The following is a 214,953-nucleotide window of genomic DNA, read 5'->3' as shown; positions in this document are numbered from 1 at the left end:
GATGGGTGGACGAGTGAACGGATGACTCTGGGGTGGACACAGTACCCAGTCCACGGCACGTGGTCAGCGTATGAACCCGGGGGGGACACAGCACCCCGTCCATGACACGTGGTCACAGAAATGTTATAAATCAAGCAGTTTAAATGCCAGAGGTGGGGGTCTAGAGGAGACACTGAGGATATTTCAAATCCAGCCTAGAGAGGAGTCCCCGTGTCATTCTGCAGTAGGAACCTGGACTTACCAGCTGATTCAGATCAGGGCAGGGAGCTGTCCTGGGTTGTTTTCAGTGGACATCAGCTTTCATAAGGGGGGTGGGCAGAGTGAGGAAATCACAGCTGACAGTCCCTGGGCCTGAAGTGTCCTCCCAGGGGCTGGGAGGACGTGTTCGGAGCTGCCTGCCCCACTGTACCGGTTTCCCTGTTTGGGGTGAAAAAACAGGGCTCTCAAGAGTTGTGGCTCCCTCATTGTGTCTCCTCCTCCCAACAGCAGGGTGCCAGGGTTGGAGGGGTGTTGAAGGCCCACGGCTCTTGTGCGTCCAGGGAAATTCTGGTCTTTTCTGGCCTGGCCCTGAGGTCAGCTGGGTGGGGAGGGTCCTTTGTGCCGCATTCTGTTCGCTAAGGCCCTCAGAATCCCTGGGTTCGAGGGTGGGGGGCGGCTGCCCTTTGGTGTGCGGACAGTCTCCCCCTGGACGCCCTTGGCCAAGCTGCTGCGTCTCTGTGCCCAGTCCCCCCGGAGAAAGCAGGGCTTTCTCAGGTGGAGGAGGGCCCCCCGGGAGCCCCTCAGACTCCCCCTGCAGGCTCGCTCCCTGGGGCTCCGGGGAAAACCTTGCTCTGGGCTCTCACCGCCCGGTGGCCAGCTTCTGGGAAGTACCACCCAGAATTCCCTGAAAGAGGCAGAAAGCAGAGGAGGCTGACCGCGGAGACGAGAGGCCGAGGGAGGGGTTCCCTCCTCCCTGCACACGACAGGGAGCAGAGTGACCCCCGGTGGGTGCACGCTGATCCACTCCGTGGCTGCACAGTCTCTCGATAGCCGAGCCCTGGGGCCCTCAGCCCCTTGGAGGAGTTCCCAGGGCACGGCCACACGGGTCCCACTGAAGGGCCTCCTGACTCCCTGGGTGGCAGGGACCGGCCCCGCAGACCTGGTGGGTCTGCCCCGGGGTCACAGTGGCTGTCCTGATGGGGATGTCGCTTGGAGGGAGGCTGGCGGAGTTTGGCTCCAGGCGTCACGTTCACCTTTGGGCACTGAGAGGTCGTGACTTAGCCGCATGTTCACGGCCACCTGAGAGGAACCAGGCGCAGCCCAGCGCTCTGTCCACCCATCAGAAACCCACATCCTCTGCCAGCGCGGGTGCCTGGCGACAGCTAACGCCAGTGACCGTGAGTGCCGAGCCCGGGGGGTGCGGTCGATACTGGTGAAGAGGCATCGCGTCTCGGGTGGGCACCGGACTCGACGTGATGGAGAAGGAAGGGCCTTCGGGCTCGGTAACCCCTCCTCCCTGCAGGCCGCCTGTCCAAGGGGGGTGTTGGGGCTGGAACGTAATGGCCTCGTCAAGCCCAGCGCTCCACGGAGAAGCAGGGGCCTGCTCACGGGCACGCCCACAGACACACCTGGGGAGTGTGCACACGTGTGTGTGTGTGCATAGCTGTGTCCTCATTGCAGCCCTGCCTGTAACCAATGACATCACTGGAAGTTCCCTGAGGCCCCTGGTGGGAACCAGCACCAGGACCCCAGCAGGGTAGGACCCCCCAACCCCCCACCCCCGACCCCCCCAACCCACCACCTCCTAAACGGTCAGGATCCGGGCTGACTCACAAGGAAGAACGTGCAGGATGCGCCATTGAGTGAAAGAATCAGCCAGTCTCACAGCATATTTTTGTCATGATCCCACTTGTGCAGAAATAATTCTATCTGCATTTGTGTGGAGAATGTCTGAAAAGACACAATAAATTGTTAGCAGAAGTTACTTCTATTGTTGAGTTGGGGGAGACCTTTGTTTCAGTTCTGGACTTTTTATTCCTTTACAATAAACACATGTCTTTTTAATAGATGGGAAAAATACTTTAAAAATTGCAAGTTTGAGGAGAGGCCTGTGCAGAGTGGGGGCCCCTCTCTCCAGGGAGTGAGCCGTGAGGGTGTGGGGTTGGGGGCGGGACCCTCTGCGGGAGCACCTTGCTCAGAGGGCGGGTGAACTGGTTAACTCGCGCTCAGCAGTCCATTTCGGTTCTAAGGGAACCAGCTAGCCCTGCGGCTCCAGGCAGGGCAGGGGGCTGAGGGGAGGGGTGTTCCAGAAAGAGACGCCCCAGGGAAACGCTTCAGGCTTCGCTTTCTCCAGACCAGCACATGGGCCAAGGGCAGTGGCTGCGGTGAGACAGTGTTATCGTTCACCTGGTTTCAAGTCCCCAAGAGAAGAAGCACCGAGATTTCCCCCCCTGATGTGCGGGGTGTCAGCTGAGACAGAGGTCATGATGCCGGGGCACCAGGCTGGTGTTCTCCCCAGCAGCAGGCTCCAGCCCCCGCCCTGCCCGGCGACCACGCCCGAGCTTCGGGGGCTGGAACTCAGCCCCCAGCCCCAGGTCTGTCTCCGGAGACGACCCTGAAGTTGGGGTGGGGATGGTCCTCAGGGACGGCCCAGGGCCGACCTCTGTCTTGGGAGTTGGTTCCGTAAACCATCCACGCAGACCAGGCTGGGAAGGGTGGGCCAGGCCACAGGTCATTCCCAGGGTGGGCGTTCCTCTCTCAGTAGAGGAAAAGAAGCAGAGCTTCTCTCTGGGTCTAAAGACATGACTGGTCCAGACCCAAGAGAAGCAGGAGGGAAAGAAAAGGTGTCATTTCCTTCTCAGCTGCAGACGAGCTGAGACGCTACCTTGTACAGTGGAGTCAGGGGGACGAGGGGCCTGGGCAGCTGACAGGGACCCCAGGACCAGGAGCAGATGCTGAAGACGGGGCCTCCCGGCCCAGAGGCTGGAAGAGTGGACGGGGTGAGTTTGGAGTGCCGTCTTGGCCGGAAGAAGCCGGGCATCCCGCAGCCCCCCGCACCACCCACCCCCGGTGACCACTGTTCCGGGCACTTCACAGGTGGGGAGTGTGTGCCCAGCTTGTTTCACGACGGCTTCAGGCTCGTACCTGACGGGGTCGCCGCAGAGCCTGCTGCTCTCTGCGGCGAAGCACTCCATGCTTATCCAAGCCTCAGCTGGCGGACACTGGGCTGTCGGCCGGGTTGCCTGAGTGAATCCTCTGCCCCCTTCCCCTCGTGGGGCTGCCCCCATCCCCCCGCCAGCTGGAGCCCAGAGCGCAGGGTGGGCAGGGGGCCTGGACTGGGTTGCCATGTGGCTCTGCCCTCCCCGCAGCCCTGCGGGATGCCCCCCGGAGCCTGTGGGCTCCTGCAAGTCCCCCGCGAGAAGGGGCAGGCCAGGGGCAGGGGTCGACCAGGGGCTTCGGGCCCTGGAAGGCAGCCCCGGGGGCAGCTGCCCACCCAGCCAGTGGTGACCGCAGAGCACCTTAGGCCCAGCGTGGACGTGCGGCGCCGGGCAGGGCCACGTGAGGGCCGCTGCCGGCTGGCGGACCCCGGGGTCAGGCGGGCATGCGGCCGGCGGGCCCTGGAGACCGAGACCCTGACTCCCGGGAGCCTGCTGAGCCCCGGGCTGGCCTGGCAGGACCCGGGGCAGCTCCCGAGGGGTGAGGGCACACAGGGCTGTCCCGGGCCTCCCTGCCCGCCTGGCCCCATCCGGACGGGCTGTCGGGCCAGCTCCTGGCCACTGGGGCTCAGCACCCGGGGCCACTGTGAGAGGCTCGTCTCCTGCCCCGCGGCTCTGGAGGCCACAGGAAGCAGGGCTCACGGGCTCCACTCCGGGTGTGCTGGCTGGATCCCAGGGCTCCCCCTCCCAGCTTCTGGACGCCCTTCCCAGCCCAGGGCTCATGGCCCAGTGCTTCCTAGACTCTGTCTCCTGTCCCCCCAACCACCCACATGGGCCCCCGTGACTGCACTGGGCCACCCAGATAACCGAGGGTCACCTCCCCCCAGAGAGAGAGCGACAGACAGAGAGAGACAGACAGAGAGACAGAGAGCGCACACAGTGAGCATCCCGGGGCCGAGCCTTTTCCCGGGAGAGATGCTGCCGGCTTCTGCTTAAGGGACCCAGAGGTCAGAGCTTGGAGCACAGACGCCTGGCTTTGCGGACAGCGTGGCTTGGCCACCTGCGGCCCTGGGGTCCCCAATCTGAACACAGCAGGTGGGACGTCTGCCCTGGAGAATGTCTTTGCCTCCTGTTTTTACTTCCCAATCACTTCACCTGCAGGAGCAGCTCGGAGCCAGAAACAGCCCACACACGCGAGGTGGGGCAGGGCCACGCCTCTGGGACATGGTGGTGCTCCAGGGAGGACCAGCAGACCGTGTACCTCCGCACCTGTGGCCCCCCGGGGCGTCTCGGTAACTGGATGCAGAAGCAGTGCGGGCTGCGGGGCCCCGCCGTTGGTGGTCACCATGGGCCGGCCCCTGGGACACGGACTCAATGCTGCTCTGTCCGTCCATACACCCTGGCCGGCCGGCTGGCCTTTGCTCCAGTTTCCACCTGGGGCTGTGGTGCAGTCTCCGTATGGGGGTGCAGCTTCTGTCTGGGGGTGCAGGCCCCATCTGGGGGTGCAGCCCTGGGGGGAGGCATCCCAGCTGTCCCATCCGGGGACCCCCTGCTCCTGCCCCTGGGGCTCCACCAGCCAGCAGCCTCTGCAGAGAGGACTGCTGAGGTTCAGGCCATATCCTTGGGGTGCTAGGACACGGGGCCCTCGCTGTGGGCTGGAAAGACTCCAGAATGAGCCATGAGTGTGCCCACGGGCTCCAGCCACTCCTCAGACCACGCGTCAAATATCCCTCCAGCCTGGGCTGGGCTTCCTGCCTGGGGTCTCGGATGGACCGGAGCTCTCAGTTCCCCGAAGACCCATTTGTCCCTCTTTTCTTTCCTGAGCTGCGCTTTCTCTGGTTTGAGAGCTGTGCCTCTGGGCCATGAGGGCCTTTTCCCGAGTCTTTCAAATTTAATTGTTTCTGGTGTGAAGTACGGGTCAAGGTTGGCATGCCCCTCTGGCGCCCATAGGCAATCTGCTGGGCGGGAAAGACTTGACTCCCCCCCATCTGCACCGTGGCCCCCAGGGCTGTGGTCCCCTTGGGGCCTGTGCCACACCTGCTCCTCCTGACCGGAGGGGCCTTGGCGGCCCACAGCCCTGCACCCCCCACCCGGGGTCTGCAGTGGAAGTCAGGGCCCTGCCCATCCTGGGTCTGCCTGCGGAAGCTGGGGGCGGCGGGAGGAGACGGGCGTGCCCCCCCAACCTGCCTCCTGCCACCCATGGCTCGGCCCCACAGAGGGCCCTTTGTTAGCCACGCCGGGCGGCTGCGGGGCTCCCGGGAGAAGAGAGAAGAATGCATTGTTTTCCAGGAAAGCGTGTAATGAGGCCCTCCAGCCAACACAGCACAAAAGTAGATGAGCACAATCAGGTCCTTTATCTGAAAACATCCTACTCCGCTGTTTTTACAGGCAAGTCGCAGGGTCTTCCCCGGGGGTGGCCGGTGCTTCCCCGCGAATCCTTGTCTGTTATAGCTGGATGGCGGCGAGAGGAAATGACTTCCACCAGAGTCAGGAGGAAAAGGATTCTCCTGACTTATTCCTGTTCTCAAAGGCAGCACAAGCAGGTCATGCCTGCAAGAGCAAGCAGTCGGCCTGGCCGGCCACAGAGTTCACGGCTTCCCCACCGACGGCCGTGCAGGGGAGAGTGGATGGGGGCCTGAGGACTGCCCTTGTCAGCCCTGCTCTAGGGGCAGACACTCGCAAGCACGAAAATAAGGAAGACGATTGAGCCACAAGAATGTGGGCCTGCAAGAGCCCCCGAGGGTCCCTGCGGACGGGCTGGCCGGCGGGTCCCCACTCAGCGGCTCCTCCCCTCCAGCAGCCACACCTGGTCCTGGCTGCTGCTGCTGCTAAGTCGTGTCGGTCGTGTCCGGTTCTGTGACCCCATAGACAGCAGCCCACCAGGCTCCTCTGTCCACGGGATTCTCCAGGCAAGAGTAATGGAGTGAAGCCATTTCCTTCTCCTGGCACCTGTCTGCAGAGGCGCCCTGACTGGGGAGGAGACCCAGCCTCCCATCGGCAGGAAGCGGGCTCCTGGCCTCTGAGCCAGGGGCTCTCTCACCTGCCCCCGGGGCACCAGCACGCCCAGCCCAAGACGCGGTGTCCCCTCCTGCCTCCCACCAGGGCCGTGTGGACAAGGACGGGGTCTCGAGCTGACGAGGTGCCGCGGTTTACTGGAGGTGAGACCACCATGGGGGCTGGGCCACAGTGAGCCCGCCCTTCAGAGGCCTTGACGTCTTGGGAAGGAGGGGAGTCCAGCTGAACACCCTTCCGATAACCAGTAACGGGAATCCCAAGGGGCACTGTTGGAAACTTGCAACAAAATAATTCTTAAGTTTATGTAAAAAAAGAGGAAGAATCCAGTAATAGCCAAGGAATCCTAAGAAGAGTCAGAAGAGGGACTCTCCTTAAAAGGTGTTAAATCATAAGAAACTCCGTGGTGCGGGACCGTGAAGTCAACAGTGGATTCCAGGGGTTCCAGAGTTACGGTCGGTAAAGACGGCATTTCAGGTTGGGCATGAAGAGACGGAGCTTTTTAAAACCATTCTGGGGGAAGGTAACACTGGCCTCTTCTTCGAGTTTTCCGCCACAATCAGTGTGTTGACGACAGCTTGTGAAAATGTCCGTCTGTATTTTGTCCTAATCCCAATGGTTTCGCTTGTTCCTTCTGCTTCCTTTCCAAGCTTGGAGGCAGAGGTCACCGAACCTCTCGGATCTAGCCCACGTGCCATCCCCCCCGAGGGTCGTTTCTGGCTCAGCAACACTGCTTTGCCCACCACCACCCCCAACCCATCCCTCCAGCGAGTCCCACTCAGCCCTCACCCTGCAACCAGGCAAGTCCTCGCTCATGTGTGAACCATGCAAACACACTGGGTGTTTCCTGCCTTGATTCCAGCAGCATAACAGATGTTTGTGATTTATCTCACTCTTAGAGGCTAACTTTCTAAAGTCGACGCTATTTTAAAGCCATGTCCAGGTTTGTGCTGCCGTCCACTCAACCGGTTTACTGATTTCTCAGGCTTGCCGTGTCTGGGTCAGCCTGGGGTTTTTGGAGCAAACTTGTCTGGTCCCAGCCTGCAGACGGCGGCTGGCAGGGTCTGGGGCTGTGCCTTTCTCACAGGTTGGGGCCCACCTTCCTCCCCCCTCAGAGAGGGTGGCGGTGACCCCGGCCACCCCCCATGCCTACACCCCTGACAGTGCCCCTGGCAGGGTGAGCACCTTCTGTCCAGGTCTAGTCAGCTGCCTTCCGGAAGCTGCGATGCCTGTCCCCACTGGGCGATGCTCCCCACACCCTGCAGGGCTTCCCCGCCCCCATCTCCTCCCCTCCCCACCCTGGCCAGTGGGCATGATATGACCACCAGCCCCCACTTACCAGTGAGGCCGCTCGCCCTCCTGAAAGCCTGCCTGGGACCTGCCCACCCACGTCCTCTGCCCATGTCCCAGCTCCCTCTCTCCCGGGAGTGGCAGAAGCTCTGGAGGGGTCTGGGGGGCAAGACCCCTGCAGGGTTCTGATGCTGGAAACAGCTCATTCATAGGCTGTCCTCCATGGAACACACGCATCTAACCTTGATACAGGCAAACAGTAGGTTTCCACGTTGCCGTTTGTGGCTTTCAGGTGAAGACAGGCTGACATCTCCCGTTAGGCACGAGGATTGTGCCTCCCCCTTTGGGGCTCTTCCCCACTCCCCATTTCGCACAGGGTGTGAGGCGGGGGTCCTACAGGGGGCAGTCGGCGTTCACAGCGCTGCCTGGCCAGGCAGCCTTCTCCGTGGCTGTCCGCCGTGCACCGGGGCAGAGTGGGCACCCACGCAGGGCTGCGCTTGGCTCCCCCTGCTGCGAGCCAGCCCCGGGCCTCAGGCCACGTCTCCGAGTCGGTATCACAAGAACGGCTCCTCTTCAGGTCCCGCTGCCCCAGAGCACCTGCTCCTGTCTCTCGTTCCTGGCAGAGGGTAACGTGGCAGTGCTGACTCTCTCCTGGGTCAGTCCGGACGGCTCGTCGATCGACCCTGTGCGTTGTCTGTTCAGAACACTGTGTGACCTTCACCTCCACCCCTCTCCACAACTGTCCACCTTGCACAGCTGAAACCTTCATTCTTACCCGGTAACTCCCTCTGCCCGCCTCGGTTCCTGGCTCCCTCCACCTGCTTCCTATCTCCACGCATCTACGACTCTAAGAACCTCAGATAAGGGGCGTTATGCAGGGTCTGTCTTTTTATGAGCAATATGAGTGTATTTCCCTCAGTGTTATGTCCTCAGGCTTTGTCTGTGCTGGAGCATTTCTTGCTTGATTGTATATGATGTATATTGATTTCCTTTTTAATGTTTTACCATTCTTGTGTCTCTGGATTATATTTCAGTTGGCGTGGTGTATTTCCATATAAAACACACCACACAGCCATCTGTGTTCTGCTGTGATTTGCTCATCTTAATGCACTTTCGTGTTCATGCTCATGTCGGAGATTGCTGTAATGTTCCTTTCCTGCGGTGACCTTGTGGTCAGATATTTATGAAGCTATTCTGGTCTCATAAATCAAGTTGTGAAGTATTACATTTTTCTTCCCTCTTCCCTAGAATAGTCTGTATAAGACTGCTGTTATTTCTTCCACAGCATCTGGAAGAGTTTACTCCTAAAGCCAACTGGATCTGGACTTTTTGTGGGAATATTTTTAGTAGGACTATATGGAATTAATTTTTTTTCTTGTATTAGTTTTGGCAAGTTGCATTTTCCAGAATTTGCTCAATTTGTCTAACTTGTCAAGATTACTGGAATAAATTGTTCAGCAGGTCCTTTCATGATTGAACATCTGTGGGATCTTTAGTGATGTCTCCTTTCTCATCCTTGACACGGTTAATTCTACCTCTGCATTTTCCCTTGATTGAAGTTTCCAGGAGTTTATCATTTTGTTTTTATCATTCTGTTTCAAACAAGTAACATTTGGCTATTGATTTTTTTCTGTCATATGTTTTATATTTCATTATTACTGATTTTATCATTGTTGTATTCTTTTTAATTTATTGAGTGTAATTTTTTACTTTTCTGTCCTTTTCTCAAATTCTTAAATAATTAGTTCTTTGATATTCAGCATTTTGTCTAATATACACAATTAAAAGTTATACACTTTCTTCTCAGTATAGCTTTAGTACATCACAAATGTTTTTATACTCGTAGTTTTATCATCACCCAATTCAAAATATTTCCTAATTTTCATTGAAACTTCTCTTAGACTAATAGATCATTTAGAACTTAGCACATTATTTTCAAACATTTGAGATTTTCCCCACATATCTTTCAGTTATTGATTTCTAGATTAATTTCAATGTGGTCATTGATCATTGTATGTTTTCAACACTTTAGAATTTGTTGAGGGTTTTTAATGACACAAAAGGTCATAAGTTTTGGGAAATGTTCCTTGTACACTCAGGGAAAAAAGTATACTGCAGCTGTATGTTAGATGCAGGGCTCTGTGCTCGTTAACCAGGTCAGATTTGTTTATCATGATTTTCAAACCTTCACTGTTGCTACCAACTTTTGTCTGCTTGCACGGTGCCTTTCCCCACTCTTCCATATATATATATATATATTTACATGTGTCATTGGAGAAACAATTGTTTATTTTCTTTTGTGTCTGTAATCTAGACTGACCATCTTTGTCTTCAATTAGAATATTAATGTACTTTAATTATTTAACAAAATAATCATGTTATTTTGGTGTAATAAATGGTAGATTCGTGTCAAACTTACCATGTTACAGTTTGCTTTGCAGGGATCTTCTCTGTCCATTTTAAATCTTTCTCTGCCAGATTTTGAATAATCAATTAGTTTATTATTCCCCCAAATATGCTTTCTATTTCTCTTCTAATGATTTCCCACATGTATCCTTGATATATTAGAGTTAGTACTCCCAGTTTCCTGGACAAAGCAACCACACCTCAACTCTTGAATCCCATTCACCTATCCTAGCTTCTTTTTTTCCTGTATCCTAATTTCACATATACTTAAATTCTATATATTGTTATTGTTACAATCAATCAGTAGCCATCTAGGTTTCCCTCCACATTTATTCTTTCTATAGTTTTCCACAAATTTCTCACTTTAAAAAAATCAAGATTTCCCTTCTACCTAAAAATTTTCCTTTAACATTACCTTTAATGAAAATCACTACTGACAAATTTTCTCAATTTTTATTTTAATACATCCTCATTTTATGTTTATTTTCAAAACCCGTTTTAACTGGATAGAGAATTCCGGGCGAGGTGTTATTTCCCCAGGATTGTAAATATACCCTCCAATTGTCTCCCACCTTCCATCATCTTGTGGAGAAGTCAGCTGTCTGTCGCCCTGTTCACAACTTTCCCTTCGCTTTCGTTTTTGACAGCTGGGCTGCAGCGTGCTCACCTGTGGTTTCCTTTGTGTTCACTTGCTTCATTCTTGTAGATTTTCACAAATATATGGCTTGATATCTTCCATTGGCTTGAGAATTTCTTGACCAGCATTTCTTCAAATCTCTCTCTTGTTCTCTCTGCTGTCCTTTGCATGTTATAGCTTCTCACTAAATCTCGGGTGTTTTTATGCTCCTGTTGATTTTTTCCTGCCAACCTATCTGCCAGCTCACTGGCCTCTATCCTGTGCTCTGAGACATCACTAAATCCACATTTCAAGTGTTGTCTCTCGGTCTCTAAGTTGTGCTGACTCTTTGTAACCCCATTGACTGCAGCTCACCAGGCTTCCCTGTCCTCCACCATCTTCCTGAGTTTGCTCAGATTCACGTCTATTGAGTCACTGATGCCATCTAACCATCTCACCCTGTCGCCCCCTTCTCCTTTTGCCTTCAGTCTTTCCCAGCATCAGGGTCTCAACCTTTAAAGTGTTTAATTTCAGTCAACGTAGATTTTAGTTCTAGAATTTCTACCAATTAAAAATATGATTCCAGGGAACTTCCCTGGTGGCCCAGTGGTTAAGGATCTGCCTTGCAGTGCAGAGGCTGTGGGTTTGATCACTGGTCTGGGAACTAAGATCTAACATGCTGCGGGGCTACTAAACCTGCGCCCCACAACTTAAGAGTGTGTGTCTTGCAACGAAGGTCCCATGTGCCACAGCTAAGACCCGACACAGTCAAATAAATAAATAATTTAAAAAAAAAAAAAAAAATATGATTCCAGTTCTCCTATTAAATTGTCCATCTTGTCTTATTTCTGTGTATATGTTAGTAAACTGTTAATTTAAAAGCTAAAAGCTGGTCTAGAAGGAATGAAAATAGTTAACTAAAATCCATATCTGATAATCCAGTGTCTGTTCACATCTGATTCTGCTTACATTGTCTTTTTGTCTTGTTGTGTTTGGCCACTTAGTCCCTGGTATGGTTGGAAATTTTGAGTGTATTTTGGATGCAATGCATGGAAACAGAGGTCTTGGATGATGTATTTTCCTCCAAAGACCATTTGGTTCACTTCTAGGGGGACGTAGCCCTGAGTCAAGGAATCTAAACTCAAGAAGTTTAAAAATCACAAAGGGAAAGCCACAAACCAGCAAGCTTGTAACATCTGAAACAGAAGTGTTAGGACAGACAAATTATTTGAAATTAGCATAACAAATATCCTCTAAAAATAAGGGAAGACATTAGCAAAAGTAAAAAAGAAAAATATCTTGAAAAAGGAAGAAAGTAGAAATAGTAGGTACACAATAGTTGAAAGAACAAACTATTTTGAAGGCATAATAAAGCTATTCTTATAAGATTTCAAAAGACTTGCCAACAAAACCCACAATGAAAATATTTTTGGAGGAAACCTCAAAATAAAAAGAAACAAACCCAGAAAAACTGAAAGAGATTTGAGAAGAAAAAGAGAAAGGTTAAAACTATACCTTTATATAAAGTTTATTGTTGTCATTATCTTAAGAAAAAATTAAGACCAAAGAAAAGAAACAAGCTCGAGCCCAGAACTAGAACTCTCCACAGTGTCAACAGATGAGGGGCCAGGACGTGGCGACCAGGGGCTCTGAGGGGCCACCAAACCCTCCTCTGGTCAGGTGAGCATATTCTGTCAACCTGAATAAAGGCAAAAATAATAAAAATGAATGAGAAAAGCGAACTGAAATTTAAGAGACAGCAGGAAATGTTTGAATAGCCAGTGACCTCTGGAAACCTGGGAGGGTGGACAGGGCTGTGCCCAGCCGCCAGGCTTGCTGGTCGCCCCTCCTCTTGGTTCCCGCCACCTTGCTGGCCGCTTGCTTCTCCCGGTCCCCAGCCTCGCCAAGGTGCCCCTTGTGATGACCTGGGCTCCTCTCCCTGGGGCCGCAGACATGAATGTCTCTGACATCCTCTCTGGGTGCCCCTCTGGCACATCCACTACACATGTGCACCCACAGTCCTCCCTGCTCCTGGAAACCAGCCCCCACTTCCTCCTGGGCCTCCAGATGAAACCCCAGGCTGGTCCTGGCCACCCCCTCACGCCCCACCAATTGGCAGATGATCTCAGCTCTCCTGCAGCCCACCCAGGACCCAGGCACTCCCACCCTTGCCCTGTCCAGGCCCCAGAGGCTGCCCTGGGCACTGGCCACCCTCCTGGTGGGTCTTGTTCTTATGGTCTCCATAGTGTGTCCATCATGGGGAGCCAAAGGACCCCTAGAACCATGCCCGGCCACCCCTTAGCAGCCCCGCATGCCCACACTTCAGCCTCCCAGGAGTACTAGAGTCCCCAAACCACCCAGAGCGCAGGTCACTGGTTGCCCACCTCAGCTTCCTCCAGCCAAACCCACTGGTCCGACCCTGGGACAGGGGTTCTCTGCCTGAGAAGCCCAGAGGTCAGGTCCCGCAGGCGTTTGGTTTCTGCTCGGAGGCTGCACTGTGGACACACCCTGTCCCCTGGGCCCTGGCACTCAGAGCTGCCATGCGGACGCCGCACGCAGACGTGTTCATGCCTTCCCAGCCTCACCAGGTATTGCCCCACGGGCCCAGAGCTGGGTAACCCCACGTGCAAGGTCCACTGCCCCAGGGCAGCTGTGACGAAGACTCCCTGCAGTCCACCCTGGGGCAGTCAGGCCGCTATGTTTTGGGGCCCCTCCCAGATACGTCCTTGTGTCTGATGCCTTGTTGTGGGGTCTGCGTTGGGGGGGACACCATACCTGCTTTCCTTCTCTGACCCACACAGGCCTCCGCCAGCACACGAGATGCAACCTGTGCCCACTGCATCCCCTGGAGGATGACCCTCTTGAGGGTGGGGACATCATCTTATTGCTGGGTGCCCAGAGCCTGGAAGAGGGCTTCCCAAGCAGGTGCCCCCCAAATTTTTGAGAACGAGGAAAAAGAAAGAAAGAAAGACTAGTGAGCGAGGGCGGCCGCTCCGTGCAGGGAGGGGAGGAGCCTGCCTGGATGGAGGTGGGGGAGGGGCCTGGCATGCCCCCAGCCCCAGGGGTGGGGAGAACTTGGAGGGGCTGCTTCCATCACTGCCCTCCTGTGGCCCCAGCACGCGTGCCTCAGCTGGATCTCAGCTCAAGAGGACAGGTACTGCGGACAGTGGCCCCTGGTCTCCAAGCCCAGGCACCCTGGTCAGGCGTCCAGCTCCGTCCTTCCGTCCAGGCCCCTCATATGAAAGTAACACTGGGCCTCGTACAAGACCCTGGTTCTTGCTTCAGCTTGTGAAACACCTTCTCCCCGGGTAACGCCACGGCAGGCCGTGAGTGAGGTTTTGAATTCCAGCTTCAAGAGAAGTTAAACTAGTCCGAAATCACAGCATGTAAGTTTGTAATAAATTGGATGCCATCTTCTGCTGCCAATTAAAAGAAATTTTGGAAGCATTCCTTTGAATTATGGGAATCTCTGTGCTCATTATGCCCTTCAGAGCCTTCAAGTCAGGAACTAAAGTATGAACTTCAAAAATAATTAATGCAATTTAAAACAATAAATAAACTTCAAAGCCCTGCAAAACAACAAAACTTCATCAAAGCAGAGAAAACAAATCTGTTTCCAATTGGGATCTGAAACCTGACCAGCGGCCCAGGGTCTAATCTTGAGGGAAGGCTTGTGAAACACTTTGGAAGGAGGCCACCCCTGCCCTCCCTGCCTCCACAGTCACGACATGGCTCCATGCCCAGGAGGACAAGAAGGATGGCTGTCTACTCTGTTCCAAGAAGAGATATTCCCACTGCTCAGAGCAGAGGCTGCCCAGCACCCAGCAAGATGCTGCCCAAATGGCCACTTTAGGCAACGTCACTTCCTTCTCCAGATCTGGCCCTTTCCAGCAGCGTGACCTCAGGGCCTGCCTGCTGACCTCGGGCCTCCCTGGGATGCCTGGGAAACAAAAACCAGACGAGTATAGTAAATCTGCCACAAATGAGTGAGCTCCCTTCCAAGAGCACATTAGTAAGCCCAATGTGTTGGTAAGTCCAGCGAAGTTAGCCCAGGGACCCAACGAACATAATCGGCTATATGGTACTATACTGTAGTAGGTTTGGGAGACTTTCCACACAAATAATACATAAAAAACAAGCACGAAAAAATAACAAAATGGTTTTTAATCTTACAGCACAGCACTTTGAGGAGTCGTCCAGGACAACAGCAGGCACCCAGGGGCTGGCATCCGTGAACAGGCGAGAAGGGTCACTGACTGGGCGGGGGGGTAGACGGTGGAGCTGACGGGTCATCAGCAGTGGGGACGGAGGGCCAGCCGCAGCGGCACTCATGCTGAAGTCGAAGGCATGTTTCAGTTCCTTGCTGTGTTCAACTCTATCTACCGTCTTGAAAGAATAATCCAGTGATGTCAGTTAGTAGCCCTTTTTTCTCTCTTCATAAACAACACCCTAGCGCTGGATCGCCTTCCGAGTAGCTGCTACAGTCTTCCTGTACTCCTCCACACTCAGGTCCCATGCCTTAAAAGCCAGCAGGGCCTCCTCAAATTCCTTGCCATTTCCTGTGTCCTGAACGTCCTTGGTTCTTCAGTCGCTTCCGGACATCCTGGGCTTGAGATGAGGGTTCTGCTTTACTGTACTCTCCTTTCCGCTCGCTCAGTCGTGTCCGACTCTGCGACCCCATGGACTGCAGCACGCCAGCTTCCTCTGTCCTCCACCATCTCCTGGAGTTTGTTCAGATTCACTTCCATCGAGTCAGTGATGCCATCCAACCATTTCATCTTCTGTCACCCCCTTCTCCTCCTGCCTTCAATCTTTCCCAACATGGGGGTCTTTTTCAACGAGTCAGCGCTTTGCATCAGGTGGCCAAAGCATTGGAGCTTCAGCTTCAGCATCAGTCCTTCCAATGAATATTCAAGACTGCTTTCCTTTAGGATTGACTGGTTTGATCTCTTTGCAGTCCAAGGGACTCTCAAGAGTCTTCTCCAGCACCATGGTTTGAAAGCATCAACTCTTTGGTGCTCAGCCTTCTTCACGGTCCAACTTAACTGCACAGTTTCTGTATACAGAACTGTAAAGTACACAAAATCACAACTATTTGTAGATGATGCACGCACATGACAGTGAACTCCAGACAAGTGAACTAACTTATGTGATTGGACACACCAATACACATTTGCATCTTTTAAATTTCACAACTTGAAGGTTCATATGTAGAGGACTCACTGTATTCACTAAAAGTTAGTCTGTCAAAAAGATGAGCTCTGTGTTAAAAGTGTTTCCTCTGTGTTAAAAAGGGCTTCCTTGATGGTCTAGTGATTAAAGAATCTGCCTGTTAAAACAAGGGACACGGGTTTGACTCCTGGTCCAAGGAGATGCCGCATGCATGGAGCAGCTAAACCCATGCTCCACAACTACAGAGCATGTGCCCAACAAGAAAAGCCACTGTAATGAGAAGCCCTCAGACTGCAACAAGGAGGACCCCTGCTCACCACAGCTGGAGACAGCCCACAGCAGCACCTGAGGCCCAGCACAGCCAAAACCGAAATGTAAATGCATAAACATGTCTTTTAAAAATTGGTGCAGCCTTTAAAAAGTAAAATAAGATGCACAGAGGTTGACTGGAAGTGTTCATCACAAAGACCTACTGTATGAGAATTCGTCACTGGTTTCATGAGATGCCCACTACTCCCAGAAGCACGCAAGGTCCTTCAAAACATATCCATCAATGCTGGGTCTCATTTTAGGACTCCGGGGTCTGAAAGGGTGGAAGCCATCCTAGTGAAAGCTCTCAGCTGCTTTCCTTCCTCCGCCCTGAGTCCTGGGCCTCCGACCCAAACACCCTGCAGAGTCCTGGGGGGCAGGGGCCAGGGAAAAACACAGGCTTTCTCAGGAATCTATTCTTAAGTTTAAGCTCCAGCTAGGAACTCACTATCAACATCCACGACATCACCATGTTGAGTCAAGCAAGGGGAAGACGGAGTCACCGGCCCAAGTGGGGCTCCTCTGTGGACTGAGCAGATGGCATGTATGGAGTGACTGTGGCCCTGGACAGTCCATTTCAGCCTGTGCTCCTTTGGCCTCCTTTGGGCCCGTGTTTCTCCGCTGGCTCCCAGCTCGGGAGGCGGCAGGTTTGCTGCAAGCGCCTCCTTGGCCGCTAGAGCTGCAGGGCGGCCTCCCCGTGTCTCCCAGGAGAGGAGGAGATGGCCACGCTCCCTATCGCCTCCCCCCTCGCCTGGTTGGCTCTGGGTCACCTGCAGGCCAGCTCTCCCTGCCCCTGCCCCGTTCTCCTGCGTAAATGTTGGCAGACCCGAGCCTGCTCTCTGCCGCCCTTCCGCTGTGGCTGGGAGCTTGTGTGAGGCTGGGACCTCCCGCGGGCCCAGCCCTGACAGCTCACAGCCCCCCTGAGGCATCTGCCGGGTCCCGGCCGTGTGCAGGGCGCTCGGCCAGTGTGGAGGCCTTGGGGAGGTGGCTCCTGTTGTGCAGTTCTAGAAGCCTAGAGGGGAAGGAAAGGGAAACTGAAGGTCACTCAGTCGTGTCTGACTCTTTGCGACCCCGGGGACCATACAGTCCATGGAATTCTCCAGGCCAGAATACTGGAGTGGGTAGCCTTTCCTTCTCCAGGGGATCTTCCCAGCCCAGGGGCTGAACCCAGGTCTCCACACTGCAGGCAGATTCTTTACCAGCTGAGCTGAGAGGAGGGAAGTAAGATGCAAATAGGAGAGAGACAAGGGCGGGGCTCCTGGGCGGCACCCCGAGGGGGGAAGAGGACCACCCCCTCCAACCATCACCGCCTGGCTCCTGCGGAGGCTCTCATCCTCCCCGAGTCCTCCCTCCCATCCCAGAGCCTCTCCCGATGATCTGGGGCCTGAGAGGCTGCACCCGAGACTCAGCAGAGCCAAAGGTAAAATATAACGTGAGACCATGGAGGACTCGGGGCCTCTCCCCAACTGTGTTCACCTTCTCACGTGAGACCACGCACGGCCAGGCTCCCCTTCTCACCGTGTGTACCATCTCAGGTGAGGCCACTTAGGGTCAGGCCGCGTGGACCCTTCCCGGCCAGACCATGAGCTGCGAGCAGATGTCCAGCTGGCCTCCTCTGAAGCCCTTTCTCCTCACTCTGAGGGCTGCAGACTCATTGCCTGCATGGCTCTCTCCACTCGGATCCATGCCAGCCAAGCCACCAGGATAAATACAGACCTTCAAGCAGCTGTATTAAAGAAGTCAGAAAGAAATAGACGATACTAATGCTAACCAAAATCACGGCAGATGGTGATTGCAGCCATGAAATTAAAAGATGCTTGTTCCTTGGAAGGAAAATTATGACCAACCTAGATAGCATATTAAAAAGCAGAGACATTACTTTGCCAAGAAAGGTCTGTCTAGTCAAGGCTATGGTTTTTCCAGTGGTCAGGTATGGATGTGAGAGTTGAACTATAAAGAAAGCTGAGCACCGAAGAATTGATGCTTTTGAACTGTGGTATGGAGAAGACTCTTGAGAGTCCCTTGGACTGCAAGGAGATCCAACCAGTCCATCCTAAAGGAGATCAGTCCTGGGTGTTCAATGGCAGGGCCGATGCTGAAGCTGAAACTCTAATGCTTTGGCCACCTCATGCGAAGAGGCGACTCATTGGAAAAGACCCTGATGCTGGGAGGGATTGGGGGCAGAAGGAGAAGGGGATGACAGAGGATGAGATGGCTGGATGGCATCTCCGACTCGATGGACATGAGTTTGAGTAAACTCCAGGAGTTGGTGATGGACAGGGAGGCCTGGCGTGCTGTGATTCATGGGGTCGCAAAGGGTTGGACACGACTGAGCGACTGAACTGGACTGAATGTTGACAGTACATGTTATTTAACCCCAGGCACCCTCTGCCTAGAACAACACTTAACATTGTTGCTGAGATGCCCTGCGTCCAGGCCTGGCGCCTTCACACTCGCAGCGCCTATCTCCGCAGGGGTGGCTCCAGGTGCCCACAGGCCTCCAGGCAGCCGCTGCACACCCACCCGGGCCCCCAAGTCAGCTTCATGCTGCACTGGGTCTACATGGTCAGCAGGGGAGACTGTGTCAGACCAGTGCCTTGTGGGACCCGGGTGGGGGGCATTTGGGGCCCAGGGCAGGGCAGGGGCCATGCGGTCAGGACTGGTGAGGACCCAGACTCTCTGCCCTGGGACTCAGAACCCTATGTGGGTGGTAGATGCCCAGCTCTGAGGGCAGACACTGTCCTGGGCTTGGGGAGACCCATTCCCCTGCCCCTGGGAACACCCGTCACATCCAGGCCACAGGCCAGCCTCCCGGGGACCCCCTCACACCTTGTCCAGCCTCAGGACACTTTCCCTCTGGCCCCGTGCCTTGTTCATTGAAAAGAAGGATTGATCTCCAGGGGCTCCCTGGGAAGTCTCGAGGGGACTGAGCCCCCAGCATCCCACCCTTTGACCTGCTACAGTGTGAGGGGGGAGGAGGTGAGGGACGATGGCAAGGATGGAGCAGGCCCGGAGGGTGGGGTGGGGGATGGACTCGGCCCTCAGGTAACAGGGGACCTGCCCTCCAGCTTCTCCACAGGAGGGCAGGCGGTGAGCCGGTGGGTCTGAGTGACCAGGGCCCCAGGAAGGGGGCAGGGGTCCCCATCCTGATCACTGGGGAGGATTGCCCTCAGCCTGTCCTCTCGGTCACAGCTTGACCCCCAGAGGACTGAGTTCACACGACAGGCCACCTCCCTGTATCTGGAGAGACTGGGGTCGCAGACCAGGGGGCTCCTCCAGTGGAGGACAGATTTCCCCAAAACTTCGTGGCCTTACCTTCAGGAACCCCACCAGGTTCTCATGCTGAAGATCCAAAACCATCCCCTCTGGATGCTGAAGAACGGTGGCGAGACAGCCCAGAGAGCCAGTCTCCATGGAGGATGAAGTTTGATCACAGGGTTATGGGTGCCCTCCACTGACCATCACATGTCAGGAGCCCACTGTGACCCAGGGGTCGTAGCTGAGAGAGCTGCAAGATGCAGACTCCACACAAGGAAGGGCTCTGGGGACCCCAATGACCAGGGGAGACGGACATCAGGACCCGGGAGGGGCTGCAGCCAGAGAACCGTGAGTCTTGCAGGAAACGCCCGTCCACCTTGCTTCCCATGACCCCGCACAGCAGGTCTGTCTCCCAGCAACTCAGTACAAGGCGGGCAAAGGCCAAGGGAAACACGGCCAGGAGAGCAAGCGAGCCATCAGAGCAGGACCCAGCAAGATGCGGCAGAGACTTGGGGACCTTGAGAAGAGGTGTTTAGAACACCTGTGATGACCCACGAAGGCCCCAGCGAGAAAACAGACAAGATCACTGCACATGGGTAATGCCAGCAGAGACAAAACTCTCAGAAAGATCCCAAGGAAATGCTAGGGATCGGCCGCTAGAGAAACGAAGACAGCCACTGTCGACAGGCTCAGCAGGAGTCAGCCATGGCGAAGGCAGAGTCCATGAGCTAAGGTGGGCTGACGTCATAGAGAAAAAAGGGCGGGACACCCGGGGGCCAGGGGCCACAGGACAGTCCAGCAGCACAGCGAGTGTGCCCCTGGGGCCCCGGGAGACAGGGGAGAGGGAGGAGGGAGGAGAATGTGACATAAGAACCGCTGGAACTTTCCAGAAGTAATGACAGGCCCCACACCACAGGGGTGGGAAGCGCCTCAGGGAGCAGCAAACGCAGTAAATCCCCCAAATCCACGCACAGACACATCCTACGCAAACTGGAGGAGACAGAATTCATAGGGACACACTGAACGGAGGCGGGGGCGCTTGCCTCTGCAGGGGCGCAGGCTTCTCTGCGAGACAGTGAAACAGGAGGGGAAGGGAACCGTACCTGGTGGTATTCCTCTAAAACACACAGCCCAAATCTGATGCCCAAACACTCAGACCAGTTGTGCTGGAGGGATGGCTGTGAAATACCTGGCCCGTCTCCCTCAGAGTGGGCCACGCCTGAGACACTGTCGCGGCCGAGAGCGCCAGTGCTGGGTTGTCCTGGACAAGGTCCTGGGACATTCGGCAAACACTAAGGCAGTCTGAAAAACTGTGGACTTTGGAGAAAAATAATACGCAATGTGGCCGGTAGACAAACATCCCACACTAACCCATGCGAGAGGCTAACTCAGGGAAAAGTGCCTGTGTCTAGGAGTTCTCGGTGCCACCTCAGCAGCATCCCTGTAACTTCAGAACTATTCTGAAATTAAGTTTCTTTTAAAAAATATAAAGTGAGTGAAAAAGCGGTGGAATATTTTGACAGAGAAATGAGCATGCTCAAAAAGAACCACATGGAAACTCTACACGTGAAAAGTACAGTAAACAAAAAAGAGGTGAAAATGTTTTTAAGAAAACACTCCTCCCCTGAAGGCAATGTGAGAGTGGTGAGGGGTGCGGGGGAAGAGGGCTGAAGGGGGCCTCTGGGTGGGCACTAGGTGGGGGAGGGGGGCAGGGACTAGGGCCCTGGTCCAGCCGTGTGAGGGCACCCCCGTCTGGAAATAATCAGGTTAGCCCTTCCTCGGCTGGTGTCCAGCCAGACCCCACATTTTCTGTGCAGCCCCCAGACCTGCTGGCCTACAGGGACCAGAGAGCTCCCTGCCCCAGACATCACCTGCCCCCTTGAGTCAGGGTTTCTGTGGTTCCCGGGTCACCTCTGGGGAAGCAGCCAGTTGGCCCCTCAGCCCAGGGCATGAGCATCCCTTGTGGAGGTTCCGCAGGGCCAGCTGGCCGGCCATGACCTGGGCGGAGGCCCGTGCCCTGATGACCTCGCAGGCTTCCCCGGTCCCAGCCTCCCGTCCTCAGCTGCCCGCAGCCTGTGGTGCCTGTTCCAGATGGGACTAAGGAAGAGTGCCCATATGGCGCAGCTCCTGGATTGGCCAGCGGGATGCGGTGTGAGCTCGTGGGGCGCCTTCCACAGCCCGGATGCGGGCCCCTGGTGACCGTACCGTCTCCACCTCCTGAGTGTCAGGGGCAAGCAGAGACCCCCGGTTCCGGGCGCATGAAAGCCTCAGTCGTGGGGCAGAAACCCTCCCACCTGCACCCCTCCCACCCCGCAGCTGTGGTAAAGTCCATTGCCCTTGGGCGGCACAGATGCTTCAAGACCAGCCCTGCCCAGGCCAGGCTCCAGACCCTGCTGCCCCAGCTTCACCAGATGGGAGAACCAAGCCCCTTGCCAGCTGAGTCTGGATGCAGACAGAGGCATCCAGGGCTCGGCCTGGAGCCGACTGCACCCTGCGATCCGGGAGGAACCTTCTCCACGTCCCACCCACAGCCTGTGCTCCTGGCACAGAGCATGTGTCTGTGTGTCCACAGGTGTGCGTGTGCATGCTACGTCTCTGTATCTGTGTCCGTGTCTCTCAGTGTCTGCTCTGTGTGTGTGTCTGTGTGTTTATGTCTCTGTGTATCTGGGTTTCTGTGCATGTCTCCGTGTCTACATGTGTGTGTCTCTCTGTGTATCTGTGTGTGTCTGTATGCATGTGTGTGTATGTCTGTGTGTGTGTCTGTCTGTGTATGTGTGCCTGTCTATATGTATGCATGTGTATGAGTGTGTCTATCTCTGTGTATCTCTGTGTTTGTCTATATGTATGTGTGTCTGTATGTGTCTATGTTTCTGTGTATCTGTGTGTGTCTATATGCGTGTGTCTGTTTGTCTACATGTGTGTGTGTGTGTGTCGGTGTGTGTCTACATCTCTGTATATCTGTCTTTCTGTGTGTGTCTGCATGTGTGTGTGAAGGTGGGACTTGGACTCACAAGGTCCCTCTGGGCTGTGATAAAGACTCAGACCCTGCCTGTGGGTGTCTGGTCTGACAGCTGTCCAGCCCCGTCCCCTCTGGGACAGGCTGCTGGGAAACGGCTCCTGCCCCTGGCGCTGGCGGGAGTCAAGCTGCGAGAGCGCCCAGTGCGCAGGGCCCACCCCCGGCCCCACCCTGACTGCTGTGAGGACCTTTCCCCGCCCCTCAGGCTGCTTTCCTGGCTCTCCCCCAGAGAGCTGGATTATGTGAGTAGTAAAGCTTCTCACATCCTTTTTGCAGGTGCGTGGCGGGGTGGTGGGGAGGGAGGTCACCAGTCTCGACCAAATCAAGGTCCAGGCGGGCGTCTGCCCCGTTTCTGCAGTGTGGGCACCACAGGGGCCATCGGTGGCCCTGATAACGGTGGGCGTGGCCCGCAGCCCTGGGAGCCGGCCGGGGAACTGGCCCTGGTTTCAAACCCAGATTGTGAAGACTGGGCGTTTTCCACTACAGAAACCTCTCCGGGCCACTCCTGACTGTGTGACACCAGAAAAGCCATTCAGCCTCCCTGGGCCCCATTGTTAGCAGCAAACCGGAGTGTTTGAAACAAAGAGGCCTGTAGTGACCTCAAGGTCAAGAAGAGGAGTGCTGGAGAGGGCCTGGGCCCCCGCGAGGCAGCCCACGATGGAGAGTGCCTTTCAGGCCAGGGAACTCGGAGCCCAGGGCTTCAGGTCGGGTCCCTGCTGGTCGTATCCTGGTTGCAGGAGGCCTGCCCTTGAAAGCTCAGGCAGAGGCCGGCCCAGGGTCAGTGTCCCGGAGCTGGTCTGACTTTGTGAGCCTAATACCTGCCTTCAGGAAGAGGCAGCTGGGCCCTGGGATGGCTTGGGGTGGCCGGAGCTCGCAGGGCTGGCCACTGTGGAGGCCGCGCCTCGGCCCGGGCCCTGCCCTTCACCTCCCCTGCTGGCCCCTGGGTCTGCCCATGGTGAGGGCGCCCTGAGGACGGAGGCCCTGGCGACTCTCAGTCTGAATGAGGTGGAAAGGATACGTGGATGGAGTTCTACACGCACAGCCTGGGGAGCTGACGGCAAAGCCACAGCCCAGATACCAGCCTCCCCGGGACTCAGCGGGGCTGGGGGACCCCCACCAGGTCAACACAGGACAGAAGGGGGACCTCCGCCGGGTCGACACAGGCAGCACTCAGAGGCTGAGCCTTCCCGGATAGAGGGGCCCACTCAGTTAGAAATGGCCTCGGGGGCTTCCAAGGTGGTCCAGGGGTTGAGAGCCCCCTGCCAGCGCAGGGCACACGAGTTCGATCCTGGACTGACTGGGAAGACCCCACTTGCCTCGGGGCATCCAAGCACGCGTGCCACCATTGCTGAGCCGGTGCTCTGGAGCCCGGGAGCGGCAAGTGCTGACCCCAGGGAACGTGGAGCCTGGGCTCCACACGGGAAGCCGGGCACGGCCCCTAGAGGGGAGACCCTGTCCCTCACAGCTGGAGCTCACAGAGACCTGAGGCAGCCGAGACTGAAGAACTACAGCAGTGGGGGCCTCCTGGGTCTGTCTGGACGGAGAGGCTGCGATCCGTGCAAGTGGGAACAGGAGGCCATTTTCCTGGTGCGGTTTCCCTGACCTGCTGCCACTCAGGGTGCCAGGCGGCCGGAAGGCTCGCGGGTGCGGGGTGCGGGGCGCGGGGCGCGGGGTAGGGGCCCTCGTACAGCCCAGCCCCCCCGCCTGGTCGCATCTGCCTGTGTTCGCATCTCTGAGCGGCCGTCTCCCCAGGAGGAGCAGGGTGGCCCATCCCCTGGATCGGCCCGTGTGGATGCAGGGCCTGGGCTGACTCAGGCGGCCCCGAAGCCCTGGGCGATTTGTGGCCCGTCCATGCGTCCAGCTTCACGCAGGCTGGCTGTGAGTGGGCCAGATGCTGGACACGGCCACACGCCCCGCTGACAGGTTGGGGGCGATGGGGCTTGTGAACCCCAAGCCTGCTATGGTGCAGGGAGAGCATGGCCCTGACGCTGGGGGTAGGATTTCCATGCAGCATTTTTCATCTGATGTCCGGCAGGAGACGGACAACGCGGGCAAGTGAGGCCAGGCCCACCCTCCTGCCCTTGCAGAAAAGGAGGGGAGACAGCTCGGTGGGTGGGGACCGCAGACCTCCCCACCAAGGGCCGGAGCAGAGCCCACGAGGCTGGCGCCTCCATCCCCCCCGACCGCCACGAGCCCTGGTCACGCTGGGCTCGGCCGCCAGCCGCCGCATCCACTGAAACCACTTCCCAGTCTCCAGGCTCTGAGGAGCGTCCTGACCACAGGCTGCCTGGCCACGCCAGCAGTGTTCCATGTGTCAAGTTGAGGAGAGGGCGGACGCCCCCCTTGCGGAGGCTGACAAGGGCCCGGTGGCTGGGGTCAGTGGGAGTGTCCCTGGATGCCTCTGTCTCGGTTTCAGCAGCGACCATCTCCACCCCCAGACCCCCAGGTCTGTGCCCCGATCCCTGGCTTAGAGCTCGCACTTTCCCGACAACCTGAGCTCACACTCTGGTCCTGGCACACAACCCTTTGACCTGTGTTCACACAGTCACTTCTTTGCAAAACTTGTGAAAGAAAGATGCTCCAATTGTCGGTCAAGACTGAAACTTCCTTCTGCTCTGAGCTGGCCTCCAGGTGACCACCAGGGCCCCTGGCCAGCTCTCTAAGACTGTGGAGGTGGGGGCGGGGGCACCGGCCATCTGCTCAGGGGACCCGTTTAGCCCGACACCTTCCTGCTGTACCGGACAGCAGGTACCGGACAGCCCAGCCATCGTGGGACGGCCAGGAGTCCCAACTTGGACCTGCATTGTTACGAAAAGAAAACTCTGGGTCAAACAAAACATAGGTCATGCTTGGTGTGCCCACCCCTGGAGGCTTTGACACCTGCATGCTGACTGGAGCTGCCCCCTTGACCCTAGGGTAGCCGCGGGCCGTGACCCCTGCCCCCCGGTGGCAGGTCACGTCACTCCAGGTCCCTGTGGGCCCATCTGGCCATCTACACTGGCACAGAGGCCTCATTCCTTGGGTGCTGCTGCCCTCTGACTTTGCCCCCTTTGCGAAGACTCCTGCCTGGCTGGGTCGGAGGCCCCTTGGTCCCTGTGATGCTCAGGTGGCCTCTGAGAGGCATCGACTCTGGGAGAGCCTCTGCTAGGGGAACGCGGGGCCTGGGGTTTCTGGGCTGAACCCTAGAAACTCTCTCGCCTGCCCAGGAGACCCCAAACTGCCTTCTGTTCCCCTCTCGACGTGGGGGAAGGATTGCAAGCTCCTGAGAACCCTACGCCCGCCTCTCCGGGAAGCCGACCAAATGGTTTTCCTGGAACCAGTTCCCCTCCCAGCCCTGCCTCCCATGGTCCCTGCTTTCTGGACCCACTCCGAGCCAGAGAAGGAATTTGTCCTTCCCGAGGGGACCTCACAGTGGCCCCGGGCTGCCACAGACACAGTTGCAGGGAGGCCGAGGAAGGCTTCAGGAAGTAGGGGGCACAGAACCAGTGTGGGGCCCAGCCCCCCACCCCCCCAGCCAGGAAAGCTTAGTCTCACTGCACTCACAGATGGGGCTTCCAGGAGAGATGGCTCTCGAGGGAAACTTCTTGGATTTTCTAAAGTCTAAGACGTGCTGGATAAATACGAGTTTCTGTGTTCCGGGCCCAGAGGAAATCTGGCTCCTGATCTCAGGGCGGTGAAGGTCCACTGGAGTGGGGTCTGCCGTGAGGGTCGCTGTGAGGGTCCGCTGGAGTGGGGTCTGCCGTGAGGGTCGCTGTGAGGGCCGCTGTGAGGGTCCGCTGGAGTGGGGTCCGCCATGAGGGCCACTGTGAGGGTCCGCTGGAGTGGGGTCTGCCGTGAGGGTCCGCTGGAGCGGGGTCTGCCGTGAGGGCCGCTGTGAGGGTCCGCTGGAGCGGGGTCCGCCGTGAGGGCCGCTGTGAGGGTCCGCTGGAGCGGGGTCCGCCGTGAGGGCCGCTGTGAGGGTCCGCTGGAGCGGGGTCCGCCGTGAGGGCCGCTGTGAGGGTCCGCTGGAGTGGGGTCTGCCGTGAGGGTCCGCTGGAGCGGGGTCCGCCGTGAGGGTCGCTGTGAGGGTCCACTGGAGCGGGGTCCGCCGTGAGGGCCGCTGTGAGGGTCCGCTGGAGCGGGGTCCGCCGTGAGGGTCGCTGTGAGGGTCCGCTGGAGCAGGGTCTGCTGTGAGGGCCGCTGTGAGGGTCCGCTGGAGCGGGGTCCACCGTGAGGGCCGCTGTGAGGGTCCGCTGGAGCGGGGTCTGCCGTGAGGGGTCCACCGTGAGGGCCGCTGTGAGGGTCCGCTGGAGCGGGGTCTGCCGTGAGGGCCGCTGTGAGGGTCCGCTGGAGCGGGGTCCGCCGTGAGGGCCGCCGTGAGGGTCCGCTGGAGCGGTGGCACAGCCCCTCCCCCCAGGCTGTGTGAGGAGTGGACCAGCTGCCCCCGGGCCTGCAGTGAGCCTTTGTGGGACAATAGGTCGCACGGCCACTCTGACCTGGCCTCCAGGTCACTGCCAGGGCCCCTGGCCGGCTCTGTAAGACCGTGGAGGTGGGGTGGGGGCACTGGCCATCTGCTCAGGGCCCCATTTAGCCCGACACCTTCCTGTCATCCTGGGCAGGGGCCAGTCCCCCAGGACTGCAGGGAGCCCCCAGCCCCCGGGGCCTGCATGCACAGGGCGCCTGCAGCGAGTGTGGGCGCACCACGGTGACTGCACATGACGGTGGCCACATGACGGGCACACGTCCAGCCCCAGGACGCAAGCCCAGAGGGGTCGGCAGCGACAAGAGGAAGGAAAGGAGCCTCTTTCTCCAGATGAGCCCAGGGAGCCCAGAGGAGCCGAGACTGTCGACTGCTGTTGTCCCCTCCCCCTGGGGCACACCTCCCTGGGGTCCAAGTCCAGCTCTGGCTTTTTCTGGCCGGCAGCCTCAGGTGGCTTATTTCATCTCAAGAGCCACATCTTCCTCTGTGCGTGTATTTAGTGTGTTACCCAGACCTCCCCCCCAGCTTCCTCATGCCCACCATACTAGGTTTCCCTGGAGCCTGGGAAAGGACAGAGACGCGGGGGCCACCCTGGGCCAGAGTTTCTGGGGGTCTGCCCCCCTCCCTGTGGGCCTGGGAGCAAGCTCTGAGGCGGGGCCCCAGGCTGAGCAGCTCAGTCCCTGTGGACAGACGCTCCCAATCTCAGCAGCAGGTCAGTTGAGAGAGGAGGCTGGACTCTGCCGAGAAGAGGTTCAGACCACACGCCCCTCACTCTGAAGTCAAGGAGACTTTCCTGACTGCACAGGCACAGAAACGCTCTCTGGAGGTCAAGCGAGGGTGTCCCCTCAGAGTCGTGGTAACCCACCCATGAGCCCCTTCACTGGAACCCGTCTTGGCTGAGGACATGTTGGAGGACCCTGAGGTAAACCAAGTATGCACTCAGGACCAGGGCGACTGGGCAGAGGAGACCCGGAAGCAGACTCAAGGCCAGGCAGAGAAGGACGACTGGAAAAACCACAGCTTTGACCAGACGGACCTTTGCTGGCAACGTAATGTCTCTGCTTTTTAACATGCTGTCTAGGTTGGTCATAACTTTCCTTCCAAGGAGTAAGCATCTTTTAATTTCATGGCTGCAATCACCATCTGCAGTGATTTGGGAGTCCCCCAAAATAAAGTCAGCGACTGTTTCCACTGTTTCCCCATCTATTTGTCATGAAGTGATTGGACCAGATGCTATGATCTTCGCTTTCTGAATATTGAGTTTTAAGCCAGCTTTTCCACTCTCCTTTTTCACTTTCATCAAGAGCCTTTTTAGTTCCTCTTCACTTTCTGCCATAAGGGTGGTGTCATCTGCATATCTGAGGTTATTGATATTTCTCCCAGCAATCTTGATTCCAGCTTGTGCTTCATCCAGCCCAGCATTTCTCGTGATGTACTCTGCACTTAAGTTAAATAAGCAGGGTGAAAATATCCAGCCTTGAATTACTGCTTTCCCAGTTTGGAACCAGTCTGTTGTTCCATGTCCAGTTCTAACTGTTGCTTCTTGACCTGCATACAGATTTCTCAGGAGGCTGGTATGATGGTCTGGTATTCCCATCTCTTTAATACTTTTCCACAGTTTGTCATGATCCACACAGTCAAAGGTTTTAGCGTAGTCAATGAAGCAGAAGTAAACGCTTTTCTGGAATTCTTTTGCGACTGAATACATTTCTTTGCCCAGTGCCTACAAAAATAAACACTCAGTAAATAGAGAAGTAAGGTTTGAAGTCATAAATTATAACCAAGGTGATAGAGAAAGAAAATGTTACTTCAGAAATGATCATTCAGATGTTTGAGGCTAAAGTTCCAGTCATAAATAATTCAGAAAGGTTTCCAGTCGTAAATGGTAAATAGGTGTTAGGAAAAGGGTTCTAGTCACAAATCATAAGTTAAGGTGATAGTGGTTTCCTGTCAAAACATACTCAGATGATGGAGAAAAAAGATGTCCAGTCAAAAGGGCAGCACAGTTGATAGAGGGAAAGTTTGCCAGTTATGAATAATAACTCAGATGATAAAAGATTTCCTGTCAAAAGTGTTAACTCAGGTGATAGAGACCAAAGATCTCCAAGCATAAATGATAATGTGATCAAGACCAAAAGTTTTGTGGTAATAACAACTCAAGTGGTGGATAAGTTTCCATTCACGGTGATAACCCAAGTGCTAGAGAAAGCAGGTTTCTGTCATAAATGTGAAGGCAGGGGATAGACGAAAAGGTTATTCAATCATGAATGAAAAATCTTGTGATGGAAAAGTTTTCCTGTTATAAATTATGATGTAGACCTTGGCAAAGAAAGGTATTCAGTTGCAAATGATAATCCAGGTCATGAAAAAAAAAGTTTCCTAATCACAAATGATTACTCAAATGATTAGAGAAAGAAGGATTTTCATTCATAGGTGATAACTCAGGTGATTAAAAAGAAGGTGCCAGTCATAAGCTAAAACTTAGAAGTTTTTTAGATGCAAGTGGTACCTCAGTAATAGATAAGGAAGGCTTCTAGTCATAAGTAATAAGTCAGGTAATGGAGAACAAAGATTTCCTGTCATAAATCAGTTTATAAAAAAATAAGGTTTCTAGCCATAAATGATAACTCAAAATGTTTCCAGTCACTAATGAAAACTCAGCAGATAAGAAACAAAGTTTCCAGTCATAAATTTTACCTAAAAGAGATACTTACAAATAAGGAGTATCCAGTCACAAATAACAACCATGGTCACAGAAAAGTGTTTCCATCAAAAATGATAAGATATAGAAAAACAATCCCTCTCATAAACAGAATTTTAAGGGGATGACAGAGGATGAGATGGTTAGATGGCATCACTGACTCGATGGACATGAGTTTGAGCAAGCTCCAGGAGTTGGTGATGGACAGGAAGGCCTGGCGTGCTGCAGTCCATGGGGTTGCAAATAGTCGGATACGACTGAGGGACTGAACCGAACTGAACTGAATTGATAAGGTCATAAAGAAGTTTCCCAGTATCACGTGATGACTCAGGAGACAGAGAAAGAGGCTTCATGTCATAATGAAAAGTGAAGTGATAGAGAAGGGAAAACCGCAGTCATGAAGGATAAAACACACTAGAAAAAGATGGTGATACAGAGGATTCCCAGTCACAAAGGATAAATCAGGTGACAGAAAAGAAAGTTTTCCAGCCATAAATGACATCAGGTGAGAGAGAAAAATTCTGTCATAAATGATAATTCAGGAAATAGAGAAGTAGGATTTCCAGTCATAAATGGTAACCATCAACAGCATGAGACAGAAAAACTTTTCTACTTTTAATTGATTATGCAGGTGATAGAGAAAGATTCAAGTCATAAAAGATAAATCATGTGATAGAGTGTTTCCAGATATAAATAATAACTCAAGTGATATAGAAATCTATCAAGTAAGAGAAAATGAAAGCTTTGCAATCAAAAATTGTAACTCAGGTGATAGGGAAAGAATACTTCCAGTTTTCGGCCATAATTCATAGGCTAGAAAAGAGGGTTTCGAGTCACAAATGAGAACTTATAGAGAAAGGCTTCCAGTCATAAGTAATTATTCGGGTGATACAGAGAGAGGGTTTCTAGTCAAAGAGAACTGAGATGATAGAGAAAAAAGTTTTCTAGTCATAAAAAAGGTGGAAAAAAAGGTTTCCAATAATTAATGATTCAGGTGACAAAGAAAAAGTGTTTCACTCATAAATGATAAGTCAGCTGAGAGAAGAAAGTTCCCCAGGCCTAAGTGTCAGGCGATAAAGAAACAAGGTAGCTTGTCGTAAGTTACGGAGAAAGAAGATTGTTCGGTCACAGGCTGGTCACTCAGGAGAGAAACAAACCAGCCGTGAATGACGACGAGTCGACACGGGGGAAGGCTTCTAGTTGAAAATGGTGACCGGTATTATAAAAAGCCTTCCACAAACAATCGCAGGTCACAGAAAAAGACTTTTTGTCACAAAGGTAACAGGTCACGGAGAAGGAAATGTTCTGACCTGGTGTGATGACTCAGGTGACAGGACAAAAGGTGTCCTGTGGCGAATGAGGGTCCGTGTGTCAGAGGAAGAAGGGAACGTCACCAATGAGAACTCAGGCAGCAAACTGAGGTTGCTGCTTAAAACTAGTAAAAGAGGAAAGTTTGCAGCCAGGAATGGTAACTCAGGTGATGGTGAAAGATGGCTTCCAGCCATAAGTGACAACACTGGGGGTAGAAAGAGAAGATTCAGTCACAAATGCTAAGTTGGAATTCACATAAATACAGTTTCCAATCCTAAGTGGTAACTCCAGGGACTCAGGGCAAAGTTCCAGTTGCATGTGGTCACCCAGGTAACATAAAATGATTCCAGTCATAAAACCCAAGTTGGGTGATGCAGAAAGAAGTCTCCTGGTCATAACTCCTAACTCAGGTGGTCCAGACGGAAGCTCGCCCATCACAGAGGCATATCGGGTGATGAAGGTCGTTTGCATCCACAAACAGCCCAGGTGATACACAGAGAAAAGTTTCCTCCCCCTCTGAAGTGATGATTCTCTGGAAGAGAAAAAAGTTTTCATGTCGTGAATGACATCGGGATACAGGAAGGAGTTTTGTGGTCAGCAATGATGACTCAGGTGACTGGGGAGGAAGTCGTCTTGTCCTAACTTATGACTTAGGACAGAGGAGATAGGTTTCCAACAACAGAGTAGACCGTCCTCAGCAGGATGACTGGAGGACGAGGTGACAGGGGTTTCAAGGGTGATCCTCACAATCACACTACAGAGAAAATGAGAAAGGTTTCCAACAAGTGTGAACTCAGATTACAGACAAAGAAGTTTTCAGGAGCAAAGGATAACCCATGTTAGAGAAAAAGAAGGCTTCCAGCCAGAATAGATAGGTCCAGACACACAGAAATAAGGTTTCCATCCATAAATAACAGTTTTGGGGAGAGAGAGAAGGTTCCAGCCCTGAATGACACACAGTGACAAACCACAAAAAGTTTCCAGTTCTGGACGGTAAGGAGTTTGAGTCAGAAATCAGAACTCGGGAGATGGAAAACTCACCTCCCCATCCGAAAGGACACTACAGCCGTGGAGCGAGGCTGCCATGGTGACGGGAGCCACCTCCCCGGGAGTGGCCCCTTCGCTGGGGTGAAGAAGTTGCCAGGCGGGAACCACAGCCTCCGCAGAAGGGCCTCCGGGTTCGGGGGGTCGCGGGGGAGGGGGGTGCAGAGCCGCGGTTATCGGCTCACTCCTGGGGCGTTTCTGCCCTGTGTAGCCTCCGCACCAGGCAGAGGGGCTGTGGACGCGGAGACTGCAGCTCAGCACGTGTTTCCTCCGTGGCGTGACCGTGACGCTCACCCTTTCGGTCCCCATCGCCTTGTCTTCTGGGTCATCCTGCTGAGGATGGTCTGCTCTGTCGGGCTGTGTTTTCAGCCTCTCTGGCAGGTGCCCCGGCCCGCGGAGGGGTCGATCTGAGGCCTCTGCGCTGGGCCGTGGGCTCAGCAGAGGCCGGGCAGGCAGCACCATGTCCCACGGTGTCCCAGGGTGGCGCTCTGCCCCCTCTCCCGCCTGCGCCCGCCTAGGAGCCTGCCCCTGCGGGGGGACAGCATGCCCCCATCCTGAATCCAGGGCCCAGCTGAAGGCACCTCCGGCTTTCAGCCACGGCCCAGAAAGTGCCGACAAGGCTGGTGCCCGCCTCCGGCTGGGGGCCCGGGTACGACCCCTCCTCCTACCAGGCCCAGCCCCCACCCCTGACCCAGAGAGAGCTCGCGCCCTAGGAGGCGGTCAAAACACCCACGCCCCCACCCCTGTCCGGCACACAGGCGCTCAGATGTCCCCTGGGCCCATACGTGTGGCTGGTGTGCGTGGGCGGGGCTTATGGGGCCAGGGCAGGGACCATGCAGCAGGCTGCCTCTGCGGACCACTCTTCCCTCTGCCCCAGGCCCCTCCTGTCCATCCCGCAGAGCAGCGCTGCCCCCTGGTGTCTGTGGGCACCCCCACACTGGGAAAGGGTCTGGGGGAAGGACGACCCTTAGATTCTGGTGCAGGCCTTGCCCTCCCACCTCCACCACCCGCCCCCAGCCCTCTCGGGGCTTCAGTGGTCCGTTGCAGGGACGACCCCTCAGATTCTGCTACAGTCCTCGCCCTCCCACCCCTACCACCTGCCTCCAGCCCTCTCGGGAAGAAGTCCCGGGCTGCCCCCTCGTTGTCTGTCCGCCCCTCTGCACGGCCTGCCCTGGTTAGCCCCTCCTCCCCAGACCCTCTCTTCCCATCAGGGACACTGGGCTCCTCAGCAGCAACCCTGGAGCATGGAGCGCCCCCGCCCTGACCCCAGGGCCCACAGACCTCTCTTCTCACCCTATTTGAGACTTGAGGAAGCCACAGAGCCAGGCCCTGGCCCCCAAGGCCGCGCTCACTCTAGCCCTGGACCTGACCGGAGCCAAGGCTGGCTGATGGTCCCAGGGGTGGAACCCCGGGTCTCCCACTCCAGCCCAGCTCCGACCGGGTCTCCCCAGGCTGCATGGCCACGTGCAGGCAGCGCAGCTCCACACCACAGCGTGAGACAGGCTAAAGTTACCTCATCGTTTGAGTGACTTAAAACTCAAAGCATTTGAGAGTTAAGAAAATCAAAATGAGAAAATTTTGGAAACAGATTTTTAATACTTAAAAAGTTTTAAGACAAAAGTTAACATACTCTTTTAAAAATGTTTTATAAAACAGTGATATAAATTTATTTTAGCATGAGATAAAAGCAAAACAAGGTTCTGTGGAATACACCCATTATCGGCCAATTCATTTTACATCTGTCATTGGGAATCTTCGTTTAAGCCGTGACTGGCGTCCTGCAACAAACGACTCACCAGGAAACATCGCAGTGAGGCCGGCCCCATGTCAGCTGTCCCTCCCCGATAAGCAGAGCGTATCTGCTACCAAGAAGAGCACTGGGCCTAAAACTTTTCTCTTGATTTCTGTAACACAGGAACAGGTTCTTATTCATCGCAGTCTCCAGAACATGTGCACTAACCAGGACAAGCTTGCAGCAGGAAGCAAATGCTGCCTCGTCTTGAGCAACGTGTACTTTTTTTTTTAATGCTATGATTACATTCTTCTTTAAGGCAATGTAGTTTGTTTTGTTTCTATAAAACTTACATTAATCATTTTTTTAAATAAAATGTCAGCATTTTGGGTCCAATCAACCAGAAGCAGGATAGAACCAGGACATCTAGACAGTTCTTTATAAAGAGATGCTGAGCTCAGATGGTTGTCCTTCAAAACAGAGCAAACAGGCTCTTTTGTCTCCGAGCATGCAGTTAAAGTACGTAAACGCAACACACTTCTTGAGCAAGATCACGTAAGCACAACACGCTACTTGAACCACACAGGCCTGCAAGTCTCAGCCGTGGCCTCATATATCCTGGGGTAGCCGCTGCAGTGAGGAAGCGATGGCCCCTTCCCGCGGTGTGCTCACCGAGGACAGACCCCGGGGCGGCGGGGGGGAGCGGGTCACACGCACGATGAGAGCTTCTTTCTCTCCTCAAACTGCTTGTCCACGGCCAGAGACAGGGCCTGGAGGAAGCCCTCAATGGTGACAGTGGGGGCCTGGAAAATACACGGCACTGTGGCGGTCCTCGCCCTCGGGGTGGGGGTGGCCTGGTAGCACCCACCTCCAGGGCACAAGCACTCTGAGCAGGCAGGGAGGGCCTGGGCATGCGCTTTCCACACGCCAGTGAGGTGAGCAGACACATGCCAGCCCTCCACTGCCCCTGGGCCTGTCACTTCAGAAACACGAGAGGAGGCGGAAACCCCAGAGAGGCAGGCAGGACTCTCCTCGAGGCCAGCCCTGCGGGCAGAGTGGGCAGCAGGGGTCCAGGGCCCAGGCACTCACCTGGATGTACAGTGCGTGAGCGAGAAAAGGGAGCTTTCTCAGGACACGGCCACTCAGGCCCTCGCTCTTCCTGTGAACATGACCACACGGCGTCAGCTCCACATGGACCGTGGTGCACTTCAGGACGAGTCCTGATCTCTCCCTAGAGCCCCTTGGAGGGTGGGCAGTCTCCCCCAGGCCTCAGCTACCGCTCCAGGAGGGGCAGGATTCTGACACCACCCACGGCCTCGGCCGGGGCACCATGAGGTGGGTACAGGCCGGCTCACACCTCTGAATTCTTGCACAAGTCTGCACTGCTCCCCTCTGTCCCACCTTGACCACTGTAACCAACTCTCTCCAAAGCCCCGCCAGCGTGTCTGGCACCTGGCGTCTGCCACGCAGCCCACCCGAGGCCCTCACATAGGGCACACGGTCTCCCTGACCTCTCTCCAGTTTATCCAAATTCTAACTGTCTTCAGAGGCTCTGCTCTACTTCCCAGCTCCATCTCCGGGGCCACCTGAGCGCTTGCCAGTGCTACCAGCCTGGGCTCGGGCAAGTGCGCCGGGGATGCTCACATGTTTCGTGGCTCTCAGTACCCAGGCAGCGGGATCAAACACTGTCCATCCCGCAGCACCAAGGCCAGCGCCCTGACTGTCTTAACTGTTTACTCTGCTCATCAAAGAAAAAGCCTCCACCTTACTTTCTTGGCCATTTGTAAAAACTTAACAAATATTGCTTAAGAATCCACCGATGCTACAGACAGCCTTAATCTGAGAGCCTGTCCTGTGCTAGCGCAGTGCTTTGCTTGCTGTCCATGGGCACACGTGGAGGGCAGCTGGCCTCACTCTCCCATCCAGGAGCCCAGGGTTGGGGAGGCCAGAGGGCATCTGCTGTGGGTGAGATACCCTGGGATTCAGCCTCCGCCACCCAACCCATATCACCACCTCGGCTGCCACAAGCGATTACAACCCCTGTGACCAAAGAGAACGGGCTTCTCTAGGTTGTCAAAGCGAAGTCACCCTCAGAATGGAAGAAAATACTTGCAAACAAAGCAAATGACAAGGGATTAAATCTCCAAAACATACAAACAGCTCATGCAGCTCAATATCAAAAAAACAAACAGCCCAATCCCAAAATGAAAGGAAGATCTAAACAAACATTTCTCCAAAGAAGACATACAGATGGCAAACACACATGGAAAGAGGCTCAACATCACTAATCATTAGAGAAATGCAAATCAAAACTACAGTAAGGTATCACCTCATACCAGTCAGAACAGTAATCATCAAAACGTCTACAAGCAATAAATGCTGGAAAGGGTGTGGAGAGACGGGAACCCTCCTACACTATTGGTGAGAATGCAAACTGATACAGCCACTATGGAGAACAGTACGGCGGTTCTTTAAAATCCTAAACATAGAGCTACCATATGACCCAGCAATCCCACCCCTGGGCAAATATCTTGAGAAAACAAAAATTCAAAAAATATACTTATCCCTATGTTCATAGCAGCACTATGCACAATAGCCAAGACGCAGAAACAACCCAGATCTCCACTGACACGTGAATGGACAGAGACGACGTGGTGTACATACACAGTGGGACATTGCTCCACAGTGAAAAAGAATGAAATGAAGCCATTTGCAACAACACGGATGGACCTGGATATTATCATACTAAGTGAACCAAGACAGAGACAAATATCATATGATATCACTTGTAATCTAAAAAATTATACAGATAAACTTACTTACAAAACTGAAACTGACTGAGACTTAGGACACACATTTCTGGTTACCAGAGGGGCATGGGGGAGAAGGGTAAATCGAGAGACTGGGATTGACACGTTGCTGTTCAGTTGCTCAGTCGTGTCTGCCTCTCTGCGACCCCACGGGCTGCAGCATGCCAGGCTCCTCTGTCCTCCACCACCCCCCGGAGTGTGCTCAAACTCATGTTCGCTGAGTAGGTGATGCCATCCAACTATGTCATCCTCTGCCGCCCCCTTCTCTTCTGCTTTCAGTCTGTCCCAGGATCAGGGTCTTTTCCAATGAGTCGGCCCTTCAACTCTGGATAACATACAAGCTACTACATGTAAAATAGGTGACAGATAAGAATCTACTGTGGGGCACAGGGAACTCTACTCAGTACTCTGTGGTGACCTATAAGAAAGAATCTAAAGGAGTAGATACGTGTATGTATAACTGAATCACTTTGCTCTACAATATTTACTGCAAATCAACTATGTTCCAAAAAATTTTTTTAAAAAGAATAAGTGAGGTCAGTACACACCTTGAAATTTCACTCAGAAGGAGGCTCAACTTGGACACGTTGTTTTCAATGAAGCCAATCATCTCCAGCTCGCGGAGGGTCAGCAGCTGCTGGCGAGGGTATATGATCTGACACTGCAGGGACAGAGGATGGGGCAGCAAAAGCATCGGTCAGTGGTTTCTCCCTCAGCTCAACCTGCAGACCCAACAAGTGCAGTGCTCAATGTGAGAGTGGGTGCAGGCTGAGGGGCACCTCTTTCTACACAGGAACCAGACGCTGTAAGTTATGCCAGCACATCAAGAACACACAAGAAAGCTAATGTGTTCTTAGGAAAGTGAGAAAAAACTCAAGGCACCCTCATTAGCTCTTCCAGGCAAGAGAGGTAGATCTTGAAGATGGCTGCTGCAGAGGGCGGCCCAATGTACTGTCTGATGTCAGCCCTGTCCACGAAGGCCACATCGATCCTCTCTGTGATGTTGGACGTGGTCAGGATCACTACGTTGGAGTGCCTGCGGGCAGAGGGCGGGCCCGGTCAGCCTGGGCCACAGGGACCCAACCACCCCTGCCCTGACACACGCAGTGTGAGGACAGATCAGCACCAGGGCCCAGGCGTTCAGCCAGCTTCCTATCCTGTGCCCACCCCCACGAGGTCTTCTGAGGCCCTGCTTCTTGCGCTCCGCCTGACTCTCATTCCTGCCAGGTCCTCCCGGCTGCAACAGCGCAGACCTCCCCGCTCTTGCTCTGCGAGCTCCCGGCCTATGGACACCTCTCACAGGCCCCAGCTGGACTGCTCCCTGCCCCCTTCACCGCGGTGAAGCCCTCACTCTGCGCAGCGTCCTTGCACCCCAGCACCGACACTGCCTGCCTGGGCACAGCCACACCTGCCCGTCACACACTCTCACCACTCCAACAGCCGTGACACCATGCTGCATGATTCACCCTGGGGACTAGCGGCCCTCCCCTCCGGCTCCTACACTCCCCAGAGACCCCGCCATCCAGTCTGCTCACCTGTGGGGACAGCACGGAGCGGGCAGCGGCACCCTGGGGAGCACACCGCCTGGCCTGCTGGGCTCGAGTCCTGGGGACGAGGCAGGGCTGCCCCAGGCCCGCAGACAGCACACAGACCACTGGCAGCTTTGTGGCCGCGGAGCGCCTGGAGGATTGCCCCCCACCGACCCCTGTACTCTGACCACAGAGTGGTGAGCAGGGCTGAGCCAGGTGAGGGAGGCACACGGGGCCCAGGAGTCTGGGCAGAGGCTGGCGAGCACGGAGCATGCACAGGGTTCCCACACACGGCTGGGAGCCACATGCCAGGATCGGGCTTTTCACAAATGGTCACCACTGCGGGCCTTAATCGCGTGAGGCAAGGAAGGTGAGAGAGACTGCAGAGACAAGTCTCCACTCCTCCTGGGGCAATGGACGGGGGTCAAGGAGACCCCCTTTTCTGAGTAGTGGGTACCCTCTCCCCACACCAAATCTTTGCTGTGCATTTTTAACACTTCAATAACATAAAAAGTGCGTAATTTCTAAAAAGCTTATGAAACAGAGAGAAGACAGGGCCCAGACACAATGCCAGACGCATCCTAAGCTGGAAAAACTGAGAGTAAGGCCGGGGGTGTGCGTGTGCAGTGGTACCTTTTAATCTGATCGATTTGGGTCAAGACGGCATTGACTACACGGATGGCATCCGAAGGCTCAGCGCCTGCCCTGCATGCATTACGGGCAGCGGTCAGGCTTTCCACCTGTGGGCACAGAGTGGCGGGGTGGTCAGCTAAGTGGACGCCGGGGGGCGGGGGGGGGCCTGCACGTGAACACCACACCGAGGGCTTGTGGGGACCCCCGGGGCTAGGACTGCAGGACACAGCCAGTAGAGGCTGGCCAAGCATGGGGCTGGTGGTGCCAGAAACATGAAAGGCCACCCAGTCCTGCGCTTCCTCCAGTCACAGGTGTGAACACACCCACCTCATCGATCAGCACGAACACCAGAGCATCCTTGTCATCAATCAAGTCCTGAATCTTCTGGAACATCCTAGTCACCAGCTTGCCACTCTGGAAACAAAACACTCCTTATTATCAACATGTACTCTTCAAGCTGCTTGGTGCACACGTGCGTTCACTGTCTCCATCTGGCTGAGCTCTGACCCTAGGTGGCCCCACAAGCCCACCGTCTCCTGATAGCCCCTCGGAAAACTCCCTGAATCAGAGAAGCCAGGTCTGCAGGGAACCCAGAGGCCCGCTGCCACACCCACACTTCGGCCCCCTTTTCCACCTTTCCCTCCCCAGCGGTACTGGACGTGCTGGGTCTCGGGTGCAAGTCAGCCAGGCGCCCCTCCTACAGGACTCCTGTCCCCACCCACCATCTGCCAGGGGCACCATCCGACACGGAGGGCCTGCAGCAGAGCCTTCCAGAGCTGAGGGGCACCTTGCCATCACCTGGCCTGAGTGCTTCAGTTCACAGCTGGCGAACAAGGCTCAAGCTGAGGGTGCGGTCCCATCGGAAGGTGATCCCTCCCTCCTCAGGTAACACTGAACGCCCCGTGCCCCAGCGCAGGTCTGGAGGTGACAAGCAGAGGGTCCTCTCAGGCCTCAGGTGGTTTCCAGGTTATCACTAAGCTCTGGAACTCTCCTCTGACCATACAGTCAGCCCCTGTTCACATTCCCATTTCACCTATTTCTCTCCTAAAGCTTCTGGAAGAAAAAGTTTGCCTAATCTACTGGACAAGTTTTCAACTGTGTGGTGGACAATCCAGAGAACTGGGATTAGTATAAACACTTACCTCTGAAAACCACTTAGAAAAGAGGCTATGGCTGTTAATTTCAACTAACTGGCCATATCGGTACCTAAGATGGTTTAAAAAAAAGAGAAACAGCAATCATTACGAGTCAGTCCCATAACATCCCTGGCAGCAACCACCTCTGTCTCTATAACACAACACTGCTTAAATGCCCAGCAGGCTGAGAATGACTGCTCTGTTACCACTGACCCAGGATGAGGTACCTGCAAGCTGCATGTTAATAGTTATGAACAATCTAACAAGATGTGTCAACATCAGTGGTTCTAGTTGGAGCAAACTAAATGTCTCAAACTGAATGGTATCTTCATTTGAATTAAAGCAAGAAAAAAATAGCGCTAAGATGGCAGAGTAGAAGGGTGTGTGCTCATCTGCTCCTGCGAGAACTCCAAAATTGCAACTCACTGCTGAGCAACCACAAACAGAAGAATGGTGGATCCCACCAAAAAAAGACACCCTACGTCTCAGGTTGAAGGAGAAGCCCCAGCAAGACAGCAGGAGGGCAAAGATCACATTTGGAATCAAACCCCATACCTTCCAGAGACACTCAGATGGCACAAGTAAAACCTTGTGTGCAACAGGACCCAGGAGAAAGGAACAGTGACTCCACAAGAGACTGAGCCAGACTTGCCTGTGAGGGCAAGAGATGGGAATACCAGACCACCTGACCTGTCTCCTGAGAAACCAGTATGCAGGTCAAGAAGCAAGTTAGAACTGGATATGAAACAATGGACTGGTTCCAAATTGGGCAAGGAGTACGTCAAGGCTGTATATTGTCACCTTGCTTATTTAACTTATATGCCGAATATATCATGCGAAATACCAGACTGGATGAAGCACAAGCTGGAATCAAGATTTCAGGGAGAAATATCAATAACCTCAGAGGGCAGATGACACCACCCTTATGGCAGAAAGTGAAGATGAACTAAAGAGCATCTTGATGAAAAGTGAAAAAGGAGAGTGAAAAAGTTGACTTAAAACTCAACATTCAAAAAACTAAGATCATGGCATTAGGTCCCATCACTTCATGGCAAATAGATGGGGAAACAATGGAAACAGCAACAGACTTTATTTCCTTGGGCTCCAAAATCACTGAGGACAGTGACTGCAGCCGTGAAATTAAAAGACGCTTGCCCTTCAGAAAAAAAGCTATGACAGCATATTAAAAAGCAGAGACGTTATTTTCCCGACAAAGGTCCATCTAGTCAAACTATGGTTTTTCCAGTCGTCATGTATGGATGTGAGAGTTGGATCATAAAGAAAGCTGAGCACCAAAGAATTGATGCTTTTGAACTGTGGTCTTGGAGAAGGCTCTTAAGAGTCCCTTGCACTGCAAGGAGATCAAACCAGTCGATTCTAAAGGAAATGAGTCCTGAATATTCATTGGAAGGACTGGTGCTAAAGCTGAAGCTCCAATACTTTGGCTACCTGATGTGAAGAACTGACTCACTAGAAAAGACCCTGATGCTGGGAAAGGCTGAAGGCAGAAGGAGAAGGGGACAACAGAGGATGAGACAGTTGGATGGCATCACCAACTCAATGGACAGGAGTTTGAGCAAGCTCTGAGAGTTGGTGATGAATCAGACATGATTGGGCAACTGAACTGAAGAATACTTAATACTCTTTTGGTTGTTTAGTCACTCAGTCATGTCTGACTCTGCGACCCCATGGGCTGTAGCCCACCAGGCTCCTCTGTTCATGGAACTTCCCAGGCAAGAATACTGGAGTGGGTTAGCATTTCCTTCTCCAATAGTTAATACAACTAGTTAAATACAATTAATTCTTAATACTGCTTTTAGTCTACTTATAATTTATATTCCTATATTCAAAAACCATTACCTGTATTAACATGGCAAATCAAAACATAAGCATCAAAAGTCTTTTGGACACAGTCGAACATTTTTTTTTCTCCTTCCACAAAACCCTAAGGAATGTGAGAATTTGTTTTCCAGCACAAAATTACTTCCGTCAAACCTGGAGCCCTGGAAAACTCAAAGGGAACCTGGACACACGCTGTCTGAAACCCAGCACTAATACCCCATTTCCCACGGAGTCAGTGAGGACTCTGGATGCACTTAGTTCTGATTAAAATCAAACAGGGAAGGGCCAGCAGAGAAGCCAACTCCCAGATCTGTTTCACAGTTTCTTTCATGTTGTGAGTCCACAGAAGAAAAATAATTACTTTAAAAAGTATCACTGACTTTACAGTTGAAAAACATCATTTAGTAATTTTGTTTACAAAAGAGGAGAAGGGGGAGATAGACAACCTAGTGAATATAGATTGGGTTGAATATTACACAAAATTAATCATAAAGCATTTTGATTATTAAGTAAAGTAGACTTTAGTTAATAAAGCAAAAAAGGCTTGCTAAGGCTTCTTCTTGCCACAAAATAAATACCAATTTCCAGATCTCTATACTGGAAAACGTCACATTTCTTGTAATAACACCTTCACCTTCCGGCGTTTCAGGAAACTGCCCTCAGAGATTATCAAACACAGATGTGTTTCACTATGTCAAGACAAAGGTCAAGATACTGAGCATAAAACAAAGGGCTGAAATAGAGCAACTTCCCTACTTTTAAGACAGTTTTGAAAAGAAAACAGATTTAAAAGTAAATCTCACAGGATTTCCTTTTCTGAAGGCATACTAGTCTAAAAGGGTGATTTACCTTCTGCCTTAACCAACTAGAAAACTAGACAAAACAGTGAAACAATGTCTGTGAAGGGTGCCAGACAACAGAATCGGGGACTGTAACCTGGGAGGCGGGCAAGGGGTAAGCGCGACAGCCCTGAGCTCCTGCCTGGAGTGACACCGGGTGGGACCCAAGAGGAGAGGCCAAGGTACTGAGCTGAAGAGACAGGCCAGAGTTTAAGGAGCCGAGGTGTCAGGAGGCTACAGAGCAGAGTTCCAGAGAGGAGAGAGACATGCAGGAATGAAGCCCGGCGACTGTCATGGGGCAGCAGTGTGTGAGGACGGAACCCAGCGCTAGAGCCTGGGAGTGCTCGAGACCCCAGGGCCGAGGGTGCTCGCTGGTCCTTGAGGGGCTCACTCAGACCCAGGAGGGCCCTCCTGAGGGTGAAGTCTAGGCCACAGAGACCACTCCTGAGAAAGATTAACAACAGACCTCACAAGGATTACACCAAACACAAGGACACAAACCCCTGTCAGAATAAAATCCTGTGGTCATTAAAGACAAACAAGAGAATCCAGTCACTGCAAATCGTCATGTCCACATTCAACAATTATGTGGCACGCCAAGAAGCAGGAAAATGTGACTCGTAACCAGACCCAAGTGATAACAAGGATGGAATTGGTAGACAGAGCTTACAAGCATAAATAGAGCTGAGCAATCTTCAGACAAGAAAATCACTCAGAGATGGAAATTTCACTGAACAGAAGTAAAAGCAGATCAGATACTGCAGAAAACTATTCAAAATGAAACTCAGAAAATTTTTAAAACTTGAGCAAAGATGAAAGGGCACATGAGTGGCCTGCGGGACAGCATGAGACAGTCTAATGTGTAAATGAATAGACCCCCACAAATGGGGGCAGAGCAGGGGAATTAGTTGAAGAGGTAATGCCCAAATACTCTCCGAATGTAGTGAAACCATAAATCTCTAAATGGACTACACTCAAGAAGTGGCAGACAAACCCAGCACTAGGCTTGGACACTCCTCCCAGGAAGTGACAGGGCAGCAGACAGATTGTCAGCACAGACATCAAGCAACCATGGGACAGTCGACCGAATGCGAGCAGAGAGCGCTCCTCGAAGTGTACACGGGGCGGGCACCACAAGTGATCCCGTGCTGGTCACAGAGTGAGTCTCAGCACATTTAAGAGGACTGGACTCAGAGCGCAAGACTATATGAGTACAGAAGGACTCATTAAATTACACTGAGACACCTACTATTCATGTAAGATGATTTAAAAATAGCAGCAGCTCCTCCCGTCATTACAGCTGAAAACAGAGCAAACCCACTTCAGCGGCTCTCCTCTCTCGAATTACCCAAGTTACCTGCTCGAGAGTCTGATGGTCAATTTCTGGGCTAAAGCTTTACACAGGGACGTTTTTCCAGTTCCTGGAGGACCTGTAACAAAATGCAAACAAGTTTTTAAGTTACTGCTGTAACAGATTTCTTGAAACAGTAGCTGCATTATTCACAGGATATAACATAAGGAACAGACTGTAACGCTATAAATGTTACTATCACAAAAATTGCTTAAGTTGCTGAGAAATCTGTTAATAGCGCAAATGCTAGAAAACATCACCAGGAGCTTCTTGGCCTGTATCCACTCTGCTTTTCTTTCCATCTTCAAGGAAACCCTCCCTGTCCCTACATGTCTTCTATGAAATCCGCTGATTATGAAAACCCACTTTTCAAAGGTCAAACAAACCTTTCCTGGTAACCATCGGGACCTCAGGCACTGGTGTTTGCTGTTCCTGAAGCCCACGGCACCAGCATCGTTCACTCCAGCTCCGCACACGTGGGCCTGAACCCCAAGCTACACAGGGAGAGTGGTGGGGCAAGGCCTGGGCCCTGCGTGTCCCTCAGCACAGCGGCTGACAGGAGCTCTGAGGGCACGGATGTGGGAGCACAAACGCGTCCAACAGAAAATGATGACGTTCAATTCTGATCCTTGGCATTTTCCATAATTCACAAGTAAATCTATAACCAATTCTAATGGGAAATACTGTGTTGCACTAAGTAAAACACCTTGTGATTACCCTCTGACTCTAGTATTAAGAAAATTTGCCAAGATATTCTAAAGACACTCTAAAGACACTGTTTCCATAAAACTGAACACAAGCCTACAATCTTCATTGTATAAAGAAGCTAATTACTCTTTTAATTATAGCTCTTATCTCACTATAATTTGGGCTTTCTCTCAGTTCTTTTTCTCTCCTGGGATAGTAACAATAACAACAACAAAAAAAACCCCAGTATTCTCTTCCCAGAACTAGACAGTTCTGTGAAGTGGGGGCTTTTGCAGTTTATTATCCATCAAGAGAAACTCCAAGGATACTATGAAGAAATACAAGGCAATTGCTATCCTGAGAAACCCATGACCAGTGGGGAAACAAGGCAGATATTTGGAAAGCTGAATAACAGCATAAAAAGTCACAAGGAATGATCAGGTGGCTGCCCTATGAAGGGTCAAGTAACCAAAGTGCAGAGAGTGTGCACATGACTGGCTTCACAGAGGAGGACATTCTGGGACAACGGGCTCCACTAGGAAGAAGGAGCTGTAACTTTCGCAGGACAAAGGCAGGAAGAAAAGCCTGACTCCACGCAGTTTTATTTTGTCAAATGAAACCAAAACGCTTACCGTGAAGCAGCACCACCCGGTTCCAGGTGATGAGGTTGCTGTCGACATTCTTATCCGAAAAGAGTAAAGTTGTCATCACATAGTCGAGGAGCTGCGTGAAGAAAGCAAAGACAGAAGTAAAGTCCTTGGCAGAGCAGAGGTTCAGCTGAACGTGTCCTGAATGAGCAGAGGGAAGGAGAGTCTTCAGAGCCTACCAGGCACACTCAGCCTTTCACCTCAGAAGGAGTCTTAAAGTCTCAGAGGACACGTGCTGAGTGTGACTATTACAAGGATGAAAGTAAACTCAAAGATCGCTTATTTACAATGCAAAGAACACACAAAACAACTGAGGGCTACACCCAGTCAGTGAGCTCGTTCCTCTGGGACACAGCAGTGGACAAGCTGTGTTTGCTAAAAGAACAGCCGGGGCTCTGGGGTCCCCGTGGCTCCTAGGGGAGCCGGGGTGGGTGACGGGGGTAGTGAGGATGGACTTCTAGTGTCCTCCCCTCCCCCATCTGTGTACAGAAGGACTCGTCCCCTTGAAGGGGGTTTAGACATGGTGGTACTCGCTCAGATCGCCCACCTGCTCTGCCCCTTGACACTGCCGTCTCAGCCCACAGGTTCCTAAGGAGTGTGACCCAGTGCAAGTGGGTTCACTTTTGAAACCTCCCCCTTCTCCTGAGGGGAACTCCCCAGAGTACAGCTCCACTCAGAGCAAGCCCAGAGGAGACGCCCAGGACAGAAGACAGACTCCCAGGGCATGGGGTGCTGACTAGCAGCACTCCTAGAAGCCCACATGAGATAAGAGGTGCTAGAGAGAACACAATAATGATTCACTTGAAATATGGAAGCCTTTCTGGAAAAAGCACAACTCACATGAGATTTGACTTCCACGTCATACACCAGGCTGTCCCAAAGCCCATGGAATTCAGCTGAGAGAACAAAACAAAACCAAATGTTAGGAAAGCAAGCCTTGCACCTACTGGTTACGTCCACCCTGAGCCACTGATATCCTCAACTGCTCCAGACGCAGCAAGCTATAATTCTGGTTACAGAAAAGCTAAACTTTCAAAGTCATCTGTAAGTTAAAGATTTTGAGTAAGTGGCAGTCACATGTGACTTTGGGTAGGTAATGAACCTTCTGTGGACCTGCGCGTGGACCCAAGCACTGATCCTGAACTCACCACTCTCCCCACAGGCCAACACTCGGGCAGGGCCGAGTGGCAGGTGGAGTCTAGCTTTCAGGACATCAGGCCTAACCTGGATTAGACGTGGCATTCAGCCTGCTAGATCCCATTATCACAGAGAAACACAGAGAAGGTAGGAGGAAGGAGTCGTCCAGCAAGACCGACCAACTGGGCAGGAAAGAAGAGCGACAGCGTAATAGCCCTCAATTAGCACTGGCTTTGAGAGACCCATCCAAGTAGTCTCATATTGGATATTTCTACTTTTCTCTCTTGTGATATACTTCCTATTTCCTAACAGATAAAACGCCCTAAAACTATACAACAGACACACAATATCTCGGAGGCTGAGGTGTGTGCTGTCCTCCACCCTCCCATTCTAGGCGTGCGCCACCTACTGTTACTGTCACAGATACCTGCAGGCAGAACCCAGTGATTTGCTGCAACTATGTTTTCTGTCTCTTCCTCCAGGTTTTCACTGCTGGGGCCATCCTCATTCAGCTGGAAGATGTGAAGTGCAATATTGCATATGCTCAAATCAATGGGCTGTGATGAGGAAAAAAATCAAATAAATCTACACAACACACTATCAAAACAGCAAATTCATGTTCTTGGGCTACGGGTTAACTGTTTCTTAGCTCTGAAAATTAAGTTACCTGTGGATCTTTAGCCTTTAATTCTGTGTCAACAATAGACACAGACTGCACATTTCTGGTCAGAAAAGGCTCGTCAAACTCAGACCAGGTGTAATCACCAAACACAATGTTATGCCTGTTGAGTAGCTTTCTAACACTCAGCTTTATATCCTCTTTTTTTGCAGTGCTAGGAACACAAAACACATAAAATCAGATCTGAGTTAAAAAAAAAAAATCAACATCTTAAGAATGAGTGATTAAAAACAAAACAGACCATAGTGGGGAAAATGCACCCATGGATAGCGCTGGCGGGAGTGCCTGCATGGGAGTGATCCTGTACCGACTACGGGCTGACGGTAACTGCAGGCTGTGTGACCCAGGGAAGCTGCCCAAGGCCTCTGCCCAGGCCCCTCAGAGGCAGGGGGTGAAGGCGGAGTCAGTGCCACCTGGGCTGCTGGTCACCAAGCTGGAACTGCTGCCTAGGTGCCAGCCCCACAGCCGGGAAACAGCAGCCAGTCAGGGGGGAATGAAATGCTCACAGCTGGGGGCCCCAGAGGAGTTTCCCGGGCTCGGGTCCACCTCAGCCCCTACCCCCCGCGCTCGCTGCCTCCCCGAGGGCCCAGGCCCTCCAGCGGCCCCTGCGACGGTGTCCGCGCCCCAGAGCCCCCGGCTCCCGGACACCCGCTGCCGCCAGCACCTCCGGGGCCCATCGTCCCGAGGGCCTGGCCGGGGAAAGGGGATGGTGGGCAAGGGTGAGGGTGAGGGCGCAGGGGCGCTTCCCAAAACTCAGAGTTCCCGGGGCCGGCTTCACCCGGGCTGGAGGCCGGGGTCTGGGTCGACCCTGTCAGGGCGGGTCTGCTCGGGGCAGGGTCCCGTCAGGTCGGAAACGGCCAGGTTCGGGCCGAGGCAGGGCTCACCTGCCGCTCCGCTGGTGCACCTCCACGTGGACCGTGGGCGCCTCGGCCACGCAGGGCAACGCCTGCTTCAGATCTCCCACAGCTTCGTCCATGGCGGCGCTGCCGCTGGGAGCCGCGGGGACCGGGCCGCCCCGTCGCCGCTGCCGCCTCGCGCAGCGACCCGCCACCTCAGCGGCCTGGGCTCTCAGGCGGCGCCCCGCGCGCTTCAAACCCGCCGCGCACGGCGCACCGCCCCCTGACCCGGAAGCGCCGGCGCAAGCGGATGGGTCACTTCCGGCCTCCGCAGCCGCTTCCGGCACGGCCGGGCGAGCTCCGCGGGCGAGGCGGGCGAGGCGGGCGGCGGGCCGGGGCCGGCGCGCGGCGGCCGCGCTCCAGGCGGGCTCGCTGCTGCCCTGGGCGCCGCCGCCATGGGCAAGAAGCACAAGAAGCACAAGACCGAATGGCGCTCGTCGTACGAGGGTGAGGCGGCGGCGCGCTTTGTGACGCCGGGCGGGCGTTCGCGGCGGCGGGGTCCCGGGCTCGAGGGCGGGGACGCGGGCGCGCTCACCGCGCCCCGGGGACGCGGCTCTCAGGCGTCAGCCCTGCTATCGCCGCGCCCTGGAGAGAAGTGTGGAGCATCCCTGTTTTTCGGCCGTGTTTCCTGAGGTCTCTCCCCGCAGCGAGGGCAATGAAGTGGTTTTTAACAGACCTCCTGTTTCTAAGGGGGAGCTGAGAGTGAAATGCGCGGTGTCCTGCTCCTGGTGTCAGGGATTACGCAACGGGGGGCTGCGGCAGGGCGGGAAGGGGGCGACCCGGGGCCAGAGCTAACGGGCCGGGATTGGGCCCCGGGGCCCCAGGCGTGGTCTGGTTCCTCCGACAGTGGCCTGGAGACCCCTCTTTTGGCCGGTGGAGGATAACTGGGCGGGGAGGGGAAGGAGCCCCCTACTACCGTCCGTTGCACTCACCACCATCTTTCTCTGATGGTTCTGGCAGTGCCCTGCTGCTCGCCTCAGCTTGGCTTGTCCTCCCACCTTCCCGGACCTCAGTGACCTCCCGGTGTCCCTTCACCTTGGGCCGAGGTGCCGCCTTCTGGGTAGCAGTGTGCGCTGCTGAGTGGCCTCCATGAGCGCACGCGGTGAAAGCCGCCTCTGTGTCCACAGACTATGCAGACAAGCCCTTGGAGAAGCCCCTGAAGCTGGTCCTCAAAGTTGGAGGAAGCGAAGTGACGGAACTCTCAGGGTCCGGCCACGACTCCAGTTACTACGATGACAGGTCAGACCATGAGCGGGAGAGACACAAGGAGAAGAAGAAGAAGAAAAAGAAAAAGTCAGAGAAGGAGAAACACCTTGACGATGAAGAAAGGAGGAAACGAAAGGTGAGCGGGGGGTGGGGGTGCTGGTGGATGGAGTCAGGGCTTCCTGGGCTCGGGCCGGGGTGTCCTCTCTGTGGCGGAGGGCATCCTGCAGAGTCAGGGTCTCCCGTTTCTTACCTCTTGCTGGGCCCCTGTGGAGGGCCCCTGGAAGGGTGGGGTCTGCGGTGAGAAGGGTTACCGGAATTTCACTCTCAGCTCCCCCTTAGAAACAGGAGGTCTGTTAAAAACCACTTCATTGCCCTCGCTGCTTTGACCCTGCCTCATAGGAGGAGAAGAAGCGGAAACGGGAGAAGGAGCACTGTGACACAGAGGGGGAGGCCGACGACTTCGACCCGGGGAAGAAGGTGGAGGTGGAACCGCCCCCCGACCGGCCCGTGCGAGCGTGCCGGACGCAGCCAGGCGAGTGGCAGCATTCAGAGGCGTCCTGGAGCTGTGGGGCTTGTCGTGGGGAGCAGCGGTTGGCTTTCTGTCCTTGGGCTTGAGGAGACACCTAGGACGGAAGGAGCCACACTCTCTGTTCCAGGGCCTCACAGAGTAGCTGGGCCTGCCTGAGTTTCTTGCTGCTCGCTTTGAGCTTCTAGAGCAGGGCTTGGCCTGCCGCAGCTCCTGGCCTCTCAGCCCGAGAGCCCCCAAGAAGGTCCTCCGAGATGGGAGGAGGCCAGCGCTGGCATCAGTCGTTCGGGCCCTTAGATCCCTGGGAGCTGTGCTGGCTTCAGCTGGGGAAACCTTCTGGAAAGCTCAGATCCCCACTGATCTGTGTGGGCAGTTCCCTCAGGTTTCAGACTGTCAGGCGCCTCTGGGGGGAGGCACTCTGGCTCCGACTGGAGGTCTGACCACCTCTAACTTGCTGAGGAGCGGGGAGACATTGTCTTGCGGTCATGGATGCCGGGGTCCAGCCCCAGCAGGATCCAGGGGAACCCTCAGGGTGAACGGCATCGGCGAGAGAGAGACAACGTAGGACCGGCCTTGATAGGGCCAAGTCTGCTAGGGAGAGAGAGAGAAAGAAAGAGATCAGACCAGGAATATGCAACAGAGTCTGGTAGTTGCTTTATTTTTGACCGTAGACTTTATATCCTAAGTTGGTACACTTCTAAGGGGCAGATAAGCATACAGACTTAGTTTAACATTACATTAGCTTGTCCTTCACAAAACCAGGTGTGCTCTGTATATTTTTGTATATGAGCGTCTTTTCCCATAGACTTTTTGTACATTATCTCCTGGCCTTGAGCTCAGCAGAAAACAGAAAAGTGGCAGTCTCATGGTACAGCAGGTTGTAACATAGTAGAAATACAATCCTGTTAACGTAAAACACAGTCTTTTTGCAGAAATTCTCAGCTTAATTTATCTAAAAAGTTTAACACACAAAGACTCTGTGGCTCTGGTGAGGCAGCCCCTGTTTAGCACTCTTGGTTAAAATTAACAATTATTGTTTTTACACTAGGGCTAAACTCTTATTTTACTATATCTTTAACTATATTAACAATAGTTTCCACTGCACAACCTCAGCACATTAACATCAATCAAACATTGATCTAATAACCACTTTTAAAACAATATTTTTTGTATTTTCTAATAGGGCTTCCTCACCCCCCAAAGGGCTCTGTGCCTATTAGGGCCTTTTTAATGGTTAATCTCTATGTATAATATCTCTTGGCTTTCAGGCCTATTGACAATTTATGGTTTGCGCCTGGTGCAACTTTAAGCAACTTGAGTAGCCGACCCTGTCTTTTTTGTGGTTAATCTATTTTCTTTCTATTAGGTGTCATCTCCAAGGGTCCTAGATAGGATTACATTTTCACAGAACAGAAATGCAAAGGATTGCAAAAACAGCAGATATGGCACAAAACAGGCTCTTAGTCTAAAAGTTAATTACCTGCAAGAAGTCGCCAGCTAATCTCTATCTAAACTGTTTTCTATTAGGCACATTTGTGGCTATATTATTTGTGGAGCTTTTCTCACCCTGCGAAGGGGCCTATGCTTAATAGTTTCTTTTGTTAGCGTACTGTACTTAGGATGTTTAGAACAGTCATGAGCATTTTGTGCAATGAGAGCACACATTTATCAAACAAGCCAGAATGCCAGCAAAAGGGTTTGAATTGAAGCATTTCCTTCATCCCTGGCCCCTTCATAGGGTACCAGCGTCCAGGGGATTTATTAGTTAGCTTTTAAGTTGGTCTTTATTCAGGGAAAGAGGAGCAGGAGAGCTCTCGGCAGGCAGCGCAAGAATCTGCAGCAGGGCAAATAAGAACAACAGCAGAAAAAAGGGGGAGGATATAGGGTAGGATAGAGGCCGAGGCCAACCTGGAGGGTCCCTTATCCTAGAAGGCCTTGCCTGTCAGGTATTTTCCTCGTGACCTCGTCATGGATGGGGTCCCAGACGGCCTTGCCTGCCTGGTATTTTCTTCATGACCTCGTCACGGGCGGGACCCCCCATAACGGCTCCCGGCACATGGAGGTGGTATTTGCTGGTAGCCCTGCTCCTGGGCAGCAGTGAGACGCAGGGCCGCTGGGCCTGCTGTGGGGGAGATGAGGTAGTGCAGAGCAGCGGCTCCTCAGCGGAACGTGGTTGTGGAATGCCTGCGGTTGCTGGCAATCACTCGCCTCGTTCATACCGCCTGTTGAGCACCCTCCCTGTGTGCCTGGAAAGCCTGTGATCAGATGTTTCTTTGGACCTCTTCTGGTCTCTCTCAACAGTGTCACCCTGGTGACTGGAGTGAGCCAGTTCCCCCAAGGACCCTGGTTCCTCGGTGGAGAAGAGCATTTAGAACACCGGATCTGGGGCTCTGGGTGCAGCCTTCGGGACACAGCGGGGAAGACCATATACATACGTACTCTTGTGGAGGGAAACCTAACTGACTTCTGTGTTCACGTTCACTGAAAACAGTGTTTTTCATGCTGTGCGTCCAGAGGTGTAGTTAATAGAGTCCTCACAAGAACCCCCATTTTGTCCCCATTTTTCTAGTGAGCAGAAGCATGACCAGAGAATTCAAGTAAAATGCTATCAGGGCATTCATTGTCAACTTCTGTTCAAAGTCTTGGTTGCATCTTCTTACTTTGTCTGGAATGTCCTAGGCCCAGGAGGGGTTGGGGCTGGGGACAGGGTGACGTGTGACATCCCATCTTGGTTGTCTCAGAGGGGTCTTGGGGGACTGCTGCTGGGTCTCTGCCCCTTTCCCCAGCTGCACTGGGTGGGGACCATGCATGGGTCTGCTCACTTTCTCATCCGCTTCTCATGTGAGCCTGGAACACTGGAACAGGAGATAGATTGATAAGGATCACGAAATCGGCATTTTCTTTACGGTGAAGTGTTAGCGAGACACTTTTGTTTAATTTACTCTTTCCCTTTTTAAATCGGCAGCTGAGAACGAGAGCACGCCTATCCAGCAGCTGCTGGAGCACTTCCTCCGCCAGCTGCAGAGGTAAGGGGCTCCTGGGGGCATCTGGGCTCTTCTCTCCATGTGCTCCTGCTTTCGCAGTGGGGGGCGGGGGTGGACACGCCTGTGGGAGCAGGGTTCAGAGTTCCAGGAACCCCAAGTTGGCACCAGAGGTCAAATGCCATGGGTGGGGTCATGACAGGACCCAGGACAGTAGTTTTGGAGTTTTTAGCATATCCAAAATACCACAGTCTGAAAGAGCATAAATTTTGTTAATTTTAAGAAGCAACCTTAAATTTTGGTTAATTGCATCAGATTTTTTACTGTGAGCTGTTTTGTTCAAACACTTAGATCTTTGGATTTTTCCAGTTTAAATAAAGATGTTTGTGTTTTCAGAAAAGATCCTCATGGATTTTTTGCTTTTCCTGTCACGGATGCAATCGCTCCTGGGTACTCGATGATAATAAAACACCCAATGGACTTCGGCACAATGAAAGACAAGATCATAGCTAACGAGTACAAGTCAGTCACGGAGTTTAAGGTAGATCATTTCACCTCCTGAAGTCTTCACCAGGAAGCTCCGTGTGTATTCATGTATACAGACCCTTCACACAGCTTTAGTTGCTTGCATTTGCAAGCTTTGTGGGTGTTTCTGTGTTGGGTTGGTGTTTTGAAAATACAGAGGTCAGTTGTGACTTTCTCCCTGTTTTCGTCTAAAAGCTAGCCCGTGTCTTGCGTGCTAGTAGACATGTGTTTCTTAAGTTAGTATTTTGGCGTAAATGGACATGTTGGGTCAAGCAAAGGTGTGTTTGATTTGACCTGCAGTGTAATTTTTCTAATGTAGTTATCTGGGAGTTTAAATTTTTTAGGATCATGGTTTTTTCTCTTGAGTACTCTGTTGCTGACTGTTTTCCAGCACTGGCTGTGAAAGGCGAAAGCTGCTCTTTAGCATTCAGCTTCAGGGGAACTTCAGAACAGATGTTTGACAGTGTTGACAATGATGCCATTTAGAAAAAGATGTTGCATTTCTGTCTTAGGTTCTGTTCACTTTGGCCAAGCTTAGCTTTCCTATTTTTCTTTACTGGAGAACTCACTGAAAGTGAGTGACTGGTGACTGAAGGGTGGGTGGGAGAAAAGGAAAGTTTTCCTGGGCAGTTCGGGCAGGTGGGCAGGTGGTTACCTGTATCTGTGTTCTGAAGTGCACCCATCCACCTGTGGACCCAGTCTGGTCAGCCGCCCAGTGACAAAGCTGAGATGTGAAGAGTGTCACCCTGTCCCTGAGCCTGTCACAGTTGGGACCTGTGACACAGGGGCTTTAAGGCCTCAGCCCAGCCCTGGGGACACTGGCCTGGTGAGGGAAGGACTGCAGGTGGCGTGCACTACCTTAGCAGTCATTGTCATCCTGAGGTCTAACTCACCTGTCAGGTGTGCCCTGAGTAGTTTGGCAAGGGTGACAGAATACTGACATGTCAGGGCGTTTATCTTTAATGTAAGTTGTTCACTTATTTTAGGGGAAAGTGTTTTTCTGATGGTACTAGAGTAACCATCTATAGGCAGAATTTTAAATTCTATGAAAAAACTTCAGAGATAGAGGGCATGCCCACCTCTCAATTTATCCCTCTGCTTTGCTTAAAAAAACCTGTTGTTGGTTCTTGTTCCTGTTAATGTCCGAGTTCCTTCCAAGGAAGGGAAGGGGGCAGGTCAGGAAAGAAGTGGAGGAACCAGCATTTTACTCCCGTGAAGTGTGTGTGCTACGTTCAGAAAGGATTACACAGTTCGACAAGCTTCTCATTCAGGTATTTTTGTGCAAGTGAAGACTAATGAATAGTTATGAAAACTTCTCAAAGATTTTAAAAATGATTCTTGAATTCCTCAGCCATAAAAAAGAGCGAAATGTTATCATTTGCAGCAACATGGATGAAATTAGAGGTTATACTAAGTGAAGCGAGTCAGGCAGATGTTATATGGTATCCTTTACAGAGATGACACAAACGAACTTGTCAGAACAGATACAGGGAACAGAGTGTGGCTGCCGAAAGGGTGGGGTTGGGGGAGCAAACTAAGAGTTTGGGGTGAACAGATACACGCGGTTCCCTACAGGGACTTACTATATGGAACAGGAAAGTGCACTCAGTATCTTACAATAAGCTGTAACAGAAATGAGCTGAAAACAGTTTCCATAAATTAAAGGAGAGTTCTTTAAACGGGAGAGCCACATTTGCTTTCCAGTGTGTTTCAGCGTCTTCCTTTGGCTTCTTTTGATAGGAATCTTGAGTCTTTTGTCATCTGTGTGGTGTTCCACACCTGGTGAATTGTCTCTTTTCTTTTCAGGCAGATTTCAAGCTGATGTGTGACAACGCGATGACATACAACAGGCCGGACACTGTGTACTACAAGTTGGCCAAGAAGATCCTGCACGCCGGCTTCAAGATGATGAGCAAAGTAAGGGGCCTCCGGCGGCGAGTGCGGGGCTGCGGCTGAGTGCCGCCTCCTCCCTGGCTCTCACGCCTGAACGGGAGCTCACAGCGAATGCCATGCTCCGTCCATGCACCCCTGGCCACGGCACGGGCCCTCTGCTCTAGGGAGCCCCCAGCCAGCTGCCCTTGTGAGCACGCCCCTCCTCCAGACACACCCCCCTCTCTGCTCCCAGCCTGCTTGGGGCGGAGTTCCAGATGCTTGGGTCTCGCTGGCTTGCCGCCTGCCTTGCGGGTTCCTCTTGTGTGGCTGCCTCCCAGAGCCCAGCGCCCCACCCCCAGCCCCGGGGCCCCCTCTGTCCCTTGAGCCAGGCTGCATGTGACACGTATCTAGGACCAGTGCGGGCCTCACCAGCCTCGGGGGGGCGTGCTCTGCCGCTCCCCTCCCCCGGAGGGTTAGCCGCCAGGCCGGGCGAGGCTGCGGCCACCCCTCCCTTAGCTTCGTCGGTGCCGTGGCCGGAGGGAGAGGTCGAGCCCGCTGCTCTGTGCTTTCTGGTTCCAGGAGCGGCTCTTAGCTCTGAAGCGCAGCATGTCGTTTATGCAGGACATGGATTTCTCTCAGCAGGCGGCTCTTCTGGGCAACGAAGACACGGCTGCCGAGGAGCCTGTCCCCGAAGTCGTGCCCGTGCACGTAGAGACGGCCAAGAAGTCCAAGCGGCCAAGTAGAGAAGTCATCAGGTAGAGCCGCCCGCCTGCCCGGCTCTGTGGGCACTGACGTCCTCGCTGCTGGCGGGGTCCGTGTCCCAGCCCAGCTTGCTCACGGCAGCTGGGATGGAGCTTGCAACCCGTGTTCACACAGAAGCAACCCTCCTCCCTGCCTGGTCGAGAGTGCGGTGGCTGTGGTGGCGGTCACCATCCTGCTAGGACTGTCAGCAGGCCCTGGGCCCTGGGGTCGGTCGTGAGGGGCGCAGTTCCCCACTCTGCGGCCGTCGATCCCCACATGCTAGTGCAGCAGCGGGTCCTGTAGGAGAGTCACGGCCACCGCAGCAGGTGTCGGGGGCGCGGGCCGAGCCACCCTCACGGGCCACGCTCACACTCTGCCCCGGGTGTGGTTTGCCAGGCCCGCCGCCCGGGCGCTGCTGTTACCACGTCCTGTGAGTTCTCGTTGGGCCTTAACTCCCGAGGGTCCCCCTCTCTGCAGGATGCGCGCTGGCGGCCGGGGCTCCGTCCCAGGCTCGGGGGCTCTCTTGTGGATGACAGCTCGGGTCAGGGTGGGTAGGGGCCTGTTATCAGGCTCCTGCTTCTGTAGTTAGGGGCTGGCTGTGAGGGGGCTTCCCGAAGGCTCAGGACCCCAGAGGGCTCGCCCCCGACTCCTTGGAGAGGTTCCCCCACTGTTTCCAGAGACTTCCACAAGGGGACCACCTCCCTCGGGTGCTGGCAGCTGCCCCCCTTGCCTCTGCTGTCTCGGGGCGCTCTGGGGTCTGCTCTCAGCCTGCGCTCACTGCCAGCGCCCCGACCCTGCACAAATCACTGCCACTGTCGGTCCAGTGCTTGAGTGACGCTGCCGCCAGCGAGGCTCCTGTTGCCCGTAGAACCACCGGAAGGAGGGGCTGAGACCCGAGGGGCCTGCTTGGCTGGGGTCCGCGCACCGTAGCCGGCAGAGGTTCAGGAGCAGAAGGAAGGGTGTGATGCGCGCCCTGTGCTCCCTGCCGCCACCTGGTGCGTGGGCTGCCAGGAGGGCAGGCATGACTGGTGCGTGTCCCCGCCTCGCAGCTGCGTGTTCGAGCCGGAGGGGAACGCCTGCAGCCTGACGGACAGCACCGCGGAGGAGCATGTGCTGGCGCTGGTGGAGCACGCAGCCGACGAGGCCCGGGACAGGATCAGCCGGCTGGTGCCTGGCGGCAAGGTAGTGCCCTGGGGGCGGCCACGTCATCTGCCCGGTGCTGGCCTGTCGGCACGACCGAGCACTGGTGGACATTGCCAGTGTCTGGCTGGAGCGCCGCCGTGTCCTGCTGCCGTTGTCGCTGGAGGGGTTAGCGCCTGGTCCCCACGGCTGCCACAGCTGGCAGACCATCTCCTGGGGGCGGGAGTGGCAAGTGGTGTGCAGGCCGCTGGCTGGCACAGGGTTACACTCTGTCTCCAGGCCAGGGCCGAGCCTGCCCTGCCTCTCCACAGTGGCGCGTCCTTTCCGCATTCTCGGTGTCTGCGCCTCTGCAGTCTCCATGGGTCTAACCAGGCATGAGCCAGCCCCCACGAGGGCCCACCCTGCTCTGCACAACCCCTCTCTGACACAGAGGCGTCTGGTAGGCATGTGGGAATCACGTGGGCGAGTGGCTTTAGGCTTCCTGGTGACTGTTAGCAAGGAAAGACCAAAGTTAGTTAACCCTGGTGTTTTGTTTGGCCTGGTGTGTCTAACGTTTCATTTTCACACAGTGTGTGTGGAAACCTACTTGAACTTTCTATTTATACTGAGTCTGAAGAGGGTGTGTTGGGTTTTACATAAAAAACCATGAAGTGGTCGCAGTTGGGATGTGTCGGGTTATATAAGGCACATCACGTCTCATGTCTCCTGTTTCCTGCTGGTTTGCACGTGCCTGCTGTAAGGTGTGAGGCCCCGTGTGGTGACGCGCCACGGTGGTTCCTCGGCCCCGGAGCCAGCGTCTCCACACTAAGCACTGATTCCTCGCAGACCAGGGTGTGCGTCCTGTTTGCGCACGGGTGCACAGTGCTGGGATGGCCACCTCTGTCTGTGCACCCTGCCCTGATTCACATTCACCGAAGGCCATGCGCTCACACTGAAACCTCCAGGTCTGCCCGCACCTGTGGGTCCTCTCTGCTCCTTGCGAGTTCGTGGCTGCAGCGAGGAGCCGCCTGCTGTCGCCCGCGTCCCATCCCTGGGCTCCCCTGCACCATCGCATGGGGCTGCTCCTGGCCTGGGCCGCCCTGGCCTGCAAAGGGCGCTGTTCCCAGGTGGGGCTTCTGGTCTCCTTGACCAGGCCCTGCCCCAGCTCGCATTGGTCAGGCTTCTGGCTCCTGGAAAAGGCTGTTTCTGGGGAGTGTCGTGTCCTCGAAGCTCCTGGTCACAAGGGTGCTAGGAGCGCAGCGCAGCAGCTCTTCCGTGGCACACGTGTGCCCGGGGTCGTGTGCTCACGGCACGGGGCATGTCTGTGGTCTCCAGGGGACAGGGAGCTCTGTGGCCGTTCAGGGTTTACTCGGGACAGGCTGTCCTCAGAGGCCGTGGTTCTCCTGGCCCCTCCGGAGCCCTGCTCTGGAGGAGCCCTGGGCAGGGGGTTGGGGGCTGCGGGGGGGCCTCAAGGCCACGGTGGTTGGGGGTGCGGGGGGCCTGGAGGCTGCGGGGGGTTGGGGGCACAGGCGCTCAGGCTGCTCTCTTGCAGATGGGCTACCTGAAGAAGAATGGGGACGGCAGCCTGCTCTACAGCGTGGTCAACACGGCTGGGCTGGATGCCGACGGTGCGTGCCCGCTCCGCCACCCTGTCCCGTTTGCTGACCGGCCCGCCTGAGGGCCTCCTGTTCCTTGCTGACGTGTAGATGAGGCATGTCCCATTGCCCACGTGGCAGGATGCAAGTGTGGTCAGGAGTCCTCCATGGATGCAGAGGGCAGGTGCTGACCACTTTAATCGTCAGCTGGAGTGAATTGTAGTGTTCTCAATAAAAGAGAACAGGCAAGCTGGTCCTGCTCTGAATGCGAGATTGAGGCTCTGACGGGGACGTGGAGTCCTCTCAGGCCCCACTTCCCATGGGAACCGCCCGCAGGCCTCTTGGGAGGGGGAGGCAACCGTGTTGCTCCTGCAGCGCGTGGACTGAGGTCTCGGAGGCGGGGCCTGTGGCATGGGGTTGGGGTTGTGTTGCCGTGTGGTGGGCCGACCGCTGGCCTTCCACTGTGAAACTGCGGGCAGCCAAGGTTTGAGAGGGGCTGCCGGCTGTGTAGACCCGAATTCAGATGGTCCCGGGGGCCCCAGGCTGCTCTCCCACATGCTGCCGCCGCTTCCTGCGGCTGGGGGCCGCCTGCTCATGGCTCTGGTCCCATGCAGAGGAGGAGACCCACCCAGTGGACCTGAGCTCGTTGTCCAGCAAGCTACTGCCCGGCTTCACCACGCTGGGCTTCCGGGAGGAACGGAGGAGCCGAGGTGAGACCCCCCGCCCCCACCCAGCGGCTGCTGTGTCAGGCCTGGCTCTGGGTCCCGTTGTGCTGGGGGGTCCTGGGAGGTGCGGGAGCTGGAGCGCAGCAGGCAGGCCCCGCCTCCGCGTCTGCCAGGGTGGGGGCTCCTCCCTGCGCTCGGCTGCGCTCCGCATGGTGGTCCAGTGACGCCACTTAAACTTTCTCCAACAAACAATTCCTCCACTTGGGAGTCATGACACTGTAGGCAGTGGAGAGACCCACGCCTGGAGGTTCCTGAGAACACGGTGCTGGGTGCAGGGGGCACGTGGGCTCCACGCGGGGCTCTGGTTTGTTCGTTCTCCGCGGTCCCCTGGAGACATGGCCTGTGCGCGGCCCGTGTGTCTGTGTGCCTCACCTCGGCCTCTGCACCCCCCCAGTCACCTTCCTCTCCAGTGCCAGCACTGCACTCTCCACGCACAACAACTCTGTGTTTGGTGACTTGAAGGCTGACGAGGTGGAGCTGCTGTACTCGGCCTACGGAGACGAGACGGGCGTGCAGTGCGCACTGAGGTGGGTGGGGGCCAGTCAGCGTCTGTGGCGGGCAGGAGGGCATCGGTTCCTGGCTGCAGGCCATGGTTGTGTTCAGTAAAATGACTGTGGCCTCTGCCGGCGGCCTCGAAGCTCAGGTAACTGGACCAGGTTTTTAAGGGGATGATGATCCAGGCCGGAGCCTGCCAGAGCCTGGTATGACCCATCGTGCCCCAGGAAGAGCCAGGGTCACGGCTGTCCAGAGGTTCTCGATCACAGAACTGCAGAAATGGCGTCTCCCCATGTTAGGTGTTTGTCTTCCTCCAAAAACAACGTGGAGTGTGTCTGAAGAACACACAGAAATCAGTTAGCCTCTAATACAGTAACCGAATAGCTGACCCCGATGTTTGTGCGAAAACAGAATTAAAGGAGGAAAACCAAGAAGAAGGTGTGGTGGTAGAGGGTGGCCTCCCAGGTGGTGACCCTGTGTCGCCCTGCCCCAGCGCATGGCTCTGGGGCCCACTGCCCTTGGTCCAGGCAGCTAGACGCTGGGTGCAGAGTCCAGGCAGCTGCCCTTGGTCCAGGCAGCCGTACACTGGGTGCGGAGTCAGGTCCACAGCCGTGTGAAGGCTTTGCCGTCCGGGCCCCTTCAGACCTTGGCCTGGCTGTGTTGCTCAGCCTGTGGGTTCTGCTCCCGGCTTCTGTTCTCAACTTGTGGCCTCTATTTTAAACTCATTAGTCTGGTTTGGGATTGTCTCACTTCCTTATGGTCCAAAATGACCCCAGAGGTGCTCCCAGCCCACCCAGTGCTTTCTCCTTAATCTCCTTGTGTTTCTGAGCCCAAAACAGACATGAGTGCTCTCATAAAAGTCAGTGTGAGGGACTTAGGTGTGCAGATGCCTTGTGCTTTGCTTTGCTTTGCCTTTACCTTTCTTGTTTTGGGGTCACTCTGAGTGTGGTCAGCCCCCCACCCACACCATCTGGACCTCGGGGGTGGGCAGCCAGGGCAGGAGGGTGAGGAACACAGGTCCCAGCCTGCTCTCGCGGCCCCTCCAGCCTGCAGGAGTTTGTGAAGGATGCCGGGAGCTACAGCAAGAAGCTGGTAGACGACCTCCTGGACCAGATCACAGGCGGGGACCACTCACGGATGCTCTTCCGGCTGAGGCAGGTGGGCGCTGGGCTCGCGTGCGAGGTGATGGAGCTGTTCTCCCCCCCGGGTCGACTTCAGTCATTACTTCCAGGGAAGCCTCGGAAGGGCACCCTCGTCTGGCACCTGCTCTTCGCCCCTCAGACCTGCCCGTCTCCTCAGCTGTCACCTACCACTGTCCTGAAAAATGTCCTTTTACCTTAAAGGACAGATTTGCTGGCAGCAAACTTACTGAACTTTATCTGAAAGCTGTCTTCATTCTACCTTCACTTTTGATGCTCGTCTTCCTGGTGTGGGTGCCTAGATTGACATCTCAGCCTCTTTGTAGAGTGATGTCTGACTCGCTTTGTGTCTGCGGTCACTTTTATTTTTATTTTTCATTTGTAGTGTGTATTTTTTGGTCAAGATTAGGATTGGCAAACTTTGGCCCATTAACAATGTTTTTTTTTTTTTTAATAGATTTTGAGTGTTTTAGAAAATAGAAATTGAAAATGTGCCACACCCTGTGTGTGACCACAAAGCCTTAAATGTTTCCTCCCCAGCCATTTTGAGTTTCTTTTTGTATACAGTACTAGGGAAACGTTTTAATTTCATTCTTTCACATGTAGCATTCCACTTTTTCCAGCACTACTTATGGAATAGACTCTCCTCTTGCATTGGAAGAATTAATATTGTTAAAATGGTTATACTCTCCAAGACAAGCCATAGATATAGTGCAGTCACTATCAAAACATCAATGGCATTTTTCAAAAAATTAGAACAAATGATTTTAAAGTTTATGTGGAGGCACCGGAGACCCCAAGTAGCCAAAGCAGTCTTGAGAGAGAGCCAGGGGTCTCCATCCTGCAGGTTTCAGCCTGTACTGCTGAGCTGCCGTCATCAGAGCTGTGTGGTGCCCTCACTGGACTAGGTGCGCAGACAAGTGGGGCGGAATCGGGAGCCCGGAAGTAAACCCGGGCGCGCACGGCCAGCTTAGGACAGAGGAGGCGAGAACGGTCTTATCGCTTTACTGAATGTGAACTGCTCAGAGCGGCACAGCTTCAGACCCTTGTCATTTAGTCTCTGTCGTGTCCGACTCTGCGACACCATGGACTGCAGCCCGCTAGGCTCCTCTGTCCTCCACTGTCACCTGGAGTTTGCTCAGACTCAATTCTATTGAGTCGGTGATGCCATCCAGCCATCTCCTCTGCTGGTCTCAGCAGCCCCCCCAACCCCCTGCCCCGGGTCAGCCGTCCTCCAGGGGCAGCCCCGGGGGGGAGTGTCTGACTGCCCACCTCTGTTCCCACCCCTGGGGCTGAGGATGCAGCCTGGGGCTCTCACTCCTTCACAGCCGTCTCGCCCCGGGGGTCTCAGCTGGCAGGCGCTGTGGTGGCCTCTGGCTGCAGCCTGTGAGGCCCGCTCAGGTCGCAGGTGGGCCTGTCCCACCTCGTGGGTGAGTGAGAGGGTAAGCGGGTGTGCTCCTGGGTGCAGCTGCTGAGAGACTGGATCTTGTCTGTGATTCTTTGTAGAGGAGAAGCGTTCCGATGAAACCTCCGGATGAAGTGAAGGTGGGTTCCGTGGACAAGTTACAGACAGTAAAAACCTAGTGGTGCAGGTCCCCGTGAGGATGTTGTGTGGCCTTTGAGACAGCGCCAGTGAGAGGAGCTTCAGTCCTTTTGCTGAGGAGGAAAGCGAGATGGTCTGATCTCAGCCCGCCCGTGGTGACCTGGCCTGAGGGTGTGGCGGGGGCTCCTCCCGGGATGGGCTCACTCGTGGGCGTGGCTGGCCAGCAGGAACGGCCCAGGGCCTCGCCATCCCGAGGACACGGTCCTCCGTGGCCTTTGCCCCACCTGCAGTGACCTAGAGCGTGTTTGGCCCCAGCTCTGAAACCACCCGTATGGGCAGGCACTGGGATGGGGCAGGGTGCAGGGGCCTGGGCTGTGGGGGTCACTCGGCCTCCATGACGGAGGCCTCAGGTCAGGTGCCTGTCAGATGGGGCCCTTTGACGGGAAATTGGGGAGGGTGCCATCTGAGGACACGCCTCCCCAGATGCACAGGGTGGCCGGGTGTCTGCTTGGTCTCTGCGCTGTGCGACATGTGTGGCCTTGGGCGCTGCCGTGCACGGCCCGTGAGGACCTGGGGTGGGCTGCAGCCGCCTGAGCAGGGACCCCACTCCCGGCCCCCCAGCAGGGATTCCGCGGGTCAGCCCAGAGGAGGCGAGGACCTGGGGCGGGCTGCAGCCGCCAGAGCAAGGACCACCCCGCGCCTGCCCTGGCCCCACAGCAGGGCCTCTGAGGAGGCGAGGACCTGCCATGATGTCTGTTGAGTTCCTGAAAGACAGCCTGACCTCGAGTCCTGAGTGTCTCCTCAGTGCCTGTGGGTCCCCAGGGACCTCCCCAGAGACCGCCCCCCCCCAGCACCTGCAGGGCTCTCCGCAGTACCCCTAGTACCCATGGGTGCCCGGGGACCAGTACTCTCCTGGCTGCCCCAGGTAGAATCTTCCTCTGGGGAGCCCAGGCCCTGTCGTCCCCAGGCCGGGCTCGGCCTGTCTGTGGACTCCTCACGCGTACTGGTCGCAGCTGGCCCAGCCTCTGTGCCCTAGGTGGTGGGCAGCAGCTCGCTGCCTCTCCTCTTGTCTCACGTGGCTTGTCTCCTGCAGGCTGGGGACCCTCTCGCGGACGGGGGCTCCACGCTGGACTTCATGGCCATGAAGCCCTACTCAGATGTTTCCCTGGACATCTCCGTGCTCGGCTGTCTGGGTAGGTTGTGCCAGGCGCCGTGTTGTGCTTGCTGCTAAGAGGGTGTCTCGGCCCAGCCTATGGGTCCCAGAATGAAGACCCCCAGCCACCCACCCCCCACCTGTCCCCAGGACCCCCCTCACCCCTGTCCTCAGGACCCCCACCCCCTGTCTTTAGGAACCCCCAGCCCCTGCCCTCAGGACCTCCCACCCCTTGTCTTCAGGACCCCCACCCCCTGTCCTCAGTAACCTGCCCACCCCCCATCCTCAGGACCCCCCCCCACCCCCTTCCTTAGGACCCCCAGTGGCTCCCAGTTGGGCTCGCCAGGCTTTCCTCTCTGACCTCTGGCCCCATCCCTGGGTCCCCTGGTCCGGTGGGCAGTGGGGAGCTCCTGCCGTGCTCGCCACCATCGCTCCGTGTGCCCCAGCCCACCCTGACTCCCAGGAGGGCCCTCTGCTCTTGGCCCTGCGTGTGGGCCGGGCCCTTCAGCCCCTTCAGACCTGCGGACACATGGAGTCTGCAGTGGTCACGCTTGTGGCTTGTCCCAGCGGAAAGACAGACCAGGGTCCTCCAGGGAGGCGTGCTGGGGGAGGAGGTGCTGCGGGAACCAGTGTCAGTTTGCAGAGCTCTGTTCCCACAGAGTCCCTGGCAGCAAGCGTGGCCCCTGGGCACCCTCTGTCAGCACATCCCCAGGCGCACAGCAGGCAGGGGTCCGGCAGGAAGCTCACTGTGGGCCTGGCGGCCCCTCTCGCTCGGGTGCAGCCGAGGGCCACCCTGCCTCCGACTGGCCCTCCCTCCGCCAAGGCTGCTGTCTCCTCCTTTTTCTGTCAGTAGTGGGGTTGTCACCAGCCCCTTGGCTCTCTTTCGGGTCTGTTCTTAGGCTCCTGTCTTTGCTGTGCCTGGGCCCGGGGGTTTTTCTTGAACGGGGGGAGTCTGACTGTAGTTTGTCCCGCCCTCACCTGGGCCTGATCCTGCCCATCTGCCTTGGGGCACTTTCTCTCCGCTGGTTTCCAGCCGGGCGGACACGGCCCTGCAGGCGCCGGGTTATTGGCCCCCAGCTTTTCCTGCTTCTCCCCTCTCCTCCCTTCACGTGTCCTTTGCCTTCTGCGTGTGCAGTGGGTCCTGGTCGCCGCCTCGCTCTCGTTTGCGATGTCCCCTGGGGCTGTTCCTGCCTGCTCCCCGCCTGTTCTGGTGCCGCCTGCCGTAGGCTGGGGCCCCGTCGGGTGTTCTCTCACCTCCCCAGGGCGGGGAGCCACTCGGCGCAGGGGAAGGCGGCCCCGCTGCGAGGGGCGGGGCCCCACCGCGAGGGGCGGGGCCCCACCGCGAGGGGCGGGGCCCCGCCGGCCCTTCGGGGGCGGGGCCTGTTGTCCGGCGCGCGCCACTCCCCTCGCAAGGCGGTGGTGGCCCGAGCCTGGCCCAGCCCCGTCGTCTGTGTCCACAGGGAAGGTGAAGAAGGAGCTGGACCCGGAGGACGGGCACCTGAGCCTGGACGAGACGACGAAGCTCCTCCAGGACCTGCAGGAGGCGCAGGCGGAGCGCGGGGGCTCTCGGCCCTCGTCCAACCTCAGCTCGCTGTCCAACGCCTCCGACCGGGACCAGCACCATCTGGGTGAGGCCCGCCGCGCGCCGGACGTGGGCGCCCCTGCGGGAGCCGGTAGGGCAGGAGCAGCGGGCCGGGCCGGGTCCGGGGCCGCTGCAGGCCCCCACAAGGACTCTGGTCGGGCGGCTGCACTGAGGGAGAGGTTTGGGTGGAACCAAGTCTTGTGAACCTGGGGGTTTGGCCTGAAGATGAAGCTGGGTCCATGTCGGGAAGAGCTCCCGCTGGTCACATCCAGGCCGTGGACGCCACAGTGTCATTGAGGAGGGGACGTTGGCTTCTTCCTGCTTCCGGTCCTGAAGCCGCGTGGGCAGCGCGGTGCTCCTGCAGGGCCCTCGGTTGCGGGGGGCGTGGGGGGGGGGTGGGCGGGGCCACAGGACCTCGGGGGCCTCGGGGGTGGGCGGGGCATGGGCCGGACCTCGGGGGCCCTCAGGTGGGTGGGCGGGGCACGGGCCAGACCTCAGAGCCCTCGGTGGGGGTGGGCAGGGCCACAGGACCTCGGGGGCCTCGGGGGTGGGCGGGGCATGGGCCGGACCTCGGGGGCCCTCAGGTGGGTGGGCGGGGCACGGGCCAGACCTCAGAGCCCTCGGTGGGGGTGGGCAGGGCCACAGGGCCTCGGGGGTGGGCGGGGCATGGGCCGGACCTCGGGGGCCCTCAGGTGGGTGGGCGGGGCACGGGCCGGACCTCAGAGCCCTCGGTGGGGGTGGGGGGGCCACAGGACCTCGGGGCCCTCGGGGGTGGGGGTCACGGGACAGACCTCAGGGTCCTTGGTGTTGGGGGGGGAATGGGACAGACCACGCGGTCCTCGGTGGGAGGGTCACACCGCCATCCTTGGTTGGGAGCCCCCATTGGCACGTGAGGGTGGGTGGGTGGTGGGTTTCGACTCTGCCAGGATGGGAGCGGACATCATCTGCTGGCCCCTTGAGCACGCTGTTCATGTTCTCATGTTCCTGCGTCAGCTCCAGACCCAAGCATTGAACTTCCCTTTATGCATGTCTTGACGTTTGGGGGAAGGGAGGGGAGCTGCAGACCATTGGCTGAAGCTGTCCAAGTAGAGGACCAGCATTTTGGTCCCGTTAACCTGGTGATAAAAGCCTGTGAAGAGGTCCCAGGTGACTCTGGGGTGGCTCCCAGCTATAAGGATCCCAAGGTCCTGGTGGACTCAGGGTGACGCTGGGGCTCCTCAGGGTCTGGGGGTATCTGAGCAGCCCGATGGGGTCCTGGTGGACTCAGGGTGACCTGGGACTTCTTGGGGTCTGGGGGTGTCTGAATATTCTGAGGCTCTGATGGACTCAGGGTGATCCTGGGGCTCCTCGGGGTTTGGGGATGTCTGAAGATCCTGAGGTTCTGGTGGACTCAGGGTGACCCTGGAACTCTTTGAGGTCTGGACTGTCCGAGGATCCCAAGGTCCTGGTGGACTCAGGGTGACCCTGGGGCTCCTTGGTGTCTGGGGGTGTCCGAGGACCCCCAGCCCAGGAGCTGCCTTCCTGCAGGATTGACAGCCCTGCTGCGTGGAGGCTCGGCCACGGCTCCCTGGGGCCCTTGGGTGGTCTCTGCTCTGGGTCCAGGGCTCTGGCTGAGCTGTGGGCTCAGTTGGCTGCAGCCCCAGGACACATGTCCAGCCGGGCCTCCTGGGCGGAGTGGGGTTAAGCGCTGGGCTGACGTGTCCCCCTCCCGTCACTGCAGGGAGCCCTTCTCGCCTCAGCGTTGGGGAGCAGCAGGAGGCAGCCCACGACCCGTATGAGTTCCTGCAGTCTCCGGAGCCTGCAGCCTCCACAAAGGCCTAGCCTGCAGGCAGTCTTCGGTGGTTTTGTGCTTCTCAGTTTTTATTTGCATGTAGAGTTTTTGTCACGAGACAAAAACTTCATCTTGTCTCCTTCGGCCTGCGGGAGCAGCCCCGGGGAGCTGGTGAGTTGTCTGCGATCATGCCTGCCGCACTCAGATGTGGGGTATCCATGGACAGCCCTTTGCATCCTGGGGTGGACGTCACTTATAAAGGGTGTGTGAGCAGATTTTGTGAAACCGGCGTGGTCTGTCTCTGGGCTGCTAGGTGGCGGGGACGTCCCTCTCGGTGCCCGTGTAAACACACTGTTCAGTCTGCGTCCTCGGGGAGCAGACGTGGGTGAGTCCTGTGTGTATCCCACCCCACCGAGCCTGCGTCCCCACACTTCTGGGGCAGGTCATGGGGGGCGCCACGTGGGGAGCTCTGCTGAGCAGTGGGCCGTCTTGTGGCTGCAGCTGTGGATCACGTGTCAGAAATTGCTTTGTTCTGGATGTGTTTACTGGATGCCTGTTTGTATCTGCAGATTGTAAATACAGATCTTAATAAAAAGAAACACAGCGTTGTTGTGTGCATTATTTACAACCCGGCCAGGTGTCCCCTGTTGAGTGACTTCAGTGAAGAGCCTTCACTTCTCACTCAGATTGATGGCCTACCTTCTTCCTGGTGCTGTCTCCCCCGCCTCTGGCCCGGCTCTAGGCACCTGAGTGGTGTCCAGGGTCACATCCGCTCCCACACAACTCCCTGCTGTTTTCCTGCCTTGAAACAGAAGTTTGGAGCCTCCGGAAGCTCCCTGGCCTCTGGGTAGCCCTGGTGGCACCGCCTGTGGGTAACTGAGCTCACCATCCCCCAAAGTCCCATGAGTGAGGGGCTGGGGTCCGCGGTGCGCTAGCCGTGGCTGCACATATATGTTTCTGGAGAAGTGTGTTCTGTGCAGGAGGCCGTGATGACGATCATCTTAACCAGAGCGCACTTCCCAGGGCATGTGAAGACACACCTGCAGCCTGGCGGTGCCTGCTGTGATCGGGAGCCGTGGTGTCCAGGACCCCCGAGCCCGGCCCTGCAGAGGAGGAGCACGTGGGTGGGCCGCTCTGCCAGCTGAGCTCAGTCTGCCGGGATCCCCGGGCCTGGCCCCTGAGGGGGAGAGTGGGATGCAGGCCTCGTGCTCTTCTTGCAGCGGTTGAGCTCTGCTTTTAGTCTCCAGGGATCGAAGCTCCGGCGTCTCTGAGGCCTCTGCTGCCTGTGGGCTGGGTCGTGGGGTCAGACCCTGCGTCTTGGGGTCAGACCCTGGTTGGGTGCCTGATTTTCCATCCTGGATCTCCTTGGCACCTCTGGGCTCTGGGCAGCACCATGGACAGCGGTTGGAGCCGCCTGCCTCCCTGGAAGTACCTTCTGGTGGAGGTTCCTGCTCTCAGGCCTACCCCTGGGCGGGCACTGTGTGCAGGGGCCCTGGAGGCAGGTACCAGACCCCTCATCCCCTGGGGCTCCCAGCTGTGACCCCAGGCTCTCGCATGCCTGTCCACCTGTGGTCAGCTGGAGTTTTGGAAGAAGCGTCCCCGTCACCCAGGGGGTGCTTTGCTCCGGGACAGTGCTGTTGGGCCGATCGTGTGTGAGGAAACAGAAGCCAGTGAGTGGGAGGTTGAGGCTGGGCAGTTGAGGGAGCAGAGTTGGCCTGACCAGCCCTGCCCCGCGGGAGGCCCCGAGGCCGGAGGAGCCCCCTCTTCACCAGCCTCCCACCCACCCCACTGCCTGCAACCTGCTGGCTCCTCCTTCATGCCTGTCCATCCAGACCAGGCCCAGAGGACCAGGGGAGGCCAACCTCTGATCCCCACGGGCCTCAGGCAGCACGGCTGGCACACTGCCTGGAGGAAGCCAGCCTTCCTTCCATCACTGACGGTGCCCAGAGCGGTGACGACTCAGGGAGGCAGGAGGCCACAGGATGCCGCCTCTGGACGGAGGGGGACACATCCCCATCCACCTGCCTTCCCCTGGGGAGGATTGAGACCGGAATCCGCCACATCAGATCGGAGTCCTTGGACCCCACACTGAGGACCAGGTGTTTCTTGAGCTTATAAACCAAGACTGGGGCAAAGCGGATGGCGGGAGACCCCAAGACAGGAGCTGGCCGTCCGTGTGGGGTAAGCCACCCACTTGCCATGGTGTCCACGTGCCTGCACTCCCCACTCACCATCTACTGTGGCCCTTCTGCAGCCAACGGGGTCAGCCGGGGGCGGGGGGGGGGGGTGGGCGCTGGTCAAGCCCAGACAGAGGTGCCCACAACCCTAGACAGAGCCCGGCATCTCGGCTCCAGGGTCAAGTGTGAGGATGAGGTTGGGAATGGACAGCTTGGCCACCTCCAGCCCAAAATTACTGAGGCAGTAGGTCAGGGGCAGAAACCCCTGCCTTTTCACCGAAGGTTGAAGTTCTCCAGGCTCAGGGGCCGGTGGTGAGGGTCCCCTGGGGACCCCCTTGGCCTGCCCCTCCCCCACTGTCGGTGATGCGTCCCTGGGGGCGGGGCCGCCTTTATGATGCATCTGGGGCCACTGTTAGTGTTGCCAGGAGGCCAGTCTCTCATTTGGGCCTGGGCTGAGTGAGAGGTACCTGTGCGTCCCCAGCTCACCCAGGACCTGAGAACGGAGAGGAGGAGAGTGTGCCCGAGGAGAGAGTGCTCAGTGCTTGTTGTGGCTGCGCCTTCTGGCTGTGAGGGAGGTGGGTTCCTCACCCTCCGTCAGCTCTGCCCAGGCCCTCGAAGTGGGCCTCCCGGACATCCATCCGCAGAGTCCAGGGTCGTCAGGACATGAGCAGACCAGGGTTCAGGAGTGGCCCGGGTCTGCGCCGCATTCAGAGGTCGTGGTGGTGCCCAGACGGCTCTCCTGGGGAGGACAGGAGCAGTGTGGATCGGGGAGGGGAAGGGGCCCTGTCCACACTGCTGACGGGCTGGGGGAAGACCTGGGGTAGCCCTGCTGCCCGCCCCCCTGGTCACTACGGACAGCTCGGCAGAGGCGGCTCGAACCCGCGTATCTCAGTGGTGCTCATGTTGGATGATGCCTCACAGGTCGTCCCAGCACCAAACAGACCAGTGCCTCAGGGATGATGGAAAACCAGACACAAGAACCAAAATAGAGCAGAAAGGGGTCCCGGGCACCTTCACACCCCACACGGCCAGTGTACCAAGCCCGACCCAACGGTCTGTCCCCTGGTGATGTCAGGATGTCCCGAGGGAGTGGCCCCAGGACAGGCGTGAAGGGAAGAGGCAGCTGTGGGGTGGGAGAGAGGGGCTAAGGGCCCAGGACCGGGAACTTGTCTAGGAGAGCCTGAGCCGTGAGGAACGAGCCCAGAAACCTGAGAAGGGTGCACCTGGGGTGAGAGGTGTGTGTGTGTGCTGTGTGTGTGTGACGTATGTGTGATGTGTGTGTGTGTCTGTGTGTGCGCGCCTGTGTGTGCCTTGTGTGCCCGTGTGTGTGCCTGTGTGTGTGTGCCTTGTGTGCCCGTGTGTGTGCCTGTGTGTGTGTGCCTGTGTGTGCTTTGTGTCCCGTGTGTGTGCCCGTGTGTGTGTGCCTGTGTGTGTGCCTGTGTGTGTGTGTGCCTGTGTGTGCTTTGTGTCCCGTGTGTGTGCCTGTGTGTGTGTGCCTGTGTGTGTGCCTGTGTGTGTGCGTGTGTGTGTGTGCCTGTGTGTGTGTGTGCCTGTGTGTATGCCCGTGTGTGCCTTGTGTGCCTGTGTGTGTGTGCCTGTGTGTGTGCCTGTGTGTGTGTGCCTGTGTGTGTGCCCGTGTGTGTGTGCCTGTGTGTGTGTGCCTGTGTGTGTGCCTGTGTGTGTGTGTGCCTGTGTGTGTGTGCCTGTGTGTGCTTTGTGTCCCGTGTGTGTGCCTGTGTGTGTGTGCCTGTGTGTGTGCCTGTGTGTGTGTGCCTGTGTGTGTGCCTGTGTGTGTGCCTGTGTGTGTGTGTGCCTGTGTGTGTGCCCGTGTGTGCCTTGTGTGCCTGTGTGTGTGTGCCTGTGTGTGTGCCTGTGTGTGTGCCCGTGTGTGTGCCTCTGTGTGTGTGTGCCTGTGTGTATGCCCGTGTGTGCCTTGTGTGCCTGTGTGTGTGTGCCTGTGTGTGTGCCTGTGTGTGTGTGTGCCTGTGTGTGCCCGTGTGTGTGTGTGCCTGTGTGTGTGTGCTGTGTGTGTGCCTGTGTGTGTGCCCGTATGTGTGTGTGCCCGTGTGTGTGTGTGCCTGTGTGTGTGTGTGCCTGTGTGTGTGCCCGTGTGTGCCTTGTGTGCCTGTGTGTGTGTGTGCTGTGTGTGTGCCTGCCCGTGTGTGTGTGTGCCTGTGTGTGTGTGCCCGTGTGTGCCTTGTGTGCCCGTGTGTGTGTGTGCTGTGTGTCTGCCTGTGTGTGTGCCTGTGTGTGTGCCTGTGTGTGCCCGTGTGTGTGTGTGCCTGTATGTGTGTGACGTATGTGTGACATGTGTGATGCTGTGTTTGTGGTGAGTGTGTCCTGTGTGGTGTGTGTCCTGTGTGGTGTGCGTGGTGTGAGGTGTGTGTGGCGTGTGTTGTGTCCACGTGCAGCAGCACTGTGTCTCAGGATGGGTGAGACAGGAGATCCTGTCCCCACAGCAGCTTTTGGGCCCGCTGAGTTCCAGCTCCTCGTGCGGCGGGTGGGGGGGCGGTGATGGCGGCGGTGGTGGGGGGGTGATGGCGGCGGTGATGGGGGGGCGGTGATGGCGGCGGTGATGGGGGGCGGTGATGGGGGAGCAGTGATGGCGGCAGTTGTGGGGGTGTGGTGATGGCGGCAGTGGTGGCGGCGGTGGTGGCCGTGGACTGCCACCCGCCCCGGGTGCTTGGCTGAGCCTCCTCTTAGCGCGCCTGGCAGGAAGTGTGTGGAGTCGAGACCTGGGGAGGATGAGCCGTGGCCAGTCAGGGTCGGAGTTGGACAGCAGGGCAGGGCGCCTGTGAGTGTCCCGGGAGGAGGGCGGGCACGGCCACGGTGCATCGAGGTGGACGAGCTCTCCCAACCCCGGGGCCCTGACCCCCTCTTGCCCTGACCCCCAGGGCCCCTGCCCCCCGGGGGGTTGCTGCCCAGGAGGGGCAGGGGCAAGAGGTCCAGCCCTCCCAGCCCGTCCGCCCTCCCCAGGTCCCCAGCATCAGAACCAGTGCAGGGACCCCCGATGTCCCAGCGCAGAGCCAAGGGGAAGGTCTGCAGCCACAACCGGCCAGGTCTGCCTGCAGGCACCCCGGGTCGGTGCGGGTGGCCGGGCTCCCCGTGTCCCAGCGCGGCCAGCGCTGTGGGCTCTGGCTTTCACGCAGACACACTGCCTCCCCCCCAAGCCTGGATGTGAGGTGCCTGGTGTTTCGGGGTGCATCTCGGATCTGAAAAAGTGAGCAGGTGCCCCTGCATGCCCCGAGGCCTCTCCTTCTGTCCCGCCTGCGTGACAGCCTGGCTGCTCATCTCAGGACAGGAGACTCAGCACTTGAACTTGATAAGTGCCAGTTACATTGTGTCATAGGTGATGCCATTGTTTTCTTCCAGGACACTGAGGACTCTGTCCTCAGAGCTCCCATCTTCACCACTGTAGGTTATTTCTCTTTTCCCTGCTTGGCTCTTGGAATGTGATTTAGGGCTGAAGTTTTCAGTCTCCTTGCAATACACACATGCTTCCCTTTTTTCTTTGTTTCTTCTCTTCTACCCTCTTCCTTTTCCTTGCCTGGAAACCCTAACAGACCAACATCCTGTTGTGTCTCCAGCTTTGTGGTCTGTGAAGTTTAGTCTCATAACCATCGCTTCCCCACACCTCTGTTCCAAGACCTGCAGGAATCCTTGATGCGACCTTCCGCGTGCCTGCTGTGTGGTGTGAGATGTCAGCCCTTCCATCCCATGTTTCTATCTGGGAATCATGTTTCAGCTCCATGCCTGTCCCTCAGGGTTCTAATTCCCAGGTACCTCGGTCCTGCTGTATAAGTGTGCTGTTCAATTCACTGGAGCCCTGCAAACTCCAGGCCGCTGTGGCCTCTGTCTGCATGGCGTCTCATCCGAGGACCTGGGTGGACGGCCCGCAGAGGCAGCAGCTGAGCTCTGCCCTTCGGACATCTCCCCGCCCCCACCCCGGGAGTCCCAGCTCACACAAAAGTCGGAATAGTTTTCAATGTTTCTGTCTCTCCCTAAAGTAGCCAACTCCTGTCAGCTACACTTGCTGTGTGTTTCTTTCTGAAGAGACCCTGGAGGCTGTGCACAGGGTCTTCTAAACTCCCCCAAGTTCCACCTGTAGTAGCTGTTAACAGTGTTACCCTCCAACAGCCGCAAACACCCCATGGCCTCCCCAGGACACATCCCTACCGTTCCTGGTGGGCCTGCCCACCAGACGGCCCAGTTCCCTCCCACCCCTGGAGGGCCCACCCCTGGGCCAGGACCCTGGCCGTGAGGCCCTCCTGCCCTGGGGAAACAGGCAGGGTTTCTGGTGGGAGAAAGCGTCTGACTGCCCTGGCTCCAGCTGCCTTTTGCTTCTGCTCTGGGCTTTCCCTGGAATGTGGACCTCTTCTTCATGTGGGTCCCCCACATCCATGGATTTTCTGATTTTCTGAGGTGTGTGCATTTGTAAAGTGACTAGCAGACCATCACTGTAAGTGGCCCGCCAGTCATGAAGGACTGGTAACTGCCTGCCCTGGGGTCCCGGCAGAGGTGGGGGTGCCCGGGGACCACACACACACTGAAACTGCTTGTTGAGCTGTGGACAGGCGCCCACGGCCCCCTGTGCCCCCTGCTGTCTTGCAGATGGCCTTCTGCGCCAGAAGGTCGAGGCGGGTCCTCCCAGAAGCTGCGTCCAGTAGGAGCACGAAGGTGTCGCCGCCCCGCCTGTCCAGGGTGAACGGCTGGTCGCGGCCATTGCATCCCTTCCAGATCATGGCCTGGACCCTGTTCCTGATTCTGGCCTTCACGACCTTCGGGGTCTTCATCCCCCTTCTGCCAGGAGACTGTAGATACATCGCCTACAGTGTATCCTTTTCTGGAGCGGGGAGGGGCAGCGCTGTGGCCTAAGCTGGGAGGGGCTTCCCAGGGGGCCTCCAGCAGGCCTAGCTCCACCCGCAGGGGTGGTCAGACCTGCCTCCGCTCTGGCTCCCATGGTTCAGCCATGGTTCACCCCCACCGTCCGCACCAGAAACCCCACAGCTGCTCGCCAGTGGCTGCTGGATTGGGGTCCCAGCTGCCAGTGCCCACCTGTGCTGGGAAGGGGGAGGGCGCCCGGCTGGCGGCAGGGGCGAGAGGGTCCTGGATGGGCAGAGCCTCCAGGAGGGGAGGAGCTGCAGACAGGCTGCAGGCTGCCCTGACCCTGGCTACACAGCCAGTCTGTGCTGTCTGAGGGGAACAGCGTGCGTGTGCATGTGTGTGTGGTCTGTGTGTGTGCGCGTGCGTGTGTGTGTGTGCGTGCATGTGTGTGTGCGTGTGCATGTGTGTGTGTGCTAGCATTCACTTTCTCCATTTGTCTGGCTGCACTGGGTCTTAGTTGTGGCTCTCAGGATCTTTAGTTGTGACATGTGGGATCTACTTCCCTGACCGGGGCATGAACCTGGGCCCCTTGCATTGGGAGTGCAGAGTCTTACCCACTGGACCACCAGGGGAGCCCCGGGAATGGTGTGTTTTAATGAGGAAGGACTTGAGGTGCTCGCATGCCCCCCTCAGCATCAGGTGCATGGAGCCCCCCTCACCATGCCTTCCCACTGAGGTGCTGATGTCTGTGACCCCCGGAGTGGCCTTGTTCTGGGCACAAGACATCTGATCCCTTGGGTGGGCGTCAGGGTGGTGTGGGGCTCTGCCAGGAACCCTGGCCCCCACCCCAAGGGTCACTGCACATTCGAGCCAGTGGACAGGCTGTGTGTGAGTCACTTCAGTCGTGTCCAACTCTGCAATCCCATGGACTGTAGCCCAGCAGGCTCCTCTGTCCGTGGGGTTCTCCAGGTGAGAACACTGGAGTGGGGTGCCATTTCCTTCTCTAAGGGATCTTCCCGACCCATGTCTCTTAGGTCCCCTGCATTGGCAGGTGGGTTCTTTACCACTAGCGCCACCTGGGAAGCCCCATGGACAGGCTGGGCTGCTGTGAAGTGGGGTGTTTGCGCCTGCGCCTTCACTCTGCAGTGAGGAAACGGGCTACGCTGCCCGCCCGCCAGGCATCGGTGGCCAGGTGGCCAAGGTGGTGGGCAGCTGGGTGGGAGGTGGCAGGGCAGGAAGGGCCCTCGCGGGCTCGCGAAGCCACCTGAGCCCTGAGCTCAGCATCTTTCAGCTTTGAAAAAGCAGGGAGGGCAAAGTGACGGACCCCAAATTCCAGGTGCTGATTAAGACTGCTTGCATCATGTCTCACACATGCTGAGTGTCTTTAAAGCCCCCCCACATGATGAAGTGTCCCTGGAATGCCCACTCTGCATCTAACAAAGATGTCTGTTTCCACACCATTCTGTTTTCTCACCTTAAAAGTCCCTAGGAAGTTACCACGTGTTCCCCAATACCAAGGTTGGCATTTGCTGATTTCTAATGTCCTTTTGCAGATGTGGGGCAGCACTGAGCCCCAAAGTCACCCCCCACCCCCGCCCAGCCTCCATCAGCCAGAGAAACCAGGGCATCTGTGTGGGCGTCTCTTCCTCAGATGAGGCCTGTCTATCCCTACCCCTGAGTTAGCAGAGACTTCTCTGTGGTAAGATTTGCCGTGATCAATTTCCTCAGTAGAAAAAGGGCTTTTCAGCTTCCTGTTTCCTCTTGTCTGTTTTGGCAAAAAGTGCTTTTTAGGAAATTTGAGTATGTCGTCTGGATTGTCACATTTCTTGGAATAAAGCTATTTGCACTATCTCCTGTTATCCAGACAGTGTCTGTAGGATCTGTAGTGATGTCAGCAGTGATCCATCTTCCTAGGGTTTATCACTTTTGTTGGTTATTCAGAGGATTTGCTTTTGGACTTACTGATTTTCCCTGTCTACTTTTTCTGAATTTCTGCTTTTATTGTTGCTATTTCCTTTCAATGTGCCAGCTTTAATTGCTCTTTTTCTACCTTCTTAATGTGGAAACTTCAGTCATTGGTTTTAGACCTTTTTTTCTTTTCATCATATCTGAAGCTGTAAGTTTACCTCTAGGTATGAGTGCACACAGACCCACAAACACACACACATACACAAGTATACATATAATGCACAAGTGACCCGCTGGCCACACATGTGGACACCCACAGTGTTACACACGCTGAGGCACAGATGAACAGGACGGAAGTGAGAGGCTTGAGATGTTTGGGGGGGCTGTGCCCCTGCAAAGCTTCCAGGACCCATCCCAGCTCTGCGGGTCTCAGGCGTCTGCTGGCTTCAGATCCAGCCACCTCCGTGTCCTCACAGGGTCTTGCGTGTTGAGTCTTGGGCTTCTTTTCTTGTAAGGACACCAGTCCCGTGAAGTCAGGACACATCACAAGGACCTCAGCCTAACTTGGTCATCCGCAAAGACCCCACTCACAGGTAAAATCATGACAGTTCCTGGGGTTGGGACTTGAGAGCCTCTCAGGGGCACAGCTCCACCTCACCTGTGTTCAGTCGCTCAGTCATGTCCAACTCATTGTGACCCCATGGACTGCACACACAGGCTTCCCTGTCCTTCACTGTCTCCAGAGCTTGTTCAAACTTATGTCCATTGAGTCAGTGATGCCATCTAACCATCTCATCCTCTGACGTCCCTTTCTCCTCCTGCCTTCAACTTTTCCCAGCATCAGGGTCTTTTCCAGTGAGTCAGTTCTTTGCATCAGGTGGCCAAAGTATCGGAGCTTCAGCTTCAACATCAGTCCTTCCAATGAATATTCAGGACTGATTTCCTTTAGGATGGACTGGTTTGATCTCCTTGTAGTCCAAGGGGCTCTCAAGAGTCTTCTGCAACACCATTTTGAAAGCATCAATTCTTTGACACTCAGCTTTCTTTATAGTCCAACTCTCACATCCATACATGACCACTGGAAAAACCATAGCTTTGACTAGACGGACCTTTGTCAGCAGAATGTCATCTCTGCTTTTTAATAAGCTGTCTAGGTTTGTCATAGCTTTGTGCTGGGCGATAATCCAGTCTCTTTGTTCTCTTTTGACCCAAAACTTGGCTGAGCGTTGGCCCAGGGAGTCTTTGCAAGGGACACATGTGCCCTGTTCAGCAGCCCCCGTGAGTGCTCACCTGCCTTGTGCTGGCACGGAGCCCCAGGTGGGCTGTCCTTTCTCCCCCGCCCCTGGGTGGCTCAGCACCCAGACTCTGTGAGCCCCTCCTGCCTGTCCCAGGCCGAGGATGCAGGGTGGGCTTCCTGGCTGTCCAGAGCTCAGACTGCCCGCAGGACGTGTTTTCTGGTCAAGTCTGCTGCTGCCCAGACCTGCCCTGTGGCAGTGAAGTCCCTGAAGGGCACTTGAGTGCCGCGCTCTGGCCACGGGGGGGCGCCAGTGCCCCTTGGCACCTGCAGGGACCCAGGAGCAGAGCCGACGGAGGTCCCAGGCCCGGGGTCAGGGCTGTGGAGCTTCTGGAAGTCCGGCAGCACCCCACAGGCCCCCTGGAGATGGGGGGGTCAGCAAGTTGGACCCTGGCCGCCCTGCGAGTGCGGGAGGGGCAGGAGGGGCGGGGGTCCTCAGGGACCCAGGCCGTGAGGGGGTGGCTCCAGTGTTGGCTCCGCCCCCAGCCCAGGACCAGCACAGCAGCCGGGGGCCAGGGCGGGTGTCCGGGCCGCGCCCAGGCTGTTTGTTTACTGACCGCAGATAGTTGCCAGGGGAGCCGCGTCCTCGTCCTGGAGCTCGGGTCCTGTTTGCTGGGAGTGAGACGCCAGGCCGAGCTCTCTGTATTATTAACCTGAACCTAAGACTCTCCGGAGATAAAATTACATCTGAAAGTGAAAGCCAGCAGCTGGAGGGTGTGCCACCCGCCTGCACCCGTCTGTTCTGGGGCTCAGTGCCACTCACCCTGTGTGTAACCAACGGGAGCGGCCAGGCCATCTTGGGCAAGCATGGCTCACCCTGCCTGCCCCCCGCAGACGGGCCCAGGTGTGTGCCTGCTGTGGACTCTCAGTGTCTGAGGGGCCCTGGCAGCGTGGCCCATTGCATCCAGGCAGCACGCTGTCCTGGGGTCCCCGGCACCTGCAGTTCTAGGGAGTCCACAGAGCTGCCTGTTGGCCATGGGTCAGGCGTCTCCACGTAAGGCCAAGGGTCTGAATATGGGCGCTGTGCCACACTCCCTGCCTGGCAGTGGTCTCATGGGGAGAGAGCACGTGGGCCACCCTCCTGCCATCCTGCCCACAGTCCCGGCCCTGCCCGAAGGTGCCCGGTGGGGTCAAGCCCAATGTGGCCAGCAGAGCAGGGCCTCACCTGGGCAGCGAGCCACTTCCTGCCCCCGGCCGCCCCGCCGGCCGCTCCTGTCTGCGTTCCGGATGCGCTCCGGTTGCCCCGGGAACCACACAAACAGAGCAGCCCGCTGTGCTCCGGAAGTGGGTGCTGGGGGTCAGTGGGCACAGACCGTGTGGTGCCACCAGCTGTGACACTGCAGGCTGGCCACGGAGCCCCGCCCACCGCCCCTCACCCTGCGCAGGGCAGGGCTCCGTCTGCTGGTCAGCACGGGTGGAGCCGTCCTCAGCCCCCACCCAGCCCTGCAGGGCCCTCCGGCTGCGCTGCGGGAAGGGCCCCAGTGGCTCCAAGGGATCCGGCAGCCCCGCCCCTGTGGGGGTCCCTGGCCCGGCTGGTCCTTGGTCAGCCCCGCTTCCCACATCCTCCAGGCCATGTGCCCAGCCATCCCTGACCCAGGCACCAGCTCTGACCCAGGCACCAACCCTGGACCCGGGCACCAACCCTGACCTGGGCACCAGCCCTCCGGTCAGCCCTGCCCTCTGGCCCAGCTCACTATAGCCCTCATGGTGGTCCCCGTGCCCCCTGGCTGGCCTGGGCTTCCCTCACCCCATGCCTGGCACCCAGAGCCTGGGGTCTGCACTGGAGGCTGGAGGACGGGGGACCGAGCAGCTTCGGGCAAAGCGGCCCCCGATGAGGCCGGCCGCGCCCTGCGGGTGGTGGGTCCGAGGAGGCCCATGCATGCCGTAAACGGGCGCCCAGAGCCCAGGGTCCCTGACGAGCTGAGCGCTGCAGGGGCCGTGGGAGCCTGGACCCAACGGCAGTGCTGAGTGGGGAGGGCCCGGGAGGCCGGCCCTGCCCAGAGCCCACACATGGCAGTGCCCTGTAGACCCTGCTGGCAGGCAGGGAGTGGGCCAGAGGCCCTGCCCGCCGCGCCCAGGCGGCCCTTGCTGAGCGGGCCTGTGCACCCCAACCCTCCCCGCAGGACTGTCCTGGGAAGCAGGGCAGGGCTTAGGGGAGCCAGAGTTGTGCTTCCTCCTGTTTGGTTTCCATGGGGACAGTGTGTTGGTCCCTGGAGAGATCGTGCAGAGGGTGGATCTGAGTGCATGAGGTCACCCTGGGAGCTCCCAGCGGGGGATGCCGAGAGGGCTGGGGGGGACAGAGAGACAGACAGACAGACAGAGAGACAGAGACAAATACAAAGAAACAGGGACAGACAGACACAGACGACAGTTGCGGGCCCACTGGCCACAGAGGCTCACTGGCAGGTGTTTGAACCCTCCCACCCTCCTCGTTTTCCTGAGGACTCACGCTCAGCATGGCCCTGCTGCCCCAAGGACCCCCACCACCCCTTCCAGTCCCAGCTTGGTGCCACGGGCACGCACAGGCCTGGCCTGCTCCTCCAGGAGGCTCGGCGGGGGTCTCAGGGCCACAGCTGATCCTGCTCTGTCCTTGCAGGACAAAGGGCTCGGGGGTCGGCAGGGCATGTGGCTGCCAGAGGGGCAGGCCTGCTCCCTGCCGCCAGCCACGCATGGACCCCCAGAGGCTGAGGGCCCGACCACCCGCCTCCGGGACGGCGCCCCGGGTGACTGAGAGCTCGACCACCCGCCTCCTGGACGGGCCCCGCAGCTGCCTGGGCCGAGTTGCTCCTTGACGCCCCCTGCAGGTGACCGGCGGGATATTCTTCTTCCACTTCTTAGCCCACCTGGTCGCCATTTCCATCGACCCGGCCGAAGCCAGCGTCCGCTTGAAGAACTACTCTCAGCCTATGCCGACCTTCGACCGGTCCAAACACCCGCACGTCATCCAGAACCAATACTGCCATCTCTGCGAGGTCACCGTGTGCGTGTTCGGGGCGGGGGACCATGGCAGGGGCGCCGGGCTGTGTCCCGGGCGCGGGGGTGGGGGTGGGGGGTGGAGGGGGGCGAGCAGGCCGAACTCCCCGGCAGGTGCCTGGCCCAGCCCCCTCTCAGAGAGGCGGGGTCCCGGGCACAGCCCCCCGCCCCCTCCTGGGCCGAGCGCCTGTCTGAAGTCTCAGACAGCCACTGACCCCCCCCCTCCCCCGCCCGATCACTTCCCCCAGCTGCTCAGGGCCCGGGGGCGTCCGTGGGCGGGCGGGAGCGACCGGAAGCAGGCCAGGGGAAGGCGCCCTCTGCGTCGGGCGGACCCTCTGAGCAGACGGGCTCTGCCCGGCCCCCCACCGCACAGCCTACTGACAGGCTGCCCCGTCCACCTTCCCTCCCAGGAGTGCCAAAGCCAAGCATTGCAGCGCCTGCAACAAGTGTGTCTCAGGCTTTGACCATCACTGCAAATGGCTGAACAACTGCGTGGGAAGCAGAAATTACTGGTGAGGGTCCCCCCCCCCCCGCCCCCCCCAATGGCAGAGGGGCCTTGGTGGAGGGCAGCACCAGGGCAGGGCCTGCCTCCTCAGCCTGCTCAGCGCCCCTCCTCTGGGGCACACCCCTTAGGGTGCCTGCTCCCTGCCCGCACGCCTGGAGGAGGGCCGAAGGGGCCAAGCTCACGGGCGCTGCAGGTCCTGACGCAGAGCAGGCTGAGTGGGGCTCCGGGGGGCAGGTGGGCCCGGGAGTCCCCACGTCCACAGGCAGGGTCAGCAGGACGGGGCCACCGGGGAACAGGGGGTCAGAGGCTTGGGGGCAGGTGTAAGGGACCTTCAGGAAAAGTGGGGAATCAACTAGACCCTGTTAAACAATCAGATCCTGTTTAACATTGAAAACGCTAAAGGTGTAACATCAGGAAGACTGAAGGAAGACACTTCAGTGAAACCACACCCTGAGAGTTGCTGCCTAGGGTTTATTGTTGTGGAGAAAGAGATATTATTCTGGTCACAGGCTCTTGACAAGGGTTCTGGGGCCCAGGGGGCTTGGTAGGGGTCCTGAGGCTCGGCAGGGACGCACCGGAGTTGGCGGTCCCCCTCCTGGGCCGTCAGGCCGCCAGGCACTCAGCCAGCTCTGCCCGCAGGTGCTTCTTCAGCTCGGTGGCCTCTGCTTTGGCCGGTCTGCTCTGCATCATCGTCATCCTTCTGTACATCTTCTTGCAGTACTTCTTCAACCCCGCCGCCCTGCGCACCGACTCACGCTACCAGAGTGCGCACTCCCCCTGCCCCCCAGGCTGGCTGCCCGCCCACTGCCCACCCAGGGTGCCACACGGGGCAATCTGGGCCCAAGCACCTGTCCAGACCTAGTTGTGGGGCGAAGACATTTCAGCTGAAACTCGGCCTTCACTGGCCCGCACACAGCCCCTCCCTGCTTTTCCTCAGTTGGTTGTTGGAAATTGTGGTTGGGGTGCCCGGTCCCCTTGTCACAGAGGACTGTGTCCTGGAAATGCCCCAAGGTGGTGGCTGTGGTCTTTCAGCTCTAGGGACAGTGGGGAGGCCAGCACAGTGGACGCCAGGGTCAGGCTCTGTGACCTGGGCACTTAGTTACCCTCTCCGAGCCTCACCTTCCAGATCCATAAAGGGAATCAATGCCCACTGCAGAGAGGAGGGGCTGCAAGGGCACTTAGGTTAGGCAGGGCAATGAGGAGGGGCTCATCTGTTCAGGGAGGGGCTCACCTGGGCAGGGAGGGGCCCACCTGGGCAGGAGGGGGGCTCTCTTTAGCTGGTGGCCCCTCCCCCACTGCCAAGCGCTGACCCCGGGATGCACCTGATGAGGCTCCGCCTCCACAGGTATCTCCAACAAGGACACGTGGCTGCTGTTGCTCTCGATCTACCCCGTGAGGACCAACAGAGGCGTCCTGCTGGCACTCGGGCTGCTGGTGCTGCTCCTGGCGCTCATCAGCCTGCTGCTGATCGGCCACCTGCTCTTCTTCCACCTCTACCTGAGTACGTGCTCCCCAGGCTCCTCCTATACCTGAGCACGTGCTCCCCAAGCTCCCCTCTACCTGAGCACGTGCTCCCCAGCCTCCTCCTCTACCTGAGCACGTGCTCCCCAGGCTCCCCTCTACCTGAGCACGTGCTCCCCAGGCTCCCCTCTACCTGAGCACGTGCTCCCCCGGCTCCTCCTCTACCAGAGCACGTGCTCCCCCGGCTCCTCCTCTACCTGAGCACGTGCTCCCCAGCCTCCTCCTCTACCTGAGCACGTGCTCCCCAGGCTCCTCCTCTACCTGAGCACGTGCTCCCCAGGCTCCCCTCTACCTGAGCACGTGCTCCCCAGGCTCCCCTCTACCTGAGCACGTGCTCCCCAGGCTCCCCTCTACCTGAGCACGTGCTCCCCAGGCTCCCCTCTACCTGAGCACGTGCTCCCCAGGCTCCTCCTCTACCTGAGCACGTGCTCCCCAGGCTCCTCCTCTACCTGAGCACGTGCTCCCCAGGCTCCTCCTCTACCTGAGCACGTGCTCCCCAGGCTGCCCTCTACCTGAGCACGTGCTCCCCAGGCTCCCCTCTACCTGAGCACGTGCTCCCCAGGCTGCCCTCTACCTGAGCACGTGCTCCCCAGGCTCCTCCTCTACCTGAGCACGTGCTCCCCAGGCTGCCCTCTACCTGAGCACGTGCTCCCCAGGCTCCTCGTCTACCTGAGCACGTGCTCCCCAGGCTGCCCTCTACCTGAGCACGTGCTCCCCAGGCTCCTCCTCTACCTGAGCACGTGCTCCCCAGGCTCCCCTCTACCTGAGCACGTGCTCCCCAGGCTGCCCTCTACCTGAGCACGTGCTCCCCAGGCTCCTCCTCTACCTGAGCACGTGCTCCCCCGGCTCCTCCTCTACCTGAGCACGTGCTCCCCAGGCTCCTCGTCTACCTGAGCACGTGCTCCCCAGGCTGCCCTCTACCTGAGCACGTGCTCCCCAGGCTCCTCCTCTACCTGAGCACGTGCTCCCCAGGCTCCTCGTCTACCTGAGCACGTGCTCCCCAGGCTCCTCCTCTACCTGAGCACGTGCTCCCCGGGCTCCTCCTCTACCTGAGCACGTGCTCCCCAGGCTGCCCTCTACCTGAGAACGTGCTCCCCAGGCTCCCCTCTACCTGAGCACGTGCTCCCCAGGCTCCCCTCTACCTGAGCATGTGCTCCCCAGGCTGCCCTCTACCTGAGCATGTGCTCCCCAGGCTCCTCGTCTACCTGAGCACGTGCTCCCCAGGCTTCTCCTCTACCTGAGCACGTGCTCCCCAGGCTCCCCTCTACCTGAGCACGTGCTCCCCAGGCTGCCCTCTACCTGAGCACGTGCTCCCCAGGCTCCCCTCTACCTGAGCACGTGCTCCCCAGGCTCCTCCTCTACCTGAGCACGTGCTCCCCAGGCTCCTCCTCTACCTGAGCACGTGCTCCCCAGGCTCCTCCTCTACCTGAGCACGTGCTCCCCAGGCTCCTCCTCTACCTGAGCACGTGCTCCCCAGGCTCCTCGTCTACCTGAGCACGTGCTCCCCAGGCTGCCCTCTACCTGAGCACGTGCTCCCCAGGCTCCTCCTCTACCTGAGCACGTGCTCCCCCGGCTCCTCCTCTACCTGAGCACGTGCTCCCCAGGCTCCTCGTCTACCTGAGCACGTGCTCCCCAGGCTGCCCTCTACCTGAGCACGTGCTCCCCAGGCTCCTCCTCTACCTGAGCACGTGCTCCCCAGGCTCCTCGTCTACCTGAGCACGTGCTCCCCAGGCTCCTCCTCTACCTGAGCACGTGCTCCCCGGGCTCCTCCTCTACCTGAGCACGTGCTCCCCAGGCTGCCCTCTACCTGAGCACGTGCTCCCCAGGCTCCCCTCTACCTGAGAACGTGCTCCCCAGGCTCCTCGTCTACCTGAGCACGTGCTCCCCAGGCTCCTCCTCTACCTGAGCACGTGCTCCCCAGGCTGCCCTCTACCTGAGCACGTGCTCCCCAGGCTCCCCTCTACCTGAGCACGTGCTCCCCAGGCTGCCCTCTACCTGAGCACGTGCTCCCCAGGCTCCTCCTCTACCTGAGCACGTGCTCCCCAGGCTCCTCCTCTACCTGAGCACGTGCTCCCCAGGCTCCTCGTCTACCTGAGCACGTGCTCCCCAGGCTGCCCTCTACCTGAGCACGTGCTCCCCAGGCTGCCCTCTACCTGAGCATGTGCTCCCCAGGCTCCTCGTCTACCTGAGCACGTGCTCCCCAGGCTCCTCCTCTACCTGAGCACGTGCTCCCCAGGCTCCTCCTCTACCTGAGCACGTGCTCCCCAGGCTCCTCCTCTACCTGAGCACGTGCTCCCCAGGCTCCTCGTCTACCTGAGCACGTGCTCCCCAGGCTCCCCTCTCCCTGAGTACGTGCTCCCCAGGCTCCTCCTCTCCCTGAGCACGTGCTCCCCAGGCTCCTCCTCTACCTGAGCACGTGCTCCCCAGGCTCCCCTCTACCTGAGCACGTGCTCCCCAGGCTCCCCTCTACCTGAGCACGTGCTCCCCAGGCTCCTCCTCTACCTGAGCACGTGCTCCCCAGGCTCCACCTCTACCTGAGCACGTGCTCCCCAGGCTCCCCTCTACCTGAGCACGTGCTCCCCAGGCTCCCCTCTACCTGAGCACGTGCTCCCCAGGCTCCTCCTCTACCTGAGCACGTGCTCCCCAGGCTGCCCTCTACCTGAGAACGTGCTCCCCAGGCTCCCCCTCTACCTGAGAACGTGCTCCCCAGGCTCCTCCTCTACCTGAGCACGTGCTCCCCAGGCTGCCCTCTACCTGAGTATGTGCTCCCCAGGCTCCTCCTCTACCTGAGCACGTGCTCCCCAGGCTGCCCTCTACCTGAGCACGTGCTCCCCAGGCTCCTCGTCTACCTGAGCACGTGCTCCCCAGGCTCCCCTCTACCTGAGCACGTGCTCCCCGGGCTCCTCCTCTACCTGAGCACGTGCTCCCCAGGCTCCTCCTCTACCTGAGCACGTGCTCCCCAGGCTGCCCTCTACCTGAGCACGTGCTCCCCAGGCTCCTCCTCTACCTGAGCACGTGCTCCCCAGGCTCCTCCTCTACCTGAGCACGTGCTCCCCAGGCTCCTCCTCTACCTGAGCACGTGCTCCCCAGGCTCCTCCTCTACCTGAGCACGTGCTCCCCAGGCTCCCCTCTACCTGAGCACGTGCTCCCCAGGCTCCCCTCTACCTGAGCACGTGCTCCCCAGGCTGCCCTCTACCTGAGCACGTGCTCCCCAGGCTCCTCCTCTACCTGAGCACGTGCTCCCCAGGCTCCTCCTCTACCTGAGCACGTGCTCCCCAGGCTGCCCTCTACCTGAGCACGTGCTCCCCAGGCTCCTCCTCTACCTGAGCACGTGCTCCCCAGGCTCCTCCTCTACCTGAGCACGTGCTCCCCAGGCTCCCCTCTACCTGAGCACGTGCTCCCCAGGCTCCCCTCTACCTGAGCACGTGCTCCCCAGGCTCCTCCTCTACCTGAGCACGTGCTCCCCAGGCTCCTCCTCTACCTGAGCACGTGCTCCCCAGGCTCCTCCTCTACCTGAGCACGTGCTCCCCAGGCTCCTCGTCTACCTGAGCACGTGCTCCCCAGGCTGCCCTCTACCTGAGCACGTGCTCCCCAGGCTGCCCTCTACCTGAGCACGTGCTCCCCAGGCTGCCGTCTACCTGAGCACATGCTCCCCAGGTTGTCTGGCCTTCACCCCTGTGCTCACACAGGTCCCCAGCAGGCCGCCTCTTCCAGCAGTAAGTTCAGGGTAGAAAGGAACACCCAAAAGGGCAGAGGGCTGAGTCCCAGTCTGAGACCCGCAGAAACACAGAGGGGTTAGAAAGTGGGTGGTGACAGTGTTGAGAGAGATGAGAGGATGGAGTCTGTGAGGCACGAACAGGGCATTTAGAGAAGCACCTGCCAGAATCCCTGACGATGAAGAACACTGAACTTGCCAATTGCGTCTGCAGCTCCTGGTGGTGGGGGCCGGGGAGGTGGCCAGGACGGGGCCCCGCAGACAGGGGGCCCGAGGTGGAGCCACCTGGCCAGCTCACAGATGTGGCCGCCTGGCCCGGCTATGAGTCCTCATCGAGCCGGCGGGGGAGGTTGCCTCAGGCAGAGGCGCAAGGAGGCGCCGGGCAGCCGCATGGAGGCTGAGGGTCTGACCGGGGACGCAGGCCCGTCCTGCGTCTCCTCGTCTGTGTGCTCTGGCCACGTCCGTGTCACACCAGGCGGGCTCCAGAGACACGCAGAGCCTGCCGGCACCCGCGTCTGGGGGCCTTTGTGCAGACCTGGGCAGAAGATTGGATGTCTTCACTAGAATGTCAACAAGGTCCAGTTCGCGTCCTCAGACTGCCACAGCCTCTGAGGGAGTGTGTGCAGTTAACGGAGAAAGAATTCAAGGCTCGAGAAGAAACAGCCCTTGTAGGAGCCCCCGGGAGGAGGGGGCGAGGCGGGGGAGGGGCTTGGGAGCAGCCCCCCCCACCACCACCACCGGGGCTGTGGGGGCGGCGGTCTTCCGTCTGCTCCTCAAACTGCAAATAGGCTTCTGTGGGTGGCCTTTTCTCTTTCCAGAAATAATTATAAACCATCTGTTCCCATGTTTGTCAGTTTTCGGGGAAAGAAATGGAAAGTTAGCCCCCACCCCGCACCACCAGGGCGGAGACACAGGACTGGATCGTGTCTCCTTTCATTAGTAGTGATCTTCTGTTGAGAAACATGTTAGAGACTCTTTAATAACCTGAGTCTGCCTGCTACGTGCTGGCCACTGTCTCACCTTAAGACAGAGCTGAGCTCCACATTTGTCGCATCCACGCTGACTTTATGGGTCTGTGAGGCCCCCAGGACGGGGGCTGGTGGGCTCCACGGGTGCGGGCACCTGCCGGCTTTGGCCCAAAGGTCAGCCAGGCTTGGGGTGGCCTTTTGGCCGCTGCCCAGACTCCAGGTCATGAGCCAGCTCCCAGCACTGCGGGCTGTGGACGGGTGGCTGGTGACTGTCTCTTGCCTGCTTTCTCCTTTCCAGTGGCCAAAAGGTTGAGCACGTTTGATTACATGATGCAGGGCAGCCAACAGCAGGACTCGAAACACCAGACAGGGCAGAGAGATGTGCGACAAATAGAAGACCTGTCACAGGTACCGGCATCCCTGCTCCCCCATCTATCCGTCCAGGACTGGGTAGGGGGCCCAAGGTCACCTGGAGGCCGGGACCTCTGTGTTGGTGTGGCAGGGGTGGGGTGTGGCACGTATATGTGAGTGTTTGGGGGGAGGTGTATGTGATGCAGTGCACGAGTGGGGTTCTGTGTATGTGGCTCTTTGGTGAGTCCTGTGGGTGTGGGTGTTGTATCATTTCTGAATTGACTCTCCACAAGATCAAGCCAGCAGGGCTGACACCTTTCTGACCCACCCATTTTTGCAGCTCCTCATCGGAGTTAACGTTTAGTCTTTAAAGGTCACCATTCAGAAAATATAAGCCACAGAGAGAAACAATCATTTGCAAATCATATATATGTACCCAGAATATATATAGAACTTTCAAAATTCAGTTACAAGAACACTGATCAGGTTTTTTAAATGGGCAAAATATCTGCACACACTTCACCAAAAGGGATCCCATGGGTGGCAGACAAACCCAGATGGTCAACATCAGCATCATTCCCCCTTAAGGAAACACAAGCTAAAACCACGATGAGACACCGCCACTCGGCCCCCAGAGTGGCCGTGATCAAAAAGGCCAACCCCCAGGGTTGGCACAGCTGCACAGCGGGCTCGCACATGGCTGGTGGGGTGTGAAGCTACAGCACTTTGCAAAGAGTTGGCATTTTCTTAAAAAGTAAAATAAGTACATCTCACGCGACCCAGCCTTCTACTTCCTGTCTCTTACTAATGAGAAGCAGAGACGCACAGATGAGCAAGGGCACAGGGGAGGGGCTCCCCTGTGAGACCCTCATCCGGGACCTCGAGACCCCAAGGCAGTCCTGCTCCAAGTGAGCTGCAGATGATGCGGGCGCTGTGTTGATAAGCTCAGGGTCGTCATCGTGTAACTGCTTTCCCCCCACAGCCTCTGCACAGCCCCCTGGGACCCTCCGAGCAGGGGTAAGTTGCCATTTCCTTAGAGCTGTTTTGTATGTCTGAAACAGCTACATTCTTCTCAACTGCCTTGCTTAAAAAAAAATTGCTCTTTTTTTTCACAGAGTATCCGCCATACTCCTTGCTAATACTTTCATTATTTGTATTTGCTTCATATTTTGGTTTTTAAATCATCTTCAATTAATTTATTTAGTGAAATAGGAGCCACAGTTGTCTTATTACAGCGTAACTGGTGGTTGTTGTCTCATGAACTAAATGGTCCAATTTACCTCATCAAATCGAAAGGCACCTTCCTGATACCCCAAATTTCCCTGGAAGCTGATCTGTCTGCTTCTCGATGCTGGTCTGTCCATCTGCTGTGTGTCCTGCAGGACACTGGACTGTTTTCAGGACTGGATTTCATTTTTTGTTGTTCCCTCACTAAGTTGAGTCTGACTCTGCAACCCCATGGACTGCAGCATGCCAGGCTGCTCTGTCCTGCACTGTCTCCTGGAGTCTGCTCAAACTCGTGCACTGAGCCGGTGATGCTGTCTAACCACCTCATCCCCTGTTGCCCCCTTCTCCTTTTGCCTTCAATATTTCCCAGCATCAGGGTCTTTTCCAGTGAGTCAGTTCTCATCAGGTGGCCAAAGGATTGGAGCTTCAACTTTAGCATCACTCCTTCCAATGAATATTCAGGATTGATTTCCTTAAGGATTGACTGGTTTGATCTCCTTGCAGCCCAAGGGACTCTCAAGAGTCTTCTCCAATACTACAATTCAAAAGCATCATTTTTTCAGCACTCAGCCATCCATATGATCCAACTCGCACAACCATACATGACTACTGGGAAAACCAGACTATACAGACCTTTGTCAGCAAAGTGATGTCTTTGCTTTTTAATATGCTGTCTAGGTTTGTCATAGCTTTCCTTCCAAGGAGCAAGCGTCTTTTAATTTCATGGCTTCAGTCACTGTCCATAGTGATTTTGGAGCCCAGAAAATAAAGTCTGTCACCCTGTCTACTTTTCCCCTTCTATTTGCCATGAGTGATGGAACCTGATGCCATGATCTTAGTTTTTTGGGACTAAGCCATCCTTTTCACTGTCCCCTTTCACCCTCATCAAAAGGTTCTTTAATTCCTCTTCTTTCTGCCATTAGAGTGGTATTGTCTGCACATCTCTTATAAGTTAAATGGAGTGAGAATATACAGCCTTGATGTACTCCTTTCCCGATTTGGAACCACTCAGCTGTTCCATGTCCAGTTTTAACTGTTGCTTCTTGACTGTTACACAGGTTTCTCAGGAGACAGGCAAGGTGGTCTGATATTCCCAATCTCCCGAAGAATTTTCCACAGTTTTTCGTGATCCTCACAAAGGCTTTAGCGTAGTCAGTGAAGCAAAAGTAGATGTTTTTCTGGAATTCCCTTGCTTTCTCTATGATCCAATGAATGTTGGCAATTTGATCTCTAGTTCCTCTGCCTTTTCTAAATCCAACTCATACATCTAGAAGTTCTCAGTTCACGTACAGCTGAAGCCTAGCTTGAAGGATTTTGAGCATAACCTTACTAATATGTGAAATGAGTACAATTGTCCTATAGTTTGAACATTCTTTGACATTGTCCTTCTTTAGGACTGGAATGAAAACTGACCTTTTTGAATCCTGTGGCCCCTGCTGAGTTTTCCAAATTTACTGACGTATTGACATGCTGACTTTAACAGCACCATCTTTTAGGATTTTAAATAGTTCAGCTGGAATTCCATCACCTGCATGAGCTTTGTTCACAGTGATGCTTCCTGAGGGCCACTTCCTTTCACACTCCATGGTGTCTGGCTCTAGGTGAGTGGCCACACCATCGTGGTCATCCGGGTCGTGAGGACATTTTGTACATAGTTCTGTGTATCCTTGCCACTTCTTAATCTCTTCTGCCTCTATTAGGTCCGCACCATTTCTGTCCTTCTCATTCCCTTGATAGCTCCCATTTTCTTGAAGAGATCTCTAGTCTTTCCCATTCTATTGTTTTCCCCTGTTTCTTTGCATTGTTCATAGAAGGCAGCTTTCTTATCTCTCCTTGCTGTTTTCTGGAACTCTGCATTCAGTTGGGTATATCTTTCCCTTTCTCCCTTGCTTTTTGCTTCTCTTCTTTGCTCAGCTATTTGTAAAGTCTCCTCAGACAACCACTCTGCCTTCTTGCATTTCTTTTTCTTTGGGATGGTTTTGGTCACTGCCACCTGTACAATGTTATTAACCTCTGTCCACAGTTCTTCAGGCAGTCTGCCTATCAGATCTAATCCCTTGAGTCTATTAATCATCTCTGTATTAATCATAAGAGATTTGATTTAGGTCATACCTGAGTGGCCTAGTGATTTTCCCTACTTTCTTCAATTTAAATCTGAATTTTACAAAAGGAGCTGATGATATGAGCCAGAGTCAGCTCTAGCTCATGTTTTTTCTGACTATATAGAGCTTCTCCATCTTCAGCTGCAAAGAATATAGTCGATCTAATTTCGGTATTGATCATCTGGTGATGTCCATATCTAGAGTTATCTCTTGTGTTGTTGGAAGAGGGTGTTTGCTATGACCAGTGTGTTCTCTTCACAGAACTCTTGTTAGCCTTTGCCCTACTTCATTCTGTACTCCAAAGCCAAACTTGTCTGTTAGTGCAGGTATCTCTTGACTTCCTACTTTGCACTCCAATCCCTTATGAAGAAAAGGATGTCTTTTTTTAGGTGTTAGTTCTAGAAAGTCTTGTAGGTCATCATAGAACCGGTCAACTTCAGCTTCTTTGGCTTCAGTGGTTGGGGCATAGACTTGGATTAGTGTGATGTTGAATGGTTGGCCTTGGAAACAAACTGCGAGTCGTAGACACAGCCTGGGGGGATGCTGCTGGAGCAGGTCGGGCATCTGGGCTTCTGGAGACCTGGGAATGTGCACGAACCCTGGGCACTGCTGTGTCTCACCAGTGTTCAGTGGAAGCACTTTGTGGGACTTTACAGAGTGTGTCTCTAGCAGCAGTGATCAGACCGGTTTATTGGGCATGTTCCTTTTGGACTGTTAGCTACTGTGGGACTGTAACTGGACTGGATTATTGGGACTGACCAACCAGAATGAAAATGTGCATGGGGATGACCACACACAGGCAGGTGTGCACTGTCTAATCTTGCAGGCTTGGCCTGCGCCCGTTCCCATTGCTACACAGACCAAGTGACCAAGAGGACACGGTCCCGGCGGCTCACACGCCAGCCAGCACGTTGGGCTGTGCACGAGCGGTCAAGACTCCCGGGGCCGCGCCCCCCGCAGATGCTGGGTCTGGAGCTTTGACCGGGCCGCCCTGTCCTCACGCCCCACCTTCAGGTCGGTAGCGGAGGCCGAGTCCCCCTCTTGTTCCTGTGAGGACGCCACCCCCCGAGGGTGTCCAGGACGAGCGTCCCGGGTCCATCTCCCGGGGCCTCCGCAGGGAGGGGCCGTGCCGTGGCCCTTGCGCGCTTCTGCAGGCCCTGCCCCACTGCTGCTCAGACTGGCACGTGCAGGGGCCGGGATGCTCGGCGGGGAGCAGCCCCTTTCCTGGCATCCCCCCGGCTGGCAGTCGTGGGCCCGTGCACGCGCAGCCCCGTTTGGGCCACTCAGGGCGTCCACGTGGCCTTCCGGCAGCCGCTCGGAGCTCTGCGGGGGAGGAGGGGCGTGTGCCGCACCCCAACTGCAGCCAGGCTCCCCCCGCCGCCCAGCTAACTACACGCGCTCCGCCCCCCCCCCCAATCCTCGCAGAGAGACGCCCGAGGAGCTCCCGCCCCCGCTAACTACACGCACTCCCCCTCCACCGTCCTCACAGAGAGACGCCCGAGGAGCCCCCCTCCACCGTCCTCACAGAGAGACGCCCGAGGAGCTCCCGCCCCCGCTAACTACACGCACTCCCCCCCCACCGTCCTCACAGAGAGACGCCCGAGGAGCTCCCGCCCCCGCTAACTACACGCACTCCCCCCCCACCGTCCTCACAGAGAGACGCCCGAGGAGCCCCCGCCCCCGCTAACTACACGCACTCCCCCCCCACCGTCCTCACAGAGAGACGCCCGAGGAGCCCCCGCCCCCGCTAACTACACGCACTCCCCCCCCACCGTCCTCACAGAGAGACGCCCGAGGAGCTCCCGCCCCCGCTAACTACACGCACTCCCCCCCCACCGTCCTCACAGAGAGACGCCCGAGGAGCCCCCCTCCACCGTCCTCACAGAGAGACGCCCGAGGAGCTCCCGCCCCCGCTAACTACACGCACTCCCCCCCCACCGTCCTCACAGAGAGACGCCCGAGGAGCCCCCCTCCACCGTCCTCACAGAGAGACGCCCGAGGAGCTCCCGCCCCCGCTAACTACACGCACTCCCCCCCCCACCGTCCTCACAGAGAGACGCCCGAGGAGCTCCCGCCCCCGCTAACTACACGCACTCCCCCCCCCACCGTCCTCACAGAGAGACGCCCGAGGAGCTCCCGCCACCGCTAACTACACACACTACCCCCCCCACCGTCCTCACAGAGAGACGCCCGAGGAGCTCCCGCCCCCTTCCCGGTACTCGAGTCTGTGTTCCACCGCCACTGTACAGCCAGAGGACACCCCGACGTCGCTGAAGGTGAGCCCCCAGCCCCTGGCATGAGCCGCCCCTCAGGCCAGAGCCCAGGGCTGGGCCCCAGGCCCTCCAAGAACGAGGGCAGAGCCGGGTTTGGAATCGTTGTGTGAGCTGAAGCCTTTATGTGGTACCTGGGGAATGCTGCTCGCGGAGCAGGGAGAGCGAGGAGGTGGTGACAGAAGAGAAAGTGAGGGACAGATGCCGCTGAACCGCGGACGTATACTGAGTGTGCTGTGTGAGTGTGAGTGGTGTGTGTGTGTGTGACGTGTGTGTGTTCTGTGGGGGGGTGTGAGTGCGATGTATGTATTCTGTGTGTGATGTGTGTGTTCTCTCTGTGTATGTTCTGTGTGTGTGATGTGTGAGTGGTGTGTGTGTGATGTGATGCGTGATGTGTGATGTGTTTTGTATGTGAGTGTGATGTGTTAGTGTGGTGTGTGAGTGTGATGTGTGAGTGGTATATGTGTGATGTGATGTGTGTGTATTCTGTGTGTGATATGTGTGTGTATTCTCTGTGTGGGTGTGATGTGTGAGTGGTGTGTGTGTGATTGTGTGTATATTCTCTGTGTGATATGTGTGTGTGTTCTCTGTGTGGGTGTGATGTGTGAGTGGTGTGTGTGTGATGTGTGTGTCTGTATTCTCTGTGTGTGTGTTCTGTGTGTGTGAATGTGTGTTGTGTGTATGTGTGTGTGTGGTGTGAGGGTGTGACGTGTGAGCATGCTCCATCATCTCCGTCACTCCCAGGATGCAGCCAGCGGGGCTGCCTCTCTTCAGCCCCCTGAGGTCAGGTGCTCCGGCGTCTCTGGTGGGTTAATGTGAGCAGGTTTGTGACTGTGCTGATTCCTGCAGGCGACTGGTGACTTCACTTTCTCTGCAGCGGAAGTTCACCTCACGAGCCCTGAGGGCCTCAGCACGGGGGCTCTTTGTAGTGATGCAGAACTAGGAAGGGGGTCAGTACCCGCCTTTGGCTGCAGCAGTGTTTCCCTTGTTTACACTTGTGCCCGCAGCTTCCACTCGAGGTCTGGAAGCACATTCATGGGAACCTATAATCCTGTCCCTACGCCAGACTCAACCGCTAAATGTGACATCCACTCCAAGGTGGGAGCAGGCAAACAGGGGTTATGCTTTGCTGTCATTGAAGCCAGGGTGACCCCAGGTTCCAGTGTGCCTGGGACAGTCCCATTGGACACCCACTGCCAGCCCTGACCATGCAGCCACCACCCTGACGGACACTTGTCATTGACCATTGTGTTAAATCTCAGCAAAGGGTCTCCTGGATGCAGCTTTGATACATTTATTTGGTGGCAAACAGGAGAGAACAAGGCCATCTCTAAGATTCTAAGAGCTGAAAGCTTTGTCTCTCCTGCACAGGAGGACACATCATCTTTGGCATTCAGGAAAGTGAAATCCAAATTACCAATGTGCCGATGACTTGTAAATGCAAAAATAGTAACGTCATGGGTTTGGGTCTCTTAAACTTAATTGTAAGTGTTCCAAGGTTGAAACATGCTTTATTATTTAAGAAAGGGATTTACCATTCTACTTAATTGATACAAATTACTAAATGATTCAAGAAGAAATAGAAAATTCAAATGGACATATAACAAGTAAAAACTGTGAACTAGCAATTTTAAATTCTCCACAAAGAAAATCCTAGACCCTAATGGCTTCATTGGTGAATTATACCTGATGTTTTAAGGGGAAAAAAGAACCAAATCAATCATGCACAAACTTTCAGAAAATGGAAGAGAAAGAAATACCACCTAGTTCATCCTACGAGGTGAGTACATTATCAGTTCAGTTCAGTCACTCAATCGTGTCCAACTCTGCGACCCCATGGACTGCAGCATGCCAGGCTTCCCTGTCTATCACCAACTCCTGGAGCTTACTCAAACTCATGTCCATCAAGTCGGTGATGCCATCCAACCATTTCATCCTCTGTATATATATGAGGACCTAATACTAAAGCCAGATCCTTTCACCAAAAAAGAATCTTATAAGCCGATGTCACCCATGAACACAGAGGCAAATATCATTAAGCAGACACAGGCACACACACAGAACAGGGTCGTACACTGTGACCTAAGGAAGGAGGATTCCAGAAATGCAAGGTTGGCTTAACATCTGAAAATGTATTCATGTAATAAACATATTAATACAATAAAGTACAATAAGCATGAGTGCACCCAATCAGAAAAAGCATTTGTTAACAACACATCTAGATATGATAAAACAATTTAGGGGCGGAACCCCCTAAATCTGATAAGGAACTCTGATGAAACTTAGCACTAACTCATACTTAATTCATACTGAATGCTTTTCCCTTAAGACTGGGACCAAGACAAAAATGTGCATTCCAAACTTCTGACATTTTACTAAAAAGTTCCAGCCAGTACAGTAAAGCAAGAAATAGAAGTTAAAGGCATATATATCTGGAAGTGAAACTATATTTATTTGCAGGTAACGTGATCCTAACAAACCTGCAGAAAAGTTAATAGAAATAATAAGATAATTTAGCAAGGTGGTAGGATACAAAATCAATATTAAAAACTGAATTATATTCCTGCATACTAGCAGTGAAAAATCTGAAAATAGTAATGAGAAAACTATTCCATTCACAGCAGCATCAAAAAATAATAAAACAACAAATGCAAAATCTGTATATGTAAAGCTACAAACTATTGTTGAGAGAAATTAAACACAATCCAAATAAATGGATTTTAAACCAAGATGCCAAGGCAATTCAATGGGGAGAAATGCATTTTCAATAATGGTACTGGAACAGTCAGTTACCCACAAGGAAAAAAATGAACCTAATGTGCTACTTCACAGCAGATACAAAAATAACTCAAAATCAATCTTAGAGCTAAATTTCAAGGGTAACTACAATACTTTGGGAATAAAACAGAATAAAATCTTGTGATCTTGAGTTAGGAAAGTTTTTTTTTAATGTGACACCAAAAGCACTATAAAATAAAAATATGAAAAAAATGGACTTCATAAAATAAAAAATATTTGCTCTTTGGAAGTCACCGTTTCAAAAATAAAAATACTTTTGGCTGGAGTATTTCCAAACCATCTACTTGTTTCCAGAATATATAAGGAATTTTCAAAACTCAATTATAAGAAAAATGATCCAGGTTTTTAAATGGGAAAAGATTTGAACAAACTGCACCAAAAAGAAAAGAAAAAAAAAGGGTGGCAAAAATAAGCACATGAAAAGATAGTCAACACCATTAGACAGGAGGGGAATGCAAATCAAAACCACAGGAAGACACCACCGCACAGGAGTCAGGGCCTCCCTGGCGGCTCAGTGGTAAAGAATCTGCCTGCAACGCAGGAGATGTAGGTTCAATCCCTGTGTCAAGAATATCCCCTGGAGGAGGGCATGGCAACCCACTCCAGTACTCTTGCCTGGAGAATCCCATGAACAGAGGAGCCTGGTGGGCTACAGTCCATGGGGTGACAGAGGCAGACCCCACTGAGCACACACGTGAATCAGAATGGCTAAAACTGAAAAGGCTAGCAATACCACGTGATGGTGAATCTGTAGAAGAATTGGGTGTCTAATACATTAAAACAAGGACTTAAAGTGACACCACCTGGGAAAGCTGTTTGGCAGTTTTCTTAAAACTTGACTATATTCATGCTCACTAAGGAGAAATGAAGCCACCCCTGGGCGCACATCATGGTTGGGGAGGGAGGAAGCTGTCTCCTCAGCCAGAGCCTTCCCCTGCCCTCAGACATCCCTGCAACAGCATCACATGAAGTCCACTAACAACAGACTTGAAGTTTCTGAAGAAATAGCCTCAACATTGACAATGTCTTCTTGTGCAATGTTACTGATTTTTATTTATTCTCACAGAAATCAGTTGCCAACCTGAGTTCATCTGTACAGAGGTAAGTTAGATAAAATAGTTCACTTAATGTTACTAACAATTATTCATATCTCAGTTTTACTTATCTTGCAAAAAGTACAATAATTCTTCTCAGCCTTCTTTACAACTAACATCTGAACAAATACATGAAAGTAAGACAACGCTCATCTGTTTTCTATGCCAGCTGGAGAACATGGGCAGTGTTGAGTCTGAATGTCTTCTGTACGGTCCCTAATAACATTTGGTTTCTGTGAAGCTCCTGAAAGTCCGGCCAGCTCATTCTGAGTCCGGTGATCAGTTAAAACTTACACTGAGGGCTTCCGTGCAGTCGTCCTTGGTTCTCGTGGGAGATTGGCTCCAGGAGCCCTTGCATTTAACAGAATCCACGGATGCTAAAGTCCCATAGTTGGCCATCCATATCCATGCGTTCTGGATCCAAGGGCTCAACCAAACATAGACCTTTCAGTCAAAGATTCGATGATCCTTGGATATGAGACCCATGAATCCAGAGGGCCAATGGTATACTGAAAAACACACACAAATATGTTAACCAGCACAGTTCAAACCTGTGTTGTTCGATAGTCAACCGCTCTTCTTTTTTGAAGGGACACAATTTGGTCCACACCGGTCTGCCCTCTGGCCCCCCAAAGCCCACTGTCTTCTGTCACACAGAATAATTCATTGCATCACAACTTCCCTGAATTCAACCATCAGCTCTAAGTCCCAAAGCCCATCATCTCAGTCATGCAGATCAGTGATGGCTGAGACTCCAAGCAGGATTCATCCTGGACCAAAGTCCTCTCCATCTGTGAACCTGTGAAACCAAACAAGCCATTTGCTTCCAAAATACACTGAGGGACCCGTCATAGGCTAGACACAGCCATTCGAGAAGGAAGAAATTGGTAGGAAGCAAAGGTCACCAGTCCCAAGCCAGTCTGAAACCCAGCAGAGCAGATGCCTTAGATTTCAAGTGTTGAAAACAACCCCCTTTGGCTTGGTCATCTGTGGTATTGCCAGACCCACCAACTCCATGCCAGGAAGCCGGACCAGTTACCCATTTAAAGTGTGAGAATCAGTTGAGATTAGTTCCTCACTGCTGCTTCATTATTATATCGTAACATAGGCTCGTGAACCAGTGTAAAGACAGTGGCACCCCCAACAGAAGCTCAAGGGTGACACCCAAGCAGCTGTCAGCTCTCTTTCTACCCACATGTGAAACTGACAGGGTTAAGATCAGATGACTCACACTTGTCCATCTGCCGTGCCCTAGTTTACACCCCCAACTGTACATCCTGGACGGCTCTTGTGACCCTCCACGCAGACGTGACGGCTTCTCATTGGCAGTGCCGTCGTCCTCCACGGGCAGACCATGAGTTCGTCAGCCATCCCCCGACAGACTCTGAGGTTCTGGCCGGTATGTCTCGTTCAGACAGTTTACCAGGAGTGTCTCTGGGCCAGTATTGTCAGGTGCATGCGAGTGCTAAGTCACTTCCGTCATGTCTGACTCTTTGCTACCCTGTGGTCCGTAGCCTGCCAGGCTTCTCTGTCCATGGGATTCTCCAAGCGAGAATCTGGGAGTGGGTCGCCACGGCCTCCTCCAGGGGATCTTCCTGGTCCAGGGATTGAACCCGCATCCCTCACGTTGCAGGTGGATCCTTCGCCGCTGAGCTGCTGAGGCAGCCCTGTTGTCAGGCGCAGCTGGCTTTACTTCGGTCGGACGTCCAAAAGTCAAAGAGCTGCCTGTGCTAAATCTTCATAAGTCTTCATGATTACTTTCCCCAAAGCTAGAGTGACTCACACTTCCACCAACTCCCGCAGACGCTGCAGCACGAGAACAGTATATTTGGTTTTATCCAAGTAAAACAAGACATTGTTTCTATGTGCATTCATCCTGATATCAGTGGGAATGTACATCATTTCATCTGTTTTGACCATTCGACAATCTCTCTTGTGTGCATTGCATTAGGTTTTCAAATATTTTCCCCATTTTTTTTTTTAATTTTTATTAGTTGGAGGCTAATTACTTTACATCATTACAGTAGTTTTTGTTATACATTGATATGAATTAGCCATGGATTTACATGTATTCCCCATCCCAGTCCCCCCTCCCACCTCCCTCTCCACCCGATCCCTCTGGGTCTTCCCAGTGCACCAGGCCCGAGCACTTGTCTCATGTACCCAACCTGGGCTGGTTATCCGTTTCACCCTAGATAATATACATGTTTCAATGCTGTTCTCCTGAAACATCCCACCCTCGCCTTCTCCCAGAGTCCACAAGTCTGTTCCATACATCTGAGTCTCTTTTTCTGTTTTGCATATAGGGTTATCGTTACCATCTTTCTAAAGTCCATATATATGTGTTAGTATACTGTAATGGTCTTTATCTTTCTGGCTTACTTCGCTCTGTATAATGGACTCCAGTTTCATACTGGGGTATTTGTATATTATCCATTTTAAGAGCTCTTTGCCTATTGAAAATACTGATTAATTCTTTGTTCTGTGTGTCTCAAATATATTCCATCCAATCTGTCATTTAAAAAGGTTTCTTTATTGTGTCTTTTGCAATGTAGAGGTCACCAACTTTTCTGAAGCATAATGTGTCAAATTTTTATTTTGTTTTTTAAAAACCTTCTTTGCTCCTGACTTCTCCAAACATTCCTCCAGTAGTCTTTGTGTAATATTCTTGTAGTTTTATTTGCTTTCTTTGCACTTTGATCCTCATGCCATCTTGGTTTTTGGATACAGTGAGAGAGGGAACAAGGTCAGTGGTCCTCATAACATAGATGGCCCGCTGTACCCTCTCTGTGTCTGGACCCACCTGCTTCTGCCTCCATCAGCTCTTTCTACTGCAACCTCTCCTTACTCCCTAGTAGACAAATTCCTCTCAAGCCTTTTTCATTTTTCAAAATTTTTGACAATTCTTGCACATCTGCTTTTCCATGTAAACTTTGAAGTGATTTTGTCCCGTTCCAAGTCACCTGCATTTGGGGTTGGCGTTGCACTGAATACACCTTCACTCATGGGGGACTAGACTCCTCCCAGCGTTGCTGCCCCAGGTGGGGGCACAGAGTCGCCTCCCCTGGAGCCGGGGGGCACTGGAGGGCTGTGGCCCTGGGGTCACTGCGTCCCTGTCCTGCATGCAGAGGGGCAGAGAGGGCCCACAGACCCGCAGGAGCAGGGAGCTTGGAGAAAGACAGCACTCGGCAGTGCCCCAAAGGCTGAGCGTTCCTGAGGTTCTTGCTCAGTTTAACAGCTGGCCGGGAAATGCAGTTCACCGTGCGAGGGCTGCTCTCTTTCAAAACCCAACACTTTTTCTTCCTGTTTTTCTTCCTTAGAAATCTGACTGTCAATACCAGCATGTAAATCCACATCACTTTGAATTTCACTTCGAAATATCATTTAACCATGATCCTTTAAGTAAAATCTAACAACATCTTCTATTTTTTCCTTTTCTGGTAGGAAAGACAGAAACTTAACTGGAACCAGGATGGTAGACTTTCCCCTTAAATTTTTTTTTTTCACATCAACGTGTATTTATTATAGAAAATTTGGAAATACAAATTCCCAGTATAAAAGCAAAAACACACAGAGTTCCCTGCCCACTAATAACTATTGCTGGGACATTGATTTGTATCTTTTACATATCTTTTACACCTTTCTTTCCAGTACCTTTTCTGTGCATTTATACATACATATATGTATATAAAATGTTTTATTTTATAAAAGAACGATCGCATATATTCCTTAGGAGCCTCTTGTTTTACCTCACATATTGTGAGGTTCTTTTTGTTAAAAGAAAATAACAAGACTTTTACGGGCACACTCACCCCCTTGGGCAGGCGTCATGTGCATCCTTACGGGAACATTTGTTTTCATTTCCAATCCAGCCTGTGTTCCTCCTCCTGGAAGAGGAGACGGCCCTATTTAATAAAGGGTTAATGATGGGTAAAAGGTTATACAAGTAAGTTACAAATCCTCTAGATGAGGTGGGAAATAAATTACTGGTAGTCTTTTTGTCGCAGGGAATGTTTTCCGGGTAACGTAGTTTCTGGGTCCAGTTGAGCAAATTGGCAGTGCTTATGGCCATTCCCAGCCCCACTCCTGAGGCTGATCCTCTTAGAGCCAGTTACAGCCAGTTAGAGCCAGTGGGATCGAGTTCACAGAGACCAGAGGAAGTTTCTAAGCCTCGTGACACCTGCCAAAGGAGGGAACACGCCCAGCACACAGCCGTGCGGTGTGCAGGAGCTCCACGGGCATGTTTCAGAGCAAAACCTCTACAGAGGACTTGACGAAGTGTCCTTGGTGGTGGCGGTTGTGCCATTTCTAAGAGAGTTTCTTCTGGGCTGCTTCTCTGTTCTGAAATGTTAAGTGGGTAGGATGAGAATATGAACAAGGGTTATGGTCTTACACGCGAAGACACACCAGCACGTGTCTTCTCATGGTTTCCTTGGGGTGGAAACCCGGCCGGATGAGCCTGGTTTCTGCTCTGCCCCGTGTGGGAGGACCCCCTGAGCACTCCAGGGAGACGGGTTCACGTCCCTCCTGCTTTGCTCCTACCCTCAGCCGCAGCAGTCCAAGTCCTCCTCGTGTTCGGATCTCTCTCAGCTAACCTTCCCAGGTCCTCCGTTCCCCAAGGCTCAGACAATCACACGTGGATAATTCAACGTGACACTCCTGTGTGAATTTTAGGTTCAGTGCAATGACTTACCACATAACAGGGGCTTAAAACAGGAGGCCCCCGTTGTCTCTCCGTGTCGGATGCTCCGGGGCTCAGCAGGGTTGCTCCTTTTCTGACTTTTCTGGGTCGGGGGAACACACAACCCATCCCAAGCTCTGAGGTCCTCAGGAAGATGGAAAACCACGAAAGTGAAGCTTTCTGGGCCCCCAAGAATCTCCATTTGCTGACACGTGTGCTTTCTCTCTCCCATGCGTCCCCACCAGCGTGAAGTCCATGCAACTGTTGCCACCAACCCCAGACCACTCACAGGTCTCCAGCCTCACCATCCATGCCAACAGCAGCTTGTTGCAGCAGGTGAGCCTGGTGCCGGGGGGTGGGGGCCAGAGGCAGGGGCGCGGTTGCCCCCAGGAGCCTGCAGGGGGCCACAACGCACAGGAGGTGCCGGTCTGATGCGCTCACCTTAAATGTTTACAGCGTTTGGGGCCGTGCTACTTGAACGGGAATGATGGCACGTGACATGATGTTTGTAGCTGTGAGGCACGTGTGTGTGAGGAACAGGTGCAAACGGTCTGCTGCGGAGACCTGTCAAGCCAAGTGCGCTGTGTCCACGTGGCCCCAGCCCGTTTGCTGGGGCTTCGCCTCCTCGTGGGCTCAGCAGCCTCTGGGCACCCAGCGCGAGGCTCTCCGAGGCCTCCCCAGGCAGCAGCGGGGACACAGTCCGCCCCCGAGGACACGCTGGTCCTGGGCCCTCACCGGGTCAGCCTTCAGCGGCAGAGGCCGGCCGGTCCCCACTGGTCCTCGCAGGCCTGGATGCGGCCATCCAGAGATGCTGCGGCTGCCCAGGGGGCAGTGCGTCTGAGGCCTGGTCTGTTTAGGGTTGAACAACCATCGTATGGATGTGGTGGTCCCTGCAGAGCATGGACCGGACGGTGACAAACTCCCATTCATGGTTTTAAAATCTCCTCAGCTTGGGAACGTGAAGCCAAGATCCCCATTCCCGCAGGGGGCACCGTGAAAACTCACAGCTAGCATCTTACCTCGTGGTGAAAAGCTCAAAGCTTCCCCTTAAGACAGGGTCCACACTCACCACTTTTACCTAACGTTGTACTCAAGTCCCAACCCGGGTGAAGGTGAGGGTTTGACCTCTTGACTGTAGGTCTGGGGTCACTTTTGAGACGCATGTCTGTGTGGGCGAAGGAGCGTTCTGTGTCCATTCTCAGGTCCAGACGGGCACTCAGACAAACTCATTTCTCCCCGTTTACTGCTTCTGGAAGAAATCGCATGTGATCTTGTGTTAAGATCTCCTGTGTAAGGTTTCCTTTGATATGGTACACAAAGTGCTACCTATTAAAGAGAAAAATGAACCATGTGTCCATTGTGAGATGACTGCAAGTTATCACCTCTCGTCTCCTTTGTGTGTGAGAGACGACCTTGAGATGCACTCTGAAATTGCAAGTTTAGTCACCATGAGGCTTGTTAGGTCACTGGTGTACTTTTAAAGGGTCTTCCTTGGGGTAAACCCACTGACAAACTTTTGGACCCAGGAATTGCACTCCCAAGAATGAAAATAGACTCCAAGGCTTCCTGGGTCTGACCCTGTTGTGCAGTTACCTGGGCAGGGACCCTGGGCAGGGGGCCCTACGCAAACCTCTGAGTCAGTGGGTGATGATTAAAGGAGATGACCCACTGGCACCAGCTGTCTACCACCGTTAACTTACAGCCCCAGCCTTAGAAAAACAAAGATCTGTGACAGAGATGTTCCCTGTAACTTTGTTTATAATAACAAAAATCTGAAATAACCTCAGTTCAGTTCAGTCGCTCAGTCATATCTGACTCTTTGCAACCCCATGGACTGCAGCACACCAGGCCTCCCTGTCCATCACCATCTCCTGGAGTTTACTCAGACTCATTCCATCGAGTCAGTGATGCCACCCAACCATCTCATCCTCTGTCATCCCCTTCTCCTCCCGCCTTCAATCTTTCCCAGCATCAGGGTCTTTTCCAATGAGTCAGCTCCTCGCCTCAGGTGGCCAAAGTATTGGAGCTTCAGCTTTAGCATCAGTCCTTCCAATGCATAGTCAGGACTGATTTCCTTCAGGATGGACTGGTTGGATCTCCTTGCAGTCCAAGGGACTCTTAAGAGTCTTCTCCAGCACCACAGTTCAAACTGTAGATTTGAACAAACTCTTCACCCAAAGGGATCCTATCAGTGGCAAATGAGAACCTGAAAAGACGCCCAGAATCAGGCACCGAGGACGCACAGATGAGAGCCACAGCAAGGCGTCACCACACACCTGCCCGTGAGGCTCTAACCTACAGACGCCAAGCATGGGCCAGAGGCAGGGAGGATGGGGCCACAGAGGCCAGGCCTGCACCCCGGGAGTCAAGTGGGGGCCTTCACGTGACCAGGCTGTCCCGCTCCCGCCCTGACCAAGGAGAAGCGAGCACATGCACATGTGTGACGGTGTGTTTCTCTGCTGGGGCTGCAGGGCCAAGCTGCCTAGATAGCTCACTTCCTGCTCCCATCCTGGAGCTAGAAGTCTGCGGTCAGGGCGTCGCCAGGGCTGGTGTCTCTGAGCCGTCAGCGCCACCTGGGCACACGGTTTCCATCCTGAATTCGTCCTTCCACGAGGACATCAGGCCTCGTGCCCCGGGACCTACACGAGTGACCTGGCTTCACTATTAGCCTCTGTGCAGGCCCTGTTTCCAAGGACGGTGACAAGTCATGGGGGACAGGACTTCAACTATGGAAGGGAGGGGACGCAGCTCAGCCAGAGCTCGAGGGTGGGGCCTGGCGCCACCCTCCAGCGTCCCCCGTGGACCCAGGGGCCCCCAGGTGCCCTGACACGACAGCCAGGGCGCGGGGGAGGGCAGGGGTGTTGGCTCTTGGCTCCTCCTAACCGTGCTTCTCCCCTCCTGCCCACAGGAGCTGTGTTCTGGCCGGAGCACGTCCGCCATACAGTGAGTTGCGAGCCTTTCTGTCTGACGGGGGCTGGGGGCGCGCCTTGGCTCAGGTTTCCTAGGAGAGCGATCCACCTGTGACGGAGCATTTGGGGCAGGAAAGCCCTCTGCGGAGTTCAGTCACTGACTGGCTTTCAGCTCTGCCCCAACCTGGAAGTCACAACCCCTTGCGGCCACCCTGCTCACGGCTGGCGCCTGAGCTGAAGGACACCAGGCATCAGCTCATTTGATTTCCATCTGTGCAAGTGTAGGCGGCCCTTCCGACGGTTCACACATACGCGCACGGGCACACACGCATGAGTGCGCACACATACACGCACGGGCACACACGCATGCATGAGCGTGTGCACACACACAGGCAAACACACACTCTCCCCTGCAGCCCTCAGGCACCCCAGCCCCACCCCAGATCCCCCATGTCTGTCTCTCACGGTCCAGCAGAGTCAAGCGCAAGGAGTTCCTGCCTCCACTCTCCAGATGCTCCAGCCTGAGCTCGGTCAGCACCGTTACCCCCGAGAGCTCCCCGCCACCCCAGGTGAGCCTGTGGGCCCGGGGATCACAATTACGAATGTTTCAGAAATAGTGCTTTGGGGCTCTGTTCACAAATCTTGCACCCAAAGACCTAAAGGAGAGTCTTTGATACTTCCTACCGACAGTTTAACATTTTGATCTTGAGAGCTGGGTCCTTTCCTATCTGTGGTTGTTGGTGTGTGTGGTGTGAGGCAGGGGTCTGGCTCCCCACTTCCCATGGGAATTTCTACTGTTTCCTGCTTCATTCATGTTTAAGGTAATTAATTAGTAGATAAGGATTTACTTCTGCTACTCAGCTATTATATATATATTGTTCCTCCATTAGGAGTCGAGGAATAAATACAACTGACTTTTTTGTATTTAATTGAATTTTTGTATGGTACCATTTTCTTACATGGTCTTTAGTCATCTTCTTAATGGTCACCTTGAGGATTACAATTAACATTCTAAATTTATAACAATAAAGTTTGAATAATACTAATTCAGTTTCAATAGTATTTGAATTCAGTATTCAAGAGTATTCCAAGACACTATTCTCATACATTTCCATCCCTCCTCCTCTATGTTGTTAATGTCACGGATTACATATTTGTATATTGTGTGCCCATGAACAGAGATTTATAATTATTGTTTTATGCATCTATCTTTAAATCATATAGAAAAGGGGAAGAGTTACGAATCAAAGTACAGTAATACTGGCTTATAAATTAACATATGTAGTTACCTCTACCTGTATTATTTATTGCTTTTATGGCTTTGCTGTCCAGTACCTTTTCATCTTAACCTGAAGAATTTGGAGAGACTGGTAAACTGTGTAAGTCTTGGCATTTCTTGTGTGGCGGGTGTGTTGTAATAACGTCCCTCAGCCCTTGTTTACCTGAAGATGTCTTAATGTCTCCATCATTCTTAAAAGATAGCTGTGGGGGATTTAGAATTCTTGGCTGGTGGTTTTGTTTCCTTCATGACCTTGTGTCACCCCGGTGCCTTTTGGCCTCTGTGGAATCTGATGAGAAGCTGCTGTTTATGACACCGAGGACCACTCCTTTGTCATTAGCTCTGCCTCTCTTTAGTCCTAGGAAACCGGTCGTAACATGTCTCGCTGAGGGTTTTAGCTTCTCTTGCTTGGGGTTCAGTTAAGCTTCTCAACTGTGTTGCTCAGTCGCCCAGTCGTGTCCGACTCTCTGCGACCCCATGGACCGCAGCACGCCAGGCCTCCCTGTCCATCACCAACTCCCGAAGTCCACCCAAACCCATGTCCGTTGAGTTTGTGATGCCATCCAACCATCTCATCCTCTGTTGTCCCCTTCTCCTGATGCCTTCAATCTTTCCCAGCATCAGGGTCTTTTCCAGTGAGTCAGCTCTTCACATCAGGTGGCCAAAGGATTGGAGCTTCAGCATCAGTCCTTCCAGTGAATATTCAGGACTGATTTCCTTTAGGAAGGACTGGTTTGATGTCCTTGCAGTCCAAGGGACTCTCAAGAGTCTTCTCCAACACCACAGCTCAAAAGCATTAATTCTTTGGGGCTCAGCCTTCTTTATGGTCCAACTCTCACATCCATACATGACTACTGGAAAAACCATAACTTTGACTATATGGGACCTCTGTTGGCAAAGTAATGTCTCTGCTTTTTAATATGCTGTCTAGGTTGATCATAGCTTTTCTTTCAAAGAGTAAACATCTTTTAATTTCATGGTTGCAGTCACCATCTGCAGTGATTTTGCAGCCCAAGAAAATAAAGTCTGTCACTGTTTCCATTGTTTCCCCATTTATTTGCTATCAAGGGATGGAACCAGATGCCATGATCTTCGTTTCTTGAATGCTGCGTTATAAGCCAGCTTTTTCACTCTCCTCCTTCACTTTCATCAAGAGGCTCTTTAGTTCCTCTTCACTTTCTGCCATTAGGGTGGTGTCCTCTGCATATCTGAAGTTACTGATATTTCTCCCAGCAATCTTGATTCCACTTTGTGCTTCATCCAGTCCAGCATTTAGCATGATGTACTCTGCATATAAGTTAAATAAGAGGGTGACAATATACAGCCTTGATGTACTCCTTTCCCAATTTGGAATCAGTCTGTTGTTTCATGTCTGCTATCTAACTGTTGCTGCTTGACTTGTATACAGGTTTCTCAGGAAGCAGGTAAGGTGGTCTGGTATTCCTATCTCTTAAAGAATTTTCCACTGTTTGCTGTGATCCACACAGTCAAAGGCTTCGGCGTAGTCAATGAAGCACAAGTAGATTTTTTTTGGAATTCTCTTGCTTTTTCTATGACCCAACAGATGTTGGCAATTTGATCTCTGGTTCCTCTTCCTTTTATAAATCCAGCTTGAACATCTGAAAGTTCTTGGTTCACGTACTGTTGAAGCCTCTCTTGGAGAAATTTGAGCATTACTTTGCTAGTATATGAAAAGTGTGCAATTGTGCAGTAGTTGAAACATTCTTTGGTATCGCTTTTCTTTGGGATTGGAATGAGAACTGATCTTTTCCAGTGCTGTGGCCACTGCTGAGTTTTCCAAATTTGCTGGCATATTGAGTGCAGCACTTTCACCGCATCATCTTTTAGGATCTGAAATAGCTCAGCTGGAATTCCATCACCTCCACTAGCTTTGTTAGTAGTGATGCTTTCTAAGATTCACTTGACATCACACTCCAAGATGTCTGGCTCTAGGTGAGTGATCATACCATCATGGTTATCTGGGTCACGAAGATCTTTTTTGTATAGTTCTTCTGTGTATTCTTGCCACTTCTTCTCAATATTTTCTGCTTCTGTTAAGTCCATACAGTTTCTGTCCTTTATTGTGCCCATCTTTGCATGAAATGTTCCCCTGGTATCTCTAATTTTCTTGAAGTGATCTCTAGTGTTTCCCATCCTATTGTTTTCCTCTATTTCTTTGCATTGTTCACTTAAGAAGGCTTTCTTATCTCTCCTTGCTATTCTTTGGAACTCTGCATTCAGATGGGTATATTTTTATGTTTCTCCTTTGCCTTTTGCTTCTCTTCTTTTCTCAGCTATTTGTGAGGCCTCTTCAGACAGCCCTTTTGCCTTTTTGCATTTCTTTTTCTTGGGGATGGTTTTGATCACCACTTCCTGTACAATTTATGATTCTCCATCTATAGTTCTTCAGGGACTCTATCAGATCGAATCCTTTGAATTTATTTGTCACTTCCACTGTATAATTGTAAGGGATTTGATTTAGGTCATACCTGAATGGTCTAGTGATTTTCCCTATTTTCCTTCAATTTAAATCTGAACCTGGCAATAAGAAGCTCATGACCTGAGCCACAGTCAGCTCCCAGTATTGTTTTTTCTGACTGTATAGAGCTTCTCCATCTTCAGCTGCCAAGAATATAATCAATCTGATTTTGGTATTGACCATCTGGTAATGTCCATGTGTAGAGTCATCCCTTGTGTCATTGGAAGAGGGTGTTTGCTATGACCAGTGCGTTCTCTTGGCAGAACTCTGTTCGCCTCTGCCTGCTTCCTTCTGTGCTCCAAGGCCAAACTTTCCTCTTACTCTAGGTATCTCTTGACTTCCTACTTTTGTATCCCTGTCCCCTTAGGACATGTTTTTTGGGTGTTAGTTATAGAAGGTCTAGAAGGGCTTCCCTGATAGCTCAATTGGTAAAGAATCCACCTACAATGCAGGAGACCCCAGTTCGATTCCTGGGTTGGGAATATCCCCTGGAGAAGGGAAAGGCTACCCACTCCGGCATTCTGGCCTGGAGAATTCCGTGGACTCTATAGTCCATGGGGTCACAAAGAGTCAGACACAACTGAGTGACTTTCACTTTCTAGCAGGTCTTGTAGGTCTTCATAGAACCATTCAATTTCTACTTCTTTGGTATTAGTGGTTGGGGCATAGACTTGGATTACTGTGATATTGAATGGTTTGCCTTGGAAACAAATAGAGATCCTTATGTTGTTCCTGAGACTGCACCCAAGTGCTGCGTTTCAGACTCTTCTGTTGACTATGTGACTATGATGGCTACTCCACTTCATCTAAGGGATTCTTGCCCACAGTTGTAGATATAGCAGTCACCTGAATTAAATTCACCTATTCCGGTCCATTTTAGTTCACTGATTGCTAAAGTGTCGATGTTCACTCTTGCCATCTCCTGTCTGACCACTTCCAATTTACCCTGATTCATGGACCTAACATTCCAGGTTCCTGCGCAATATTGTTCTTACAGCGTCGGGCTTTACTTCCACCACCAGTCACACGCACAGCTGGGCGTCGTGGGTTGTTTGCTTTGGCTCAGCCTCCTCACTCTTTGTGGAGCTACTTCTCCCCTCTTCCCCAGTAGCAATTTGGGCACCTACCGACCTGGGGAGTTCATCTTTCAGTGTCATATCTTTTTGCCTTTTCATACTCTTCATGGAGAGTGTAGATTAGATGTGTAGATTCATGTTTTTATCCGTTTGGGGAAGCTTTCATTATTTCTTCAGCTGTTTTTCTGCTCTGTTTCTCTCTCCTCCTTCTGGGAGTCCTACAAGGCACATCTTGATACCTCTGATGGAGACCCACAGGCCCACCAGGCTCCATTCACTTCCTTTCATTGTTTTTTCTTTACAGTTCAGATTGGATATTAATAATTTCAGTTTAGTCAAGTTTTTTTTTTTTTTATCCTTTTTTCACTGGTCAAATCTGTTGAGCTCCTCTAGTGAATTTTTTTTAATTTCAACTTTTATACTTTTTAGCTCTAGAATTTGTTTAGTTTCTGTTCATAATTTCTACTTCTTTGTTGATATTCTGATCTGTTCTTACACCATTATCCTGATCTCCTTTAATTCTTCGTCCTTGATGTCCTGACTCATTGAGTATTTCTGAGACAGCTGACTTAATATCCTTGACTGTTAGCTTGAAAGTCCGAACTTCCTGTTTCTTTGTAGTATTATCATGTGATAACAATGGAAGTCAGATTTGTTCCTTGGAGATTATAGATTTTTGCCTGTTGAAGGCTGAATTTTGCAAAGAGTGTATTTCTTGTCACTGAAAATTTTCTTCCATTGCCTGTTTGGTCAGCCAGTGGCCTGGGGAAGACATCCTTGACTGTCTGGCTGCAAGCAGGAGGGGTAAGGTCCTGTCTCTTTAAGTCTTCCGCTGGACGGCACGCGGGAGGCTGTTACTGCCAAGGGGGCCAGAACCAGGACAGCAGCTGTGAGGGCTGGGTCAGCCAGAACACACACGCCACACCTGCAGTGCACTGCACTGCACTGCACACCAGCGCTGCACAGAGTGGGGAGTGGGGGCTGCCCTCCCTGAAGCTGCAGCTGGACCCTGTGGACTGTTGCCCACCAGGCTCCTCTGTCCATGGGGTTTTCCAGGTGAGAATACTGGAGTGGGTTGCCGTTTCCTCCTCCAGGGGATCTTCCCAGTCTAGGGATGGAGACTGTATTTCTTATATCTCCTGCACTGGCGGGCAGGTTCCTTACCACTAGTGCCACCTGGGAAGCCCCGCGGTGGCGGGCAAGTTTCTGAAGGTTCCGACAGCTCCCCTCTCCTTTCAGCAGACCTCCGTGCGCTTTGATGCGCAGCCCCCCCAGCCAGCCCCCACGCCCTCCCACAGGCTCTGCCCCACACCCTCCAGCGTGTCCCGCACACGCTGCGCCGGGTTCTCCCCTTCACGCCACAGCAGCGCTTTGCTCTTGACTCCCAGCGGTGCTTGGGTGTTTGGCGATACCTCAGCCCCGCCCCCCCCCTCCCCCCCCCCCGCTTCCTGGGTGCCATGCCCTTGGGTGTGTGAGCCCACACGGCCTTCTGTCCACTGAGGTTACCGCTTTCGTGTGGGGCATGCTCCCCGCTGTTGCTGTGGATTCAGGAGGTTTTGCAGCAGCGACCGGCTGTCTGCCTGGCTGCTCGGCCTGCTGCGGCCCCAGCAGGTTATCCATCGGGACCCCTACTCCCACGGCCGCCCCCGCCTCGCTTGCGGTAGATTCCATGAGGGCCTCTCCCGCCGTCGACAGCAGCCTCCTCTGACCTCCTCTGGGCCTTTGCTTTCTCCTCTGTGGGGCGTCGGTGCTTCTGGCCCAGCGAGGGTTCCTTCTTTGTCTCCCCTGAAGTTGTATCTTCACGCACTCACATATCTGTCACTATTTGTTGATACCTTGATGATAATTTTAAAGTCCTGGACCAGGAAAGGGACGAGGGCATTTACAGATGTGCTGTTTTGACCGAGAAGTCTCCCAGCAACATATCTGCTTGTAAGGCTGTCTAGACTCTCAGAAGTTTTGCATAGGCCCAGTCTCTGGGTCCCGCACATGCACCACTGAAAGTTGGAATGAGCGCATCCCTGACCTTTCAGCGAGTCTGGCAAGAACTGCGGCCACCCCTCCGACCTGCCGGCCGGCGGACACAGGACAATCTCGCTGGGTCGGGCAGGGGACACACGCCTGTGTTTAGATGTGGGTGAGATGCTCAGGCTTCTTGGGAGGCAGAGGCCCGCACAGGCGGCAGCCAGCCTTTCTTGTGCTGGGAATCACAGGGTCCTCCCTGGCTTCCCTGAGACCCTCACATGTGCCAGACAAAGCACCCCTGTGTCCGTCCTGATGCACAGGCCGGAGGAGAGTCAGCACTGTCCCCGAGGCTGTCGTGGCTCCAGCCCCAGGTCGAGGGGAAGGTTCTGGAGCTCTTGGTGACCACCGCAGCTCATAGGGGGTGGGGCAGACCTGTCTGTCTCTGAAGCGTCCTTTCTAAAGTGCCGCCTGTTCTGCTGTCCTCAGCAGTGTGACAGACCCTGCATCACGGGTTCCCTGTGATTTCTCTTTCTGTAGAATACAAAGGATCAGAGAGAAAGAAAGCAACTTGGAGCAGGAGACGTGGCTGAAAAGCAAGGCTCCGGCTCAGGTGAGACCTCTGCAGTCCGGGCACGTCGAGGTCTGCCTAAATTTGATTCTCTAGCACGTCCAATATTCTCAAAAGAAAAAGGAGAGAAATCGCCAGAGAGAGCCAGGGCCGGGACTTGTCTCTGTGATGCAGAGAAGGGGGAGCTTGCTGGGGGTCCGCAGACAGCCCCTGCCCCCGCTGTGTGCCAAACAGAGGTGGGCTCCAGAGGTAAAGTGGGACACGGGTCTAAGCAGCAGCAGTGGATGTCTGCCGGGCTGAGGGCCACCCTGCTGTCCTCTCCTGTGGCCCCACGAGAGCTGAGGAGCCCAAGAGTGACCGTGTGGCTACAGGGCGGGGTCCCCCAGACGCTCGGGCTCAGCCCCGCTGCGTCCCGCCTGTTGGGGGCTCCAGACCTCATCATTCGTGAGTGTTCGTCCTTTCAGAGCCTGAAGAACATCCACCACTCAGCTTTGCAATAATGAACGTTCACGATGCTAACATCTCACGAGCGTGCATCCCTGAGGAGTACAGGACACCTGAGCTGTTAACTCTTCAAAATGCCTGACGTGGGGCTCCGCGCCTCCGATCCCGGGGAGGGAGCGGGCGGCCGGGAGGGTAGTTAGATGTTTACGTGGTTCCACGAAAGGCGGTTTTGGAGGATCACAAAGTACAAACGTGATGTCATTGAAACTGGTAGAGAAGAAGGGAGGTTGCTCTGTGAGCCTGAGAGAGCAGGCTGACTCCGAGGACCGAAGGCGCGTGGTGGGTGCGGGTGCGCCACACGCGGGGCGGCCTCCTGTGGTGGTACCGCCAGCCGGGAGGGAAGGGACTCGGGAGGGGACGACTGAGGCAGAGAGACCCAGAGAGACACCGGGGCAGCAGCCCCGCCGAGTCTAACCTTCACAGACAGACAGGCGGGAGACACAGAGGGCCGCGTCCAGGGCCGGCCTGACTTTATGGGTTAAGTTGTCCCATAAAACCGGGTCCCCCAAGTGCAGGGGTGAACAAGAGGACCCCAACGCTCCACCCCAGCCAGACCCCTGGCCGACCCTTTGTGAAAGGGGGTGACCCTGAGCCCCCAGCTGAGAACCGACAGAGGGTTAGGGTCATCCTGAGTGCCAGGCGGGGGCCCTCTGAGACTCGCCCTTCATCACGCAATGCTGCTGCCTTGAGGACACAGAACACAGAAAACCAGTCGCTCCCCGTCCGAGTGACCGACTCACCGTGGAGACAAAGCACCTGAGTGAGAGTCCGCGAAACCACAGGAGAAACAGCCCCAAGGGCCTCGGGACTCAGCAGGCGAAATCACCGAGTAACCGCGAGGGTTTATTTTGCTTAGAGAAACAAAAGACAAAGTTCAAAATATCTGAAGAGAACAGAAAACTTGTTAATTACCAAACACATCTGAGGGGCTTCCCTGGTGACTCAGCTGGTAAAGAACCCAACTGCTAATGCAGGAGACCTGGGTTCGATCCCTAGATCAGGAAGATGCTCTGGAGAAGGAAATGGCAAGCCACTCCAGTATCCTCGCCTGGAAAATCCCATGGACAGAGGAGCCTGGTGGGCTACCGTCCATGGGGTCGCAAAGAGTCGGACATGTCAGCATGAGCAAAACACATCTTGAGAAAGAATGAAACAGAGCCGGGGCAGGAAGAGGCGCACGGGGAGGATGAAACAGCCGGGGCAGGAAGAGGCGCACGGGGAGGATGAAACGGAGCCCCCAGAGGCGCGGAGGGGCGGGAAGGGGCGCACGGGGAGGATGAAACGGAGCCCCCAGAGGCGCGGAGGGGCGGGAAGAGGCGCACGGGGCTGGGCCTGGGCTCTGCTGCCCACGCCGGGCCCTACTGTCTGGGGGCCTCTGTGCAGGGCCCTATGCTGCGTCCGGGCTCCTCTCCCACCCCTGCCCCGAGGTGCTCATGGGGACATCTCTTTTCTCTGCAGGAGCCCAGGGGCCTGAACCAGCCGAGTCCTGCGTCCAGGGGTCCTTTTCCACCGGGATCCCAGCCGCGGAGTCTGTCCCGGAAACCCTCCAGCTCCCATCCCCGCTGCAGGGCCACAACCAGGACATGTGGCCCCAGAAGCACCAGGACACCGTCCCCAGCCACCAGGAGCCCTGGACCGTGGAGTCCACGGTCATCAACATCCCCGGAGGGCTGGACGGCGAACTGGACGTCCAGCAGATGCCCTGCATGCTGGTGGGGATGCCGTCCGCCCAGGCACCCAAGAGCCTGCCTGCCATCAAGGGAGAGTGTGGGGAGGAGGGCATCCCAATTGTCAGAGAGGTGGGGGGCTGCACCTCCGCGAAGGACCCTGTGCCCAGCAGCCCCACCCCTGTTGCCATGATCACGATGCCGGAGGACCCGGAGCCTGGGGACAGGGCTCCTCAGCTCGTGTAGAGCCAGGGCGCGTGCCCCAGGTCCTCAGGGTGCCCCTCCCTCTGGCTGGCATTGCCCATGCCGCCCAGCCTGGCTTCCAGCTCGAGGAGGAAACCTGGGCCCCGCCGCCCACCTTCAGAGCCCCGCCCCCCGGCATCAAAAGGGAACAGAGCTGAAGGCCGCTGCTTCTGGCCACGCAGGAGGAGTCTCATGAACTCGCATCTCCCTCACTCCAGAAGCCGTATGTTAAAGACCCGCCTAGTTTTCTAAACATGTCTACACGTTATTCCAGAAAGAAAGCAGATTCAAGACGGGCTGGGTGCCATGTTTTTACTTTCGTTGATTATTAATGTTTTGAACTGTATGAATTTAAGTAGCTTTTTAAGAAAATTCTTTGGAAATCTTCAGTAAGTTTTATAGGAAATAATAAAAGTTAATTCTAATGGCAATGAACTTGAAATCAGTACTGGCAGCTGGCTTCTGGGCAGCGGTTTCTGTGGAGGGCTGGCAGCCGCCCCCGGCCCTCCTCCATGCTAGGCTCTGCATCCTGGTGGGAGCCAGGCCCGGTCTGGGCCTCTGGAACAGGCTCCCCAGCCTGTCTCTGGGGGGAGCCCCCTGAATTGAGGTGTGACCCTCCAGGACCCTCTGGCTGAAACTAGAGGAAGAAGGTGAGCTTGGAGGTACATGGTGAGCACAAGAAGGGTGGGCTGCTTTGAAACAAGGCCTTGAGTCAAAAGCAGGCTTGTTGCAAGATTCCAGGACAAAGTCAGGGACTGCGGCAGAAACAGACTTAAATAAGATGGCCAAAGCTGAGGTTCTAGATTTCTGAGAGCTCTCGATTTCAAAGTTTAGGATCAATCAAAGCAAGTTCACAATCAAAGATCAAAGAAAACACCATTGTGAGTGGAAGTCAACAAACAACGAAGGTGGATTCAGGCCCCGGGAACTTGAAATTCATGATCAGAAACACAGAGTATTCAGTAGGGTGCATGAAATATGTAAATATACAACAATCACAAAAAATAAGCAACAAGTGGATTTTCTACATGATCAGAAGGACATGTAAAAGAGGTAGAATTTTCAGAAATAAATACACTTGTTAAAGTAAGTGAAATAATAAACACAGTTGAAGAAAGACTTATTAAACTGGAAGATAATCTGAGGAAATTACCCAGCAGAGGATGAGATGGACAGAGGAGGAGAGGTGGGCAGAGAGGGAGGGCGGAAGGGGGTCTCCTGTGTCCAGCTGGAGGCCAGGGAGACAAGCACGCAGGGGGGCAAGCGTTACAAGGGCTGATGGTCCCTGAACTGACAGAGGACGTGAAAGTACAGTTACAGGAGGCATCACGTATCCCAAGCCGTGTGAACAGACACCCCCACCTAGAGATCCTGTGGAGAAGGGCAGAAAGGTAACACCAGGAGGGGTGGCATCACAGAGGGTGATAGAAGTAGCAGTCAGTGTGGAAGCATGGACCCAACAACACCAACCTGGGGCAAAGATGTCGGAGGGTCAGCACCGTAGGTCTGGCACAAGCAGAGGCGAGGAGGGATGGGTGGGCGGCGGGTCCCCAGACCTAAGGGGAAGCCCCCAGCCTCCTTGCTGAGCTGAAGCCAGGCTAGATTTTCTTAGAAGCAGAGTAAATAACGGGTCCCAGGTCCTGAAAATCTTATTAGAATAAAAATTACGGAATCATCTTAAACTATGAGAAATTTATACGGCTTTCTTAATAAGACTCTGTGCCCAGGTTTGTGATTGCAAGGGTAAACCTAAGTCAAAATACAGGTCTCCAAGGTAACCGTCAAGCACATGCTGGTGGTGGACGCCAGCCCTGCCCCAAACCCGCTGTGTGTCCTGGGTCAGCAGCTCAACCTCTCTGAATCCTGGGGCGCTGCCTTAAACTCAGGATGGTGATGAGGGCCATTCACACCAGGACCCCCGGGTGTGGTCCAGTGCTCTCCTGCCACTGTCGTGAGATTCTTCACAATCTGCAGCGAGTGTCCGGCCCCTGATGGGCCCTGGCTGGACGTCCACCCCAGGAGGCCTCTATGCGCAGGGCAGGGCCCCCATGGGCACAGAGCGGGTGCTGGGCGTCCCCACACTGGGTCATCCTGAAGACGTTCCTGCAAGGAGCTGGCTGTCCACCCTCCCCACACACCTCCCAGGGGAGGGGGCCCCGCCGGGCGCTGACCCGCAGCGAGCACACAGCAGCTCCGCCCGCAGAGGGGCCGCCCGCAGAGTCTGTCCAGGGCTCTGCGCTGAGGGCGCCCCCTTCCCTGGCCTGCACAGAGCTCCTTGCGATGAAGGGCAACTCTGCCTGAGCTGAGCAGCACCAGGAGCCCCAAAGCTCTGCCCCCTTCTCCAGCGAGATGGACGGGCCCCCACTGCTGCTTGAGTGGGGCCTGGACACAGCCCGCGGCCCACGAGCGGCTTCCCACCTGGGGAAGACTGCGTGGTCCAAGATGGAGCCACCCAGGCCTCCAAGTGTGTGAACGAGGATGAATTTCAACCAAGATGTCCTTCGGGATTTAAAATAAGGACCATGTTCACACCCAGCATATGGAGTTCGATGCAGCCTGAGAGCCCAACCCCTTCCTGCCCACAGCTGCCTCCCACCAAGGTGGTCCTTGGGGAGGGGGCCCAGGGTCCTGAGCCAAATTGTCACAGTCGAGACATGGGACACGGAACCTGCCCAGGACGCTGGGCCGGGGGCACTGGGATGCGGAGATGGTGCCCAGAGCTTAGCGCCCATCCCTGGGGGATGGCACAGATGGTGGTCTCTGCAGGCATACTTAGGGACTCGACAGGAGGGCACCCCATACAACCCGCATGGGCCCTAAATCCACTCATGTCCTGGTGCAAGATGCAGGGCAGAAACAGACATGGGGGAGGAGGCCACGTGAGAATGGAGGCCCAGGTTGGGCGATGCAGCCTGGAGCCAGGGACACCTGGCGGCCCAGAAGCCAGAGGAGGTAGGAAGGGCCCCAGAGCCATCGCAGGGAGCATGGCCACTGACACCCCGACTTTGGACTGTGAGGACTTCTGCTGTTTGAGCCGCCAGCCGTGGTCCTCTGCCCCACGGCCTTGAAAAACCAGCACAGCAAGGGCAGACGGTTCCATCCATGGGCCTCCACACGACTACAGTGCAGACCTGCTCCTGCCCACTCGAGCTGGGCTGTAATAACTGCAGGGTAGATGCGGATCATCCAGGTCTTGGCAGACGACCAAGGGCCAGGGGGCGATCATCCCCCACGGAGGATCAGTCCGGCAGCCATAGATGGAAGAACGGTCCCCTGATCCCGAACCAGGGCTGAGGGCTGCGGCTCCGGCAATTGTCGTTGGGGGGAGCACGTGTTGTGGGAGCCCACCCCGGCCCCCAGGCCCTGTCTCCGCTTCCCGAGGACTCTGTCCCTCAGAAGCTTCTCCCGAAGCCCGGCACCCGCCTCCCAGAGCAGTTGTACCTTTGCAAAATCACCAGGGTCACATTATGGCGTTGGCACAGGGTTTGAAAAATAGATTGAACACCTTAGTCTTTTGGCTAATACAACAATGGGGATACAATCCTGAGAACTGGTCTTCATGACTTGGCTTGCGTAGTTAAGAACAATGTGGGTGGCACTCAGGGCTGTGGGGGACTGGCGGGGCGCAGCCCAGTGTCAGGACCAAGGAAAGTCAGGACCAAGGTTCGCCAGGAACGGGCCTCGGGTGACTCCCTGCTCTTCGTGCTCTTTCAGGTCTAAGATTCTGGACTCACCTGGGCTCCGCAGTGTGAACCTTTGCAGAGGAATTAGAATTAGAAGCCTATCTTCGGCTGGTTTTGAGCAGAAGCAGAAACCAGAGGGCTAGAGGGAAAGGCCCAGGGCCCAGGGCCAGGTGGGGAGGGCAGGACACGTCTGCCTGCTGCGCTCCCTGGGGGGAACTGCGTCCTCTCACCTGTGGGGCCGCCTGTCGGTCAGCCCTCCTCCAGCTCAGCACCCTAGCTTCCTCTGCTGCCTCCGTGGCCCCCTGGCCTGGTTGGAATCCCAGGTGAAGTCAGAAGCTGCTGCCACAATTCTGATTCAGGTGAGACTCAAGTCAAGTTGGGATGCGGGGGCTTTGCAGCCAGGATGGAGACAGGTCCTGGGGGCCGGGGTAGGGGGTGGCGGGTGTGTGTGAAGTGTGTGTGTAAGCCTGGCGTGGGGGTGGCTTTGCAGCTGGGAGGGGAGGAAGGGCCTGGGGTGGCTCCTTGGCCAGTCACAAGGTGGTGAAGTTGGAAATGACCTGAAGGCCACTCTTTCCCTGGAGGCTGGACATCCCGGCAGCCTGGGGCGGCTTCCTCCACTGGAGGGGGTCCTGGAGGGTCCACGGGAAGACCTCTGCACTCCAAGGCGTTGAACTCAACACTAGCACCTCCGTCACCTCAGTCCCAGAACCTCTGCTGAGCACTGCTGTCCAGGGCGGCGGGGGTGCCCGCCAGCCCACCACCTGGAGGGGAGAGGGAAGCAGGCGCTCAGAAGGAGGGAGACAGCGGAAGAGGCTCTGAGGTCTGCGCTTTCACACGGGCAGCCCGGGGCCCAGGCCGTCCGCAGCAAGACCGATCGCCTCCAGCTGGAATGGGGTTGCCCCCTGCACCCCCCTCAAAGCGGCCCAACTGCTCACGGCGCCCCAGTGCCCGGCCCAGACCCCTTCCCCGCCGACCCCAGCGAGGCGCTCACCGCACGCTCCCGCTGTCCCCTGGCTCTCGCAGGGCGCCCCCTCCCCGCCCCCTGCACCCGCTCCGTGGGGTCCCAACCCCGCAACCCCGGCCCCCAGCGCGGACCCGCAGCGTCTCCGCAGAGAGGCTCGCACCCGACCGGCCCACCCGCGAGGCAGGTCCGCGCGCCCCTCCGTCTCCCAGCTACCGAGGGCCGGGAGGGCCAGGAGGGGCCGCCCCCGCCCCGGGAGCCGTGTGGCCCCGGGGCCGGTGCCGACCCGCCTTGTAAGGCAGAGGCCGAGCGAGGCCGGCCGCGGGGCGCCGGGCGGCCAGGGGGAGGGCCGGGCGGGGCGGCCAGGAGCTCGCGGGGCGGGCCGGGGCCGCGTTTCCCAATGAGAGCGCGCGGCGCGCAGGGCGTGGGCCGGCCTGGGCGCGGAAGCGGGGGGCCGGGGGCGGGCCCGGGCCGGGGGCGGGGCCGGCTGCGGGGAGCGGCGGCGCGAGAGCAGGCCGGGCACCGGGTCGCTCGCGGCCGAGTCGCGGAGGCGCTGCTGCTGCGGTCGCCGCATCTCTGAGGTAAGTGGCCGCGGAGCGCCGTCCCGGGGCGCGGGGCGCCTGCTCCTCCAGCCACCTGCACCCGCAGTTCGAGGCGCGCCCGCCGTTCCCCGCGCCCGGCCGCGCCCCTTCCCCGAGGCCCCGCGCCCCCCAGCTGCCGGCCCTCTGCTCGGCGCTCGGGCCCCAGCGGCTGCGTCCGGACGCGGGTCTGGGGACGGGCGGCGGGGCGCGGGGGGCGCGGGCTGGAGCGGCCGACGATGTAGAGGACGGGTTTGTAATCGGCCCTCGCTGGGGCGCCCCCGCCTTTCTGCCCGTCGGTGCGCAGAGGACAGAGGACGCCCCTTGCAGCCCCTTCCCCCTCCCCGTTCATCTGCATAAACACCGTTCACGCGCCCAGGCCCGGGGTGGCGGCTGCCAACGAGACGGCAGGAATTTAGGGCTTGGAGGCTTTGAAATGGAGCCAACTGTCACGCTGCACGAATTTCAGGGCCACAGAAAGGACCGTTTGCGTCCGCGGCCCAGAATGAGCGTGACCCTCTGGCGAGAACGCCGCCTCTGTGTCGGGCATTGCTGTGCCGTATCGGAGCAGGTGTGTGTCAGATCGACACTGTGCGATCCATAACCCGCCAGAGGGGGGTTATGTTTTCTTAGCGCATGTGGGCACAGAACCCGGCAATCTAGATAAAGAGGTTGGCGGCCAGTGTATGTTTTCCACACGCCCCTGGGGACCAGAGCCCCGCCCTAGAAGGAGGATCCAGAGAAACCCTTTATCTGCGGTTTCAGTTATGTAAATGAAGCCTGGAGAGGAGGTGGGAAGGGCCCTGGGTGCCTGCGGTGCTGACGGGCGTTGTGTTCTCTGAAGATGAGACACCTTTTAGGATAAGCTGGCTGTGCTGTCACCCATGTGTATTTATTGGCTAATTCGTCTGACGTTTATGAATGATAAAAGACTAGCTTCCCAGGCCCCCAGCACACATCCTAGGGCTCCTCATGGCCAGTCTCTCAGGGAGGGGTGCTGGCAGGGCCTCCCCAGAGCCTGGGAGGTGGTCAGTGAACCCTGACCCGAATTCCCAGTGCCCTGGGCCCACATCCGGGGATGGAGCGATGGGGTGGGGAGGGCGAGCTTGGAGCAGGCAGGAAACGGGGGTGGGGCGGGGCTGGGGGAGGGGTGCCTTGATGGGGCCTTCCTCTGGACTCCCGATCCCGGCTCTGGTACCAGCCCCGGTTCCCACCTCGCGGGTGGAATCCCAGGGCTTAGGGATAGCGAGGGGGCAAGGCAGCGCTGGTGAGTTTCCGGGAGTATCTGCCAAATGTGGCACACACGAGCGTTCGTGTTTTCTTGAAGAAAGGGCCCGTGGCCTCATGACTTTCAGAAGGATCTCTCAGAAAGGTGCCATCGTTTAACTATGACTTTAAAAAATTATTCTCCATCTTTCTGGAATGATGACATGAGCCAGACTAGAGGAAGCCGTGTGGGGCTGTGTTCCTATCGCCTCGGCGTTGTTTGCCTCATCTTTGCTAATCCTTTGAAGTCGCAATAAATAAACTGCTTTAACTACATACAAGGTTATAGATGCTCACTGTGGGAAATGTGCAAATCACAGGAGAATTTCGTAAAGAAAATTAAAATGGCTCATCACTGATTGAGGTTTAAGAGAAAGCCGTGAGCAGCCAAAGTGCCCTCCAGGGCCGCTTCCACGTGGCTCCCTTCCCCGGTGGGTAGAGGAGCCGTTCCCTGCAGAAGAGGCTGAGAATTAAACGCTTCCTCGGGGAGAGGCTTGCTGACTTAGTGCCAGGGCTATTTATAGCTGGTGATGTTGCTGGTGAGGCTGGAGGAGCACGTACAGAGATGCCATCCGGGGATGTGGGGGCCACGCGGCCCTGGTATCAGGTCCTCCTCGGGCCCCGTCTGGCGCCACTCCGGAGCCACTGCAGACCCAGGGTGCAGGGCACTGTGAGGAGCCCACCCGAGCTCACAAGCTGAAGACCAGGCAGACCCCGGGTGCAGGCAGGAGCGACCCACGTCCAGTCCCGGCCGCTCCATCGACAGGTGTTCTCAGGGCAGGAAGGAGCGGAGCCCGGGTGGGGCCTGTGGGGCCCTGGCGCGCTCGCTCACCATCCAGCCCCTCCTGGGAGAGCAGCTTCCTCTCTGGCTGTGGAGGTGGCCCCGGGGTCACAGTCCATGGATCCCCAGAGCTGGCACCCTCGAAGCCCAGCATCCTCGATGGGACCTTGGTGTCCCAGCTCAGCAGCGCCTCTGCAGAGGGCACTTCCTCTGTGGCATTCATGTGGCTGCTCCTGGGGTATGTCGCCAGGGGAGTGGGTCACCGGGGGGTGCATCACCAGGGGAGTGCATCGCGGGGGGGGGGGGGGGGGGGGGGGTAGCAAGGGGGGTGCGTCACGGGGGAGGGTGGTTCACTGAGGGGGTGCATCACCTGGGGGGGGTTGGGCCACCGGGGGCGCGTTGCCGGTGGGGTCACCAGGGGGGTGCAGGTGTGGGGGAAGGGCGGGACTGGGTGAGGACCACGGCAGGGTCAGGGTGTGCTCTCGCCCTGGCAGGGAAGCAAGACTCCTTGCAGGTTGCAGAGTTGCCCTTTCTGTACCAGGACGTGCGGCGACATGCAGTGAAGCTCAACCGTGACGCAATGTGTCAGTGTCCAAAGGAAGGACCTTCTTTACTGAGAACGCGTAAACTGACTCCCACAGGGCGTGGATGCCGGTGCTCCGACTTTGGCACATATCTTCTGTGACATGGGGGGCGCTCATTCTCTCATTCACACCGCTTTCCCTCTTGCTAGATTTGTGGAAAGGAGGGACTGTCCTTCTCCAAGCCTAGAGGTTAAGAACACCCAGGCCCTCCCCCGCCCCTCTGCACGGCGTCCCTGAGTGCGCCCCATCCTGTCCCCTGTCCACCTGCCCAGCACAGCCTCCCTGCTCTGGGCCGAACTTCCCAGGTTCTCACCCTGTTGCACCCGTGTGTCAGGAGCCAGGTGCCCAGACCCAGGTGAGCTCTGGGAGGGCCCCGCCACGGGAACGTCACGAAGCCGGACGCCTCACACGCACTCTGCCTCTGGCTGCCGTGGTCACAGATCTGAGCCCGAGCATCCCAGGAGCAGGTTAGGACTCATTCTGCAGCCCTAGGCCCACGGACCCCAGTCTCCTGCAGGGGCCGTGGTCATCCCCACCGTGTTCCCAGGGAGGGACTCTGCCTCCTGCTGGCTTTCCTGCCTGAGCCTGCCCCCCCCACCCCCTGGGCCCTGCCGGCTGGGCTAACCTCTGGGCTCAGAGCACGTGCTCTTGCACTGTCAGCGTGCGTCCGATCTGTGAACATGCCCCCGCCGTCTGCTTCTCTGCTGCACCCCATGAGCCCAGGGTTGCTTCTGATTTCTGGCTCCCGTGAGCGTGGCCACCAGGAGCCTCCCTGCTCTGCTCCTCGGGGGACAGGTGAGCGTCTGCAGGGCCCAGGCACCGCCTCCCAGTCTCAGCCCCAGCACCAGCAGCAGCAGCGCTGGCAGGCCATGGCCCCCTGCAGGGCTCGCGTCAGAGCTTGCGCTTCAGGCCACGGTGATGGGCCCAGCGTCCCCGCTGGGGCCTGGTGCCCGAGCCACTCCCGTGCCTTGCGCATTCCTCCGGAGTTGTCTGCTTCGGATTGATCCACAGGGCACTTCCTAGATTCTGGAGACCAGCAGCGTAGGTCGCACATAGGAGAGACCTTGTCTACCCCACAGCCCCCTTTCCACTGCCTAAGTGATACTTTTGGAGGAGCAGAAGTTCCACATTTTAATCTGGGGCCATTTCAGAATCTCCTGCTTTGGGGACAGTGGTTTTGTGTACTGTGTACAGTCTTTCCCACACAAGGACATCGGATGCTCTTGAACATCACCCACCTGGGGCTTAATGGCCTTGCCTCCTGCTGCAGTCGGCATCTGAATTAATTCTCATTTCTCTCCATGTGTCCAGTCAGTAAGCCTGTCTCCTTTCTCGGAAAATATTTTCTTCCCTCTTTTTCTGCAGGACCACCTTGCCGTCCACACTATCTCCGCTTGTGGGTGGGTGGGGAGCTTTCTTCTGCCCCGTGGTTTATTCTCTGTCCTAGACCAGGACCACACACCACTTCATTTCCAGACCTTCCCATCAAGTCTCAAAACCGCTGGGCAAATCCTCCACCTGTTCTTCCTCCAAGATGGCTAGTTAATTCATGATCCTTTGTTGTTTCGTTTGCTTTGCATTCAGCTTGTCTCACAACCCAGACCAAAAAAAAAAAGTGTTGGAATTTTTGATTGGATTAAATTAAAACTGTGGGTGAATTCGGGGATAATGGGCATCTTTGTGCACTCAGACTTAATCCATGTTCATGATGTCACTGTTCTTCCAGTGACACTTCACAGTTTCTGTGTCGGTGGCCCTTGCACAGCTCCTGTTACATTGATCCTCAGGCAATCGGTATTTCCTCACATCACTTTAAATGATGTGTTTCTAAAGACTGCTATTGTCTGGTTTTGCTGCTTCATGGAAATAAAATAGGTTTTTGTATGTTGACCATGTAGGCAGAAATCTTGATAAACTCACATTGATTCTAAAAGTTTTCCCAGGATCCCTTTGGATGTTGTGTGTACACAATCATAGAAACTGCAAACAGTGACATTTTATTTCTTCCTCTCTGTGTTCATGCCGCTTCTCTCCTTGTCTCACTACACTGAACAGAGGTGAACAGATGTGGTGATAGCAGGCATCCTCCCCTTACTCCAGCTTGAAAAGAAAAAATTCTCAGTGTTCACGTGTTTTTATAGTTTTTTGTAGGTACCTATTATCAAGGGCTTCCCTGGTGGCTCAGATGATGAAGAATCCGCCTGCAATGCAGGAGACCCGTTTGATCCATGGGTGGGGAAGATCCCCTGGAGAAGGGCATGGCAGCCCACTCCAGTCTCCTTGCCTGGAGGATCCCGTGGACAGAGGAGTCTGGCGAGCTGCAGTCCGTGGGACTGTAAGGAGTAGCACATGATTGAGCAAGTAACACAGCACCACCCGTTATGGAGTTGAGAAATGTGTTTCCTCTTCTAATTTGCTAAGAATTTTTATGGTGAATAAATGCTAAATTCCATCAAATGATTTTCATTTGTGTGTACACCATGTGTTGGTCCCTCAGTCCTGTCCCAGTCCTTGCGATCCCGTGGACTGCAGCCCACCAGGCTCCTCTGTCCATGTGATGCTGCAGGCAAGAATACTGGAGTGGGCTGCCATGCCCTTCTCCGGGGATCTTCCCAGCTCAGAGATCAAACCTGGGTCTCCCACAGTGCAGGCAGATTGTCTATCATCTGAGCCACCTGGGAAGCCTGTGAACACCATACATACGCACATGCCTTTGTGTACATGGGTGCACACACATGTATTTACACTACATCTGGGTGTTTTCTTCCAGGAGTTCTTTAATCTGCCCTGCTGTGAGACTGATCCACTGAGTTCTGAACTTCAGTCACTAACCTTTGTGAAAGTGAAAGTGAATTCGCTCAGTCGTGTCCGACTATTTTCGACCCCATGAACTGTAGTCTGCCAGGCTCTTCCGTCCATGGGATTTTCCAGGCAAGAGTACTGGAGTGGGTTGCCATTTCCTTCTCCAGTAGATCTTCCTGACCCAGGCGTTGAACCCGGGTCTCCTGCATTGCAGTCAGACGCTTTACCGTCTGAGCCAGCAGGGCAGGCCAAACTCTAAGGTGTTCTCTTCTCAAAGCTGCTGCCTGCGTTCTCACAGCCGGTGCTCTTTTCTGGAATTCCTCACCTTGTTCTTTCTCTTCGCACATGGCATGCGCCACCCATTTCTTTTGCACATGCGCGCGCCGTCACTTTAAATAGTGTCCAGGCGAGTCCAGTGCAGAACGTGCGGCCTCATGTGGCTTCTGTCTCCTGCTGTCTCTGCAGGCTCCTGGCACTTCCCCTGTTAAGCCCGGCCGTTTGTTTGCCATGTGTGGACACGGGATCTAAAGGTGTCACAGAGACGTCTCTATCTCCAGTGCGCGTCCCCTCCTCTGGAGTGTGTGTGTCCAGCAGTGTCTGAGGCATCAGTGATCCAGGGCCCCCAAGTCCACGTTTGTGAGTTGGGAGGAGCCCGCCTGGCGGTCCTTGCCGGCTGCCCGTCCGCTCCCGGGCGCCCCTCCGCCTGGCAGGCCTTGCTTCGCCCCCCAGCCCTGAGCGCAGGGCTGGCTGTTGCTGGACCCCCCTCCCCCAGGGTGAGCCTGGGGCTTCCTGCTCCCCGGCATGGTGGCCCGGCCTCCATTCCAGTGCTGGGGGCCGCCTCTCCCCTCTGCGGGGCTTTGAGGCCTGCGGGCCACACTGTCCTCCACCTGCCAGCCGGTCAGGCCCGGGCAGCGGCCCACCCCGCAGCCCCGGGCCTCCCCCGGCCTGTGCGTGGCCTCCTGCTGCCGCGGCCCCACCGGGCCCACCCTTGACACCACGGTGTCTGAGGGTCTCGGTGGTCGCGGGCAGGAGAGGCCTGGCTCCGGGACCAGCTGTGCGGGCACGTGGTGACTGCTGGGCGCCGCCACTGGGAAGAGGCCAGGCTGCCCACCGCAGCCACGATTCTGGAACGACCGAGCTCCTGCCTTGCCCACCACGCACAGCAGCGGGGGGCCTGAGCCCTGGACGGGCCCTCTGCTGGCTCTGGCCACCGGGTCTGTGTGCCCACCCGGCGCTTCACCCACTTGGGCCTCCGCGAGCACTTTTCTCTGGGGCAGGAACCCCTGTCCAGCCCCCCGGTCTCCCTGGTGTGTGAGGGCCTGGGGCTGCTGTAACAAATGCCCGCAGGCTCGGCTGCAACAGCAGAAATGTGTCCTCCTTCCGCTCCGGGCCAGGCCCCCGCCTGAGATGAAACTGGCGCAGGACTGGGCTCCGTTGGGAGGTCCAGGAGGGTCCCTCCTGCTTCTTCCGTCTCCCAGGGCGCCTGGGGTCCCTGGGCTTGGGGCTGCGATGCCCCCATCTCTGCCTCCGTCTTCACGTGGCCTCTTCTCTGGGTCTGTGTCACTTACCCCTGTCCCTCTCAAGGACGCCTGTTGCTGGACTTAGGGCCACCCTAGTCCGGAGTGGGCCCATCTAGAGATCCTTAGCTTGATGACGTCTGCAGGGACCCTTCTTCCAAACAAGGTTCACCCACCTTGTGAGGACGTGGCCACACATGACTCACCCTGGCAGCAGGTGGGCTATAGGTGCTGTATTCTTGGGCTTTGTAAGAAGCAAGCTGATGGCAGAGGCCGGCTCAGGCCCGGACAGTGGGGCCCGGGGTGTGGCTCCTGGGAGGCCACGGGGTCGCCGGGAGGGAGACCCCCAGCCTCGCAGTGACCCAGGGAAGTTCCTTTGTCCACATGAGGTCTGCTGAGGGCAGGGCTGGTAACTGTCCTGGCCTCTTCCTCCCCTCCCCCAGCCCAGCGGCAGCAGCCCTCAGGTTTGGGGGGGGTGGCCCCCACAGCAGTCTCGCTGCAGGACGCAGAGTGGCCCCGGTCCTTGGTGGATGCCCCCCCTGCCCGCCCGCCCCTTCCTTCTCATCCTGGAGATGTCACCTCTGACTCTGGGACCTGGACCAGTGTGGCTGTGACCAGGCTGCTCCAAGGGACACCTCGCCCCGTGCGAGAGGCCCCACCTCTGTGGGCCTTTCCGGGCCCCTTGCCTGACGTCGTGATGTGGGCCCTCAGTGTCTTCCTCGTCAGACGGTGCAGTCACCCACCCCTCCTTGCGGGTGGGGCCCCTGCGGGGCCTCTGCGGAGCCTGTGACTGGCAGTGTGGGGCAGGGGGCTGCGTCCACGCCGAGACTCCAGGCACCGTCAGCTCTGCGGGGCATGTGCCCGCCTGGGAGGCTCCGCACACTGGGACAGGTGGTCATTCACTCTTCAGAGCTGGGCAGCTGTGAGTGGTGGCCGTATCGAGATTCGAATGTGAACAGCTGCCAAAAGGCTGTGTTGTGCCCAAGTGGACTCTGGAACAAAGAGCCAAAGCTTCAGGTTGCAGGCAGCCAGAGGGTCTTCAGGCTTGGCTCCACCGCTCCCGGGACTGTTTGCTCAGGGACTGTGCCCTTGCCAGGAGCTGGACCCAACCCTGGGAGCTGAGCTCTGGTGGGTGGGGGGCCGCAGAATGGTGGCGTCCACTCAGCTTGGTCTTTTGAATTTACTGTTCACCTCCTCCCCCACCTGCAAGCTCTTCTGCAGGGGTCCAGTGCTCACACCTGGCAGGGTCTGGGGGGTGGGTGGGGGTCCTCCCCGGCCCAGCTGACCCAGCGCCCGGCCCCCTCTGTGTGGCTGTGGAGCAGGTGTGCTTGGGACTCCCGTGAGGGCAGCAGGCGTCACGCCCCCAGCCTCCCCACTCTGCCACATCCGCCCTGGGGGCCGAGCCAGCCAGAGGACTGAGGTGCCCTGGGAGGCAGCCACTGTCCCTGCTGCTCCGCCTGATGCACAGGGCCTCTGGGTTCCCTCTGTGTGTCCAGAGGTGTCTGGCATGAGGCCTTCTGTGGCTCGGCCTCTACGGGGCCGCGGTCAGGCGCCCTCAGCAGATGGTCAGCCTGGCCGGTGGCCGGTGCTCCATCGAGGTCCAAGTGCAGCCCGCTCATCAGAGGCTCGGGGCCCTGGGCCTCGGGGTCACGCTGCCTGGCCCAGCCGTGGCCCAGGGACTCGGGCTCCCGGCCTGGGCGTGGGTGCTGCCCATGACCCAGCTCTTGGGGGCGGCCGGCCCCCTGAGGAGCCCACAGGAGTTCCAGGGCCCAGGGCCCCTCCCAGCCTAGCTCCCACTCCCGAGTGTCTTCCTGGGGACACGGCCCCCGGGGGATGGACTTGGCCACGAGAAGCCCAGTGGAGCGCCGGCGTGTGGTTCCTCAGTGGGTGGGTGCCCCCCAGCTCTTCAAGTAGGGGTTGGGAAGCCGGCCCGACAGCCCAGTCCAGGGACCTGGCCGAGCCTGAGGTGGGGGTCCAGCCACCATGGTTCCTGGGCCGTGACCCCAGCTCCCCATGTTGCCAGCCCGGCTCTCTGGGTGTGAGGTGGGAGAATCACAAAGCTTGGAGTTGGGGCATCCTTAGGCCTGGGGACCCCTGCCTGCTTGGGGCTGGTTGGTCCCGAGTTTTGCAGAGCAGGACCTCACACAGCTCCTGGGGAGGTGCTGGGAGCCTGGGGTTTGGGAGGCGGAGGGTCCCCTGTGCAGGTCTGAGCTCCAGATGTGCGCATCCTGCCCATCTGCACACCAGTCTAGACCCATCCCCAGAGACGCTTATCCTCCCCCCAGGGAGGCCGGGCCACCCGGGCTTACCCGGCACCCGTGGGAGACGGGATGGGCGCAGGTAGGCAGTGCATCTGGTCTGCACCCGGAGACTTCAGCCCAGAGCACGCCGAGGGGTGGGAGGGGTGGGATTCCCAGGGCCAGATACTCTGTCTGATCAGGAAGTGCCTGCAGGTTGGGGTGTAGACACGGGCAGAACGAGGGGCTGAAAGCTGAGGGAGCCAGGGAATAGAGGCGTGTTCACACCTGCAGAAGGAGGACTCCACACTCCATGTTTACTCACAGTGCAGACCTGCCTTCTGCTCCAGGAAGGAGAACCAGGAGAGGCAGAATTGATGCTGCCTTCAAAATACCTGGTCCAGCTCACAGGCACCTGGTCCAGCACACACAGTCACACCTGTCCAGCTCACAGTCACACCTGCCCAGCTCACAGACACACCTGCCCAGCTCACAGACACCTGGCCCAGCTCACAGACACCTGGCCCTGTTGCAGGCACATCACTGTCACGGATTCCCAGCCCTCCTGGCTGAGACACTGCACTGATGTCCTGCAGAGGCGGTGACTGTGGTGTGTAAGGGTCTGTCCTGTGTGACCTTTTCTATAGGTTTTGCTTCGGACGCCAGTCCTAAGGGCATTGCCAGGGAGAGTTGTTCTGGATATACAGCCCCTCAAGGCTTCGGGGGTCTGCAGGCCGCAGCAGGGCCGGCTGGGCCATGCTCACAAGGCTCCCTCCAGGTCACCTGCCCGCCCACCTGTCCTCCAGCCCCTGGCCCTGGTCCACACCAGGGTCAGCTGCTGAGAAGCCTCCCCTGCAGACACGGGCAGAGGCTGCTGGGCATCCTGTCTGCAGGCTCTTACCTGCTCCACATCCCTGTCGGCTCCGACACGGGCTGTGACTTCTGCTCTCCCATCCAGACCGGCCCCTCCCCAGAACACCTAGGAGTCACCAAGGAGGCACCTTGGAGAGCTTCCCACCGCGCACTGGGTCTGACTGCTGTTATTTTTATTTATTCTTGGCTGCGCTGGGTCTTTATGCCGTGCACGAGCTTCTCATTGCGGTGTCTCATCTCCTCTTTTTGTGGCTCCCAGGCCCCAGGCACCCTGGCTCAGAAGCTGTGATGCTCGGGCGTAGCTGCTCTGTGGTGGGCGGGACCTTCCCGGATCAGGGGCTGAACCTGGGTCCCCTGCACTGGCAGGTGGATCCTGGACCACTGGACCTCCGGGAAGTCCTGACTCCTGTTCTTTTTGTTAAAGTAACTTTTGATTATTAAGATACCGTGTGTTCATGGTGAACGTGGAGCCCCGAGTGGAGAGCTTGGCTCTGGGGCTCACAGCCGCGTCCACAGCCATGTCCACCCGGGCCTCCCGCAGCAGCGATGGGGCCTCCGCACGTCTCAAGCTGTGCCAACCTTTCTCTTTGGGGAACTCATAGGTCCTGAGTTCAGCCGGGTGTGGCGGGGACTCCCGCCATGCCGGGCGCTGCTTCTTGCGCTCTGACTCAGACTTGAGGGTTTTCTGTGGGTTCAGCCGTGAATGAGCTCGCTGTCCGTGGCTCTGACCGCCCAGCTGGACCCTGTGCTCGGGCCACGTCCTGCCTGTCTCTCTGCTTGCTGACCTGGTGGTTCTCCTGAGGCCGCTGCTCCTCTGGGGACTGGGCTCTCGGGCCCTGCCCCAGCCACCGGCCATGACTCTGGGGTGTCGATGCTCAGCTCCGGGATCCACAAAGCTGCTGGAGGTGGAGATGCCTCAGCCCCATGGGGACCCGGGCCCAGCCTCGGGGATTCACTGGGCTCCGGACACTGTCAGCCGCCCCCCAACACGGGGCCTCCACCCTGGGCCTGGGCGCAGCTGTGCTCAGCCCTGGGGTCCCCCAGACGCCTGCCCTCACCTGGGGCCCCCTCTCCCCCCGGCACTCCGTTTGGCACCCGGGTGAGGAGCACCGTGGGCAGCAGGCTGGGCCTTGAGGTGGGGGCAGTGGTGTGACTGCTCTGGATCCTCGCCACAAGGACGGTGTCTCCCCACTGGTGCCCAGAGGGGTGTCGCTCGGGGAGCCCCCAGAGCAGGAGCAGCCGGGGGGTTGCCCCCAGCTCAGGGACGGTGTCACCCCACCGATGCCCAGAGGGGTGTCGCTCGGGGAGCCCCCAGAGCGGGAGCAGCCGGGGGGGAGGTGAGGGGTTCACTGGAGGGGCCCTGCACCCCCGGGGCTGCTGGCCGCATGCTGCCCCCGTGGCTGGGGCTGCGAGCTTGGGGGACAGGTGGACAGGGTGCCAGGGCCGGAGGGGCCGGGCTGTGTCTGCAGCAGACGCGGGACCCTCGGTGTACCCCATGGTTGTGAAGTCACTTCCGGGCAGGGCTGCTGTCCGTGGGTGGCAAGGGGTCTCAACACAGCTGCCCACAAAGCAGGTGACCTCTCGTCTCTTCCTCCCAGCAGCATGGCTGACAGCAGGCCCAAGCCCGCCAAGTCCGCCAACAAGACACCCCCCAAGTCCCCGGGGGACCCCACCAAGGACAAGGCTGCCAAGAGGCTGTCTCTTGAGTCGGAGGGGTCCGGCGAAGGGGCGGCCGCCACGGGCGCAGAGCTCAGCGCCCTGGAGGAGGCCTTCCGGAGGTTCGCAGTGCATGGGGACACCCGGGCCTCGGGCAGGGAGATGCACGGCAAGAATTGGTCCAAGCTGTGCCGGGACTGCCAGGTGATCGACGGCCGGAGCGTGACCGTCACTGACGTGGACATCGTCTTCAGCAAAATCAAGTGCGTGCTGGCTCCGCCCGGGGCCATCGGGGGCGGGTCTGGGTCCTGGCGGGCGGGGCAGACCCGTGGGGCAGCCGGGTGGGGCCAGGGCCTCGGGTCGGGGGCAGTCACAGCCGGCCGTGGGGGCCCGAGCGTCTTGCGTGGCGGAGTCCTGCCCGCGGGGGGCGGCGGGGGGGTGGTGGGAGCCGGAGGTCCATGGTGCAGCTCCTCAGCTTTGGGGGGCGTTCATGTGTGAGGAAGGGCAGGGGTAACCAACAGTGGCCGCCGCATGCGTGTCCACGTGTATGTCCACACGTGTGAGCACATCCAGGCCTCAGCACGCCCCTCCCCCTCTCCTGCCCGCCACACCCGGGACCACACCCGAGAAGAGCACCCACCACATCACACACGTGTGCACACATGTAGACAGGGCTCCACTCCCTGGTCAGGGCTCGCCCGGAGGACGAGCGCTTTGGACAGGCCCTGAGACTCCGTGTGCAGGATGCCTGGGCGGTGGGGGACACAGGCCCTCCTGCCCCAGGAAGGGTGACCCCTTCTGGCCCCAGCCCCACTCCAGAGGGCAAGACGCCAGCTGCTTGGATACGCGGGCCGCCCCCGTCTCCCCGGCTGCCCGGACCCCAGTGTCGCTGCCTCAGCTTGCCGGGTGCCGGCCGTCTGGGGGCGCGGGCCCAGCGAGGGTCGTGATCAAGACACAGTTAAGCGCAGCCTGTGGCTCCTTCCCGCTGCCCTCCTATACCCAGGCTCCCCATGGGATCCCTGTGACCTGTCCCGGGGGCGGGCCCCCCAGACCTCCCGGGTGTGGAGTGAGGGGCCCACCCTCACGCTCTTGTCCTTGGGGAGAGGTGGGCGGTGCTCCGGGCAGGGTCCTGCAGGCCAGGCCAGGGACCCCAGGCGCCCAGGTCTGCAGAGCGCGGTGCAGCGTGGACATGTGCGTCCTGGGTGGAGGGTCCCCAGGTGGCAGCCCCGGCAGAGGCGCCCCGGCTCGTGGGAGCCGTGGCCATGGACGCGGAGCCGCGGGCGCTGACAGCGACGGCTGTTTCTGTTTGGGGCGGTTGCCATGGCTCAGTGGCTCTGCGCCGGCCGGTATCTGCAGCCTCTGTTTGGGCCTGTCGCCATGGCAGCGCTTGTTTGTTTCGATGTTACTATGTGTTAAGTTTTAAACAAACTTCTTGCCGCTCTTCCCCAGGCCTTGATTGAAAACTATTGTTTCCGAGACCGGGGCTCCCCACCCCCACCCCTGCTCCACCACCCCAGGGCGGGAGTGAACTCAGGACGCCTTCCCACGAGCACGTCGGGGGTCCGACACCGCTGTCGGGGGGGTCCGTGGGTGGCGGGGTCCCTGCGTGTGCGCCCAGGTGGGGTGGCCGGGAGGGGGGGATAGGGGAGGCTTCCCCTCCTGGCCCTGACACAGCTTTCTGGCCGATGGTCACATTCCCCATGATTCTGGAGCCTTGTCTGGGTTGGTGAGGACAACACGGGCCGGGGCAGGACAGGGACTGTCCGAAGCGTGGAGCGTGGTGCATCCACGGGGCCTGAGGGAGCAGGTGGGGTGGGCTGAGCTCCTGGGACGGGGCGTCCCAGGCCCACCAGGGGCCCAGCCCCTGTGTCCAGGCTGGTAGGGATGCTGCCCCTAGGTCCTGCTTCCAGCTATGGTGTTGAGGTCTCACAGGGTCCGGGGGTCCCTCTCCCGGCCCCCCGAGGCCATGGAGGCCTCCAGCAGTGCCTGTCCAGGCCTGCTGCTGCCCGCCCAGTGCGTCTGCAGAGAACCAGGACCTAGGGCGGGGGCCCGGCACCCCAGAGCTGTGTGTGAGCAGAGTCGCCCTCGGGCCCCAGGCCCAGGCAGGGGTGAGGCCAGGATGCGGCCCGTGGACCTGGGAAGGAGCAGGGACCAGTGTCTGCCCGCGCCCGTGCCTGGTGCCACTCGTGTGGCAGCCCGCGTTTCCCCTGTGGTCCAGTCCCCCCAGGGCCCCCCCTGGCCCGGGGCTGCTGGGGGTCAGGCCCCACTTCCTGTTTCCTGGACGTGTCGCCCAGGTCCGGCTCCTGCAGGTCAGGGGCTCCTGGAGTCGGCTTCCTGCAGCCCCGCAGGTGGCTGTTTATCTGTGGTCCGGGGGGCCCTTGCCCCATCCTGGGACGTGTCGGCCAAAGTCCAGGGCCCTGCGTGACGCTGGCCCTGGAGGCACCAACCTCTGTCCTGGGAGGGCTGGCTGGCCCCCGCCAGGATCCCTGGCCACCGGCGTCCCCGGGTGACCTGCCCTGGGCCTGCAGAACCGGGAGAGCAGCGCCCGAGGAGCTTAGCTCGGGGCCACGTGTGTGCCCGGTGACCCCGTTACTGCCAGGCCAGCATCCCCACAGGACAATAGTCTCTGGCCCGGGCGCCGAGTGGGAGCAGGGCGTCTGCTGTGGGGACCCTCATCTCTGTGCTCGGCAGAACAGGCTCCCTGTGTCTGCGCAGCTGTGTCAAGTAACCAGGCGTCTCCGGGGAAGAGCTGGCATTGTCACTGGAGATCTCCTTGGGGACTGCTGTCAGTGGCGGGCCGCGGGGCCCCGGGAAAGAGGCCTCGTGAGACTGGAAGTCCCACGAGGGACTGGTCCCAACCAGGCCCCGAACCCTGCGGGGCAGTCACGGCGGGGACGCCCGCCCCTGCCCAGCGGGGCAGGCAGGTCAGCCCTGGGCCCCGCGTCCATGTGATCTGAATGCGGCCTCTGATGGAGACCCGGGCGGCTGTCCCCCCCGCCCCAGCCGAGTGACTCACGCTGGTGGTGCCTGGTGCAGGGAGGGCTGTGTGCCCCCCACTGGACACCGGGCTGCCGGTCGGGCCTGGAGCCCGTGAATAGAGACAGGCACGCCTTTGACGACTCGGTACAAACAAGCGGGACCCCATGGCTGCGGAGGGTCACCCCCAAGCTGGGACGGCAGGGCCGGGCCCGCGGCCTCACAGCGGCCGTGCAGGGCGGCGGGCTTCCAGGGGCGGGCGGAACCCACGGCCCGGACTTCCAGTCTCACGAGGCCTCTTTCCGCCGTCGCCCTGACCTCGGCGTAGTCGGTCAGCGTGTCCTGAGTCCTCAGGCTCATGTGTCAAGTGTGAGTCCCCATGTGTGCCGGGGCTGTCCCGAGGTGTTTGTCTATGGTCGCCGAGCTGTTTTGAGTTCTGGTGACTGAACAGGTCGGTGAACAGGAGAGTGAGTGAGTGGGCCAGGAGGGGTCACGGGGCCGTGTGGGCCCCCGGCCTCCCCAGGGGCCCCGCCACGCCCTGCTGTGCACTCATCCGGCCTTCACGGCATCTGTGGTGGCGGGTGTGTGCTGGCAGGGGTGCCACGTCCGGCCACACTGGGATTCCCTCCCATTTCCCTCACGCCTGGCAGCGTGGAATGTCCTTCTTGGGCTGGTTCGCATCTGGTAGATCTTGGAAAAGCGTCCGGTTCAAATATTTTGCCCAACTTTTTACCTGGGGTTTTCTTCTTGTTGTTGAGGTGTAAGAGTAATTTGCATACTCAGATACGAATACTTTATCAAACTTTCTCCAGTCTGTGGCTTGTCTTTTGCTTCTCTTAACAGTATCTTTTTGAAGAGCACGGTTTTAAAAGTTTTGGTCAAGTCCAGTTCATTTTTTTTTTTTTCCTGGACTGTTTTTTGGGGATTGTTTCTAAGAAGATCTCTGCCTAAGCCAGGGTCACAAAGATTTCCACCTGGATGCTCTCTCAGAAGGTGGACAGTTCGGGCTCTATGGCAAGCGCAGGACTGTGGTCTACTTACTACTGTAGGTGGCGAGGGGGGGCAGCCCAGGCCTGCTCTCTGCACACCGCCCACTGGTCGCTGTGGCTCTATTTGCTGAAAAGATGATATGCGACCACTCACTGCCTTTGTGACCTTGTCGAAATCCTCCTTGTGCCCCATCTCTGACACCGTCCTGCGGCCGCTGTGGCCAGTGCTGGCGTGGGCGTGCCACCTCCCACCCAGGGTGCCCTCCAGCCTGGACCCCGGGCACTGCAGCCACATTGCCCCTGGAGCCCTGGGCCCCTGCAAGCAGCCTCTCTCCTCCTCCCAGGCGCGTCCCCCACCTTCTCTTGCTGTAAAACACTGAGGCCCTCACTGAACAGATTAGCCGGGGGAGATCCGCTCCAGGGGGCAGTTAAGATTCTCAGAGATGGAGAGCCAGTTCAGAGCCATCTTGAAGTTGGCAGAATGACCTACCAGGTCCGGGCAGCCGGGTCTGCGTCTTCGCGGAGAGCTGCTCCCAGGCCCCTGGTCAGGCCGGGACGTGGGGAGGCAGCCCCCAATCCTGTCCCCAGGGGATGGTGCCTCTGTGCAGGCTGGGGGAGCCCCTGGTGGGACTGAGACGCCCTCCACACTGCGGGGGGCGACGTGCTTCCCACCCTCTCTCTCTGAGGGTCCATCTCCCACGGAGGCTACACGCTCGCCTGCTTTAGAACCAGACGAGGCCGTGTTTTGATGTCCAGTCTTTCATAAACGATGTGCTTCCTTTAAGCTTCTCTCCAAGGCAATTTATATTTGCTGCCGTTGCCAATGGCAACCAATCACTGGGTGCAAACGCTGCAGACTAGGGTAGGGGAGAGGCAGGCTCGCTCTGGGCTCTTCAGGGGAGGTGAGGGTCCCCGATGTCACGGGGCCCTGGGCAGGGTGGGGGGGGGGTCCCTGGGTGCCCCATGAGACTCTGCTCCCTGCAGGGGCAAGTCCTGCAGGACCATCACATTCGAGCAGTTCAAGGAGGCGCTGGAGGAGCTCGCCAAGAAGAGATTCAAAGACAAGAGCGCGGAGGAGGCCATCAGGGAGGTGCACAAACTCATCGAGGGCAAGGCCCCCATCATCTCGGGGGTGACGGTGAGCACCGGGGGTGGGCAGGACAGGTGCGGGTCCCCACGCGGGTGGCCCCTGTCTGTGGTCTGGGCCCCGGACTGACCTCCCCCACGCCCCCACTCTCTTGCAGAAAGCCATCTCCTCACCCACCGTGTCACGGCTCACGGACACCACCAAGTTCACGGGCTCCCACAAGGAGCGCTTCGACCCATCAGGCAGGGGCAAGGGCCGGGCGGGCCGCGTGGACCTGGTGGATGAGTCGGGCTACGTGCCGGGCTACAAGCACGCGGGCACCTACGACCAGAAGGTGCAGGGGGGCAAGTAGCTGGCGGGGCCTCCCCTCGCCTGGCCCCCTCACCACCCCCACTTCGTTACATTCCTGTGCTCACCGGCAGAACTCGGACCTGGGGCTGGGTGGCCGCAGGGCCACCAGCCTCCCTCCCGCCCAGCCCTCGCGCCCCCTGGACCCCAGCTTTGGCCCCTGAACTCACCTTTCCTAACACACCTGCCTCATCCCTGCCAGGAAGTAGACAGACGGCCCTTTCCAAAGTGTCTCCCAGAACCAGACCACACTGGCCACTGGCTTGCAGCAAAGTGGGTGTCCAAAGGAGTTGGGACAGGCCCTGTCGGGTTTGTGCTGACGAGGGCACCAGGGCGCCGACCTGCAGCCCCGATGACACGGAGGAGCCCAGCCAGGGCCCCGCAGAGCCCGGAGAGCAGCGTGCCGGCAGGGGAGGCGGGCACACGTGCACACACGCACGCACACACACCGCACACGTGAACACACGCACGCACGCACACCGCACACGTGCACACACGCATGCACACAGGCTGCGCACACACACACACACGCTGCGCACATATGCACATGCACGCACGCACACACGCACACGCGCTCAGGCACACGCGCCTGTGGACCGGGGCTGTGCTAAGGGTGGGCGTTGAGCTGAGGGCTGCTGTGCAAAGGAAGGAGCCTCATCCGTCGACCAAAGTGACTTGAACCATGAAGTTACAGGATTCTAAAACTAAGGGCAATTCATTTCATTTCACTTTTCTGAGAAGAAATAAGAAATGGCGATTAGAGTTTGCTCTCAGAACGGCTCAGGGAAGACTCAGAATAGCCCATCTCTGGGCCTCTCTCCTGCAACCCCTGTGCCCTGAGTCCTGGGCCAAGGAGACTCCTGGGCTCAAGGCTGCGGGTGGCCCAGCTGCCCCCTCCCTCCCCCTCCAGCTGGCCGCTGTGGCATCTGCGAGTGGCCCCCTTGTCCACCCCTGCCCAGGAGAGCAGAAACCGCAGGGCAAGACTGGCCCGGGGAGGGCCGAGCCGGCAGTGTCTGCATCCGGGGTCTCCGAGAGGCCAGAGGCGGGGCCTCCTGCTGCCGCACTGGCTGCTTGGCCACGTGTCCCTTGTGCATGAAGATGGCTGCAGCCTGGCACGTGACCCGCTGGGCCCCGAGGCCCTGGTGTCAGTCTTGGGAAAGCCCATGGCAGACCCTGGGGAGTGCCTCCTGGAGCCCACGGCCCCGCCGCTGTCTGTCCCATGTCCAGGGCAGCGGGCCACCTGGGGCACCCCTCCCCAGATGCATGGCCGGCCCACAGCACCGGTGGCCGTGAGAAGGCCAGCACTGCCACGCACGCCGGTCCCTGCTGGGCCTGGAGGCCTGCCCCCCGCAGAGGGGCCCAGGCCAGCGCTGGACATGGCCCCCGCACTGTGCTCCCTGGAATGTCAGTGGCTTCTGCGGGCAGCTTGGTCCTAAGGCCCTGGGACCTCACTGCAGAAACACCTGGGAAGTGAGGGATGGAACACAGGTGTCTGGAAGCACTTGGAGGACACAGTCACTGCTATCTGGGAAGTCTGCAACTCGGGGAAATGAGGCTGCCCGGCCAGGCCCTCGCTCTACTGCCGGGAAGCCGAAGGCTGGGATGGCAGGCGGGCAGGACACCGGCCCCCGCCCTGGGCTCTTCTCTAGGAGCTGTCAGGTGGGGAAACACGTGCAGACAAGAACATGCAGAGTCCCGTGTCCCACAACCCCCTGGGCTGGCCTGCAGGGCAGCACCGCCCGCTGCAGGAGACTGGCTCCCCACAGCCATGGCGGCCCCGCCCCCAGGCCAGGGAAGGTTGATGCACGGTGGCCACCCTGGCCCAGCCCCATGCTCTTGGGCTCCTGAGGCGTCCAGAGGCATCCGGGCGGGTCTCGTGTGTCCCTGGCCCAGCTGAGGTTCCCTTCCCAAAGTGCAGCTCTGGAAACGCACCTTCAGCTCAGGGCAGGGCGAACGGAGGTCCCGGGCCTGCTACCCCGTGACTCAGCACGGATGCGGCTCCCACGCTCGGCACGGACGCTACGGACAGAGGCAGGTGTGCGTCTCGCTGCATGTCCTCTGCATCACCCGCTCGCTTCCACTAACCGCGGTCAACTAGAAATCACGTGTCTGTCTGTGAGCCAAGGAAACTGCACAAGCCCGCCAGGACGCGGGGACGTGGTCGGGGCACTCCTTGCGGATGGCGCCCAGCCAGGACCGCAGCGTGCACGCGAGCACTGCCGCCCCCGTATTTATTTCTATTTAACGCTGTAGGAGAAGCAAGCGGGCAGCAGTCAGGTCGCCAAAACTGAAACCATGTATGTTTAAAATATTACAGGAAGAGGTCTATATTTGTACTGGAGTATTTTTACACCTGAGTGTCCTCAGTCTTAAGGTTTGAGCAGGTGGAAACCAGTTAGGAAGAGGCAGGTGGGGGCTCGGGCCGGTCCACACCCCAGGGGCCACCAGCTCAGGGCAGGCCGAGGCGGCCCCTCGAGGCCCAGGGGCGGAGGCTCCACGGGAAGCCTGACGGCCTGAGGTCAGGAGGCTTCTGCGGCCATGTGGGTGGAGGGTGGCAGTGAGGCGCAGGCCCATGAGGCCCGCGGTCACCGGGAAGGCCGCTGGTGCCGATCCTCCAGGACCCAGCAGGCGCCCCCCTGCGAGCAGTGTCCCCACACGGGCGGGCACACCCCATCCCGTGGCACACACAGGTGGGGATGCGCTGTCACCTGTTCCCACAGCACAGGCTGATGACTCAGCCGTACTGTGAAGTGGCGAGACCGTCCTCAGAGCTCTGACCCCGATTGGCCTCCCTCCACAGACCGACTACTGAATGCTCTGGGGCTCGCCCGGGGAGGGAGGCGGCTGCCCTGCACTCGGGGGTGCTTCGGCTAACGCTCTTCCCCAGACCAAGCCAAACAACAAGGAAACGCACATAACTCAGACTTGAAAGGGATCATAGGCTACTAGTTTGTATTAAGTCTTTTCAGGAAAGGGAAATAAATGTACATAGAGATGCGGTCTATTTTTGCACTGTTTTCTCACTGTGAGGGAGTGAGGAGAGCGTCGCCTGGTCAGTGTGCCAGGACTCGGAGCTGCTCCCCAGGAGCTCCGGGGGCGTCGGGGGGGTGGCTTGGAGCCGCTCTCCTGGAGTTTCAGGGGCATCGGGGGGACTCGGAGTCGCTCTCTGGGAGCTCCGGGGGTGGGCACGGTGCTCCACCCAAGCCGCTGTCCGAGGCCTGCTCGCAAACCTGTGGTGAAACAGTTCGTGTCTGTCTGCATACCTCCTCGGGTGCCCCCTGTTGTGAACATTGTGTCTGGTTGGTGACAAATAAAAGTGTTGAATCATGGCCTGTGGTCCTCCAGCTGCGCCGTGTGTGCGGGCATCATGTGATGCCACAGGGGCACGGACATGCCCAACAGGGCCCGCAGGTCACAGCAGCCTGCGGGCCAGGTGTGAGGCGGGGAGCGGGGTCTGGACACAAACCACGTCACAAATGCCTGCAGCAGCCCCGGATGCGGACTGACGGTGCCCTCAGGAATGACAAAAATAAGGGTGTTTTTGGACCATAATGGGGAGCACGCCAGTCAGTAGGTGAGAAAGGAGATTCCAAATGCAGAAGGCGAGGACAAAAGGCAAGTCTGAGCCCTAAAGGGAAAAGTGGGACAAAGAGTGAACAGTAAATAACCACAAACAGTGACTGTGTCCGGTTACACAGAATACCTCCCTGAGGCCGAGAGCTGTGTTAGCTGGACGGGGGCACGGGGAGTCAGTGTGTGGTGTTTGCTATGCCGATCAGACATACACAAGCGTGCTGTGGTGCCACCCTCACCGGGAACAGGGCACACAGCGTTCACACTTGAAAAGGTGACAATGTGAATGATATAAAACTATCCAAAAACAGCAAAATCAGAAAGGAAAAATATCACGCAAGTAGAACAAGCAGCAGGAAATGAGATGGCCGATGCAAACTCAAAACTGTAGGTGACATTAGCTGACAAAGCAACAGACACCGGAGTGGGCCGTGGCACCACCCGGCTCGGGGGGACACAGGAAGGAGCGGGGCCCTGCCCACGGCCAGGCTCGCCAGGGTCTTGGGCAGTGACCGGAGGAGCCCCTGGCCCTGCTGGGGTCACTTGGTCACTGGCTGGGGCACAGGCAACAGCACGTGTGTAAGGAAAGGTTTCTAGGACAAGGGAGAAAAATCGTATGGTCATCCCAACGTGGCAGAAGAGTGTCTTATTAATAAAACTCACCCATTTGTGATGACAAATTCTTAGCAAACCAATAACAGAAGGAGCAAGGTCAAAAAACCTATTTCAAATTTATCAGAGAAATGGTGAAAGGCCTCCTTGGTTCTGTATTAAGACAGGCACCCTCTACGGCCCCGTATAATCCACACTGCACTAGATGAGCCCACCGGCACCGAGAAGCCAAACTCGGAGCAAAACCAAAGCGAGCGCGTACAGTAAAACTGAGTGACGGCATGGAGCAGAGAGAAGAGCCACTTCTCATAGGAACCACAGCTGTCCTAGGGAGGTCAGGACACCTACAGGAAAACGGGTAAGAGTTTAACAGGATTGCTGAGTATAAAATTAATATACCAAAAATCAATTATATTTCCATATAATGAAACACATTCTAAAAATGTATCTTTTAGATATGGCACCACAAAATAAGAAAAACCTAGGAATAAACAAGAGGCAGATAAGACCCCCACGGAGAAAAGTATAGACGTGTAACAGAGGAGATCTGGTCAGTGGACACAGACCCTAGAGTCATGGCCTCTAAGGCCCACTCTTACCTGTGTCCACTCTTTCCAAGTGACCAACACGGTCTCAGACAAAACCCCAACTGAACCAGCTGATTGTAAAGTTCATGAAATTCTAAGGGTCACAAGTAGCGCAAACGTCCCGAGAGGGGATGGGAGGCCCTGACCTGCGGCTGTGGTGCTGTTCAGGGATGGATGGGATAGCGTGGGGAGCAGACAGAAACCACTCTGACTGAGCAGTCGTGCGAGTGATGACACTGGACAACCGGACCTACGTGGAGGGACCCTGGAGCTGGGCTGCTAACCCACACCACGTGCAGTCAGCTCCGGGGGGAGCACGTGTCTAAAACTCAAAACAGAGCTGTGCACTCTTTTAAAAGATACATGCAATGTGTTATGACCACAAAGAAAAATCATCATCAAAAAGACTGATTAACTGCCTCCTATTCAATTTTCTCTTCCTCAAAAGACACCATTAAAATGTGGAAAGGCTAGAAAGAACTATTTGCAAACATATTCCACAAAGTACTAGTATCCAGAATTATAAATAACTCCTACAAATAAATAAGAGACAGACTGTCCAGTAGGAAAACAGAAGGCTTGAAGAGGCCCTCCGGAGACCCAGGTGCTTGCCTGGGGCACAGGGGTGCAGGCCTCAGGGAGGGAGGCAGGCTCAGGAAGCTTCAAGTGGGGGCAAGGCCGGCAGGGGCCCCAGACCTGCTGGCAGGCGTGTTAACTGCCTCAGCACTGCAGTTTCCCAGGACCTGCAGTAAGGTTGTTCAAAATATGGTTGAACAGTTACATGAAACGTGAACATACGGGAAATAAAACCTTTACAAGAAAGGCTTCTTTCCTTTCTATAAAAGAGGACCAAATGGAATTTTAGAACTAAGAAATATAGAATCTCTAAAATTAAAAACTCCTTCTACAAGCCCACAGCACATCAGGCAGGTGGAGGAAAGGGCAGTGAGCTCTGACAGGACAGGAGAGGCTGAGAACCGAGGAGGAGATGTGAGTGCAGGGAAGTGGGGGCAGATCCAGTGCTTGAAGCGGCATTGTGGAGTCCCAGGAAGGAGGGCGGGAGGCTGGGTCAGGGGGGCCAAAACTCTCCCACGTATGATGAGAAATACAAACTCAGGTTCCAAGAAGCTCAATGCAGTCCAAACCAGAAACTAACGGCATGGTGACAATTTCCTACAGGTTGAAAATGGATTAATGCAGAAATCTTTAAATTAAAAAAAAATCTGATGATGACCCCCCCCCCTCCCCCAACTTCCCTCGGAAGTTACAAAAACAAAACATGACCTGTAGGTGGGTGATGCTCCCCGCCCGGGACCCACACAGCCCCCCATCTCCACCTGGAGCTCTGCCCCAAAATCTGCCACAGGCCATTTCAGCAGATCACGTCATTTCACCAAAGACAGCAAGTATCCCATGACATACGTTTCCACACTCAAAATCTAACTCTGTGCTCTGTTAGGACACAATTCTCAGAAATGCCGTGCAAGCAAGAGCCAGCACTCGTGCAGGCATTCCCCCCGTGGGACGCCAGCTCTGCAGACAAGTCTCCACAGCCCTAAGGGCGCCTTGTATTCAGTCTGGGTTCTGACAGTTCCTGCTCATCAACCGTGGAGCACAGCTTATTTCATAACAGAATTCATTGTGAAACTCAGTTACAATTAGAGCCATTTTCTAGAACAACGTGTTTATTAAATAAGGTTGTCTGTTACACAATAAATTATATTCTTTAATCCTAAAGACCTACTTTCTTACACTTTAGGCAGAAAAATGCAACATTTTCTTTACCTCAAGATAGCTGATGAAAAAGTAAAGATCTGACTGTCTGACACATGAAAGGTGTGGATGAATCTGTCTTTTTAGGACGCTTCAGGCCCTGAAAACACAGCGGAGAGGGGCTCATAGGGCGCGCGGCTGGGAGGCAGGCCTCGCGTCTCGGGGGCTGCTGGGGAAGAGCGCAAGCGTCTTCTTGAGCTCCTTGTAGCTCCAGTGCAGCTGCTCCACCTCGGCCTGGTGCTGTGCGCGCACCTGGTCCAGCTCCTGCAGCAGGCGCGCGTTGGTGCTGACCAGGGAGCTGGAGGGGCAGGGACAGCGCTCAGCCCGGAGCCCGTGTGCCCTCGGGCCCCCTGCCTCCTCTGCTGCTGCCCAGTGCCCCTCGGGACTGGGTCTCCTTGGCCCTGGGCTGGCGGGGGCCCGCTGGCCTGTGAGCTGAAGAGGTAGGGAGGGCCCTCAGCACTGACAACTCTGTTTCACTTCTAAAAAAGGCTCAAAGATGGAGACTCTTCTAGTTCCTGGTCAAACACAATCCTGATGTGGACACAGTAAACTAGAAGTCCTGATTCTGGGTCACTGGGGCCGTCTTTACCTTCGGAGGGATCTCGGGAGGAGGGTGGGGGTGGAAGGGCCGATACTGACTGAGGGCCTTCACGGCACCACTAGCAACTGATGGCGCAGGGCTGTGTCCTCCACAGAGCTGCCCCCAGGAACAAACCCTGCCTGCCAGGACAGCAGAGGGCCAGGTGGATGCCCAGCGCTGCCCATGGCTCCCAGAGGCACCGCAGCCCCACCTGCCCACACTAGGCTGTGGCGCTCCATGGCCGGGACCTGCCTGGCCCTCCCCTCTGGGTCAGGGGCTGGGGTGGGCAGGGGCCATAGCCCTCCATCCCCACAGGGTCACGGCCTGGCTCCACTGGCCGCTCCCTGGCCGGTGTCCCCTCTGCAGACCTCACCCCCTCTCCCCACAGGTCTCATCACGAAAACTGGACTAGGGAGTGAGGTGGGATCTCCATGTTCCAGGAGAACAGTTGAGAACCACACCAGGGGCCACGTGCAGGCCACCAGGCGGCACATTCCCCCCCCCACCCAGGAGGCTGCAGCAGGAAGGGCCTCACTGCTCGGGGGCCGGGGTCCGCTGGCGGCACCTGTGGCTCTCCTGCAGCATCTGCGTGAGCTCCTGGATCTTGTCGTAGTGCTCCAGGTGCTGCTTGAGCTCCACGAGCTCGCCTGAGAGCCGCTTCACGCTTGCCTGGAGTCCTGAGGAGACAAGGGTGGCCGTGCTCAGGGAAACCACTGCTGTGCTGGGAGACTAGACAGTTCTAGGGTGTCAGTGAGCCCGGGGAGCACGCGGCGAGGTCATCGGCGTGGACAGCGTGGCCCCTCCTCCTCCTCGTCCTACCAGGCTCAGGGCCAGCCCTGCTGGGGGCAAAGCCCCGGACCCCGCCCCCCTGGACACCCCTGAGGAGCACGTGTGGCAGGAGCAGAGAAGGGCAGAGCGGGCTGGATCAGCTGGATGGGATGGCCTTCAGGAAGAACCCAGAGCCAACATAGCTGGGGTGAAGGTCGGAGGGGTCGGTCACCGAGCAGGCAGGCCCGGCAGAGCCTCCACTGTGGCCGTGCTCATGCCTGAGATGCATCTGCCTGGCCCTTCAGGGAAATGCTTCGGGCCTCTGAGAGGTCAGAACGGAGCAGGTGCTCAGGCTGAAGCCCCCCAGGGGACCCTGCGATACCTCACCTACCCCAGGGCAGGCCACACCCCAACTCCAAGTCCCAAGGGCACGCCTGCAAAACTGGCAAAACAGAGTCCAAGAGAGGGAAGAGAGGAAAACAACATTGAGCTGGGTACGGACAGAGCCATGAGCAAGGAGCACTGGGCAGGGTCCTGCAGCCTCTCGGGGTCAGTGGGCTGGCCCGGCACACGCCTGCCCAGATGCGCTCACAGCTCCTGCCGAGCCTGGGCCCAGTGACACGGGGCTGCACACACGGACGAGAGCCGCGAGCTCACCGGAGATCTGCAGGTTCAGCGCGGACGGAGCATCAGCGGTCCTCACGTCTTTCTTCATGCTGAACAAAAGCGACTTCAAGCTACTGCTCTCCTCCAGAGATCTGTCCAGATGCTGCCTTAGGTAATCCTGGATGGAGCAATGCAAGCAAACAGGTCAAACTCTGCCCACCACACTGCTACAAAGCCGGCACCCCGGTCGGTCTCCCTGGATGCAAACAGTCCCAAACTGCACAGGGTGAGGAGAAGGGGTGCCACCTGCTCACCTGCCTAAGCCTCCAGATCCACGGTCCTGCTTCCAGGCTGCTCTGCCCCAAGGGACGACGCGGGAGCCGCTGGTGTGCAGACACCCAGCGGCTGCCGGTACCACGTCACTGCTTTCATGTGTCCCTCTAAAAGAGGCTGTGTGGGGCCTCTGTCTTGATGCAACAACGAGCACCAGACGTTTCTGACACTTGTCTCCAGCAACCTCCTGGCTACTGTCCCTGCTGTTCCACAAATGAGGGGACGGAGCAGAGGGTGCTCTCACCCTGGGAGGCAGCCCCTCTAAGCGGGCCATCCCCACCGCACACACAACACACAGCAGCCACAACGCGCACCCTCAGGGTGGCCTTCCGCCTTAGCATTCTTGTCAGCAGCTGTTGCGCTGTGACTCCCGGTACTGCCTGGAGTAAGTGCAGAGGACCCACACTCCCTTGAGCCTTCGGAGGCGACCATAGCCCTAGGTTACAGCCTGATGGCAACTTCAGGAGACCCCGAGTCAGACACAGAGCTCACCTGCGTTGGGCCCTGACCAGAGACCACACGGGGAAGCATGTGCTGTCTGAGGTGTGACCAGGGGGTAACTCACTGGGTAGCAACAGACAACCTGACACAGAGGGTTCGGCACCTGCTGCCTGCCCTACGGCCCATCCTCTCGACCACGGGACAGAAACCGAAAGCTTCTGCACAGCCAAGGACACCAGCAACAAAATGCAAAGCCAGCTTGCAAACTGGAAGAAATATATCTGCAAACCATTTATCTAATAAGAGGTTAACACAAAAAATACATAAAGAACTCACACAACTCAACAGTGAAAAACATCTGATTTAAAAATGGGCAGAGGATCTGAACAGACATCTTTCCAAAGCATACAGATGGCCAACAGGAACATGAAAAGACGCTCAGCATCACTGATCACCAGAGAGACGCAGATCAAAACCACTGTGAGGTACCCCCATCCTTGTCAGGATGATCATCATCAAAAAGACAAGTGATAGCAAGTGTTGGTGAGGGTGTGGGGAAAGGAGAACCCTACTCTGCTGCTGGGGGGGATGTAAATTGGTACAGCCACTACGTAAAATTCTATGGAGAGTCCTCAAAAAGTTAAAAACAGAGCTACCAGGTAAAGTAATTTCATTTCTAGGTATTCATCTGAAGAAAACAAAAACACTAATTTGAAATTATACTAAGTGTGATACTGTGATACTTTTAGCACTAAAGCGGAGCTAGTTGTTTTTTCCTAGTTTCATGTTGGCTTATTTTAACAGATGGAAGTAGTTACGTTTGTTGTAAGGTGTGTATGTAACCTGTGTTAACTTTGTGGTCTGAAGTGTTTAGCTATCAAGCGGATTCTTTAGTAGACCAAAATTTTCTGTCACTGAAGTGTTCTGAAGTATATACCGTGATGTTTAAAAGAAACACTTGTTAAAGCAAGTTTTCATCTTCTGGGATATACTTTTTAAAACTTCCATCCCCTGTAGTTATGACTGCATGTGCCAGGCCTCTAGAAGTTAGTGTGTTAAGCTGAACCAACTTGATTGGAGTCGCTGTCCATACATAGGGCTTGTTTTCCAAAGAAAAATATTGTTTAGAGTAGCAAACTTATAAGCCTGCTCAGGCATGTTGTAAAGCCGCTGGAAAAGTAACTTGGAGCAAGTTTTGTGAATGGAAATGTAGTGCTCAAGTCACATTCTGCTTTAAAAAGTTGTAACAAATACAGATGACTTAAAAAAAAAAAAAAGAAAATATATGTGGACCTCTATCTTCACAGAAGCATTACTCAATTTCCAAGATATGGAGCAACCTAAGTGCCCATTAACAGATGAATAGATAAAGATGTGGTATAAATACAATGAAGAAAACAAATACCACACGATCTCACTCCTACATGGAATCTAAAAGAACAAACAAACAAAAGAAGTGAAGCTCGTGGATGTAGAGAACTTGGTAACTGCCAAAGAAAGAGGACAGGGGTGGGAGAAATGGGTCAATTGTTTTGGTTTTCTAGTTTAAATCAACTGAATTTTTAAAAAATGCTACTGCAAAGAAAAGGCAGAGGTTGTTAATTAGATAAAAACAAAAGACCCAAGTGTATGCTGCCTCAAATATACCTTAAATATACTTAAAAAATACCTTAAATATAAGCACTATGGCAACACTAAGGTGGCAATGCTAACTAACATCAGACAAAGCGGAGTAAGACAGCAAGCACGCGTGGGCACAAAGGGGAAAGCGTGAGGGGAAGGACGGCACCCTCAGGGCGCTGACAGGAGTGACAGCAGGTGGGGGTCAGATGACGGCGCCGCCGCAGGAGGGGGAGGCAGAGGGGGCTGCAGGGGCGCACACAGGGCGGCAGCTCCCAGAGGGCTCTCCTGCAGACACCAGGCTGAGCACCCGGGTTGCCACGGCAGCTTGCCCGCAGACGGGGGCACAGCCATGGGCCCGGCCGCACGGCACAGGGTGGCCAGACTCACACCACCAGGCAGCCTAACTCCAGCACCCACACACTCAACCAGACGACACCCGAGCCTGACCACAACAGCAATTATAGTATGTGAGTCCAATCTACTTTCTTGTTATAAACTATAAATAAAACTGAAATAATAGAACACTCTAAATAGTTCCCACACCATTAACCCGAACCCTAGTGATCGGAGGTGAAAGCCTCTTGCACTGAGCGCATGACGGTCTCCCTTCCAAACCCGTCGAGGGGCCCCGATGACATCACGTGATCTGCACGTGCAGTGACACAATCACCACAGACAAGCCAGCACACACATCTCCTCACAGAGCAAACATATTTTGGAGATGAGAGCACCAGGACTCTGTTCTCAACAGAGCTCCAGGGTCAACGCGGCCTGGCTAACATGACTGTCAGCCACGCGTTAGAGCCCTGGACTAACCCCTATAGAATTGCCGCTCCGCCTGGGCCCACAGCTCCCCCATCTCCTGCTGAGGGTGACCATCGGTCTACCGGCTGCTTCCATAAACTCAACTCTTAGATCCCAGGTATGAGATCACAGAGGTTTTTCTTTCCATGTCTGACTAACTTCACTTAGAGAATGCCCTCAAGGTCCATCCAACAAGACCAACTCAATGGACACAAGTTTGAGCAAGCTCTGAGAGATGGTGAAGGACAGGGAAGCCTGGTGTGCTGTAGTCCATGGGGTCACAAAGAGTCGGACATGACTGAGTAACTGAACAACAACAAAAGCTAAATAACTGGAGTAGGAAACGGCAACCCACTCTGGTATTCTAAGCTGGAAAATTCCGAGGACAGAGGAGCCTGGCACATTACAATCCATGGGGTTGCAAAGAGTCAGACATGACTGAGCAGGCACACACAACAACAGAGCTGAATAATATCACATCGTATACACACATCACCTTTATCTATTTATTCATCAAAGGCCTCAGGTTGTTTCACACCCAGGCTACCGTGAATATGCTGCATGAACACGGCAGTGCATTTCTCTCTCTTGAGATCCTGATTTCACCTCCTTTGGATAAACACACAGAAGTGGGATTACTAGAGCATATGGTAGATGAATCCTGAATATTCACTGGAAGGACTGATGTTGAAGCTGAGGCTCCAATACTCTGGCCACCTGATGTGAAGAGCTAACTCGTTGGAAAAGACCCTGATGCTGGGAAAAACTGAGGGCAGGAGAAGGGGATGGATGACAGAGGATGAGATGGCTGGACGGCATCACCGACTCGATGGATACGACTTTGAGCAAACTCTGGGAGACAGTGAAGGAAAGAGAAGCCTGGCGTGCTGCAGTCCATGGGGTCGCAAAGAGTAGGACACGACTTAGTGACTGAACAACATGATGGTTCTACTGTAGGTTTTTTGAGGAATCCCCACATTGTTTTCCACAGTGTCTGTATCAAGTTACATTCCCGCCCACAGAGCACGGGCGCTCCCTTGTCTCCACACCCTCCACTTGCTGTCTCCTGTCTCTTGACGAAAGCCACTCTGCAGGTGTGCAGTGGCATCTCGCTCTGGTTTTGACTTGCGTGTCCCTGATGATCAGTAATACTGAGCATCCTTTTCATATGTCTGTCTGGCCACACCATGTGGCTTGTGGGATTATAGTTCCTGGCTGGGGATGGAACCCACACCCCTACAGGGGAAGCAGAGTCCTAACCATAGGACTGCCAGGGAACTCCCTTCCAGGAGTTTTACAGTTTCAGGTCTTATCCTTAAATCTTTAGTCCATTCTGAGTTGGATTTTGCGTGTGCTGTTAAAACAAGGGTACAGCACAAAGACAGAAATATAGATCAATGGAACAGAATAGAAAGCCCAGAGATAAGTCCACGAACCTATGGTCACCTTATCTTTGACAAAGGAGGCAAGGATATACAATGGAAAAAAGATAACCTCTTTAACAAGTGGTGCTGGGAAAACTGGTCAACCACCTGTAAAAGAATGAAACTAGAACACTTTCTAACACCATACACAAAAATAAACTCAAAATGGATTAAAGATCTAAATGTAAGACCAGAAACTATAAGACTCCTAGAGGAGAACATAGGCAAAACACTCTCCGACATAAATCACAGCAGGATCCTCTATGACCCACATCCCAGAATTTCAGAAATAAAAGCAAAAATAAACAAATGGGACCTAATGAAACTTAAAAGCTTTTGCACAACAAAGGAAACTATAAGCAAGGTGAAAAGACAGCCCTCAGATTGGGAGAAAATAATAGCAAATGAAGCAACAGACAAAGGATTAATCTCAAAAATATACAAGCAACTCCTCCAGCTCAACTCCAGAAAAATAAATGACCCAATCAAAAAATGGGCCAAAGAACTCAACAGACATTTCTCCAAGGAAGACATACAGATGGCTAACAAACACATGAAAAGATGCTCAACATCACTCATTATCAGAGAAATGCAAATCAAAACCACAATGAGGTACCATTACACGCCAGTCAGGATGGCTGCTATCCAAAAGTCTACAAGCAATAAATGCTGGAGAGGGTGTGGAGAAAAGGGAACCCTCTTACACTGTTGGTGGGAATGCAAATTAGTACAGCCACTATGGAAAACAGTGTGGAGATTTCTTAAAAAACTGGAAATAGAACTGCCATATGACCCAGCAATCCCACTTCTGGGCATACACACCAAGGAAACCAGATCTGAAAGAGCCACATGCACCCCAATGTTCATCGCAGCACTGTTTATAATAGCCAGGACATGGAAGCAACCCAGATGCCCATCAGCAGACGAATGGATGAGGAAGCTGTGGTACATATACACCATGGAATACTACTCAGCCTTTAAAAAGAATTCATTTGAATCAGTTCTAATGAGATGGATGAAACTGGAGCCCATTATACAGAGCGAAGTAAGCCAGAAAGATAAAGACCATTACAGTATACTAACACATATATATGGACTTTAGAAAGATGGTAACGATAACCCTATATGCAAAACAGAAAAAGAGACTCAGATGTATGGAACAGACTTGTGGACTCTGGGAGAAGGAGAGGGTGGGATGTTTCAGGAGAACAGCATTGAAACATGTATATTATCTAGGGTGAAAAGGATAACCAGCTCAGGTTGGGGACATGAGACAAGTGCTCGGGCCTGGTGCACTGGGAAGACCCAGAGGGATCGGGTGGAGAGGGAGGTGGGAGGGGGGACTGGGATGGGGAATACATGTAAATCCATGGCTAATTCATATCAATGTATAACAAAAACTACTGTAATGATGTAAAGTAATTAGCCTCCAACTAATAAAAATAAAAAAAAAATAAAAAATAAAAAAAAAAAACAAAAAAAAAAAAACAAGGGTACAAGTTCATCTTCTGCATAAGAACATTAGGTTTTCTCAACACCATTTACCAAAGAGATTACTCTTTCACCATGGTGTGTTCCTGGTGCCTTTGCCAAAAATTAGTTGATATCTATGTGAGGGTTTATTTCTGCGCCCTCTATTCTATTCCAGCAATCTATGCCTTTTTTTATGCCAGCACCATACTGTTTGATTACCACAGCTCTGTAACATAATTTTAAACCAGAAGTGTGATGCCTGAAAAACGATCTTTTTAAAGATCACTTTGGTGATTTGGGGTCTTTGTAGAACTAGAAAACGAAAAATACAAATGATAAAAAAAATACAAATTTTAGAATTGTTTCTTCTATTTCTGTGGAAAATGCCATTGGAATTTTTACAGGGATTACACTACATCTGTAGATGTCTTTGTTTAAGATCTTTAATTTTCTTGGTTAAGTTTATTCCTGTTTTATTCTTTTTGACACTATAAATGGAATTGTTCTGGAATGCTCATTGGTATAAAGAAATAAGAATGATCTCTGTTACGCTTTGTATTCTATAACTTCACCGAATTTATTCTAATTTTCTCTCATGGTATCTTTAATGCTTTATACATCATTTACAAGCAGAGGTAACTTTACTTCTCCCTTTCCAATCTGGATGCCTTATATTTCCTTTTCTTGTCCGCTTGCTCTTGTTAGTATACCTGACCCCTGAACAACGGCGGGTGGAGAGGGTAGGGGTGCCAACTCTCCTTGTGGCTGAAAACCCACAAATAATTTATAGTCAACTGCCCAAATCTGCAGTGCCGTATCCAAAGACGTAACCAACTTCCAGTTGTACAGTATTACTGTATTTACTGGGCCTCCCAGGTAGTGCAGTGGTGAAGAGTCCGCCTGCCAATGCAGGAGACACAGGAGGCACGGGTACTACACCTGAGTTCAGAAGGTCCCCTGGAGGAAGAAGTGGCAACCCTCTCCAGTACTCTTGCCTGGACAGAGGAGCCTGGCCGGCTATAGTCCATGGGGTCACAAAGAGTCGGGACACAACTGAGTGAGTGAGCACAGCACATATACCATTTACTAATAAAAAAACCTGCATATAAATGCATCCATATAGCTCAAACCCACATTGCTCAAGGGCCAACTGTCCTTCCAGTAGAAGAGACGATATAAGAGTGGACATCCTTGTCTCATACTAGATCTTACAGGAAAAACTTTCAGTTTTCTCCACTGATGGTGAGGTTGGCTGAGGGCTTCTCATAAACAGCCTTTATCATGCTGAGGAAATTTTCTTTTACACCTCTTTTGTTGAGTTTTTTTTAAAAATCATGAATGGATGTTGAACTTGGTCAGATGCTACACCTGCGTGAATTGGGCCAACAGTGTTTTATCTCTCCATGTGTTTATGTATCTGAGTAGACAGCTCCCTCAGGGGTGTGTACAGTCTTCTTGGTGTGTTGCTGGACCTGGGATGCTAGTCTTCTGCTGAGTCTCAGATCCATTAATATGGTGTGTCTGTGTATGGTAAACAACCGTGCTCTCCAGGGGACAACCCCTCGGGGCTGTGTACAGCCTTGTTCATGCACTGCTGTGCTTGGGATGCCAGTCTTCTGTTGAGTCTCAGATAGCGTCTGTAGTGTCTCTTCTGTGAGTCTTTGGTGTCCAGGTAATGCTGGCTTCATAAAACAGTGTCAAAGTAGGCTTCCTACTTCTATTTTTTGGAAAAGTTTGAGAAGGATAAGTATTAATTTTTCTTCGAGTATCTGGCAGAATTCAGCCATGAAGCCGTCTGGTCCTTGCTTTTGGGGCTTGTTTTCTTAAGAGGTTGATTACTGTTTCATCTTATCTGTTACTGACCCATTAGGCTTTATTTCTTCTTAACACAGCCTTAGTAGGTTATATGTTTCGAGGAATTTATCCATTTCTTCTAGGTTTTCCAAAATGCTTGTATCATTCCTTGACCTCATTTCTGAGGCATCCATTCTAACGTATCCTTTTTCAATTCTGATTTTGAGTCCTCTCTTAGTCTACTTAAGAGTTTGTCAGTTTTGTGTATCTTCAAAATCCAACTCAGTTTTGCTAATTTTTTCCTGTCGTCTCCTACTCTCTACTTATTTCTGCTCTGATATTTATTATTTCCTTCCGCTTACTTTGGGTTTAGCTTCTCTCTAGTTCCTCGAGTTGTAAAGTCAGGTTGTTTATTTGATATTTTGGGTAGGCATTCATGAAGACGGTCTCATGCTGACGTCACAGAGGATGAGGGTGGCCTGTCCGGCCAGGTCAGTGCCATGCTGGCTCTGGCTGCCCAATGGTGCCACCTGGCGGTGGAGCCCTCGCAGGTCCAACACAACACCCCAGCCGCGCGCTGGCCAGGGCAGGCAGGACAGCAGCAGGGACCCAGGTCACCCAGGTCTCTGCAACCTCCTTACCAGTCATCCCAGAGCCTGGGCCAGGGAACACCGGGACCAGAGAATCTCCCTCGCAAGCCCAGCCTCGCCCTCTTGCCTCTCTCAGAACAGAACGAAGCCGCCCGGGACAGGCAGAGCTGGAACTGGCGGCAATGCAGACGTCTGCAGCCACTGCCATGAAGGGTGCTGGAGCGAGAGCCAGGCCTGGTGCCTCAAGGGCAGCTGGCGTCCTGGACGGGGAGCCTGGTGGGAGAGGGGGCTCCTATTCTGCACAGGCAGCAGGGGCCCCAGGGTGCCTGACAGCTGCCAGGGGAAGCAGAGCTGAGAAGCTGCTCTCACTCTGTGAGGTCAAGGCCGTCTTGGCCCTACTGAGAATGGAACTGACCATGTCCTTCCGCGTGTCGCTGAGCTCCAACACCACCTCAGCCATCTGCAGGCCGTACTGCTGCTGCAGCTCAGCAAGGCGACTGTGCAGAGACTTATTTTCCAGAGTCAGGGAGCTAATTCCTTCACGCGCAGCTGTCGAAGTGTCCTGAGTGGCTGTGAACTCTTGAGCAGATGACAAAATGTGTCTCGCCTGAGCTAAAAGAGACAATGTTCAGAGGATGAGTGTAGACAAAACGTGTTCAATGCATTTTGAAAAACACAGGCTGCACACCTCAAAAACACTGACGGGTATGAAGACTAGAAAAGGGACACGTATGCCACTGAAATGGCCTTGTCAGGTCTGTTTACCCCCAGGACTGGATGGGGACGACAGGCAGACAGCAACAGCTCTAGGGACCCAGAGGAAGGAGCCAGCATTGCTGGCTGCCGATGCCTTCCAGGAAGCTGGGCACCAGCAGGTGTGGAGCAGCAGGCACTGGCCACTGGCGCCTCCTCATCTGCCCCTCCGGAGCACCCTGACACCCTGAGCAGGGCCCTCGGGACGCCACCACAGCCCAGAGGGCAGTGAGGCCAGGGACGGGGCCAGAGAGGCCAAGGGACCAGGGTCCAGCAGTGGGCACAGGCGCCAGCCTGCAGAACCCTGGGCCAACTCACCAAGGAAGACTTCACTGCTGTGCAGGGACCCGCGGCCATTCCAGTGCATGTCCACCAGGTCGAGGAGCGCTTCCAGGATCAGCATCTCCAGGGTGGCCTTCTTCCTGGGCAGCACAGCGGAGTGCAGTTTGGGACATGCCTGCCCGGAGACAAACCCACCCTTGGCTCCCGTGCCTGACTCAGCAGGTGCGATGCAGCATCAGACTGCCACCTCGTCTGCTGCCTATGCCATGGTGGAGGGTCACACCGCACACACCTGCAGGCGTGGTACATGGGACTTGCCTCCCTACCCCCTGCATGCCTGTCCACGTCTGTGGGGCGGGAAAACCATCCCGCAGCGGGAGGAACGGCTGAGCTGTGGCCTGTGTAAGAGTCAGGAAACCAGGCGGTTCTGAGCAACGGCGTCCTGGGCCCTCCTGACCAGCCCCCGCCATTCTTGCGGGGTGGGAAGGAGACAGTCTCAGCCCGAACGCTCACTGGAGTCCCAAGGCCCAAAGTGTGACTAGCGCACACAGGCCCAGAGGGAGGGCTGGCTGGGCAGGTGCCGCACCAGGCTGCCAGGCAGAACCCTCACAGACCCACTTGGGCCCGACTGTTCTGGGCCCACAGTCACTGGCATTTCCACCAGTGCTCCCTTTAGAAATCTTTTCGTCAATTTTAAGGGATCACTGCAGAAAGGGCACTGGCTTCTGCCCTCCGGCCCACTTCCTGAGTGTCCAGGAAACATTTCCTGAGAAGCGGGGATTTAGTGAGTAAACGCCAGCAGGGCCAGAGCTGGGATGAGGCCCGGTGCCCTCACTGTTAGACAAAGCAAGGGTTTCCTCATGAAGAGCCTCTGGGACAGCCAGCCAGACCCGGAAGAGGGTGTGGGAGCCACCGGACCCCTCACTCCCGCCACCCCCCACCCGCGGGAACCCAGGGTACGGGACGCACAGGCCCATGAGGGGCCATCGGGGCTGGGCAGCTGTCCCCTGGGGCTGGTCAGCATGGAGACGCTGAGGCCAACAGCTGGCCACAAGCAGCGGAGGGTGAGAGCATCCAAGGGCACCAGCATCAACACTTCCGTCAGAAGCTGCACCGACGCAGCCTCAGGAGCGGGAGCAGAGCCCAGTGGGGTCAGGCTTCTGCCTCCCAACTGAGGAGCGGGGGCCAAGTCCTCTCCAGGACAACCACTTGGGGCCACAGTGCTGGAAGGAGGGGCACTGCAGGCAGCATCCCCTCGTGCAAAGTCCCAACCCCATAGTGAGGGGGGTCCGTCAGGGCGGCTCTGCCCACGGTTAATGTCCATTCAGGGATAAGAAAGCCCCAGCACAGTCCCAACTGGCACAAACCTCTTATTTTCTCTTCTTCCCTCAGTCCAGTGAGTGACTGAAGATGCAAACAGACCAGCCACGGAAGCAGAACTCAGCCCACGGCCTGCGGCAGCCACCCAGGAGTCACCCAGCACCTACGACCCAGCGTCCTCTCAGCCGGGTGCTCTCCCCTCCTCTGCCCACGTGGGGGTGCTGTGGCAGGGCTGCCCGCCCCCCGTCCGCACGGCAGTCTTCACTCGAGCCTCAAGGCTTTGAGAACATCTCAGTCTCCAACTTGGCCGTAACAGTGGCAGCGAGCCACTGTCTAAGACTACTCTGGGACAATCTGGGGAGAACCTCCTCTCGTGAACCAGAACCACAAAACGCACAGCCGGGACTGCATTCACGACAGCCCCGGGGGGGGCACTAACCGCGGGACGAGAGGTCGTGTGGCCGACAGGCCCAGACGACACCTCGTGGTGCCCCACATCCGAGGGCAGCCCGGAAGTGCACTTTCTAATGACAGCGGTGACGACACGACGGAGGCATCCACGTGAGGGCCGTGTCCACCCCGGGGGCTCGGCGCCTCGCCCCACACCGGCTCACCTCACTCGCGCTGGGTGGCCTTGGGGTCTCTGGTCCCGGGGTAGCCGAGAGGGAAGAGGCAGCCTGGCCCCAGCCCTCCGAGCTGCTCCTCCGGCTCACACTCAGGCTCCCCTCCAGAGAGCTGAGACACGCCTCGTCCACGGGCACCTGGAACCTCCCGCCAGGCATCCTCCGCTTCCTGTACTTCTCAGGAGCAGGCAAGGGGTTTAATATCTTTTGTGTCGACACACTGGACTTCTGAGAAGAAGCGCCTGAATCCTCAGTTTCTGTGGAGTCTGTAACAGAGAAGTGGGCAGAGCTCTCCCCATCAGGCTCCCGGGGCTCAGGCATCAGCACTGCAGTTGTGTGCACACAAATACGGGAAATTAACCAGAAAGTGACAAAACTGACCAATTACTGTCTTCCTGCCAAAACTATGTATTACAAACTGGGTCTGTAAGTGGATGAACCACTGTGGTCTGGCTGCCTGGATCAGAGACCACCCGGACACCAATGCCCCCCGGTTCCATGTCCGTCACCAAGTCCACCTGACCAGTGTAAGCAGGCCACCACCACCACCCTGCCGGGACTGGTCTGACTCACCCCAGAGGGACCCAGCAACCGCCTTCCGCACCCCAAATGCACACCAGTCACCCTCCATGCGGCACCCACACCACATGACACTGCCCCATTTCCCCCTGACCTGCGGCAGCCCGGGGCTTCTGCACGAGCCCACCCCCCACAGCAGCGCAGCCGAGCCTGGCCACGAGCAGCCCGCAGGGCAAGCCGCCTGGCACTGAGGGCGACCCCACAGAAGCACAGTCTGAACACTTCAAAAACCCAGGACAGATTCAATGGGAACCGAGGACGTGTTCCTGCTTGTAAGCATCTGAGACGTGACAGGAAGAAACTCCACATGCACTGGATGGATCCTGGACCAGAACACGCACACAGGCACCCCACGTGAATCCGTGTGAAGGGACACGTGTGAGATCTCACGACACAAAGTAAATGAAGCTGGCGCAAGAGGCCTTGACTGCAGTCCACAGGCACCAGGCAGCCACCACCGCGACCTACCCTGCCTCCAAGGTCCCCACAAGCTCACCTGGATAAAACTCAGAAAGGGACTAGGTTTGCTCACACTTGGGAGGTTTTGACGCTTTTTCCACATTCATGCAAACAACACTCTCAATTAACTTATTTAGCTTCCATTGTCTTTGTGTTATTCAGTTGCAAAGTTGTGTCTGACTCTTTGTGACCCAAAGGATTGCAGCATGCCAGGTTCTTCTGTCCTCCAGAGCAATCTCCCAGAGGTTGCTCAAATTCATGTCCATTGAGTCAGGGATGCTATCTAATCATCATCCTCTGCTGCCCCCTTCTCCTTGTGTCTTCAATTTTCCCAGCATCAGGGTCTTCTCCAATGACTCAGTTCTTCACATCAGGTGGCCAAAGTATTGGAGCTTCAGCTTCAGCATCAGTCCTTCCAATGAATATTCAGGGTTGATTTCCTTTAGGATGGACTGGTTTGATCTCCATGCAGTCCAAGGGACTCTCAAGGGTCTTCTCCAGCACCACCATTCAAAGGCATCAATTCTTTGCACTCAGCCTGCTTTACAGGTCATACCTGAATGGTCTAGCCGTTTTCCCTACTTTCTTCAATTTAAGTCTGAATTTGGCAATAAGGAGTTCATGATCTGAGCCACAGTCAGCTCCCGGTCTTGTTTTTGCTGACTGTATAAGGCTTCTCCATCTTTGGCTGCAAAAAATACAATCCATCTGATTAAGGTGTTGACTATCTGGTGATGTCCATGTGTAGAGTCTTCTCTTGTGCTGTTGGAAGAGGGTATTTGCTATGACCAGTGTGTTCTCTTGGCAAAACTCTATTAGCCTTTGCCTGATTCATTCTGTACTCCAAGGCAAAATTTGCCTGTTACTCCAGATATTTCTTGACTTCCTACTTTTGCATTCCAGTCCTCTATAATGAAAAGGACATCTTTTTGGGTGTTAGTTCTAGAAGGTCTTGTAGGTCTTCATAGAACCGTTCAACTTCAGCTTCTTCAGCGTTACTGGTCAGGGCATAGACTTGGACTACCTGATATTGAATGGTTTGCCTTGGAAACAAACAGAGATCATTCTGTCGTTTTTGAGTTTGCGTCCAAGTACTGCATTTTGTACTCTTTTGTTGACTATGAGAGCTACTCCATTTCTTCTAAGGGATTCTTGCCCACAGCAGTAGATATAATGGTCATCTGAGTTAAATTCACCTATTCCAGCCCATTTTAGTTCACTGATTCCTAAAACGTAGACATTCACTCTTGTCATCTCCTGTTTGACCACTTCTAATTTGCCTTGATTCACAGACCTAACATTCCAGGTTCCTATGCAATATTGCTCTTTACAGCATGGGACTTTGCTTCTATCACCAGTCACATCCACAACTAGGTGCTGTTTTTGCTTTGGCTCCATCTCTTCATTCTTTCTGGAGTTATTTCTCCACTGATCTCCAGTAGCAAATTGGGCACCTACCTCCCTGGGGAGTTCATCTTTCAGTGTCACATCTTTTTGCCTTTTCATACTGTTCATGGGGTTCTCAAGGCAAGAATACTGAAGTGGTTTGCCATTCCCTTCTTTAGTGGGCCATGTTTTGTCAGAACTCTCCACCATGACCCATCTGTCTTGGGTGGCCCTACATAGCATGGCTCATAGTTTCACTGAGTTAGACAAGGGTGTGGTCCATGTGATCAGATTGGTTAGTTTTCTGTGACTGTGGTTTTCAGTCTGTCTGCCCTCTGATGGAGAAGGATAAGAGGCTTATGGAAGCTTAAGTCTCTCTGATGGGAGAGACTGACTGAGAGGGAAACTAGGTCTTGTTCTGATGGGCAGGGCCATGCTCAGGAAATGTCTAACATAATTTTCTGTTGATGGGTGGGGCTGTGTTCCCTCCCTGTTATTTACCTGGGGCCAAACTATGGTGGAGGCGATGAAGATAGTGGCGACCTCCTCCCACGCACACACTGCTGCACTCAGTGCCCCGACCCCTGCAGCAGGCCACCGCGGACCCACGCCTCTGCTGGAGCCTCCCAGACACTCACGGGCAAGTCTGGGTCAGTCTCTTGTGGGGTCACTGCTCCCTTCTCCTGGGTTCTGGTGTGCACAAGGCTCTGTGTGTGCCTCCAAGAATCCGTTTCCTCAGCCCTCTCTAAGTTCTGGCAGCTCTGTGGTGAGGTCAACGGTGACCTCCTCCAAGAGGGCTTGTGCCATACCCAAGTCTGCGGCACCCAGAGCCCTCGGCCCTGCGGCAGTTCACTGCTGACCCACACCTCCACAGGAGACACTCAAACACAGTTCTGTCTCAGTCTCTGAAGGGTCTCTGGGTCCTGGTGTGCACAAGGTTTGTTTGAGCCCTCTGAGCTTCTCTGGTGGTGGGTGTGGGGTTTGATTCTAAATGTGATTCCACTCCTTCTAACGTCTTGCTGGGGCTTCTCCTTTGTTCCTCCTTTGTGTAGAGTTACCTTCTGGATTATTGGAAAAGGATGTTTGCTATGACCAGCATGTGCTCTTGACAAAACTGTTAGCCTTTCCCCTGCTTCATTTTGTGCTCCAAGGCCAAACTTGCCTGTTACTCCAGGTATCTCTTGACTTCCTACTTTGCATTCTAATCCCTTATGAGGAAAAGGATGTCTTTTTTCAGAGTTAGTCCTAGAAGGTCTTGTAGGTCATCACAGAACCAGTCAGCTTCAGCATCTTCAACGTTAGTGGTTGGGGCATAGACCTGGATTACTATGATACTGAATGGTTGGCCTTGGAAATGAACAGAGATCATTCTGTCATTTTTGAGACCATACATTAAGCACTGGATTTTTTATTCTTTTGTTGGCTATGAGGGCTCCTCCATTTCTTCTAAGGGATTCTTGCCCACAGTAACAGATAAGATGGTCATCTGATTTAAATTTTCCCATTCCCAGCCACTGTGGTTCACTGATTCCTAAGATGTTAACGTTCAGTGTTGCCATTTCCTGCTGACCACATCCAATTTACCTTGATTTGTGGACCTAACATTCCAGGTTTAAATGCAATACTGTTCTTTACAGCATCGGACTTTACTTTCATGACCAGACACATCCACAGCTGAGCGCTGCTTCCAGTTTTGCCCGGCTGCTTCATTCTTTGTAGGGCTATTAGTAATTGCCCCCCACCCTTGCCCGTAGCAGACTGGATATCTTCCAACCTGCAGGGCTCATCTTCCAGGGTCATGTATTTTTGCCTTTTCATATTGTTTGTCCATGGGGTTCTCGCAGCAAGAATACTGGGGTGGGTTGCCACTTCCTCTTCCAGTTAGACCATGTTTTTTCACAACTCTTCAGTATGACCTGTTCATTTTGGTTGACTCTGCATGGCATGGCTCATAGCTTCATTGAATTACACAAATCCCTTTGCCACAACAAGGCTGTGATTCATGAAGGGATTTCTAATTGTAGCTATTGTCCATAGGCCCATGATATATTTACAAAAGAAAGTGTATGTGAGTCTAAGTGTGTCGAGAAAGTACCAAAGTACTCACAGAGCAGGAACCTAAACCACAGATGTTTTACAAATGTCAGCTTCTTTTTTGTAAAGGAGCTTCTTCCCTTAACACATCTCAGGGCCACACACAAACACAGCCGAGAGAAGAGGACCACAGCACACCCGGGGGGGGGGGGGGCAGTCACCTGGGGCGAAGTGCTGCGGTGGGAGCTCGCCACAGCGCTGGTCCTGCAGCCTCGGCTCCACACAGCCCGCCCTGGAGCTGCTCCTGCGCCTCTCAGGGCCTTTCCACAGGGAGTCCCCGCACTGGTGCTGGACTGACTGCGGGCTCAGTCGGTGCCGAGACTCTGCTGTATTAAAAAACAGTTAAAAAGTTTATTCCATTAAAACTTACACGTCAGTGTAGCATACATGTCAAGCACACTCCTATGTGGGGTACACAGGGAAAAAAGCTGAGTGGATAACACAGCACCAGCCACCCTATGAGGAACCTGCAAGCGTCACTCCCACAGCACCCAGGCGAGGTGACCCAGCCCCACATCCAGCGGGAAACCGCATCCAGCCGAGGAGTCAGGACAGACACGACAGTCACCAGATCCAGAGACTCAGGCCACTGAACAAACAACACTGCAAGGTTGTCTTTGCAATAAATGTCACTGGTACAGCTGGATACACACTGGGACAGACGGACAACCTGAGCCACGACCTCACACCACACCCAGAAATTCACTTGAGAGAGTAGCTCTCAGATCTAAGTGCGGGTCCCCAGGACGTGGACAGGTCTGTGGGAGGAACCCTCCACAGGCACAGGCAGCAGACTGAAAAGCACAACCATGAAGGGGAACAGGGTGAAGTGATTTCACTCAAATAAAACCGCTCCTGGAAGCACTGTTTAGAAAATGAAAGGCAAGCCACAGGGTGGGCAGAAATCTGAGACAGGCTATGTTCTACCAGTATAATGGAGTCCAGGGCATCAACATCAAGAAAGGAATAGGGGAGAGGGCCAGCAGGAACAGAAACGGCTCAAAGATGACATGAGCGCATGAGCAGGCTGCTGGGACTCGTCTCTAGGAAATTCGAACTAAAGCCCTCAGTAGACACCACCACGCACCCAGGATGGGCACCACACTGGAGAGCCCGACGGGCCCAGGAGGTGGTGGGGAAGCTGAGGCAGGGTGCTACTGCAGCAGGAAGACCCAGCCGCTGTGACCTCACGAAAAGCTCCTGGGCCCGAGAGAGAAGCAGCAGCAAAGCAGGTGGAGCTCACACACGAGCCCTGGCGGAGAAGCCGCACGGGCGCGAGGAGCTCACACACCTGTCCTCGTCAGGTCTCAGCCCCGCGCCCACACGCAGCCGGAGTCAGAGAGGGGCCCCCACGCGGCTGGCGGGGACTCAGCCCCTGCGGCACAGGACACCTCCTCCTGGTCCACTCAGACGCCTCACATGTTCGCTACCCCTACAACTGACCCGAGAGGGCCTTGAAGTAAAAGACTTGCAGTATGACTACATCCACCTAAATATACTGACTTCTCTGCCTGTAATTCCATGATCAAATTACTGATATTTACAGGTGCACAAGACTTCCTGAAGATTCTACATTTAAAGGTAAGTTCTCTTAAAAAGACAGCGTGGATCCTGAGGCAGCAGTCAGCCTCCCAGCTGGGCTGTGTACCCACCCTCTCGGCGAGGAGCAGCCTACCTTGGGAGCTCTGGAGGCTGGCCTCTGATTCCTTCTGACTGGAACTCATGTTCCCAGGAGGGTTGCTGAGGTCCCACTCGCACTCGGCAATGAGGTTCAGGACCGCCTCATCATCAGCGTCCATGACCAAGCACTTTTTGGCGGAGGGGTCAGTGCACTTGACCCTGGAGTGATGAGGTCTACAAAGAAAAGCAAACCTGGTCTGGTCCTCCTACCTGCACCCGCGTGTGCAGACCCAGGACACAGATACCTACACCCCTGACAACTGCCTCAAGGTCTCTGAGGAGAAGAAGCGGGGGCTTCTGCCACAGGGAAGGTGGAGTGAACTCAGCCAGGACGACTGTTCACCACACCCGGCTTCACTAAAGGGTGACAGTTCCAGGAAGCCCCCTGTGCGAGGATCTCCTAGCACTGCGGTACATGTGACCAACAAAATTCAAGGAGGGACTTGCCCGGCAGTCCAGTGGTTAAGACCCCATGCTTCCAATGCAGGGGGCACGAACTCTATCCCTGGTCAGGGAAGCTAAGATCCATTTGGACCGACCAAAAAACAAAACAGAAAGTTCAAGAACATGGTGTTTCAAATTTCTATTTTCACATTAAGTGAATATATTTCTCTAGTAACTGAAATGTGAGGTTGTAGAATAGGATGTCCTTCCACACAAAGGTAAACATTCACAGCGGACCTAATTTCTAACAAAGGCAGCTTAAGAATCACTTTTCAAAACAGAATTCAATCATGCACTACGGATATTGGCCTTATGACCCTGATCACACTTTGAGAAGTCAATGACATTCTACTTCCTACAGCCAAGAGTCTTGCAGGTCCCTGCAAAAAGCAGGTCTGGGTTCCCCTTCGAGGTCCGCCCACGGACAGCTGACGGGGGACTCATACAGCCTGTTCGGGTCTCTACTGTCACCTCTGGATAATAAGGTCACTGCACCAGGCCATTTAGGCTCTGTGGTAACTTAGGTCTCGAGATAACCAAGGACAGGTCAACCGAAAACACGCTCCCCAGGTGGCTCAGTGGTGAAGAATCCATCTGCTAATGCAGGAGATGCAGGAGACACGGGTTTGATGCCTGGGTTTGGAAGATCCCCTGGAGGAGGAAATGGCAACCCACTCCAGGATTCTTGCCAGGATAATCCCATGGACAGAGGAGCCTGGCGGGCTACAGTCCATGAGGTCGCAAAGCATTGGACACGACTGAGCACACACAGACTGCAAAAGATTGCTGAAACAAAGTAAAGATGACATAAGTAAGTGGAAACACACTACACGTGCATGGCTTGGAAGACTCAACACTGTTAAAATGTCCACTGCCCAAAGAAATCTACAGAATCAGTGGAATCCCATCAAAATCCCAATGGTATTTTCCCCAGAAATAGAAAAACCCATTCTAAAATGCATCTGGAATCTCAGGGGGCATCAAATAGCTATAACATCATTGAGAAGAGCAAGCATTAGAACCAGGTTCAGAAATGCTAGACGAAATCAGGCTCTGATTTTAAACAACTATGAGTGATAATGCTGTAAGATCTAATGGAAAAAAGAGACAACGTGGAAGAATGGATGGGAAATGCAAGCAGAGAGAGGGAAATTCTAAGAAAGAACCTAACAGGAATGTTAGTTAGAAACACTGCCAGAAATGAGAGGTGCCTCTAACGAGCTTAACAATAAACTGGACATGGCTGAGGAAAGAATCTCTGAACTTGAGAATGTAACAACAGAAACTCTAACGTTCAAAAGCAAAGATTAAAAAAGACTGAAAAAAAAAGAAAAGCCAGAATAAAATACCTAGAATCACAGGACAACACCAAAGGTGTAACATTCACACGTGAGAGCACCAGCGGGAAGAGGGGGGAGCCGACACCAGATCACAAAGCCTCTCAGCTAGGGGACGCCCGTGCTCTCTGATGCTGTCGAGGTGACCCAACCAGTCCATCCTGAAGGAGACCAGTCCTGGGTGTTCACCGGAAGGACTGATGCTGAAGCTGAAGCTCCAGTACTGTGGCCACCTCATGCGAAGAGTTGACTCACTGGAAAAGACCCTGATGCTGGGAGGGATTGGGGGCAGGAGGAGAAGGGGACGACAGAGGATGAGGTGGCTGGATGGCATCACTGACTCGATGGACATGGGTTTGAGTAAACTCCGGGAGTTGGTGATGGACAGGGAGGCCCGGCGTGCTACGATTCATGGGGTCGCAAAGAGTCAGACACGACTAAGTGACTGAACTGAACTAAACTGAGGTTTGTCATAGCTTTTCTTACAAGGAGCAAGCAACTTTTAATTTTATGGCTGAAGTCAATGTCCACACTGATTTTGGAGCCCAAGGTAAGAAAAATCTGTCACTGCTTTCACTTTTCCCCCTTCTATCTGCCATCAAGTGACAGGACCAGATGCCATGATCTTAGTTTTCTTACTGTTTTCACTGTACTTAGTTTAATTAAGTGAGCAACAACATTATGTTAAAAAACAATGTATACACTTTAATTTTAAAATGTTTTATTGCTAAAAGTGCTAACCATCATCTAAGCCTTTCACAAGTCATGGCAGAAATGAGATCACTGATCACAGATAACCATAATATAAAAAGCTGAAAAAGTTTGAAATACTGCAAGAATCACCAAAATGTGACACAGAGACATAAAGTGAATAAAGAACAAATACCACTGGGAAAATGGCATGACAGACTGGCCTGACTCAAGGTTAACACAAACCTTCAATCTATGAAAACACAGAATCTGCAAAGCACAGAAAGGAGGTCTGCCTGCCCTGTGTGCTCAGGGCGACCACCAAAGTGAAACGATGAGCATAACTGACGTGTTAAGGGGGAAAACGGAATCATTGAAAGATCACGTAAAGCCATGAAAGGAAGGGAAAGATCAGAAGACACAGTAAGAACAAGGGCATCAGAGAGGAACAGTGAACACAGCAGCTGTTAACCCAGCTGCATCAAGAATCACTTCACACATCAGGGGTCTAAACGCATCAAGTGAAGGGCAAAAACAGTCAGCGTGGATCAAAACACAAGGCCGACTGCATGTTACCTATAGAAACCCCCTTCAAATATAAAGATACATAGCTTAAAAGTAAATGGATAAAGAAAGAAAAACAGAGTATGCTAACACCAATCAGGACAAAGTGGAAGTAGCTACATCACTCTCAGACAGAGTTGACTTTGGACAGAGAGCAACCTGGGATAAAGAGGGGTAAGGACTCAGGGCAGCTCTGCCAGAAGACGCAGGAGGCTGGACACGCTTGCACCAATAAGACAGCATCAGGTTACACAAGAGAGACACTGAGGGAGCTCAGGAGGATGGCTCCACTTCCCCATCCCCGCATCGGAAGGGGCAGATCCCGCAGGCAGACAGTCACCAAGGACACAGCTGGCTCGAGGCCACCACCGGGAGGTGCCGGCATGCCCCTCGTCCAGACAGCAGGACGGGGCTGCTCCCAGTCACATGGAATACCCACCAACACAGATCCATCCTGGGCCACAGAACACACCTCCACACGTTAGAAAGAAAACAAATCACGTGATGTTTGTTCTCAGGGCACAATGGAATTAAATTTGTAATAAGTAACAGAAAGATAACTGGAAAATCTCAAAGAATGGGAGCTTAAACAACATATTCCCAAATAGCATAAGTCAAAGAAATCTCAAAGTATTTTGAACTAAAGTACTTCAAAATAAAAATATTTTCAACTAAATTAAAAACAATATACACCTCACTGAAATTTGTGGGATGCAGTGAAAGCAATGTGTAGAAGGAGATACATAATACTGAATGCACAGCAGACACAGTACAATCCAACATCAATAACCCTAGCTTCCACCTTAGGGAGCTAAGAAAATAAATTAGATCCAAAGCAGGAAGAACAAAAGTAGTAGTAAAATTTAGAGAAAAAATCAATAAAGTTAAAAACAGGAAAAAAGAAAATCAACAAATCCAAAAGCTAGTTCTTTAAAAAGATAAATAAGATTGAAAAACCTCTATCTATACCAGGTTAACTAAGAAAAAAAAAAGACACATCACTAACACAGGAATTAAAAGCAGCAGCTCCACTAAAGACCCCAAGGACATCAAGAGAGTAACAGAGAACACCAGGACACTCTGCCCACAGATGTGATGACCTGGATGAGATGGAGTCACTCCTGGAAACACACAGTCTTCAAAAACCCACACCAGGAAAAGTGGGAAATAAGAACAGATTTGTACAGATTACAGACCTTGAATCAATAATTGATAGCATCCTAAAATACCAGGTCCAGATGGGTTCACTGGTAAACTCTACCAACATTTAAGGAAGAAACTATACCATTTCTCTAAAATCTTTTCTGGAAGACAGAAGAGGAAACAGAGGGAATACACGGTAACTTATTCTGTGAGACCAGCATTACCTTAATGCCAGAGCCAGCAAAGACAATGCAAGGAAGACCCTTCATCTCCCATGAACACGGATGCAAAAAAATCCCCAACAAATACCAGCAACTTGAGGCCAACAATGTATGAAAAGAAGTCTACACCACAACTGAGCAGGATTTATTCCAAGTATGCATAGCTGGTTCAACATTTGGAAAAAAATCAGTGTAATCCACCACATCAACAGGCTCAAGAAGAAGAGTCACATGACAGTATCAGTAAATACAGAAAAAGTACTTGACAAAGTCTAATACCCATCCATGATAAAATGGTCAGTAAACGAGGCATCGATGAGAACCTGCTCCACTCGATAAAGAGCACCGATGAAAGCCCGCGGGTGACGTCGCACTGGTGGTGAAAGACCAGCTGCCATCCCACCAAGACCAGGAACAAGGCGAGCACGTCCCGCTACTCACTACCTTGACCTCATACTGGAAGTCCCAGCTAAGGCAGTAAGACGAGAAAAGGAACTTAAAGGTATACAGACTGGGAAAGAAGATATATAGAACTATAGATGGTATGTTCAAAGATGACATACCATCTACAGGAAATCAAAGAATCAATTTTACAGCAAGCTCATAAAATTCAAGGGTTACACTGTGTCCCTAAAAAGGGATGCTGAAGTACCAACACCTGACACCTCAGAGCACGACCTTATTTGGAAGTAAGAGTCTTTACAGAGGTAATCGAGTTAAAATGAGGAAATTATGGGGAGCCCTAACCAACATGACTGATGTCCTTAAGAAAGGGGAAATCTGGACACAGGACAGACGAGCACAATGGGGAGCTCTGTGAAAAGACGCAGGGAGAAGACAGCCACGTGGAGAGAAGGAAGGACTGGAGAGAACGCTGGAGATGGCCAGCAAACCACCAGAAGCTAGAGTCAAGGAATGGATTCCCTCTCAGAGCCTCCGGGAGGAAGCAGGGCTGACAACACCTTGATTTCAGACTTCCAGCCTAAGAACTGTAAGGCAATAAATTTCTGTTATTTTAAGCCACCCTGTTTGTGGTACTTCGTCACCAGCAGCTGCATACAAGTCAAATGCTTTCATATATTATCAGCAGTGAACTGGAATTTTAAATTAAAAAGCCTAAATTAGCCTCAAAAAACCAATATACCAAGGCATAAGCCTAACAAAATATGTACAGCATCAAATCAGGAAAACTACAAACCTCTGATAAATGAAATCAAAGAAGAACTAAATAAATGGATAGTCCATGTCCATGGATGTGAAGACTCAATAGTGTTAAGATGTCAGTTCCTTCTCATCTGTAATCCAACACAATCCCAATCAAAATTCCAGCAAGGTATTCTGTGGATATTGACAGGTTAATTCTTTTTTTTTTTTTTCACAATTGAAATCTAATTTATTTTTTATTTTATTTTATTTTTTTTTCCATTTATTTTTATTAGTTGGAGGCTAATTACTTTACATCATTGCAGTGGTTTTTGTCATACATTGAAATGAATTAGCCATGGAGTTACATGTATTCCCCATCCCGGTCCCCCCTCCCACCTCCCTCTCCACCCGATCCCTCTGGGTCTTCCCAGTGCACCAGGCCCGAGCACTTGTCTCATGCACCCAACCTGGGCTGGTGATCAGTTTCACCCTAGATAATATACATGTTTCGATGCTGTTCTCTTGAAACATCCCACCCTCGCCTTCTCCCACAGAGTCCACAAGTCTGTTCTATACATCTGAGTCTCTTTTTCTGTTTTGCATATAGGGTTATTGTTACCATCTTTCTAAATTCCATATATATGTGTTAGTATACTGTAACGGTCTTTATCTTTCTGGCTTACTTCGCTCTGTATAATGGGCTCCAGTTTCATCCATCTCATTAGAACTGATTCAAATGAACTCTTTTTAATGGCTGAGTAATATTCCATGGTGTATATGTACCACAGCTTCCTCATCCATTCGTCTGCTGATGGGCATCTAGGTTGCTTCCATGTCCTGGCTATTATAAACAGTGCTGCGATGAACATTGGGGTGCACGTGTCTCTTTCAGATCTGGTTTCCTCGGTGTGTATGCCCAGAAGTGGGATTGCTGGGTCATATGGTAGTTCTATTTCCAGCTTTTTAAGAAATCTCCACACTGTTTTCCATAGTGGCTGTACTAATTTGCATTCCCACCAACAGTGTAAGAGGGTTCCCTTTTCTCCACACCCTCTCCAGCATTTATTGCTTGTAGACTTTTGGATAGCAGCCATCCTGACTGGCGTATAATAGTACCTCATTGTGGTTTTGATTTGCATTTCTCTGATAATGAGTGATGTTGAGCATCTTTTCATGTGTTTGACAGGTTAATTCTAACAGTTATATGGAAAGTAAAAAGACCCTGAACTGGAAACTCAATGTTAAAGGAGGGCAAAGTCACAAGACTGACACTGCGTGACTTGCAAACACACATGGATGTGGACGGGGCTAGAGAGCTCTGCAGGGTCTCTTTTGTAGGAGGGCTCCACCCGCAGGACCTCATCGCCTCTAACAGGCCCTATCCCCTAAAGCCACTGTGTTGGCGGTCGGGACTCCAGCGTGTAAATCTGAGGCACACAATACTCAGACCATTCTGCAGGGTCAGTTAGCCAGGTTTGGAATAGGGACGTGAGGGGAGGGGAACTCCAAGCGAGGCAGATGAGGGAAGAGGAGATTCCAGGAATTAGGAATTGATCTTATGATGTTAGAACAGAAGTTGGCAAAGTATGGCCCACAAGTCAAATCTGACCCACCGCCTGTGTTGTAAATAAAGTTTTACTGGAACACAGTCATTAGTTTATGTATTGCCTATAACTGCTTTCATCTACAAAGTCAGGGTTTAGAAGTTAAAACACAGATCTTACAGTCCACGAAGCTGAAAATATTCTCCCCAGCCCTTTACAAAAAAAGTCAGCTGACCTCTATATTAGAGAAACTTCTAGATGAACTAAGGTGTATGATGCAAGAGAAAGAAAACTATTAACATCTTCAGACAAAACAAAATGGTATCTAAGAAGGAATATATAATCCTCACACATTACAAGCTAGGTAAACACCACTGACTGACTTATACCTTTAGAATCAACCAAACACATGAAGACTATGCTTTCAGAACACATGTGCTACCACCCTGACAATCTCAAGTCAGACATAAAAATGCAGACGACAGGCGCTGGGAGGCGGTGAGAAGCCAGGCACAGGCAGCAGAGGCTCCCACAGTCCGTCACAGCCAAGTGGGAGCCCTGGCCGCAGAGCACAGAAAGGAAGGGGGACGCCGGAGAACTACCACCACCAGGGTGGGAAGAGGCGGCTCCAGCAGCTGCCAGGTCTGTCAAAGTGCTCCCACCCACAAACAGCAATGTCTGCACTGTCTGAGATCAGAAAGGAACAAACAGAACCTGGAAGCAGCAACGATTAGAGAAGGGCAAGCGGCTGCCTCTGAGGAGTGGGCGGGAGCTGGGAGGCGAGACCGTGGCTTCTCGCCACAGGCCTTTCGTGCTGTGTCTCTGACATCAATTACTTACAACGTTTTCAGTATTGGGTTGGCCAAAACGTTCACTCAGGGTTTTCAAAGCATTACAGAAAAACTCAAACAAACATTCTGGCCAACTTAAGATTGAAAAGTAACCTACAGAAAACGTGGTCGACAGGAAGACTGTCCCTCAGTACCCTTTATCCAGCTGATATGGGGCGTTTCTTCCACCCCCCACCACGTCCCCTGCATGTCTGCCCTCTAAGTGGCAATCCGCAAGCAAAGTTTACATCTTCCATTAATACAGAAGTTGCAATTTTTCTATCAACAATAAACACTTCTTAAGATGTTCAAACATAACTTCTATTCAAGGGCTTCCCTGATAGCTCAGCTGGTAAAGAATCCATTGGCAATGTGGGAGACCTGGGTTTGATCCCCTGCAGAAGGGCAAGGCTACCCACTCCAGTACTCTGACCTAGAGAATTGGAGTGTATAGTTCCAAGGGTCACAAAGAGTAGGACATGACTGAGTGACTTTCACTTTTTCTAAAAAGTTCATACCTTTCTTCTCTGAAAACAGATGGGACGCTCTGCTTTGAGTCCAGTGATTCCTCTGAACCAAAATGTAGCCGGGACGCTCTCCGCTCACTCTCCCTCACAGGGCGGTCATCTATAGAAAAGACACCACGGGAAAGTAGCAGACCACGAGGCAGGTGCCAGGCCCCTCCATGGCGCGCCTGCCGGCCTCCCCTCGGGAGTAAAGATGTCCTGCTGCCCACTCAGCTTCACACACACATGACCAGGGGCACTGCCCTGTTCTGGAGCCCTTCCCTCCCCTGAGGGCTGACCCACCACAGAAGCCCGTGGAGATGCTGAGCGTGATCCTTGGAGGCGGCAGCTCACAGCCGGCTTGAGCCTCAGACAGGAAGCGAAACACACACACAAGTTCACATGCAGGCATGCCCTTTGCGTCTCCTCTTTACACATATCCCGGGTGCTGGGCAAGGACCCAAACCACACTGAGCACCCCTAACAAGTGTCCACGGGCGAGGAGCCCAACACATTGGAGAGAAGATGCCCAGGCCACATGCTGGCACCCAGGGCTTACCTCCTCAGATTCTAGGGACTAGAACAGGAGACAGAGCCAAGCTTAACTGTCTGCGCATGTGCCCTGGACCCAAGAAGACCTCACGTATCCACAGCCACAGCTCCTCAGGAGTACCCGAGGGAGGCTGCCCTCCCAAATGCTGGAGGTCAGCCCCCAGGATCTTGTCGGGACCGTCCCAGAATTGCTCAGGAAGCCGAGTCCACAGCACCCAGGGGTGCACGTCCCAGTGAGAAACAAGGACCGAGCTGTGGACTCTGCACAGCAGCCCCGGCCCCACGCGGGGTGCTCCCAGGAGCCCCCTCCACACACTGTGCCTCTGGCCCTGCCGCCGCCTCCCCGCAGGGACTCCGTCCAGCACACGCTGGTCTGAGGCCTCCTGGACCCTGCGCTCTCACAGCCTGGACGCGGCCTTCATGCCAACAACTCACGACTCTACTTGCTCAGCCTGAACTTCACTGAGTCAGAGCCATGCCCCTCACCCTGAACTCAAGCTCCATGTGGCTATGACCAGCGCAAACCCGTCTCACCCAGACCACAGCCTCTCCACACAGCAGCGGCCCCCAGTCCTGGCAGGGGCCTCCTCTGCTCCCGGCCAGAGTGCTTGGGTTACTCCCTCGGAGTTCCCATGGCGCCCAGCAGGAGAGTGGGCCTTCTAAGAGCTCCACAGCTCCGGCAACACGGACTCCAATGACTCTCCTTTCTCCTGTCTGAGTACCTTTCAGACTGGAACAACTCTGTAAGACCAAATGTAAAACTTTTATCACAAGTAGAAACTGATCATTTAAGACTGAAGACTGCACAACTTTCAAGGATTCTAATGCTTCAATTGTTGACAGAATACTTACACAGTCAACTAAGGACACAAGCCCCCAAATATCTAAAAACCAATGTAACGTTGAAACCCTAAGTAGGTCTGAACAAACAGCGTGCCTCTGGGGGTCAACACCCCAGGCCCAGGACGGCATGGCCTAACCATGCAGCCGGGCTCCCCAGAGCCGGGGCCATGAGCCCGGGGACAAGGAGGTGAGCCAAGGCAGGCATAGCTGGGGTGCTTGTGAGAGACGTTCTGTGCAGCTGAGGGGCAGAACCTGGAATGTCTGCAGGTCCTGTGGACACTGAACAGGCAGGAGCCATGGTCTGCCTGCTGCCCAGCGTCCACCTGCAAGCGCTGCTGTGTGGGTCTCACTTCATTATCCCAGCACCTGGGAGGTGGAGACACCCCGGGATCCCTCCAGCCTCCCCAGGTGGTCAAAGGCTCTCTGAATGGAGAACACGCCGTGATCACTGGGGGCACAGAAGGGCCACCACCCTGCAATCAGACAGTCCTAACTGCCCCCACGTGGCACGTCCACAGGAGGACCAGGTCCGAGACCCTAAGCTCTCCTTCCCCAGGGCCTCCTGGCCAGCACACCCTCATCTCCAGCTACAGCTCCCTCCTCTGAAGTGGGATGCGGGGCGGGGCGGGGAGCGGTCACAGTGCCTGGGCCACAGTGCTCACAGCACAGCAGCTCCCAAGAGCCAGGTCAGCAGGTGAGGGCTCTGGCCTCTCTGAGCACAACGCTCCTGACCGGGCATGGCTGGTGGGCACCCTGGTCACTCGGCCCGCAAGCCCAAGAGATTCGGTTCTTCTCGGGCCACAAGCCACCAAGCCAAAGCGGCGGCTGCACCTGCCAAAAGGCCCTCCTGCTCGCACGCTGTCGCCCGGGGCGTGTGTGGCACAGCACCTCCCGTTTCTGTGCTCCGGGAGGACGCAAACCGAGGCTGAGTCCAGCCGCCCAGCTGAGCCTGGGACAACACCCAGGAGGCCACATGAGGAAACAGACAGCGGAGCTCGAGAGCAGCCGCAGAGCCGAGCCAGCCCACACCTGCGCCCGGGCCAGCCCGGCAGGCACTCACGGCCTCAGGAAGTGGCTCCCTGCCGCTTTCCCAGGGGGCTCTTCTGTGACAGGAGGAAACCAGCTCCCCTCTCCAGAAGGGCCAGCAGCCCCCCAAGAACACGAGCGGGGCGCTGAGCGAGGCCGGGAGCGCGGCCGGCCTACCCAGCTGCTGGAGTCCCGGGAGCATGTGCACCACGAAGAGGCGGTAGTCAGACTCGCTCTTCACCACGGGGTTCAGCCGCAAGTCCACATCCGAGAGCGCTGCCAGGGAGTGGAGCCGGAAGACCTCCGCCAGCGAGGAGATGCGGTTGTAGTAAAGGTTGAGGCTCTCCAGTGCCGTCAGGCACTCAATGCCCTGCTGGGACAAACACAGGGTGAGACGGTGTCAACAGACACACTCCACACACACACCCCCGCCACACACACACACCCCCCCCATCACCGGAGAGCAGAGCAAAGATGAGCTCCGCCGCGAGCTCTGCTCCGGGGCCGTGAGCTGGCCGAGTGGGTCAATCCCTCCCTGCAGGGCCTCACGCGTCAGCTGAGCAACGCATCAACCATCACGCTTCCACACCCAGCCCTGTCGGCGAAACCGCTGCTGCCCCCGTTTCACAGATGGAAGGACTGAGTGCAGCCTGGACGAGAGAACTTGCACCAGACTCTGACTCGAGGCTGAGGGCTCCTAACCCCGGGTCAGGGGCAGTGACGTCCTGCCTCCCTTTCTCCCCACTGCAGGCCCTGGCAGTTCACACCGCGTTCCCACTCGCCATCGCCTGGTGACTTCTTGCGTTCTCTCCACCACCAGAGCCTGCCGTGTCAGGCATGCAAGCCATTCAAGGGCCCAAGGCCACTAACAGCCGGACACACACACATGAGAAGTGCAGCGTGGATGCAGAGGACAGCTGAGCAGGATGGAGGACGGGCACGCAACACGCTCATCTTTCAGGCCTTTTCTCCTTTACAGACACAGCCATCTTCAGAGCGCGGTGTTTCATGTTATAGTTGGAACACAATGTGATGAGAAGAAATGCAGCTCACAGCGAACACAGGAAAAGCAGCACAGCATTCACAGTCACCGACGTGCACAGCTGACATGCTTCAGAAGCAGCCATGAAACAGATTGTTTTTTTACCATAAATGTACTTCCCACTGCTATTATAGCAATAAATTTTCTTTTAAGAAACAAACCTAAAACTTACCTCTAGACTAACCAAGGAGTTTCGTGAGAGATCTAGAGATTTTAGACCTGTTAAATTCATCAAAGAATTTCCTAGGTGAGTAATCTTTTCTTGGTAAGTTCCAGGAATAGATAATGACCGAAGTTCAGCTAAGAATAGAAAATTAAGAGATTTTAACTTTATTATTTTACTGAAAATAAATTATTACAGTAATTTATTCTCCCTCCAAAACTCACTCAGCAGGAAGCCCTCCTAAGGGGGGCTGCCACTACCACACTGCTCAGCCCACTGCCTCTGGGCCTCCACGCAGGGATCACGTCTGAAGCCTCTTAGGAGCTGACCTGAGGTAGCGCCGTTACAGGTGAGGGCGGCGGCACCTGAGGGGCACCACACGCTTCTCTGGGACACACCCAGTAAGCGCTCATGAGACAGACGTCACTACAAAAGTAAGTTTCCCTAATGAACAGACACTCTGTGTTTGGATACACCAAATATTTTCCTGTGAACTTTTGTTTTAAAACACATTTTGATTAAATAGGAAATTGGTTTTTGGGCTTCCAGCTTCAGACAAAACAGAGTGGACACGTTTCACCCTGTTCCGCCCCATTTAGATCTAAAAACTCTGGACAACAACATGGGACGCAAGTGCCTGGCAACTGAAGCACGGGGGCAGAAGGCCAACTGTCCAGGGACCTAAAACTGGTCAAGCGCCGAGGGTCGGTTCTGTGTCTCCTATACATCCCAATCTGGATGCGAGAGAAGCTGGCCACCCAGAAACACCCATGGACATCTACCAAAAGATATGGGAAAGCCTGCTGTCCACTGTCAAAGATGAACAGTGATGGCCTTGCAGGGGAGACGCCTTGCAGGACAGACTCCTGACAACCCCAGCCCCACTCCCACCCAACACCGAGGGAAAATCATGGACCTCGCACCCCTGGCCTTGCACAGTGGCCAGCACTGGGGCCGTGAGAGCGGGCCTGACTACTGCCCTGGGCTGCCTGTAACGAGGCATCTGTGGAGGCTGTGTGTGACAGGGGCCTGTCCACCGCCTCAGCAACAAGGCAGCATCCAGGCAGTGACAGAACTGAGCAACGAGATTTAAACAGGAAGCAGAATCACAATCAAAACAATCAATCAAAAATGATGAAGAACTAGGAGAATCTCAATCTGAATGAGAGAAAACAATAGACACCAATAATGAGATGAGAGAAACCAGAACTATCTAACAAGGATTTTAAAGCAACTGATACACAAATACTTCAAAGAGCAATTATGAACATGCTTTAAAAAATGAGAAAGTAGGGATTCTTGGCAAAAAACCAAAAAATATAAAGAAGAAACAAATAGAAATTTCAGAAATGAAAAATACAGTAACTGAAAGAAACAAACAAAACCATGGGAGCAGCTTAATAACAGAATGGAGATGAAAGGAAAAAATTCAAAGAGAGTAAATGCAAAGATAAACAAAATTGTCCTATCTGACCAAGAGAGAAAACGGACGAAAAAATGAACAGAGCTTCAGGGTCCTGTGGAAAAAGAAAAAGCAATCTAACTGTTCATGTCCTTGGGAACCCATGGAGTTCTTATTAGTTTCAAGAAGAGAAAAACAGCATGGCCTAAACAAACAAACAAAAAAAAAATTAAAGAAGTAACAGCTGAAAACTTTCCAAATTTGGCAAAAAAAAACATAAACCGACACATTCAAGAAGTTGAAAAAACACCAAACAGAATAAAGGCAAAAGCTAACATATCAGAATCAAAAACACTAACGGCAATGAAAAAATCTCAAGAGCAACCAGAGAGAAAGGCATCATCCAGAGAGAGAAACAACTCCCATGGTAGGGAGTTACTCTTCAGAAACCATGGTGGCATAAAGGAAGTGCTCTCACATTTTTCAATTGCTGAAAATAAGAACTTTCATCCTAGAAATCTATATTCTTCAGTAAGTCTTTACGACTGAAGGTGAAATACAGATATTCTTAAATGAAGAAACACTAAGAGAACTTTTCACCAGCATGCCTTCCCAAAGACAACTGCTTAAGAAAGATCTTTAAACATAAGGAAAGATAAAAGAAGGAAATCTGGGACATTAGGCATGAAGAAAGAAAAATGAAACAGGTAAACATGTGGGTTAATGCTTCCTCCTAAGCATTAACTGTCAGATGGCTGTAAAAGGAAAAAAATCTTATCATTACTGTGGTTCTCAGGTATGCAGATGAAATATCTAGACAAATCATATAGTGGAAGAATAATGAAACCTAAATGGTGGTACACTTGGATAGTACATCATGTGAAATGCTGGGCTGGATGAAGCACAAGTTGGAATCAAGATAGCCAGGAGAAATATCAATAACCTCAGATATGCAGATGATACCTGCATATATCATGCAGAGTGGCTGCATTCCCTGGTGGCTCAGAGGGTAAAGCATCTGCCTGCAATGCAGAAGACCCGGGTTTGATCGCTAGGTTGGGAAGATCCCCTGGAGAAGGAAATGGCAACCCACTCTAGTATTCTTGCCTGGAAAATCCAATGGACAGAGAAGCCTGGTGGGCTAAAGTCCATGGGGTCTCAAAGAGTCAGACATGACTGAGCGACTTCACTTTCACACAGATGACACTACCCTAATGGAAGAGTGAAGAGGACCTAAAGAGACTCTTGATGAAGGTGGAAAAGGAGAGTGAAAAGGCTGGCTTAAAACTCAACATTCAAAAAACGAAGATCATGACATCTGGTCCTACCACTTCACAGTAATTAGATGGGGGAAAAAATGCAAACAGTGAGAGACTTTATTTTCTTGGGCTCCAAAATCACTGAGGATGTTGACTGTAGCCGTGAAATTTAAAAAGACACTTGCTCCTTGGAAGAAAAGCAATGACAAACTTAGCATATTAAAAGCAGAGGCATCGATTTGCCGACAAATGTTCATATAGTCAGGCTATGGTTTTTCTAGTAGTCATGTAGAAATGTGAGAATTGAACCATAAAGAAGGCTGAGCACCAAAGAACTGATGCTTTTGAACTGCAGTGCTGGAGGAGAGTCTTGAGAGTCCCTTGGACTGCAAAGAGATCAAATCAGTCAATCCTAAAGGAAATCAACCCCGGATATTCATTGGAAGGATCGATGCTAAAGCTCCAATACTTTGGCCACCCGATGCAAAGAGCTGACTCATTGGAAAAGACCCCAATGCTGGGAAAGACTGAAGGCAGGAGGAGAAGGGGGCAGCAGAGGATGAGATGGTTGGATGGCATCATGGACTCAATGGACATGATTGTGAACAAGCTCCAGGAGATAGTGAAGGACAGGGAAGCCTGGTGTGCTGCAGTCCACTGGATCTCAAAGAGTCAGACACGACTGAGCAACTGAACGAAAAAAAGAAATGGTGGTAAAATTTCTATTTTCACTTGACATGGTAAACTGTCCACACAAGTGAAGTGTGTTAAATCACATAAACACTGTATACTGTAATATGTAGAGCAATGACTAAAAGAGCTATATGATGAGATATGCTCAGAAATATAATAGGTAAATCAAAATGAAATAATAAAAAAATACTCAAGTAAGGAAGGAAGGGGCTTCCCTTGTGGCTCACCTGGTAAAGAATCTGCCTGCAATGCAGGAGACTTGGGTACGATCCCTGGGTTGGGAAGATCCCCAGGAGAAGGAAAAGGCTACCCACTCCAGTATTCTGGCCTGTAGAATTTCATGGACTGTATAGTCCATGGGGTCGCAAAGAGTCAGACATGACTAAGGAAAAGGAAGGAAAGAGGAAACACAGAAAGCAAGGAAATAGGAAACAAAAGAAGAAAAAACAAAGGGAATAAACAGAAAAATAATAAATGGCACACAGAAGCCATATTAATATTAATAAATGGTCTAAATATACTATAAAAGGGAAGCTTCCCTGATGACTCAGACGGTAAAGAACCTGCCTGCAATGCAGGAGATGAGGAATCAATGCAGGGTTCAATCCCTGGGTCAGGAAGATCCCCTGGAGAAGAAAATGGCTACCCACTCCAGCATTCTTGCCTAGAGAATTCCATGGACAGAGGAGACTAGCAGACTACAGTCCACGGGGTCACAAAGAGTCAGACACAACTGAGCAACTAACACTTTCACACTATAAAAGACAGAGGTTAGCAGAGTAGATTAGAAATTATATATAGTATATACTGATTTCCTTGTTAATTCAGTCAGTAAAGAATCTGCCTGCTATGCAGGAGACCCGGGTTCAATTCCTGGGTGGGAAAGATCCCCTGGAGAAGGAAATGGCAACCCACTACAGTATGCTTGCCTGGAGAATCCCATGGACAGAGGAGCCCGGCAGGCTACAGTCCATGGGGTCATAAGAGTTGGACACAACTTAGCGACTAAACCAACACATACTGCCTACAAGAAACTCATTTAAAATATTACAATACATGTAAGCTTACAGACGAAACAGTAAACAGACAGATAAAGACATGCTCTGCGAACACGAGACTAAAGAAAGCTGGAGAGGCTACACTCAGTCAGTTCAGTCGCTCAGTCATGTCCAACTCTTTGCAACCCCATGGACTGCAGCACGCCAGCCCTCCCTGTCCATCACCAATGCCTGGAGCTTGCTCAAACTCAGGTCCATTGAGTCAGTGATGCTATTCAACCATCTCATCCTCTATCATCCCCTTCTCTTCCTGCCTTCAATCTTTCCCAGCATCAGGGTCTTTTCCAGTGAGTCAGCTCTGTGCATCAGGTGGCCAAAGTATTGGAGGTTCAACTTCAGCATCAGTCCTTCCAATGAATATTCAGGACTGATTTCCTTTAGGATGGACTGGTTGGATCTCCTTGCAGTCCACGGGACTCTCAAGAGTCTTCTCCAACACCACAGTTCAAAAGCATCAATTCTTTGGCACTCAGCTTTCTTTATAGTCTAACTCTCACATTCATACATGACTACACTAATATTAGATAAAGTAGATGTCTCACTGTAGAAAATTATCAGGGATAAGGAGGAATGGACTGTAGCCTAACAGGATCCTCCATCTATGGGATTCTCCATGCAAGAGTACTGGAGTGGGTTGCCATTTCCTTCTCCAGGGGATCTGCCCGACCCAGGGATCGAACCTGGGTCTTCTGCATTGTAGGCAGACGCTTTACCGTCTGAGCCACGAGGGAAGTCCAATATTAGATAAAGTAGATGTCTCACTGTAGAAAATTATCAGGGATAAGGAGGAATATTACATATGTTACAAAGGTCACTCCAATATGAAGACATAAAAATCCTAAATATGTATGCACCAAATAGCACAGCTTCAAGACACACGAAGTGGAAAGAGACAAATCCACAATTTCAGTTAGGGATCTCAATACCTATCTCCTGGTAATTAAGAGACTCACTGGACAGAAAATCAGCAAGGATAAAAAAGAACTGAGCAACATAAGTCAACAGAATCAAACTGATGTTTATACAACACTCCAGTCAGTGACAGAGTACACATTCCTTCCAACTGCACTTGGTACATATAGGCCAGATCCTGGGCCATAAAACAAACCTCAACAAATTTAAAACAATTAAGATCATACAGAGTATGTTTTCTGACCATAATGGAATCACATCAGAATCAATGACAGAAATAAAAAAAATACCAAGCTAGGAAAACCTCTAATCACAGAAAAATGAAAAAACACATTTCTGAACAATCCATAGGTCTAAGAGAAAGTCAAGGGAAATTTAAAACACAGGGAACTAAATGAAAATGAAAATACAACAAAACTTTTAGATGTAGCTAAAGTTGTGCTTAAAGGGAAACTTACAGCACTAAAATAAAAGTCTCAAATCAAAAATCTAAATTTTCATCTCAAGAATCAAGAAAAAGAGCAAAATAAATGGAAAGCAGCAGGAAGAAGACAATAATACAGAATCAATGAAATTTGAAACCAAAAAATCTATGACTAAACCCAAAAGCTGGCTCATTGACAAGCGTAATAAAATCCATAAACCTCAAGAAAGACCAAAAAAGAGAAGGCAGAAATGACCGATATCAGGAATGGAAGAAGGGTATCACTACAGACCACACAGACATTAACAAGTTAATAAGGAAATACCACAAACTCTATACACATAAATTTAACATGTTAGATGAAATCAGTTTTGCAAAACCCCACATAACCATAACTCACTTAAGATGAAGTCTATAATATGAATAGTTCTATAACAACTGCAGACATTGTATTTGTAATTTAAAAGCTTCAAATACAGAAATTTCCAGGCGTATAAGGTTTCGCTGGAAAGTTCTATCAAGAAAAAAAGAACTGGCATCAATTTTACAGAATCTCTTCTAGAAAACCGAAGAAGAGGCTTGATACCAGAACCAGACCAAAAAAAAAAAGAAAACTAGCGCCCAACATCCATCTTGAACAGGAGTCCAGAGATCCTCGGCCTGGGAGGGGCGAACGAGTCCTACCACAGGGCAGGTCGCCCCTTCTCCAGAAACGAAGGTGCTTCAAGCTTTCGCAGAAGACCAACCTAATCCAGGTGACTAACGGGTGAAAGAAAACCCAAGTGATCTTACCAATTAACTCAAAAATCAGCCCCGCAAAGGCTCCGCAAACGCGCCCCGGAGGGGCTCCCCTCAGACAGCGCGAGGGCCGGGCGGCCCCCGCCCCTCAAGGGCCTCCGCTCGGGACCCCAGCTAGCCCGGGCCGCTGCTCTTCGAGGGCCCCAGGCCCGCGCTCTCAGCGCCACCGCTGCCCTGCCCCTCTTCGCGCTCCCCGCGCCCCCCGGGCCCGCCACCCCCAGCCCATCCCTCTCCCCCGCCCCTCAGGCCTGGGGAGGCTCGGAACAGAGCAGTCTCCTTCAGCACCTCTGGCCTGACCGGTCCTCCGACACCGCAGCGGGAAGCTCGCGCCCTCGGCCAGCGCCGCCCGCCCGCCGCCCGCCGCCCGCCGCCCGCCGCCGCCGCCCGCCGCCTGGCGCGCACCCAGGTCGCAGTGAGGTGCCAGGCCGCTCTTCTCCCGGATCTTCTCCTCACACAGCAACATCCACCCGCCCGGCGCCATACTTTCAAACGGCGCTCACCTGCCCGCGCCTGCGCGCCGGGGCCGCGAAGGGCCGCGGGGAGGGGCGGTGCCAAGGGGCGGGATAGAGGCGGGGCTGGAGGGAAGGGAGGGGTCAAGGGCGAAGTGGGCGGGGCAAAGGCCTGTAAGGTGTGGGGGTGGGGGTGTGGGTGTGGGTGGGCGGGGGGATCTGAAGGGAGGGGCGGGGCCGAGGGCGGGATCGGGGCAGGGCTGGAGGCAGGGGCGGGGGGGGGTGGTGTTCAAGGGAGAAGTGGGCGGGGCCAAGGCTTGTAAGGTGCGGGGGCGTGGGTGTGGGGCTTGAATGAAGGGGCGGGGGCCGAGGGTGGGTGGGCGGAGCCAAGGCCGAGGGTGTGGCCGAGGTAGCCTAGAGGCGGGGTTAGGGTAAATTGGGGCCCGCCCCAGGGCATACCTGAGTTCCCTTTCCACTTGGGGACCTCGCCTCACCAGGGCACCTGCCCCAGCTGGTCTGCATCCCCAGATTGGTCTGCATCCTGGGCTGCGGCCCTGCGGGTTCTGCCTGGGGTTCCGGGGGCTTACGTTGGGTCTCGGGGCTCTCCCGCCCGCCACGGTCAGGTCACTCGGCCACAGCGCGTCCGGCTCTGCCCGCGTCCGCATTTCCTAAGTGACAAGCCGGGAGTCTGAACCGCGGGGTTCACGGTGTGTCGGGCTCCCTGGGCCTTTTGTGGAGCGCTGCCAGGGAAGACCTGCATTCGCGTCTGTCTGACTCTGCTCCAGGCAGCCCGCGTCCTGGGGGTGCCCTTTCCCGGGTCTCCTGGTGCCTGGGGTGCCCCTGCAGCCACTCAGCCCAGATTTGCCTGGCTTGTTGGTAGCCTCCCCTGGCATGTCACAGCATGTCACAGCCTGGGTGGTGGCACCGGGGGTGTAGGTAAGATTGTAGGGGCAGGTATAGGCGCTGGTGTGGGGCAGTATGGCAGAGTGTAGGAGAGGTGTAGACAGAGGGTGTAGGGCAGGGTGTAGACAGGGGCTGTGCTCAGGGGGCTGGGGTGTGGTTCCTCTGCAGGGTACTAGAATCTCTCTTGAGCAGGGCAGGGCTTCACACCTGCTGGGCCAGGCCCTGTGGGGCCCTGTGCCAAGTCATCTATGGAGACCAGCAAACACTCAGTGATACTTCATAACTGCCCAGTGTCCCACTTCCCACAAGACCATGGAGGGACTCTGGCACAGTCATGGGCATGTGGTCACCAGCCGGGGTTGCCTGAGCAAAGCTGGTGCAGCAAGGATGCTAGAAACAGAGCAAATATCCCAGCTTTTAGAAGTAAACAGGGGCAAACAAAAGGCTTCTGTCACTGACCAACCCCCCTCCACCCCCTCCTCCACGAAAAGCAGCTTGTCAGTCAGGGCACAGCCCACACTCCAAACACCACTGCTTCCTCCTGCTGCCAGTCACTTCAGGTCGGGCAGCCCAATCCTGAGTCCTTTACAGCTTTCTAGAACATTCCATGGAGGCTTCCAGGGCCCTTAGCCTTGAGCCCCAGACCAGAGGGTCAGTCCATCCCAGGGAGAAGCTGGCCACAGAGATGGAGACCTGAGGATGAGCCCTAACAGTCATGCGCTGGACAGTGAGAGGGGTCCTCCAGGGCGCTGGTGGCCTGGGAGGTCTTGGACTTTTCCTGCACTTTATCTGGCCTTGGCTGGGTGGTGGGGGGTGGCAGGAGGAGACAAGGTGAGCAGCTGTGGCATTGGCCGTGGGCCCTGGGAACTGTGATCTGTTGTATCAGTCTCTCCACCCTGGGGTGGATGCCAACATGGTCACTTCACCCCCAAGAAAACACTGGTCAGCTGGGGGCACCTGGACCGAGAATCAGACTTGAGCTTAGCCCAGGGGTGCTTCTGCACCAGGCCCTCCAAACGGGAGACACCCGAGTCGCCCAACCCTGCCTCCACTCCACTGAACACCTCTGGCAGCCCGAGCTCCAACTCAGGCGGCCATTCCCCTGCCACATGGCAGGGAAACCCGTGTCGCATTCGAGGCACCGTCCAGCGGCCGGGACTCTGGGGCCTCACCGATCAAGACGCAGGCATCTGGTCAAGGACAGCTGTTTGCTGGTTCTTGTGCTCATTTGTTCATAAATGTTGAAGGAAAGAGCCCTTTCCCAGCGGTGTTTATACACAAGATCAACACCAATATGTGTGAATTGTCAATGCATCGTTTTGCCAACAAGCCTGTATCCAAAGTGTGGCATACAATGGGGTGTGATGATGCCTGCAGCTGTTTGGAAGGTGAACAGGATTGAGAGTGGGCAGGGGCTCATGGGAACTTCTTACTATCATGACTACCTCAACTGAACACAGAACGGAGCCTGTGTTCACATGTGTGTAAATGCTTGTATCCAGCTGAGCTTTTAGTTAAGATGCAAGTAAAACCCACTATACCCAGGAGCTAGCAGGGGGACCTGACATACAGACAGCCAGCTAGAGTCCCTAAAGTGGGCTGGGCTCAGCTTGGCTGGCTGGCAACCAAACCTCTCTCCTGGACACTTGGCCACGCAGCTCAGTTCACAGAGGCAGGGCTCCTTCCTGGCTTCGTCCAGCTGGAGATCCTGCCCTCCCCTCAAAGTCCACAGCCTCAAGAGTCCCCTGTCCTGCTGGCCTGGGTGGACTGTCCCCAGAGCTCCTGATCCGCCTCTGTGCCCACCAAGGTGTCAGCTAGGTGAAGAGGTAGTTGAAGCCAGCTTCTCCCTTCAGTTGCTGGCACCCAAAAGCCTGAGTGCAGTTCAGTCACTCAGTCATGTCCAGCTCTTTGTGAGCCCATGGACTACAGTACTCCAGGCTTCCCTGTCCATCACCAACTCCTGGAGCTTACTCAAACTCATATCCATCGAGTCAGAGATGCCATCCAACTATCTCATCCTTTATTGTCGCCTTCTTCTCCTGCCTTCAATCTTTCCCAGCATCAGTGTCTTTTCCAATGAGTCAGTTCTCCGCGTCAGGTGGCCAAGGTATTGGAGTTTCAGCTTTAGCATCAGTCCTTCCAATGAATATTCAGGACTGTTTTCATTTCAGATTGACTGGTTTGATCTCCTTGCAGTCCAAGGGGCTCTCAAGAGTCTTCTCCAACACCACAGTTCAAAAGCATCAATTCTTCAGCGCTCAGCTTTCTTTGTGGTTCAAAGAACCACGTCCATACTGGAAAAACCATAGCCTTGACTATACAGACCTTTGTAGGCAAAGTAATGTCTCTGCTTTTTAATATGCTGTCTAGCTTGGTCATAGTTTTTCTTCCAAGGAGCAAGTGTCTTTTAGTTTCACGGCTGCAGTCACCATCCACAGTGATTTTGTAGCCCAAGAAAATAAAGGCTGTCACTGTTTCCATTGTTCCCCCATCTATTTGCATGAAGTGATGGAACCAGATGCCATGATCTTAGTTTTATGAATGTTGAGTTTTAAGCCAGGTTTTTCACTCTCCTCTTTCACTTTCATGAAAAGACTCTTTAGTTCCTCTTCACTTTCTGCCATTAGGGTGATGTCCTCTGCATATATGAAGTTATTGATATTTCTCCAGGCAATCTTGATTCTACCTTGTGCTTCATCCAGTCCAGCATTTCACATGATGTACTCCGCATGTAAGTTAAATAAGCAGAGTGACAATATACAGCCTTGACATACTCCTTTCCCAATTTGTAACCAGGCTGTTGTTCCATGTCCGGTTCTAACTGTTGCTTCTTGACCTGCATACAGATTTCTCAGGAGGCAGGTAAGGTGGTCTGGTATTCCCATCTCTTGAAGAATTTTCCATAGTTTGTTGTGATCCACAAAGTCAAAGGCTTTGGCGTAATCAATAAAGCAGAAGTAGATGTTTTTCTGGGATTGTCTTCCTTTTTCAATGATCCAGGGGATGTTGGCAATTTGATCTCTGGTTCCTCTGCCTTTTCTAAGTCCAGCTTGAACATTTGGAAGTTCTCAGTTCACGTATTGTTGAAGCCTGGCTTGAGCATTATTTTGCTAGCATGTAAGGTGAATGTAATTGTGCAGTAGTTTGAATATTCTTTGGCATTGTCTTTCTTTGGGATTGGAATGAAAACTGACCTTTTCCAGTCCTGTGGCCACTGCTGAGTTTTCCAAATTTGCTGGCATATTGAGTGCAGCACTTTAACAGCATCATCTTTTAGGATTTGAAATAGTTCAGCTGGAATTCCATCACCTCTGCTAGTTTTGTTCATAAGTAATCATTCCTAAGGCCCACTTGCCTTCACATTCCAGGATGTCTGGCTCTAGGTGAGTGATCACACCATCGTGATTATGGGTCGTGAAGATCTTTTTGTATAGTTCTGTGTACTCTTGTCACCTCTGCTTAATATCTTCTGCTTTAGCTCCATACCATTTCTGTCCTTTATTGTGCCCATCTTTGCATGAAATGTTCCATTGTTATCTCTAATTTTCTTGAAGAGATCTCTAGTCTTTCCCATTCTTTCATTTTCCTCTATTTCTTTGCATTGATTGCTGAGGAAGGTGTTCCTATCTCTCCTTGCTATTCTTTGGAACTCTGCCTTCAAATGGGTATATCTTTCCTCTTCCCCTTTGCTTTTCACTTCCCTTCTTTTCACAGCTATTTGTAAGGCCTTACAAAAGCCTGAGACTTCTCAGGAAAATCAAAACTTCCAGCTTTTTCTGAAAGTACAGAGACAGGACAACTGGATGTGAATTTCTGCATGGCAGCAGCGTGGGTGTGAGCAGTGGCCACCCCACAGGCCGGCCATGGTTCCATCTGGACAGCCCCTCAGGCCTCTCACCCAGAGAAGTGGGACTGGGTGCCCCTAGCCTCTTCCAGGTGGGAGCTGCCCTGCCTGCCCCTCCCTGCAGCACACACCTGCTCATCCCACCGGGGAGACACAGGGATGAGGGCAGATCTCAGCTGAGACAGCAGGGGCCATGGCCTTCCCGAGGACCATGGCACCTCAGTCCTGTCTGGAGCCCTGCAGCCTTCTCCCCACCTCTAAGGCTCCAGTGAGGGGCCTTTGGGCGGGGCAGAGTATGGCCTCGGTCGGCAAGCATCATCTAGTCCCTCACCACCAGCCTCGGTCAGCTGCCTTCACTCCCCTCCGAGAACCTGCCTGCGCTGACCCTGCAGATTCCAGCATCACCCTGCCTGCCCTGGACGTGCTGGTTCCCAGTGGGCTTGGAGCCCTCACGTGGCAGAGCGTGGTGAGCGCCCAGCAAGGGGCCAGGTGCTGCCATGCTTTTGAGGGTCATTGGTTACGTCTCCTTTACAGCGGGCAGTGAGGAGGGCAGCAGGGCTGAGAGCCAGGCACTCAGGTTGAACAGTACAGCTGGAGGAGGGGCCTGTTGTGGGGCATGGGGGAGCCAGCCTATGACCAGACAGGAGTGCCCTGGGCTGGCTTTCTGGCCTGTGTGGCTTGGGCAAGCTCCTCTCCAAACACAGTCTTCTCATCTCTATAAAAAAAATTAACAAGGTTCTCCAGGGGAGCAGTGGTTCCAAGCCCTCTTCAACCTTGTCTATTTACAATGTAGGGGGTGGAGACCCTCTCTATATCTCTTAGTGCTGTGGTTGGCCACTTCTGACTGATAAGAACTATGCAGGAGGCTGCAATGGCACTTGGGGATAAGTTTTGATTTTCTGGAAAAAGGAATAAGTCTAGGCAACATATGCTAGGACCTTCGCTTTTGCCTTGACACAGTTGTGATGCCTGGAGCTGCAGCAGCCATCTTGGCACAATGAAGGAGGAAAGAAATGGACTTCACAGAGGTGGCCAGCCTGTGCTCCAAACCAATGCCAGTCACTGGACTCCAGCCTCCTGGCTCAGTGAGAAGAGACTAATGTGGAGTGACCGGTGCTGCACTGAAGGCATTCCTACCTGATCCTGGAGTCTGTTGAGGTGAGAGATGAAACGTGTGTGGTACAGACTAGACCACACAGTCAAGCATGTTCACAGCACGTGCAGCTGTAAGGCAGACGTGTAGAGGCGACTGTGCCAAAGGAGGGCTCCCTTTCCCCTTGGCATGGTCCCTGAGGAGGGAGGGGAGAGGGTATGGGGGTGGCTTCTCCTAGCAGAGGAGTGGGGAGTGAGAGGCCCCAGGCTCAGTCAAGGAAGAGGAGACGGACCGGTGGACCTGTCACTCCCTCTTCTCAGGGGCCCAGTGTGACTCTGAGTGTGGGTCCAGCCTGACCCAGTCCAAGCTTCTTGATGATGATGGAGCAGATCAGGGCGAAGTACAAACAGAACCTGAAACTTAGCTGACTGGTTTCCCAGCTACAGAGTGAGTGTGAATTCTGAAGCCATGCCTTCTGCCCTTTGTCACTTATAATGACCAACAGTTGACATGAATAGTCCATGATGAGGCTTCCAGAGATGCAAACAAACGTAGCAGGAAATCTTTGCTCCGGGAATCTTACAGTTTCCTGGATGGTTTGTTTTGTGAAACTGAAAAATGCCCCTTTCCCCCCAAAGTACCCATGTGGAAGCTGTGGGGCTCCTGAGTGTGGCCTTGTGTGTCAGAAGATGAGATTAATGTCAGGGTACCTGGGTGGGCTCAGGCACCATCACAGGTGTCCTGGTAAGAGGAGAGCAGACGCAGACACACACACACACACCGAGGACTGCACGCTGATGGAGGCAGAGTGGGTGCGATGCAGCCACAGGCCCGGGGTGTCCGGAGCCCCCAGGAGCTGGGGGAGGCAGGCGGCCCCTCCCTGAGGCCCTGTGCAGACGGGCACGGCTCTGTGACATGGGTACCTGTACGTGTGAGCCTCTGCAAAGAGGCTCCCTGGGGTTCTGCACCTTCTCACGTCTCAGGGGCACCTGGAGGGACTTGGAGGCCCAGGCAGGTATCCTGAGAGGGGCTTCGCCAGCCATGGAGTCTCAACCAACAGCCACAGGATCCCCGGGGTCAGGGGCATCGCTCGGCACTCACCTGGCCTCAGCTCTCCAGCAGTGACGGAGACCACCCACCGTGAGACCCCACGGCACCAGAAAGGAGGGAGGTCACGTAGCCAGCCTGCCACAAAGGGCCCAGGCACAGGCTTTCTGGGGGTGGGTCCTCCTGGAGTCGGATGACCTGAGGTGTGCACCTTCCCCGGGGCCCCAAGGCAAAGACCAAGGCGTCTCCTGTCCTCTGTGCTGGAGTGCGCGCCCGGTCGCGTCTGACTCTTGGTGACCCTGTGGACTGCAGCCTGCCAGGCATCCCCGGGATTTCCCAGGCGAGAAACTGGAGTGGGTTGCCATTTCCTCCTCCAGGGGATCTTCTACCTGGGAAGCCCCTTTCTGCACTTACTGAACCTCAAACAACCGTTTTCAGAACTCAGTCTCTGTTAATGGGTTCGTTCAAAGGGCTCTTTTCAGTCTCAGGGAGCAGGAAGCAATATCCTTTCAAAAACCAATTAGCTCCATATTTTGGCTCATTAAATAAAGAGTTTTCCTTTGGACTCCATTGATTTTTGAGATAGTGAACAATGGGCTGACTCACCTGTTTGCAGCCCCTTTCCTCTGGGACCTTTGAAGTCCCGGGAGGCACCTGCTCCGCACAGGGTGGGGCCTGGCCACGTCCCGCAGACACACAGCTGAGTTCTCACCAGCTTCACGGAAGTGAAAAAGTGGGCTTTGATTTGCTGGCATCTCCCTGCAGGGAAAACGCCAAGAGGATTCAAAGGGCCTCGAAGGGGCACGGCAGAGACATGGCGCTGGGCCAGGTCCAGCTCTCGATGTGGGTGTTTGAGCTGATGGCGAGGCCAGCTGTGACTCTCTGCGTGAGGGCACGGGGCAGAGAAGAGCCAGTGGCGGTCACCTTGATGTGGAAATAAGACAGCCCCATCGCCCGAAAACTTCCTTTGAGCTTCCCTTTTGTAGTCAAACCCTTCCTCCAGTCCAAACCCCTGGAAAACATTCATCTGTTTCCCCATCTCTGAAGTTTTGTCTTTTTCAGAAGGTCATGTAAATTTACCTTTTGAGACCGGTGTCTACACGCAGCAGCATGTGTTTGGAGTCACCCAAGTTGCCATGGGATTCAGTCATTTGTTCCTTTTAACTGCTCCCTGGTATTCCATCCACAGACATCCACTCACCTGTTGAGAGACATGAAGTTGTTTCCAGTTTTTGATTGTGGATTAAAATTACTAAATAGAGTCAGGTGTAGATTCTACTATGAATCAGGTTTTCATTTCTCCAGGGTAAATGTCTAGGGATGACACAGCCGAATCATATGGTAAAAGAATGTTGAACTTTAAAAGAAACTGTTGAAAACACCCTTTGCCAGAGTGGCTGAACCATGTCCTCTCCCACCAGCAGCGCGGGCTCGTTCCGGTTGCTCTGTGTCCTCCTCAGCACTTTATCCTGTCGAGTGCTGCAGTTTTCCTTTCTTTTCTTTTTCCTCTTGTGCAGCTCTAATAAATGCAGGGTAGTATCACATTGTGATTTTATTTTTTATTTTTTCATAACGCACACATAAACACATAGACAAACATTGTGGTTTTAATTTGCACTTCCCTCATAACTAACAATGTTGACCATCTTTTTATGTGCTTATATGCCATCTAAAATTCTTTAGTGAAGTGTCTGATAAAACCTTTTACCTTTATTAACAGGGTTGTCTGGTTGTCTGTTTGAGACCTGCTTCCCAAGCGGCGCAGTGGTAAATAGTCTGTCTGCCAAAGCAGGAGATGCAAGAGATGCCAGTTCCCTCGTTGGGTTAGGAAACTCCTTTGGAGGAGGAAACTGGCAACCCACTCCAGTATCCTTGCCTGGAAAATTCCATGGACAGAGGAGCCTGGTTGTCTACAGTCCGTGGGGTTGCAAAGAGCCGTGCATGACCGAATGACTAACACTTTATCTAGAAAAATTTGCTGAGATTTTTATTGGAATTGCATTAAATACGTAGATCAATTTGGGGAGAACTGACCTTTTGCCGTATTAAATCTCCAGTCCACACACACTTTATGCCTTCTTTGATTTCTTTCATCAGCTTGTTGTCATTTTCAGCTTACAGACTCTGCTGCGCTTTGTTAAATGTGTGTACTGGGTCCCTTCAGTCGTGTCTGACTCTGTGCAACCCTGTGGACTGTGCCCGCCAGACTCCTCTGTCCATGAAGCTCTTCAGGCAAGAACACTGGAGTGGGTAGCCATTCCCTTCTCCAGGGGATCTTCCTGACCCAGGGATCGAACCTGCGTCTCCTGCCCCTCCTGTGTTGCAGGCAGATTCTTTACTGCTGAGCCACCAGGGAATGTATATGTTATTTATACATATGTATCCATTAAATCTGTACGTATTTTATTTTGGACCAATTATGAATGGCTCAGAGCTGTAAATTTTGGTCTCCGTGTGTCTGTTGTTAGGATATAAAAATGTGATTGATTTTTGTGTGTTGAGCTTATATTCTGTGACATTGCCGAATTTGTTTGTCAGCCCTAGGTGTTCTTTTTTGTAAATTCCTTAATTTTTTACATAAACAGTTGTAACACCTACCAATAGATATGGTTTTATTCCTTCCTTTCTGATCTGTAAGCCTTTGTGCCTTTATCTTCTTTTGCACTAGGACTTCTAGCATGATGTTGAAAGGAGTGGTGAGAGCAGACACACTTTCCTTAATCCAGATTTTGAGAAGCAAGTATTCAGTTTTTAGCCATTGAGTGTGATGTTAGGTGTACATTTTTAAATAGACAACGTTCATCAGGTTAAGGGTACTCCCTTCTATTCCTAGTTTGCTGAGACATTTTGTCATGGATAGATCTTACATTTTGTCTTTTTTTTTTTTTTTGCATCATCTGAAATGATCACATAATTTTGCTTCTTCATCTGTTAAATATGGTAGATTATACTGGTTGAATTTTAAGTGTTTATCCAACCTTAACATCCTACTTAGTCACAGTGCATTATCATTTTTACATCTTGTTTAGTTCAATTTTCTAATATACTGTTGGGCATTTTTGCATCTAGGTTTATGAAGTGTATTTCCATGCAGTTTTACTTTTATGCTGTCACTTGTCTAGTTTCGCTATCAGGGCAATGCTGGCCTCGGAACGTCAGATAGGAAGAATTGTTCTCCTCTTCTGGGGGAGATTGTGTAGAGTTGGTTGCTTCTTCTTTAAATATTTATAAAATTCACTAATGGAACCATCTGTATCTGGAATTTTCATTTTCAGGTTTTTCACTATGAATTAAATTACTTTAATACAAGAAGGATTATTTGAGCTGTTTATTTCTTCTTGGATGAGGTTTGGTAGTCTGTGTTTCAAGTAATCGGTCTGTTGCCTCTGAGTTGCCAAGCGCACGCACTGGAGCCGCTCTCGGTGGTCTGTGTGATGCCTGAACATCTGTGGGGTCACCAGGCACCTCTTCTCTGCTTACTTTATGTCTCCTCTCTCCCTCTCTCATCCGTTTGGTTAGAGGTTTGTTAGTCTTGTTGATATTTTTAGAGAAGCAGCTTTTAGCTTCATTGATTTTTTTCTGGATTGTCTTTCTGCTTTCAATCTCATTGATTCCTCTTATCTTTATTTTTTCTTTCCTTCTGCTTGCTTTCGGTTTGACTTGGTCTTCATTTTCTAATTTCTTGGTGGAAGCTTACATTGTTAATCTCCATTTTTATTCTGTTTTTAATATTTTTTTATTCCTTCTGGTTAAATGCTTCTAATACAAGAAGTTATTTCTGTAAATTTCCCTCTAAACCCTCTTTAGTTTTGATATATTGCATCTTTATTTTCACTCAATTCAAATGATTTCCAGTTTTGCTGAAATATCCTCCCAGACACATAGATTATCCAGAAGCATGCTTTTTAATTTCCACATATTCTGGGAATTTTCCAGATGTCTGTTATTGATTTCTTTGTTAATTCCTTTGAGGATTTGTTTTTAAGTTTATTAAGTGTGTTCTGAAGGCAAAAGGAGAAGAGAACATCAGAGGATGAGACGGCTGGATGGTATCACTGATGCAATGCACATGAACTTGGACAATCTTCAGGAGATGGTGAGGGACAGAGAGGCCTGGTGTGCTGCAGTCCATGGGGTCACAAAGAGTTGGACACGGCAGCAGCCAAGTGTGTTTTATGACCAAAGGTATGTCTATCATGGTGACTGTTCCATTGTTGCTTAAAGAGAATGCATGTTTTGGCCTTGTTTGGTGTATTCAATAAATGTCAGTTAGATCCAGTTGGTTAATGGTCCTGGTGGGTTCTTATATAACCTTGCTAATTTTCTGCCAACTGTTTTGTCAGTTACTGAGAGAGGAGTTGTTATGGACTGAATTGTGCTTCCCCCAAACAGATTTTGAAGCCCTAACCTCCAGTGTTTCTGTATTTGGAGAGGGGGTCACTAGGTGGTAATTAAGGTTACATGAGGTCATGAAGATAGGGCCCTAAGCCACAGAACCAGATGATGGAGATGTCAGATCTCTCTCTGTGTCTCTGTTTATCTCTCTCTGTGTCTCTGTCTCTCTGTGTTTGTCTCTGTGTCTCCGTCTCTCTGTATCTGTCTCTGTCTGTCTGTCTCTCTCTGTCTCTGTCTCTCTGTGTGTCCCTATGTCTCTGTCTCTCTCAGAGTCTCTCTCCCCCAGCCCTCTCAGCATCCACCCCTTCTCTGTCTCTCTCTGTCTCTGTGTCTCTGTCCCTGTCTCTCTCTCCATCTCTGTCTCTGTGTCTCTGTCTCTCTCTCTCTCTCTCTCTCTCTCTCTCTCCACCTCTCTCCCCCACAAGCGCAGAGGAAGGCCCCGCGGCTCCGGCCGCCCAGGCCCCGCGGTGCCGTGCGGGCCGCGGTGGGCTGAGACTGGCGGGCGGGCCGCCTGCAGCACCGGCCGCCCTCCCTCCCGAGGCCACTGCGATGGGCTCGGGTGAGTTGAAGCTTTGCTGCCAGATGCCCACGATTGCTCCGTCTTGCTGACTTTGGTTATTGTGTCATTATGGAATCTTCTTTACTCTGAAGTTTACTATGTCACCTCAGCTTTTTAAGTTGTGTTTGCTCAGTGTCTTTTTCTATCTTTTTATTTTCAACGTCTGTATCGTCATATCACAGCAGGTTCTGTAGGTGGCTGTGGAGAGGTCTTGTTCCCTGTATCCAGCTGACCGTTCCTCTCTTTGGATTCTTCGGTCATTTGCCCTTATTCGCTGACACGCTGAATTCAGAGCGATTGCTGTAATACATGTTCTCTATTTGTCTCCGCCTCAGCTCTCCCGTTTCCTATCGTCTCTTGGATTATTGGAATATTTTTCAGTATTTCATTTTGATCTGCCTGCTGGTTTTAAAACTAAATCCATTTGCATAGGGATTACTGTACACACACAAACTTCTCCCTCTACTTATCAGTCTGGTAGAATTGGCATTTCACCATCTCAAGCGGGACGTAAGAAGCTCATCCGCCACTTCCTTACCCGGCATGTTGTGGTTGCTGTTGTGTTGCATCGACATCCACTGAAACGCCACTGTCAAGTTACAATTGCTGCTGGCAACAGTCATGTCTTAAAGACACATCTATAAGCTACCTGCAACTTAAAATATAATAGTGTAGGTAGGTTATAAAGGAATGGAAGAGGTTATATCAGACAAACGGCAATTAAATAAAAATCCTTCAATGGCCCTGTCAGTGTCAGCAGATGGACTTCAGGACCAGGAACATATGCAGGCATGATGAGGAAGGACACGTGCTGAGCCTGCCCCCACTCCTTCCCCCTTCCCCCCTCCCTTCCTCTCCCCCCTCCCTCCCCCCTCCTTCCTCCCTTCCCTCATTTTGATGATGCTCTGATGAACACACAACTCTGACTAGGTGGCCCTTTGGTTTGCCTTAAGTGTTGGTTTGTTTTAAAGTATAGTTGATTTGCAATGCTGTGGTGGTTTCAGGTTCACAGCACAGTGATTTAGTTTTATGTACGTACACATCTATATTCTTTTTCAGATTCTTTTCCCATCTGGGTTATTATAAAATATTGAGTATAGTCCCCTGTGCTCTACAGTAGGACCTCGCTGTTTCTCTATTTTACATATAATAGTGTGCATATCTCTTGACTTCCTACTTTTGCATTCCAGTCCTCTGTGATGAACATCTATTTTGGTGTTAGTTCTAGAAGGTCTTGTAGAAGGTCTAGAAGGTCTTCAAAGAACCATTCAACTTCAGCTTCTTTGGCATTAGTGGTTGGGGCCTAGACTTGGATTACTGTGATATTGAACAACTTGTCTTGAAAATGAACTGAGATCATTCTTCCATTGGTGAAATTGCACCCAAGTACTGAATTTTGGACTCTTCTGTTGACTATGAGGGCTACTCCATTTCTTCAAAGGAATTCTTGCCCACAGTAGGAGGTATAATGGTCATCTGAGTTAAATTTGCTGATTCCCATCCATTTTAGTTCACTCTTTCCTAAAATGCTGATGCTCACTCTTGCCATCTCCCATTTGACCACTTCCAATTTACCTTGATTCATGGACCTAACATTCCAGATTCCTATGCAATATTGTTCTTCACAGCATTGGCCACCTGATGAGAAGAGCCAACTCACTGGAAAAGACCTGATGCTGGGAAAGATCGAAAGCAGGAGGAGAAGAGGACAACAGAGGACGAGATGGTTGGAAGGTGTCACCAACTCAATGCACATGAGTTTGAACAAGCTCCAGGAGATGGTAAAGGGCAAGGAAAGCTGGCGTGCTGCAGTCCCTGGGGTCGCAAAGAGTTGGACGCAACTGAACTGAACTGAACTGAGTGTGAATATATTTATCCCAAACTCCTAATTTATCCCTCCCTCCCCTTCCTCGCTGGGAACCATAAGTTTGGTTTTTTCCCACTGTATTTTGTAATTTTTTGTTGAAGTATAGTTGATTTCCAATATTATATTAGTTTCAGGTGTACAGCATAGTGATTAAATATTTTTACAGTTTATTTAAATGTGATTACAAGACAATGGCTACAATTCCCTGTTCTGTTCGCATCATGTGGCCCAAGTATTGGAGTTTCAGCTTCAGCATCAGTCGTTTCAGTGAATATTCAAGACTGATTTCCTTTAGGATGGACTGGTTGGATCTCCTTGCAGTCCAAGGGACTCTCAAGAGTCTTCTCCAGGACCACAGTTCAAAAGCATCATTTCTTTGGCACTCAGCCTTCTTCATGGATGTGAGCCAACTCTCACATCCATACATGACTACTGGAAGAACCATAGCCTTGACTATGCAGGCCTTTGTCAGCAAAGTGATGTCTCTGCTTTTTAGTCTGGGTTTGTCATAGCTTTTCTTCCAAGGAGCAAGTATCTTTTAATCCCATGGCTGCAGTCAGCATCCTCAGTGATTTTGGAACCAAGAAAATAGTCTTTAGATAATGGCTCTCACTGTACTCAAGAAGACAGATATAAGAATGAAATTTCAACAGAAGATTGGAAACTATCAAATAATGATACAGCAGATTTGAACAAGAGCCAAATGGAAATTCTAGGAATTTGCTACAATAACTAAAAATTAAGAACACACAAAAAATAAGTTTAACACAAGATTAGCAAGACTCAAAGAGCAATTCAGGAACTTGGAAGATGGTTCAGAAGAAATTATCCAGAGTGAAGTCAGGAAAACCAAAGAGAGGTGGACAAAGAGGAGAGGGCACGTTACAGTGAGATATCCGACATGTGCATGGTTAGAGCTGCTCAAGAAAAGAGGGAGAATCTACGTGGAAGGAGATGGCAGTTGAGACGTTTTCAAAAGTGGGTGAAGATGCCAATCTACGTGTTCAGAAATTCCAAAGAACTCCAAACGAAATGAATTAGAAATGAATCCAGGAGTTCCGTGGTGGTTGCCAGTGGTTAGGACTCTGTGCTTCCATCAGCAGGGTCCCGGTTCAATTCCTGGTCAGGGCACTAAGACCTTGCAAGCTGCCTAACACAGTCAAAAAAAATTTATAAGTACTTTAGAAAGCCACAGCTTAGGCACATCATAGTAAAGCTGCAGAAAATAAAAAGGAAAATCATAAAAGCAGCTGGAGGTCAAAGTCAGTTTACTTTAAAAGAAGCAACACTTCCCTGGTGGTCCAGTGGTTAAGAATCCGCCTGTCAACACAGGGGAGCTGGGTTAAGTCCCTGGTCTGGGATGATCCCACATGCTTCGGGCAACCAAGCCCGCATGCCACAAATACTGAGCACAGTCTCTAGCACCTGCAAGCCGCAATTACTGAAGTGTGCATGCTCTGGAGCCTGTGCCCTGCAACAAGAGACACAACTGCAATGAGAAGCCTGTGTACGACGAGAGAGTAGCCCCGCTCACTGCAGTCAGAGAAAGCCCACGCGCAGCAGTGAAGAACCAGTGCAGCCAGTAACAAATGCAATAATTAATAATTAATTTTTAAAAAGACAAAAAAAAAAAAAAAGGAGTGACACTTTGATAGACATCTAGCTTCTCAACAAAAGTAATGAAAGCTGGGGAATTCCCTGGTGGTGCAGTGGATAATAATCTGCCTGCCAGTGCAGGAGACATACGTTCGAGCCCTGATCCAGGAACATTCCACACGCTGTGGAGCAGCTGAGTCCATGAGCTGCAACCAGGGAGGCTGCGTGCTACAGCTACTGAAGCCTGCAGAACCTGTGTTCTGCACCAAGAGAAGCCACGACAACGAGAAGCCCTCGAACCACAAGGAAGGTTAGTCCCTGGTCCCTGGAACTAGAGAAGCCCATGCAAAGCAATGAAGATGCAGCACAGTCAGAAATAAAAGTTAATTGGCTTTAAAATAATGAAACCCAAGGGCAGTGGAGTCATGTCTTTAATGCTCTAAAAAAGAAAGAATAACTCCCAACCTAGAATATTGTATCCAGTAAAGATGTTATTCAAGAATGAGGTTAAAATGAAACTATTTTCATACTAAAGATAAAAGAAAACAATAAAGTGTGGGAGAACAACAAAGGTACTGCAAAGCAGTCTGTATAACATGATCTTCTCAATGAAGAGCGTGGGATCAATTTCATGTCTTCATGGGAAATGCTGAGATGTGCCTGACAGAGGGCATTTCCTCTGAGTCCTGAGATGCCAGTCCTGGCAGTAGGTGCCCCTCTCCGAAGTCTGAGCTTTAAAATTTTAATAATTGTAATAATTTAAAATTTTAATAGTTCCAATCTTCCCCCCTCCCACTCATCCACAAACTCCGTACCTGTTTTTGGAATTTTCTACCTATGGATACAAGATACCCTTTAGGGAATTCCCTAGTGGTCCAGTGGCTAAGACCTTGAGCTCCCCATGCAGGGGCTGGGGTTTGATCCCTGGTTGGGGAATTAGATCCCACATGCCACAACTAAGACCCAGTGCAGCCAAACAATTAAATAAATAAAAATTTTTTTAAAAGATACCCTTCAGTTACCTGATAAACATCATATCCAGTTAACAACACTTTCTATTCAAGTCTCTGTGTAAATGTGACTGTGGGAAATTTTAGAATAAAATCTGCACCTCTAGTGTGAGAGCTGGACTATAAAGAAAGCTGAGTGCTGAAAAACTGATGCTTTTGAACTGTGGTGATGGAGAAGACTCTTGAGAGTCCTTGGACTGCAAGGAGATCTAACCAGTACATCCTAAAGGAAATCAGTCCTGAGTATTCATTAAAACGACTGATGCTGAAGCTGAATTCCAATACTTGGGCCACATGATGCAAAGAACTGACTCATTGGAAAAGACCCTGATGCTGGGAAAGATTGAGGGCAGGAGGAGAAGAAGGGGATGGCAGAGGATGAGATGGTTGGATGGCATCTCTGACTCAATGGACATGAGTTTGAACAAGCTCCAGGAGTTGGTGATTGACAGGGAGACCTGGCGTGCTGCAGTCCATGGGGTCACAAAGAGTTGGACACGACTGAGTGACTAAACTGAATATCTTCAAATAATTGAGGTTCTGCTTCCTGCCTGTGCCCTCATTCACTGATACACAAGGTATATGACTAGTTATCATTGAGTAAAATATCATCGACTATTTTCAAATAGTGAAACTTCATTATAATACATCATTGACAGTGCATATTCTTAATAAGAAAATTATACTTTTAAGATGTCAAGGGAAGCCATCTAATTATGCCTAATGCCTTCTTTCTGGTCGTGAGAGACCCTGATGCAGTCTTTCTTCTACCCTGGCTGCTGTGTTTCCGTTGGTCATCTCTTGTACCCCTGAATCAACTTTATTTCTTGATTATTCCAAATTGTACCTTCACTTGCTGAGATCCCCCATTTTTCTCTTACTTTGACTGTGGACCGATAACTTCATCTATGGTTTATGGAAAATATTGTGTCTGTGATCATTCATTCATTAGAAAGCATTTATCTTCCAAGAAATTTTTTTCCAGATTCTTTCTCAAGGCAAAAGTTGTGCTTTTCTCTTAGAAATTGTGTGTAGTAGAATAGATACGGAAATTATCTCTATCACCAGCTAATTATGCTTTGTATCTGGGGCAGTTTCTGCATCTCTCTGCAGGGCCAATTCCTTCTGCAGAAAAACATGAAAATTAAACAGTGTGACTGTTAAGTTCTTGTCAGATGTATGATCTTTTGCTACAAAATGTAGCACATTAGAGACACACCAAGCAGCCAATAAATGTTCATTTAAAATAAGGGAGATCCACCTCAACGTGCTCCTGTGCTGTGGCCGCCCCGCAGAGCCCGCGATCCTCCCCGCAGAGCCCGCGATCCTCCCCGCAGAGCCCGCGACCCTCCCCGCAGAGCCCGCGACCCTCCCCGCAGAGCCCGCGATCCTCCCCGCGGAGCCCGCGATCCTCCCCGCGGAGCCCGCGACCCTCCCCGCGGAGCCCGCGATCCGCCCCGCGGAGCCCGCGGTCCTCCCCGAGGAGCCCGCGACCCTCCCCGCAGAGCCCGTGACCCTCCCCGCAGAGCCCGAGATCCGCCCCGCAGAGCCCGCGGTCCTCCCCGCAGAGCCCGCGATCCTCCCCGCAGAGCCCGCGACCCTCCCCGCAGAGCCCGCGATCCTCCCCGCGGAGCCCGCGATCCTCCCCGCGGAGCCCGCGACCCTCCCCGCGGAGCCCGCGATCCTCCCCGCGGAGCCCGCGATCCGCCCCGCGGAGCCCGCGGTCCTCCCCGAGGAGCCCGCGACCCTCCGCGCAGAGCCCGCGGTCCTCCCCGCAGAGCCCGCGACCCTCCCCTTAGAGCCCGCGACCCTCCCCGCAGAGCCCGCGATCCGCCCCGCAGAGCCCGCGATCCTCCCCGCAGAGCCCGCGATCCTCCCCGCTTCACACCTTGTGCAGTCGCCTCCCTCACACACCAAGGAGGCCTGGGGGAATGGCGGGTGTGAAGGGGTGTCACTGTGAGCTGGGCTGTGTTCCTACCTGAGAGCTGTCTCATGAGGCTCTGGCTCTGGGTGTTGCCCCAGTAGTAGCCTCTGGGGTGAAACTGATGCTGCCTGCCAACCCATGTGCGTGAGCTTGGGTGCACATCCACCAACCCCCAATCAGCCTCCAGGTGGGGGTGCAGCTCTCCTGAGACCTCCTGATGCAGAGCAGTCAGCCAACCCCCAAATCTTCACCCAGGAGCCAGGGCAGCAGTGTTTGTTTTTTCCAGCTGCTGAAGTCTTTGGGCAGTTAGTTATGGAACAACAGGTAACTGACTTCTCTGTAGACAGTTTGGGTGGAGCTCAGGGGTTTGGACTCTGGATGGTGTTCCCTTCAAGTATGAGCGATGACTTGGTAGTTGTCTTTCTTCAGAGAAAAGACCAACATGTTCCCAATCACATCATTTGTGACTAAGCAAAGCAGTGTCGTGATTGCAAAACAAGGATATAGATCACCGTGTCCTAAGGATTTGTCGTCAAAGTGCCTGGGTCAGCAGGCTCAGCCCCAGCTTTTCGAGAGGCTTCCTGCAGGACCATGTGGCACCAAAAAACACCTCTCTTCTGAAGGTGGGAACCTCTGAGCCATGAACAGCAAGGTGGCCCCCCAGGCCCTGGAACGTTGACTGGGGTCCCCAGGGGGTGCCCAGAACAGCACAGACCTCCACCTTCCATCCTGGTAGAGCTCTGCCTCTGTGGTTGCTCCTGCGGGCATTGCTGAGAGCTAAGCCCCAGCGCTCAGGGAAAATCTCACTGGAAAAATGCAAATATACAGGAAAGATACGAAACCAACCACATATACTATACATTCCTACTAGTTAGTAGGAAGATTAAATGACAAAAGTAGTGAAATCTTCTATATCCATGATAAGTAGTTAAGGTACACCACAAAACAAAAAAATATAAGGTCAAAACAATATTTGTGAAGGAGGGAGAAAATTGTAGAGTTGTTAAAATGCATTGAGTTTAAGAGATAAAGTTAAAAGCAACTTAAAATAATCACATGTAAATGCAGATTGCTATACAAAAACCTCATAATAGCTGCGAACCAAAAATTTATAATAGGTGCACAAAAAAGAGAAATGAATCCAAACATAACATTAAAGCTAGTCATCAAATCACAAGGGAAGAGCAAAAAAGAAAATGAAAGGAACAAAAATGACCTACGAAAACAGCCCCCAAACAATTAACAAATGGCAATAAGGGGACTTCCCTGGTGGTCCAATGTTTAGGGCTTTGCCTTCCAATGAGGGGGTGTGGGTTTGATCCCTGGTTGGGGAGCTAAAGAACCCATATACCTTGTGGCCAATAAAACCAAAGCATAAAACAGAAGCAATATTGTAACAAATCCAATAAAGATTTTAAAAATAGTCCACATAAAAAAGATTCTTTAAAGAATGGCAATAAGCCCATACCTATCAATAATTACTTTAAAGGTAAATAGGCTAAATGCTCCATTCAGAGTAGCTGAACGGGTATAAAAACAAGACTCATATATATACTATCTACAAGAGACTCACTTCAGAGCTAAAGACACACAAACTGAAATTGAGGGGATGATAAAATACATTCCATGCAAATAGAAATCATATCAGGCTAAATAGACTTAAGACAAAGACTGTTACCAGAGACAAAAGACTCTACGTATGATCAAGGGATCAATCCAAGAGAAGATCTAACAGTTGTAAATGTATATGCGCCCAGCGCAGGAGTGCCTCAACACGTGAGGCAAGCACTGACAGCCATCAGAGGGGAATTCAGCAGTATCACAATAATAGTAGGGAACTTTAACACCCCCCCTTACACCAATGGACAGATAACCCCCAAAATCAATAAGGAAACACTGACATTAAATGACACAATAGATCAGAAGGACTTACATGATTTTTTACTGAACTTTCCATCCCAAAACAGCAGAATACACATTCTTTTCAACTGCACATGGAACACTCTCCAGTATAGACCACATGCTAGGCCACAAAATAAGTCTCAGTGAATTTAAGAAAATATTTAAAAATAAAATATAAAATGCCTAAACGTGTTTTAGCCCAGTGCCACCCACTGCACTAAAAGCCTGCCCTGAAGCACTTTGCTGTCTCAACAACTTAGTTATTTCTTGGAGCCAATTCATGTCCCCTGTGCCACATGCAGGGATCCTGCTTTTTTTTTTAATGACCAAAAAAATCCTTGAATCTGTAAACAGGAATCCTCAACAGACACAGAATGTCCTGTGTGGGGGCATACAGGTAGGGTTTAAATGCATTTATCATCTCAATGATTAAGCTGATGCTGTAAAGACTATTTTTGTTATCTCTTTATCTTCACATCCTATTAAATACAGTGTAGTATCTGTGACAGGCTTTCTGTTTCATGATATGTCTGGAGACTGTTTGAGTTATTGCCTCTATAAAAAGAGAAATAATTTTTCAAAGTTGAGAAAACAATGATTATCATTAGGAGGCATTAGAAGGTAGTGGGAACACCTAACGCCCAGCTTTGAACTTGATGCCCCACAACCTGATTTTGGGTGAATTACCCAAATACATAATGTTCATATAATATTCACCCTTGCTTTTCACAGATCTGGGATTAGGTGAAATCAAAACAGGTCTGCCAGCTGTGCGATAATGCCTCCTCTCCTTTCACAACTCAGGCAACCTCGGAGGTACTGTGGGTTTGGTTTCAGATACCAGTAAAGCTGGAGAAGGAAATGGCAACCCACTGTAGTATTCTTGTCTGGAGAACCCCATGGACCCAGGAGCCCGCAGTCTACAGTCTATGGTGGGATACAGTCTATGGGGTCGAAAGAGTTGGACATGACTCAGCACACAGCACACACCAATAAAGCAAGCATCACAATAAAGAGTCACAGAAACTTGTGGGTTTCCAACATGAAAATGTGTGTTAAAGTTATGTTTACTTTGTACTATAGTCTATTAAGTGTGCGAAAGCATTATATCCAAAAAAACAATGTATACAGCTTAATTAAAGTAGTTTACCTCTAAAACGTGGTAACCATCTTCTGGGCCTTTGTGAGTCATACTCTTTTTGCTGGTGAAGAACTTAAAATATTTCAAGAATCATCAAAATGTGACAGAGACAGTAAGTGAGCAAATGCTATTGGGAAAATGATGCTGATGGGCTTGTTCAACACAGGGTTGTCCCAAATCTCCAATCTGTAAAAAAACAAAAACAAAAAACAAACTCAGTGGTTGTGAAGTGCAATAAAGCGAGATTTGCCTTGAGTGGCCCACTGTGTGAGGTCAGTGGATCTCTCCACTTGGTGAGGATGGGGCTGGTGCTGGTCGGGGGACAGGAAGTGCATTCCATGAGTCAGTCCCAGCGGGTCCTGATCAGTCATGAAACAAATGTGCACCCCTCCCCCCACAGCATGGAAACCCAGTGTTGGGGTCCTGCCCCGTGATCCCTATTTTACAGATGAGGAAGCCAAGATGGGGTCAGGCCTTCTGAGGGGCTCTTTAAGCCAGGATTGAGGACCAAGCTCTCTCCCTTCAGCCTCCAACCTCTCAGTTCACTCCCTCATCTGGTCCACCAGCCACCCATCCTCTGTCTATCCATCCAGCCTTGAGAGTTCAAGGGTGCCACGCTTTGCATCAGCTCTGATATTACAAACCCAGGCAGCCAGAGTGGCCTCCCCGACACCTAGGGGGCCACGCCCCATGTGAACCCTGCATGGGTTCCCATTGTTGGCTGCAGGGGAGGACCCAGCCCTCCTTCCTACCTGGCACTCAGGCCCCGCCCCACCACTCCTGCCTGCAGAGTCCTGCTCTCTGCCTGTCCCACGATGGAGCACGCGTCTTCTCCACTAGCCTCACCAATGGATCTTCTACGGCTACAGCTTCAGCTTCCCTTCTTTGATTTCGAAGTCTAGGTTTTCCTCTGGGGCTGCCTCTGCCACTTTCAGTCCACATGTTTCCAAGGTACCAGGGCAGGACCCCAACTCAAGGTGATTGAGGGACAGCATGAATCAAGACTTGCTGACTCTTAGGAAAGAGGTGGTTGGTGTTTGTACCAGATTTTGGAGCTGGGATCTATTTGCTGCTACTCAGGACAGCACACCCCTCTGAGAGAACATGACCACAGAGAAGAAAATGCCTAAGAGATGGACTTTGACAGCTTTGTGAAGTTGTCACTCAAGCACCTGGACCCAGCCATGCCTGAAGGAGCTGCGGTTGCCGCGGAGTTGGAGCAGGTGTCACGTGGCCCCTCCACAGCATCTGCCAAAGAGGCAGTGCCTGGAGGTGCAGCTTGCTTTCTGTACAAGATGAAAACAGCTGAGATCTGTCCTATGATTCCATCTGTGGCTTCAACCACAAAATGTCAAAATGAGTTCTGTCCACGACTTGAAAAATTACCCTGGAAACAAGCATGCTGTTCCAAGAGGAAACATGTTGCTAATTCACACAGTAATTTTAGGTTGTAAATCTGCTTTGAAAGTACAATTATAAATGGTGCACACTTGGTTTCCTCAAGCCCCTCCCGTCTCCCCTCCGCCCAGCCACTTTAGCACAGTTTCGAAAGGCCTGGTGGTGTGACGCCTTCCACACCTGCCCAGGTGGCTAGGGTGCTGGGCAGCCGCCCTAACAGGAACTCCAGGGGTAAGGGCCATGGGAGTTTGCCACGCAAAAGGCATTGCTTTGTTTATTCTCCTCCTGTCTTTAATTCTGTAGCAAACAAGAGCATAATACCCGTGTGAAGGCTCAGGAGTTGGAAATATTAAGTATCAGCAGAAATCGAAGGATTAAGAGCAGAGAAGGGAACGCCTTATACTGGTTGTCACGTGATGCCCTAAGTAGGGCAGAGCAGATGTGAAGAAATCTTTAAAACACACATGTTCTGAGACTGGGTGACATTCAAAACAAGGCCAAGCTTATCAGAGGAGGAAGCTTGCTGCCAATTTAGGGATTAGGATGGAGGATGTGTTGCCCACGTACTCCCTTAGCTCCGTGCTGCTCCCAGGCCTGCAGAGAAACCCCGACGGCCCGCTCAGTGGTCCTGGGGCTTCATCAAAGGTCCTCATCCCACCAAGGGAAGCGAGAGCTCCCCCTGGGCCTTGCTCACACCTGGGGCTCTCAGGGCCAAAGTGGGTCCACCAGATGCCCAGTGGTGGGCAGGGCAGGATGAGGCATCCGAGGGCAGGATGGCCTCAGAGGCCAGGGTCCCATGTCCTCATCACAGGAGGCCCCATGATGTCCCCAAGCTTGCTTGATGCGGGGAGGCTGTGAGTCCCGGGCCCTGGTCCCGGGGAGCCCACCTGTGGGATGCCATCCCCACCTCCTCTGACCCCAGTGCTTTAGGGCAAAGGCACAGTCTGGGGTTAGCCTGTCTTTCTCAACCCTGAGAATGAAGATAGAAATCCCCAAAGAGTGGTCTACAAGTACTATTTTAGGCCTCCTCAACTCCGCTGAAGGACAGGATGGAGATAAGGAGGTAAAAGCGTGACCACGGGTGCCCCCTGAGCGGGCGCGGTGAGACACTGGGGCCCAGCACGGTCTCTGCCAGCTGAGTGACTCTGGCCAGGCCAGCAGCTTCTCTGTGCCTCACGGGGCTGCCTCCTCCCCTCCCGTGGGGTGAGGACCCAGAGGCCCCCTGTGTCCCGTCCCAGGCAGAGCCACGAGGGGAGAACAGAGCCGGCACTGGGCCGTTAACACTGAGGCTGCTTTTGGGATCAGGGCGCCCCTGCCCCGCCCCCATCCCACATCTGCCTAACCCGCCTGGAGTCTACATCCAGCTGGCGGACAGCTGGCGGCCCATCGACAGCAAACGTCCCAACCCACGAGAGCCATCTCCCCAGGTCTCCTGATCTTTCGTTTCCTCTCGGGGGCCTCAGAGACACCCTGTAAAACTTGTTAAATTTAGTCCTAAGTATTTTACAGTTTTGATTCTATTAAAAACTGACTAATTCAACATTTTTGTTTTCAAGTTGTTTGCTGCCACTGTATAGAGGCTTAACTGGCCTTGTATTCTGAGACACAGCTAAGCTCTTAACAATACTAATTGTTGTTTTAAAGATTCCTTAACATTTTCTATGTTAACGTTTGCATCATCAGTGGATAGTTAGAGGGGATTTTACCTTTCCTTGGCCAACCTTTACTCCCATTTCTTTCTTGCGTTTCTGCTCTAAGACCTGCAGTAAAGTGTGAACTAGACGTGGTCAGAATAGACTTGCTTGCCTTGTCCCTGGGCTCAGAGAAGCATTTGCACTAAGTACACTGTTAGAGATTGGTTTTACCCTGATGCCTTTGTTGCTGAGCCCTTTTATCTTGCAAGGGTTTTGAATTTTGGTAAATGCCCTTTCTGCTTTATTTTGATGTTTATATGATTTTCTCCTTTATTTTGCCAATATGATGGATTCCATTGATTTGATTTTCAATACTGACCTAATTTTGCATCCATTCCTGGAAAAACACTACTTTGTCATGCTACATCGCCTTTTGCAGAGCTTCCCAGGTGACCCACTGGTAAAGAATCTGCCTGCAGTGCAGGTGATGCAAGAGATGAGGGTTCAATCCCTGGGTCAGGAAGATCCTCTGGAGGAGGAAATGGCAACCTACTCCAGTATTGTTGCCTGGAGAATCCCCATGGACAGAGGAGCCTGGCGGGCTACGGTCCATGGGGTCACAGAGAGTTGGGTACAGCTGAAGAGACTTCGCACACACACAGGCCAGGGGCTCATAACAAACTCGATTTCTCCAGTGAATCAGGTGCTGTCCGCGACAGTACTCAGTCCATCAAAGTTCTCGCCCAGGAGACAGGGCATTCTGTCTGTCACCCGTCTCACAATCTTGGTAAGTTATGTTTTTAACAGAACTTGTATACTATATAAATGGTCAAATGTATCAGAGTAAGATTGTTTATAGTGTTCTGATACTGTCCAATTAAAGTCCATAGAATCTGTACTGATGTCTTCTCTTGTATTCCTGATCTTACTAATTTATGAGCATTTTTTCCTTTGACCATCACTTTCTTCTTTCTACTTGTTTTGGATTTAATTTACTCAGTTTTCTGAAACTTTCTAAGGTGAATTCTTAGATATTTCTTGGAATTGTTTTTCTAACGTGAGAGTTTGAAGGTATAATTTTCCTGTTAGGCTCATTTTTGCTTAGTTTACAGATTTGACACATTATATACTCATTATCTCCTGGAGAAGGGAATGGTGACCCACTCCAGTATTCTTGCCTGGAGAATTCCATGAACAAAGGAGCCTGGCAGGCTAGTCTGTGGGGCTGCAAAGGATCAGACACGACTGAGCAGCTAACACACACTCACATACTCTTTATCGGGCTTCCCCGTGGTTCAGTGATAAAGAATTTGCCTGCAATGCAGGAGGCGCTGGAGATGCGGGATTGATCCCTGGGTGGGGAAGATCCCCTGGAGGAGGAAATGGCAACTCACTCCAGTGTTGTTGCCTTTAGAATCCCATGGATGGAGGAGTCTGGTGGGCTATATGGTCCATAGGGTAGCAAAGACTCGGACACGACAGAAGCGACTGAGCACGCACATGCATACTCATTATTATTCAGTCCCAAATGTTTCCTAATTTCCCTGGTAGTTTTTTTTGACCCATGAATTGTTCCGAAGTGTGTTCTCTAATTTACAAATATTTGTGTCCAATCCTTACTGACTTCTAATTTAACTTCATTGTGATTAGGGAATATCCTCTCTAAGATTCCACACACTGGAAGTATTTGAGATTTATTTCATGACCCAGCACATAATCCATAGCACTTTTAAGTCCTGGAATTTCTGTTTGGTTCTTTTTAAATAACCATTTCCATCTCTCTGCCGAGACTCCCTATTTATTCGTTACAACTATGTTTTTCTTGAATTCCTTGAATGGATTGAAGTTTGCCATTTGTCTCTACCTGCCTACCAGGTAGGCTTCTACTGAATGCTCTTACTGGATTGGCACCTCCCGTCTCTGTCTCTGCGCACACCTGGTACCTTTCATCATAAGCCGGTGCACACTTGTTACTGGTCCACTTGTTGTAGTGACTCTGGATCATGTGATCTTCATGTGAAGAGGGTTCACCTTCATCCTAGCCGGACACTTGCCCAGCTGAACTCAACGCCAGCTCTGTCCCTGCCTTGTGGGTAGCAGTCCCCCGGCTCGGATCTTTCCTCGTGGGACCCTTGGCGTCTTCCTTACACAAGTCAGCTGAGGACTTGGGTGGATTTGCACACAGATGTGAGCTCCTTCCGCTTTGTGACTTAGCCTTCATTTCCTGGTGCCTGACTCTCCCAGCCGTCAAGGCTGCAGCGTTCTCTTGGGTTACAGCTGCCCACACCACACAGCTGTGTCTCCTTGGGTGAGAAGCTGTAGTGTGTGAATCTCACCTGTCGCAAGGCCTCCTCTCAAGGACTGTCTGTGTCTAAGTCACTCTCCGGTGCCTTCAACCAGTGTTTCATATTTTTCCCGGAGTGCATGATTGCTATCTGTGGATGAGCTCCTCTGAGCCAAGCCACTCTGCCATCTACAAAGCTTAGTTTCCATTTTTGTTTTTAATTCACCCCAAAGTTTTCTTTCTTTGATACTGTATACTATTAAATAGATGCTGTATACTAGCTACATTTACTAAGAGGACTTCCCTGTAGCTCAAAAGGTAAAGAATCTGCGTGCAATGCAGGAGACCAGAGTTCGATCCCTGGGTCAGGAAGATCCTCTGGAGAAGGGAATGGCAACCCACTCTGGTATTCTTGCCTGGAGAATCCCATGGACACAGGAGCCTGGTGGGCTACAGTCCGCGGAATTGCAAGGAGTCGGACACGACCGAGCGACTGACACAGAGAAAAGTGCCTTACAACGCTGTGCTGGTTTCTGCTGCACAACAGCAACAGCAAAGAGGGTTTGCAGTTCCCACCTTCGCCCACCTCCTCCCTCAGGAAGCGTGCGCTTGGGGCTGGCTCCAGGGACACTCAGAGCTGCACACGGACGGTGCGTTTTAGGAATGACAGTTTTGGACGACAGCTCAACTGACATTACATCTATTTTTGAGTCCCTGAGTGAGACGTGATACCAGGAGGCCTCCCAGTCCCTTCATTCTCTGTCCAAGACGGTGTCGCGTCCATGCTCCCACCACAGACGGAGGTGAGAAGTCCGAGTGTGCGGTGTGGCGGGCGGAGCAGAGGAGGCCCCGCAGTCTGGAGCCAAGCTTGCCTGACTGGCTAGGCGTCTGTCCCCGAGTGGGGAGCTGTTCTGGCTGCTCCAAGCATCCTCCTCGGGGACTTGTGACAGAGCTCTCTCTCTTCATTTGGGACCGTCAAGAGCTGGGCTCTTCTTGTTTCCCTTTGAGATATGTGTGGTGAGGGTACTGTTGCAGGAGCCCCACAGTCAAGGGCAGAGGGGCCTCCCTGGACCCAGGAGGCCACGTCGTGCAGACCCCCTCAGCTCCTAGCCACGGAAGCCCACAGGCTGTAGTCTCCACTGTTCACTGCACCTGCAAACAAATCTGGTCTGTTAGGGGCATGCCATCTTTTCACAAGAGTCTACACACCAGATAACATTAGGTATTGATTCAGTTCGTTTCAGTCAATCAGTCAGGTCCGACTCTTTGCTACCCCACGGACTGCAGCATGCCAGGCCTCCCTGTACATCACCAGTTCCCAGAACTTGCTCAGACTCATGTCCATCGAGTCAGTGATGCCATTCAACCATCTCATCCTCTGCCGTCCCCTTCTCCTCCCGCCCTCAGTCTTTCCCAGCATCAGGGTCTTTTCCAATGAGTCAGAGCCCGCCTAATATTTCTGGTTACCATGTCCCAACTGAACTGGGACAATGGCTCATCTGGGAGGAGGAAATAAAGGTGATTTGAGACTGGTTAATGCCACGACCTTCAGGGTGAAGGAAACAGTACAGCAGGGGGAATGCTTCTTTTAAAAACGGCTGAGAGAGGATTCCCAGAGATGGAGGAGGAGGAAGCAGGACTCTGTCTCCCCAGCCTCCTGGAGCGGCAGCACCGAGCATGTGGACTGAAAGGGCTAGCACGTTTCCCCCTTCAGAGCTATAGGATACACACACAAGCAAATGGGAAAGAAAGGTGAAAGTCATACTACAAAAAACCAACTGAGCACAAAAGAAGACAGGGAGTGGTGGACTAAAACCTATTAGGCACATAGAAAGCAAATAGCATAATGACAGAGTAAGTCCTTACTACTCAGTGATTACTTTAAATGTAAATGGATTAAACTCTCCAGTCAAAAAGCAGAGATTTGCAGAATGGATAAAAACTTATGATTCAACGAAATGTGGCCTGCAAAAGACTCACTAGAGATCCAAAGACTCAAATAAAGTGAAAGGCTGAAAAAACCTACTCCATGCAAATGGTAACCAAGAAAGAGCAAGGGTGGCTATATTAATATCAGACAAAACAGACCTGAAGTAAGAAAACGTTATAAGAGATGAAGAAGGATATTATATATTAACGAAAGATGCAATACAGCAAGTAGCTATAACAATTGTAAATATGCACTAAAATCAGAGCATCAAAATTTATGAAGCAAACACCTACAGAGTCATAAAAACCGACGATTCTACAGTAATAATTGGAGATTTCAACATGCCACTCACAACATGAACACAACAGCCAGACAGACGATCAGTAGGGAAATAGAACTTGAACCCCATGACAAACTAACTAGGTCTAACAGAACACTTTACCCAACACAACAGCACAGAAAATCCTCTCAGATGCACACCAGACATTTTCCAGGACAGACCATACATTAGGCAAAGAATTAAGTCTCGATAGATTTTAAAAGATAAATATTATACAAAGTATCTTCTCTGACTATCATGGATAAAGTTAGAAATCTGTAACAGATGAAGAATTCATACATCTGTGGAAATTAAACAATGCAATCAAATGGGTCAAAGAAGAAATTACTAGGGAAATTAGAAAATATTTAAAGATGAATGAAAATGAAAGCACAATGTACCAGAACTTAAAGGATGCAAGCAAAGTGGTTGAGAAATGGAGTAGTTCCTGCCACATCAGCAAAGGAAGCATGTCACAGTCGTTACAAGTGGCAGCCACCCGCGGTGGGGAGCTGCTGAGCCCTGGGGGGACTCATGAAGGAAGGAACACCTCTCATCCAGCAGCCGTCAGCCTGCCCAGCCGCCCCCAGTGGTACAGCCTGAGGAAGCTCAGGGTGTGGAAACACAGCACCCTGGTCCCAGGTAGCTGAGGCGCGTGTCAAAGGAACGACCTCAGTGAGCCCGACTGTTGCACCCGTCGGTGAGTGCTAAGTTCCTAGGCTCTTTTGACTGCACAGCATGGGGGATCTTTGTTCCCTGACGGGGATGAACCCGTGTCACCTGCACTGGAAGCCTGGCGCCACCAGGGAAGTCCCTAGTCTTCTTTTGTTAGCAGTAATCTTTTGTTTGAACATTCTTTGGCAATGCCTTTCTTTGGGATTGGAAAGAAAACTGACCTTTTCCAGTGCTGTGGCCACTGCTGAATTTTCCAAATTTGCTGACATATTGAGTGCAGCACTTTCACAGCATCATCTTTTAAGATTTGAAATAGTTCAACTGGAATTCCATCACCTCCACTAGCTTTGTTCGTAAGTGATGGTTCCTAAGGCCTACTTGACTTTGCATTCCAGGATGTCTGGCTCTAGGTGAGTGATCACACCATCGTGGTTATCTGGGTCATGAAGAATTTTTTTTTGTATAGTTCTTCTATATATTTTTTATCACCTCTTCTTAATATCTTCTGCTTCTGTTAGGTCTATACCATTTCTGTCCTTTATTGTGCCCATCTTTGCATGAAGTGTTCCCTTGATATCTCTAATTTTCTTGAAGAGATCTCTAGTCTTTCTCATTCTATTGGTTTCCTCTATTGCTTTGCACTGATCACTGAGGAAGGCTTTCCTACCTCTCCCGCTATTCCTTGGAACTCTGCATTCAAATGGGTATATCTTTCCTTTTCTCCTTTGCCTTTCACTTCTCTTCTTTTTTTTTTTTTTTTTTTGGCTATTTGTAAGGCCTCCTCAGATAACCATTTTGCCTTTTTGCATTTCTTTTTGTTGGGGATGGTCTTGCTCCCTGTTTCCTGTACAATGTCATGAACCTCCATCCACAGTTCATCAGGCACTCTGTCTATCAGATCTAGTCCCTTAGATCTATTTCTCTCTTCCACTGTATAATCATAAGGGATTTGATTTAGGTCATACCTGAATGGTCTAGTGGTTTTCCCTACTTTCTTCAATTAAGTCTGAATTTGGCAATAAAGAGTTCATGATCTGAGCCACAGTTAGCTCCTGGTCTTGTTTTTGCTGACCATATAGAACTTCTCCATCTTTGGTTGCAAAGAATATAATCACTGTGATTTCATTATTCACCATCTGGTTATGTCCATGTGTAGAGTCTTCTTATGTGTTGTTGGAAGAGGGTGTTTGCTATGATCAGTGTGTTCTCTTAGCAAAACTCTGTGAGTCTTTGCCCTGCTTCATTTTGTACTCAAAGGCCAAATTTGCCTGTTACTCCAGGTATTTCTTGACTTTCTACTTTTGCATTCCAGTCCCCCATGATGAAAAGGACATCTTTTTTTGGTGTTAGTTCTAGGACATCTTGTAGGTCTTCACAGAAATGTTCAGCTTCTTCAGCATTCCTGCTTGGGGCATAGACTTGGATTACTGTGATGTTGAATGGTTTGCCTTGGAAAGGAGCAGAGATCATTCTGTCACTTTTGAAATTGCACCCAAGTACTGCTTTTTGGCGGAGAAGGCAATGGCACCTCACTCCAGTACTCTTGCCTAGAAAATCCCATGGACGGAGGAGCCTGGTGGGCTGCAGTCCATGGGGTCGTGGAGAGTCGGACATGACTGAGTGACTGCACTGTCACTTTTCACTTTCATGCATTGGAGAAGGAAGTGGCAGCCCACTCCAGTGTTCTTGCCTGGAGAATCCCAGGGACGGGGTTGCACAGAGTCGGACACGACTGAAGTGACTTAGCAGTAGCAGCAGCACTGCTTTTTGGACTCTTTTGTTGACTCAAAACTCTCCAAGCCAGTCTTCAATAGTACGTGAGCCGTGAACTCCCAAATGTTCAAGAAGGATTTAGAAAAGGCAGAGGAACCAGAGATCAAATTGCCAATATCCACTGGGTCACAGAGAAAGCAAGAGAGTTCCAGAAAAACATCTACTTCTGCTGTATTGACTATGCCAAGGCTGTTGACTGTGTGGATCACAACAAACTGTGGAAAATTCATAAAGAGATGGGAATACAGACCACTTTACCTGCCTCCTGATCTGTATGTGGGTCAAGAAGCAACAGTTAGAACTGGACATGGAACAATCAACTGGTTCCAAATAGTGAAAGGAGTATGTCAAGGTTGTATGTTGTCAGCCTGCTTATTCAACTTATATGCAGAGTACATCATGTGAAATGCTGGGCTGGATGAAGCACAGGCTGGAATCAAAATTGCTGGAAGAAATATCAATAACCTCAGATACACAGTTGGCACCACTCTTACGAAAGAAAGCAAAGAAGATCTAAAGAGTCTTTTGATGAAAGTGAAAGAGGAGAGTGAAAAGGTTAGCTTAAAATTCAACACTCAGGGGATTCCCCTGGTAGTCCAGTGGCTAAAGACTCTGTGCTCTCAATGCAGGGGCCCTGGGTTTGATCCCTGGTCAGGAAACTAGATCCCACATGCCACAACTAAGGCCCAGCACAGCCAAATAAATAAATATGAACTTTAAAAAAAAATTAAAAAAAAAAAAAAACTCGACATTCAGAAAACTAAAATCATGGCATCTGGTCCCATCACTTCATGGCAAATAGATGGGGAAAAAATGGAAACAGTGACAGACCTTATTTTCTTGGGCTCCAAAATCACTGCAGATGGTGACTGCAGCCATAAAATTATAAGATGCCTGCTCCTTGGAAGAAAAGCTATGGCCAACCTAGACAGCATATTAAAAAGCAGAGACATTATTTTGCCAAGAAAGGTCCATATAGTCAAAGCTATGGTTTTTCCAGTAGTCATGTATGGATGTGAGAGTTGGACTATAAAGAAAGTTGAGTGCCGAAGAATTAAAGCTTTTGAACTGTGGTGTTGAAGAAGACTCTTAAGAGTCCCTTGGACTGCAAGGAGATCCAACCAGTCCATGCTAAAGGAAATCAGTCCTGAATATTCATTGGAAGGACTGATGCTGAAGCTGAACTTCCAACACTTTGGCCACCTGATGTGAAGAACTGACTCACTGGAAAAGACCCTGATGCTGGGAAAGATTGAAGGCAGGAGGAGAAGGGGATGACAGAGGATGAGATGGTTGGATGGCATCACCGACTCGATGGACATGAGTTTGAGTAAGTTCTGGGAGTTGGTGATGGACAGGGAGGCCTGGCATGCTGCAATCCACGGGGTTGCAAAGAGTTGGACACGACTGAGTGACTGCACTGAACTGAGTCTTTTGTCCCTACCCCCACCCTTTCCTGCAGAGCTCCATATATCTCGGTCCCCTTGCTGGAGCAGGTCTCTCTGGGCCACTCGAGATGCAGTCTCTTGGGCCTGAAGTCCTTAGAATGCCCACTGAATAAAACATACTTCTCAACTTTTAGGTTGTGAATGTACTTTTTGTTTTTTGTTGACATGCTGCTAAGTGGATATGACTATAAACACATTTTAGAAAGAAGATAAATTTCAAATCAAGAACTTAATTTTGCAATTTGTTGGGGGGAAAACTGCACACTGTGAGAGTTGTGAGTTAAGTTTTATTTGGGTCAAACTGAAGACTGCAGCGCAGGAAACAGTGTTTCAGATAGGTCTGAGGAGTTGCTTTGAGGAGGTGTGGGGGGAACTTGGATATATAGCAGTTTTCGCAACAAAGGACAAGTGGCAGGAACATCCAGATTATTGTTAATTAAGGAAAACCAGATATCCCAAGCTAAGGGATTTAGCGCTTTTCTATACTTGGGAGGATGCAAGAGTCTGGGCTCACTGAAACTGTTCCTCTGATAGGCACCTCAGCTCCCTGGACCCGCCCCCTGTGCTTATAGCCTAAGCCCACTCAGGCTCCCTGGGGGAGGCGCTGCATCTAGGGCGCTAGACGGCAGCGGTTCTTCTCCCCTGGGCTCTCTCAGGGCTCACCAGCTCTGTTCGAAGGGCTGAAATCACTGATGACTATTATGTTTTTCATTTACTGATATGGAAGCAAATATTCCATTTCTCAAATTAAACAGACTACAGAGAAAAAGCTAAACCCAAAGCAGCTAGAGGAAAGAAATAGTAAAAATCAGAACAGAGATAAACAGACCAGCAAATAGAAAAACAAAGCAGAAATAAACAAAAGGTAGCTCTTTGAAAAGATCAACAATTGACAGATCTTACCTAGATGAACTACGGAAAACGGAAGACTCAAATGCTAAAGTCAGAAGTT

At 53.7% G+C, this 214,953-nt stretch overlaps 5 protein-coding genes and 4 long non-coding RNA genes across 26 annotated transcripts; 3 read left to right on the top strand and 6 right to left on the bottom strand.

Annotated features, from left to right (window-relative positions):
- Positions 1–33,369: 33,369 nt before the first annotated feature.
- On the bottom strand, positions 33,370–47,864 carry TRIP13 (thyroid hormone receptor interactor 13). Of its 2 annotated transcripts, none has more exons than XM_070476430.1 (13): positions 47,635–47,864; positions 46,739–46,904; positions 46,499–46,583; positions 45,775–45,830; positions 44,920–45,010; positions 43,607–43,679; positions 39,575–39,638; positions 38,760–38,846; positions 38,433–38,539; positions 37,153–37,306; positions 36,819–36,931; positions 34,550–34,619; positions 33,370–34,263 (listed from the first exon to the last, which is right to left on the bottom strand). In XM_070476430.1, the coding sequence occupies exons 1-13, from the start codon at positions 47,724–47,726 to the stop codon at positions 34,168–34,170; spliced, it is 1,254 nt and encodes a 417-aa protein (XP_070332531.1). In that variant the 5' UTR covers positions 47,727–47,864; the 3' UTR covers positions 33,370–34,167. The 2 variants fall into 2 exon arrangements, with proteins under 2 accessions (XP_070332531.1, XP_020747330.1); XM_020891671.2 differs by having other exon boundaries at positions 46,499–46,628; positions 47,635–47,862.
- A 60-nt stretch (positions 47,865–47,924) lies between these two features.
- On the top strand, positions 47,925–67,218 carry BRD9 (bromodomain containing 9). 5 transcript variants are annotated; one of them, XM_020891668.2, is made up of 16 exons: positions 47,925–48,093; positions 48,774–48,988; positions 49,252–49,384; positions 52,344–52,404; positions 52,756–52,900; positions 54,691–54,801; positions 55,399–55,511; positions 56,547–56,679; positions 58,169–58,244; positions 58,826–58,921; positions 59,331–59,463; positions 60,478–60,589; positions 62,077–62,115; positions 63,207–63,306; positions 64,727–64,894; positions 66,569–67,218. In XM_020891668.2, exons 1-16 carry the CDS (start codon positions 48,042–48,044, stop codon positions 66,667–66,669), a joined length of 1,788 nt encoding a protein of 595 aa, XP_020747327.1. In that variant the 5' UTR covers positions 47,925–48,041; the 3' UTR covers positions 66,670–67,218. The 5 variants fall into 5 exon arrangements, with proteins under 5 accessions (XP_020747327.1, XP_020747326.1, XP_020747325.1 ...); XM_020891667.2 differs by having other exon boundaries at positions 55,396–55,511; XM_020891666.2 differs by having other exon boundaries at positions 55,378–55,511.
- Positions 48,907–53,710, bottom strand: LOC139038225 (uncharacterized). Its single transcript, XR_011491147.1, has 2 exons — positions 53,540–53,710; positions 48,907–49,966 (listed from the first exon to the last, which is right to left on the bottom strand). It is a non-coding gene; the product is annotated as an uncharacterized lncRNA (long non-coding RNA).
- On the bottom strand, positions 61,006–64,552 carry LOC139038224 (uncharacterized). Of its 2 annotated transcripts, XR_011491145.1 has the most exons (4): positions 64,245–64,552; positions 63,786–63,883; positions 63,118–63,363; positions 61,006–62,226 (listed from the first exon to the last, which is right to left on the bottom strand). It is a non-coding gene; the product is annotated as an uncharacterized lncRNA (long non-coding RNA). The 2 variants fall into 2 exon arrangements; XR_011491144.1 differs by having other exon boundaries at positions 63,786–64,552.
- On the bottom strand, positions 66,740–69,136 carry LOC110136162 (uncharacterized). Its single transcript, XR_011491146.1, has 2 exons — positions 68,851–69,136; positions 66,740–68,253 (listed from the first exon to the last, which is right to left on the bottom strand). It is a non-coding gene; the product is annotated as an uncharacterized lncRNA (long non-coding RNA).
- A 95-nt stretch (positions 69,137–69,231) lies between these two features.
- Positions 69,232–114,153, top strand: LOC110136163 (probable palmitoyltransferase ZDHHC11B). Of its 7 annotated transcripts, none has more exons than XM_020891673.2 (15): positions 69,232–69,371; positions 73,408–73,629; positions 79,627–79,802; positions 80,206–80,307; positions 80,940–81,064; positions 81,646–81,801; positions 86,803–86,912; positions 87,838–87,872; positions 92,367–92,460; positions 96,320–96,354; positions 101,274–101,364; positions 103,937–103,971; positions 104,413–104,506; positions 111,274–111,346; positions 113,267–114,153. In XM_020891673.2, the coding sequence occupies exons 2-15, from the start codon at positions 73,408–73,410 to the stop codon at positions 113,719–113,721; spliced, it is 1,803 nt and encodes a 600-aa protein (XP_020747332.2). In that variant the 5' UTR covers positions 69,232–69,371; the 3' UTR covers positions 113,722–114,153. The 7 variants fall into 7 exon arrangements, with proteins under 7 accessions (XP_020747332.2, XP_020747331.2, XP_070332528.1 ...); XM_020891672.2 differs by having other exon boundaries at positions 104,410–104,506; XM_070476427.1 differs by lacking the exon at positions 104,413–104,506.
- Positions 114,154–114,250: 97 nt separating this feature from the next.
- LOC110136171 (uncharacterized) lies at positions 114,251–118,788 on the bottom strand. Its single transcript, XR_011491143.1, has 4 exons — positions 118,497–118,788; positions 117,632–118,162; positions 115,189–117,472; positions 114,251–115,089 (listed from the first exon to the last, which is right to left on the bottom strand). It is a non-coding gene; the product is annotated as an uncharacterized lncRNA (long non-coding RNA).
- Positions 118,789–118,824: 36 nt separating this feature from the next.
- TPPP (tubulin polymerization promoting protein) lies at positions 118,825–139,385 on the top strand. Of its 2 annotated transcripts, none has more exons than XM_020891676.2 (4): positions 118,825–118,943; positions 130,602–130,919; positions 135,606–135,759; positions 135,866–139,385. In XM_020891676.2, the coding sequence occupies exons 2-4, from the start codon at positions 130,603–130,605 to the stop codon at positions 136,058–136,060; spliced, it is 666 nt and encodes a 221-aa protein (XP_020747335.2). In that variant the 5' UTR covers positions 118,825–118,943; position 130,602; the 3' UTR covers positions 136,061–139,385. The 2 variants fall into 2 exon arrangements, with proteins under 2 accessions (XP_020747335.2, XP_020747334.2); XM_020891675.2 differs by having other exon boundaries at positions 130,599–130,919.
- A 3,110-nt stretch (positions 139,386–142,495) lies between these two features.
- Positions 142,496–181,332, bottom strand: CEP72 (centrosomal protein 72). Of its 5 annotated transcripts, none has more exons than XM_070476419.1 (12): positions 181,213–181,332; positions 174,274–174,401; positions 173,237–173,432; positions 170,651–170,759; positions 162,209–162,387; positions 160,695–160,859; positions 156,007–156,281; positions 154,109–154,247; positions 153,453–153,649; positions 144,607–144,733; positions 143,747–143,858; positions 142,496–142,899 (listed from the first exon to the last, which is right to left on the bottom strand). In XM_070476419.1, the coding sequence occupies exons 1-12, from the start codon at positions 181,289–181,291 to the stop codon at positions 142,725–142,727; spliced, it is 1,881 nt and encodes a 626-aa protein (XP_070332520.1). In that variant the 5' UTR covers positions 181,292–181,332; the 3' UTR covers positions 142,496–142,724. The 5 variants fall into 5 exon arrangements, with proteins under 5 accessions (XP_070332520.1, XP_070332524.1, XP_070332522.1 ...); XM_070476423.1 differs by having other exon boundaries at positions 154,109–154,208; XM_070476421.1 differs by having other exon boundaries at positions 160,695–160,856.
- Between the last annotated feature and the right edge of the window lie 33,621 nt (positions 181,333–214,953).

Source organism: Odocoileus virginianus, chromosome 14, assembly GCF_023699985.2.
Source record: "Odocoileus virginianus isolate 20LAN1187 ecotype Illinois chromosome 14, Ovbor_1.2, whole genome shotgun sequence".
Lineage (NCBI taxonomy): Eukaryota > Metazoa > Chordata > Mammalia > Artiodactyla > Cervidae > Odocoileus > Odocoileus virginianus.
This window is presented reverse-complemented; position numbering and strand designations above follow the sequence as displayed.

Coding starts and splice junctions, on each gene's coding strand:
- LOC110136163 (XM_020891672.2), top strand. CDS start 73,408: ATGGCCTTCTGCGCCAGAAGGTCGAGGCGGGTCCTCCCAGAAGCTGCG. Junction 80,308..80,939: donor GTGGGAAGCAGAAATTACTG/GTGAGGGTCCCC, acceptor CTCTGCCCGCAG/GTGCTTCTTCAGCTCGGTGG. Junction 86,913..87,837: donor AAATAGAAGACCTGTCACAG/GTACCGGCATCC, acceptor TTCCCCCCACAG/CCTCTGCACAGCCCCCTGGG.
- CEP72 (XM_070476419.1), bottom strand. CDS start 181,291: ATGGCGCCGGGCGGGTGGATGTTGCTGTGTGAGGAGAAGATCCGGGAG. Junction 170,760..173,236: donor CCCGGGACTCCAGCAGCTGG/GTAGGCCGGCCG, acceptor TCTTTTCTATAG/ATGACCGCCCTGTGAGGGAG. Junction 143,859..144,606: donor GCTGAACCTGCAGATCTCCG/GTGAGCTCGCGG, acceptor TTGTCTCCTCAG/GACTCCAGGCAAGCGTGAAG.
- BRD9 (XM_020891665.2), top strand. CDS start 48,042: ATGGGCAAGAAGCACAAGAAGCACAAGACCGAATGGCGCTCGTCGTAC. Junction 59,464..60,477: donor GGCGTGCAGTGCGCACTGAG/GTGGGTGGGGGC, acceptor CGGCCCCTCCAG/CCTGCAGGAGTTTGTGAAGG. Junction 60,590..62,076: donor TGCTCTTCCGGCTGAGGCAG/GTGGGCGCTGGG, acceptor GATTCTTTGTAG/AGGAGAAGCGTTCCGATGAA.
- TRIP13 (XM_020891671.2), bottom strand. CDS start 47,726: ATGGACGAAGCTGTGGGAGATCTGAAGCAGGCGTTGCCCTGCGTGGCC. Junction 45,831..46,498: donor TCACTGGGTTCTGCCTGCAG/GTATCTGTGACA, acceptor TTGTTCTCTCAG/CTGAATTCCATGGGCTTTGG. Junction 34,264..34,549: donor CTCACGCACTGTACATCCAG/GTGAGTGCCTGG, acceptor TGTATTTTCCAG/GCCCCCACTGTCACCATTGA.
- TPPP (XM_020891676.2), top strand. CDS start 130,603: ATGGCTGACAGCAGGCCCAAGCCCGCCAAGTCCGCCAACAAGACACCC. Junction 130,920..135,605: donor ATCGTCTTCAGCAAAATCAA/GTGCGTGCTGGC, acceptor TGCTCCCTGCAG/GGGCAAGTCCTGCAGGACCA. Junction 135,760..135,865: donor CCATCATCTCGGGGGTGACG/GTGAGCACCGGG, acceptor ACTCTCTTGCAG/AAAGCCATCTCCTCACCCAC.